This window comes from Amphiura filiformis, chromosome 12 (genome assembly GCF_039555335.1).
Source record: "Amphiura filiformis chromosome 12, Afil_fr2py, whole genome shotgun sequence".
In the NCBI taxonomy this organism is placed as follows: Eukaryota; Metazoa; Echinodermata; class Ophiuroidea; order Amphilepidida; family Amphiuridae; genus Amphiura; species Amphiura filiformis.
This window is the reverse complement of record NC_092639.1, coordinates 28742701-28986493: the sequence shown is the minus strand read 5'-3', so window position 1 is coordinate 28986493 and position 243793 is coordinate 28742701. Positions and strand designations below refer to the sequence as shown.

The 243793-nt window shown below is 36.8% G+C and overlaps 5 protein-coding genes across 5 annotated transcripts; 2 read left to right on the top strand and 3 right to left on the bottom strand.

The window, feature by feature from the left end:
* Window positions 1-1693: 1693 nt before the first annotated feature.
* On the top strand, window positions 1694-122472 carry LOC140166021 (uncharacterized). Its single transcript, XM_072189394.1, has 47 exons — window positions 1694-1999; window positions 18883-19030; window positions 25060-25242; window positions 45369-45564; window positions 46853-46945; window positions 56993-57364; window positions 58813-58938; window positions 60323-60427; window positions 60792-60899; window positions 61712-61765; window positions 62208-62261; window positions 62811-62909; window positions 66085-66129; window positions 66753-66851; window positions 67908-67961; window positions 68816-68914; window positions 69782-69880; window positions 71334-71441; window positions 72957-73010; window positions 74819-74917; window positions 76318-76368; window positions 77530-77682; window positions 78626-78679; window positions 80044-80097; window positions 81153-81296; window positions 82119-82172; window positions 82843-82896; window positions 83180-83287; window positions 86685-86792; window positions 87510-87617; window positions 88996-89157; window positions 90846-90899; window positions 91698-91751; window positions 93136-93243; window positions 93960-94067; window positions 94586-94690; window positions 96352-96459; window positions 99538-99675; window positions 101410-101520; window positions 107042-107110; window positions 108443-108496; window positions 109185-109220; window positions 116564-116636; window positions 117728-117834; window positions 119309-119439; window positions 120486-120627; window positions 121804-122472. Exons 1-47 carry the CDS (start codon window positions 1828-1830, stop codon window positions 121954-121956), a joined length of 4968 nt encoding a protein of 1655 aa, XP_072045495.1. The 5' UTR covers window positions 1694-1827; the 3' UTR covers window positions 121957-122472.
* Window positions 122473-133438: 10966 nt separating this feature from the next.
* LOC140166017 (uncharacterized) lies at window positions 133439-198936 on the top strand. Its single transcript, XM_072189385.1, has 20 exons — window positions 133439-133725; window positions 139370-139491; window positions 142190-142296; window positions 143839-144054; window positions 147086-147136; window positions 150346-150428; window positions 151149-151270; window positions 153482-153591; window positions 154821-155036; window positions 155995-156069; window positions 156903-156970; window positions 158044-158183; window positions 158815-158933; window positions 160799-161011; window positions 165358-165405; window positions 183028-183153; window positions 185877-186044; window positions 187494-187622; window positions 189001-189171; window positions 198478-198936. The coding sequence occupies exons 1-20, from the start codon at window positions 133582-133584 to the stop codon at window positions 198750-198752; spliced, it is 2703 nt and encodes a 900-aa protein (XP_072045486.1). The 5' UTR covers window positions 133439-133581; the 3' UTR covers window positions 198753-198936.
* Window positions 198937-203827: 4891 nt separating this feature from the next.
* LOC140166018 (uncharacterized) lies at window positions 203828-226576 on the bottom strand. Its single transcript, XM_072189386.1, has 9 exons — window positions 226458-226576; window positions 223394-224604; window positions 222111-222405; window positions 221185-221252; window positions 220137-220280; window positions 216895-216977; window positions 216040-216160; window positions 208198-208323; window positions 203828-205214 (listed from the first exon to the last, which is right to left on the bottom strand). The coding sequence occupies exons 2-9, from the start codon at window positions 224583-224585 to the stop codon at window positions 205081-205083; spliced, it is 2163 nt and encodes a 720-aa protein (XP_072045487.1). The 5' UTR covers window positions 224586-224604; window positions 226458-226576; the 3' UTR covers window positions 203828-205080.
* Window positions 226577-234594: 8018 nt separating this feature from the next.
* On the bottom strand, window positions 234595-238606 carry LOC140166746 (uncharacterized). Its single transcript, XM_072190241.1, has one exon. It carries the CDS (start codon window positions 238431-238433, stop codon window positions 235452-235454), a length of 2982 nt encoding a protein of 993 aa, XP_072046342.1. The 5' UTR covers window positions 238434-238606; the 3' UTR covers window positions 234595-235451.
* Window positions 238607-241118: 2512 nt separating this feature from the next.
* LOC140166745 (toll-like receptor 2 type-2) lies at window positions 241119-241490 on the bottom strand. Its single transcript, XM_072190240.1, has one exon. The coding sequence runs from the start codon at window positions 241488-241490 to the stop codon at window positions 241119-241121; it is 372 nt and encodes a 123-aa protein (XP_072046341.1).
* Window positions 241491-243793: the final 2303 nt, after the last annotated feature.

Below are 243793 nucleotides of genomic sequence, written 5' to 3'. Positions count from 1 at the left end.
CAGCCAATAAGAAAACCGCGATTCTTTAACTTATAATAATAATAAAATAATAGCTCACAATGTATAATGCTCAATAGTTTTTGTTAATTATAAATGTCAAACTTAACACCCGACACTCATGTCCTGGTGCATGAGTCATTTGTTGAGCAACAAGCCTTCGAGAAATGACCAACTCACAAAGGCTAATGGCAAATCCCGGGTGGCAAATTGACCATGTTGACAGTTTTTACATCATTACACAAAAAAATCAAAATAAATAAAAGACCTTGCGGCTTTCATTTTGATCATAGGTCCATGTAGTGAAACCACTAGGCCTAAGATGAAGAGCCATATAAGGGAGAGTCTCTTATTACTGTATGAAATTACATTCTTTAAAAAGTGCCCGGTGCAGGGGGGGGGGGGCACTCAACTTTAGAAGTGAGTCAGTGACGGGTATGTGCCTACCGGCGTCGCGAAGTAGGTGCCTATCGGGTACAAAATGTTATTTAAAAAAAAAAAAAAAAGGGGGGGTAATTGGGACAAAAAAAAAAAAAAAGGGGGTCATTGGGTATAATATTTTGAAAAAAGGGGGTCATTGGGTATAAGATTTCAAAAAAGGGGTCATCGGGTAGAATATTTTGAAAAAATGGAGCAAAATTCTTGTTCTTGTTCCAATACAAATTTGTTGAAGAGAATTTGAAAGTTTCGGCATTTTTTTGTAGCATTTTGATCACGGATCCAGGAATTTTTGATAAAGGGGGCGCCTTTTGGTTGACGACGAAAAAAATGTGTTAAAGGGGGGTTACCCCCTCGAAAACTCAACGGTTTTGGCCCACTGTTCATGGCCGAATTGGTTCCTTTTTTTTAAATTTCTTACAATTGTTGTATTTTAAAGTTACCGGCGCCATTTGCTAGTCAAAAAATAGAGGGGCGCGCGCCGGCTGCGCCCCCCCCCCCTAAATCCGCCCCTGTTGATGATGCTATTCTAGAAAGAAGGGGGTCAATGGATAGCCGCAACCAAAAAAAGGGGGTCATCGGGTATGGCTTTTAAAAAAGGGGGTCATATAGGCCTAGTCGAATTCAAATGAGGGGTCTATTAACATATGACAGGCACATACCGTCACTTCCAAACTTGAGTCCCCCGAGTGCCCCCCGGAAAAAAAAGTGCACAAGACTTTTTGCACACTTTAGTCGGGAGTGTGATTTTCAACTCAAAAATCCCGGACAAAAAGCCTCGGACTTATGGCTTTGCAATAACCAAATCTCCATTATTGATGAAAGTTCAAAAATATTTTCGTTCAAACTGTCCAACAATTGTAGGCCTTAAAAACCAGTTGAAGCATCAGTGCCGCCGACAAGGGGGATTACGGGGTCCGGGTCCTAAAAAGGGGCCCGTAAAAAATACTAACATCATACTTCTATGGGAGCTTATGGGCCCATAAAAGCAAAGAAAAGAGAACTCAGAGGCCCGTCAAAAAAGGGGGCCCTGACGCGTTCATTTTACCCCCGGGTCCGTAGCGGCAGTGAAAGCATTTGACAAACCCTTACGGTAGTATTAGCTAGTATTTAACAATTGCCCCACTCAATCACAACACCATTAATTTTTGAATCATTTGGCCTGCTATACGTACAATGTATACCAGTAAAATAATCTGGCAACCTTTGTTTATAAAGTTGCTGCATATAGAAATCGACAGATCAGTGTGCATGCAGCAGCCGACGTTGGAAGTTCTGAAACAAGTGTCAAAGAAATATAAATATTGACATAGAGGACAAATTAAGAGTGTGAAATGCCCTGAAATCGTCAATGCCATAAATTTATTTCGATGCCATGTGTGATATAGCCAAATGGTCGCTACGGACATGAATTGGACTTATGTGTTGATGTTAGTTGGCTTAGTTTTTCTGGGGGACTGGCCGGCAGTATTTGGTCCAGGAAGGCGAAGTAAGAGAACCAGTGTTGTTGGGGCTCAAGTCATTGATGAAGTGCCTGAGGAAACGATATTCTCTTATCCAGCTGGTAAGTCATTTTACATGTAGCCTAGCAACTTGACTAGTTTAGGATTGTCTGTCAAGAAAGACCTCGGCTATGGGGGCAGGGGCTACTGGGGGGGGCACTCGAATATGAAAGTGACATATCTGTGCCCACCAGCGTATGAAACTATAGGGTTTATCTATCAGTGTAGAAGTTTTCAGAAAAAGGGGGTCTTTCGGTGTTGGCAATGTCAAATATGGGTCAGTGATTTTGTATGGTAGCATCCAACGCACACCGACACCGCCTGGCTAATAATTATTTGGTGCAGAAGGGACACTAAAATGAATACACGGGATCGATACACGTGAATTGCTATGCACGATTTTGATATCAGACGAAAATCTTCTGATACCGGGTTAGAAAATGATGAATATCTCCCGTCATGATTTTTTTCTCAAGAAACCAGATTTGGTCTCATAAACTTGGAAATACGTGTTGAACAGATATGATAGTCGCTAGAATGCGCTTTGAAAATTGGCCGTGCGCTTTGAACTCAAAATTTGACCATTTTATATTGCGTTGGTCCTGTTATGGACTACAGCGTGCAGCGTGTAGTACAGCTGCACTCACTGTAGGCAGTATAAAAGTCGATGACCATTGACCTCAATGGGGTATACAAGCTTAATCACGCACAACCAAGATCGATTACCCCGCTATTGTGAGTAGCCTTAGTTATGTCCCTCGACTATAATTAGTAGTTTAAAAGAGCTTTAAAGGTTTGAACCAAATGGCTAATCGTGGCTGTGGATTTAACCTACCATGGCGATTCCTGCCATGAAGATATAGGGTCGAAGACACTGTGCAACGGTAATTATAAGTTTTAACATTACAATCAAAAATAGCTACTTTACACAATTTTACAGTAGGCCTACAAAATAGACAAAACTCATTTACTTTCTTCAAAATGCGCGCTAAGCGCACCGAAATTTCAATTTTGAGGACTAATTGTTCAAAAAAGGGGGTCAGTCAGTGTAGGCTACTGAAAAAACCCGGGTCATTGGGTGTAGGATTTGCCAACAATAAATAACGGGGTCATTTCATGGGCACATGGCATACCGGTATGTCAATATATGGGAGTGCCCCCCTCCCCGGTTTATTACTATTTAGATTCACAACATGGTCAGGGTTGGCATTTTAAGGGGTTTAGGGGTCCAGGACCCCTTATTTTGCGCTTGGACCTTTTCAAATTACAATGTTTTGTGTATATAGGAAGAGATATATCTGAGCCCCTAAATTTGCTATTTTGGGCCCCTTATATTTAAAGGCCAGCGCCACCCCTGAACATGGTGTCAGAAGTGGGATTGGGTGGGGTGGGGTAGGCGCGGCAAAGCCAAGCAGTGCTTGGATTCCGGAGAGTGATTCTCAGTGGCGGGGGGGGGGCTCAGCAAAGGCTGAAAGCCGAGTATACGACAACGATCGAGGCCAAAGGATTTTCCAGTCACAGACAAATCAGACAATATCTTCCTCATCCTCAATATAAGTTGTTATTTTAGCTGAGAGTCATTCTTGAATTTGAAAGGACTAGTTAGGGACGGTCTCTTGTGATTGGTTAAGGGTTGAACCCCCGGGGTAGAACATTAACTTTTAATAAATTTAAGTTCTGCAAGTGCAACTACAACTTGCAGTGTGCAAGCTTGTGCGCTTGATTTAATTTCATGAATGACATCTATGGACCATGACTAGCTGAGTTATACTGTAGATTTAAAAACAAGGAATACCTGCACCCAGTGTCACCCCCGGATGACACCTCACCCTCACCCATGCAAGCATCATGAACCAATTTCATGACACAGCTGAACTTACTGTGACTGTGTATTATTTTTAGAGAGCTGTATTACAGATACTAGTATTGGAATACACCTTAGATACATTGTAGTGAAGGAGCTGGCTGCAGCTGTCCTGGGCCAGGTGATCGGAACACCAGGAAGGGGAAATTGTCAATGGATAAAATCAAGTGCCAGTACCTGTATGGTAGTTGATCCCCAGGAGTTGATCAAATCATTGACCATCAATCTACAATTCTACATAGATGTATAATTGCATAGGCCTAGCACATACATCCAAACCTTTTGGGTTACTGGCAAATAGCCCACTCACCCAAGCCACGTTATGACCCTCCCATCATACATGTAGTAGTAGAATTGAGCAGGGGCAGGGCATATAAACTTTTGTTTAATTTTATACATCCTATGTGCTAATGATATTCAATGGTCAGTGTGAATCTGGTTTTCAAAAGTATGTGGTCTTAGAACTTTTAAGTTCAAAGAAATCATTTTGAAAAAAATTGCTTTGTATTGGAAGCCTAAATATTTAATACCGGTATTTAAAAAAACCACACCTTTCATTTTTTTCAATTTAATTTTTTAAGGGACCGACAACATTTGAGGCATTGGATTGAAACATGTTGAGTAAACTCTTCATTTAATTAGGGATGGCAAAGATTTATCCAAAAATAAGGGCCACTCTTGGGTGGTGGGCATATCTTTGAAGTCTTCACTCATTAAAACATAGGCCTATCCCGGGGCTTTCCATACCAACAGCAGTAAAAAACACGATTTCAAATCATAGGTCTAGGCCTATTGAATTAAATGTGACAAATCATATATTCTGAGGTCTATTGGATGGAACATAAACTATATTTTGGCAACTCCTGGGCAAAAACCTTGCATGACTTTTTCTTTGAGGTTAAATCCATATCCCCTGGGACTATTTTTCCATATTTTAGAATTATTTTGCAATTTTTAGCTCCAGCATGAGTCTAATGACCAATGCCACTGGCAGCATACCACTTAGTTTATTGTCAGATGCCATAGGAGCCTAGAGTTTGTATGTCAAGGTCAAAATGTGATACTTATGTGTTTGCTTGCTTCCAGTCCTGTTTCCAGTCCAAAAGTTGTAATGTTCTCGGTGCATCTTCTTGGTTTTAGGCCCATGTTTAATAGCATCTAAAACATTACGCATTTGTTTTGCTTTAAAGTCCTTTTAAAAGTTGTAATAGCGGGTAGGTGGCAAGATTTGGAAATTTTGCTGGCTTGGTGACCCAGGTACACCCATGTTTTTGGACCTCTGGTCTCTGGTAAACAATGGCCCTTTTTATTCAAAAAATATAAATGTCCACTTTCAGATTCTGGTAGGCAGATCCCGGGGCAGATCCCAACCAATATACCTAACTTTATTACCTAAGTACCTATCTACAATCTACATAGAGCCTACAAATTTACATTGGGCCTACAAATGAATTCACAATTACAAAATAAAATTATTTTTGTTTTAATAAATCTAGTATTTTAGGCCACTAACAACAGTCAATTTTGAGTTTCCCGTCACATAATTTCTGAAAACAAGTGAGGTAACTTTTTCATTATTCATTATTTTTCTGCCTTTCATTATGACCAACACGCATGTAGTTATTTACCGCTCACTTAGCCCAAATGAGATTCAAAAGAATATTAAAAAAGAGTCTGCAAGGTTGACAGCAAAATGTATGTTTTGATTTTGATTTTTCCCAAAAAAGTAAATGGATATTCATCATTTTTTGTGCAAATATAACCAGTTTTTATCTGTATTTTTTGGAATATCACAATAATGAATTCAAGTGAGGGTCAGAAAATGAAGTGAGGTCGGGTGACGGGAAACTCAAAATCGACTTTGATGGCGTTATGGTTGACAAATGTATGTTTGTATTATTTTGTAGCACTTCACCATGTTCACAGCTCAAGCTTCATTCTGTTCAGTTGACCATGTTCACCCCTCTCCTGGTTTTTCAATCAAAATATTCCTCACTTTCAATCTCTGTTTTCTCATCTGGTTTGTAGTATTGAATTTCTACTTATCCTCTGGGTCATGGGTCAAAATAAGGCAATACACAAAGACACACATCATTGCAGTTAATGTGTCACATGCAAATGTTGGAGAGGACCCTACAGGGGTATTCTTCAACTTTTTCAAATCATGGATGGAGTCTGTATTCCAGTACATCCATGGACCCATTTAAAAGATTCCCAAATGGTATCTTTGGTCAAAAGTTTATATCATGATCTTTTTCATAAATGTGTTGTTCTCCTCTATTGTAATCTAATTGAAAACATCAAGATATACATGTCCTCTATTCATCCCACTTTCAGTACAAGTCATTTATTGAAGTGGATAGAACAATGGGATCCAACATGATCAAGGGGAGGGGTGGCTACAGGGGTAAAGTTTACCTTGGGTTCATTGGTGGGAATTGGGCCCAGGATGAAGAAGGATAAGAAAATTGAATTTGTTACCCTTTGACCTGTGCGTTCTTGGCTGGATCAAGATTGTCTTGGTGCAAGAGGATCTGCACTTTATAACCCTGCTAACTCCCTTTGCTGCAAAGGTGGCATATTGGGGGTACTCATGGCAATGGTGGGTCAGTTATGTCAATCTGTTGACTTCACTACAAGTTAGACCAGTTCATGTACCTAAAATACAGGGAGACTTTATTTGACTTGGGGAGGTTTATTTTCTAAGCCAACTTTTAAATATGAGCTGATGTTGAAAAATTACAAAATGGAGGTTTGGTAAAATAGTTGTGCGTTATTATACCATACCACAATTATGATCATAAACTATCCATCATTAAATACCATAGGTCCTATCAGAATCCAAGTGCCTATATTATAATTTTATAGGCCTTATAAAGTTATATTGTAACTTGATATAGGCCTATACACAATTAATACAGAAAACAAATGTGCCCTGAAGTATTTTGTGTTCAGAATGTGGAAATATGTAGCAGGGGTCAAAGACCCATGAACACAGGCCTGTATCCAGGATTTATGTTGGGGCTGATTTTGATAAAGTGGACATTTTTTTTCAAAATATGGACCTTTTTGGACTGGGGGCGAATTCAAAATTTGGACCTTTTTTGACCAAACAGGCATGGTAAAAAACCCCTATTTTTTCACTCGTTACGCTCGCAAATGGGACTTTTTGGGTTTAAAAAAGGGCATTCGCCCTAGGACCCCCCCCCCCCCCGGTTATGGGTCTGCCCATGAAAATGGAGTGCTACAGAGGAGGAGAAAAGTAGAAGAAGCAATATGAAAAGAAAAGAAAATGATGAAAGCAGTGGAAAATTATCCAGAAGATGGATGTCGAGTTGGGCAAACCACAGATATTGGAAATGGTTATAATGAGGAAGACAGCAAGATGTACTAGTATTCAGTGGCATAACAATCTGGATTGGCTTGTGCCAAAAATGTTACTGTCCAGGCAGCCTTGTCTGTGGTAATATGAAAACCACAAAGGTATTAAGGGATCTAAAATGAGCGTTTATTGCGTTTCGATAGTATTTTTTGTGGGACATGAGAGCACCTCAGACCTATCGAATTACATTCTGAATACGGCACGTCTTTCTGATATCAAATAATTTTCATTTTTGAAAATCACAATATAATACAAATTTTATGACAAATTATAAAAATTTGATATTTTTCAAATTTTGATATATAACAGTCCTCGAAGTAAATAACATAAATCTAATGACATATTCTTAAAGTGTATGTAGCAGGGAGGAAAAGCCGACGGTCAATTGAAAATTTTGACCTTTCATATTGAAGATATGGATTTTTTCCCAAAAAGACCTAATTTTTTTTTGGTGTTTTGGGAAAAAAATCCATATCTTCAATACGAAAAGGTCAAAATTTTCAATTGATCGTCGGCTTTTCATCCCACCTACATACACTTTAATATAAATCATCAGATTTATAAATTTTACTTCAAGTACTGTTAAATATCAAAAATATCAATTTTAATGATTTGCCATAAAATGTGTATTAAATTGCTAATTTCAAAAATCAAAATTATTTGATATCAGAATGACATTCTTCGTATTCAGAATGCAATTCGATATGTCTGATGTGCTCTAATGTCCCACAATAAATACTGTCCAAACGCTCATACCCCAGCCCTTAAATGTACTCCCACTTTTACAAAACCAAAATCTAGATTTAAGCAGGATCTGTGATTTATAGGGGTACTACACCCCTGTGGTAAATTTGTGACTATTTTTGCATTTTCTCAAAAATAATAACACACTGGTAACAAAAGTTATGTATATTATTGGGGCAAGGGATCCAATTACTACACTGAAATTTCAGTAACTCAAGACAAGCGGTTCAGCATATATGATAGGAAATGAGGTACATCCTAGCGGTACCTTATTTCTTATCATAAATAACTAACCGCTTGTCTTGGGTCACTGAAATTCCAGTGTAGTAATTGATTCCTTGCCCTATAATACACATAACTTTTGTTACCAGTGTGTTATATTAGTTTTTGAGAAAAATGCATAAATAGACACACATTTATCGAGGGGTGTAGTACCCCCTTTGGGGGATAAAAATTCAGCAGAGAAGAAACTCAGTTTTAAATTATCAGTTTTATGAATGGAAGATGATATAAGTGGGCCCCATAGGACATGAAAGAGACAAATATATCACTATATCAGCCAAACACCTTTTCACTGAATGCCATGTCAGCAACACATGTTGTTTTAAGCATGTTTATAAGGGCATTGACTAGTTTGGGGTCAGGGATAGAGGTGTCATAATGTACTTAATAGTATGTTATGTAAACAAACCTTGAAATCAAAGGCTGTCAGAATCCCCCAGGGCCAGAATGTATCAAATGGCATGTGCCATGTGTTCTGTATAGATCTGTTTCAACCAGGGATACATGTACAGTATATCCCTGCATCCCTGTTTCAACCCATATGTGACATGATCAAGGGGCATGAGTCACATGTCGGCCCTGGTCGAAAATGAGTTTTACACATGTTTCTAAAAAGGACATTTAGGGCTTTCAGAAACTGAAAACCCCATGTTGATACAAATTTCTTTTGTGAAGTTACATCAATTTATCAATCGCTGAAAACAATATAAAACAAAAGAATTTTAACACTTTCTTTGCCAATATCTCAAAATCAATATTAGCGACATCCGACTCATTTCCCTTGATCGTGTCACATATGATGAACAGGGATACCCCTCAAGTACCCCTCAATGCGGGCCTCAATGAGCAATTTTTTGGGGCGCCCGCTATGGCGGGGCCCCTTATATTTGGCATGACTTTGTAAAAACCTTCTGCTTTCGGTCTTGCTAGATCTACTTCGCAACTGTTTTGCTTAAAAGTATGCCCAGCTTAGAAATAAAAACACAACTTGCTTGGTTTTGATTTTGATTTTATTACTGTTTACTAATAATGCAAGTAAAGTAGTTATATACAGCGGGAATTAACGCTTGAAATACAAAATTAATGAAAATGCCTTTATGTCTTTTAAAAACGCTTTTGAAGAGATGGCGCTATTACAATCACAGAGTATATAGGCCTATGATCCAGGTGAAGAGCGACATGATTTGATTTGATGCGGCATCAATAAACATGGTTTCTTATTAAAAAAAAAAACAAAAAAAAAAACAGGGATGGTCTCTTATCCCAAATCTAGTGCGGTAGTTGCAATTGACATTTGTTGTAAGTGTTATTTAAAACATTTACCTCTACAAAAATCCTTAAAATCCCATGCGTATAGGCCTGTCATCTTTGTTTGAAATACAAAATTATCCACAAAACAAGTTCAAATGCTCTTAAAATATCCACGGCGACTTTCTGTTAAATCAATAACCAGGCATGCAATATTGTCAGGTATTACAACCGACAGTTATATCATAATATGGAAAACAATCCTTAAGAAGCAAACCTATAATAAAATAATTCTGCTCCAACAACCCCCCACAACATGATTTCCTAACAATAGTAACCAAAATGGTAAGATCTTTATTCCTTTTTATTTGAAACCAAAAATATTTAATGTGGTTTGACACTTTATATCATTTTAACATTTGCTGAAGATACGGGGGTGGGGGGTTATTGGATTCTGGTGGATACCCATGCTCGATCCATTTTTGGCGCTAGTAATAGGACTCCCATTGGGGGTATCAGGCTTTGAGTTTTGAAGAGTGCGAGTGCTATCACACTCCTCCACACTCCTTAAATGAACATAAGGAGTGTGATTAAGGAGCACTCCTTAATCTTTAAGGGCTGGGGTATGAACGTTTGGACAGTATTTATTTTGGGACATCAGAGCACATCAGACATATCGAATTGCATTCTGAATACGAAGAATGTCATTCTGATATCAAATAATTTTGATTTTTTGAAATTCGCAATTTAATACACATTTTATGGCAAATCATTAAAATTGATATTTTTGATATTTAACAGTACTTGAAGTAAACTTTATAAATCTGATGATTTATACTTAAAAGTGTATGTAGGTGGGATGAAAAGCCGACGATCAATTGAAAATTTTGACCTTTCATTATTGAAGATATGGATTTTTTCCCCAAAACACCAAAAAAAAAAGGTCTTTTGGGAAAAAATCCATATCTTCAATATGAAAGGTCAAAATTTTCAATTGACTGTCGGCTTTTCCTCCTGCTACATACACTTTAAGAATATATCATTAGATTTATATAATTTACTTCGAGGACTGTTATATATCAAAAATTTGAAAAATATCAAATTTTTATAATTTGTCATAAAATTTGTATTATATTGTGATTTTCAAAAATGAAAATTATTTGATATCAGAAAGACGTGCTTCAGTATTCAGAATGCAATTCGATAGGTCTGAGGTGCTCTCATGTCCTACAAAAAATACTGTCGAAACGCAATAAACGCTCATTTTAGATCCCTTAAGCTTACATCACATTTAAGTGTTATCACACTCCTCATTCACAAAATAGCACTCCTCACAAGTTAAAGGAGTGCTACTTATCACACTCCTCAATGCCTGGGGTATCAAATCCAAAAAATGACTCACTCTACATTAGGGTGGTTCTTAATTTTCAAAAGTCTGAAATACCTTGCTCCCACCCCTTCAAATGGTGATCCTGGATGAAAAACTTATTCTCTGAAATTTTCAGAAATATTGAATATGATTTAGAGGTAGCTCAAGAGCCCTCAATGTGGCCGTGATTTGGCCGAATTTTAGTCGCCGGACATTTTTTAGCAAGTTTACAAGGGTCTATTTTCAAAATAAAGTGTTTCCCGATACTCAGTCTTTGTAATTGCATTAACAATAACTAGTTTAACATACAAATAGCAAAGGATGTCTTGTATTTACTTCCATTGTGATTATAAACCAGACCAAAAATGGCATTTCGTGCCACGCAATGCTAAAATATTGCCCGTCAGCCTTTTGGGGCAATTTTGAGGGCCACTAGTTTTAAAAAAGAGAATATCATGATGCTCAAAACTTTGTAATTGCATTAACATTAACTACTTAAACATATAAATAACAAAAAATATCTTGTATTGTCATTCATTATTGTTTTAAACTCAACCAAATATAGTACTTTGTGACATGAATACCCCAAAATACTATGTATCGGCCATTTCGGGCAATTTTACAAGGGTCTATTTTCAAAACGCAGTGTCTCTTGGTACTGAATCTTTGTAATTGCATTTAACAATAAGTAGTTTTACACATTATATAGCTCTAGCTGTCTTGTTATTACTTCTATTATTGTTTTAAGATAAACCAAATATGGTACTTTGTGCCATTTGACCCCGAAATAATGTGTGTCAGCTCAGTCGGCCATTTTGTGCAATTTTACAAGGGTCTATTTTCAAAACACAGTGTCTCCTGATACTTAAAATCTTTGTATTTGCATTTACAGTAACTAGTTGAACACATATTATAGATGTCTTGTATTTACTTCCATTATTGTTTCCAAATGTGGTACATGTACTTTGTGACATTATGCGTGTCAGTTGGCCATTTTACATGGGCCTATTTTCAAAACAGAGTGTCTCTTGGTATTAAATGTTTGAAATTGCATTGAGAGAAACAGTTCCACATATTTTTTTAAACAAAATATGCCTTGTAAAGTTGTATTAACTGCCATTGCTGTTTTATTCTAATTCTAAATTTATTAATTGTTGTGGTCGTTGCGATAGATAGGTTGTATGTTGACAGGTAAAGTTCTAGGCACTGGAGAGCTTTTTTATTGTCATTCCCCTCTTACCATGCTTAAAGGTTATTACCCCTCATCACCGCGAGTTACTTGAGCTCTCTATATCTATCATCTTCTTTGGAGGCTTTCCCCCTCATGATACCCACTTCATGAAACTGGGTCCCTTGAATCAAGCATCAAGATCATTTTACTCATTGGATGTTCCAAGGGCAAAAATTCAAACTGACACACTATGACATTGTATGAGGAGAAAGGCATTCAGGAGTTTTTCCTATTTTCTGTGGCTCTAAGCATGGTTCACTGCACCCCTAGCAGCCTGCGCTCCACATAATGATATCCAGCTAATTGCAGGCTTATGAAGACAACCATCATGTTTTTCACACATAGCACACAATCTGACAATGAAGTCCAGCTGCAGTTCCTGCTTCAAGTTGTATCTGAACATCGGCACCAGTTTGCTAGTCAACCTTGGCAGATTCTTAGTTTAATGAAAGCAACTAAGGGGAATCTTTTGTTATAAATATGTTGAACAAGTTGCTGCTAATGCAATTACAAAGATTTATTATCAAGAGACACTCTGTTTTGAAAATAGGCCCCATTATGTAAAGCTCAAAATGGCTATTACTGATAAACAGTTTTTGGGCCATGGCACAAAGAATCATATTTGGTTGATCTTAAAACAATAATGGAAGTAAATACAAGACATCTAGTACTATAATATGTGTTCAACTAGTTACTGTAAATGCAAATACAAAGATTTAGTATCAGGAGACACTGTGTTTTGAAAGTAGAGCCTTGTAAAATTGCTCGAAATGGCCGATTGACACGCAGTATTTCGGGGTCAAATGGCACAATGTACCATATTTGGTTGATTTTAAAACAATAATGGAAGTAAAAACAAGGTATCTAATGCTATATATGTGTTAAACTACTTAATGTTAATGCAATCACAAAGATTCAGTACCAAGAGACACTGTGTTTTGAAAATAGACCCTTATAAAATTGCCCCAAATGGCCGATACACAGTATTTTCGGGGTATTTATCTCACAAAGTACTATATTTGGTTAAGTTTAAAACAATAATGAATGACAATTTAAGATATTTTATGTTATTTATATGTTTAAGTAGTTAATTTTTATTGCAATTACAAAGTTTTGAGCATCATGATATTCTCTTTTTTTAAACTAGTGGCCCTCATAATTGCTCAAAAAGGCTGACGAGCAAAATTTTAGCAGTGCGTGGCATGAAATGCCATTTTTGGTCTGGTTTATAATCACAATGGAAGTAAATACAAGACATCTTTTGCTATTGGTATGTTAAACTAGTTATTGTTAATGCAATTACAAAGACTGAGTATCAAGAAACACATGATTTTGAAAATAGACCCTTGCAAACTTGCTAAAAAATGTCCGGCGACTAAATTTCGGCCAAATCGCGGCCACATGAGGGCTCTTGAGCTACCTCTAAATCATATTCAATATTTCTAAAAATTTCAGGGAATAAGTTTTTCATCCAGGATCACCATTTGAAGGGGTGGGAGCAAGGTATTTCAGACTTTTGAAAATTAAGAACCACCCTACTCTACATGCTCTAGGGATATCGTAATAGAAAGTCTTTTCTAGTCCTGCTAGGGATATCAAATTCACCTCGATCTTCTCTAGTCTCCAATGCGGTATAAAAATTTTCTGATTCCGTACCGTGCCCATGTACTGGTTTCTCATTTTTCGGAATTTTTTTATAAAAAAAATAGAACAAAGTGTGACATTTTTACTTTCAAAAGTCATTTCTGGTTCAGAGGGGACTTTCACTGAAACTCCCAGCAAAGTCCTTTTAGGGGTGTGTTTTTATAGAAATCTAGTCCTGCTATAGGGGTGTGTTTTTATACAATTCTGGTGCCGCTTCAGAAGGGGTTACCTCCAGGAACCCCGGATCTAGCATGCCTGCTAGTGCTAGCATGGGTTCCCAGAAAATTCTTAAGTTAAACGCTGCAACTGGGAAGCCTGGTTATGGGCTTGACTTCTGTGACCTTTACCATTCTAATATCATCATTAAAAAGGGACATCCAGTGATTTTAATTTGAAACATTTTTGTACAAATTGTGTTTTTATGGGAGTCCCAGTCTCAATAGTTCTCTTACGAACATGTACATATTTCAAATTAAATTTTGAGAAAATAATCATTTTGACATACAGTATCACATCACTCACGTGGATGAAATTGCATTTAGTGCTCGCCAAGACCCCCTGCTGGGCTCATGTTTATAATTTATACCCTTTCTTCAAGTTGTAACTATGTGAAAAAGACATTATTTTCCTCAACATCACTATTTTCCAACAACATACATTACTATAAATAAACCCAAAATAGTCCAAAACTTAACAGAAGACCAACATACCTTAACTTTGGAGTACTTAGAGATGCACCATTTGACTTTGGGGGGAGGCTGGAAATTAGGTTTGGAGCGAATTATTTTTGGCCCAGCTTTTCCTGTGCCAAAGCGGCAAGATTGTTTTGTTGCACTAGATATTGCCCAGGAGTTATTTTTTAAAATTTTCATGCATTATTCAATTTTTAATGTGTTGGCCCACGACACAACCCACACCCTGGATGTCATGAGCTGATGAAAAATGATCAGATCCAATAATTTACGTTTTTAATTGCTATTTTGTCCAAATGCACTGTGTTAATGGGATGTGCATCAAAAAGTGGACTCCTCAGGTGTTTGAATATAGGAAAAAATTGGCAAAATAAATGAATGAGTTGATTCAGTTAATGCAACTTCCTTTTCAATTAGGAATGCACCCCCATAAAGTCCAAATAGGGTGCGGGTGAATCTACAAATTTCAACCTTCCACTCAACTCAACAAAATTCTGATGTCCCTTTTATCATGTAGGCCTACTGTCTTGATGTTATTCACCAGGTTGCTTTCATTGTTCAAAACTATCATCATCATCATCTCATTACATTACATTGGTTCTGACAGGATGAGTTAGGGTTCATTATCAAATTGCTTCCATAAAACTTCTTAAATAATCAACATTAGGTATCACCTTCAAGATGACATTGGGATGACCCTGAGAAGGAATTAGGGGAACTTTTTTTTTAATTTTCTGATGTTCCAAATGAAATGAGCAAGAATACTTTCTTGAAAATGACTTTGAAATTGTTTCATTACTTTCACTTTCACTTTTTCAGAGTTAAATTTTGGCTTTCTTCTCACAAAGATTCTCATAAAAAAATTTACATGAATCAAAGTTAAATCTTGTAATTTTTAGGGTTGAGCCGATTATCAGATCATGTGCGTGCAATTGTGCATCATCAGTAAAATATTAGATTGATAAATTTTTTTTAATGAAAGTAAAAAACAAATTATAGACCTGTAACTACATATTATTCAAAGTTGGAAAGCGGAGAAGAAATGAAGTTATTTTGAACATATTTTTTTCAAAGCTGGATCAAGTTGTATATTTTAATTACTGTTGCTTCTATGACCAGCCAGGAACACAATGAATAATAGTGTGCATTGCATTCAGTAGAAGCAAAAGTTCACAAAATTTTAAAATGTACAACTTTACCCAGCTTTGACAAAAATACTTTCAAAATAATAATTTTTTTTGTAACAGTATTTTTCCGCTTTCCAAACTTGAATAACAAGTAGTTTTTTTCACTTTTTGAGGTTAAAATTGAGGCTTTTCAAGTCCTGTTGACCTCAAGTTACCGTACTGTTTCTTAGTGCCAAAATCGAATGCTATCTAATCATGCTAATGGGCTATTCCAGTTGAAATCCATACACCCCCTATGGAAGACATAACCTTAATTTCCCACATAGGGGGTGTGAATTGCATATGGGTTACCTGAATTCGTGACTCCATTTGAAATCTATACCCCCCTGTATGGGAGATTAAGGTCATGTCTTCCATAGGGGTAGTATGGATTTCAATTGAATAGCCCGATGTAACTGAACTCAGAACTTGAGAGGTTATCCTAATAATCTGAAGGATACTTATCTCTAGGATGTTTCACTGTCTATTATGAAAGTAAACAACAACATGATTTGATTGATAATAACTTTACCCTAACAACAACACGAAAAATCATATCAATTTACATCAAGTTTACCAAAACCTCAGTGAAAGCACATCCAAAAGATACCAGATACCTCTATCATCTCGGACTTTGAGATGAGATGGTCAATGGTGCAATCAATTTGGACAATCACTTATGGATCTTCCAAATTTTGTCTGACAGGGGACGTGCTGTGAATGGTATGCCGGGGCACAGTCAGCAGGGCTTTGAAATGAGCTGAAATAGACTGGGATGTCTGCCTAAGACAAGCAGGTGTGGGAAATAGATGCCTCACTTTTGTCTTATTATTTTCTTGGAGCAACTCATGAAACAGCAGACTCTGTATCTGCAAGGATGCTGTTTGTTTCAGTGTTTCATGCTGATTTCAGCTTTAATATATTACGAGTGACTGTGATTCAGAGGTGAATCTCCGCTTACTATGACATACATATTGTAACAAAGCCCTATTGGAAAACCACTTAATTTGGGATGTAATTCAATTTTGACTCGGTGCTATTTTTAATTTGAGCACTACACATAACTGCTGTAAATTTATCTAATTTTTTATTATTTCATGTTTTATCATGTTGGCCTATGTCTGTGTGGATGTGTGCATTTGTAAAGTCTTGCAAATGAGGACACACATGTAAAAATAGCAGTTTTTGGGGGTAGAGGACGTACTGGGGTGATTGCTCAATGCTCATTTTGAACATGTTTTACTGATGCCCCAAAGTTTTTGGTGAAAGTTGAGAGGGGAAAAAAATCAAGTTTTCAAGTCAACTTTTTTGCTTGTTAGCACACAAGATAATAATGGAAATTTGCATATATGTTTTGCACCAAAAATTTGAATTGGACACCAAAAAGAGGAACTTATTTCCTTAGAAGTCGAATTCCAAAAAGGAAGACCATGAAAGAAAGCACCGACCATGATTGGGGGGCATCGGGTCTGATTGGGAGGGCACAAGCCGGTTTTTGGCAATTTCCTATGGGATTTTCTAAATTTTGCAATCGATTGGGGGGTGCAGGTATTTGGCAAAGAGTTTTGCAGAAGAATCCTAAGTTTGACAATGCCAAAGTTATTATCTCCACTATGATGCTGCTGTGGTTTTATTCTAATACTGCGAAAAAGAAGGGACATTATTTAATACCAAGATCAAAGTGGCCGGTCCCTCCCTCCCCATGTTCTATGAAAGTCTTTAGAAGTGAGAAACTGAAAATGTGATCCAATGAATCACAAAACCACAATTTCTAGGCATCACAATAAATCAACGTATAAATAATTAATATCAAGATATTTATTTAGAATGAGGCATGTGGTTTAATTTCTTATTTCTTAGTATTTTGACCATGACCTTATTAGTTGGTGACAGGGTTTGAGGCTATTTTGTGTGAATATTCTACATCTACTATTAAATGTCTGTAGTGTAGCAGTCCTTATGTTAGTCTGTCTATGATCCCAATGTAATCACCAGCATGATGGCATGGAAGGCACTAAATGGCAATATGGTCCATGTGATGTGACATGTCAAAATGATCCTCAAACAGAACTTTGAAACATTTAGGCCTTCATGTAGGTACACCATAAAATAAAATTTGTGCAAATGGTTTAAAATTCAAAATCTCTGAATGCGCCTTTATACTGGATGTCAAAAGGGTGCACTTTTGTGCTAGATTATGTGACATTGGATTACTGTAAGTTACAGTTCCAGATGGTCATGAACAACTTGCAATACAGGGATATACATACATGTAGGGGAATTGCTACTGATATTTATGAATAAATTAAGTAGGGACCTCTTATTAGCCCATTTCCTCATATTCTATTATTAGCCAACTTTTATATTCTTAGTGGGCAATAAAATAAATTCTATTACCTCCACGACCCATTATTCAAAATCGCGCACTGTGATTTGTTGAAACGCGTCACGTGAAAGACCATTAATTAGCAATAAAGTGACCAGGGCAACGAACTTTATGTTCTTCTCGCATCACAGCGCACAGCAAAGCGCGATGCAGTATGTTTAGCGTTGTTACGCATTGTACGCAAAGCTTTATGTTTGGTTACGTGGTCTGCAATACTCGCTATCACTTACGCTTTGGCTACGCACAGGCGCTCCACCTTGAGGTAAAGAACTTGAAATATTTGGGCAAAAAATGTGATATTTTCACTTTAAATCGCACAATTTTGTGGTAATAGAATAGAAATAAAGGGTGCAGCATTATCCTTTACACACAAATAATGTGTCCTTGGCAGTAAAAGCGTCAAAATAATGGGTTCGGCTGCGCCTCACCCATTATTTACGTTTTACTGCCTCGACACATTATTTTCGATGTAAAGGATAATGCATTACCCTTTATTTCTTAAATATAATTATGCTACAGTGGAAGGTAAAAGTTCCAAAAAGCAATTGTTTTGATTTGCTTTTTACAAAGTGTGTCTAGATGCAAAATTGCTCCTTTAAAAGAAAGTTAGGCCAAAAAAAAAAGGTTTGTCTCATGAGTGGTTTGAAAACAAATGTGAAATGCAATTTTATTTTTTTATTCCCGATATTTTTATGGTATTTTGAGAAAAAAATATGATTTTCGCCGAATTTTTCCGGAAAAAATTAAAAAAACCATTTTTTTTGAAATAATAAAATTTTTTTTTGAAATAATAAAAATTTCCACATTTCTATTTTTTTTCAAATTGTGTGATTTTACAAATGTAATAGCACGCTTTGAGATAAACCTTGTTTTTTTTTTGCTTTTATTTTTACTAACATATTAAATAAAAACATGTCTGTTCTTTTCAATTTTACAGGTGCAGTTGACTTATTACAACCACTTTCAGATGAAAATTATAGTGGGAAGGTGAAAGAGGATATCAATGTTGCCAGAGCATGTGCATATTACAAATTTAATACAAGAGCCCAGTTATCTATACCAGCGTCGGATCTTCTTCCAAAAAAGTATGAAGTCAATGATTCTTTTATAGCTTTTTATCTCGCTTTTATCAAACATGCCACTGATCAATCGATATCTTGACTGCCTGATGTATATCATCAGTGATCATTGTTATCATGTTATCTAATCTGGTCTTAAACTATGAGGTTCTAATATGTAGAGACCTGTAAAATGATAACAAGATGTATTGAACATGTAATCCCAATCAAAATATTGTATGCCCATTATGTAAGATGATAACATGATGTATTGAACATGAAATCCCAATCAAAAATATTGTATGATAATAATACATGTAGGCCCAATATGTAGAGGCCTGTAAAATGATAACATAATGTATTGAACATGAAATCCCAATCAAAAAAATATTGCATGATAATAATACATATAGGCCAATATGTATAGGCCTGTAAAATGATAACATGATGTATTGAATATGAAATCCCAAATCAAAAATATTGTATGATATTAATATGAAAAGAGAAAATAACAAAGAAATAAAGGCAATTTGCCTCACCTCTTTGAGGTTAAAGATAAAAAAAAAAAATCAGTGATCATTGAAAAATAAATGTGTGTGCATTGCACCTAGAGTGCCCATCGTGATGTGCGATCATGTGCCTAACTGCATAATTCTGCAAGAACATCTTCACCATATCTTCACTCATGGTGTAGCAGATATTGATAAAGTGGTCAATGATTAAAGTTTGGTTCATAGTCCACTTCGCGTACGTGAATTTTTTCGCGTGAAAAATTCGCCAAGGTCTTACCGCGCGATAAAATTGATTCATACTCAAATGTACTTCTTGCGATAAAACATTTATCGCAAGGCTAATGTTGCTGTTTCGTTGTTGGTGTTGCCGATCGTTGTGTTTGATGATGATTTTAGTGATTGCCAGGTACATTATACATCGTGTATTGTTGTATTTTGGGGATTTTCAATATTCTTCAAAAGTGTTGCCCATACTGAAAAATTATTAAAGATGCGGGCAATGTCATGTCATGAATGCGGCAATATAAATAAAAATCAAGTTTGAATATTAAAGATATTTATGTATCTTATGTTTCATCTCATCATGTCATCAAGGTTTTGTAGGCCTCAAATTAATGATGTCCGTGTGTAAAAGCCTAAATCGTGATCATAATGTAGGCTGTTTGTGTCTATATGAGGGAGGGGTTGTTTGTTGGGGTGGGTGTGATTGCGTGTAGACCTAACCTTCGTTCGTGCATGTGTATGGGGCTGGTATTGGAAGGTCATGCGTAGCTTTTATTTAAAAAAACAAGTTTTGTTTTGATGCGGGAAACGGTTGTTTATGTTAAATTTTGTTTTCTCTTCTGGCCTCTGTGCACAAGAAGAAAATGGCTCCAGCAAATGAGGAGTAGGCTTTTTGCTCTAGCATCCCAAAACATAACCATAGCAATAGGCCCCTACAGTTGATGGTTTTTAGCGATTTTCTTCAGTAGAATACAGCTTTCTGTGAAGGTGTCAATGCCGTGACCTTTCTGGCAAAGCAGCCAATCAGCAACTTTTATCGCGCGCGAAATTTCGCTCGAGTTGAACAAAATCCAACTCAAGCGAATTTATCGCGCGAAGGGTTTTTTTACCGCGGAGATCGTAAAATTCCGCCTCAAGGTTTATCGCGGCAAAAAATTCGCGTACGCGAAGTGGACTATGAAGCGAGCATTATATAGTGAAATCTAGGACTTTGAAAATATGGCATAGCTATAGAATACCCATCTCACCTCCCAACACACAGGGTTAGGGTTAGGGTTAGAGTTAGGTTAGGGTTAGGGTTACACCCTGAGCGGGGTATTCTATAGTTATTCCGAAAATATAAAGAAAACTAAAACTAATCAAAAGCATGAAAATGAAATCAAATCTTTAAAATCTTATTAAAATTAAACATTGCTACACTGTACAAATACATAATAACCCGGGGTATAAACATTGTTATTCACCTGTTAAAGAAACTCAGTAAACAAATCGGACTTGAACTGTTGAACTGAGCAAAATCCAAAGGTAAATTCACCTGTCATTAGCATGAATGTACTTCATATTCCCATAATAAAGGATGAACATTATCAACGAAGTAAATTATGAATAGATGTCCTGTCATAAACCTATGGATATCTGCATCTAAATGCATACAATTGAAAGTTTGAATGGAAACAAAATTGTACTTCCCACAAAAAAGGAGGGATGGAGGAAAACCACTTTTATTTTTATTTTTTAACCACTTTTATTTTTATTTTTAAAATTATCAAATCACTGATATGGATGGAGGCAGAATGACAATTGAACAAACAGACTACGATGTAAACATATCTGAAGTGAAATCTCTGCCCATCATATCAGAATAGGAATTAAAAGAAGGGGGTACAATGTAGACTACATGTTAGGAATTTCAAAAAGGGCGTACAATGTAGACTACGTATGTAGGTCCAAACTCTTTGTATATAAAATCCACTGTTGGTATCCATGCATGTTCATATAATTTTGTATCGGGGAGTCACTTGACAAACAGGAACCACTTATCCCTCCCAACAAATAAACAAACAAACTTATCTATATAATAATACGCATCGTCTGTGTGTCTGTGTTTCTGTGTGTCTGTCTGTCTGTCCGCCTATTTTCTCGGAGACTAGGGGTCGCACGTTCCTCAAACTTGGTGGGTGGGTGCAGCTTGACTCCAGGCAGAACAAGTTTGTATTGGTTAGTGGGTCAAGGTCACCCGAGGTCATCCAGGGGTCAAATTAGTAAAAACTGTTTTTCTCAGAGACTGGGAGTCGCACGTTCCTCAAACTTGACGGGTGGGTGAGTCTTGACCCGGGACAGAACAAGTTTGTATTGGTTAGGGGGCAAGGTCACCAGAGGTCATCTAGGGGTCAAATTAGTAAAAACTGTCATATGGGCATGCAACTTGGTGGGTAGGTGCATCTTGACCTAAGACGGAACAAGTTTGTATTGGTTAGTGGGTCAAGGTCACCCAGGGGTCATCTGAGGTCAAATTAGTAACAACTGTTTTCCGCCTATTTTCTCGGACACTAGGGGTCGCACGTTCCTCAAACTTGGTGGATGAGTGCATCTGGACCTCAGACAGAGCAAGTTTGCTTCGGTTAGTGGACCAAGATCACCCGAGGTCATTCAGGGGTCATCTGAGGTCAAATTAGTCAAAACTGTCGTATGGGCATGAAACTTGGTGGATACAGTCAACTTTTAGAGTCAAATTTTTGGACGGTCATTTTGGGGTCATCCGGGGTCACCCAGGGGTCATCTGAGGTCAAAATAGTAAAAAATATCATATGGGCATGAAACTTGGTGGGTACAGTCAACTTTTAAAGTCAAATTTTTGGACGGTCATTTTGGGTCATCCAAGGTCAAATTACTAAAAACTGTTGTGACGTGGTGGGTACAGTCAACATTTAAAGCCAAATTGTGGAATGTCATTTCGAGGTCACAAGGGGTCATCTGAGGTCAAATTAGAAAAAACTGTCCTATGGGCATAAAACTTGGTGGGTACAGTCACCATCAGCCAGGTAATCGCGACAGCCGAGAACCGCCAAATACTGGTAACCGCCTAGTGTTTAATAATACTGAGATATCCTTGAAATTGAAATTAAAAGGTATTGAAATCAACCTGTCAAAGATCCAAACCAATGCAGTTGGGTAGCCAGGACTTTTTCACTCAGAGGAGTCAGACAACTTTAAAAAATGTGATGCAATCAGGCTAAAATGAATCTGATGTTGATCAAAATCAAAATTCAGTTTTCAATTTCATTACATGGGCCATTCTCAGAGCTTAAAGCAGTATGCAGACTTTTTATTAGACGTACAATATTGTATGTAACATATCTACGTTATTTAATCTATTGCCATTCTATTTCCAGTAATGTTTAAGTTCTAACGAATGTTTGATGACGTAAAATTGATAATATATTTCTACCAGATATTATACATAACATATTATCGACTTTACGTCATCAAACATTTGTTAGAACTTAAACATTACTGGAAATAGAATGGCAATGGAATAAGTAACGTAGATATGTTACATACAATATTGTACATCTAATACTCGGAGTCTGCATACTGCTTTATGTTGCTTAAAACACCATCATTATACGACTCACAGTTTCAGATATATGGTCATTAATATAGCTGCTCAAAACAATAAAATACAAAGAAAGTTGAATACTATTATTGGTTATATCTCAAAATCAATATTCCCGACTCAGCCGACTCATTTTGCTTGATCACATCACAAATGGCAAAAATTGGCTAAAAAGTACAAGGCCTATAAAATCTAAAACTATCAGGGTGACCAGCATCCCACAGGGGACAAAATTTCTCACAGGGGGCAGCTGTCTCCTGGCATGTCATTGCAATTGCTGTGCATGTAGAAATTTTGTGGCCACTTGCTCCACAGCCAAAAGATGATAATGATGGTACTGATAGGGAAAGGTGAAGGTAGAGATGGAAAATGAGTGAGAAAGAATCGAAGAAGAAGAGATGAGTCAGGAAGGGAGAAGGGGGTATCCAAATAGCAAGAAAGCAGAAGGGGACAATGATAACTTTATATTATAGCAATAAAGAGGAAGAATATTAGGCCTAAGTGGAAATTTAAAGAGAAGAGAGGTGTCAGGAATGCAAAGGACAATAGGAAATTTTGAATCAATTTTGGTTATTTTTTGTAACTTTCATGCCGAGCAAGTAGATCAGCTACTCAAACCATGTTTATATGCCCCAGGTATATGCCACTGAGTGTCGGGTATTTGTGTGTGTTTTTGCACGCAGCAACCATCCAGTTTTGACATATTATCCAATATACTCCCATTTGACAATTTAAAAGCACTGAGCAATCATCTAATAGTTTCACGAAGTCCAAGTTTATTTTCTGGAATTTTCTGTGTTGGCAAGGCCTTGGAAGCATGTAGGGTTGGTTCAAAAGGTTAAATCATTTTGCCACTGAAAGGGCACTAGCCTTGGCTCTAAGATGAAAACAATCTCTGCCAAAAGTTTCAGATAAATGTCATTTCTTTGAGTCTCTTAGTATATAGGCCACCTACAATCTTCAAGGAAAATTCTAGAAAATTCTATGAGTCAGAATAGATGTTTTATCATATTTTGCAGAGAAGCCAATCAATTATTTTATTCTCAGTTCCCAGGAAATTTTATGTAATCATTCTGCAATTCCAGAAGCGACCAGACTTGGGCCCGACTGGCTGGCCTGTATAACTTATTTTAGCAAATCACAATTTTATTGGGAAACATCTAGAAACTTAATTTTCCAGCTGGTTCAAGATATTGGGAGCACAGCACTTTAAAGTTAAGGAGTTCTGGTAAAACATGGGTCCCTACCATTGCCTACCACAGTGGGTCCCTACTGTTAAGAATTTAAAATGTGTCATTTGGGAACAAGATGATTTAGCCATGATTGTGTGTTATAGTTGAATTAAAAGATATTGATAAATGTTATGAATATCACAAAATAGTGCATCATGATCTGGTCAAAAAGTTGCCCAAATTTCAACCAAAACTTTGGCCATTGCTACACTGTAGGAACTTTCATGTAATAGTGGTGTTCAAGGTCACACACTAAGGTCAAAGGTCCTTTGAGGTCAACTTGTGAAAATTGGTTTCTTTATTTCTAATGTCGATTTATGCAATCTGACAGGTTTTTTGAATTAAAGAAATAAAGGGAATTGAATTGACCAGTGATGCCATGGAAATCAGGCTTTGCCATTTGAAAGTTGCAGGGGAGCTTTTAATCGCTCTCCTTGAGTGCTACAGGAGAGCACTAGGACTTAGAAGAGCATTTTTACTGTTCTGTATAAATGTGGTTATAATTGTTACACCAAAGGTAGGCAAGCAATAAAAAGCTCTCCTCAGCTTTATTTGAGGGAGTGACGGGGAGCAATATTGCTCTAGCTCTCCTCAAATGGCATGGTCTTTGATGGCCACTTGATTGTGTGTTTGAACTACGAAGTTCTTACTGACTGATTTCTAAATTTCTTGTTCTTTTCTTATTTATTTCAGATTTCCAAAGTTGTCTAGTTTTTTGTTTCGTGTAAAATATGATGAAGATCAACCTTCAGACATTCCATATACAACAAATTTATTTACTATATTGGATTCAAGGAACAATGTTCAACTAAAAATTGCTATAGGAAAAAATGAATTAAACATCAAAGTTTATATGAAAAGATTAACATCTTTCAGGTGAGTATCATTCCTTATTAACAATTTGTTATCTGATGTACAATATTTGCATGCAATATTGAATAACTGTTGCAGCAGTTTATACAGGGTATCCCTGAAAGAACTGTATCGTTGGAAACTTAAGGGATGGGGTATGAATGTTTGGACAGTATTTATTGTGGGACATTAGAGCACATCAGACATATCGAATTGCATTCTGAATACGAAGAATGTCCTTCTGATATCAAATAATTTTGATTTTTGAAATTCGCAATGTAATACACATTTTATGGCAAATGATTACAAATTGACATTTTTGATATATAACAGTCCTCGAAGTAAATTTTATAAATCTAATGATATCAAATTTTAATAATTTGTCATAGAATTTGTATTATATCGTGAATTTCAAAAAATGAAAATTATTTGATATCAGAAAGACATTCTTCGTATTCAGAATGCAATTCGATATGTCTGATGTGCTCTCATATCCCACAAAAAATACGCTCAAAACACTCATTCCAGATCCCTTAATTGTGTGGGTATTTTAATGCTACAGCTAAACATAATAACTGGCGTGGTTGAGGAAAAAAAGCAGATTTTAAGCATAGCTATATATTATTGTGTATTTCTGCCAAATTCCTTTGTATGAATCAAGAGTGATTCTCTGCACTGCATGTGACAAAATTGTAGCCCTGAATTATAAATGTAGTAGAGAAAGAAGGTGTATAAGTTGGAAATTTAATGATTCGTGACATTATGTTCTATAATGCATGCACCCTACGTACATTGCAATTAAAGTGTGAAATTACAGTTGACAAGACCTAAGAAAATTGGTAAGTGTACCATCTTCACCTGTTATGCAGATATGGCTAATCATTTTAAAATTTCAAATGAGGGTGGTCCCATTTAATAGGATGCCACTGAGCTCTGTGTCTGCAATGTGTGAAAAGTATCACCTATGCAATGTTAATGTTAAGTCTCATATATTATAGGAGTGATGTTAAGGGGGTACTACACCCCTGGCCAATTTTGTGCCTATTTTTGCATTTTTCTCATAAATTATAGCGCATTGGTGACAAGTAAGATATGTATATTATGGGGCAAGGACTACAACTACTGCACTGAAAATTCAGCAACTCAAGGCAAGTAGTTATTGATCTATTGATCAAATACTGGTTTTCCCTCATTTTTGACTGTAACTCCACAAATGTCTGTGCTGAAATAAAATTTCCAGTGCAGTAATTGTAGTCCTTGCCCCATATACATATCTTACTTGTCACTAATGCGCTATGATTTTGAGAAAAATGAAAAAATAGGCACAAAATTGGACAGGGGTGTAGTACCCCCTTAATAGTAATAGAAGTAGTGAAAGTAGTGGCGCCACCACCATCACATTGTCTTTTGTCATTGTTATTGTCACTGATCATCATCATCACTGATCGATCACCACCACCTGCATCATTATCATCATCATAACTCATATCATCACCACCACCAATACCACCACCACCACCACACTAAAACCAGCAACACCACCATCAATACCACCAACCAACCCACCACTGCCATCAACATCAACACCAAGACCCCATCCGGCCACAGCAGGAAAAAGTGGTCAATACGGGAAGCTCATTGCCGGGAAATTTTTGGTTTTTGACCAAAAAAATAAAGAAATACATAAGGGAAATATGTCATACTGGAGGGAAATTTGGTAAAACTGAAGGGAAATTCTGGATTGCTTGCAGGGAAAAAAACATTTTTTCAGCCCCCTGTACATAGTATGTACAATTCTAATGCAATAAAAATTCCTTTAAAAAAGGAATGGGCACCCAATGGGAGTTTTGATGTGATGGGTAGAAATGTAACTGTTTGGATAAAATAGTAACATTAGCATAGTAAACAAAGGAAGATTATGAAATGCAAGGCATATCTTAATTGTACTGGGAGAGGTGTAAAATGGTACTGCGCGGGATGCAAGAGGATTGGTTTCAAATAAAAGGAATAAAGCTCAGGTTACCATTCCGGTTACTATTGTCAGGCAATGGTATATCATGTGGGGAGGGGGAGTTGTTGGAACAGAATTAATCTATTCAGAATATGGCTTTGCAGATGAGCAAATTAATATGAAAATTTTTTTAAACTACCTTTTCCAACAAAACTTTATTTTATAGAGCTGATGAAAACTATGTGGAAATGAAAGGCTCTTTCTGTGGATACCACTTTGTGATTAAGGCATTTGCATTTAAAATGTATTCTACTGCCCGAGGCTATCGGACACAGGAATTGTCACTGCCTTAATATGACTGCACAAGTCATGCACAGAATATAATGTTGGTATGAATAAACAGGATAATGTGCACCCTGCACATATCACCCAGCATCCCTCACCTTGCAAATAATTCACTTTACGGTATAAACAAACTGAATGTACAAGAAGTATGTCATGTTATGGCATAAATGTATAAACAAACTGAATGTATTTTTATGTCATAATGTTATTCGTATGCTACTTTAAGTTGATTGACACAAAATCTGTAAAAATCACACAGGCGGGATCAGGGATGACTACATCACAGTTTGTAGCTGTAATAAAACAAAAACATAGATAATACAATAATAAAATGCTCAATTACTCTATAGGGCTGGGCTATTCCAGATGAGTTCCTTACACCCCTATTGAAAACATGACCTTAATCATTAATGATGCAAAGGTTGTAGATTTCAAATAGAGTCACCTATTCAGGTAGCCCCCATTTGAAATTCACACTCCCTATGTGGAAGATTAAGGTAATGTCTTGCATAGGGGGTGTATAGATTTCAACTGGAATAACCTATTCCTACATCTCTCCATTACATCCATGCAGGTGCCATTGACGCACTGAGTAACTATTTCATTGCCCAGCTTGAATTTGATTTCTAGAAAAGCATTTCATGGCGAGCCAATTTTTGGATCATTGTATATTTCAAGCTAATTGTTACTGACAAGTATTTTCCACTACACTGGAAGAAACTGAGACCTATGTGTATTTAATTTAAAACATCTGTAGCTGGCTGATCAACAATCATCATTAAAAAGTTTTGTATATAATTTAAACTGCTTTGAACTTGAATTGTAATTATTGTAAAATGAAATTATTTGAATACAATGGCTTTGGTAGGGAAATGTGTAAAAGACATTTTTCAGTAAAATTAGCAAGCCAATATGTTGATACACGCAAATAGCATTGTGGTCCTGAATTGTAAACAGCGAATAATGGAGAAATGCAGCATTAAACTTCATTACAGTTTATTTTGAGAAAGATAAAACTGATTTCTTCAAAGCATGCACGTAGCAGGAATAATGCCAACAGTTAACCCGAACCCTCCAAGTGGTTTTTGGCTATTGGAAAGGAAGGAAGGGATAAAAAAAAGAAGAAAAGGTGAACAAAGAAGTTGCTTGGTACCCCCCGGGTTTCAAGCCCAGGACTTCTCTTGTGCCAAACAATGCATCCAGCCAACGAAACCATGCGTATATATGACAGGGTCATCGTGTCATCCTTTGCGTAGGATTGCATGCATGCACAGTGGTTTTCGTTTGTTAAGGTCTGTTCATACTACGTTGCAATTGTGATGCGATGCGTTGCCGATATGTCGATTACTTTTTGCCGCAACTCGTCGCATTTCCAAGTTAAAATATATTTAACTTTATTGCGATATCGCAATGCAGTATTTTGCAGTACGATGCAGTGCGGTGTAGTATGAACAGACCTTTACATTTTGTTCAATTCAGCATGGTTAGGGTTTAAAATCATAAAGGGGTATCAGTAAGCTGTTACTAAACTAGCAGTAAGCTAAGCTTACACAACGCTCAATTCAAATGGGTGTGGGAACCTTCACTTGGGTGTTATCAGTGGCGTAACTAGGGTTGGTAGCGCCCGGGGCAAGAAACAAAATTGGCGCCCTACCCCCCCTCCACCACCACCCACCCGAGAATATCTTGGCACACAGGGCCAATGATACATAATGCCCCCCGGTAGTTACGCCACTGGGTGTTATACCACAAATTGGCACTTTTTTCGTGATTTCTTCGCAAATACATCAAAGACGATTTGGAGCGTCAAATACAGGAGGGTAATGAGAAAATTAAGATCTATTTATGACACCAAAATCTCATTGCAATAAATCGAGGGATGAGGCTGTCGATTGGGTCAAAGACCTTTAAAACATCTAAGAAAATTTTAACTTGAAACTTTAAAAAGTTTGAAGTTGTTTAATGCTATCAAAAAGTTGCAAATTAAAAATGGGTGCGTTATAGAAAGATGAGTTAAGTTACAAGTTAAAAAATATTTCATTTTGTTCATGAAATAATGTTTTAACATTTAAGGCCCCTAACAGTCAATTTTGAGTTTCTCGTCACATAATTTCTGAAAACAAGTGAGGTAACTTTTTCATTATTCATTATTCATTATTTCTCTGCCTTTCATTATATATAACCAACGCGCTTGAAGATGGTTGTTTAGCCCAAATGAGATTCAAAAGTATATTACAAAGAGTCTGCAAGGTTGACAGCAAAATGTATGTTTTGATTTTGATTTTCCACAAAAAATAAAGGGATATTCATAATTTTTGCAAATTTAATATAACCAGTTTTCATTGGTATTTTTTGGAAAATCACAATAATGAATTCAAGTGAGGGTCAGAAAATGAAGTGAGGGCGGGTGACGGGAAACTCAAAATCGACTTTCCTTGGCCTAAAAGTGACTTTGATTGTAGTTGTAGTCAGGAAAATGTTGAAACCATATTCCAAGGACAAACAAGAAATATGGAATAATGGTCCCTCAAATTATTTGTCATCAAATTATTGAAATTATTCACCTGCTGATCAGATATCATCCAAATTTCATAATGAGTTGAATGTAGGGTCATCTTCTGTTTTGATAGGCAGTGATATCTGCTGTGGATCCACAGGTACAATCTGGTCAGATAAAAACTAGAACATCACACAGGTACAACAATTAACTCTCTGGGGTGAAGGAAATACTGGAACCAAAGTTATGAACCTGAGAAAAAAGGTTGACTCTTCTTAAAGCATTTCAAAACTGCTCCACACTTTGTTTTGTATTGCAGTTGTGTTTAATGTGTGTAGCATTTGTGATCAGCTACAATATATACTGAGTAAATCAAACACAGCTTTTGATTTCTAGAATTTTTTCTTTGCAATGCTACAAATAAAATTGAACCCTTTCTAAGACTACATTATTCATTATTTAATAATTAACAATATAAGTTGAATTGAGACAGCCCAGGTATCCCACGTGATTGCGTAATCATCCAAAGTTTTCCAAACACACAGGCACTAAGGATTTGCTGTTTAAAGTACACACTTGTAGCATGTAAATTGCAAAAAATATATTAAGTGAAAGATTTGAAAATAATTTCAATAAATATATGGCATATAGAGCACCATATGAAGTGCAATAGGCTTGTGGCAGCATGTACTTGAGAGACTAATTGGTCATAATTATGTTTAATTACAGGTGTCCAAGTTTGATGACCTTACTTTGATGAAACTATTTGCCATAGAAGTAGTGATGTAAAAGGATTAATTACCATAGCAATAGATGAATACAATTTTTCAACACTTTGCCCTGCACTCATCACCTGTCATGTGCACCATCACCGCTCTTTTCAAAGACACTAATAGCGTGTTTATACTGAGCACCTCGCATTGCCGCAAATTCACCTTCACCCGCATTTCAATCCTCTCGCATTCACCGGGTCGTTTCTACTGGGCTGAAAATGCAGGGTAACGATTCTCTATGCATGTTAATACGAGGGAAGGCTGAAGTCTCGAAAAAAAATTCGTGATCTTAGGGTCAGATTCAGGTCACTCGCGGAGATAATTATTTCATTTTGTTCTTTAGGGATTTTTGCAGTTGCTGCATGGTGGCTTCTGGGCTGAATTGTTGCATTACAGCTTCCGTCATCTTTTTATGGGCATTGCGTCTAGTCTTCCCATCTAAAATCTTCCTCACGACCATGATGACCATGTCTTGCCACTGATAAAATTAGAAACACAACCATATCGTTCGACCAAATAATGGACGCTTTCAGACATGATTTAGGAGCTACCACGGTCAAGTAGAAATTATAGCAATTATAGCGAGATGAAATTATAGCAATTTAAAATATATTATCGGTGTCAGATCGTGAGAATGAACCACATGAACTCTGCACGAAATATTCGACCTGGTATGATCTTTCGCTTACGAGACTTCCGGTATCACTCGCAAATCGTCACCCGATCTGTTTACACTGCAAACATTACCTCAGATTCACCGCTATTAACCACCTCAAAAGGTGGTTGACGGATTCACTCGCATCACCGCGCATTCACCATCACCCGATCTGTTTCTGATAGGGCTGTTACCGCGTATTCCCTCGCATCACCCCGAATTCACTCGCATTCACCCGCAACAATTTGCTCAGTAGAAACAGATTGAGTGATGTCAGCATAATTTGAAATTTCTATAGAATTATGATCCAGGCCTTTATGCCTATTCTTTGATAATCACTGGTGCGATGCAGATTTACAGCATACGTCTAGTGCGGGGCAATACATTCACAAATAGTGTTCACCTATTGCTATGGTAATTAATCCTGTTACATCACTATTTCTACAGCAAATTTGTAGAAAATTTAAAATCAATTAAACTCTAGATGTGACAGTGGCCCAGCAGTGGCCACATAGATGTCATTTTGTGGATACTTTCTTTCTTGGATGAATTTCCCATATCAATTCTTGAATGTTTCAACCTTATTAAGGGTACAAGCAATTAAGTAGGCACTCTCCAAAAAGTTTTTCGATAAATTCATTAATTTCTCAAAAAGGAAAAATCTCAGTTTGACAAATAACGGTTAAAATGAAAGCCATTATTGGGGGCCTAATTATCGTATCATTATAATAGGTCTGGCACCAATGCAAGTATTTATTTCGGTGTCCCAAGTTCATAGTCAAATACTCTCACACTGTTTTTACAAATCACCTGGAATTGCATATTTAGGTTTCAGCGATTGCTGAAAAAAGAGTGGTATGTTTCTGAAAAGCGTTTCCTCTTGGAATGTAGATGCCTATTGTGGAGCTTAATGTCCGTGATTTTAATTTATAAGCTCTTTCATCGACAATTTGCAACGTCTTTTGCAATGCTTGCATCCCGATATTTTTAAAATTATCGGTTATTTTAACCAAACAACCAGCCACATTATTTCTCTAAACTGTACTGCAATCGCAGATAACATTAGATCGGCTGTGCTATTGGTAGAATTTAAGCGAGAAGCCAAAGTCATGTAAATATGGACTATCACAGAATATAGCGTTCTTGTTAGAAGTTGCATTTTTGCCAATGTTTTCTGTGTTCTTGCTATGAAGAACATTACAAACTTACCTCAAACGTCTTATGTAGTTTGCATATCTATTCCGGTTAGGCTATGTATATATATAAATCCTTGATCTTCGTTATTGGCAAATATTTCAGCATATTTCTCCTCTATGAAATGACAAAAATATTCCAAAACAGAACACCACCTCAAGTCACTTTAAACATGTTAAAATACATGCCATAGCGTGCGTTTCCAGCTCTGACAGAATACAAGCCACTATGCCTTTAGCGTATTGGAATCCCAATTCTTTCTCATATTGATTGATTTCAAACAATTTGATTCGAACCAATGCGCTTGATCGTAATGTACTGTTTTCAGAAGTTTGGAATCTTGCCTATAGAGTGCAAGCTTTGTGGTGTGTGGAATAAACTAATGTTTAAGTCGGGTATATCGATATGATTTTACGGAATAGAGTTGAGCAATTTTCCAACAGGTGAACTCAGTCTTGCGTACAATAAGCGTATCATTGTTATACATAAATGGATGGGAATGAGTAAGAAAGATTCTAATCAATAGAGTAACAGGACTACCCCGGGGGAGCACTTCAATGAGGTCTACGGCTGTGTAGGCCTACTCATTCAAAATACTATTCGGTAAATGAAAAAAATAAAAGCATCTGAATCAGGATAATGATAGATTGAATGTGTGTGTGTGTGTGGGGGGGGGGGTGTTCTGGGTGATAGTGATGCTGAAAGGGGGTCGTAATTAAAGGTTTATTCTGTGATCTCATCGAAAGTGTAAAAAGTGAAAAACAAATTTAAATTGTGTATAAATTGCCTAAAAGTGAAGGATAAGTCATTAGTCATTAGGTATCTGATTTAAAACCGGTGTTTTGGCAAGAATCGAGGAAAGCAGCAGTAATTGACAGCTATTGACAAGGTAGAAGCCCCATTCAAATGCACCGATGTAGCTAATTTCTCAATTAAGTAGAGAAATTGCAGATTCATGTAAAAAACTTATTTGTCTTTAATACACGGCTTTTAGCTTTACCACATGTTTGCACATCAACACTAACAAAGGTGCCAGAGAAAGATGTTTAATCTGAATTTCGCTGATTTTTAACTTCTCCAGATGAAATCACTGAATAGGCTTCTAACGCATGGTATAACGCATCAGTCACCTCCAGATCATAGACCCTAGAAAATGCCTCCACTGTCGAGAGCTCAGTGGAAGTGACCCTGGGACAAGACAATTTTCCATACCATTTAAAGTATACAGGTACTTGCCCACTGAAGCATGATTAATAGCTGCTAGTATTGCATAACATGATTTCTACATTGTAAAGCGTTTTCTATAGTGTGCACAGAAAAAAACAGACAAAAAGTAATCTCCTTCGACAAATAAATATTACTATAGTCTGGTCAGTACAAAAAGCGCAGAGTGATTTTATTTATTGTATTTTTAATTAAAAGAACCACTTTTTTGCAGTTACACAGCTGAAGTTGTTATAGTATTGAGATACAACAAGTTCATGTTATAAACAGGAATATGTTCCTTAGGTAAAAATGTCTATTGTCTCTACCCTTAAGACTTGAAATTTAATGAAATTACCTCAGTTACTTTTTTAATTAGAAAATGCAACTTCATTTTTCAGAAGTACATTATTTTAACCATTTTAGGTCTTTTTATATTGTATTTCTTCAATATGAAACATCAAAATTTTCAAATGATGGATGGCTTTTTACACTTTAAGTACATATCATTAGATTTGTACAGTTTACTTCGAGGACTGTTTTTTTGAGGACTGCTTTTTCGAGGACTGATATTTTTGACATTTAAAAATATCAAAAATATCAATTTTTAATAATTTGCAATAGAATAACGTTTTCAATCCCATCAATTGAAAACCAATTTAACCCCTGCAGAATAAATGCTGTGGTCCGGCCCGTTGGTAAGGCCTATTGTGTGAATTTGTGTACTGTTGCCAAGTCACGTGGTACACAGGCAATGTTTTGCATTCCGATCATTTCTTGTTTCGTCATTATTTTGTCAGATTCAACAAGATTAGGTTGGGTTTAAATATGTGCGGCGGTTTGGAATTTCAAGAACTTTGAGTGGAACATTGGGAGAAAAGGAGCCTATACCACCAGCTGGATCGAATTTTATGTCTATTTGCGCTATCACCGAGAGCATCTCGCCAGGTGCATAGCTGATAATTCATCAGTTATGAAAGTACAAGTGCGATCATAGGCTAATGATATAATTCCAGTTTGGTTCCCTTTACGATTCCAAAGTCTTTTTACATGAACGGAAAATCGTTGTTGAATTTACGCATCGAAACAACTAGCTGCAGCAATCAAGTAAAGTCGTCAATATTATCATAGTGATGGTACTGCGGCAAGTGGAAATTGTGACATTGTCTGGGATTCTCTTAAATATTTTATAAAATAATACAAATAGTTGGACAAAACTAACCCGAGTGATAGAGAGGCGAAGTTGCTGGTATTTTAAATGCAGAATGTGACAATTTTACGTGAACGGGTCACCCAGCGTCGGGCGTTATCCGCAGCGGTGTTGAGAGCAGTCAAGATGATGAGTTGATTCGGTGAGAAATTTGCTTTTATAATCATTCCGGGTTTTAGTAGCAGGCCTAGGCCTAAAGCCTAAAAGGTAGAACACGTTTGTAAAAAATGGGCATTGGAAGTATAAATAACATTGGGTCGAAAAGCGATTTATTTTATAATTTCACTTGACACGGGTTTAAGTTTTTCAAACTGTGATATTCACACAAGCAGAACGCAAAACCAGGTTGCCAAATAATTTCTGCTTGAATTGCTGGCCAAATAATCAAAAAGTCTCCAAAAATGTTTTAATTTGGTTTAACTTTATGGGAGCCAAATGTTAAAAAGTCGCAAAAAATTTCCTTAATCATTGGTTTTGAGGCTTGGAAATTGTCAAAAGTCGCAAAAAATAAATAAATAAATAAAATCGAAATTCGCCCAATTGGGCTACCAAATCGCTGGTTTGGCAATACTAAATGGCGGTCTCGATGATTGCGTAAATTGTTTACCGTCAATCAGTCCTGGGATTTTGCAAATAGCCAATTTCTGTATGCATATCAACAGATTATTGATCAACCCATTTACGAGAAATTACATAAGTTATTTATTAATGGAATGACGTCATTCGAACATGTATCACATAAACAAAGATATTTACATTGTTGAAATTGCGATATTAAGTTGTGTCCGAAACGAAATTTGAGTGCCAATAAGGAGCAGTTATGATTAAAATGCTTATTATTTAGTTTAATTATGGGTTTTCACATATAATTTGCATCGTTCACATAATGTATCAACTTAATTGAGAGAAAAACGTCGGACTTCTGCAGGATGAAATAGGCGCGTGGTATAGGTTGCAGAATTCGACATGCTTGATTTTATCGAATCCATGGACGGAAAGATCAATGCCTGGTTAAAAACACATGGATCAGAAACAGCAACCATGGGATATGGGTTTAAAACAAACTGTATTGTTGTTGCTGCAATAAATTCCAGGGCATTGCAGGGGTTATCAAATAATCCCAGGGTGTCAGTCCTAAAAAGGTAACGAGGCGGAGCCATGCGAGATGTGCTGTGACTCCTGCTTTGCATAATGCCCTGCTTTGTCCAATCGTGGGACAGGAGTCATTCACAGGCAGCGCTTTTGGGGCGCTATGTATTTTCGGTAGTTAGTGTCGGGAAAATTTACAAGCAGTTTGTATTCCCATCCGAAGTTGAAAATAATAATAAAATAAGATAAAATCTAGCCAAGATATGGCCAAGAGATCGTAAACAAGTGTTGGGCGATATGCAATATAGTAACATCGCTTGAGGTGCATTAGTGATGCGCGGTATATGATATCCTGATATTACAAGTGGGATATTCGTGAATCATTTAGTCTGATTAAAGAATGTTAGTGGCTCTTGGAAAAGCTTGAATTACTGGAAGTCAAATTTTGGTTGGATTTTCATGAAAATTCCTGGAAAATTGTTTAAAGCAATCGGTAAGGGTTAGGATATGTGAACAGATTTCCTTTCTGGCATAAAATACTAACATCGAAGGGCAGCATTATAATATAACAATTTTGGTGGTCGTTCTTCTGACATATGCAAAGGTTGTTGGATTTTGGTCATTCAAGGCAATCGGTGAAGGTCAAAGTTAAGAGTCCTTCGTATGTAAATTACAGAAAATATTAACAGTGAGTAGCAGCCCTATAATTTAACAATTCGAAGATCGTTTTATGGGTTTTCTGACATATGCATAGGTGTTGGTATTTAAGGAATTCATAGAAGATGTATCATCAGGAAAACAAAATTGTAGAGTCATCTGATGTAAAACAACTAAACGAGTTTGGTAGATCTTGGTACGATTCCTTTTACTTGCCCAAATTAACTCGGCATATAGTTTTTACTAGATTTGGTTTTACTCTACTTGGCAGCATCTTTGTGAAGCTCGCCTAGATAGTGGGAACAGAGCACACTGCCTTTCCACTTGGACCTTCTGGCATATTTAAGAAGTTGAAAAGTAAATAAAGAGGTAAATAAATAAACACAATAAATGGAAAAATAATCATGTTCAAGATCAATTCAATTTTTAACTCCTTAGTATATAGTAAGGTAGTTTTATTAATAATCAGGCTTGTATATATGATATATGCAAAAGCCTTTGCTTGCACAATTTGCTTCCCTTTTTCTGTTTTCTTCATTGCAGATTATATCAGGTAACAGGAGGGAAGACGTGTTGCTTCAACTTGCTTGTCGTGAGACTGGAGATTTGTTTATGACCACAATAATATTTGACGGTGATCTCTTCATCAAGCATTTACCTATAATCATGATAATGGGTTTACTTCAGTTAGACATGGAGCCACGTAGCAGCTACATTGCAGCAATCAATGACTTATATTTGCACATTTTGAATTAACACTGAATGCTGCACGTTGCTTTACCTACAAACCACGTAAAATGGAAGAATCATGTCAAGTGCTTTAAAAACATAAAATGGTGTACAATCTGGTAAGAATCACAAATCACGTACAATTGTACGTCGTCGTTGTCTTGTGGGTCATAAGTAATATGACTGACCTGGTATTGTGATTTTAAGAGTGTTGTTTCAACTCTGCCTGTCCAATCCAAGATGTTGCATGTTGAGCATTCACAAGGGACAGTCTATTTGGTTTTTGAATGTCATCTGACAAATAGACCTCTGTTCCCAAAGTCCTGCAGTTGCTGCAATCAATCTTCTGACATTCTGAACATTTGACAGGTATGTACACTTGTACAGCATCATCAATTATACTTTCAGTTGTTAGGTACTCAAAATTGTTTAATGAAAGTATGCATAACATTTGGAATGCACACTGAATATGTGCACATGATATAGTGGATTAAGGAGATGTAAATTTAGGGCTAAGTACAAGAACGCTTAAGAATTCAATTGTCAGATTGGTATAAGTTAATAAGCAAGGAATGTGCCAAGTTGCTGCTTCAGAAGCATGAATGTTTGTTTTTGTTTTGTTTTGTATTGTTTTAAACGATCATCTTGTTCAGAACCATGAATTGCCCTATTGTATTTTATTTAATAAATATTTATTGAAAGCCGGTCTAGCATGTGGGATTTGATCGATTAAGTTTGTTTGTACTAAGGAAGGAATCAACTCCAGGTTGGCATGGGATAGCCTAGGCAGGGGCCAAGTACTATGCCCTCAAATTTTTCTTGTTCAACAAAATTCAAAATCAAAAAAATGTGTTCAAGTTTTTTCGTGAGGTTGCGCAGCCGCCTAGTTATCACGTTGATTCAAGAAGTATGTTGACCAATTATATTATAGAATAGGCATGTTATCCTAGTTCACTGTACACTTTTATAGCATGGCACACTTCTCGTTTGATGATAACAAACATGGTGCGGGGCTTAGATGTACCAGAAATATAAACAAGTGGCACACAAAATTTGTAGAGCAGAGTTAACGTGTCATTACCCACAGATATAGTCATCCAGATATGCGTAATATTGACAAAACCACTATGGGTAGGAGATTACACTCACAGTCACCGTTTGGTCTCCTATATATCAGGCAAAAGAACATCCAGAGAGCTTCCCATATCCCCCAGGCTTAACTGATGAAAATTAAAAAATAAATAGAATATGTTTAAAAATAGGGGGGGGGGGATTGGGAAGTTTATTTCTCATTCAGTTCTTGCATGATCCATTAACTTCTTTGGCAGAGATTTTCTAATTTGAAACATATATCTATTTAAGTATGGATAAGAAATGCACACAAATTAAAGTATGTAGACATTTTAGTATGGATCAAGTATCCAATTTAACCTGTCAGGGATTTCCCTATATATATGAATGTACGATTCCTGGAAACCATCTTACAGGAATATATATTATATATTTTGCATGCACAAATATTGTTAAAGGTTTCAGCCCATATCATTTTATATTACTGGCTGTGCTCTTTGTTTGGATATTTATAATCTCCCTTTTGTAGTTCACTGGGGATGTGATTTCAGATAGGTCATCTGTGGTGCTATATTAAATATTCCTTATTTTATATTTATATTTTATATTAACAAGATATTATTCAGCTCCCTCTTTAGGGGTCACGAGGGTGGTGACTTAAGATAGGTTTCATCTAGGTCCTCTAAAATATTCTTGTTTATTTTAAGATATTTATAAGCCCTTACTGTGTAGGTCACTGGGGTGGTGACTTTTGATAGGTCATCAGGGTCCTTTGTAAATCTAAATATCGTTTTGCTAATAAGTCCAGGTTTTGGGTGCTGATTCCTTATATGCATGCTATATATTTGTGTTACATACTTATTGCAAATAAATCATATATGTCTGTTGAACGTCTGACAAAGACGCAAATCATTGCTTCCAATTTCATTATTTTGTCTGGGGTTAATAACGTTTTCAATCCCATCAATTGAAAACCAATTTAACCCCTGCAGAATAAATGCTGTGGTCCGCCCGCTGGTAAGGCCTATTGTGTGAATTTGTGTACTGTTGCCAAGTCACGTGGTACACAGGCAATGTTTTGCATTCGATCATTTCTTGTTTGGTCATTATTTTGTCAGATTCAACAAGATTAGGTTGGGTTTAAAAAATTTTCTTTCCCACCCACCACTCCCTTTGCAATTTTTCATATTGAGAGTATGGTAGTGGTGGTGCGGAAAAATTTATAAAGAAAATTTTAAGTTTCTATGTTAAAGTTAAAAAGCAATTCTAACGTAATTGATAGAGCAAAGATTGGGTCACGATATTCGTGATTTGATGATTGGTTTGGTGCAGTCGTCTAATTCCTTTTGTGAGCGGTAAATTGCTCAAATCATGAAACTCTTGATAGGTGCCTTCCTTTGCTATATCAATCAAGAACTTCCCTGCGGATAGTTGAACTTCATCGTGTAAAATGTACATCTCAAGTGAATCTCTCTCCTTGGGCTAATAAGCATATAGTTAAATGTTATCTCATATGTTATAGCTTTTCAAACAAAAATTTAAAAGAAAAGGACGAGATAGCTGTAGTTGATTAAAAATACACACATGTCTAACCATGTCATTTGAAGTGAGCAATGCTAAAGCATTAGCATCAATTTAAACAAATTTAAAATCCGCTGGCAGAGATTTTCTAATTTGAAACATATATCTATTTAAGTATGGATAAGAAATGCACACAAATTAAAGTATGTAGACATTTTAGTATGGATCAAGTATCCAATTTAACCTGTCAGGGATTTCTATATATATGAATGTACGATTCCTGGAAACCATCTTACAGGAATATATATTATATATTTTGCATGCACAAATATTGTTAAAGGTTTCAGCCCATATCATTTTATATTACTGGCTGTGCTCTTTGTTTGGATATTTATAATCTCCCCCTTTTGTAGTTCACTGGGGATGTGATTTCAGATAGGTCATCTGTGGTGCTATATTAAATATTCCTTATTTTATATTTATATTTTATATTAACAAGATATTATTCAGCTCCCTCTGTAGGGGTCACGAGGGTGGTGACTTAAGATAGGTTTCATCTAGGTCCTCTAAAATATTCTTGTTTATTTTAAGATATTTATAAGCCCTTACTGTGTAGGTCACTGGGGTGGTGACTTTTGATAGGTCATCAGGGTCCTTTGTAAATCTAAATATCGTTTTGCTAATAAGTCCAGGTTTTGGGTGCTGATTCCTTATATGCATGCTATATATTTGTGTTACATACTTATTGCAAATAAATCATATATGTCTGTTGAACGTCTGACAAAGACGCAAATCATTGCTTCCAATTTCATTATTTTGTCTGGGGTTAATTTGTATTATATCGCGAATTTCAAAAAATCTAAATTATTTGATATGAGAAGAACATTCCTCATATTCAGAATGCAATTTGATATGCCTGATGTGCTCCCATCCCTTAAAAATGTCATTTTTAGTCCCTTATTTGGCCAATAATTAAAAACTAAGTCCAATTCAAAATATGAAAATAAAAAACCCTTCCAGGAATAGAGTGCCTATTAAGATTCCTTGGTTAATTTCCTTTCCATTTACATTATCTGGCATGAATAATTTTTTTTGATTGGTTTTAATTAATTGACATGAGATTAGGAATTAATGTTTTCTGCTGTTTCAGTGTACATGTTCTCATCGTTGATGGTTTGGTGGACTGTCATGTAACATGGATGTAAGCGTGATCCTAAAAATGCCTTTCACATTGACCAAAACTAATTACAAGACCCCTTCTACATTGAGGCTGGCTTTCCCTTTTAAAGGAAATTTTATTGAGACTGTGCCTTTAATAAAGAGTATAGTACAGAATCTGTGAAGATGTGGTCATAGGATTATGCACCAAATTCTGTGTTCATAAATAATTGTTAAATTGTTGTTCCTTTGAAATTTGACAGTAACTGCCCATAATACTGAAGGATTTCAATTTGTATCAACATTAATGCTGCATGTATATGATGTTTGTCGCCAAATATATCAGTCAAATCCTGAATAGACATGTTTTCCTGAAAACAAATAATCTTAGTTATTACTTTCTCAATGTTACATAATCATTTCAATATTTAATGTGCAACTGATTATCTAAAATGTTGTTAGCCTATGTAAGCCATGAACTGCCTGATATTACAGGGCCTTTTGCAACAACCTGGGGGGATGTGCTGCAACATGGGTAGCATTTTCTGCTTTTAATGTCCCCTCTTTCTAGGCCAATTTTTGGTATGTGGATGGGTATTTTTTTTCTTCAAAATTTTATATTTTTTTTTCCAGAAATAGCCCAATTTCACCTCACTGTAGCCAATTTTTTTGAAATTTCCCCAAAATTGGGGGGGGGGAGTTGTAAAAACTAAAACAATTTGTGTTAAATTTGGCTGAAAATATTGACTTTTGGTATATCGATGGTCCAAATTTGTTGAAAAATTGGTATTGATTGGTCCAATTTATCGATATTGAGTGGCCAATACATTGATTTTTAAAAATCCTAAAATAGACGGTCCCTGTATTAGGCCCTTTACAATTAATTCTTAGTTTCCTGTTTCTCGTGCGCGTCCAAAGTAGAGAATTGCAAAATATTTTATTATTTTATTTTTATTTTGGATTTTCTCTTTTAAAATAACTTTTAATGACTTCCATTTGCTACTTTCTGACTTTGCTTATATCAACTATAATGATGAATAAACAAAAAACATAACTGTACCATTACTTATGTATAAAATCAAACATAGTTGTAAAATAATTAAATGCATGTTCCTAGTCAAAACAGGTTGATGTAGGATGCGACTACTTGTTTTAAAATAAAGAAAATAATAGATAATTAATAATTAATAATTAAAAGTCACCTCATCCCTTGTTTTTAACCATGAAACAGGAAACTAAGCATCAATTGTGAAGGTCTTTATGGCAATATAGACTCTCTCATCCCCATAAAAGTTTGTTGAATATCCTCAAGTGAAAGTGAAAGAAACTTTTATTAGCTCAACTAATAGACCAATAGGGCTAGTCTGAAAAACAGCAAATGTCAGGCAGTGGTCAGTGTTTTATGTCTTACGGCAAGGGTTAACAGCAGGACCCTACTTACATTTCCAGGATCTGTGGTAATATTTACTCCAGGTTTTGAGGGATATAAATAAACTACATACTAAATAGTAGGTTTCAGTCAAATCACAGACCCTATGGTCAAATGCAGGTAATAATTTCCATGGATTGTGCCTGTTTTCAGTCAAAAGTTAACCAACAACATTTGAACTGCAGGTGATGCTGAGAAAGTTGGAAGGAATGTTCATTGTACTTCTGTATGAAAAAGTTAATGGGAATGAACCATGATAAACAAATTAAGGTTTTACAACACAGAGGACACACCTGCAATAGCTGCCCTTTAAATAATCTTCCCGTATAGGAACTCGACAACGATCCATAATAGGAGAGGGTTACGGCTCCCACTACCCCCACCCCCCTTTGTTGCTTTGCGTGCTATAGCTATAGACTTCAACATGAAAAGCCCAAGTTTTGAGATTTTTGGCCACCACACATATGTGGGGCTTATGTTATCGCCCAGATGGTTGGTGGCTGTTAGTCCATCCGGGCAGAAGCAAAACCATTAATCCACTCTGCAGCTACAACGCAATAGCCGTGTTCAGACGTAGGGTATTTAACTCGAGTAAAGGGGTATTTACCTCGAGTAAAGTGCCCAGTCGGGGTAAGCTCGTGATAAAGGTCGAGTATGTGCCCGTCTGGACAGGAGTCGGGGCAGCTTATCCCGACCTTAACCCGACTAATTTACCTCTGAAAAAAGTCAGAGGTAAATCCTTAACCCGACCGGAGCAGTCGAGGTAGATGCATGTGTGGATTGCACTAGAGGTAACAGTCGAGGTAAACATGACCTTACTACAAATTAACCATCGGCGTTCAATCAGTTCTTGCTCTAAAACTACTAGATGAAGCAAGGCATAAAATGCGTTTTTTTCTTCGCTGATATGAGTGTAGGAGAGTAAACCCAGCAAACACAAAAATGTTCTTAAAACTTTTTAATAGCAAAAAGATCATGAATACGTTTTTAAAACGTTATATTTGGGCAAACAATTTTGACAAAATATTTTGTCAACTGTTAAATAAAATTCTTTTAGAATGTTTTGCCTCACGTTTTCAAAAGAGCTTCAATTTTACATCCATTTTCCGTTGCGATTTTTACTCAAATGAAATTGGGTTACAATCGGACTGCATATTTACTTTTAGAACCTGCACGCAACTTCCAGAAATTATCCCTGGGTACAAAATGGTCGTGGTAAATTCACGTCAGCGTTCGTGTTAAAAGATCGGGTAAGCTACGTATGGACAATCAGTCGAGTTAACGAAAATATTTGTGGTATCTTATCACGGGTTGTAAAAAATTTAACTCGAGTAATAATTCAGGTCTGAACGTGCCTAATAACCGATCAACTTCATTATTATGTTTTCAGGGTTATTAGGAGTTAAGAAAGCCTAATAATGATAATATTGGATGGCTTGTTTCGCATGATACCATAACATATCGGATTCGTCATACAAATATCGAACTCGCCGTTGGCTCGTCCGATATTTTTATGACTCATCCGATATGTTATGGTATCATGCTCAGCCATCCAATATTATATCAAACTTGGTATTGTGATAGGATATGGTAGCCTTTTTTATTCAAATCATGGGGATGTCAAAAAAGCAACTTGTACAATTCTGATGTTTTTGAATTTTTTAAAACAATTGTGAAACTTGTCGACACCCACATGGAGAGGGTTAAGATTTTACTAAGTGCTAAACATGCCAAATCTAGCAATATAATATTTGGCAGCTTTGGCAGATCTGGGACCTTCTTCCTCTGAAAGCTTCTGAACACTTGAAATGGATTTGGATTTCTGTTTTGTACTCTTTTCTTATAAGATTTTAACTGGTTTTATGCAGTTACAAAATATTTGAGCAATTTATATCAAATTATGAGGTAATCCCTCTGAAAGATAAATGATAAATGTACCCAAATGAAGAAATGTTATATTTCTATTTAGTGAAAACAAAAATTTTGACCCCACTGACCCACTTTTTTAAAAGTAGGCCTACCATTAAAATACCATTATAATTGTCGCTATCATCACTCTCATCATCATTGTCGTCATCATCACCATTGTCTATCATCATCACCATTGTCATATGCATTATCATACTTCATCTACCTTCTTCCTCCTCATATATAATTGTCACCATCATCATCATCATCACTATCATCATAAATATGGTGATGATCATCATTACTATCTTCATCATTGTCATCATTATCATCTTCATCATCTTCATCATATACAATTGTCATTATCATCATCATTGTAATCTTCATCTTCATCATCATCATCATTATCATCTTCATAATATGTAAATTTGTCATCATCATCATTGTTATCATCATCATCATCATTGTCATCATCATCATCATCATCATAATGTAAATAAATGTCCAGTACACTATGGTATTCAAGATCATACAGTATCAGGGATGGAAAAAATGCAATATTTCCCAGGAACATCATCAAAATTTCCCTCCAAGTTTGCAAAATTTCCCTCCAATATTGAAAATGTTCCCATTATTTCTAATGTATTTCTTTGTTTAGAAGACAAAAATTTCCCTCCAAATAGCAACATTTCCTGGCCAGGTTCCCCCATTTTTTCAGGCATGTACAGTATATTAACTAATGCTTTCTTTTTCTTCACAGTTTTTATTCCATAGATCCTTTTGGAGGAGATGGAAATTGGCATAAAATTGGTATTAGCTTTCAAAGAAATAAAATTGTAGCATATCTTGACTGCCAGTTGGTCAACGAATTAGAATTAAAAAGCAAAATTAAAATCAGAACAGATGGAACTATATTAATGGGAGGTAGTTTTCCTGATACAGACACTCCATTTCAAGTAAGTATAATAAAGTATCATAATCATATAAGGTGGGATTTGAGGCATTTATAGTGCATTGCATATATGCATAATTAATTAGCATTTATGCAAATTAGCTTGTTATAAATAATGCACATGAAAATTAGAGAGAGGTTAGAGTAACATGTTGGAAACATTGTCAAGGCAAAATTCTGCAAAATAAAAGTACCCTGAACATTTATAATGCATTGATCTTGAGCAAAATTATATAAATGAACCTTTTCAGTCATTTTAGCTCATCAACTTTAATGATTTTTGATAACAACAATAAGATACAAAGAAAATATAAATTGTAGTTGATGTTTAAAGGACATTCAGAGATTTTCCATAATTTTTATTGAGACTTAATGCACAGGGTGTGAACCATCATATCTCACAAGTATTATTGTAAGGAAAATCCAAATACACATTTGAAAAGGAGGAAACTTGTACAATTAATATGATACCAAACTTCACATGTAGTTTTCTTGGATCTTAATCAGGAAATGTAAAAAAATCATTGATATGATAGATTTATTAGGCCCTTCACAATTGATTTTGAGTTTACTGTTTCCTCCCACATCCAAATTGAGAATTGCAAAATATTTAATTATTTGATTTTTTTTCACATTTTCTCTGTTAAATAACATTTTAATTACATTAATTTGCTACTTTTTTACTCTGATCATATTACTTCTGATCAACAATCGACCACAATTCGCTGTCTTAGTGCATGTTGGTAATCTTGGTATTGGTTACTAGATCAAGCCTGGGCTCATACACCTGTTCCGAATTTTTATATGCCATAGGTTTGTATTGTGATCATTTTGATCAGTGGTTCGTTATAAAGAAAGCGTGAGCCAGTTGACCTAGCAACGGTCATATATTCTAACATGCACTACGACAGCGAATTGCAATATAATTAAATCCACCATGCCAAAATGCAATGTTTTTTCAAAATAAAGAAAATAATAAGTAATTGCTAATAAGTTACTATGTGCCTTTTTAAAATCTATGTTTAAAAACAGTAAATAAAGAATCAATTGTGAAGGGACTTATCTTAGATTTTAGAATTTAAGTTATGTAACAAGCATAGATGTGCTAAAACATATTCTGCAGTTGCCAAGTGATGAAAACCCAGGATGACACCGAAACCCGGGGTGCCGAAAGTGACCAAATCACACACATAGGTCACTGTGATTAGGCAATGTTTAGGTAATGTTATGTAGGCAATGTTTCTACATACACTTATACTTTGTGTTTTAATAATTTTGTATGATTTTTGCAGGGTAGTATAGAAAATGCAGTACTGACAGATTCAGATGCAAATGCTGACAATTGTTTAGAATATTTTCCATGTAGCAGACCTCACGGAATAACAGTAAGTACACAAAGTATTATAACAGTAGTTGTGTTCACATTGTCGGCGTACGCCTGGCGGAAATTGGTCGGCGCAAGTGGCTAGTAGTAGAGGTTGGCGCTACCACTTGGAGTAATAGCAGTGTGAACAATGGTCAGCGTAAGTCCGCCAGGCCTGCGTCCGATGATTTACTCCAGACAATAGCGAGAAAGGTGTAATTTGACAATGAATGTTGTGATATTTGAAAATGTGTTTTCACCAATCCTTTAGTGTTTACATTATATGAAAGCTGCATCTTGAGCTATCATTTGAAAAAAGACAGAGCTCGTTTGATAAAATAGTTTTGAAGAAACTTGAATGTTAAAATGGCTATGGGTCCAATTTTGCAATATTTGTTTTTTGCACTTGCTGCATGCGTCCGCTCCATCCCTGGATCAAATTTTCTTTTGAGCGATTGCTGCATGCCTCCATCCCTGGATCATTTTTTCTATTTTAATAAAAAATTCCTGAATATTTTTGTAACAAGTGATATATAAATCGTATAGGAAATAGTTCAAGGATTTTAAAAATGGCATTCAAATTTAGATCTGTTAGTTTGGGCAAGTTATTGGTCAAAATAGAGAGAATATATATTTTTTGATATTTTCCTTATAGGCCCTAACTCAAGAATCGTAAAACATGCCAAAATTCTCTATCCTGTAAAGATATATTTTATACATGTCTCATTTTTACCAAAATGGTTTGTTTTTGAGAAAAATTGAGTCACAGACAGGCTCATTATGCAGGGGGGGGGGTGCGGTTGCACCACCACCCCCCAAATGTGCAAAAGTATACAAAAAGTCCCAAAATATGACAATTTTGCGAGCATAGCAAGCAAAAAAATCAGGGTTTTACACTTTTTGGACCAAAAAGTCCAAATTTTGAGGAAAAGTCCACTTTTACAAAATTGCCCCCCTTGGAAAAAAGGTCCACTTTTTCAAAATCAGCACCCCCCCAAAAAAAAAATCCTGGGTAAGGTCCTGGTCACAAACGTATGCACATAAGACTTCAGAAACTCCCCTTTGCATGATACATTGTGTGCGCGCAATTAACCAGTATGGTGCAACTTGAAGTCAACAGAAATTGAATTTTTTTTCCTGCAACCATATTTACATTCAAGATCATATCTTCAAAATCATTATATCAAAATCAAAAATGAGCTCTTTTTTTTGTGTGCAAATGATAGCTAAAAAGATGTGGCATCTTAGAAATATAGAATATCACAACATTCGTTGGAACATGCTTTTTATGGGACACCCTTGATAAAAGCACATTGAACTGCATGTTACCTAGATCTAAAACACTACAGCTAGAGGGTCTTCGCTCTTTTATGCATGAGTATGTGAACGAAATGGTTTCACCATACACAAGACACCCAGCAATTTCTTTTAAAGTGAAATACACCACTAGAGTTCCAAATTCAAGGTTGTAAAGTCAATTTGGGTTCAATAGTTACAGTTAATAAAAAGGTCTATAGGGATTATGCCCTGTGTTTACATTTGTGAACTTGCAACAGGTTTTCCAGAATGACAGATCAAGAGAGCAAAAAAGTTCATGTAGTTTGCCAGCTGATAGAGGTGAGAAGGTTCAAATATGTGCACAGGAAAGAAAATTTTCAATGGGGGAAAGCCTCTAAACCTGAGAAGTGGTATGACTTGTTGTTGGCTGAGTGGAAGATATATGATGAAAACAGTAGATGAAAAACATAGAATGGAAGTTAATATCAGGATGTATTTTAATTGTTTGTTTGTTTTTGTAGCCACATGATTGTAAGATAATGTTTTCCTTAATTCACCCATTGCATGGTTCTACCGTGTGCAAGGAGAGCCTCAAACTGGCAACAGACATGAAAGGAAATGTATTAACTTCACATAATGTTAGGGAGGGCCTAGACTGATTCAATTCCCATTCATGTATGATGCCAGATCGAAGCTTGTCTCCTTGCATATGGGGAACAGTGCAATGGGGTAATAATATGGAGAAGAAAGTAAAGTGTATAGGTATGGTAGTATTTATGCCTGTGTTTTCACTTTCTTTGATAATTGCTACCTTTTTCCAATAAATATAATTGGCAGATGTACAACTAGGTTTTATATCAGTTTCATATTCAACATAGGCTATCCCAGCTTCAGCTGCAGGGACTTTACCCTCCTGAATTTATAGAGGGGCTATAATCTGCAGAACCTTACTAGATGCCGGACTAGTACTGCCCCTCCCCTAATCCATAAACATATGCATCCATGATGAAGGGGGATTTTCAGCCCCCCCCCCCCTACCTGTGTGCGATTGGCTCATGCTCCAAGGTTTTGAATATAGTCTGCCCATTTTTACACATTTTGGATTCAGCCCTGCCTGGCAGCCCTGAAAGGTTTCTAGGCACATCTCTGTGTAAATGAAGATGTTCTTTCAATATGGTCAGGTGATTTATCGTTTTGTACAGTGTGCAGCCTTTCACACATAATGATCAAGTGATAAAACAGACTTGTTTCAATGACCTTTCTGTTTTGTCATGTCATGTCACAAATTCAGAAGATACAAGAGATATGCCTACAATTTTCCAAGAAATCAAATGAATTATGTATGCCTACTTATACTGGGCAGAGAATATACAGATACTTTCATAGCACGCTGCTGGAAGTACAGCTATATTGTCATCTGATTAAGGGACGCTTTCAGCGAAGTTTGTTTTTTGCCATGTTTTTTTTTTTTTAATTTCATGCATTTATACACAGTTAAAGTCTTATTCATATTTCATTTGACAGCTTAACCATCGCGTATATGCGCGCGACGTCAAGCGTGTGCATTGGACCTTGTGCAAATAATACACGCTGGAAGGCTAGCAGTACGCTTAATTTGTAAAAGGGAATCTGAATAAGACTTTTAGGTGGGGGCAGTTTTTCTTTTTTATTTAGTGTTGGTGGGGAAAGTTTTTTTTTTTGCTCATGTAGCGGGTGAAGTTTTTTTTTTGTGAAAAACTTCCTACCCCCACCCTGAGAATCTAATGGTGCATCCCTAATGTGTAAATCCAGTGTCATAGCAAAGTTGTAAACTTTACAGGATTAATTAAAAATTATATCCTATGCTTCAACAGGTGCTGGCATGTTGATTTGACCACAGATACTTAAACATCTGTGATTTGACCTGATCGTAGGCCTATGACCTCATCAAAGTGATCTTTATTAATATGAGTCCGTACATAATGTAGGCCTACCTGAATATCACAAAATAACAAAATTGGTATCACTTGATTTATTATGTTCACCATAGACACTCAACATTCCCATATATGTTGAAGTTGTGTGACTACCTGATTGAAAGCCTCATTCCCCCCACTTAAATCCACAAAAAAAAATCAAAGATTTTGGGCATCTTATGAAAGCTCATATTTTTCATATAATGCCAGTAAAATCTTATGCCAGAAATGTTTCATTATGAACAAACACCTTTTACAAGTTCAACTCTATATAAAATCTATTAAAAATAATTTTCTTTCAATCAAAATTCTTTCTTTTCAAAGTAAATTCTGGTATATAGATTTATAACAGAGTTTAACTTGTAAAGAGTGATCTGCCAATTTTACAGTAACTGTTTGCAATGTATGTCTGTAAAAAAAAGAAGACTTGAATTGTAATGTGTGGAAATGTTAGGATCATCACATAAAACCATGGCTGTGAATATTTGAATGTCTAGGAAATGGTGTTAAACTACATTTGTTTGAATCTTGCGACTGTTGAAAGGTTCCAAATTGTGAATTTATACTTATTAAGAAAATTGAATTTGGACAAGTCTAGAATTTATTATAACACATTCAGAGTATTCATACCCCACAATTCATAACTGATTACGTAAATAAACTGCACCATATACATACATTTGATATGTTATGACTTATTTATTATCATCCCAACTTCAATTATTGATGTCTTCATAATTTGCATCTTTCCTTATGGTATGATCATTTAGTAACTGTAGCTTCAAGTGTATCATTTCACTGGTTTAGAATTCTTGTATTCTAGATCTTTCCCAAGTAGTGCATGAATCTTTTTGTATTTCACTGCTTTTGATCTTTGTTATTTTGTACATGGAAATTGGGAAAATGTTACTTTTTGTATTGATAAACTGTAGAATATCATCATTGCATGAAAACCATCATGTATGTTTTCATTTTGCATAAAGTGTGTACTAAAGCAGCTTTCATTACCTTTACATAAGTTTCCAGAATATTTTCATTGCATGAAAAATATCTATTATTATCCTTTTGATCAAGTATACATGTAGATGACAAGATCTTGAGCGATTACAGAATAGGGTGCAACTCTACTAGTCTTATTACAAGAATGCCCTACCCCAAACCTAAACCCTAACCCTAAACTCCGTAAACAAGGACTGGACTCAAGTCTAGCAAGTTGTACCCTATTGGGTAATTGTACCCAAGATCTAAATGACCTAAAGCAGCATTTTCCTTTCTCTACTTGCATGCAGGTTAGCAATTCATTGTCATCTTATCAGTTGATGTTTTGCTTTTTGAAGAATTATTATGGTACAGGTTGTCCCAAAACAAAGAGGCCCCTCATTGCGCCCTCTTTTTCTCCTATTTCAGAAAAGTTGATCAAGTATGTGTTGGTATGTAAAGAAGCCTTTACCCGTTAGCTTTAATAAACCGAAACAATTATTTCAATCGGCTCATAACTTTTGAAGATATGCCCTTTTAAAGAAATGTATCCGTTTTTCACTCTGTCCACGGAGGAGGTTTGGCTACTTCAAAGATTGAAAAGTGCATATAACATGCATGAATATAAAACATTCCTCGATGATAACTTTATAAAATAACAACTTTATTTTAGGGAATGGACTTTACCGTTGGGCTTATGAGTTATGGATTTTGTTAAGTGTCATTAATTTGGGCGAAATTGATGTGGGATGGGACTTCTTTTGCTATACTTGCAATTACTTATGTTTTTCTCTGTTATTTTATGCCTTTTTGTTTTATTATGTTTCTTACTTTCTTACTTTATTGTTTCTTGCTTTCTTTTTATTGACAACATAAGTCATTTCTCTTTTTGGAATAAAAGGTAGCCCTGAAAAGGGCTGTTTAGTTTGTCTTTGGTTCTTTTGAAGTGAGTTTAATGTGCTGCTCTGCCCTCTACCTGGTTGCCTCCACATTGCATCAATTGCGTTGCGTACCAACCTTGTGTGCCGGATACTTACGAATATAGCAGCAATACGTTTGCAAAGATCTTGGATTTTGCCACAAATGAAGAAATCAAGTGGTGTGAGGTCTGGTGATCTTGCAGGCCACTCCACAGCATGACCCATCCCAACCACTCTGTTTGATATCTGTGGACACGGGTACTTGTCTTTAAAAGGACATATCTTCAAAAGTTGTGAGCCGATTGAAATAATTGTTTTGGTTTATTAAAGCTAACAAATAAAGGTTTCTTTACATACCAAAATATGTTTGATCAACTTTTCAGAAATAGGCGAAAAAGAGGGCGCAATGAGGGGCCTCTTTTTTTTGGGACACCCTGTATTTAGACCAAATCGTTTCACTTTAAACATGTTCCTTGCTTTTTCATTCATCTTATAATTATTCATTTTTTCTTTTCAAGTTCATTATCTATTCTAATCATCCTTGCAAATTATGTATTTGTGCATCATTGATCACCATTGTCAGCATCATCATCATCATTTTCATCTAAGTTCCATATTTATGTATACAGTTTTTGATGGACAAATGCACATCACTGACACTCTTTAGCATCATTTTGTTTTCTGGCAAGAAAAGCAGTGCATGAAGATTCCCTGATGTTTGACATCTTATGTATGAATATGTACACCAGTTATCATTACAGTTATTCCAGTATCTGTCTTCTCTCTGGTATCAATCCAGTTATCCCGGTAGCTGTCTTCTCCCTGGTATCAATGACTCTTCATACATCTCAATTTTTGAATGTTATTATTTTGCATGACTATCTAGAGTACCACATCAATTTAAAGTCTGCACAAAAAGTAATGCAGCTGTTATAAATATGCCTATAGCTTCAGAACTTATAATTGTTTTCACAATATTTGAACATAGAAAGAAGAATGATTTATTTACACGCATTTTGATACCCCATTTTGTCAAATGTTGTTCAATATTAACAACACAGTAGTGCTTTTGAAGTAAAATACCCGAATTTAAAAGTTGCAGTTTTCAGCGATCAATGGTTATTACACAAACATTGTAACACATATAACCCTCCATAATCTTTGGGCTGACTTCAAATCAATACGAATAGCTTCAAAAAACTACTGTGTTAATATTGAACAAAATTGGACAAATAGGGTATCAAAATGCGTGTAAATAAATCATCTTTCTTTTTATGTTGACATATTATTGCGAAAACAATTGTTAGTCCTGAAGCTAGAAGCGTATTGATAACAGCTGTGTTACTTTTTGTGCAGACTTAAGTTATATGTGTGCATCATCAAAATCATTGTTGATGTCATTTTCATCTATGTTCCATACAGCCTTCTATCATTTGATGGTTAAATGCATATCACTTTCACACTCTTAGCATCATTTAGTTTTCAGTGTTGGCAAGACAGCAGTGCATGAAGATTGCCTGATTCCATTGACAATCCAGTTATTCCAGTATCCATCTTCTTTGTTGTCATCTGAAGTGTTATCCTCATACATCTCATACAATTTTTGCATGAATATTTAGAGTGCTACATCAAGTTAGCAAATTATGTAATTGCACATCATGATCAGCATTATTGACATCATCATCATCATCACCATTTTCATCTAGGTTCCATACAGGGTTTTTTAATGGATAGGCCTACATGTATATCACTTACATTTTTAGCATCATTTTGTTTTCTGGCAAGAAAAGCAGTGCATGAAGATTACCTGAAGTGACCGTTGTCATCTTATGTAATGTACACCATAATGTCATTCCAGTTGTTCCGGTATCCGTCTTCTCCCTGGTGTCAATCCAGTTATTCTGTTATCCATCTCCTCTGTTTTCATCTGAAGTATCATCCTCGTACATCTCTGTTTTGGGGTGTTACTAATTGTGCATCATCAAAACCATCGTCGATATCATTTTGCTCATCATTTTCATTTGGGTTCCGTACAGCTATGTGGTATCATCTCATCATTTATGAATATGTACATCTGTCTTCTCTGTTGTCATCATCTTACCACACCTCATACATCACAGTTTTTGACCGAGGTTTCATCTTGAAATACTGTCAGTCGCCACGGAGTTACTGATGAAAATCTATAAAATATGTTTTCTTTATTTCTTTCCCCACATTTATAGCCAATGCCTCCGACCACTCCAGGTTTTGATACAGTGACAAGTACAGCACATCTGTGGATTCCGTTAACACCATCAGCATCGCCGCAGGAACCAGTCAACACTTTCCTCACAACACCTGAGCCGACAGAACCCCCTCAAACCACATCATCAAAATATAAACATTATTATAACTTGTTCTCTGATAAAAGTTACTCCAGATCCAGGGTATATGATGCATGGTGGTGGAATTACCCATCTTCAGGTTCTGGTTCTGGTTCATTAGAAATTCCTGCTGCTACCCCACATACGCCAAATATACCTGGTGTTTCTATAGGTAATGCTGAGTACCCAGGCATTATACCAAGTGATCAACACCTTGGAGACACGGATGATGGTTCATCAGCAGAAGTATATCTTTCTTTGATATTTTTTCTAGCATGTTCTTTAGCTGATTCAGTTCTTTCCCTTTTTAGTATGCAGTTCGAGACTTAGGTCTAATAGTTATCTTATGTTTTGCTCATTTTCATTTGTGTCCTCTAGTAGAGTATTTGCTGATTACCTATTCAGTATCGAGTTACGTAATGTTACTATGTCAACGGGATCACGCGCTAGAGTAATGAACCACGATAGAAATGATCACCACATAAAGTATATGGCACTCGAAGGCATACCAAAGTAGCGTGATCCGTAACCAAGAGAATTACGTAACCACTTCGATGCTGAATTGTTGTAAATGTTGTTAATAATGTTTCCTTACTTTGATCCTTTACTCTTTGTTGAATGGCTGTTTGAAATACATGTAGTGTTATTGCAATCTCATTCAAAAAGTTTAGAGGGACAGGTGCTCATTTTGTATCTAATGTGACCTCAATTAGCCATTCATATGTCAGAAGCAATAATATTTTTAGATATTTATTGATGATAAATCATCATTAAATGATCCATTTAATGATGATAAATCATTATTAATTGGATCATTTGCAGAAAAGTACCAAATGTGGGGGGAAACATACTAACATATTTTGCAAAAAGGGGTTGTGAGGTTATACACTATGATGGGAATTCTCTCCTATGTGCAAAGATGTCAACCTTCCCTGATTCTCATAAAGGCTCTCCGAAGTTAATGAATTTAGTGTACATTCCTACAAACAAATTTGATAACCTCCCTGATTTAGGAAGGTTTTGTACCCATTAGGTTGAATGTAATTCCAAAAACCTCCACTTTCTGTGTAAAACCTGCCTGATTGTTGAATGTAAATGTTGTATGTGTCCTTTCATTTGCCCATCTTAACTTATATCTCAATTACATAAAATTACCCGTAATATTTAGCCTGACTGGATATGTAAGATGGGGTCACATCATTTGTGATGTTAATTTTGTTAAGTTAATTATAGCAAGGTTGTACATATTATAGCTTTTTAAACAAATTTTTAAAGATGGTAGTTACATTTTGTGATTCAGAGGTTATCTCAACCTATTTTCTTCAATATTGTTTTCTAAGGATGACTGACCTAAAATTATTGTAAAACATACTGAACTTTTCAATTGATTCTGATAATGTATTCCCAAGTTTCTTTTATGTGTAGGGGAGGGGGATGAAACACAAAGAAATTGTAAATGACTAAAAGACTAAAAGTTGCTCTAACAAAAAAATGCAAGGTTGGTCATGTATGCATTTTATGCAAGGTTTAAAATTGCATAAAAATATCAACCTGTTCAGAAAGAAGTGGGGAAATGAGATTACGGATCACTAAGTGCCTCTGTAAATGCCCGGCCCCCAATTCAACACACTGAAAATTGACAACCATGAGAATTACCAAATAGTGCGGAAAAGGGGTAATTTTTTTACCAGTAGTGAGGACCGCGAAATTGGGAAAATAGGGGTATTTAATTTGGACAGTCCGCAAAATTTGACCGTGAAATCAGCAAAATAGGGGGTATTTAATTTGCACTGTCCACGAAATTTGGATAATAGGGGTACTTGGGAAAATCCGGTAATTTTATGTCAATATATATTGTCACTGAAAAGGGGTGTTTGAAATTCTAGTCATTGAAAAGGGGTGTTGGAAATTCTAGTCATTAAAAACCACAAAAGAGGGGTTGTTTTTGGCCAAATTTTGTCCTCGATTTTGCATGAAAAAGGGGGGTAAATTTCATGAAAAATCATTGCAAAGGGGGTCTTTAAAAGATTTGGTAACTCTCATGGTTGCCAACTTTTGTGTTGAGTTGGGGGCCGGGTGTAAATGGTTAATATGTAGGTTGTAGGTGACGTACTATTATGAACAGAGTAGATGTGTACCTGAACATAGTTAGTGCTTGCCATGCAGTTGGGCAGGTAATCAATACACTTCCGTACCTACCTTGCACACTGGATTTACAATTCTGCAACTTTAATGCCATGTCAACCACACCAACCATGGACTAGAATAACTACCGGACTGATGTTAAAAGTAGACCTACATCCCTAGTTGTAGTATTTTTTTCTGTATAATGTCTAATGTTAGTGTGTCTATTTATAGTTGCTGACAGAAAGTTGTTAATGAATTGCAAAATACATAGAGGAAATTGTCAGTAGAAATAAATGTTTGTGCCTTTCTTGTTTTGTTAATTTAGCCGATGAAGACATTGCACCCGCATGACTTAGAAGAACTCCATTACAAGTATTGCTTATGTCTATATCCATTCATTTGCACATGATTTGTTCTTACTGTCCATTTACTTTTCATTAACCGACAGCCGCCACCTCCGCCAACAACAACAGCACCAACAACAACACCGCAAACAACATCTCCCATATGGATACCACTGGGAGCCACATCACCACCAGAACCATTCTTCACTACTACACCACAACCATTCCTCCCAACAACACAAGAACCATTCTTCACTACGACTGTTTTTCCAAGGATACCAACCACCACAGCAATGCCAACAACAACAGTGTTATATATACCGACAACAACGTTATTACCGACTCCAAGAAGACCAGTTACGGAAAAGAAAGTGTTCCCAACGTACCCACCTGTTGCAACAGACCCACCTGTACAAACACCTAAAGTTGCCATACATTTTACTTTACCACCTGGACCAGTACCACCTCTACCACCAGTAAGTATGTGCTTCAATAAATAAGCAGACTGGAACCAGGAGCATTTTTTTAAAAATATTGCTCCTGGTTCACTGGGATTTTACAAGAACCTGGAGCAATTTCTGAAAAAAGAGGGGTAATTTTCAAATAGTAAATCCTTTTCTGCATACCAGCACTACTGCATCAAGTGCAAAACTGGAACCAGGAGCAATTTTGTTAATAGAAAATTGCTCCTGGTTCATGTGAATTTTACAAGGACAGGAGCAATTGGTGGCTTTCAGAGGGCAAATTTTCTCCCAGCGCCTGCTTATTTCAAGGCTTGGCTTTAAGACACTATTCGCCATAGAAGTCATGATGTAACATGATTAATTACCCTAGCAATAGGTTAAAACAGATTTTGATTATATCGCACTGCACTAGTACACTCACGCGGTACCTCAGCATTGAAACGTGTCGAAGATCTAGAGCAGGGATAAAATCCTGGATCATAATTCTATAGAATATTCATATCATGCTGATCACTCACACTTGTAAGATTAGTATCTTTGAAAAAAGCAGCATTGTGTTCAATCTATGATAGCAGACATACAAAAGTGATGATTGCAACCTGCATGTAGTGCAGAGCGATATATTCAAAAATTGTTTTAACCTATATTTAATCCTGTTACATCATCACTTCTGCGGTGAATACTGTCACATCAAGCATGGTAGTGACGTAGGTGCGTAATTCACTGGTCACAATAGCGAATCACACATGCAGAGTGTAGTTACACACCTATAAGGGCGGTTTGTTAGTAAGTTTGCAGCAAACCTGCGCAAGAGTAACATCACTACCAAACTCAAGATGAAACAAATTGTACCTCTGATTTGCTAAATCAGATAATCTATAAAAAAAATATTCTTTTCATATTTGTAATTAGTGAATTAAAACCATCACCACGGATGGAAAGCATCCATGGAAGACTTTCAAAAATCAGTCCGTGTAAGCGATTTTCAAATGTTCTTGCTCAATTCCATTGGTCATGTTGGTTGAGATTGCAAATCACCATCTCTTAAACTGGTTCTTCGGCCTCTGAGAACTATTTTAAGCTGTATCACATATACTCAAAGGCACACAACGCTGGCGTGATTGTTAAAGGTTTATTCAGATTTCCTTTTACAAATTAAGCGTACTGCTAGCCGTCCAGCGCATATTATTTGCACAAGGTCCAATGCACACGCTTGACGTCGCGCACGTATACGTGATGGTTAAGCTGTCAAAGGAAATCTGAATAAAACTTTAGACACAGCACGATGGAAAAATTGGCCCTCATGAATATGCGAGAATTCACAGTATACAATGCACGGAGACTTAGACTGTTGATACATGGTCTAAAGATGATTAGATCATGTAATTCAGGATCCAATCAGGGGCATTGTAAGAAGTATAAAAAGGTTTAAGTAACCACAATGTTTAATTATTTCATAGAATTACCAGATGTTACTGGACCGTGGGTTTCCTGGTCTTCCACCTGGGTTTATTGAGAGAATGATGTACTATGATGACGAAGCAACTGTCTACTATTTATTGCAAGAATTTATTAAAGTGTACCCGGTAAGTAGAAGATACAAGAAATCATAATTTGTGGCAGGCATTCATAATTTCTGGGTATTGATGACAAAGTCACATAGCATTCAGCAGATTCATTGTAAAGACCTTAACAGTTGCAAAGAGTTTATAATCCAGTACCCCCCCCTCTTCCCTGACTCAACTTCAGTCAAGATAAGCTACGGTACAGATTCTGGAATATTTCAAAACTGATATTTTTATACACATAATGAAATATTTTCACTAAATGTAAAGTGTTTTTTTTTTTAGTGAAATGAATCCCTGATTTCATAAGATGCTAGATTCTTAAACAACTGCGATAATTCATGTAATTTTATTGGTTCCTGCCCATATTCTATCAGATAACAGAAAATGGATTGTGAGTACCTCATGTTGTTAAAATTCAGATTTTTATACCTTTGTCATTGTCATAGATGTGCTAACATAGCCTGCTATAATTGGTTTAGCGGAAAGCTGCTTATTAAAGACAAAATAAGGCATTTACATGAATCTGTAATATAATTTACATTATACTGACAGTACATAAATTAGCTACATGTATTTGAATGGGGCTTCAACTTTGTCTGTTTTCTTTGTTTTTAAATACCAAAATGACAATTTGAATGACTTATCCTTCACTTTTAAGCAATTTATAAATAATTTTGGGATCACTGAATGGGATTTTAAATACAAGGACACAGAACTATGTTTTAGTCTATACTTTGATACTGTCTTGCGTCTCTCAACATTGCATGTTTGTTGCATTCCACAGGTTGGCCAATTTTTTTTTTTTGCTGGGTGATGAGCCATGAAATGAATAGAAAATAACAAAAAATTGGGTTAACCCTAACAGTACCAGATACTACAAAATACTACTTGATATATGCACTGCGTGTGTGTGCACCCCAGGTGATGTGAGGACGCAATCACCCTAAGTGATATATAGGCAGGTTTTCGCTGGCCAGGCAAGTGGAAAACGTGTGGCTAATTATAAGTGTCGCCGGGCTAGTGCTTGGCATGTGAGGGTCTTGGGTTCGAATCCCACCCAGAGCAAACAACCTCTTTCTTTCTTTTCTTTCTTTATTCCTTCCTTCTTTCCCTTCCAGTCACCAAAAAGCCCTTAGGCCGTTAGGGTTAAAGAAAGCTACAATTGTAATGTTGTTTTGAGACACAGCCATGTATCTATTGTCTGATATAACACCGGAGATACTGTTCTTTTTATGTGAACAACTCGACTTATGCCTTGTGGCTTGTTTTTCCACTTACGGTATCTCCTGTGTTCTATCAGAAGGTAGGTACATGGCTGGGTCTCAAAACAACACTTTTATTCTCTAATTATTCACTTCGATTTACATCTTTGTGGTAATTTTTATTAAAATTTTGATTGCAGTCAATGGAAGGACCTACAGGTCCACCTGGTCTTCCAGGTCGACAAGGTCCACCTGGAATAGCTGGACCAAAGGGACAGAGAGGAAATCCTGGAGGCAGGGGTCTTGTAAGTAGATATGATGGAAAATATGTTTTTAAAATGTTATTGTAAAATATTTTGGGCAAAATATTTTGTCAACAGTAAAACAACATTCTGTTAGAATGTTTTGCATCACAAAACGTTTTATGAATGTTATTGAAATGTTTTTATACCCTTTATATAACCCAACATTTAAACCTTTTCTGTAAAATGTTGTGTGTTTGCTGGGATATGGAAATGATATTGCTCCTTGTCTCAATAACTGTTTTCATAAAATTCAAGGAAAATTGTTTTAGTAAAACAAAGCCAGCAAAACAAATTGTTCATCACATGTTAGCTTTTCAAGTCTAACTCCATGCTTTTTAATTCCTCTACAATTATAATAATCTAGGGTCCACGAGGTTATCAAGGATTTCAAGGCCCTATGGGTCCGCTTGGCAAAGATGGCATTCCAGGATCATCAGGACCCCCTGGACCACCTGGCCCTATGGGACCACCTGTGAGTATTGATGGTTTTTAACAGTCTTGTATTCTGTATTAATAAATACAAATTTATAAATGCTTGATAGCGAGAACTGGAGGCTGCCATTATGGCTGGGCACCAGTATTTCTGGAGAGTTGACCTCTAGCACAGTGGGTGGTCTTCCTGTACTTTTCAATGGTAAGACAGATGACTTCAGCAACTTGTCGCTCAAAATTTGGTATGTTTTGCACAAAAGGTAGACATTTTGCAAAATTTTTCACTATTTTGTGGCATTTTCAAATTTACTTGGAACACTTGGTACACGTTGTCGTAATTCCATGCAAAATTTTGAAATGATCATGGAAATTGCTTGTATTTTGTTTATGGATAAACCTGACATCTACAACAATAATTTATTCTTCTCCACAACAATTTATGTTGGAAAACTTTGATAAACTGCTGAAGACATTGGCATTTCCCAACATTGTACGGGGAAAAGGGGGTGTCAGTTTTCCGTTCTTGATGGTAGGATAAGGTTCGATACTATAACGTCAGCCTGTTACAATTTATTGCCTTGGTCATTTTTTGTAATTTCAAGAACAAAGTACAAAATATGGTTCAAGCATGCATTTAAACATTTATTCACCAATCTTTGCACAAGAACAAATAATGAGGAGACAAATTAAAGGGAATAATCAGAAATAATTAGGATGATTACGTAACTGATGACTTAGGCAATTATCTTAGCAGGGTGATAATATAGCCTCTCGCAGTTGAATAGTGTTATTAGTTTAATTTGATATTTATATATTTTAATGTTTGGGCATTTTCTGAATCTTGATTTACAGGGTATATCGGGGATACCTGGGGAAAGAGGAAGACCTGGAAGAAATGGACGGAGGGTAAGTGAACAAAAAACACCTATTTGATATACTTACTGTGCCAATTTAATATAATTATCTTCTCTATCACAGGTGAGCACATCAAAAAGGGATTATTATACATGTGAATGGCCAGGTATGCATTTGGATAATCCGGCTGCTTCCAAATTAACATAAATGATTGAACCAAAAAGTAAACATTGTAGCATATAGATGAGGCGATGTCTGACGCCTGATGTGACAGTAAATATCAAATGCAGAAATGAATCTGATCACGAGAACTAAACTTCTTCATTGAATGACTCCATTTACACAGAGCCTGAAGTCAATTATCTCAGTTGAATTTGAACTTGACTTCATTTCACTTTTGTTTTGAAATCAACTACCATTCGCTGCCAGGTGTAAATACTCAGTTAAATAATTTATGTTAATAACCTGTTCGGATGATTTTGATTTATTTCAGGGTCGAAAAGGCATTACTGGGCAACAAGGAAACATGGGTAGACCTGGGAGACATGTAAGTTTTATGAGTAAATAGCATGAGGAACAAGAACTTGAGCATACTAGCATAGGACAAGTGTAAGCAGCATGATGGCCTACTGAAGAAAACAAAATGGAGCTATAAAAGAGTTTTAAAAGTTAGTGTTGTCCCTATACAGTGAGGTATTGCCTTGTAGTAAATGCCCTGCTAGTGTTTTTATGACCAACCAGTGGGTTGCAGCACCATTTAGGGAGAAGGGGGGGGGGAGAATTTTGTCCATTTGGTATATCAATGATTCCTTTTTCAAGGAGAAATTTTTGTTTATGGATTGGTCAATTTTCAGAATTGTTTTCAGACAATAGCCCAATTTGCACAGTCTGGTCCAGCTTATTCAAAATTTGTCAAAATTTGCCAAAAATTTGGGGAAAAGTTGTAACAACTTGGGTTGAATTTAGCCTCGGCAGCATTTCCTTACGTAAACCAAACTTACTTCCCTGGGTGACCACCAGTAGGCCTAATGGCTTCAGAATCTTACCCATAGGTCTTTTGAAATCACTTATTATGTTGCATATTGTGTTATGATAGGGTAAACCAGGTACACCAGGCACACCCGGTACTCCAGGAAATATAGGAAACAGAGGGCTTGATGGAGAACCAGGCTTATTAGGATTACCAGGAGATATGGTAAGTTAGTTACTGTTTATATTAGTGTGAGGGAGGACATGTTTAGAGAATTATAATGATGTTGTTTTCAACCTCAGTCTAACTCCTGCCAAGGCTGAGTTGTTTTAGGCTGGAAGTAATAGTATATTAGTATCACACATTTTAATGATATGATAGCTGGGCAGCAGAAGCCAATATAATACATTGATCAGTTCTCATTCTATTAACATTTTGGTGACAAAATGATGACATGTAAATATAAAACTATATGTGATCGGACTAGTCATCATTTGACTGGTGCAGCACTTCAATGCGCATGTTGCAGTTATGTATATCTGCTCTTCATACACTCAACATTAAAATAATGTGAACCAAGCATTGATTGTGTATAATTGCACAGGCGTGCACTCTGGGTACTACACTCAGTGCTGTCGGACACATTCATTTTACTTGCGGGTTGATGCAGCTACATTTGCTTGCATTTTCTAACATTTTTAGTGACAATTTAAAAAAAATATCAAATTACAGATTTTTTTTCTTGTGTATGAAATAGGTCAACAAATGCATATCACTTGATGCTCAAGAAATTGTACATCCACTTGTGCTAAGATGTTGATGCGTCTAATGTGCGGGGCTTGTGCATTAGACGCATCAACATCTCAGTATGCATGCATTATTTTGTACAATTTCACTCCGAGCAAGTGATATGCATTTACTAATTAAATACAACACTGCCAGGGACCAATGAAATTGCATTGAAAACTTGAATAGCATAAACAATTAGTTGAATGAATGTGAAGATTCTCACAGGCAGATTTTAATCATTGTAAAACCCGCGAGTGGCAATAGTGATATGTCATAATATGTGGACCACATTGCCAGCCAGGAAGCGACTTCAGACAATAGTGGGAATTCCAATTGAATGAACACAGCTTTCAATAGTGTGACGATTTTTTGCGTACACTGCGCAATGTATGCCAGCGTGTGCGACTGTGCGTGAGTAACACGGAAGTGAATCCAACCATGCCAACGTACTTGTGATTGGTTAGCATTGTATCCAAGGTTGTGCGTTCACGTTGTAGTTTGAAATGTGTGATATACGATCGCGGTTGGATCAAATACAGCTGTTGGAAGCTGAGTTCATTCAGTTGGAATTCCTACTATAATTGTTACCATGCCAACCATAATCCTAACCATAACCCTAATCTCTAACTGTAACCTACCCAGCAAACACAAAAGCGTTTTAAAAACGTTTTAAATAAGTTAGATTTTGGCTTTTGGTTTAGGTAAAAGCGTTTTAATAACATTAAAATGTCGGGTTATATAAAGGTCATGATAACGTTTTAAAAGCGCTTTTGTATGAAAACACACTACAACAATATTTTTAAATGTTTTCAAAAATGTTATTGTAAACTATTTTTGCAAAAATTTTTGCCAAATATTGTGTCAATACTTTAAATAACATTATGTTAAAATATTTGAACCCAGCCAACACAGAAATGTTCTTAAAATGTTTTTTTCAAAACCTTTTAATAACATTTAAATGTCGGGTTATATAAAGGTCATGAAAATGTTTTTAAAAGCGTTATTGCAAATATTTTGGGCAAACATTTTTTCGCAAAATATTTTTTCAACCCCAAAATAACATTTTGTTTAGAATGTTTTGTATCAAGTTTTCAAGAATGTTTTTGGAATGTTATTAAAACGTTTTTATACCCTTTATATAACCCGACATTTAAACGCTTTTCTGTAAAACATTTTGTTTGCTGAAGGTTCTTAAAGGTTATGAAAACATTTTATACTCTTAATATACCCTTTATATAACCCGACATTTAAATGTTTTCTGACAACCTTTTATAACCTTTTGCGAATGATGTCGAAAACGTTTTGTGTTTGCTGGGTAAACCCTAACCCTAGTCATATGTCATAATATACGGACCACATTGCCGGCCAGGAAGTAAGTTCAGTAAAGTCGTTGCCACTCCAACCATAATCCTTACCTAACCTAGAGCCCGAAGTTTTCCGTTTTACGGAAAACAGAGAAACTTCACAGAATTTGAAGTAGAAAACAGAAAATGGCATTGTGCAACAACAGACAAAATTAAAGCTTATTCGGATCTAATTTCCAATGTACATTCAACAAAATACATAAACCGATTAAATATTTCACTGAAATTTACTTCAAATTGATCATTACTTGCCTTGTATTTGCAGTTTCATGACTTTTTTCTTCGGCTATGCCGGCGATTTCGCATGTGAATGGCCATATTGGATTAGTGTTTCTAGACTGAAATATACTGTTTACATTTTTCTTCAGTGTTTTTAATATGAAAAAAATTGAAAATCCCTAGAGTGGGTAAATTTTAATGGTTATCTTTAGAAAACGGAAAACAACACAGAATGTAACATTTACAAAACGGAGAACTTCGGGACTCTACCCTAACCCTAACCCTGATGTCTAATCCTAACCCTATAATATATAGTTGTAAACCTGTGAAGAGCATGTACTACCGTGATGTTGCAAAGTCGAAACTAACAACGAGTGTACAGTGCAAAGTTCATTCATAAATTTCCACTCAGCAATAGCAGATCACCTCAGTGGCCAATCAGAGACAAGTGTGTTTCATTGCTATGCCATAGATATGTCATGCCGGGAAAAGATTTTAGTGATATGTCATAATATGTGGACCACATTGCCGACCAGGAAGAAGTTCACAATAGTCGTCACCACCCCAACCATAATCCTAATTCCTAACCCTAACAAATTTGCAGTTGCTACTCCAACCATAATCCTAACCCTAACCCTGATCTCTAACCCTAACCCTAGTCATAATGTCATAATATATGGACCACATTTCCGGCCAGGAAGCAAGTTCAGTAAAGTCATCGCCACCCCAACCAAAATCCTTACCCTAACCCTGATGTCTAACACTATAATATTTAGTTGTAAACCTTTGACGAACGCGTACTACTGTCGCAAGTCAGAACTAATTAACAGCTTACAGCGCAAAGTTCATTCATAAATTTCCACTCGCCAACAGCATATTGTCTCAGCAGCCAATCAGATACAAGTGCGGTTTTCAACGCAATCCAGCAATCCAAGTCATTTGTGTGTTCTTTCATCATAAACTTGCTTTTTTTTTACCTTGCTGAGTTTGTTAATTTGTGTGTTGATGAACATTATTTGTTATTACAGGGTCCTCCTGGTAATCCTGGACAGATGGGAAGACTTGGATTTCCGGTGAGTTTTGCTCCTTGCGTACTTGTAGTCATGGTAGTAGGAAATAGAATTTGTAAGCATTTTAATCTTTGCATAATTATTATGTTGCATGATTCTTTAAGTTATGGCAAGTGATTATCTAAAACAAAAATAAATTTCTAGATTTATCAAGGTTATAAAAGCTATAGATGAACGCATGGTGGTCATTCAAATATATCAGTTCAATTTATAAATGATTATTTGATTTGGAGACTGGGTGTAGCTGTTGTAGCACTCACCTTTCACCATTGTAGCCCAGGTTCAACTCCTCACAATGCCATAAGTAAGCATGGTTTCTATTCTGTTTGTATTTTCATACACCTTGTTAGACATGATCATCATCATGCACCATCATTTTCAAGGTCAAGTCAAGGTAATCATGGATAATCTGGGCAATATAGTGTAGTGCAAATGATTAAAGTATGATTTACAGAAAGTGATAATGGACAGTATGATCTTTTCATACTTGTCATTAATAAACCTGCCAATGCCAGCCAATGCCAAAGTAATTGCAAAAGCATGCAAGACTTCTGGTTTGAGAACCACCTTGTAGAATAGACCTTGTACAAGTGATGCCAAAGTTTGACACATGTTTTTCAATTCAGGGTGAATTTGGCGAGCCTGGTAGTGATGGGTATCCAGGTAGACCAGGTGAAGATGGAATTCCTGGAGAAGACGGATTTCCAGGACCAAAAGGAGATGCGGTAAGCAAGCTCATATACAAGTAAACTTTTCAGGGTGAAAACAGGAAGTCCAATTTAGAAGGAAAATTGACCACTCTTTCATGTTAAACTGTTCAAAATAGCCCCCAAAAGTCTAATTTTAGAGGGTGAGGCCCACACCTTGGTCTGGGGTGGACATTTTATTAATGAACTTAGAAGAGCAGCAACGACACCACTTGTATTACATTCCAGATGTTAAATCCATGTTGCATGCAAAATTTGGGGAAAATAAAATGGCAGTTTTTATGTCTTTGGGGGGCACAATGAGCCATTCACAAAGGCCATACTACTGGCTTGTAAAGGTGTGTGGCAAACAAAGAACATCAACTCGGCAGCCAGAATGTCTGGAAACTACCGACTTGCGACTATTCGGTCATTTTGTGGTAGCAGGTCACAAATAATAACTTAGTAATATAAGGTCCACAACTTATAAGTTCCTCCCTAATACTTTTATACCCTGATACTATCAGACTTCATCAGGCAACTGACCTGCTGGGCTGGTCATGTGATACTTGAAGACAACTTGGGATCGTCTTGATGGCCTGGTCCCATGCGAGAGATAAGTTGTGTCCCAGTTCCCTTTCTTGTAATGGCTGCTCTACTCTCTCGATTTCCCAGATGGCATCCTTAATGCCTCTCTTGTGCCACTGCTCCTCCTAATTCAGAATCACTGTGTCCTTGATGTCAATATTACGACCTGTGTCTTTAAGGTGGAGGCTCACAGCAGAGTTCTGAGCCTCGTTTAAATTGGGCCTCCTATGTAGATTGATTCTGGCTTTCAAGGCTTGTTTTGTTAACATAGGCAGCAGAACAATCATCGTCCCCACACGCTAAGCTGTACACTAAGTTTTAGCATTTTCTTTGGATTGTCACATGACCAGCCCAGTGGGCTAGTAGCCTGATGAAGTCTGATGGTATCAGACGCAACATAACAATTTGTAAAAGTAACTTCCAGTAAAAGATTAAATTCAAAACTTTGTGATTTTAATGACTGGATAACTGAGAATATTGACTATTTTATTTTCTGTGTTATTACAGGGTCCATGGGGTGAGCCTGGAACGCCAGGGCTAGTTGGTGAACCTGGAGAACCGGTAGGTATATGCACATGAACAGCTAATAAACACATTTAAAAAAAAAGAACGTCCATGCTACTTAAGTTGAGCACAATAAACTTTGAATAGCGATTATTTTTAACTGATATTGAAAGATGAATGCTCAATGACTTGGGTAGATGCATCATGTGATGAGAAAAGATTCAATTTAAAAAAAAATGCAACTATCTAATTAGGGTGATGATTTAGTATTCCAAATTTATAATTGATTTTGAAACATGAATGCTCAATGACTTGGGTAGATGCATCATGTGATGAGAAAAGATTCAATTATTAAAAAAATGCAATTATCTAATTAGGGTGATGATTTAGTATTCCAAATTTATAACTGATTTTGAAACATGAATGCTCAATGATTTGGGTAGATGCACCATGTAATGGGAAAAGATTAAGGGGAAAGAGAAAAAGCAAGGTACACCAACTTGATGTGGGGAAACAAGTAAAATACAGACTCCTCATTATGCATGAGGGACAAAAATAGCAATTGTAGGTATTAGAAGTAGTCAAGGTTTGATAGCCAAAAATTACCAGTTCCAAGACCCACAGAAGTGCTGAACCGGCAAAAACAACAAGGGTCAATTGGAATACAAAAGTGCACTAGAAAAGATTAAGTTTAGCTAAAGAATAAACTATGCAATTATCATATTAGGGTGATGATTAAGTATTCCAAATTTATAACTGATTTTGAAACATGAATGCTCAATGACTGTGTGATGAGAAAGATTCGGTTTGCTTAAAACGAGATATGAAATTATTACGGTGTTGATTTAGTATTCCAATAATAAAAGCATGACTTTACATTAATCATTTCATGTTTGATTTTCTTTTCCTAGGGAATTAATGGTAGTGAGGGAGCTTTAGGACCAGTTGGAGAAATTGGTCCTATGGGTGAAAGAGGAGAACCAGGATTACCAGGCCCAAGGGGAGAAGCGGTCAGTGTGTTTTTTTCTTTCCACATTTCCAAAATTTCCTCGCTACAAATGGTATAGTTCATGCATGAGAATTTTCAGGCTTTTGCCTGAATTCAGGCAGTTTTGTTGTCAGGGATGTAAGTTTTCTGTATTTTTACAGAATTCAGGTTTTTAGTAGTCCAGATTTACGCTATTTCTTTTATTTTTAGCCCATTTTGTGGCTTTTTAGCCCGAATTTATGTGTTTTCCCCCCAATTTACCGTATTTTTTCTTCAGGGTTACTTACGTCCCTGTGTTTTCCAAATGTATGCAATTTTTTCAGCCTGTTTGGGCCTTTTAAGGCCAAATTCACACACTTTTTCAGCAGTTTTCAAAAATGTCATTCTCTGTCATTCTCATGCCTGATAGTTAAGTAAAGGTCATTCTATGAATGAACAAATACATTGGAGTTAAAGAACTTTGTCCTGACAGATGAGAATATTTTATCACATATGATAAATTCCCATGTCACATGTAATGAACTCCCATATCACATGTAATAAACTCCCCGGATGTCACAGGGCACTCCCATATCACATGTAAAAAATTCCCATGTCACATGTAATTAAGTCCCATGTCACATGTAATAATCTCCCCTGTGACATGTAATAAACTCCCACCTCATATGTAATAAACTCCTACGTCACATGTAATTAACTCCTACGTCACATGTCATAACTCCCACGTCACATGTAATAAACTTGTATTTCACATGTAATAAAGTCCCATGCCTCATGTTAATAGGCACATATGCTTATTAACAAAACTTAACGTTATGATGTTTAGCCTTCTTTAAAAAGGAAAAGATTGATTGACTGATTTGAAATTTCACCAACTTTTATATAATAGGGTGAAAATGGTACAACAGGTTTTCCTGGACTGTTTGGTGACAAAGGAGCCAATGGCTTACAAGGCGAGCTTGGTCTTAAAGGACCACCAGGAACTCCAGTAAGTCAAATTAAAAAAATCGAGCTTGTTTGTGTGTTATGTTTTTGTTATGTATTTGTGGGTTTAGATGTGTGTTATATAAGTAATTAAAGCTGTTGATAATGTGTGTAGCCATAAATTGCAGCCATTCCACATCTTCCATCTTTGTCATGGCATAACATAACATAGCGCCATATCTTGTCGGACATAAAGTGTTTTTAGTAGCGAGTGTTTGTGTTCGCTCTCTTACTGGTATGATAAGAGGAACATCTGTCTAATTGGCGAAAACCGAACTGCTGATGACCAAGTATGATCAAGTATTCTTACTAGTCTCAATTACAGTTCTCATCACTATCACACAACTTGAATGCGGCAAAGTGTGACTTTTTGAGAGACTATTATGTAAATAGCCATCCACAGAGTTTCGATCATTCAAGGCCATGCGTGCAAGCATAGAGAGTTGTATTCACAAAAATATGATCGTTTCCTATTCAAAGGTTTTGATATGATGTCGACAGCGGCGGCCAGCCTAATATTGATAAGAATATTGCATAATACGACTTGGGTGCCAAAATGTACTATTCCATGTAATTAACATATATGAATATTCAACACAACAAAATGGCTTTGGTATGGCAATTGAAAACCCAGGCACACAGTCAGCATTTGGATGAATTGAATGAACACAGTCTGACGTAGCGTGACTTTCGCAGCGTGTGTTGGGGTGCGTGCGTAACGCGGAAGTGAATCCAACCATGCCAATGCACTCATGATTGGTTAGTATTGTATCCAAGGTTGTGCGTTCGCGTTGTAGTTTGAAATATGCAAAATATGATTGCGGTTGGATCAAATACAGCTGTTGAAAGCTGTGTTCATTCAATTAAAATTCCTAGTATAGTAGTAGTAGAGGAAGTTCGTGTAGTTTGATTTGAGTATCATGATCAGATACTATCTTTGGTGCATCCCTGCGTGGATACCATGGCATTTAGTTCAATGGCTAAGATTTGAAAAATATGGTTCCGGCCATCCCACTTGTCTTAAAGGCTTAATGTACGATTTCCTTCAAATTTTATATTTGTCATTATACACTCAAAATGCTGAAATAATACTAGTAATAATGATCGGGAATGGTTTCTGTGCATTTTGAGCTAAATAACAAGGTAGCGTGAAAGAAACACTGCTTGTTATTTTGGCCGTTTAACACACAGTTCTATGGGCAGACATAAAGTCATAATTTCTTGAATTATGACTTTATGTCGAACTTTGCTCTGTTTACCTACAAACACAACAAATTTGGCTGATTCCATTTAGATGCAAGTTGTGACATCTGTAAACATTACAAATATGCCAAAAAATCAGGTTTGAAAAAAATTAACCAAATTCATATTATAAGATCGTACATTATGACTTTAAATAGAGAAATACTCAACTGTATGGCAAATCTGACAAAACTTTCCTTTTCCTTTGATTGCAGGGTAGAGCAGGAATACCAGGTCAACCAGGATATGAAGGTTATGATGGTGGACCAGGAGCAAGAGGATCTCCGGGATTAGAAGGAGAAGTTGGCCCAAAAGGATTGTCGGTAAAATCATCTGCATTTTTTTCTGGTATCTAAAGACCCATAGTAATCATGTGGGTAGTGTATATTCGACATCAGTGGCGTACCGTGGTCGCTCCTACCCCGGGGGCTGAAGAAAATTTAATTTTGCCACCCCTTCCTCAACAGCCCGAAAAGGTTGACCCAATTTTTTTTTTCGGTGGTTTGAAAAAGTGAATAGAGAAAAAAAAAGGGATTATAAGCGCTAGCGCCCTAAAAGCAACACAATTTTTATACTTTTCAAATTTTTTCCACCCTTTTTTCTTTAGTAATTCTTTTTGCCGCCCCTTCTCTTCCGCCGCCCCTTCGTTTGCCGCCTCTTCTTCTTCCGCTGCCCCTTCGTTTTGGCCGCCCCCTGCTTTTACCAGGGGGGGGGGCTAGTGCCCCCAAAGCCCCCCCAAAATACGTGCATGGACATGAGACACTAGGTATCAACTAAATTGATCAAAAGGGTTTTGACTCTTATTAAAGTTTTTCCATGTTATGCAAATGAGATAGTTTACACTCTCTATGTTTTACACAGATTTTGGGGTTTGCTTTTGTTATGCTAAAACCTTTTCCTATTTTAAGTGCTCTGACATTTCTGCACAGGTGAATGAGCATGAAAAAAGTCTGTTGCACGACTGTTTGTGTAAACTAAATATCAGTACTTATTGTACTCGGGGAATGTAATGGTAACAAATGTTTGTTGATTTTTTGCAGAAATTTCATGATTTTGACCCCCTGAAATTCACCTGCACCCCCCTGCTTGTGCCTCCAGATTTCTGGTGCCACTACTGGGCATACCTGATTGTACATCCTAGCCACAAATATGTACATACAGATGGTGCTGCCCTGGTCTTTCTGCCTGTATCAATCACTGACATTTACAGAGCGCCCAAAACCAAAAAGCTTTTGCACTAAGGCGTTCAAAACTAGGCACAAACAGTCAAAAATAACCAACCAATGATTATACAATGAAAATGAACAATGATAAAATGGTACATGCAAACTATACTACTACAGCAATTATTTATCATACCAGCACCAGAGAAATCCTAGGCAAATGTACAAATGCTACCAGTGATTCAAGCAAACTGGCCTAAATCGCAGACCAACTTGCCATCAAGCTGATCAGGTACGTAGTATCTGATCGATACATTGGCCTGTCCTTGTTGCTTTTCTGATAGAGCAAGCAGAAAATGGGCTATTTAGTTGAAATCCATATCCACCCTATGAAAGACATCACCTGAATCTGCTACACAGGGGTTGTAGATATCAAATGGTGTCACCCATTCCGATCACCCCATTTGGAATTTATACTCCTGGTAGATTAAAGTCATGTCTTCCATAGATATCAACTGAATAGCCCAATATCAATCAAAAATGGTATGAAACTTAAGGCAGATACACATGGGGTTGATGTCTGATACATGGACAATATTCTCCACCACAGCTAGTGCTTGGAATACATGCTACATAGATGTTGGAAGTGACCTTATTTCTTGTTACATGTTGCAGGGTATCTCAGGTCAACGAGGTGGACGTGGAGAACAAGGTGTCAAAGGTAAACCGGTACGTATACATGTACTTTTTTTTAAAGGTTTATTTCAAGCTCTAATGTTGACCTGCAGGTCAAATTACTAGAATTTACATTAAACAAACCTAAACAGACACAATGCAATTTGCAGGCAGCAGCTTAATCAGCGCCAATATTGCAACATTGAAACAAGCAATTATACATTAAGATTCAACCCCACCCCATCAATCAACTGTAGGCAAAGTAAAGTGCCTTCCCCAGGGACACAACACATTGACACAAGTGGGGTTTGAACTCACAACCTGTATGGATTGGATTATGAGTCGAGCGCCTTATCCACTATAGGCCACACATGCTTCTCTTATACATCATACGTAATTTGTACTTTGGTTATGTGTGATGATGTATAGATTTGATTTGTGTAAAGATAATAAGCTTTTGGTTCGGAAATTTTACAATACCAAATGGCCATTTTTACAGTTCAAATTAATGCCCCCTTAATTCAGTATTATTGTATACTTAATTAATGATTCAGTAATTAAAAAATTCAGACTAATTTTGCATTTTAAGGTCCGTATGCACAAAGGAGTTAGACAGGGTCTAAATTTAGACCTGGAAGTGGAATTTAGTCCGAGGAGAAAGGTCATTTTTTTTGTTATTTTGTATTATTTTTGAACTTTGCATTTAAATCTTTAGAATTTGCTAGCTACTCGAGGAAGGAAATAATTACAAAGGACCATTCCTGATGGAACTAAATTCCACTTAGACCAGGTCTAACTTTAGACCCGGTCTAACTCTTTTGTGCATATGGACCTAAGGGTTCAGTTGCCTCAAATGAAGTGTAGGCATGATGCAGTCATGTCTACAGTAGAATTCATCTCGACCTTTGCAGGATTTTAACCCCATTAAAAGCTATTAAACCAAGATAACACTCATTGAAGCAGCTCAACTGATTAAATCAGATCTTCTCTGGTTGTGCACAAGTGTCTGTTTTCAATGTGCGACATCGCAATAAAGCTGGTATTATAGCTTCAGTTGGTTAACCGATTATAAAGGAAACGAAAGGAAACAATGGTATGTGTAGCATTGTTCACGAATGAGACAAAGACCTAAAAATTTAGGACATGTTACAAAACTATATTTTCTAGAACCTATTTAGAATAGTTAAAATGTAGCTTGTACCGTTTTTTTGTGGCATCCTTCAGAAGTGAGCGGTCCGATACCAATATTTTCGGTCAAATCTCCATTCAATTAACACGGGGAGTTGGCTAGCTATGCCTTGCCCTCGCTCATATTTTACAAAAGTGCGACTATTTCTGAACATCTAACCTAGCTGTAATTTTAGGTCATGTTAGAGAAATATATTTGCTAGAAGTTTGGAGAATAGCTAAAATATTGGCTGGTTATTTTTCACACAGTGATGTTAACTAGACAAGTGCCCATTCTTCCAACGTACATCATTTTTACAGGTCACGCGTCAATGGTGAGAGCACTGTGTATTGTGTATAGGAAAACGGACTTTAACTGCAGTATGGTGCGATATAAGTAGTCAATCCATTGTCAAACTCAGTGCTTAGTACAAGCACATGTTTTTTCTTTTCTGTAACTGTCACTAGTGTTGGGATGTTTACTCAATTCCACAGGATGCCCGCCACTGTTGATGTTTTACAAGAATCATTTAGCAGATTTATGTCAAATCACAGATCATGGAAGTCTTCCCAGGATCCGTGGTCAAATTGATAGGCCTGGCAGTATATGCAAGAATTTATCTGTGTGATTTCTCCAGATGGAAAGTGTATATGATTTACAGCAGTGGTAACAACTGTAATGATTTTTTTTACAGAGTGATCCAGGTGAAGCAGGCTTCCCAGGGTTCCCTGGTCTAATGGGAGGGAAAGGAAATGCTGGCTTAAATGGACTAGATGGATTACCAGGAGAAAAGGTAACTTATCATATGAATCAAATTTTGTATTTATTAATTTATTTATTGCGGGAAAAAATTATAAGAACTCAGTTAAAAGCTGAAATAATTTGCTTACAGAAATACATTGAGAACAATCAAAATCAACAACAAAATCAAAGCAAACAAATAAGGAATTCAGACGATTGACAACCCAGGGGATAGTTGATGTCCTGTATCTGGTCTTCCTGTAAAAGGGAACGGAGCTTGTCAGCTGGAAGCGCTCTACCATGTCTCTCCATTTTGAAGCAGGGAGCATACTGATCAGAGTTTTGCACCTTTTGACCAAACCTGATCAGGAGTTATTGTTCTCTTTGTCAAGCAGAGATATGGCGCCTCAAAAGCTTCCGGGGTGATCTTTCAAAAATTTTGATTTTTTAGTCTAGCTTTTTTCTAACTCTGCTATTGATGTTGAGAGCAATAATGCATTCTTTTCTGATTGAAATTTTAAAGGTAAAATCCTTTAATTACTTCTATGTTACTATCAGCATTACTATCAGCGTTTTTCTATTGTTGTAAAAAAGGCCCGGTGGGTTCAGCCTTCACTGACAATGTGTACGCATGATGGTTCCAATTAGGGTACTTTTCAAGAAATGTCCATGGAATTTTCGAGGACAAAATTGTTCATGATTGTCCAAATTAGGGGTGTTTTGGAGCAAAATTGTCCTTGAAATGAAAAATAGGGTATATTTATAGGACTTTCGTCCGTGTTTTACCGCTACAGTTTTCGTTATTGTCCTCATTTCCCGTGAAATAGGGTACAAATTCAAAAGCGTCCTTAAATGGTAAAAATAGGGTATTTATTTGAAAAAATGTCCTTCGATTCCTCGTGATAAGGGGTGAAATGAAAATCGTCCTCAAAATGATAAAAATAGGGGAGGTATTTGGGGACAAATTTTCCTTGATTTCAGCGCAAAATAGGGGTAAAATTGCTGCAAATGTCCTCGATTCCCCGTGAAATAGGGGTCATTTTCAAATCCTGGAACGGTCATACGTCCTACCTTTAAATACAAACTGAACCCACCGGGAAAAAAGGTTGAGTACTCCCGGTTTACAAATTTATGCTAATACCGACTGATCCTTCACCGCTATTTCTCTGAAATTTATAATTGTGTTATATGTTTGATTGCCTCCCACAGTGCAACATTGCCATTTTTTGGCAATTTTGAGAAAATTGCATTTTAAGGAATTATTTCCTCTTAAGCCTTAATGTATATGACTATATTTCTGGTGTGTGGTTTTATTGAAATTGGCAATTGACATAAGTTTTCCAGGCATAAGTGTCCTGATAATTTCGGTACTAAAATCTCATTTTCGCCCAAAACGGAGATGCGACTGTGTTGCGCTGAGACCTTGACGTATACAATGATTGGTCATTGCAGGGTGACATGGGAACAGAAGGACCAAAGGGCAGAGATGGCGTTATTGTACTTGTAAGTACAAAATATCTTTATTATCCAATAATCCTTGTATGATAGCAGTGAAAGGGTGGAATTATTCAGGCCCTATGACCTCTGACATACTTGTCTGAAGTTATATTTCTGGTTTAAGGAACAAATCTTCAGTTGCATGTCTTTCACATATTCATCCAAGAATCTTATTTTTATCCTTGTAGCTTCTATTTTTTTCATGTTGTAGAACTTCTTTTTAAGGGATATTCAAAGATCCAGGTACTTTCTGAAGCTTAAAAATGGTTGATGAATTGGCAAAATAACCTTAAATTGTTTCTTACAAAGAAAACGGAAAGTTAACATCCGTCTTTGAGATTGCACAGGATTATTTACTTTCATGTATGCCCAGGCATAGAGAACTTAGGTTTTGCCTCACTTGTCATGAAACTAGCAAAAAGAATTATTAGAAAAGTTAGAAATTAACCTTAATTCTCAGTATTACTATAATCACATCCTTAGGGAGTGGAGATACAAACTTCATTTTGACTGTACCCCTAATTCCAGCAGGGTTGCCAAACCCACGATTTGGTAGCCTATAATTAGATGATGTTTGAAGATTTTCTCTGCAACTTTTGGTAGTTTCCTGTCTCATAGAAACAAATGGTTAAACAGGAAGCCTCGTCTGCCCAGTTCTCCACAGAAGAACTGACAATACACTTGTTACTTTGATGATAGACAGAACTGAATTTTCATTATAATTTTAACCTTGAATAATTCCCCAAGGAACTTGAATCAAAAGTGGGGCTTCACTTTAAGCAAAAAATTGAGTGACTTTACAACACTGGCTCCCGCGATGTTTGGTAGTTTCTTGTCCCATAGAAACAAATGGTTGAGAGAAAAATTGGGTAACTTTTCGATTATTTAACACACAATTTGGGCTAAAAAATGTTTACAGCCCTGAATTCCATATATGTAACTATAATTAGCCCTTACCCTTAAACAGACAATCATGTGATTTCTTAAACAGAACAAATTTCATCAAATTTGGCATGAAATATTTTGATAAAATTGGTGTATTGATTCTTGCTGATTATGTGGTGAAGTAATTATGTGCAAAATATTTGGATTAGACCCTTAAATAAATGAGGTGGGAAGGATATAGAAATGTTATTGTTTTATTTTTAACATATTTCTATTTTTCAGGGTCTTCAAGGCCAGCCAGGATATCCTGGTGCTAAAGGCGCTAAAGGATACCGAGGATATGGTGGAAATCAAGGACCAGTAGGTGGTAAAGGAGATATTGGATTACCTGGACCATATGGACCACCAGGATTTAATGGCACCAAAGGCATTCAGGTACGTACAGAGTGGGTCCATAGAGCTTATAAGGGAGAAGGAATCCTTTGCAAAAAGTATCTTTTTTCTTTGCACTAAATGGTTTTAAGTGTCCTGAAGTGTATCCTATTATAACATCAGGGAGTATATCTCCTATTTACCCTATTGCTATTTAGGCACTATTAGGGATCTCCAGAGTTGAGTATAAATGTGGGTCTGCCCATCGCTTGCACCGAAGTTGGGATTTCCACTATACGTATTGTCATTATGCTTAATGTTTCTATTTCAGAATGGCGTGAGGGGTGCGGGGTCACAAATAAGAGCGAAGGCGGCAATGAAAATAATTTATTAGCGTTTGAGGAACGAATTAGAAAATAAATATGTATTTTGTTGGGAATTAAAGCGAAGGATTAGGCCTAAAAAATTGTTTTATTGGTGTAACCTAACATTTTAGGGTAGGTAGGGATTTTTTTACTTTTACTTTTAATGCTGTAAATTGCATTTGATAAAGGTCTTGTAACTTTTTTTCTTCTTTTTTTTAAAATTAAATTTTCTTTTTTTCCAAAAAAAAGTCAAGGTCGGGCCTACTTTTAGGGTCGGTCGAGTTACGCCAATCAAACTATTTCATGAAAATTATCAGTAGGTGTTTTTTCATAAAAACAATATTGGCAAAAAGGTAGAAAACAGCTGTGATAAAATTTGAAGCTCCATTCAATTGTGTGTTGCCACAAGTGTCTGGTCTTATCACTTGGAAGGGCATCTTAGCACACCTATAATACTCCTTACGAAATAAAAACTCTGATTTTCTATGATTTATTTAATTTATGATTTAGCGAATTGCCAATATTGTCTTTGATTGTACATTTAGTAATTCAGAAACATTTTTTGTCATTGCATATCAGAATGTGGACGTCTGCATACAAATTTATTAAAAGTACTTTGGTAATTTATTTTCTCTTCACAGGGAGAATCAGGTCCACCTGGTCCACCAGGACGTCCAGGACTAGAAGGGCTTTTGGTAAGTAGAAATGGTCAGATTTAAAGTAATTGTAAAATAATTGATCAAAAATTGGTATGTAAAAAGTAATAGTAGTAAGTGAAAAATTGGACCATCTAAGATTCAAATATGATAAATTCACATACTTTGTTTCACCTTATATATGTTTGGTAGTGGTGTAGGTGCGTATTTCACTGGCTGCTGTATCACATCGCATACACTAATCTACACCTGCAGAGCATGTACACGCCCCTACTTGTAAAATATGTGAATCAGGGACATCTGTGTTAGCCATTCACCTGGGACTATCCAACCGCAACTATACTATGTTGCTATGCATATGTGTGGATATGTCCCCACTTTGCTGGAAAAAAATCATGTTTGTGTATCCCCAGTTAGATTGTATGGAATCAGATTATGTGTATATGCATGATTCTGTACTATGCAATAGGGGATCTCACCCCCAGCGCCCTCTGGGGGGTATATAGCCCCATTAGCATATTAAGAAAATCAGGGATGTCCCTGTTTGCAGGCGTATCACCAGTTGAATGGAATGGAAATGTATCCCCGTTTCACACGTTTTACAAATGCAGGCAAACATGGAAAGTTTGACAGCCTAATTGCCATGCAACTGCTCAAAAGCATTGACACCACTACCCAAGTTGAGGTGAAATAGAGTAAAGGAGGTGATGGGGCTACACATCCTGCACAAGAACAAATAAACACAATGGGGAAACGATTGCTCGCTACAAGAGGAAACTGAATATAATTAATAAGAAAGAAAGAACAGTTTACCAACCCAAAATGTTACAATTAAATCAGACAAAACCCCATTTAAATTAAAAAACCCATGTAAATTGAACAATCAGTTCCAAAGTTATGAGCAATTAAAGTTTCCAAAACAACAGGAAACAAAAGGAAATATTTCCATTGTTTGGCTGCATCTCCAAATCAATATTTCTGAGTTCTGACTGATTTTGCTTGATTGCATCACATATGTGACATGATCAAGAGGAATGAGTCGGATGTTGCTAATATTGTTTTTGAGATATTGGCAAAAACAGTGTTCAAATTCTTTTGTTTTATATTGTTTTCAGCCATTGATAAATTGCTCATAACTTGGTAACCAGATGTCTGATTTAGATGTAGCATTCATAAACCTGCCAGAAAATGATGTAAAAAACTTCTAATTGAAAATTGGCAACATGTGACTCATTCCCCTTGATCATGTCACATATAGTGTTATTAATTTAAATGAAAAATAAAAGTACCATGCAAATGTACGATGGAAAGAGCCATCGGTACCTATTGGGGCACCAATAGCGCTATAGGACCAAATTAGACATTGTGCCTCACCTAACATATTTTGTAATATTCCATCATAGGGTCCCCAAGGTGACATAGGCCAACAAGGAGAGAGAGGTCCAGCTGGTGAAGTGGTAAGTATAAAGGTTGAAGCTAACCTGTAATGTACAGGGTGATTCAAAATGTAGTAAACTCATGTTTTTGGCACTTTTGTACGAAATCTAGGAATCCGATGTAAATGAAAATATCGTTGAAAAGAGCAGGTTCTGAATTTAAAAAAATTGTCACTTTAAAAACGGGACCTTCGTCTAATCAAATGCTTGTAACTTTACTTCTTGAGGTCACATTGGATTCAATGAGGTGTTACAATGTGCAGGATTAGATAGTGCATCTATTAAAAAAATTAATTTACCCAAATATGATTTAGTTTTAAAATTAGGATTTTTTTACAAGTGTAAGGATACTTTTTTGGTGCAGGATATTAGTATTAATTAATAAATCAGTCATTAAAATCAGCCAAATAATACAATTTTTGGAACTATTAACCCTAACTCCCTAGGTGCTTTTTTGTGAAGGGGAAGGAACGAAGAAGATGAAGAGAAAAGTTGTTTCCTTCTGTTCGATTTTGAACCACAAGACCCAGGGTTGTCAGTGACCCTGCCACTGACTCCATGCTTGTAGTTTGATCAGCTCGTAAGCAGCGGGCCTTATAACATCGTGATTAATATCAATATATTTTGTTTTAAGAATTGTCTTGTGACATCTCACCAGAGACATCACAAATATTTAATTCAAGGCCTATACTTTGTCCTCTTTTCTGTAACACACACAGGATATACCAGACAGCTCAACTATATCACTCTTAACATGGATCTACTTTTAGTCATATTGGTAAAAGCCTAACAATTCCCGCCGATTACGAGCTGGTTAAACTATATTATGTGTTCTTGGATCATTGTACATTCCGATCATGTGGGATGCTTTGCTTGTTTGTCACTTTGTGCGTTGTTTGGTAGTGTTAGGGTTAAAAGGCTTCAATTGAATGGGAATTTGAGGTTCTATTAACCCTAACACCCTAGATGCTTTTTGGTGAAGGAGAAGAATAGGAGAAAGAAAGGAATAAAGGATGAAGAGAAAAGTGAGTGCGTTTTTAATGATATTGCACTTGTTGCAACATTGTGTTTTATAGGGGCCTGATGGTCCAGACGGTAAAGACGGCATAGAGGGAGATCTCGGACCCCCTGGCAGACCAGGCAAACCAGGTTATGATGGTGAAGCAGGATTGCCTGGAGAACCTGGACCACCTGGAGAAAGAGGATTTCAAGCATCTACGGTAAGTGCAGATGTCTTGCAATATTTAATTTTTATTGAGATAGACACCCAGCAAACATAAAAATGTTTTTGTGAAAAAGGTGTTTTGGTTTTAACCAAAATGTATTAAAAACATTTAAATGTCAGGTCATACGAACAAATGTTTTATATAAAATACACTGCAATAACATTTTATAGAATGTTGTCAAAATGTTATTGCAAAATTTTTTGTTTTTGGCAAACATTTTGGCAAAATATTTTGTCAACACATTAACATTATATTAAAACTTTTGCATAAAGTTTTCAAACATGTTGTCTAAATGTTAATAAAAAGTTTTCACTGGCATAGATTTCTTTTTGACATGGGGGGGGGATGGGGTTGGAAAATATTTCTTGAAGTATAGTGAATCAAGCACCTTTTGGCGACAGAATAAGTTAAGGGTACAAATGTGCATGAAGCGTATGAAAAAATATCCCCCCATCCCCCGGGATCTACGCCTATGAATGTTTTATACCCTTTATATAACCTGACTTTAAATGGCATCTGTAAAACATCTTGTGTTTGCTGGACAGTGTGTATGTGTGCTTTGGTAAAGACTGGTGGCTTGATGTCCCGCCATGGCTGCAGGTGTTTAATGTTGGTGTGTGTTTCCACTTTCTGGAAGTCAGTGATTTTTTTGTGTGTAAAAAGTCCACATATTATCCAATTCTGCACCTCGGCAAAATATCCTAGCTACACGCCTGATGCCAATTGCCAATGTTATCCTCAGTGTATCTGATCATATCATAAATAAACTTTGAGATTTGTGACGCGTACTATATGTGGTTTATTTTGTGCATCTAGGGACTGCCTGGTCAACCTGGACTAATTGGACGGACAGGAAAGGGTGGAGATCAGGTAAGTTAATTAGCAGGTAGCTTTTTCTATCATAAGGCAAAAATAATGTAAAATGTTTTTCCTGTTTGTAATTCATACCACATAACACATATGTATTCCAAAAACAAGCCTGCCAAACCCCATTATTTTATTAAATTTAACCATCAGTCTGATTTTTGAGCTTTAAGAGCAATACAACTTTTTTTTTTGAATGGGGGAGGGAGAGGGGGCAAAGTTTGATGCATCACAATGCTGACATCAGTTATGCTGACCAGAAACTCAGTTTTAATTTTTTTTCTTCAAAATCCATATCCACATGGTTCTTATTGTAAAGGCTCTAAGAAATTCAAACAATGCACTTTGAACTCAATTGGTTTTGCAGTTCTTCAGATTTATCAAACTGTAAAAAAAAGAAGATATTTTTGCCTTAACCCTAATGCACTGGGGGATTTTGGTCAGAGGTGTGCCATATACACTGTGGGCCTAGGCAGGTTGCTGGTTGCCAGTTATGATATGGATGGGTGACCAGCGGGCTCATGTCACCTCGCACTGTTAATATACCTCTGGGAAATGTACAACTTACGTTGGATCTTTGGATTGATTGATCAGTTGATTGATTGATCAATTGATTGATTAATTGCTTGATTTTCTTGATTGATTGATATATGATTTGTTTGATTGATTTATTCAGGGTGCTAAAGGACAGCCAGGAGAAGGAGGACCCAGAGGCAGAGTTGGTTTAGATGTAAGACATTTATGTTATTTCATGTTGACATCCAGTATGATTTTAGAAATTAAGATTAATTGAGTGTCTTCATTTTATCACCAACAAGTGAATATCCTTTGTGTTGAAATTGCAACTTACTTGATTGATTGATTGATTGATCTGCAATTGAGAGGTCATGACCTCTTTGTGAAAATTATAAATCTATATAGAAATTGCAAATTCATTTTATCAATTAATGAAAAGCTGCATGAAATAATGATATTTACAGGAAATATAATGCAAGTATTTTCATAAATTTCAGGGATTACCAGGTCTTCGTGGAAGACGCGGTCCAGCAGGTGAAACGGGTACTAAGGGCGAACTTGGGAGACCTGGTCCATTTGGTTTGGTTGGCAACGCAGGATTTCGCGTGAGTATTATATCACAAGAAACTATTCCATGAATTTTCCTTATCCGTAGTTTGTATTTGAAAAAAAATGCATTTTAGACCATTGGAAGTCATTTACATATGACATCCGTCCCTGGGGTATTCAATACAAATGCCGCAGACGTGGGCAGCATTTTCAACCTTCTGGTATATCAATGTCCCCTTTTTCTAATGTTGGTATATGGATGGGTCCTTTTTTCAAAATGTTTACCATTTTTTTTCCAGAAAATAGCCCAATTTTGCCTCACTGTAGCCAACATTTTTTAAATTACCCCAAAATTTGGAGGAAAATTTGTAAAAATTACAACAATTTGTGTTAAATTTGGCAGAAAATTTTGAATTTTGGTATATTGATGCGTCCAAATTTCTTGAAAAATTGGTATATTGATGGGTCCCCATTGAAATTCTCAGTGGCAGACCCCTACCCAAATCAAACTTGAGTAACCCTCTTGCCCGGGCATCCGTCACATATTTGTCCAAGGTCCAATCAATTTCTATTTCAGCATACAATATAAAAACACAGTAGGCTTGTCCGGCAGAAAGTACAGCATGTATAGATCAGGTAGTTTTCCAACCCCACCCTTGTGTTTTTAGGAGTGAATTTGCTGTTTGATTCACACAGGCATTTTGAGAGCGATAGTTCTGACATTTTCTTGCTAATATAAGCAACTCTCCTATACCTCCAACACACAGTGCACATGGCAGATCACTTGTCAATCGTGAGAGCTCTTTGTATTAGGTATAGTAAATGATAACTGCACATGGTAAAATTTGTCATTTGGAAATGGTTATCATGTTTGACATAGAAGAACATAAAAGCTTATGACTTAATGTTGTCAAACCTGATTTTTTTGGGGGCACATTTTGTAATGTTTACACTCTTCCCAACCTCTAATTTGAATCAGCCAAATTTGTTATGTTAGGAAAACAGAGCTCCACAGTTAAACTGTCCTGATGATAAGTGTTTTTTCCCCTTCATTTTACCTCATTATTTCAGCTGCAAATGGATAGAAACTTTTTCTGACAGTTATAACTAATATTATTTACTCATTTTTGGTAAAGAACAACAAGGATGTAAATCTTCAGGAAATTTCCTGATTTCAGGAAATTTTACGTAGATCTTCCCTGCACACCGTCATCATCCCGTGCCGTGATAGTACGATGAATCCTCACGTTTTTCAACAACTACGCATGGTGATTTTATTCGAGATAGGCCGTGCAACTCAGGCTAAGCATACAATTTGAGATTTTGAGCGCCTGCCACACTGTTTCTATTCTATGTTTTACGATTTTCGCATGATCAATATATGGCTGGCCGTAACCGCCACAACGTGGAGCTGCTACGCGTAGCTTACTTTTCGCTTCACGGAGCTAAATTGACCAATCATGTTAGATCTTTTCATTACGCGGAGCCAGTGGATGCATCCTCGTTCCAGAGAGAGAAAACTCTTGCCAAAATTAATGTTTACTATGGGGATTTTAAATGAATCGATTGTAAATAAACCACGACCAGTTGTACAGGATCAATACCATTGTTTGATTAGTGTATAGTCAATGTTACCTTGCATGCATGTGTCATGTGTGTGGCGTGTTTGTTTGTTTGTTTGTCTACTGTGTCAGGCCAGGATCACTGACACCCACGGTACTGATACTCTCATACTATCACGGTGATCATATTGTTGAATGTTGTTGACTTAAAAATAATCATGATGCAGTCATGTCTACAGTAGAACTCACCACGACATTTGAAGGACTTAAACCCTATTAAAAGCTATTAAACCAAGATAACACTCAATGAAAACGGCTCAACTATGTTACATCAGATCTTCTCTGGTTAAATACACACTGCACTTGTGTCTGTTTTACCTGTGCAATGAGCAATGAGCTGGTATTATAGTTTCAGTTGGGTGAACGATTATAAAGCTGAACTAAAGGTAACAATACTGTGGGCTTTTGTTTACGAAATGAGACAATAGTCTGCTTATTGTTAACCAGCGTTCTTGAAAATGAGAAGCTTAATGACTTAACACGGTTTAGAAATAATTTCTTCATATTTTTGGTACAAAAGTACCAATATTTCCAAACACCTAAATTAGCTAAAAATTTAGGACATGTTACAAAACTATATTTTCTAGAATTTCAGAGAATACTTTAAATATTGGCGGTTATGTTTTACACAGTAGTGACGTCAACTAGGCAATGGCCTATACTTCTAACATACACTATTTGTAGAGGTCACGCGTCAATGGTGAGCGCACTGAGTATTGTATATAGGAAAACGGACAGTAACTACAGTATGTATGGCCTACTACTAGATCGCAGAACTGTGTGCATAGTTTACCACCACTCTGCCTAGCTATATAGTTATGTACAATACTGTATGAGTTTCTTATGAGTGCATGTCCATCTTAATAATAAGTCAGTTCGTACTTTTCATAAACTACTTTTTGAATCATAACTTTCGTGACCGAGGATATCTTGCAACTACGTGACGCTTCGTCTGGCAAATTCTTAATGAATAAATTCGCTTCACGTAATGAGTAAGTCGTACTTAATTAGTCAGTTTTACCTCCGAGTAATGAAAAACTCTAACATGATCATGATTGGTCAATTTGGCTCCACGGAGCAAAAAGTCAGCTACGCGTAGCAGCTCCACGTTGTGGCGGTTGCGGCCTACCATATCAGTATCCCATATGATATTTCTATTGCAAGAAAATTTTATTTGTTGTCAGGTTTTATCTTAAATACACTAACTGGAAATTAAATACACTAATTAGTGAGGACCGGTATTTTGCTGTGGATATGTTTAACTGCAATTTGTGGGTAAAAAATTTGAAATCCTGAGTAAAAATTTTGATCATATTCAACTCTTTGAGAAAAAATTTATATAAAAGAATGCATGTAAAATCCAGCTGCAATACAATGTACATTATTGACACACTATCACTCTCTTTATCTCACGGCAATAATAGAATATCGATTTCAATCGAATTGAATACGATGCTCAGTTTTGAGTTTGTAGTTGACTACTAAGCGATCGATTGCTAGCCAATCAGATAGAACTCCTTTTCTTGCGTTCGGTGAAATACTAGTCGCCCGTCGCTCACCAACGGAGTATTAAATTTATATTTATCGAATAGGAAGTCGACACTGTGCCCTGTACAAAGTATAGGGAAATACACATTTTCAGGAAATGTTAAAGCAGTTGCAGGAAATTATATCAATGCTTGTTTTCATCCCTGAAATAACAAAATTAAAGTTTTCACAGAAATCGTATAATATGGCTTTCTATGGTGATCACAAAGTTGGCTTGTAATCTTTTCATTTCCATTTGTATTTGTCATTATGTATATACCAGCAATGTTGATCTCTTTCGCAGGGTAGTATTGGTGAGCGAGGTATTGTTGGACCTGTGGGAGACAAAGGAGAAAAAGGAGAAATTGGAGAGCTAGGTAATGAAGGACGATTAGGAGAACAAGGTGCAAGGGTAAGTACAAAGAAATTTGTTAAATGTCCAAAGACTGGAGGGGACACACTCTCCATTTGGGAAGCCAAAAATGGCTACTAGTTCTTGGAGGCGATATGATAATCAAAATGCCAAACATGCAGTCTGAGGTCCGTATACATAAAAAAGTTAGTCCAGGTCTAATGTTAGATCTGGTTCAACTAGGGAGGTTAGACTTTATAATAGAGGACGTTTTCAAGCCTGAAGCAAGCATCCTCTGAAAATAAACGTAGGTTACATTAACAATTTAATACATAAATCTATTTTAACATACATGTACATAATGAGCTGGCTGGAAAAAAACACCTTTCAATAGATGCAAAAAGAAAGAAAATTTATAGCATGTTTTTATATGTGACAAGATTTGCCCAATGGCACACATGGGCTCCTTTACCATAAGGTAAATTTCTCATACAAATAGGGAGCCCTCTCCTCTGAAAATCCAAACAAGAATGAAGGGTCCGTGCCCTTATTTGCTGTTGGGATGTTTTCTGGAGGGCACTTTGTGCATAGAGTTTATCGCTATGTTAAATTATGTGACACAATCTGATCTGAACTGTACTCCCTATGTGGAAGACTTGTCTTTAAATTAATCTTCAAATTGGATGGCCCATTGTCTCCTTTGCCTGCCTAGTTGGATCAGATGATATTAATGATGAAATTAATGCGATATAACACTTGTTTTTTTTTATAATGTAGGGAGATCGAGGTGATACAGGGGACAGAGGACTACCAGGTGAGCCAGGACAAAGAGGACCTCGAGGTGATCTTGGCTACTCTGGAATTGATGGACCACCAGGAGTAGAGGTGATACATAGAATGTTAAGATATTATTTCTACTAACAGAGAAATATGAAGTCTGTGCAGTAATGCTATAAAAAATAGTTGACTTGCTCTTTAGGGGCCAACACCTGGGTTGGTTGGTCGATTTTTTTATTTTTTTATTTTTTTTGTTGCAATTTCCGCAAGAACTTGAGCTCAACATCTTCAGGTGCGATTATCGAAAATACTATGGAAAATGTGATTCAAGTCAATACAGGTAACATGACTGAACACAACTTTTACCCCACATTTCCCTGTTAGGCGACAAAAAAAAGAAACCCTGTTCTACGGGGCGGATGGACCTTTCAAGTAGGGTCGGTCGGTCTTTTTTTTTTTTTTTTTTTTTTTTTTAAATGACCCAAAAAAGCACTAAAATCTGTAAATATTTAGCGATTTGGGAAAATACAAAAAACAATTTGCTACTGAAATTTTCGAAATTTGGGTCGGCATTCATTTGTACAGGAAAAAAAAATTCCCCAATTTGTTCAAAATCTGGGTCGGTCAGGCCCGTAGAACAGGGTTTTCTTTTTTTGTCGCCTTAAAGTTACAGTGTAACTTTGTCTGTCACAGGATGCCATGTTTAAATGCCTGCGCTGTGAATAACCCCTAGACACCTTATACACATGCATAGCTGACAGGGTCTATATGTTTACGCTGCCGTAAACAATAAATATTGATCAATTTTTATAGAAGCTTGTCAATCTAAACTGAGCTCATAAAGAAACTGTGAATCACAAGGTCATATCTTAAAATACTGTCAATCAAAATGAACCAAAATTACACACAGGATTACCTTAATACTCTACTCAAAACACATGTCAGTAACCAAGCAGTTGTCCAATTGACACAACAACAAAATGCATTGTCATGGGACAGCTTCCTGGACTTCCTTCACTTTCACAGCCCAGCATTTGGCACCCAGGACAAAAAATCTGTGAGAATGCACACAAGATCCTTGCACAGATGATACAATGGTGCTGCTTTCTGCTTTTCATACACTTTTTTCATGAAACAGGGCTGGGCTGTGAATGTGGTCCAGGAAGCTGTCCCATGTCATGTGCATTTTGCTGTTGTGTTAGTTGGATAACTGCTTGGTTACTGACAATGATGTGTTAAGAGGAGGCCTAGAGTATTGAAGTAAATCTGTGTGTAATTTTGGTTCAATTTGATGGACAGGATTTCAAGATATGACCTTGTGATAAATTATAAGTTTCTTTTTGAGCTCAGTTTATATTGTACAGAAGATCTTCACATGTCCCTTTACTTTCAAATCAAAATTGAAGAGATATTATCTTAGTTCACAGTCTCAGAATGCCTCTTTAAAACAACGCAGTTTGTGTTATTTTGTTCTGATTTGATGAAGGGTAGGAAAGGTGAAAGAGGTATAGATGGCCAAATAGGACCACAAGGGATCCCGGGTCTTCCTGGACCACCTGGACTAAGTGGACCAAAAGGTGACCCTGGTATTGGAGGAGATATGGGACCAGAGGGCCCAGAGGGAGAAGCAGGAGAACTTGGTGAAAAGGTCAGTGTTAAATGTATTTAAAGCAAGTAGTTAGCACTTAGGCCAAGTTCCTTTAATTTGGGTCTGGTCAGCAAAGGAGCTTTCTAAGGTAATGATATAAATTCCGCACATAAATGTTGTAACACTTGAAGAGGCATTTCATGATACACAGCCTCATTACCCCATCCCCCAACTTATTCCAAAATAGTTGAGATTTTTATACAATCAGAAACCTAAAACTACACCATATTACATAACCTTTCTTGCAGATTCAATCGCTTGACAAAACACATCTTGCATCTCACATTTTCTGGCTGTTGACAGCCCTAAATTACAACACAGTAGCCTATGCTTACGCCGTAATACATGCAATTATGTATAACTTGCAAATTTAATGTCCGAATCAACTGAAATTTTGAAAATAAGCTTTTTTCAGTGATATTGAATTATACCCTAAAGAGAAGATCCTATAGAATCATGCAATACCCCTATAAATATGTGGCAATTTCTTGATGATTTTAATACTCAATAAGAGACTCACTGGGTTCTGCTGATGGAAAATTGTGTATTTTGATACTATGCTTATTCAATACATCTTGATTTGAGCAAGAGAAGGCAATTTACATAAAGAAATTGAGTTTTGAAAATGATGACTAAACTATTCGCACCCCAGAAGCGTTTTCCCTTCCTTTTTGTTATGATTGTTGAAGAGACTTTGGTTTTATGAGTGGTGAGTTCCTAATAGCTATATGTGACCTGCTACAGCGAAATGAGTATAAAGTTGCAAATTGGTAGTTTCGAGACATCATGACTGACTGAGTTGATGTTCTTTGTTCGCCGTGTACCTGTACAAGCCTGTAGTATGTCCGTCACGAATGGCCATTGTGCTCCCATTCAAGGACGTACAGCCATACTTCTGACTTGAACAGGTGCATGTGAAACAAAGAACACCAACCCAACGCAGAAGCCAGGGCATTTCGAAACTACCAACTTGCGACTTTTAACCCTTCGAACCCGATGAGCCGCCATAGCGGCTCACGGTAACCTGTACCGTAGTCCCGACGAGCCGCTGTAGAGGCTTCTAACATGGTATGTCAAAAACCTGAAGAGTCGCTGAAGCGGCTCACGTAACATCAATTGCGATATGTTTTGTTTACATCGGAATCCTTTGGCTATCTGGGAGACCGGGGTTCAGGGGTCGGAGACCTTTTCTTTTGGCGTGACGGGCAAAATGCTGAGGCGATTTTCGAGTGCATTAGGAAGCTCAGGGTTGGATGTACGGGACTATGTGGTAGGTCAGGGTTCAAAGGGTTTAAAGGTCATTTCTTTGTAGCAGGTCATTATGTGATGCAGCAATGGTATAAAAATGATAGCATCCTAGCCTCATATATTCACACAGGTACATTTGCATTGGGCTTTTTCCTTTGAATTCCATTGAAGACATGACCTTAATTTTCCACACAGAGGGTGTGAATTTCAAATGGGACTACCTGAATGGGTGACTCCATTTGAAATCTTCACTAACTTTGTGGGAGATTAAGGTCATATCTTCCACAGGTGGTGTATGGATTTCAACGTGAATAGCACATTTAAACTCCAGAGGTCAGCGAGCTATAAAATAATGTAATCTGTATTTGTATGCAAACACTCTAGTTTATTGTTTCACTAGCTCTCATATTTATTTATTTATGTCTTTCTAACTTTTCCAGGGTGCCCTCGGTCCTCTGGGTACTAAAGGAAGAACAGGCTATGAAGGCAATGTGGTAAGTATAGAGGTTGTGTGTGAAATTATTGATTGGCTCCAAATAAAGGATTTGAACCGGTGTCCTTCACTGTAATCATGGCACAGTGCAGTCCATTCAATCAAATGTCGTCATCAACCTATTTGATCATAGTGCATTTGTTATGTGTGTGAGACAAACTGTTGCGGTAGATTGCAATCATGTTTTTGTTGAATGCATTTGAGTAGTCTGCCATATTTATGGTATGATACGTCAAATGAACAACCTCTATCATTTTGTGTGTCCGTTTTGTGTAACCATATTCAGACAAAATCACTGACTATGATGAACATTTAAGGTGATACAACAAAGTGTGTTAAAGAACACTTGAAATCGTATGACTCGAATATAGTCCCACCCCATTTTTAGATGAAAATTTTTTCAAAATTGTGGGGGGGTCATTGACTCATACTGGAATTTAATATTTTTTTAAGATATTTATTTTTCTTGGTTTTGAAGTGTCCCTGGACCTAGAGCTAAAATGCTAGGATCATTCATAGTTGTCTTAAAAATTAAAATCATGAATAGAGTATGACATGAACACAAATTATCACTTAGCATATTAAAACACAAAACACAAACAATTTTTTTTACAATTATCAGCAATTTATTGAAAAATTGGGGGTGGGACTTTATTCGAAGGTGGGACTATACTCGCGTCAGTACGGTACATTTTAATGCATTTAGTTTTAGTTTTGATAGTGATATACTTCCATGCTTTATATCAAACTTTCTGTTAAGTAAAACTCATGTTTTTATTTTATCATCATTAATCTGCAGGGAGATAGAGGATTTGAAGGTGATATGGGAGAAAGAGGGCTACCTGGAATGAAAGTAAGTCTAATCGTCTCAGCCATTTATAAAGATTAAAAATATGCTAACAATTCAACCACAATTTGACTTTAACAAAAGTAGTTTTGAAACATTCAACGGAAACTAAATGAAGGAAAATTTGCAAATATTCGCAAATATTTTCGGTGACAATCTGTTACCATCCGCAGGCAGTTGTGACTGGCTGATTGTCTTCTTCACACCTGGGTGGTTTAGGTGTTTCTAGAAGAAGACATTTGTAAATCTTTGGAAGATCTCGGCCCCCGGTCTCTGTTTAACTTGACTTGTGGTTCTTTCTTTATTGCTATGGACAATTTGACTTTTTGAGCAATAAAGTAGAGCGCTTTTTCTCGCATTGGAGAAAGCACTCTTGGTCATGGGTCAAGTCAATTGCTTGCCTAAGTGTAGATTCAGCTTTCTATTAATGTGTTTGACATAAGACAAGCCATTTGGGCCAAAAGCCAGTGATGAATCACTGCATGCTCACTGGTTGCTGCGGTCCCATGAAATATTGTTACCAAAGACAGCAAGATGGACTTCAAATCAATCCCAACTGCATGCACATTATTGATTTATGAATCTGAAATCTTTTTTGCAGTCGCATGAAGTGTCACATAATGTGGACCAGTGTAACATAAAAATCTCGTAACTGATAAACATGTATTGTGTCAATTTTACAATTGAATTCAGATCCACACAACAATATGCAAAGTAAACTGACAAATATCAATTTTACAATTGATTTCAGGCCTGTACAAATTAAACTGACAAAACAAGTATTATGTGTTCATTTTTCTCAAGTTCTCATGATTGTAGAAAAAAGTTGGCTACTCCAGTTGATATCCATACGCCCTATGGATGACATGACCTTATTCTTCCATGCAAGGAGTGTGAATTTCAAATGGGGTTACCTGAATGAGTGACCCCATTTGAAATCTACACTCCCTGTGTGTTAGATTAAGAACATGTCTTCCATAAGGGGTGTATGGATTTCATCTGAAATAGCCCAATAACCCAACCCAACCACTGTGCATAATGGAATTTGCCTGAAGTTGGAAACTGGAACCAGTTAGGCAAAAAAAAAAAAAAGAAGGTTTGTCTCAAAGCTTCGCGCGCGCATTTGTAAAATCACACGATTTGACAAAAATGAAATGCGGAAATTTTTTATTTCAAAAAAAAATTTTAAAGTTTTTTCCAGAAAAAATCTGCGAAAATCAGACTTTTTTTCTCAAAATACCATAAAAAAGTCGGGAATAAAAAAAAAAAAAAAAATTATCGCATTTCGCATTTGTTTTCAAACCACTTGTGAGCTTTGAGACAAACCTTTTTTTTTGTTTGGCCTTACATAACATTTATATCAATTGATTTCAATCTTACATTTTATTAGGGCTACAAGGGAACAAAAGGATTAACAGGAGAAACTGGAAGAGCAGGAGAAGATGGAAAGTCTGGTAGACTAGGTTACCCAGGAGTTCTTGGTCCAAAAGGCAGAGTGGTTAGTAGTCAAACATTCCGCACAATTATCAGCAAGGTCCCTTTGCACTTGCCAACGTACATACTCTGTTTATTGTACGCTGTCACATGATTCTGTGTAGTTTTTCTTTTCAACTTACGAGTTACCAATATTTCATGATCTACGAGAGACCATTGCCCTTAGACTTTGCCTAATGCTGGTTTCATACTTTCTGCCTCTTGCCGCTGAGCGGCGTGACACTTCATCATGCCGCTAGTACTTGTCTGCAAGCGGAGCGGCACACCGCTGAGCGGCAGGAGCATGACTCTGAAAGCCCAAAATCATATTTTTTTCTCATACGTGAGAGCAGCACTGCTCCGAGTTGACTTGATGAATTCAACTCCCAGCAAAGCGGTGGAGTGATCGATATATCTGCTTGCCACTGGTCACTGCTAGCGTTTCTGTGTGTGTGCGACTTCGCAGTGAAGCAAAATCATCTTCAAAGCGGCAAGTGGCAGGAAAGTATGAAACCAGCATTAGTGCCCCTCTATTTCAAAGCATTCTTCAGTAGGTAGTGACCTGCCGTATGCTCACTGCAGGCTACCCTTGAAAATGAGTGCCTTTGAGAATTTTCAGCTTTTTACCAGTAAAAGTAGCCAAACACCTATTTTTTTATTTGCTGTATTAAGAACCATTCATTGAGCCCATAACATTATTTTGTTGTGGTAGTCATGTTGTACTATTTTTCTTGGAGGTAGGGACTGAGAGGTAGACGCGGTGCTAAAGGAGAAAAAGGAGACCCAGGTCCAGAAGGACCACAAGGAGAACAGGGACCACAAGGACCTAAAGGAAAAGAAGGACGATATGTAAGTTTTCCCAGTTTCAATATTATATTCTTTTCATTCCTTTTTTCCATCTGTCCATAAATCCACCCACCTGTTTCATTTGTTTGTTTCTTGTGTATGTGTTTATTTGTGTGTTTGTGCATTCATTCATTCGTTCATTCATTCACATCATTTATTCATTCATTTCTTTATTCGTTTGTTCATGCATGTATTGATATAGAATGCATTTGGGCACAGCACATATATTTGTTGTGCATTGCGTAATGCGTTACTGGCGCATGTTTAAGTGAATTTCCACGAGCATGAGTTGGGACTCTGTTGACACACAAAGTATCGAAAACCAAATAATTTTTGCCTATTATGAGCAGAACAAATTTTAAGGTGGTACTCTTCCACCAAATAAGTATGTTGAAACATATGAAGATGAATATTATTATACTTACAAACTTGTGCAAGTTTTGTTAGAATGCAAAACTTTCAGCAAGTAATCTGAAATAACTATTAAAATATTTTGTTTCATTTTTTTGTTTTATTTTCAGGGTGATGAAGGTTACCCAGGTGGCATAGGAGATCCTGGATTCAGCGAACCAGGATATAATGGTACAGATGGCGCTAAAGGATTCCGTGGAGAGAAAGGAGAAAAGGTTGGGGTTTTATGAATGGTATATGTGACACAAATCTAATCCAACTAAGCCAAAGAAGGCAAAGGGCTATTCCAGTTGAAATCCATACACCCCCTATGAAAGACACAACCTTAATCTTCTGCACAGGGAGTGTGAATTTCAAATGCCATTACCTGAATTGGTGATTCCATTTGAAATCTACACCCCTCTGTGAGAAATTAAGGTCATGTCTTCCATAGGGACCTGGCGACATCGCTATATGAGCGTACACAAAGTGCTCAACTTTTTGCCTTTTACATGCAAACTTTCTTTTGTGTACGATCATGCTATTTGTACTATTTTTGAGTTTGCTAACACACCATTACTTATTATCCACGGTATGGTGTCTCATATATTTTATCTAAGACCTAGTCCACACAAGTTTTTTTTGGTGATTTTATCATAATTTCCCAATTAGGACACATAAGTTTTTGATCATCAACACACCATGGTAATTTTGTCATTATTCATAATGTTGATAAATTGGTTCATTAAGTAAACATGATACAACAAGAAAATGTAGAAAATGGCTCAATGATAGAAATTTTCATCTGTCGTAAGTGATGACATGATTGTAGTATGCCATCAATATTGAGCAGACACATCGTAATATAATAATATTTTAACACAATCATTATTGATGGAGAAAAACACACTTGCGTATGCGGTGTCTTATATACGGTCATCTCAAAACGAGATTCTACACGCAAAGTGTGCGATGCTTGTGTATACGCACACGCATACGCCTGTCAAACGCATTACCGCGTACGCTTGCACAAGCCTTCTGGCGTGTTGCTAGAAAAGCGCGAGAAACAAAAATGCACTTTTTACGCATGCGCTTGCAGAGAGAACCTTGTTTTGGTAGCAAGATGGCAGATACTAAGATTTAAGCTGTTTTTATAAATGTTTAATATTTGAAAATTTTGTCGAAATATGATATCATCTGCTTGCATTTATGAACTCGAACCCCTAAAAGTGGACTTTTGGGGAACCCAAACCCCCTGGGTTTAATAGGTAACATTCACAGATATAATGGCCTTTAGTATTTCTATGTTTTCATACATAACATACCTTTGATGAAGACATAGCATGTGTTCAAAAACTTGTGCTCTAGTTGTATTTTGTTTATGTTTAACTTTTAAAGATTTTATTGAAGTATTGTACCATCCAGAAGATTCCAGTTTGATTAAATCCAATAATAAGGCCAAACAAAAAAAGATTGTTTACTTGTCCTCCACAATTTTTTCAGAATTGGGTAGGTCGGTCGGGATAAAAAAATTTAAAGGTCATAGCCAAAACATGACTGTATGCCTTTAATTAGCTTAATAAATAGCCAAAATAGTTGTGAATTGGGATATTTCTCTACTGTATACCACTTCATTCATGTTTAAAACAGTTTAGAAGTGTGTAGAAACTGTAAAAAAACTTTTCAGGATATTAAAAATGTTGAAAGAAAAAAAACACTTTTTCTGGAATCTCCTAAGTTAGAATCCGTATTCATTTGTACAGTAAAACAAACAAAAACCTGTTTTCCAGTTTTTTCAGATTAGGGTTGGTCGGTGGAGGACAGCAAACAATCTTTATTTTTTTGGCCTTATCATGATTATAGTGTAATATTAATATTGCATTCTTGTTGGTCACAGGGTAATCGTGGTTTAATAGGTTTTCAAGGATTAATTGGACCATATGGATATGATGGATATCCAGGGAGACCAGGCTTTGTTGGAGATCAGGGGGAACGTGGTGCAAAGGTAAGCTTGCCTAAGACACTGTTTGCTGTAGGAAATTTATTGGAATTCAAATTTAAAGGAGCATTTTGTGATCCACAGCCTCGCCCCCTTACCCTTTTCCTAGGAAAAGGTTGAGATTTTTATACCATCGGAAACCTCTGGGAAAATAATGTTTTTGTGTCAAATAATGGGCTGCATGCACCAGTACAGGTAGGGAAAAAATTGTAAATCGAACACTTGTGGGGGAAATAAAAAAACATTTTTTATGCAAATTGCACATTATTATATTTTTTATTTATATTTTATACCAGTGGAAACCTCAGGGAAAATAATGTTTTTGTGTAAAATAATGTTCTTCTGGTATTAAATGTGATTTTATGTTTGCTTTAAATTTGGTGCATGTACAAATTTTACTGATTTTATTGCTTTAAGGATACTCAACCATATGTGATGTGATCAAGCAAAATCAGTCAGAACTCGGAAATATTAAATTTTCTGTTTCTTATAGGACAGTAAAAAGCATTTACAAATCTGGATTTGGCAGAAAACCCCTTTGAAATTGAACATCCAGTTCCAAGGATATGGAAATATTTCCTTTGTATGACTATATCTCAAAATCAATATTTCCGAGTTTCGACTGATTTTGCTTGATCGCATCACATATTTCTATTTGATGGTATGAGATCATAAGTAGTCTTAAAATATAATTTGTTGCATTGGGATATTCCAGTTGCAATCCATACACCCCCTATGAAAGGCATGACCTTTATCTCCCACACACAGGTGTAGGTTTCAAATGGAGTCACCCATTCAGTTAAGCCCCATTTAAAATTCACACTCCTTGTATGTAGTAGATAAAGGGTGAGAAACAGACCATTACCAGAAATAATGGGCGTGTTGTTCATGACTGGTGAGATGTTAGTTGGTTTGAGGTTGAGACCCTGATAGGGGTCGAAACCTCAAACCAACTAACATTACCAGAAATAATGGGCAACTAACATTGAGCCAGTCATGAACAACACGCCCATTATTTCTGGTAATGGTCTGTTTTGAACCGTTTATCTTACATATACGGCGAGCAAAATAAAATTGTTTGCATCAAAATATGTATATATAATTTTTTAAAAATAAGTTTAATGCCAAACTTTAGTTTCTTGAATTAAAAACACTAGCACCTCAAACACCAGCATTATCAAATCAATAATAGTTATTGATCTCAATTTACATCTGTATTTGAAGTGGTTTTGGTAGGTTATTAAGGGGTACTACACCCCTGTGGTAAATTTGTGACTATTTTTGCATTTTTTCTCAAAAAATAATAACACATTGGTAACAAAAGTTATGTATATTATTGGGGCAAGGAACCAAATTACTACACCGAAATTTCAGTGACTCAAGACAAGCGGTTCAGTATATATGGTCGGAAATAAGGTACATCTTAGCGGTACCTTATTTCTTATCATAAATAACGAGCCGCTTGGCTTGGGTCAATGAAATTTGTGTGTAATAATTGGATTCCTTGCCCCTATAACATATGTAACTTTTGTTACGACTGTGTTATTAGTTTTTGAGAAAAATGCAAAAACAGACACAAATTTATCGAGGGGTGTAGTACCCCCTTAATCCGCTGGAGTGTATTCACCCCGTGACCATTGTTATTCAAATGATTAATAAATAATGCAAAGAGTTACGATCTGTTTCAACACCATGAAATTTATATCTTAGAAAAATGTGAGTAACCAGATATTTGAACCACCTAGTAACGTAGTGTCCAATGGTGCTCCCCATTATGGGTAGGTCACAGTAAGGCTTTGCACCCCCAGCCTCTTGACTTGTAATGAGTACCGCAGGTTAGCAGGGAACCTCTATTATTATCGGGAATTGCCTGTTACACATGATCGCACACAAGGTCGTAGGCAATTGGTCGGACCTCATCTGCCCAGAACATATTGACCCAGGTCAGCATACCGCCATATCCTTCCCGACATGCTTAGTAGCCAAGTTAAGTAGAAGAGTGGATCCACACACTATGTACACAAATATACATTTGGCCACATTTTATTATACGATTAATACAAATTTATTAAACATGGTAACAAATATTCTCTAGCAAATCGGTTATAGATGGAACTGGTAGGCATATTATAAATTCGGGATATTAAATATCTTCCTGACCAGCCATATCTGCGCATGGTCAAAGGCAGTATCAGACCGGCGCAAACTGGCTTAGTCTCCACATCAGCCAGTTTGGTTCCACCCCTCCACAGGGAGCGTAACCTGTGTAGGAGACGCGGTCGGACCTGGTCGGACCTCATCTCTCCCCATCGATTGTGTCCTATAATCCCCGACATTGCCCTTATGAAGTCACGTCGCCCTGAGGTTAGTTGCAAAGCTCCCCTCGTCGGGTAGTATCCCGGGGGTTCTTGCCTAGTAGCTAATTAGCATGGACCGTTTTTGGGTTGGGCAAGGATAAAGACAGATTCCCTTTTAGAAACTAATGGCAAGTTTATATACATGTACTGAGTATACATTCAACGAAACGGTTACTTTTCATTTATGAGTATTACCTCGTTATGCTAATTAAATTTTAATCTGCATAAATTTAACTATGTTTATTAATTGAGCACCAGTGGTGTTACATAAAATATTACTGTTAATGTTATACAGACTGCAGTAGCCCGCTATAATTTTCTCTTGCCATGTAACATTTGCATTTAAATCGAGCTGTAAATGCATTTGTTTCGTAAGTCTACCTGAGACTAGTAACTAACTCAGATTCTACATGTATGTTGTGATCCTTTCCATAGTGTTTCTAGAATGTCCATGGTATTCCTTTTGTTTAGCTCGCAGCCCGAGACCGTTATCTTGAGCTATTGTGTTGATAATGGTCTCTGGGCAGCTAGCCACCTCCATTACTCTAGGTAATGGTTGGGGCAGTGAACCTTAAACAAAAGAAATACAATGGATAATCTGTGAATAGAAAAGGGCTAGACGTATATGGCAGATTAAGGTCATGTCTTCCATATAGGCAGTGTATGGATTTTAATTGTAATAGCCCATTACAATATTATGCTTATTTTGTTTGTTTAATCTATGTAGGGTGAAAAGGGTCAGCCAGGACCTCCAGGTGAAGCAGATGACACACCAGGTGGGGTCTTACCACCTGGTCCTCCTGGTCCACCCGGACCTCCAGGACCTAAAGGAGAACAAGGACCACCAGCACCAGACACTCTCAAGGTAAGATGATAGTCATCAGTATTAAGGTGTAAGTGTTGAAGCAGAAGGTCAGTATTGGATAGTGTTTTGCTGCATGGGGCCTCCTGATGATCCCATAGGACCACCAGGACCTAAAGGAGAATGAGGACCACCAGCACCAGACACTGCCAAAGTAAGATCATAGTCATCAGTAAGATGTAAGAGTTGAACCAGAAGGTCAGTTTTGGATAGTGTTTTAATACCTGTCCCTTTTGGTCTCACAGGACCACAAGGACAATAAGGAAAACAAGGACCACTATCAAATAAAACTGATATGGTAATAATCATAATATAATCAGGTGAAATCTGAAGAGTGAGCATGGACTTAGTTCGTTTCAATCTGAAACATCCAAAGTAACATCATAGCCATCATTAGATACAAGGTTTGAAGCAAAACCACAGTATTGGATAGTGTTTTGCTGCATGGGCCTCCTGATGATCCCATAGGGCCACCAGGACCTAAAGGAGAATGAGGACCACCAGTACCATACTGTAAATTCATAGGTGTAAGTGTTGAAGCAGAAGGTCAGTTTTGGATTGTGTTTTGCTGCATGGAACCTCCTGATGATCCCATAGGGCCACCAGGACCTGAAGGAGAACAAGGGCCACCAGCACCAGACACTGCCAAGGTAAGATCATAGTCGTCATTTAGTGTGAGGGTTGAAACAGAAGCTCAGTTTTGGATAGCGTTTTGCTGCTGGACCCTCCTGATGGTTTCACTGAACTTCAATGACCTGAGGACCACCAGGACCTAAAGGAGAATGAGAACCATCAGCAACAAACACTGCCAAGGTAAGATCATAGTTATCAGTAACGTGTAAGGGTTGAAGCAGTTTTGGATAGTGACTTGCTGCTGGACCCTCCTGATGATCTCATTGAAGCACTAGGACCTGAAGGAGAACAATGACCACCAGCACCGACAGCAGCCAAGGTTCAAATTATATTCATCAGGGCTGAACAGAAGGTCATTATTGGATAGTGAAGGGAAAACAAGGACCACCAAATCATATTCATCAATAATGTGTAAGGGTTAAAGCATGTCATTATTGGATAGTGTTTGGCTGCGTATGGGTTCTGCTATTAAGAATCATAGGACCACAAGGACCTAAAGGAGAACGAGGACCGCAAGAATCGGAAAATGTCAAGGTAAGATCATAATGATTAGTAGGGTGTCAGGGTTGAACCAGAAGGTCAGTACTGGATAGTGTTTTGCTGCCTGTTGCTCCCAGTTTATTGTCAAATCAGTGCAGAGTGAGTGGGTTAGATATGAAAATTGTAAGTTTTAGGAAAATTATAGATGGATTTTCATACAATTTATTGATTTTTATATTGCTTGTAAACAAAATGTATAAGTAATCTTAATGAAAAGTAATCGTTTATTATTTGTTTAAAAACTTGCTGTATTCTCAAATAAAACTAAATAATTCTGGTAAAATTGCCTTCCAAAACGAAATATGCACGACCTGTCCCATCACCGCAAGAAGATTGCTGTGACTATTTGCTACTTGACTGTTTTTTGTTTCAGGGTGAAAAAGGAGATATAGGTCCTCAAGGAGATGCTCCACAGGGAGAAAAGGGAGAAAAAACTTGCTGTATTCTCAAATAAAAATAACTAATTCCGGTAAAATTGCCTTCTAAAACAAAATATGCACGACCTGTCCCATTACCGCAACAAGATTGTTGTGACTATTTGCTACTTGACTGTTTTTGTTTCAGGGTGAAAAAGGAGATATAGGTCCTCAAGGAGATGCTCCACAGGGAGAAAAGGGAGAAAAAGGAGCAAAGGGAAAACCAAATAAAAGCAAAAAAGGTCCAAAAGGTGAAAAGGTAAGCAATCTATTACTTGCAATAAATTCTAAAGATGTATGATCAGTTTTTTGCAACTTAAGGGTACATGCGGTATTGTTGGTCGAAGCAGCCAAAAAAAATTTTTTATTGTCTAAATCAATATATTATTGAAAAATAACACTTTGGTGTTTTCAAAAGTTCATTCTACAAATCATATACTTTGAAAACTTGCTTAATTTATTGTTGTTAATGAGTTATGTACATTTTACAAAAGTGTTGTTGTTTCAGCCCTCATTACAACATAACTCAAGAACCACAGGACCTATAAAAGCATTTCTGTGATATTTGAATTCTTCTACACTCAGAAGGAAATGAGCGATGCAATTTTGCGAAGCTGACTACCATTCGCAAGATGTTGTGAACTACCAAATCGCAACACTTTAAAATAGTGTATTACCTTAACGGGTTAGGCCATTTTAAATAGACTTTCGAAAAGTTTTTTGATACATTCATTGATTTCTCAAAAAGTAAAAATCGCAGTTTAACAAATAACGGTTCAAATGAAAGCCATTATTGGGGGCTAATTGTTGTATCACTATGAAAGGCCTGACACCAATATAAACACTTGTTTCGGTGACCCAAGTTCATGGTCATTTCTGCTCACGCACTTTTTTTACAGATGGCCTGGAATTTCATATTTCGGTTTCAGCGGTTGCCCAAAAAAGGTGGTATGTTTTTGAAAAGCGTTTCCGCTTGGAATGTAGATAGTTATTGTTGCTATTACTCTTCGCGATTTTAATTTATGCCCTCTTTAGCCGACAATTTTCAATGCATTTTACACAATAGATACGTCGCTTGCATAAATACCGCTATTTTTAACAGTATCGTTTTTGTTAACCAACATACCATCCAAATTAGTTCTCAAGACTTTGATGAAACCATAGATACCAAATCGGACTGCATGTGATGAACAGATTTTAAACTAGAATCAAAAGAACCAGCGTAGGCCCTCTCAAAATGTACTTTTTTTTAAATATCGCGTTGTGATAAAAATGTGCCTTTTCCTTGTTTTTTATAACAAGGAAAAGGTTTACTTACCTCAAACCTCTCAAGTAGCGTTGTCTCAATGTCCGTTACTGGTTGGTATTATTCAGATTAAGCGATTTTCATGATTTAGGCCTACTTAGCCTACATTTGACCAACTATTTGCCCACACCGTGTACGAATATATTCCAAATATGGCGCTGCATTCAGTATCACACTAACGACAAGGTTATACTAAGATGTGTAAGACAAGGTTATACTAAGATGTGTAAGACTTTCTGACACTATATTCACGGTTTTTCTAATGGCTGTTCAAACTTATGACAAATTTGGCTGGTTTTCGTTGTTCAATACCATTTCACCCTGATGTGACAGTGACGTCACATCCGGGGTCACGTCAGTAAAAAGCTGGTTTCATACTACCCTGCCGCTTGCAATGAGCGGCGTGGCGCACACGCATTGCAGACAATCGGACACAATCAAGGCTTGTCATTGGTTGAAGCGCTCTGCCGCTGCCGCAGCTGCAAGCGGCAGGAAAGTATGCTGGGGGCATTATACGAATTTTATTAGGCGCAGCATCACTCGCTGGAGTTCGATGGCGCTGGTGTACATACGCACGCGCAGGCCCTCGAAATCGGCGGTAACGCGGACGTGCCGTTCCCAGAAAAATTGGAGGTCACAGAAAAAAAAAATTGGAAAAAAAAAAAAAATCTTTTTTTTTTTTTTCTAAGTTTTTTTGAAATGTTTTCCTACACACCCACAAATTTCACTGAACATGCAAATCATATATCTAGTCTAAATTATACTCCCAAGTTCAGTGCACGCACAAACCCTAAAAATCAATGCCAATTGGAATATACAAATTTGTGTAAGGCCAGGAAAAACATGTTATTAAAATTTATGCTATAATTAGTTGACCATGTCGGAAATGAATCCCACAAGATAATTCTGAAGATCGGGGAAGTCCAACACTCAACTCTTGTTCATTGTTGTAATGTAGAGCATAAAATGTAGCATATTTTACACATTACTCTTTACAATGCATTCTTCATGCACATTAGTACCCCCCACACACACATGGGGGCCCCCTCCCACATACCTGAACTTGAGGTGGGTGTCAAAAATTTTATGAATCATCGTTTTTATATTGTGCATTAAATATATCAATTTCAGCCATGTAGGCCATGTTATTAGGCAAAGAAAAAACTTTGAAGAATGCCTCTCATGTACAAAAGTATAGGAAACTGAACATTTAAAACCACTTTTTTAGGATGAAGGAAGCATTTTTTTCAAAAACGTCTGAAACAGGTCAAGAATTACTTTTAACGTAGATATATGCATTTTTTATGTCACGAATGGCCTCTTTTGGGGTGCTAAATCTGCTAAAATCACCTGGGCTCGACCCCGGCGGGGGGGGGGGGGGCTCTCATGGTGATTTCTTACTTTAAAAAGTCTAAAATCCATGAGTTTCTTAAGCTTTTGAGCCCCTGGACCGTTAAGGGCGAGCGGCAAGGCGCTCGCGAATTTCAAAGAAAATTTAAAGCAACATAGTTTAAGTTCCCAGACAGGAAATATTTTTCCTATGCCCTGCGCACGCGCTTAAAGACACCGCATAGATGCGAGAGCGAAACAGCTGTTCACAACGCGTTGACATCACTGCCACATCGGGGTGAAAAATGGTATAGGTAATAGATGACTATGAAACCTCAAACTCGCCCCTCGATAAAGGTTGGCAATTGAAGCAGGCCTCAGTTTAGCGAACTTTGTCTAGTTTAATGCGATCGAGTGCAAACGCCTTTCGGACTGTGAAGGTTTCTGGATATCGAATATGGGTTTAGATTAGGCCTATATCATGTCCTCTAGGCCATATAATTTATTTTTGGAAAGGAAAGTCTAATCTCGGAGCCTATTCAATTGAGAAGGGACTGGATTTTGTCATAATAATATAAAAAATAATACTTGTCGTCCATAACAAGAAAGAATGCCTCGCGATTTTTTTTTTTTTCCTGCCATAGTATTTTAATTGATTAAACTGAACATGAAGCTATATCTTTACTAGCTTCATGCACTAATTTGCAGACTCGCCCGGCTTTCTACATGTAGTGAGTACCACATTAGATTGTGTTTACAAGAAATAATAAGCGCTGCCTCCTCTAAATTTCTTATGCCAGCAGCTTTGATGATTAAATATTATCTACAACTTCGCACCTGTGTTCAAGGCCTTTCTTTTATCTATTGACCTCAAAATAAAGGATTAGAATGATCAGAATACCGTCCCTGACCCCTTTCCACACATTAATAATGAGTCGGTAAGGGAACGTGCTACCGTTATACTTCAACAAGTACGTATGGCCACTACACAGTTCAATGGCCTTATTGTGATCTGGCGGGCGTTTTAAAAGCACGGTCCCTGACTGCGTGGGCATATTTCCGGGCAAGGAACAATAGAGACCAATTGCCTGGCAATGGCGTCACATGTAATCCCAGTCTATAGTGTGATTAGAACATTATAGGCTGGTGGTCACTATATAATGCGATCAGTACGAAAAGTCCAATGCGATTATTAATGTATTTTCTAAAATTAAAAGAACCACTTTTTAGCGGGAATTTGTGTAAGTTACACAGCTGAAGTTGTGAAAGGGTTGAAAGACTACAATATTACGGCATAAACAAGAATTTCTTTGTTTGGTCGTTATTCCTATAGGCTCATCCCTTAAACATACGTAACATAAGTACTAGTAGTAAATGGTCAAGGCTTGATGCTCATGGTTGATCAGATCCATGTATATTGTATATTCTTAAACACTTGAGAATGTTCTTGCAATCTTATTGGTTCTTACCTGTGTGATATGACACGACATCACACACCTTAGCGCGTGCGTGTCGACGCGATACTTGTATGTGCTATTTGAGCCAATCGGAATGTGCATAGCAACAATAGGACTGATCGATTCTAAGCCCTAGGTAATTCCTTGTAAAATGTAGGATTTAATTTGATTAAAATTTGGCATACTTATGATTAATACATTTATTTTCTTTGAAATGTTTAAGAATGAGAATAAAGGTATTGTTTTTAGCTGCTGTCGTGCATGTATCGTCTCATATAACACGCGACATCATTATTTTTTGGCGTAAAACAACTCGGCTACACCTCGTTGTTTTACTTAAAATAATGATGTTGCCAGTGTTATACATGTATGAGACGATAGATGCACTCCAGCGGCTAAAAACAATACCTTTATTCTCTAATTGCATACTTTCTGGAAAGTACCTCGATGATAAAAACGTTTAAATATTGTACTGTGATCTGGGTATTTTAAGCATGGTCATGTCATGTAGCAGCACCATGACTCCGTTTACACAGAGCCTGAAGTCGACTTAAGTCGACTGAATTTGAACTCTACTTCAATTGTGGATAAACAGGGTCGCTGCGTTTTGAACTCGACTTCAGAAGTATACCTAGAGCAACTTTTGTTGAATTCAAACTCAATTATAAACTCGACTTTTGTAGTGTAAACAAACATGCAATTAGAAGTCGAGCTCTTAAGGGTGGGGTATGAGCGTTTGGACAGTATTTATTGTGGGACATTAGAGCACATCAGACATATCAAATTGCATTCTGAATACGAAGAATGTCCTTCTGATATCAAATAATTTTGATTTTTGAAATTCGCAATGTAATACACATTTTATGGCAAATGATTAAAATTGATATTTTGATATTTAACAGTGCTTTCGAAAGTAAACTTTATAAATCTGATGATTTATACTTAAAGTGTATGTAGGTGGGATGAAAAGCCGACGATCAATTGAAAATTTTGACCTTTCGATTGAAGATATGGATTTTTTTCCCCAAAACACCAAAAAAATCCATATATTCAATATGAAAGGTCAAAATTTTCAATTGATTGTCGGCTTTTCCTCCTAGCTACATACACTAAGAATATGTCATTAGATTTATAAAATTTACTTCGAGGACTGTTATATATCAAAATGTGAAAAATATCAAATTTTAATAATTTGTCATAAAATTTGTATTATATCGTGAATTTCAAAAAATGAAAATTATTTGATATCAGAAAGACATTCTTCGATTCAGAATGCAATTCGATATGTCTGATGTGCTCTCATGTCCCACAAAAAATACTGTTGAAACGCTCTAAACACTCATTCCAGATCTCTTAATGGTTATTGGAAGCATGAGCAAGTGATGACGTAAAAGTTTTGAACATGGTTTGAAGTGGTCTAATGTGTAAACACTCTATCAACAAATACTTTATGCTAATCCTTGGTTGCAATATGAATTTGATGTCACAATCGATGTCAACTTCTCTGTGTAAACCAGGTCCATGACAGCAATTAAATAATGGCTCCCAGCCTTAAAATGTTTTATGTGAAAAAATAATACAATACCATTTTGAAAGTGTTTACTTTTTTTCAGTGGGGAAAAAAGTAGGTTACAGTTAGACATATCATAAAGCCACTTGACTGATTTGTATTATTTCTTTGTTGTTAGGGCGAGGCACCTCCAGGAGAACCAGGCACTCCAGGCCCACAGGGTGAACCTGGAAATGATGGACCAGAAGTAAGTGTGTAATATCTAACTACTGTAAAAGGGCGTTAATTTTCACACTTTTCACATTCAACGCAGCTGCCATGAAAATAAAATGCAGGAATTTATTCTTTTCTGTATAGGTACTGTATTGTCTCTGATAAACGCTCCCCCTCTAATAAACGCCCCCTTCTCACACTTTTCATAAATTACATGTCTGGTCATACATTAATCTGCATATAATGTCAATCTCCTTAAGAAAAATACAACACGTTTATTAGAGACAATACGGTATATGTAGGAACTGCATACTTTCAACTCCCTGATAATTAACGATGGAATAGTAGCAACATCATGAAATGGATGATTTGTACACAATTTCTTGGTGGGTTTGGATCAAGTTCAACAGAAGGCAATTTTCTGCAGTTAAATTTTTATGGTGTGGATCAAACTCTTCCATTTTCCTAAGTTCATATTAAGACTCTACTATGTTCTGAAATTACAACTAGATGGTGAAGTAAAAACAGGCTGCTTACTGATCCCTGTGGAACAGCACAACCAAGTGTATGGTTCCTAGACAAAGTGTCACCATGCAACACATTGTTTGCGATCGAAAAGGAAGTTCACAAACCACTGGAGTACTTCGCCCCTAATGCCATATCGATCCTTCAGCTACTTCAGTAAAATATTATGGTCACAGTATCAGAGGGAGCTGAGAGGTCAAGCAGCACAAGTATAACATCGCAGTGAAATCCAGTGCACATATAATGTCATCTTGAACAAGGAAAACAATGCAGTCTCATTAATTCAAGTCATGTTCTACATCATGAAAGACATTTCATTAAGGGGGTATTACACCCCTCGATAATTTTGTGTCTATTTTTGCATTTTTCTCAAAACTAATAACACAGTGGTAACAAAGTTATGTATATTATAGGGGCAAGGAATCCAATTACTACACTGGAATTTCAGTGACCCAAGACAAGCGGTTTGTTATTTATGATCAGAAATATGGTACGCTTAGGATGTACATCGCTTCCTATCATATATACTGAACCGCTTGTCTTGAGTCACTGAAATTTCAGTGCAGTAATTGGATTCTTGCCCCAATAATATACATAACTTTTTGTTACCAGTGTGTAATTATTTTTTGAGAAAAATGCAAAAATAGTCACAAATTTACCACATGGGTGTAGTACCCCCTTAAAGAACATTTATGAATTGGTAGAAATTGGTAGAACATTTTTGAGTTGGTAGAAATCTCATTTTGTATTTATTTACCATATCATCCAATTTATTGGATTTACATTCCTTTTAAGTGATATATAAAATTGCTAATATGGATGTGTTGTTTTTGTTATCTAGGGCCCTAAAGGAGAAAAGGGAGATCAAGGTCCTAAAGGACCACCAGGACCACCAGTAAGTCATATTTATTTCACTAATTGGTATGAAAGACTGTTGGAGTTTACATTCATAAAACATCTGTTGCATTATGCACCAAAAAGTTCACACCACAAATGCATTACCATATACGTCACCGAGTAAAATGGTAGCCATTCAAATGCAATTTTATCGGCTCTAAAGTATCTTGTTACCATATCATCTGATTCATTTATGGCGACGGATGTGATAGAAAACTCCCCTGACCCAGGATCGGTAAAAGAGAAGTTCCCATAAATTCTAGGGAGGTGGAAGGCAAAAGGTCTACAGACTTGGAGGGTCTGTGTATTGGGTTGATTAATACTCTGCGTGCTAGCCATAGCCTTCAACATAAAAAGTCCAAGTTTGAGATATTTTCTCAAAATATCAAGAGCTATCTAAAGAACCCCTGAACCAATACTAGGCTTGTTTGTACTCATTTTAATGCATTTTCCATGTTGATTCCAGATATGGTAATGAAAATTTACAATTCTGAAATTTTTGAAATTTTGATTTTTTTTTTTATAACTTGTCGTCTGCAGTCGATACCCGCGTGGAGAGAGTTAATAATGGTATAGTCTACTCTTACCAATCGTTATCCACAGACCTGAAATAGGTCTAGACGTGTTACTGTTGATTGGTCAATTAGTTGAATTTCTAATGATTTTATTTCTTTGATTGATTACAGGGTCCTCCAGGTTTTCCTGCTGGTTATGTTCCCCCTGTGAGTATAATACATGCATAACTATTTATGATTTGTGTAAACATGCATTGCCTGGGATTTAATTTGATATTTATCATGTACTGCACTTGTTACCAAATATGATGCGATCAAGCTAAATGAGTGACCAAAAATGGACCCGTTTGCCGTTTATCACATTATAGGCCTATGTGACCAGCTCCAACAAAACACGGAACAAGTTGCCACATATTCAATTTTGTGTAAGGCAGGAAACTAATTGGCCCATTACTCTGAATAGCAATTTGGGAAAACTATCAGGTTATCATTTACAAAATTATCCATATCTTGAAAAGTATTGATGCTATTTATATAATTTTGGTATCATTTTGAAGCTTACTCTAGTGCTTACATTTTTTAATGAAATGTCCAAAATGCGACTTTTTCCTGGTTTTTTCAGAGCGGGTCACATATTATAAAGTAGATATTGTTACTGAAATGTTTAATTAAACTAATTTAACAATATTATTGGTTTTCATTAATCTTAATGCTTCAACTGAATAGTGCTTTATTGTGATATTGACTGGAGTAATGCCGATATTGACAATTTATTAGCATTAATGTCACCGAAAGTGGACCTGTTTGCCAAATATCACACTAGATTATATTCAAGACCCTCTTAAAAAATGTTTGATTAAACTTAACTGGCCTCAAAAAGAAACTTATAATTTTTCACAAGGTCATATCTTAAAATTCTGTCCATCAAAGTGATCCAAAATTACACACAGGATTACTTCAATACTCTACTCTAAACACATGTCAGTAACCAAGTAATTGCCCAACTGACACAACAACAAAATGCACTGACATGGAACAACTTCCTGGAACACATGTCACAGCCCATTTGATGTGTGCATGTAAAGCAATTATAACAGCAATGTGGACTTTCCTGTCTCAGGATTGCCTCCAAAGAAATAATTACACCCCGACATAGGCAAATATGGACACATACGCCTGTGTGCCCCAACTCTCTCACAAATACCTTCATTTGTTTTGACTTCTTCAGGTGTCTCAAACTCTATGTTGCCGAAATTTCCAGGCTGTGACATGTGATACAGCAAGCGGTTCCATGCCAATGCATTTTTCAGTTGTGTCAGTAGGATAACCGTTTGGATATTAATATGATATTAGTGTAGAGTAATTTTGCTTCATTTTGATGGACAGATTTTCAAGATATGACCATGTGAAAGTTTCTCTTTGAGCCCAGTTTAGTTAAGATTTTCACTTTATGATTACCCTGACACTTGTATATATATCCCAGTGACCTTGCCAAATTCAGGTGAATATGTATAGTAATGAAGTCAAGTTTCAAAATTAATTTCATTTATAATCTTAATTAATAATCTTAATGCTTCAGTATCTAATCAATTATTGAAAATATAGACACACATGCCATGCATGAACTTTCTATGCTTAATATTGCACCCACTTAACTGGAATGGGACTTGATGATTAAAACAAAATAACATGCAAAAACTGACACAAATAGTGTCATTGCTTGCCTTGACTTAATAAGTATTCTGATTAATGCTTTGCTGCTTTTGTATATTGTTTGCCATTTTTTTAAATTCTGTTCTAATTTATGTCATAGTGTTTTATTCTATTTGCATTGTGTATTTTTCCTTTATTTTTGTGTGATTTATTTGTATTATGTTGTTGTTTTTAATTTGGCCAATAAAACAAAACATTGTGTTGCCCTTTAAGCTCCAAAGTCAGGAATATTAAAATCAGAATATTAAAGTTACTGTTGTATAACACCAAAGTCTTGTGTATGTACTGTATATAGTCCAGTGTTCAACCAATTCAGCATCGAAGTGGTTACGTAATTCTCTTGGTTACCGGATCACGCTACTTTGGTATGCCTTCGAGTGCCATATACTTTATGTGGTGATCATTTCGATCGTGGTTCATTACTCTAGCGCGTGATCCCGTTGACATAGTAACATTACGTAACTTCGATACTGAATTGAGCCAGTGGTTACTCACTTGTACTTTTTTCCTGCACTTCCCCTTATTTTCTTTCAGTCTTTGAAGTACCAGAGAAGATTTTACCAAGTCATGTTATAGAAAAATGATTTAATTTGTGTACATCGTGGAACATTCAACTACGCTTGTTACTCTGCGACTAATCATGCTAATACATGAGCATACAACGCTACTCTATGTGTCCATATTAACGAGGTTATCTGCATACAACAGCTTACTACACACAGCCACGCAAAGAGTATGTTCCTCGATGTACACAAATTAAATAATTTTTCTATAATAACAGATATTGTAGAAAAGACTGGTGCACTCAGTTATGTTTTATTTTTTATTTTTTATTGTAATAGTTGAAACGGAGAAATATTGGTGCACTCGTAGTACAACTTCAGTTTTTGATATCATATAAATCATCTTTCTTTAATATCAATTAAGGGACGAGAAGGAATGCCAGGCACGATTGGACACCAACTTTCAAGGACGATTAGATTTATGAGTTCTGCAATGGTGAGGTTTAGAGCCTTCAGCAACCAGATTAGAAACTTGGATGTTTTGTGATTTACCATGGGTTGTTTTCATTTTCAAACATGTTGTTTTCATTTGTTTGTCGTACATGGACATGTTAGTGTAATTTGTTTGTTATGTGGTTAAGCATAAATGTGTACATCCATATCAAAACGATGCACTTGTTGGATGCTACATGTGTCTCATTTCACATAATAGCTGGGAATACAGAACATACTCAATTCAAGTGGAGGTCACTTCAAATCATCCCCAAGTCACATGGTTAAGGAATGTTCTCTGTATTCCTAACTATTATGTGAAGTGAGACACATGTAGCAGCCGACAAGTGCATCCTTTTGATATGGATGTACACAAATGTGTCTCATTATTATTCATGGCAATGGTATACACCGTAGAAGTGACGTCATAATCAGATTAACTACCATAGCAGTAGATGAATACAATTTTTGAATAGATCGCCCTGCACTACAAGCAGATTGCACTAATCACCTGTGTATGTCAGCAAACATAGATTGAATACAATACCGCTCTTTCTCAAGATACTAATCTTACAGGTGCAAGTGATCAGCCTTTCTTTCACATCTATGGTTCAATGCATCGGTACCGTGTGAACGTTGTAGTGAAGGGCGATATAGTCAAAATTGTATTCATCTATTGCTATGGTAGTTAATCTGATTAACTATATCACTTATATGGCGAATACATATGATACATACCTACAAACTCAAGACCATAAGCAAAATTCTCAAAACTGGATTTTAGCAGAAGAACACTAACTGATATTTTACTCAAGCATAGAACTTGAAAACTAGTCACATCATGTATCAAGTTGACAAATTGTTCAAAGTGAGAATTAAAAATATAGGTGGCAGCCCTTCCAAAGGTTATAGTCAATTTTACATTTTCCAGTTTGCACTAAGAATGTTCCTAGGCAAAGTTGGCTATGTTTTGTATTCAAAATGGACTAAAACTTTCTGGCATGAGAATTTTCAGCCTTTTGCCTGAATTCACACAATTTTGTTGTCCAATTTTCAGCCTGTTTTTGGCCTTTTAACACACGTTTTTCAGGCAGTTTTCAAAAAAGCCATTCTTAACGCCATGCCTGAACTTTGCAGGATCTAGTTCAATTCAACCAGTGCCAACATGTTCTGATTTTATGGAAATGAGTTATGCTAAACAAAATAAATGTTATGTCTCAAAGTGCCCGCACACATTCCTTTTTCCTTAAAGGTCCGTAACCCGATCGACAGCATCATCCCCCCGATTTTTTTCATTGTTGATGAGGTTTTGGTATCACATAATAGATAATATTTTTCTCATTTCTATCCTGAAATTTGACGCTCCAAGTCGATGTATTTCCGGAGAAATCATGAAACACAGCGGTTTTTACAGGCTACCAGTTGTTCGCATTTTACACGACCACGGGAGTTTTGGGTAGTCATAGAATGAAATCGGAATAGATTCGGAAGACTTCACCCCAGTACCAATTAGTCATAAAAATACATCAAATAGGCCCCTAATGTCAAACTATAGATGGCGCTATAATGATATAAAACAAAAAACAAAAATAAAGAAATACATAAGAGGCGAAATAAATAAGGAAACATGACCTATATTGTCAAGCAATAAAACAAAGAAAAATCATAAATATGTGAAAATGTGCATCATATAGCTAAAAATAAAGAAATAATTAAGCGAAGTAAATACAGCATGGGCTATCTTGTCAAGAATGAGCGCAGTGATATGTAATGTTTTTTAAGATTAATCAGTATGAATAGAGGGTATAAAAGTGTACAGAGGCGAGCTGGTTTTTCAGTGCCAAGGCGAACACTTCCTGTTTCCACCGGACATGCGCTCGCCGTTGTTTGGGATGCCTGACCAGAATGCAATTCACGCGTACCAGTGCATTGGCTTGCTAATATGCTAATTATTCACATTTATGCTGAAATTGTTCCGTTTTCTCACATAGATTGATAAAGGGGACAATATTGGACATTGTATGTAAGTTTGAAGAGAATCCATATCCTAAACCGATAGGGTTACCCCCCTTTAACACATAAGTTTCAGCTGAAACAGCATTCATTTTGTATTTATTTTTTCCCTTAAGTTTTTTGCCGTAAAATCATGAAATTCTGAGAAATATTTTGAAGAAGATTTACTTGATTCGATTATAGATATAAACCAATTGATATTTGTATTTGAATTGTGTAAATGGGGCACCATTTTATGCTGTGTACTTTTGAACACTCACAAATGACATCTTAATTCAAATAAGTTTTCAAAAAATCTTTAAAGCAAAAAAACAATACATTTCACATTTGTTTTTGAAACTGCCAAACGCTTTGAGACATAAATTTTTTTTTGTTTAGCCCTACAACTTTCATTGTGGAGGCATACTGTATTGAGTTTTGCATACAGCCAAATAAGAAACTTTGCCCTTTCCAAAAATTTAAAAAAAGGGTTAGTGTATCACTTGGGTACAAGAGTAATTATTATTATAATTATAGGCATCCGTGTATAAGTATAACACCATAATATGTATCCCAACCAAATTGTTCTGCAGATGATATATAATTTTATAAATCACCAGGAAAACAAAATAAATTACAAAAATATTACAAACTGTATTTATTTTTGAAGCGAACCCCACACCTATAATTTGCGAGTCGAGGTGGTCACTGTTCTTGATATACGTCCGCGTCTGTCAGAGTTGCCATGGTAGCCGCGCGCCAGTGCAATGGAAAATGGACTATTGCACTGGTGTGGAGTGAAATAGTCTTATTCTATAAATAGCAAAAATATTCAATAGTTATTGACCAATCAACATGATCAAATGATAAGAATCTTTGTATGAGTTAAGCACTTTTCTCAAGTGGGCATTGACTGTATGCATGAAGTCATAACAAGATGCTAGTTGTCCATGGGATATCTGTTTGATTTAATTGATGTCATTGTTTGGTTTAGGGTTAGACATTGAGAATACTCATCATCATTCCCATTGGTGGGTGTGTTTGTCTTGTATGTCTGTAGGCTTATACCAGTGAATGGTGGGTGACATGCATGTATGTATATTTTAATTGACCACCGTTACAGTATAATTGCCTTTACAAAAGATTTCTCAATTTTCAAATTAGCTTAGTGTATATGTATTGTACCAGTGATCATATTTCTATTACATAGAACAGAATGTTTCCAGTGTGACATTGTGACATTGTTCAGCAACTCAGCTTTTTTGAGTATTTTTATAGAAATATACATAATATGTGACACGATCTGGTCCATGGAGGCCAAAGGCGGCAAATTTGAAACAATAAAATACATAAGAAAATAGACATCCCAAAACTTAATAACTTTAGAACCAAGTATGCTAGACCTTTGGTGTGAACAGTATATGACAGCCTAATATTTGTATAAGGTGAAGAAGGTGAATTATGAATAAAATACTGGAATAACTTACAATTTTCATCCAATCTCATTGGACTTCCATCTGGCAACTGCAAAGATGCTCTTTTATTGATCGTAATCGGAGACTGGTCACGTGTCAGCCAGCAAGGAATATTGATTATTGATGAACGATCCCATGCATGTGAAAGCTGAAATATCAGGCCCCCTTGTTTGTTGAGGGATGGCTTCTCCAATCATTCCCAAATAGCTTCTCGAACTCCCCATTTGTATAATGTCATAATTATAGTCTCCTTTAGCCTCCATGGACCAGATTTTGTCACATATGTTAATTTTTCGTTATTTGTTAGTTTTTGACTATAGTCAGTGACTATCTTGATATAATGTACTAATTAAAAAGTGTTGGTAAATAACTAAAGAGGCAAACCAAACTAACAGCATCAACACTGCTAGCTTTAGCGAAATATGCAATTGCATAAATTTATACTAACTGCATGTAAATGATCAGAGCAAAACTTTACCTTTATGGGCATCCTCAGGCCCGTACGCGGGGGGTGCGCCGCACCCCCCCCCCCCCCAAATTGGGAAAAGTATACAAAAAGTCCCAAAATTTCAAAATTTGCGAGCGTAGCGATAAAAAAAAATCTGTTTTTACGCTTTTTTGGACAAAAAAAGGTTCAAATTTTGGGGAAAAGTCCACTTTTCACAAAATTGCCCCTCCCCCCTTGAAAAAAGGTCCACTTTTTCAAAATCAGCACCCCCCCCAAATGAAATCCTGCGTATGGGCCTGGGCATCGTATCTGAGACAGTGAAGGAGGGATCTGGCTATGAATACTGCTTACTACTAATACTAATAGTTGCATGGTTGCTACATGGCCTGTTATGGAAAAGATAGCTTGTTATTCCATAAAAGAGTTGTACATGAGATACATTACACAAAGTGCATGTTTATATGCAGCATAACAAAGTTAAAATGTCAATAAATGTAAGATTTACTAAATAAAAATGATAAATCATTTATTTTAATCATATCATTTTTTTTATGCAAAAATTTATATTTTCATGAACAACATTGACCTACACTTTGCAATGTCTTGGAGCATCAATGGGCTATTCCTTTTAAAATCCACATTACCCCTGTGGAAGATTTTGAAACACTTTTCACAGGGGGAGTATGTTTTTCAAATATAATTGGTCAGGGTTAATCATTTTGATACCCATACTCCCCCTGTATTATGGCTTTACACCTACCTTCCACATATGGAAGTTACCCAATTGTCTATTCTATTCAAAATTCATACTCCCTCTGTGGAAGACTTTAGCTAAATCTTCCACAGGGGTAGTGTGGATTTGAAATTGAAAAGCCCAAATATCATAATTTTTGCTTCTTTACTATTAACTTTATTTTCATGCTACAGCCTAATGGAACAGAAGAGGACCCTGCAGTGAGCTGCAAAGATCTTAAATTAGACTTTCCTGAAAAAGAAAGTGGTGAGTAAAGCTGAATTTATACACAATCGATGAGTGATTGCGATGTACTGCTTTTGGAAAGCGATTGGCAATCGCAGAATTTTGCGATGCATCGCCTGTCGCTTTTGCATTTATACTTTTCACGGCAATATTGATTGCAGACGACAATTATAATATTATAAGTGCCATTTTTAGAACATCCATTGCTGTCGATAATTATTACCTTGAATTAATTCATCATCGAAAGTTAATAATTGAGAAAGATAAATTAATTAGCAAAATAATAGATCTAGTTGGTTGGAAATGTTGGTTGATGCAGTCACGTGTCATGCGAAATCGCTCGAAAGTTGAGATTTCCTCAATTTGAAAAAGCGATGTTGTCTTTGACTCAGCGATTTGTATCGTTTGATCAGCTTGATGCTCTGAAAACGGAAGTAAACACTGAGCATGCGTGAGAATCGCTTTTCTGTAAAAGCGATCGAGTATAAATTCAGCTTAATTCTTCAAATTGTTCAGTATCCAAGAGTTAATATTTGGTATTTTTTTGTTTTATTACAATTCGTAAATATTCATGAGCAAACTTCATTGGTCAATCGCAAACGACACAACTTATTTCACTGTGTAATAGTTTTCCCTATCTACATAACAATCTCATTTCCCTAGCCTTAGTTTGATGTAATAAAACAAATACTACATGATTTATATCTGGGAATCTATGTTTATCATTATTTGATTACCCCAAGACAGAGAATTTTCAAACTTGGACTAAAATGTGCGATCTTTGTCTGGGCGGGAGGGAAATTTCATCTCGATCCACTCTGAGCAATTGCAGACAAACAAGTGACGATTCAAATGAGCTCGGCAGCCAACGTCACATTGCACAAACAAAGCAGAGAACGGCCATTGGATACAACAATACCATAACAAAGGGCTCAATGATTCTCGGCTGGGGTAAATTGGTTCTATTTAGACAAGCTAAATAAAACCGTATTTTTTTCCTGATCAAAAAAAATGACTATGTTGGGCAGGTAAAAACTTTTCGGGGCTGATGAATTTTATTACTTGCCTGATTGATTGATTGTTTAATTGATTGATTGCTTGCTTGATTACAGGTTTTTATTGGCTTGATCCAAATGAGGGAGCAGTTGGTGATGCATTCCGGGCATATTGCAATTATGAAGAGGGTTACAAAACCTGCCTAGAACCAATAGTTCAAGAAGTAAGCCACTCACTTGTTGTTTTCATAAGTGTATTATAGTGCATTATTTCAGATTCTGTCAACATCTTGTGCTCCTGGAGCACAGTTTGTTTCTCCATCTCATAGTGGTGTTATTATTCATGGTATTTATTCTGTTGTTTTCATAAGTGTATTATAGTGCATTCAGATTCTGTCAACATCTTGTGCTCCTGGAGCACAATTTGTTTCTCCATCTCATAGTGGTGTTATTATTCATGGTATTTATTCTGTTACTCCCCATTTTAATTTTTTGTTGTGCTTATTCCAGACAACCAAAAATTGTGGTGGACAACCAAACAATGAGATTTGGTTGTCCGGCGGACAACCACCTACCACACCACCTTATTTTCTTGTTTTGAACACTGTATGACAGTATCTGATGCAGATGACGATATTCTAATTTAAAGGAATTTGTAATTGTTATGCAAATGGGCCATTCCATTTAAAATCCACACTACCTCTGTGGAAGATTTTGGAAATATCTTCCACAGGGGGAGTATGTTTTTCAAAATGTTATTGGTCAGAGTTAATCATTTTAAAACCCATATACCCCCTGTATTATGGCTTTACCTATATCTTCCACAACAGGAGTGAGTATTTCAAATGGAAGTTACCCAGTTGTCTATTCTATTTGAAACTCATACTCCCTCTGTGGAAGACTTTAGCTAAATCTTTCACAGGGGCAGTGTGGAATTTAAATGGAATAGCCCAATTTACCAAAACATGTTTCTGAACACAAAGTCTGTCAATTTCCATCTTCGTAATCTTTACCGCATCCGTAAATTCATTGACCAGGATACCTGTCACCATGCTGTTCGCTCTTTCATACTGTCCCGACTTCATTATGGCAATGCAATCCTCTATGGTATCACTCAAGGTGAAAGAAATAGACTGCAGAAGCTGCAAAATCGTGCTGTGCGTTTGATTTTCTCTGTCCCTCGTTCAATTGGTACCTCCAACCTTCTCATTCAATTGCATTGGCTTCCAATCCAGGACCGAATTCTTTTTAAACTTCTGCTTTATGTTTTCAAGTGCTCTCAGAACCGTGCCCCTAATTATCTTTGTGAGCTTCTTTCAGCCTATGCTCCCGGAAGAGAATTGAGATCTTCTTCCGATAAGAATCTGCTTAGTCAGCCCAAGGTACATAGAGGATCTGGTTTAAATACCTTCTCTGTCTCTGGCCCAAGGGAATGGAACAAACTCCCTAAAGCCATCAGGGAGTCTCCATCAATTCCAGTTTTCAGGAAGAAACTGAAAACTCATCTTTTCAGTTAGCTTCTTTCTTGTTCCGCTGTGTTTCTTTTTTCCATCCTTTCTCTCCTTGTTCAGCGCTTTGATCAATTTTAAAGGCGCTTTATAAATACCTTTATGTATGTTTGTATGTATGTATGTAACTAACATGAAACCAGATCATTTTTTTTAACTTTAAAAAAATTACTGTTATTTTGTTTTTCAGTCTCCTGCGACAAAGTGGGCATTTAAAAAAGATTGGTTTAGTACATGGAAAAGTGCATTTGAATTTACATATCCTGTAACTGATGTACAATTACGTTTCATACAATTAGAAAGCTCCAGCGCTGAACAAGAGTGAGTAAAATAAAGGCAATAGCAGTGATTCGCTAAGGCCAAAAACAATTACCGTTTTGGTCCGAGTATAGTCCCACCTGTTTTTTAGGTGACAATTTTTCACAATTGGTGGGTAGGATTATACTCGAATTTCATTTTTTTTTTTTTAAGTTATTTATTTTTTCGGTTTTGGAGTGTCCCTGGACCTAGACCTAAATGCTAGGATCATTCATGGTTGACCTAAAAAAAAATTGCATGATGTTTTGTGTTTTTAATATGAAAATTGATAATTTGTATTCGTGTCATACTCTATTAATGATTTCAAAATGCATTCAAATTCAATGGGCAAGCAAACAATTAATTGTTTTTGGTCTAATCAGAAAATCTAACAAAATCATCATTTTTATTATAGAGAATACAGAATGGGCATGCTAATAACATACCCTGCAATTGATAAGACTGAGAACTACCTTATCATGGCAAAACATATTTTTGGTCAATGTTTGGGGAGTCTGTAGTAACAGACACTTGCCCTGGCTGAAATTTGATACACTTTTGATACATCACTTTTGATACGTATAAAACAGCTTTCCAATTCTAATCCTTTCATTTGATACATAATTATATCAAAAGTGTATCAATAATGTCACTTTCAAATTAGCATTCCAATTCTAATCCTTTTATGTATCCAATTTGTATTAAAACTATCAAATTAGCATTGCAATAATTCTTATCCTTTCATTTCATACACATTTCATACATATCAAAAGTGTATCAAATGGTAAGATAATGTATCAAAAATGTATGAAATAAGTTATGTATATCAAATGTATCAAAAGGAACATATCAAAACAGTATCAAATGAGATGTATCAAAACAGCGTTCCAATTCTAATCCTTTCATTTGATACAAATTTGATAAATCAGATTATTATATCACTTTGACAGCGAATAGGATCTCTCATATGATACCAAACTCTCATCAATGATGAGGCAATGAGGCAAGTCATGGGATGAGACTGTTGATGTACTCTTGATCAATAAAGCAGTTGTCTTTTTTTTCCACAGATTTATATTTAAATGTATAAAACTTGTAGCCTATGAAGATCTCAAAGGGTCAACAAGAAAGGCCACAGAGTTCAAAGGTCATGATGATAGTGAGATAGTAGCAGGTGACTCTGCATACCAAGTACTTGATGATAGATGCAAGGTAGGTCAATTGGGAACAGCTCATTTGTCTGAAGTGTCCTTAGTACAAAAAAATACATGACTAGCACACATGTATGTTTTGCGCGAGCAAGAGTTGGGACTATATTGATGCGCACAATAACAAAAGCGGAATAATTTCCACCTTATACACCTATCCGACTTCGCCATTACTGCGGTGTCCCCGATGTAAAACTGCGGTGTCCCGAGGTCGGGGGTTCCATCCATTATTTATTGTGTGCTATACAGAATTGTACCGGGAATTGTACACAACAGTGATATTCAATACACAATCATGAGTATTGAATTACGAATTAAATCTCCCGCTCTGGTACATCTGTGTTGCCGTCAATAGAGGGCCAAATACAGTAAACGCTTCTCGGATTGGTGTATATAAGCCAAACAAACTTTAGGGTTATGGTTGGAGATAGGATTAAGTTAGGGTTATGGTAATAATAATAATAATAATACACAGGCTTTTATTAAGCGCCATTTCAGGTGATCACAGCGTATGAAATAATATACATAAAAAACAACAACAATAAGATAAATGAAGCAAAAAGCAACATGATACAATGCAAGAACTATTATTGTGGAAAAAGGTGGGATTTGAGACCCTTTTTGAAGACTGGAAGTGAGCCGGTGGATCTTATGGTTTGAGGCAGGTTGTTCCACATGGATGGTGCTGTAAAAAAGAACGTCTTGTCAGCGGCTGATTTGAGAGTTCTGCTGTTTTGGTAATTCAAGACGAGTAAGTGTTAGGATTAGATCAGGTTGTGTTAAGGGTGTGTAATATCGCACTAGGTGACAATATCGTGAGTAAATCATCGGACGTATGCCTGGCAGAATTACGCTGACCATCGTTCACACTGCCACTACTCCTAGCAGCGCCTACCACTACTCCTAACAACTTGCACCGACCAAGTTCCGCTGGGTGTACATCTGACAATGTGAACACAGCTAGTGACTTTATGGCATACATGATGTTTATAAAACATCAAGATGACTGACCTCAGTCAAAATTGATGGAGTGACACACATTCACAACATAGGCGCTGGGAGTAAATTTGGTTTTACCTCAAATGAACAAATGTTCAGCTCGAAATTAAAAGGGAACATATCTGAAAATTGATTTGTTAAGATTTTAATTTATTTTTTGTTTTATTTTCTATTGTTACAGAGTGCTCCAAAAACAACACAAAAAACTACATTTTTAATATCATCTAGTGTTTCAGCACAACTGCCATTGAAGGATTTTAAACCTGTAGCCTATACCAGTAAGAAGATGCGGGTGGGTTTCAAGATCGGACAAGTGTGTTTTACACGGACATAGCAGTATTAGTACTCAGTTGTTGTTGGTTAAACTTTTCTGTGAAAAGTAATTTGTTTAGCACTCGCTAAAAGAAGTTCCAGGTCTGTTTCTGATCTGTATATGTGTAACTGTAAAAGAGTCTGCAGAGAACAAAATGTTCTGAAGGTCAAAAAGAACCTTTCTTGGTTCATATCTCGTCTTGGTTTCATCTAATTTCAAGAACTCTTTATGAGGATTCTAGTTCTACGTATGAGATCAATAACCAAGAACCCTTCTGGAACCTACCTTCATTAAGAATGTAAAAACATCAGTGATTTATATACATATGACAGGACATATGTCCAAGACAGGGCCTTAGCAACCAGGTGGCATGGTGGCCCCAGCTTTGTAGTAACTGGTTATATAATTATTTCTTGATAACATCATATAAGTTTGGACACAAAACCTCCAATGCTTGATGGCGGCCCTGATCCAAAGGGTTATCTTATTACGAGGGGGTATCCAAAAGTTTTTGACATCACCCAGAAGTGAAAGCTATACCGATGAAATTTTGTCAGTGTAATCACTGGTCCTTATGTACATTAATGGTCCAAAAATGGTCTCATAAGTACGTTTACTTTCTTAACAGGTGGCGCTAGATGGGCAGTAGGCGCATAACCTGTAAGATGGTGCAAATTGAGGCACGCAGCGTGATTAAGTTCCTGCATTTGAAGGGTTAGGCCTACAATGCTCAGAAAATCTATGATGAAATGAAAGCAATCTACGGTGATGATTGCCCATCAGATGGCACTATTGTCCCTCACAGATGAGCCAAGAAGTGGACGTCCATCACTTACGGATGATGCGGCCACAGTGAAAAAACTCAAGAAAGTGGAGGATCTTATCATGAAAAGGTTATGCGCCTACTTCCCATCTAGTGCCACCTGTTAAGAAAATAAACATACTTATGAGACCATTTTTGGACCATAATGTACATAAGGACCAGTAATTACACTAACAAAATTTCATCGGTATAGCTCTTTCACTTCTGGGTGATGTCAAAAACGTTTGGATACCCCCTCGTATAATTCCCAAAGTTTGTTCTGAAGGTTCGTAATATACAGAGAGTATAATCAGAAGATTAATATTTATCATTTTATGATATTAAATGAAATTTATTATATTAAATTAATTTTTGAAATGGATGTGTACGGTATTCAAATTATGAGCCTTCAGAATTATTAACTTTCAGAATTACAAGATGAAAATACACTATGAACCACAATGGCCTCATCCCAATGGCATAGTTCAATAACCTCAATTAAAATATCACAGTGCAAAATTTGACCTCAAGTTGCAGAGTATGAGTTTTTGTACCCAAATTTTCCAAGGTCATTCAATGAATGTGTAAATGTATTGGGGTTATAGAACTGTGCCCTGATAGATGAACATGTTGTGGATCCTAGTGATAAATACATTCATGCAGAGTTTCAGACTAAATCAAGTATTTTGTTATTATGAAAATTCTTACAAAATGTCTGCTATTCGAATAGAAGGGCTGTTTTTGGACATTTTGAGTTGGGGGGGAGTTGTTTCATTTTTGGAATTGGGTCTCTTTCAATTTTCAAATAACAGACCTTCTGAATGGTTTTGTTTAAATATTCAAACAAAAGGACCTTCGGAATGGAGGACTGCTGTTCTGATTTAGCAGGCCCTATGGAGGGAGGAAAAACGGATCCCTTTGGATAGTTTACACCTGAAGTTATCACTGAGTAGAAGAATATGAAAAAATCAATGATATAGTTAGTCCCTATCCTGTAAAATCCATTTGGGGCCAGTCCCAACCAAAGATAACTCCTGCAAAATCTCAAATCTCCTGCACACTCACCCCATGGGGGGCCACTTACGTTTCACAGTGTACACATGCGTGACTAGAAAAACATGAATTAAGGGTTAATTTCTGAGAATCCCGTTCAGGGGGTAAAAAAACCTTCTAGTTGGTGTGTTTAGGGGTCATTTTAATGATCCTGTTATTTCACAAAGCGTGTTTCCTTGGCATGTTTTGCATCAGGAACATCACCCAAACATAAATATTAGAAACTTATGAACAATAATAAATTATATACTATGAGGGTGTATTTGATCAAAAACCTGTTAAGGTGGTACCTTTCAAATAAAATCTTAGGGGTATCTTTCGGGTACATTCCTTTTCAGGGGGTAAAATCTGTTGCAAACCCGCAGCAAATTTCTGTTTAGGAGTGTAATTTCCTCAAAAGGGCAAATCCTGTTTAGGGTATGTTTTGAAAATCTCTGGTCACGCATGTGCACACTATGAAACTTGAGTGGTCCCCCCGTGACACTCACTCCAGCCTTGAGTCCCTCTAGATCCCACAACTTTTGTCTCCACTCCTGCAAGTTACTCCCATGTGACCTTATGCTCCCACCAACTCCTATAAGAAAAAGAGTGTATATGTCCAATTTTCTTTACTTTTCCTCAGTTGTTCAGCTCAAAAAGGGGACATATCTGATAGTAAAAGCTAACATTTTATGCAAAAGAAAATGGAAATGTTACAATATGGCTTTAATATGCAAGAATTTTTTGTACAAAAACATTATGTTGCCAGAGATTCCAGTGGTATAAAAAACTTTTTTTTTTTTTTTGGAGAAAAGTGGGGGGGGGTGCAGCAGGGCCAACTGCCAGTGTTTTTGGTCTATGTGCATAGGTGCTTCTGTAACACATGCCCAAAGAATTTAGGATTCTAGTGGAAATCCATCCAGCCCCCTATAGAATACATGACCTTAATCTCCCATTCAGGGGGTGTAAATTGCAAGTGAAGTAGCTTGAAGTCACCCATTCAGGTAACCCCATTTGAAATTCACACCCATATGGGTTGTATGGATTTTAACTGGTATAGCCCAATTTGGTTTGGTGTGCATTAGTATATGGAAATCAGGAAATATATTGTAGACCTGCATCAATTGCATTACCAAATTCTATGGTTGAGTTTGATGATAGTGAATCATGGAATATAACCAGGAAATACAATTTTTACATCAAAAACAAACTTGCCAGATGCAGTGTTTTATTTATTTTTTTATCTTTGTAAGTTGGGATTTATGAGTAAAATATGCCATAGATCAGAAATAAGTTCTGATAAGAAAATGATATTTTTGAAATTAAGTATTATCAGATTATTGCTTTGGTTGATAACTCTTCTGCTATAAACAACTGTTTTGTATAAATATTTTTTTCTAAGGCATTTTTTTAATGAAAACATAATTTTTCTGGATTTTTCAAATTGAAGATATTAAATATGCACTATATAGAATTAATGGATCTCAAAATTATAAATGTACATTCTACAGGAAACTTACTTTTTTAATGTTGTGTATTTTTATATTTTATGGCGAATCTATTTAATGGGAATCTATTTAATGGGCTATTACACTTGAAATCCACACACCCCTCTGGAAGTCATGACCTTAATCTCCCACATAGTGGGTATAGATTTCAATTTGAGTCACCCATTCAAGTAACCTCATTTGAAATTCACATCCTTGTGTGGAAGATTAAGGTCATGTCTTTCATAGGGTATAGCAAGCCATTGGGGCCATTACGTATTGCAGCAACTCGTTGCTTTGCTACCAGCCAACAGGAACATAGCTTTTGGCAACACGTTGCTTTCCAAAGCAACACAACGCATTGTTTAAATTCCTCAATAGGAGGCCCAAAGCAACGTGTTGCTTTCATTTTAGAGCATGTTGCGAACAGCACCAATCACTGCGAATCTTATAGGAGACTCATACAGCTGCATGTAGATCGACATACAGTTATATCAGAAGCAGAAGTCACATCTCTTAAAGCGTTGAGATGATTGACCAACCTAAACAACGCGTTGAGCAATGAAAACAATGCGTTGCTTTAGAAGAAACATGTTGCCAAAAGCTCTCTTCCTATTGGCTGATTTAACAACACATTGCTTTATAATGAAAGCAACGCATTGCCGCAATACATAATGGGCCCAATGGCTTGCTATGATAGGGAGTGTATAATGGATTTCAACTGGAATATATGCCAATGCTTAGTTCCAGAGCCTAAAGGTGAATGTAAAGATACTGAACTTCATCGTTTATTACTATTTGACCATTTTGTGAAATCCTCAATCCGCCCCAGGCTTTTGGTTTGGGTTTTTATGTTTGTATGTTTTTTGATTAGTTTTTGTAGTAGTACATAATATTACCTGTTTTTCCACATTTTCAATACTGACTCTTAACTAACAGATGGTTGGCAGTTGTCATTGCTCTACTGTGTACAGTTGTCTTAGGGCATTTAAATAAAGGCACTTAATTTAATGCCCACGTGACCAAATGGGCGCTGACATTACAGCATCTAGACAGGATGTCTGGAAAAGTGACCTTTGGCACAGTGGTGGTCTTCCGTGTATTTCAATTGAAAAGCGGGATGCATGTCCAAATTTCCTAGCAAATTTGTCATTTTTTTGCAACTTTGTAGTATTATTGTAAGAGTTTCCGTCGATAACTTTTTTTTTTTCCGTCGACCAAAACTTTCAAAATTTAGTTCTTGAAAACAAAACAGAATCCCTGTATGTATAATTAAGTTGCCTATTAAATTTTCATCAATTTTGATGATATTTGTCTGAAAAATTCCTATCTCTTAGCATTGTACCACATCTACTGATCACTTGGTGGTCTTGGTATGGCGGCACCCATGGGTCACGTGGGCATTAAATTTAGTGCCTTTTATTTAATACCCTATGGTATTAAAACTGCTCTATGCTGGCAGTATGTGCACTTTCTGTTTTATTGGACCTGTGCTTTTAAACCTCCCACTTCATTTATACTAATATGAGCAATTGAATTAACATTAAAATATCATTTTAGACGCGTGCATGCATGATTTCATATGTCTGCTGTTCCAGTAGCCTCCCTGCGGGCGTTGTCGTGGATGAGTGGCGGGAACGCGGGCGTTTGTTACACTGTGTTCATTTAATTGCTCATTGAGTATAAACCAAAATTCATAGCATTAGAAGAAAAATATCCAGAAAGGTTCTGGATCTGGCCCCAATTTTTAACCTAAAGGAGTATTTCGTGATCCTAGCATCCTCTTTTTATGACATTTTTCAGAAGATATCCACGAAAAAAGCTTATTCCCCAGTTGATTCCGATTTTGCGTTTGCGAGTTATACATGATTATGAGTATTACACTGCTTCATAGACAGTGTGTTGTAATTTTGTTCTGGTATACCAGAACATTTTCAAATTTCATGATATTTTTGCTAAACAATTTAATCTGCAAGAACTATTTTATACATAAACATTATGTAGCCAGAGGTTTCCAGTGATATAAAAATCTCAACTTTTTTTGAGAAAAGTGAGAATGATGCTGTGGATCACGAAATGCCCATTTAAATGACTGCAAAGAACTATAATGAAGCAGAGATGCCAACCCTCCCTATTTAATAGGGAGGCTCCCTATTTTTGGAAACATTTTTGTCCATTTTGACACCCATATTTGGCAACCTCCCTATTTCTGACAAGTTATGTGCCATTGAAGTTGTATGTAATTTTGGAAACCTGCCTATTTTTTGTTTGAATCCTCCCTATTTTCTGGATGTTAATGTTGGCATCTCTGAAGAAGGTTCTGTAAAGATCAGAAAGAACATTTCATAGTTCTATGAAGCACTTTGTTCCAACGACTTTCAAAGGACCTGTCACTCTAAGGTCCATTTCTCAAAGCTTGGCTAGTGGTCAGGCTTCCTAAGCCTGCAGGCTAGCCCTACCAATGTTGATCCATTTGATTGAATTTTCTTTCTAGATGATATACGATGTGAAATTGAAAGCATTGGTATATAGGACTAATTGGGCTTAAGCCTGACCACTAGCCATGCTTCGAGAAACATGCCCTTACGGGCTACAAAGTTGACAGAGGAGGGTCAAGAGCCCTTCTGGATTTTTGTTACTTACCTAAAAAGAATAAAAGTAAAATGTGTAAAAAACCTGTAAGTGCATACTAATTTTTATGGCTGTAGAAAGGTTCTTCAATTCTAGATAGTATGTAGTGTCAATAGTTCTGGATGGTGTGTTTTGAATGTGAAAGTTGGTAAATCTAATAGTTTTGACATAGTGTAAAGTCACTATGGAACACAATAGCCTCACTCCAATGGCACAGTTCAATATCCTCAATTAAACAATTAGGGTGCAAAATTTGACCTCATTTTGCAGAGTATGAGTTTTTGTACTCAAATTTTCAAAGGTCATTCAATGAATGTGCAAATGTATTGGGGTTATAGAACTGAGCCCTTATAGATGAGCATGTTGTGAATCCTAGTGAGTATATCCATCTGTTAGTACACCCCTCACTCCTAAGTGTAAGTAAATGTTAACATGTACAGGTTTTATTTTATAATGACTGTATTGTTCTTGTTAAGATCGTGGACATCAATCCTGGGGAATTCCTCCCCCTCCATTTTTGGCCAAATTGGCCACTGTTTGGCAATTCAGGCCAACTGCCCCCCCACACACACACACTTTGCAAGAGGGATTGACATCGCTGTCACGTGAGTTAAAGCCATATTATAACATTTGCTGAGGAGAACGCCTCAGTTTTTTTTTTTAATTCTGGTTTTACACGATTGTAATGTACTTTAGTCAATAAAGATACTCTGCAAAAAGCAGACTTTAGGTGCTGTAGTTTTGTCAAAATCCGAGATTTTGAATAAAACGATGGAACCAGCGTTTTATTATTACAATGGAAATATTAGTGGAACACGTATGCACAGTACGTACATGGCGTGCGGGATACACATACACACTCACCCCGACGATCATACCGTATTACAACCACGGGAGTAACATGCATGGGCGCCCCGTGAGCGCTAGTAGCAAATTCCAATTTTCTATGCTTAAGGGTAGACGAGGTGTTGTTGGTCGAAGCAACCAAAAAAAAATCGATTTTCATTATCTAGATCAATATATTATTGACAAATAACACCTTGATGTTTTGCAAAAGTTCATTCTACAAATACTATACTTTGTAAACTTGCTTAATTTATATTTGTTATTGAGTTATGTACGTTTTACAACAGTGTTGTTGTTTAAGCCCTCTTTACAACATAACGCAAGAACCACAGGACCTACAAAAGTATATCTGTGATATTTGAATTCTTCTACTCGCTCGCTATGAAATGAGCAATGCAGTTTTTGCCAAAGCTCACTACCATTCACAAGATGCTGTGAACTACCAAATCGCAACAGTTTGAAATAAGTAATAACCTTAAGCTCACTTGTTCGGCTCAAAATTAAAAGGGGACATATCTGACAGTAAAAGCTAACATTTTATGGAAAATAAGTACTGATCTATTTTTACAGAAATGTTATAATATGGCTTTAAGAGATTTTTAATTAAAAAGTGCATTGACTCTTGGATAAGATGCCTTTCCTAGTTCTGACAAGTTTTGTAAAAGACATTATTTTCTGTAAGTAATGCAACTGGTTGTTAATATTGTAGCTGATGTATTGAAAGGGGTCACTTCTAGTCTATTAAATTTTCCAATTGAATTTTCAATCTAAAAGATTCATTTTTCAATCTTTTTAATCAAAAGGAGTGTTTCTCAATCTTTTAGCTATTGAAGTTAAAGCCTTAATGTACGATCTTATAATATGAAATTGGTTAATTTTTTTCAAACCTGATTTTTTGTAATGTTTACACATGTCCCAACTTGCACCTAAATGGAATCGGCCAAATTTGTTGTCTTTGTAGGTCAACAGAGCAAAGTTCAACATATTATCATAATTTAAACATGATAATATGTCCTCCCATAGAACTGCGTGTTAAATGGCCAAAATAACCAGTGGGGTTTCTTTCACTTTACCTTGTTATTTCAACCTAAAATGGACAACAACCCTTCTCGTCAGTTATCACTAATATTATTTCAACATTTTAAATAAAGAATAACAAAATCTAAATTTGATGGAAATCGTACATTAAGGCTTTAAGGGCAAATCTTTTCCTATTGAATATTCAGTCAAAAGGATAGATGTTCATTGTTTTTCAGTTTTTTGCCAGCTGACGAACAAATCCTCAGTCCAAAAAGATTGAAATATTCAATCTAAAAAAGTTAGAAATCTTATTCTAACCACATAACCATGATAATGTATGCCATTTGGTAGTTTAGCAGTGCATTCGGATTAACACTTGATTGGATGATGAAATCCAGGGGGGGCTTTGTCAAAAATCATGTAAAATCAGCCGTTTTTGGTTATTTTAGCCAATAAGCCCCCGCATAACTTAAGAGCCCCTCTGAGCCCCCGCAGGAATAGATCCTGGACACGCCGGTGAAATCAATCTACAAAAAGAGGAAGAGTCAAAAAGAGGAAGAACTGATTCCTATATCTGTTGAAAGATTTAAATGTTTCAATTTAAGAGAGGTCTTTGTGTTTTTCATGTTTTAGACCTTAAAAACCGTGTGTAAATATTATTGTAACTACAACTCGCCTTATACTTAGAAATGGTGCTTTTTAAGATCAATTTTCCTCTGAACTTGAATCAACAATTTTGTTGTCATAATAGGTGTCATTTAATACAAATTGAAGGTTTTTACATGATTGTATTTAATTTTTGTGGTAACCAATGTATATTCTTTCAAATTTTTTATGATACACCACGAGGTGTAATTTTTTTTTATGACAGCATTCTTGCTGCTGATATAAATAAACATGAAACAAAAACATGTAATTTCAGTGGTTATGTGTTTTCTTTGAGTGATTTGAGTATGAACTTAGATATTGGCGCCAATTTGTTTTGATGGACCATCGATGCTTGGCATCAGTGATTAATTGGCTACTAGGCGGTTACCCGTATTTCACGGTTCTCGGCTGTCATGGTTATTGACTTTTGCAGATCCTTTGGCTGGGATCACTCTCCACACGGCTGAGCTCAATTGCAGCTTTTTGCAATTTTACCTGACCTTTGCTCTCCCCGACAGACACCCACCCAAGACAGACAGACGATGTGTATTATTATAGACTAGGCGATTACCTGTATTTGGCGGTTCTCGGCTGTCGCGATTACCTGGCTGATGGTGACTGTACTCACCAAGTTTTATGCCCATAGGACAGTTTTTACTAATTTGACCTCAGATGACCCCTTGTGACCTGGATATGACCTTCCAAAATTTGACTCTAAATGTTGACTGTACCCACCACGTTTCATGCCCATACAACATTTTTTACTAATTTGACCTCAGATGACCTTCCAAAAATTTGACTCTAAAAGTTTTTTATCTTCATGTATTTTTATTATCAAAACAAAGAAATCACAGAGAAATTACAAGAAATCACATGGAAAAAGCAAGAAAAGCAGCATACAAAAATAGATTACAGTGGTACAACTAAAACATACAGTCATAGACTGTAGAAGGTCTATGATACAGTGTACAAGTGAAAAGTTAGAGAGTTACAATTCAAATCTCCATTTTTTAAAATGCACAGATAATTTACCTTTCCTCTTAGCAATATAATAATTATTCAGTATCTTTAAGAACATTCAGAAAAGTTTTAAATGAAACAAAAGTAGGTTTTTTGTCTTGAAATTTACACAGATATGATATTTCAAACATAAGCAAATGTAAGTAATATATTTATCTAAGGGCACTCCAAATAATTTATCAAATGTTGACAAATCAAAATCAATGTCATGTTTAACTTTGATAACTTGAACAAGCGCCTCCCAAATAGGTTTAACAATATCACAATTGCAAAAAAATGTGGGAGGAAGTTTCCGGAGCTTTATCACAAAAAGCACAGTTGGGAAAAATTTTTCTTTTGATTTTAAATAAAAAATCATTAAAAGCAATGGCATCATGAAAAAATTTGAAATAAAATGAACGTAATTTGGAACTAATGGAACATTTGAAATTCCTAAGATGAATTTCTTCCCAATCCTCAGAATCCACAGTGAAGCCCGCAAAGGTTTTCCCAGGAGGAAATTTGTTTATCTGGAAGGCTCTTGTCCAACATCAACAAATAAGCATATTTAGGAACTTTTGGAGCATCAATTAACTTCTTCACAAATAATTCAAAAACATCATCATTTTGAATATTAGGATACTCCAACCACTCACATGGAATATTCTTAATAAGAAAATTATAAAATATCTTATCTTTATAAGATATACCAAATTTCTCAATCAACTGATCAAATGTAAGAACAATAGGTTGAGGCCCATCAATATTTAAAAGGTCAATGATATTGCAAATGCCTTTGTCAAACCATTCATCTCTAAAAGTTGACTGTACCCACCAAGTTTCATGCCCAAATCTTTCAGATGACCCCTGGATGACCTCGGGTGATCTTGGCCCACTAACCGAAACAAACTTGTTCTGTCTGAGGTCCAGATGCACCCACCCACCAACTTTGAGGAACGTGCGACCCCTAGTCTCCGAGAAAATAGGCGGAAAACAGTTTTTACTAATTTGACCTCAGATGACCCCTGGGTGACCTTGACCCACTAACCAATAACTTGTACCGTCTTAGGTCAAGATGCACCTACCCCGTGACCAAGTTGCATGCCCATATGACAGTTTTTACTAATTTGACCCCTAGATGACCTCTGGTGACCTTGACCCACTAACCAATACAAACTTGTTCTGTCCCGGGATCCCAAAAATTTGGCATGTTCAAGGGGGGCAAAGATTTTTGGCGGGCCAAGAGGGGGGGGGCAAGTGATTTTTAAGCGGGCCGAGAGGGGCAAGTGATTTTTGGCAGCTGTTCGAAATTTAACCCGGGGAAATAATTATTTGTCAGTAAATGAGTATCATTATTTTGGGACTGATTATTTGGACTACCACCCGGCATGCAGGTATGCCTGCATTAAATACATCAGAATTATTACCATTGCAAGATGGCTTAAAGCTAGCATTTCAAGTATCTCTTATAAGCTAATACTAAATGGTGCCCTCTGGAATCTCTTGAGGCATTGTCTTTTTTAAAGACATTTCTTGTTTACACTTGCGCTGGGACCTGCTGGGATCACTGAATGCGGGGAGTGGGTCTTTAACATACACTAATATAAGGGTGGTCCCCCACCAAAAAGAGCTAAAAGGGGTTTCTTATTTTCTAAAAAATGGAGCAACTGCAAAATTCCCGGCAAAATTCTATTTCTTGTTAGCTCTTGTTCCAAGTTCCCCAAATTTGCAATATAAATTTGCTGAAATATTAATTCAAAAGATGGTGTTTGTGTGGGGGGGGGGGTGCCTATTGACCGTCACTTCTGAATGAAGTTGAGTGTCCCGGGCCCCCGGGGTATATGGCATAGGCCTACCCTACACAATTTAATTGGTTTACACTTTCCCCGGGTCATGGAAATCTGATGTTGCTGTATTTACTTACTGGTATAAAAATGAAATCTGATACCACAAGTTTACTGTACTGCAGTATCAGCTTGTGTGTATTTTACACAGACTATTCACAACACTGGGTGAGTCAACAACAACTGGTTGCGATTAGATCAGATTTGGTAACTCGTCAGAGCCTATTTTGATGTGTCAGGGTCGTGTTTGTGGAAGGACTGATGAACATGATGAAGTAGATTGCCTACACAATAAAATAGCATACTGATTTCCAGTTGCAACGGATATAGTCGCAAGATGGAGTTGGTAAAGTTTGTCAGCGTGTTTGTCCTCTGTCTTGTTATTTTCCCGTACGAGAGTACAGGACGGCCGAACAAGGAGGTATATGGGAATTGTCGAGTTGCAGATTTTCAAGTACAAGTTGACTTTCAAGTAAATCGGGTAAGTACAGTACTCAACCCTCAATGCAATCCCAGCAAACACAAAACGGCTGTGGATCACAGCCTCATCCCCCACTTTTCCCAAAAAAGTTGAGATTTTTACACCACTGGATACCTCTGGCTACATAATGTTTATGTACCAAATATTTCTTGCAGATTATAAATTCGTTTAGCAAAAATATCGCGAAATTTGAATTTCGTTCTGGTGCACCAGAACGAAATTACAACACATTGTCTATGGAGCAGTGTAATACACATAAGGCCAAATAAAAAAATTAACATGTTTCACGTCCCCTCCCGCTTCCTTTTTTGAGGTTTCCTGGAATATATATTTGGTATTACTACTGAACAATATTATGTATAGGCTTAAAGCCATATTATAACATTTGCTGAGGAGAGCGCCCTCAATTTTTTTTTTTTTTTTTTAAATTCTGGTTTTTACACAATTCTAATGTACTCTGGTAAACAAAGATACTCTGCAAAAATCAAGACTTTAGGTGCTGTAGGTTTGTCAAAATCCGAGATTTTGAATACGCAGGAACCGTCGTTTTATTATTATGATGGAAATATCATTCAAACATGTATGCCATGTCCATAACGCATTAATAACACAGTACGTAACACGGCGTGCGGGACACACACATCAGAGCTTCAGAGGGTTGTACCGTATTACAACCGCTGAAGTAACATGCATTAGCGCTAGTACTAGTAGTAATTCCAATTTTCTATGCTTTACCTCACTTGTTCGGCTCAAAATTAAAGGGGGGCATTATCTGACAGTAAAAGCTAACATTTTATGGAAAATAAATACTAATCTATTTTTACAGAAATGTTATAATATGGCTTTAAGTCAAGGGCTGATTCATACTTCATATATTCTAAGTTGAGTATTTTTTTCAACTGGGGGTACACTGTTCAAATGGCCATAAGAGGACGTGCCGCAATCATGGGAAGCATTATTGACCATTTGGTATATTAATGATTAATGACCCTAATTTCCCTAAAATTTGGGGGGAAAGTTGAAAAAAGTAAGACACAATTTGTGTTAAATTTGACTTAAAAATTTAAATGTTGGTATATCGATGGGTCCAAATTTCTTTAAAAATTGGTATGGGTCCACTTTCAAATTCTCAGTGGCACACCCCTACTCAAACCAAACAGAGTACCCCACCCTGGTAAAAAACAAGTATTCCTTATTGGACCTGTTTTGTCTAATACATTTTGTTGATGAAAAATCAGTTATATTTGATGTCAAATATCTGGTGGAAATATAGACTATGCCATAGTCGAATTTTGATAAAAAATATGTTATTATTTATTTTATCATGATGAACGCAATCTGTTGAACTCAAAATTATCCTGATGTTTATTAAACATGTTAAAATTAAAGTGTACAAATACTAATATGGACGGTCATAAAGAGTTTATATAATTAGATGATTTGTGACAATAAAAATGCAAAGTATCTTGCATAATTATAATGGCTCACTTCAAAACTAAACAATTCTGATTTTTGAATCTACCAGTTTATTGATCACGAAAGCGGGTTACCCCAGGACTTTGCTCAATCATACTTCTTTATCAATCCAATTTAACCACAAGTACTAAGCATGGTAGTACATGACCCGCTAAATGTACGTCCATGCACCACTGTTTAACTTTCGCGCCACCACAAACGTGCCGCAAATTCCAGAGATTGTTGTGTACGATGTAGTTAATGGTAATGGCACGCTTCCCGGAGGATTTAAACAATAGCGTAGATCTGGCGACCAATCACAAGCCAGATCCATTTAAAGATGCATTACATCATGGTTAATTTTAGTTAGGCCAGAAATTGGCCTAACTCTCCATAGAGTCCTGTGTTAAGAATCTTAACCGCAACCCAAAGTAAGTAGTCCACTTGGGAAGCTAACAGTCTAGTGGAAATATAGATTTTACTTCAACAAATATTTGTTAGAAGTAGATTAACAATGAATACTTGTTGCATCAAATATTTGACATCTAATAAAGAGTATGAATTAGGCCTCACACAACTTTTCTTGGAAATTATAATTGTAGTGTACACATTAGCTTTTGTCACTGACAAACATAATGGTATTGTGACTAGTCATTTGTCAAATATTTGTTATATGCTTCCACAAATGTTTGACAAATCTTTAATGTTGCTTTCATCTAAGCAGAGCTGCATAAAAATACATAAGTTTCTGCAGGCCTACACCTACAGTGAAAAGGCTTCCATGCAATCATTGTACAGACTATTGAAAAAGTTTTTCACATTCATGATTTCACATATTTGATCCCCATGAGGATTTTTGTCCAATGATTGTCAGTGGAATATTTGGGGAGGGGGGAGGCATAGGACACTTTGTCCCCTTTCCCCCAACATACCCAACCGTATACTTTTTTGTGCAATGGCATTAAAACAGGCATGATATTTTTCAGCTGAATTCAGCTTTTTGGACAATTCAAATTTATGCATTTTTATTTATTTTCAGCCCAATTTTTGTGGTTTTTTTTTCCAATTTCACACTGTTTTTCAGCTTTTGTTGTTCTACTTCAGCTTTTTTCAATCAAACCACTCTCATGCTTATTAAAAAACAGTTGCTTGCTTGGTCCATGCAAAGGTGATCTTTTTGCAGCCTTTTTGACTTCAGCTCCACTGGCTGTCATGAGTAGAGTTTCGGGATATAGCAATTGATTGATTGACCAATCAATCAATCAATTGATGAATCATCAATCAAATAATCGATTAGTAAATCAATCAGTAGCATAGCCAAGATTTTTCCAAGGGGAGAACAAGGTTGTACAAAGGGGGCCAAGTGACCGGTTACGGTTCGCTATCTCTAAGGACCGCTATCTCTAAGGTTCGCTATCTCTAAGGTTATGGATAGCGAACCTTAAACAAAATTAGTGATAGCGAACCTTAGGTATAGCGGACCTTTATTGCAATTAGTGATAGCTAACCTTAGAGATAGCGTAACCTTCAATAAATTAGTGATAGCGGACCTTATTCAAAATTAGTGATAGCGAACTTATTTTAAATTAGTGATAGCGTAACCTTATTTAAAATTAGTGATATCGAACCTTAGAACTAGCGAACCTTATTCTAAATTAGTGATATCGAACCTTAGAAGTAGCGGACCTTTTTTTAGGTATAGCGCACCCTTTTCTCTATTAGAGATAGCGGGATTCTGATCTCCATAGACTTTACACGTTAGTGATAGCGAACCTTAGAGATAGCGAACCTTAGAGATAGCGGACCTTAGAGATAGCGGGATGTCACCAAGTGACCTTCAGGGGGCAACATTTGAAGTGGTCAAAAAAGGCCTAAAAATCTACTTTATAAAGTATCACAGAGGGCAAGATTTTTCGGGGGGATGCTCAACTACAACTAGTCACGACTTAATTTACATTCTGTAACATCACAACAAAGCTAATGTAGGAAAAGTGTCCAATTTTATACTATTTGTGCAATTTTCTAACTGGGCATTTTAAAGCATGTTGCAGACATACAGATATTGTTTATTGCATTCATCATGTTCATAATGTGTGGGTTCATTTTAATTTTTCAAGTTCAAAGTTGACTACAATCACAACTCTTTAAAATCACAAATCTGATGTTCATATTTCAGATGGCCTTGGATGCAAATTAACTTATAGCCCAGATATTCCCCAGACAACCCCTGAACTTGAACACTGTTTTTGGTATGGACCACAATGGCCTCATCCCAATGCCATGGTTCAATAACCTAACTTTAACAACCAGAGTGCAAAATGTGACCTCAAGTTGCAGAGTATGAGGTTTTGTACCCAAATTTTCAAAGGTCGTTCAATAAATGTACAAATGTATTGGGGGTTAAAGAAATCTGCCCTGATAGATGAGCATGTTGTGGATCCTAGTGACTGTTTTTGGTATGTTTCCTTGTGAAGTTGTTGACCTCCTGCGTGATGATATCAGCAGTAGACAGCAGGGCAATCATGCAAGTAATGAACCAATGACAAACACATATGAATAGGAATAACATCAATTTTAAGAGCATAGTTCACAAAGTGTTGTTCTTGCATGCTGTGCTAATTACTGACCTGGGCTTTTGGGTATGAGGTGTAATTACTAGAAACACTTACAAGTGGTGAGCTCACACTTTAGGCCTATGGTTTATGCACAGTTGAAAACAGCATCTTTGGGAAATTGGGCTTATAAACTACAGGTTTCTGCACTATAGGAGCTCAAACACTCTTTCTCTCTCAGTACACAGTTAACCCCAATAGGTTTGTACATGCATAAAATGACCTTTGAGTGTGTTGGGGACAAAAACTCATAATCCACAACTTGAGGTCAACTTTTTAATGGAAGTCATGGAGGTTATTTAACTTAGTCACTGGGTATGAGATCATTTGGGCTCATAGCACTAGGATCCACAACATACTCATCTATCAGGGCACATTTCTTTAACCCCAATACATTTGTACATTCATAGAATGACCTTTGAAAATTTGGGTACAAAACCTCACACTCTGCAACTTGAGGTCAAACTGCACTCTGGTGGTTAAATTGAGGTTATTGAACTATGGCATTGGGATGAGGCCATTGTGGTCCAAGTGTGTTCCTATTTATAATACATTATGTTGATTAGAAGCACAGATCTGTGTTAGAAGAGACCTTGCCCGATAAGTTGGTCTAGTTTAATTTAAATGGAATATCAGTGTTACATAGATGATTTTAGGGACAGATCTTTATTTATGACAGTGGGGCAAATTCACACATAAAATTTCCTGGCAAAGATTGCGCCCCCCTCTACCACTGCCATAACAAGTATCTTCATTTTGATATTTTGTGTTATGCTTTTTACCAAAAAAATTGTGTTCTCCTTTTTCCTGAAAAAATGTTTCCCCCCTAAATTCCCCATTCCTCTGTTGGCATAAATATTAAGGGGGGAGGGTCACTCCCATTGTGGCCTGTACACCATCCGTGATAATCAACTTTTGAAAAGCACCCTAAACAAGGATTTAACCCTTGGCTAAAACAATACCCTAAACAGGGATTTTATTCCTTACATCAAATTTCATACCCTAAATTTAATTTCTGCGTATTAGCAATTGCAATTTTGCTACCCTTTTTCCAATTTTTCAAGTTTTTGACACCCTAAACGGGAGACGCACATTATCGTGCCTACCCACGAAAAACTACCCTTTTTATGTGTTTTTATTATCGCGGATGGTGTACACCTCGGGGGTGTACAGGCCACAATGGGAGTGACCCCCCGCGGTAACCAGTCCCTAGTAAGGTTTTACTCGAGTATTCAGACTCCACATCACAGCGCGATGCTTTTAAAACATTACAGCATCGCGTGATTAAATTAAAATGTACCGGTACATTTCAATTTCATCGTGTTATGCTGCAATGTTTTAAAAGCATGTTGGGTCATTTGGCGACTTGAGGTCTTGATTTGTGCTGTATTCTATAAAAGTGTGCCAAATGAGCAGAAATGCTGCAAAATATGTGCGATTTCCCATATTTCTGAGAAAAAAATTAAATTATCAGAAAGTTGAAGTCTCCATTTCTGAAGCTCCAAGAAGGTGATTTATTTCATAGAAAGTGAGCCAAACACTAGCTATTTTGACCAAAATAAATATTATGTTTTCAGTATGTAGGAACTTGGTACCATATTGCTCAGACCACAGCATCCAGTCGATATCAAAGAAGATCTCATTACAGTCTTCTGAAGTTTGGTGGTGGCCTTAATATGAGAACAACCAGAATACTGGGGTGAGTAGTCCTGTAAAAGTGGTCATTTTTGTGCCACATTTATTTTCATACTTTTCATGTTCCAAGCTTCTACCGTGAAAATATAACAATGCACAAAATATATTCTTTTTGTGTAAATGTCAGTGTACCAAAAGGCCAAAAATGTGACCCATGTTTTGTGGCACATCCCAGTATAATCATTTGTACTCTGAGCCCGGGACTCTGAGTCCCGGCCCCCCAACTCAACAATTGACAACCATGAGAGTTACCAAATTGCGCGGAAAAGGGGTTATTTTTTACCAGTAGCAAGGACCTTGAAATTGGCAAAATAGGGGGTATTTAATTTGCACTGTCCGTGAAATTTGACAGTGAAATTAGCAAAATAGGGTTTTTTAATTTGCACTGTCCACGAAATTTGGATAAAAGCAAGGACCTTGAAATTGGCAAAATAGGGGGTATTTAATTTGCACTGTCCTTGAAATTTGACAGTGAAATTAGCAAAATAGGGGTTTTTAATTTGCACTGTCCACGAAATTTGGATAAAAGCAAGGACCTTGAAATTAGCAAAATAGGGGGTATTTAATTTGCACTGTCCATGAAATTTGACAGTGAAATTAGCAAAATAGGGGTTTTTAATTTGCACTGTCCACGAAATTTGGATAAAAGAGGTAATTGAGAAAATCCAGAAATTTTATGTCAATATTTAGTGTCATTGATAAGGGGTGTTTGAAATTCTAATCACTGAAAGCGGGTGTTTGAAATTCTAGTCATTGAAAACCACAAAAAGGGGTTGTTTTTGGCCAACTTTTGTCCTCAATTTTGCATGAAAAAGGGGTCAAATTTGATGAAAAATCATTGCAAAAGGGGGCTTTTGAAAGATTTGGTAACTCTCATGGTTGTCAACTTTTGTGTTGAGTTGGGGGCCGGGCTCTGAGTACCCCTACCTTGAGGTCATATCTAGTCATTTTGTACACTTTTTCCTTTCCAACCTGGGACAAATTTGGCTCACAGTCTTTTGACTCCTCGGAATGACCAAACAGATATATGTGACATAGCCTGCTCAAAAGTGAATTTTGGAGGGGAGGGGAACAACATCTTGATAGCTATTTGCTATGGTGAGGTCCTGACAAGCATTATCTAAGCAGCCACTCAGAAGCATACAGCCAAAGCTATTAGCCGGTGGTGCAAATAAAAAGGTCCACTTTTAAGTGTAAAAACCCTTTTTTTGAAGGAAAAATTTACAAAAGATCCACTTTTTTCAGTAAAAACTATGAAATTTGCCCTTTTTTGAAGAAAGAAATCACTATAAATGCCCTTTTGAGTCCACCACACCCCCACAAATAAATCCTGGCTATAGCCTGCACACAACAGAGTGATTTTGCTGTGATATCACAACCAAGTTGAACAATTTGAACTCTAGAAATGCCCTGAAATCCATCATACATTGAGATTTTTTCTCATGGAGGGTGTAAAAATTTGCCAGAATACACAGGCAGTTGCTAGTGTGGATTATAACATAGGCCTTCAAACACAGAAGGCCTATGATTATAAGTAGGCGTACATCAGGCTTTATAACCAGCCACACCTATCCCCAAATAAGGACACGCCTCAGATTATTAGTGAAGATACAGCCAGATTGGATCTGGATACTGACAGTGTAACTGCTTGCCCTCTACCGCATACCGACCGACCCAAAATTGGCCAAAATCAGGGTCGGCCCTATTAAAAAATCATTTTTTTAATAGTTTTTAGTGTATAATTTTAATGGTTTTTTATTACCTTTTCTGTGTCTAAATTTCATTTCATTTTCAAAGCTAAATTTGGCCAGCAACATTTTTCTAAAGAAGAAAATCATTACTGTAAACTCCTGTAAGTATGCAGTTCTGATTGAATCAAAGGTCTGAAGGTGAAGTATTGATGTATCTTTCCTCATGACCAATGTTCATTGCAGTGATGTCATGGGGAACCGAACCGAATCTGATTGGGGGGTACAAGCCATTTTTCCGCAATTTTCCTATGGGATTTTTTAAAATTTCGGATCAATTGGGGGGCATGTGCCCTCCGTGCCCCTATGATGCTACGCCACTAGTTCAATATGCCTACAGGCCTAATACAGTAGTGAGTAAGTCAACCGACTGACCCACCCACCCCAAAAATTCCACTGGAGGGCAAGCAAACATTTTTTTTTTTCTTGGCCCAAGATCTGAACTCTCTCTACACGGGTGTCAACTACAGGCGACAAGTTCTAAATTTTCTTTAAAAATAAAAAATGTTTCAGAAAGGGAGGCCACAGGTCTCGATTCAGCTGACTGCTCAAAGATTTTTGTCTCATTTGGCTCACTGTAACTCGTAGCTCCATAATGTTTCCTAGGACTAAATGTATTGCTACTGATTGACCAGTGACGCAACTAGGGGGCAGGGGGGGGGCAACATGCCCCTGGCGCTACCACTAGGGCCGCCAAATCAGGCTCATTAAAAAAAATGTCATTCCCACACCCCTGCATATAAGATATTCTCGGGTGGGGGGTAGGGCGCCAATTTTGTTTCTTGCCTCCGGCGCTACCAACCCTAGTTACGCCACTGTGATTGATTGACAAAGAAGGGGAGCATGGCTCCCTTGTCCCCTTTGTGTATGCCACTATTTTTAGGGGGCACTCTGTCCCCTGCAAGAATAATGAGACACTGAAATATTCTAAATACAAGTTTATTATTATTACAGAAATCTGGGCTGCAGTATATATGAGTTTAATGCAGTAAGTCGTGCAGAGGATAGGAGTGTACCTGCTAAAATGAACCTGTTATTACCCAATGGACCCCGTGTTACAGGTAAATGTGATAGATTCACTTGATATACCCAGGTCTGCACAGGATATTTTTTTGGATCGCTATGCTCGCAAATTGGGTTACAGCTAGATGAATATGGGGTATTTTTTCAAAAAATTTGGAAGAAATTTTTACACCAAATTTACGCCCCAAACTGAGACCCATATCTGCACCACAGTATCTCCCTGGGCCTGATTACCATCACTATGTGTGTTTCTACAACAATGTCATCCTGTATAGCTTACTGTAAAAACCCACCATTTCCTCTTGTCACTGGTAATCCTTCATGTCGCTAGTCGTCACTGGGAATCCTTCATGTCACTAGGCAACAGAATGCATGCCAGCAGAAACACACCCAGTGTCAAAAAACAGCCTAATAAACGGAGTGATTAAAACAAAAACTGCATAGCTCCCACAATTGTATTATATATATATAGCTGTGCATCAGGGTAATGGAAGTTGATTTTGAGTTTTCTGTCACATATTTTTTGTCGAGTGATGAAATGCAGTGACATAGCTAGAGGCAAGGGAGGGCACGTGCCCTGTGCCCTGTCTTAGGGCACCATATTGACCATGCAATTCACTGCCCCCTCCAAAAAGATGCAACTTAGAACCATTTTGTCCTGTATACAGCACCTTAAGGGGGTGCTACACCCCTGCACAATTTTGTGCCTATTTTTGCATTTTTCTCAAAAATTATAGCGCATTGGTGACAAGTAAGATATGTATATTTTATAGGGGCACGGACTACAACTACTGCACTGGAAATTTTATTTCAGCACAGACAACATTTGTGGAGTTACAGTCAAAAATGAGGGAAAACCAATATTTGATCAATAAATCAATAACTACTTGCCTTGAGTTGCTAAATTTTCAGTGCAGTCGTTGTAATCCTTGCCCCTATAATATACATATCTTACTTGTCACCAATGTGCTATAATTTTTTAGAAAAATGCAAAAATAGGCACAAAATTGACCAGGGGTGTAGTACCCCCTTAAGCAATGATAAGATGAAGAACCTGAAAGATTTAAACAGGCCTAGAGACTTTCTAATTAATTCATTTAGGTACTCATCACAAAGTTTATAAAAGTGAAAAGTAGTGTTAACTTTTTTAGTACTGAAAATCATTTTCTTGGCTAAAGAACCGTTTTTTCTTTCTACTTAGAACCCTCTGAGGGCTCTTTCTTAAATGGATCCTTAGAGGTTCTTCAAGCTTAAGGTTCTTGGTCTTTCTTAATGGATCCTTAAAGGTTCTTCAAGCTTAAGGTTCTTGCTCTTTCTTAATGTATCCTTAAAGGTTCTTCAAGCTTAAGGTTCTAAAAAAGAACCTTTTTTTGGCTAAAGAACTTTTTTTGGTGCTACAAAGAACCCCATGGAAAACCAATGGGGTCTTTATATGGGGTTTTATACTCTTTCTATACCATGCCATTTAAACATTGGTTTTTGGCAAAATGTTTTGTTGTGTTTGCTGGGGTGTAGAACTTATCATGACCGAAATAGTGAATATTTTAGTGAATGTCTGTGTGATTTCTTTTTCATAACAGAGCCATATTGGGTGTTGCATACCGACTATGATAACATAGCAGTAATATACAGTTGTCATACCATAGTACCAGAGACTGGGGAATGCCAAGCAGGTAGAGAGAAGGCATGGGTGATTGGAAGGACTACACAGTTAACAGATGAGCAGCTTCAATATGTTCAACAGCTTCTTGAAGGAGTGTGTGTAGATCCTGCCAGATTACACTTTGTACCATCAGGTAAAATGTAGGGTATACCCAGTGGCGGTGCCACAGGGACGCATGGGGGGGGAATTCCCCCCAGTCAGAACTGTTGCCCCCCAGTAAAAACCCAAAATTACGAAAATTTCCACTTTTTGTAGCAATTTTGCACAAAATTTGTTGATTTTGCCCCCCTGAAATTCACTTGCCCCCTCAATGCTGCCCCTCTCCCCAATACCTATCAGGGTAGGGGATTCTATATTCGCTGTTGTAGTGCACATTAGAATATGACAGTTGCTAGGTCAACTGGATCACGCTTTCTTTGTTACGAACCACTGATCGAAATGATCACAACACAAAGCCTATGGCATATCAAAATTCAGAACAGGTGTTTGAGCCCAGGCTTGGAGCAGTAGCCAATGGTTACTAACGTGCACTATGACAGCGAATAGTACTAGTACTTAGTAGTGACCAGGCCGCAGACAAATTTTATTTTTTAGCTTGCCCGATCGGGCAGGCAATATCCAAAAATTGGTTGCCCGAAAATGCCCGAAATTAACCCATATTCCCGGCAACAATTGTCGACAAAGTCACATACCGTACTCATCATGCAGTGCAGTGCATAGTACCGTAAGTGTGCCGAATTTGGCAGTTTCATTCTTACGGAAATCCAATACTTTTCTCAGTTAAGTTGAATTAGTTGATAAATAAATGAGTATTCATGAAATGCATAAAAAATGAACATTTCATTCAATTATTTCACTGTTTGTTTCTTACATGTGGAAAATAATGTGTATTTTATGTGAAATTTTGTCAGTAAAGTCACGGCGATTTACGTATTTCGCCAACCACTAGTACATCTCAATCTCAATGCAAATACATGGCCAGCTGACATCATTGACGTCATGATATTTGCACGAAACAGGTTCTATAATTGGCCAAACTTCCAATACGTCACGTAACGGCATGACGTTCATTAGCATATATACATGTATATGTCTGCAAGTCTGGTGTGGGATACGAGTGCCTAGCGAAATTTGAGTTCCATTTCAAGAAGTTTTCTACTTTGTTTTGATGTTTTTTTACTTCTGTGAACACGCCAAGTTGGACAGAAATACTCCATTTTAAATCATCAAGCTTTAATTGGTTTAAATTTAGACTTGCCCGATCGGGCACAGCTCTTCAGAGTTTTAATTGCCCGACAAAAAATGTGATTGCCCCGGGCTATCGAACAGGCGATTTGTCGCAGCCTGGTAGTGACATATATATGTACCTACCAGTGCTCTTAAGTATGGGCCTCTTGATAGAAAAATAATATCTAGAAAGAGGGGTCATTTTGTACATATCTGATGGGGCCATTGGGTAGAAGACTCAAAATTGGGTCACTATAATACTACTCCTGAGTTGACGGACTATAGGTAGAAAAAAAGAGTTATTGGGTAAAAAATCTTGAATAAATGGGGTCATTGGGTAGGAAGCTAAGTATAATTATGATCATTGGGTTCCCTGCCACATTTTGGATTCTTACATGAATCACAATATTGAATCATTTTGAAAAGAGATATGGGTCCAGCGATATTGCAAATTGCAATGTCATTGGATTTTTTTGTTGGGTGTGGGCTGAGCAACCATCCCTCAACCGTGGAGGTGGCATCCGGGCAAAACACACTCATGGCTGGGACCGGGGGCTGGGACAGAATCATAAAGGACATTCCTCGCCAATTGTCATCAATACCGTAAGTGTCCAATAGTCAAGGTCATTTGTAATCACAACCTAGCTGAAGACTGAAGGTTTCAGTCGCAACGTCAGTTCGTCCGTCAAAAATTGGTATGTCTGGTTGATCTAAAGGTCATCTTCACATGATTATTTCATGAGGAATGTCAGTTACTCATTGCCAATCAAATCCTTCAAGAAGATCTGTGATTTTTCTGTTGACATCAGCAACAAAATGGCAATGTATAGCTGGTACCTCTAAAATACTAAATACTAAATTCTGTTAACTTGCGTTCGTATATACGCTACTGGTAAAGTGTGGATTCATTACCGATTAACAATGTTTGGCTCATGTACAAAGCTGTAGGAAGAGTTATTGAAAGAACTATTGAAGTTTGACATATCAATGTCCTAGTGACCAACTATGGTCAACAAGTTTGACAATTCTTCTAGTACAGTCTTCACTTAAAGCTTCTTTCATCATTGGCTTAGCTACACTGCAAAAATTGTGTCTTACCTGAGGACACTATTTTAAGACACGACTTTGAAGCCACTTTTTAGCCATGTCCTTATGCAAGTCATGTCTTGCATGTAGACATGGCTTGTGGAAAGACAGGACTTTGAGCTATGTCCTTATCCAAGACATGACTAGCTATAAGACATCAACAAAGTATGTAGCTATAGCCTTAAGTCATGTCTTAATTATAGATGTCTTACTTCATGTCCTAATTAAAGACACATTATTGAATAAGTGACTTCTAACAAGTCACTAATGCTTCGAGTCGTGTCTTATCGCAATTTCCTATGTCTCTAAACTAGACATGACTCATATGCATAAAGTCATGACTAACCACAAGATATGTGGTTATGATATGTGACTTGCACAAAGACTCTAAATTAAGACATGTCTTCTGAAGACATGTCTCCATGCTAGACACAATTTTTGCAGTGTAGCCACATGTCTGCCCGTCATTTTGGACAGGCAGTTTGCTCCTGGGACAGACAAGAATGCCTTTGACAGAAAAAAATGCTTGTTCAAGTTCTGTAAACTCAAAACAAGATCAGACTAATAAATTAAAGCTATAGCAATAGCAATTTGAACTGATTGAACCCCCAGAAGGTGCAAGGTCTGGTTTATGTTTTCAAGGTTAGATTTTGGACAGGCAGTTTTGGTGAAAATGATGGGCACTTGTCAAATCCTAGCTAAGACCATGTCTCTCATTATCCTTTCCTTTTCCAGAAGTTCATTGACCCTGAATGGAAACCATTTACCCCTTCAGAAACAAGTGATTGACAATACACACACAAACCCATGCAGTGGTAAATAAACTTTGAGATTGCTTTCTTTTATCACAGATTGTGACGTTTCTCTTGGCATATCATCACCATTATCAGTAGCAGACCCAGGCAAGTAAAAGGCCGGGGGCACTTCAACTTTGGAGGTGACGCGTATGTAGGGCTGTTAAGACCCCCATTTTCAGCATCGCTGTCACCCAAAGACCCCATATTTTTTTACAAACACATGCTCTGTCACCCGAAGACCCCCTATTTTTCCATTTGATCTGTCACCCAAATACCCTTACAAGTTCAATTTGAACAGCAACTTTCATTCATCACTGATTTTGTTACTTATTTTGATAAAACAAAGAAATTTGAAGCCATTTAGAACTAAAACTTTGATTTTCGAGGTTTCTGTGGCGCTGTTTCAGTTCTCACCCAAAGATTCCAAAAAAAAAAAAGGTCATGTTCTCACCCAATGACCCCATATTTTTTTTATTTTGCTCTCACCGAATGCCAAAAATCATGCTCTCACCCAATGACCCCATATTTTTTACACTTTGCTCTCACCGAATGCCCCTTAGTGCGAAAGTGCCAGCCCTACACCTATATCCATTTCAAATTGAAGTGCCCCCCCCCTGGGGTAAAAGGATTTGTCTTTAGCTACTAAACACAGCCAAATTCAAAAGTCTCCACTAGTTTCATCCCCATTTAATCAGAGTCTGATGAGTTTATGGCAAAATAATTTATATAATAATTTTCTATACACTTTCCTTCGAAGGTTGGTACCAAATTTGATATCAAAAGTTTAATCATTGTGAGCATAGGAGCTATTGCTTAGAAATTTGTTCAGTTTTAATTACGAATTGACCACGCAAAAGCCGATGCATGGTATCAGCTTATTATGTGGCCTGAAGCAACCTGTACAGGAATCATCATTGTACACTTGCCTGCGCACAATTGAAAGAGCGGGGTATTTGATTTGCATTTTGACATGCATGACTAAACCTTTAACCTGCCGGCCTATTCAGGCGACGTAATTCTTGGCACTCACGCTAGCTCCGCTACGTGATACAATTCCCTATGTCATTTTAAAAATTGCATGAATTTCCAAACAACGGTTCCTATGCTCACGATGATTAAACTTTTGATATCAAATTTGGTATCAACCTTCAAGGAAAGTGTATAGAAAATTATTATATGAATTATTTTGCCATAAACTCATCAGACTCTGATTAAATGGGGATGGAACTAGTGGAGACTTTTTATTTTGGCTGTGTTTATATACGTTTCATAAAGGTTCTGTCACAAAATGACAGCAATATTGTTGCTGCAGATGGTATCATTTCAGGGGCGTAGCCAGCTTCCTTGTTCTGAGGGGAGGTAAAATTAAAAAATTTGGGAGTAAAGTCGAAAAAACTTACCCGGTTGCATCATTTTGACCCGGTATTATCAGTGGGATATTATGTATTCTGTTTCTTTTTGAGAAATTGTGCGTGTAAAGTCTTTGAGCCTCCAAAAAGGGCTTTATTGAGACAATTTGTGCAGGTATCGTGCACAAATTTGGTATTTTGCATTATTTTGGCCCATGATCATAGTGAATATTGTTGGGATACGGGCTCCATGCCCCATATCTTTTCCTTTGTGTTCCTTCTTTTCTGTTTAATTTTTTGTCAGTGGGGCACTTTTCTCTTTAATTTGTTGTCAGGGGGCACTCTGCCCTCCTGCTACACTACTGTATCGTCAGAGGCTGAAAATATGTTTTTCCCCGCAAGCAATACAGAATTTCCCTCCATTTTTACCAAATTTCTAGAGTTGGGCGACTATCACTTTTTTCCTAGTCGACTAGTCGGCAGCAAATAGTCGCGACTACGACTATAGTCGCGACTATCTGTGGTTAAAATTGGACTGAAAAATCGGGTGAAAGATTGGTGGCAATTTAGTATTTATAATGCATGATTACAGGACCCGTGATTGCCGGTATCGCATCACAGTTTGCTACACAAACCAGCACTGTTGCGATACAAATTGCTACACTGTATCGCACGTTTGCGATGCAAATATTTGACTGTAAAATGCTGTAATATAGGCTTAACTTTTCTGTTCAATTAAATTCACTTGCCACTTTCCAGCAACAGCACAAGAAACTTCATATAATTTCTCAAACCTTCAATATTCCAATAGCGATCTTCGTTCGTTTCCATGTTTTGCTGTGCATGAAAATATGTAAACATGCCGGTACGGCAGTTCATATTTTCCATGTTATGCTCATGAACGTGTTGCATCGTGCATGTACGATTAACTTTCACCTCCGACCTACGTCACCTGACCTCATCTAGACTACTGCATTTGTCGCTACAGGGGTGGCATTGCAACATTACGACTGTTTGTCAGCTAATTTATTTTCCTGTTGCTTTCTAAATATTCTGTTACCACAATAAGCATAGCTTTTTGAAATTACGTGAAAAGTACTTCTAATCTAATAATATTTTCCTAAATTTTCCCTTTTGGAAAACACTTCTCAGAAGTTCTCGCTGTTTCTTTCCAAAGTTGAAATAATCTCATACCTTCAGTAGTTGGTACAAACACCCAACCTGGGTCTGTACATGCACGCTATGACGCTGCTACACCTGTTATCGCTGCATAAATTATAATCATAATGAGATGTTCGACAGTTCTAAGTAATTTGAGTTTTTTAACGGCTTTTATCTTGTGGGAAAGTAGTTCGACAACAAGTCAATAACACCAATTTAATGATGATTTATGGACATTAGGATTACTTGTTGGTTAGTGTTACTATTGGTAAGACAATGACTAACATTTTTTCACATTTTTCGCAGTTTATAATTATGTTAGTATTTGGTTGGTTTGGGTGCGAATAACTGGCACTTTTAAAGTAATTTTTTATCACAAAAATATACTTGCATTAGTCGACTTTTGGTTTTCAATAGTCGTAGTCGCGACTATCAGTAATAGTCGCGACTAACGACTATTGGCGACTTAGTCGCCCAACTCTACAAATTTCCCTCCAGTATGACATATTTCCCTTATGTATTTCTTTATTGTTTTGGTCAAAAACTTAAGATTTCCCAGCAATGAGCTTCCTGTATTGCCCACTTTTTCCTGCCATGTGTATCGTTTCATTTCATATGGAAATTTCTCCTCTTGCATTAGACTGAGCACCTCCATATTCATTGAGTAAGTTCATGTGAGCTTTGGTTAAATTTGCCTCAAAATGCAGAAACTTGAGAAACTATTTTAGGGATGTAGAATTAATTTTAATAAATTGTCGCTGGAATAAATATAAACAAAATTGTTGTGTTTTCCCTAAATTGCAGGTCTCAACAGTAAACTGAAGGAGAACACACATTCTTGTGTTGTTGATGGATTCACAGCTCAGGAAAATTTGAACATTAATAAGGTACTGTATAATTATATTAATTTTAAAGCCATTCTTATGCTAAAAAAAGACACAAGTTTCTGTAGGTCAGCCATGCACATTTCCTTTTTGTAGCAATTACACTGCATTTGGGCTATGTTATTAAAAATCCAGTAAAATTGGTTTTCCATGCAAAAAAACCCCAAAACATTAAAAAAAAAATTAACCAAGTAAGCAAATTCAACCTTCATTGCTGCACAAACTTAAATAAACCCAATTTTGTAATTAATTTGACTATCAATAAGTGCAATTTGAGGCATATTTAAAAAAAAAAGATATTTAAGATGTGGAATGCTTAGTCTTGCGCCAAGTCTTAGAATTTTGTGACTACTGTAAGGAAACATGGTTTTGGCCCATTTCCCAAATTGCAAAAATATTAAAATTTGATTTTCATTGCCAGTTAAAACTAACTAAAAGATTAGGATTGAGCTGTGTTTCATTTGGCAAAACATGATAATATTTTTTAAATAAAAAATAAAAGCATTGTATTTTGATGGAATCAGAAAATAATTTTTAATATTTCATGGAATTCCTTTTTTTTTTTAAATTACAAAATATTTACATATTTTGGTGGATTTTAGAGTTGTTTGAAAAATGACCTACCGACCCTACTTGAAAGGTCCGTCAACCTGCAAAACTGGGTGTTTTGTTGTTGTTTTTGCCTTAGTTCCCTATTAATTCATGCTGTGTTTTATTTTTCAGTATTTAGGTACATGGTATTCTGTTGCACATGTCCAACCACGGGAATACCCTTATCAGCGTAAGTCAGTCTATAGTCTAACTGATGAGGGCGCTATTGCAATGGCGACACAGAGAATATCCAGGTAAGGCTATAAATTGTTTAGTTAATTATTAAGCATTCTGTAGACCACTCACCCGGAGGGGACACTTACTCGGTACAAATGACCATACACAGTGGCGTAGCCAGGATTTTGAAACCGAGGGGGCACAACTTGTAAATGTACCGACGGAAATATTTTTTACCGACGGAAGTTGTGATTTGTTGACCCAAAAATTTTTTGCATGGTTTGAAAAAGTGAAAAAAAAAAAGGATAATAGGCGGTACTAACATAAAAACGCATAATTTTTATGTGTACTGTAATTTTTCATCATTTTCTTTACAATTCTCCCCTTTTTCCTGTCACCCTGGGTGAAAAATAGTCTATTGTTAACCCAATTTTTTTTCAACAATGCCTTCCGTCTACCGACGGCCTTACATGAACCGACGGCCATGACGAGTGGGGGGGCACCGGCCCCCCTGGCCCCCCACTGGCTACGCCACTGACCATACAGGGATGTGCCGCAAACATAAGTTGCATACTTAGCCATTTGGTAATTAGTGCAATGATTTCTTTTTGGCAAACCAAGTTTGATAAGGATGGATCATTTTACCAAATATTCTAAATTACAGAAAAAAGCCCAATGTTATGTTACTGTAGCTAGCCAAAACAGGCTATGCCGGACTATTTAGCGTTAGCTTTGGATATTTAATTATTTTGTTTATTTTCACCCAACTTTTCCGGATGAAAAATACGATAAATAATCAAATGTCCAAAGCGAACATCAAATAGGACATCTTCACTTAATGGTTTTGAAATTTGCCAAAAATTTGTAAGGCTTGAGTTACCCCATTTGGCACCCTTTATTTTCCTCAAAGTGCAGAAAATAAACTTTTAGGGTGTTTTTAGGGTAGTAAAGACTCATTTTCAGAGAGCCAAAATATACTCATACTTCTCAGTTGCTAAATGTGTCCAGTTCCACACTCTCGTCCATGTTTATAATGTTCTTGCTTCATCTACACCTGAATACCTGTCCCCATTCTTCACACCCCGTCATTCTTAACTCCTGGTACTCATTGCGCTCTACTGCTGCCACTTGCCTTTCCATTCCGAGATCCCACAAGTTGGCTGGTGACAGAGCATTTTCCATCATTGCCGCTGTTTTATGGAATGGCTTGCCTTCCCACATTCGTAACTCTCCCAATGTCCAAACATTCAAAAAGAACCTGAAAACTCACCTATTCACCTAATGTTTCCTCCCTCTTGCATTTTTATGCCTCCACCGCGAGGCATACTGTTTTTGCAATGTCCGTCCTTCCGTCCATCCGTCCTTCCGTCCGGACGCTATATCTCGGGCATGGATGGGCGGATTGACTTCAGATTTTCAGGATAGGTGGGTCATGGTCAAAAACTCTGGCTACTTTTTTTTGGGTGGGGTTCAAGGTCATATACTGAGGTCAAAGGTCATTTGAGGTCAGGGGGCCCATTTTCCTTATTTACCTCTTTTCTCGGAGACTAGGGTCGACGTTCCTCAAACTTGGTGGTGGGTGCATCTTGACCCCAGGCAGAACAAGTTTGTATTGGTTAGTGGGTCAAGGTCATCCAGGGGTCATCTGAGGTCAAATGAGCAAAAACTGTCGTATGGCCATGATACTTGGTATGTACAGTCAACATTTAGAGCCAAATTTTTGGAAGGTCATTTTGGGGTCATCTGGGGTCACCCAGGGGTCATCTGAGGTCAAATTAGTAAAAACTGTCATATGGGAATGAAACTTGGTGGGTTCAGTCAACATTTAGAGCAAAATTTTTGAAGGTCATTTTGGGGTCACCCAGGGGTCATCTGAGGTCAAATTAGTAAAAACTGTCATATGGGCATGGAATTTGGGGGGTACAGTCAACATTTAGAGCCAAATTTTTGAAAGGTCATTTTGGGGTCATCCGAGGTCATCCAGGGGTCATCTGAGGTCAAATTAGTACAAACAGTCACATGGGCAGGAAACTTGGGCATAATCAACATATAGAGCCAGATTTTTGGAAGGTGATTTTGGGGTCACCAGGGGTCATCGCTCCCTCTGGTGGAGGCATCATGGTCGACGCTGTGCGTCGAAAACCGCGACATCCGAGAACCGCGGTCCATCTAGTTCCTTTCCATAGCGCTTTGTTTCTTCATTTAAAAGGCACTCTCTAAGTCTGTGTATTATTATTATTATTATTATTATTATAAAATTAACTTTTTTATCTTTTCATTGCATGCAGAGATGGAGAGTGTAGTACTAGGCATTTTGAAGCAGTTGCATATTGGCCTAGAGGATCAACAAACTCTGCTAAACTTGTACTTAATGTAACAGGCATGGCCATGCCACCAGGTAGGCAATTTGGTTGAAAAGATTCATCAGGAGGATCTGTAAGAAAAGCCAAGAGGTTCCAAAGATAATCCATGTGTACGTTTCAGCAACACATGTTGCCCTTTTCAGCACTTGATGTGACATGACTGCTACTGTGAACTATGAGTTTTCCCTGTTGACCTATTTGATGCAAGATACAGTAGCTCATCAAAAGCGTGAGAGAGTCAACAGGGACATTTTTAGCAGTTGATCGGAAAATTTCTGAAAAAGATGTCGCATGCTGTAAACAAATTTTTTTATAACCAATCGCACATGACGGAGTGTTCTATGACTGCATGGAGTGGTATATCAATCATACCGTGATGCTCTTATTTGATGCGGTGGTCGAATACATTTTCAAATCTTCAAAAATGAATTGGCTAAATATGTTTTGATGGTCACGTACGTATGAGCTGTGTTTTTTTAAACGTCCTCCTGAATCACAGATTACTACAGACCCAACTACAGACTATCCATTAATGGTCAAAGTCCCTGTGCTTTGTATGCTGTGAATTCTCACATTTTCTTGAGGGCCGATCATTCAATCATGCGTGTCTAACAATCACACCAGCATTGCGGCATGTGAAAAACTCCCAACATTTGTTTGCTTATTATCTTTCATTTTAAAAAGATTTAGGGTTCTAGCATGTTTCATTGAGTACCTAGACTCATTTTTAAAAATCTGACACCCATAAATCCAAGATGACCACCAATAAAAAAGCAAATTCGGTGATTTTTGTATTTTTTGCTCTTATTCAACTCAAGTGTCCTTGACACCAAGTATGAAGTGTCTACGTTCATGAAAGTTCATCTGTGTTGACCGTTGTGTTTGGATCAAAAGTTTAAATCAAAATCAAAATTATGAAGTGTCTAGCTTGTTTAATTTGAAAAAAGTGTTTTCGGTGGAACCTTCCCTTAAATTCAACAAGAAAGTCTACACTTAACTGATTTTGCTTTGCTTTTATGTGCAGTGGCGTGCGCAGCACATTGAAAGTGGGGAGGGGTTGTAGGTTGTTCAGTTCCCCCGAATGGAGTCTGAATAGGAGTGTAAACGAGCGGAATGACTGATTTCCCTTGAATTTCCCCTGATTTCCCCCGAATGACCAACAAAAGTGGGAGGGGATGTGCCCCCCTGCCCCCCTTTGCGCATGCCATTGTTTATGTGTGATATGTTTATATAATCTTCTTGCTCATGTTACTGTCCATTACAGAAGACTATTGGGTCCTATATGTCGACTACGATGCATATGCTATAGTGTACAGTTGTAGCGAACGTAACAGAGATGGTACCTGCAGTGACAATGCTAAACATGTGTGGGTTATGAGCAGAGTGATGGTTCCACTGTCTGATGAAGAGTTGGTACATGTAGAGAAGGTCTTACAAGATGTCTGTGTGCAACCAAGGCTATTGGAAGTTGTTCCTAATGGTGAGTTACAGTTCTGATAAAAAGTCTTTGACTTTCTTGTCTTGCGCTTATGCACGACAAAATTGGCACCCAAGGTTTTTTCATGTCACGCCAATACCCACAACACGCAGGCCCAGCCTGATGTAATTGTGAGCCTTGAAAATGCCTCACTGCTACAGGTGCTACTTCTATCATTATTCTCATATCTATTAATTGAAACAAACCCTTAAAAGAGAATGCTACCCTGGAGGCACTAACATGCAAAGGTGGTACGGGTATGTGCCACATGCAGTCAATGGTCCCTTTTTCAAGCTCTCCGGCAGTTCCGAAGATACACATATGGAGATCAGGCTCCAGTTCTTTAACCTCACCTGGAGTGTAGCTCTTTATTTCAAATTTGGAAGAAGATGGAATTTCTTAGCTCCACAGCTTGTAATTTGTCTCAGTTTTAGTTCACAAGACCTAAAAATATGTTGACATTTCTATTCAGAAGCCCTTATTTTCCTCGAAAATCAGTTCTCAGTTCCCCTACCAGTTGAGTGATCCCACTGCTGTAAACTCACAATATTTAATATTTCCATTTTAAAACTGCCTCCCACAAACAAGGGAAGAGGCCCACACATCGTGCACTGGAACATTCTTAATATATCAATTGGGGAAAGAAGAACCACACATCGCACAGTAGCACAATTTAACATGAAATTACAATGGAAACATAACATGCATAGGCAGTTAAGCCTGTGCTGAGACTTGAACCACAGACTTTGGAGCACAGGTCTTCCGCCCGACAAGCCGGCAGTTCAAATCCCCGCACAGCTCCAGGCAGGTATGTCTGGAGTTTTTTCTCTGGTTTATCAGCCTATGCATGTTATGTTTCCATTGTAATCTCATGTGTAATTGTGCTAGTGTGCGATGCATGGTTCTTCTTTCCCCTGTATGCTTCCCACACAAGTGGACCTACATTGTTTTGTTTATACAGGTTGTGACAGTGTGTTGGATCTGATTACAGGATACGGTCATGGTAAAGAGGAAGAAGTTGAGGAAATCATTGAAAGTAAGTCAGAAATTAATAAAAAAATAATAATAGTTGAAGCTCTTAGAAAGTTATTTTTAGTTCAAACAAAGGTTTGTTATCTTTCTCAGAGCAGTGTTTTAATAGGCACAGTGTTTGAGAGCAAAAATAATATTTAAACACTTTGAAATTTATTTTTAGTACAAAGGTTGGTTTTCTTACAAGGTTTGATATTAGGCCTAAAAAAATGTTTGATTGGTGTAACCCGACTGACCCTAAAAATAGGCCTTAGTTTTTTGCCAAAAAAATAAAAAAATAAAATTAATAAAATTAAAAAAAAAAAGAAACAAAAAAGTTCAGAGGCCATTATCATACACAATTTACCGCTTAAAATGTGTGTAAATTTTTTTTTTAATGGCTGACCAACCTTCGCTTTTTTTATGTTACGCCAATCAAAACAATTTTTAGGCCTTATGCACATCATGAACTATTCCTGATGCACATCTTCCACCTAATTTTGGTAATTTTGTTAATATTTTGTAAAACCTTCAATACTTCTGTTTAGGCCAAAAAAATAGATTTGTCTCATGTCCCATGGGAGTTTGAAATCTAATGCGAGATACATTTTTTAATTGATTATTTTATCAGTAAATCGGGTATTCAGGGGATTACATCCTTGAAAACTCACCGGTTTTGGCCCATTATGTTTTGCCAAAGGCAATTTGTCTCCTTGAAAATAAAATAAAAATTGTGAAATAAAATTTTATTTTTGAACGTTTTCACCATCAGAAATCCAATGCATGCAGGGGGCATTGAGACAAACCTATTTTTTTGTTTTGGCCTTATGCTATATTTTTTTTATCATTTTATCACAGCTGAAGAAATAGAAATCTCGTGTGCAGTGGATGATTTCCAGGTACAAGATAACTTTGTGGTAGAACAGGTGAGTGCTGGGAGCCGGAGCAGTGCATCTCTTTATCCCCTTATAATTGAATTTTCTCTTTTGCTCAGGTGACTGAACCCTCAGCAGTTGTCTTAGGGCGTTTAAATAAAGGCACTTAATTTAATGCCCATGTGACCAGATGGGTGCTGACATTAGGGACGCACCATTTGATACTCAGGGGGGGTAGGAAGTTAGGGTCGGGGAAGAATTTTTTGCGCCAAGGCGGCGGAGTTTTTTTTTTCACGCCAAAGGCTGCAAGTTTTTTTTTTAATTTCATGCATTATACACAGTTAGGTGGGGAAAGTATTTTTTTTTTTTTTTTTTTAGTGTTGGTGGGGAAAGTGTTTTTTTTTGCTCATGTAGTGGGTGAAGTTTTTTTTTTGAAAACTTCCTACCCCCACCCTGAGAATCTAATGGTGCGTCCCTTACAGCGTCTGGACAGAATGTCTGGAAAAGTGACCTTTGGCACAGCGGGTGGTCTTCCTGTGTATTTCAATTGGAAACGCTTGATGGATGTCCAAATTTTCTGCAAATTTGTCATTTTTTTCCGTCGCCCAAAACTTTCAAAATTTAGTTCTTAAAAACATACTAAAAAAACAGAATCCCCCAATGTATAATTAAGTTGCCTTTTAAATTTTGAAGATATTTGTCTGAAAAATTCCTATCTCTTAGCAGTCTACTGATCACTTGGTGGTCTTGATGTGGCGGCGCCCATGGGTCACATGGGCATTAAATAGACCGTATCGAATAAACTCAAGCGGAACGGTATAACAATTGAAATGGCAGCCATGTAAGTTGTTGGTTCTAAGTTTTAAGTGACAGAGGGACAGGTGTCTAGTTCGATTCCAAAACCATTCATACCTATCACATGTTTTATTGTCTTATCGTGCGAATTGCCCTGTGGTACCATTTGGTGGACAGAATTTTATTTAAATGAGGACAAGTGACGTAGTATTCGATAGGGTCTATGTGCATTTTATTTAATACCCTCAACTTTTTGCTATACGTACCTGAAAAGATTTAATGCTTAAAATAAATGATTCTTTGTTTGTTATATGCCATACTTCCTATAGTTTGTTGGTGAGTGGTACAATATTAAGTTTAAGAACCCAGCCATATATGAACATCAAACCAGCTTCAGGACCATTGAATTCAGTGCAAGCAAAGACAAGTCGGCAGCTCACATGGACGTCACCATTAAAGATATGAAAATGTAAGTTGTTGTGACAAATAGGCCTACAATCTCAGATACTTTGTTTGAATACTTTCAAGGCCTAAGAGTGCTGGTCTGTATAGAATAAAAAGAAAGAAATAGAATCAAAGAAAAAGAGCAAGTAAAAGAAAGGCCACACCCAACAATTTTGCTCTAGGTTCTTGAGTTGAGAAATAAGGCTGGCCGTGTCTGGGTGTTTGACACTACATCTGCTGAGTGACCATCTTGTAGTGCTCAGTGATGTATATCAAAGCTTTATTTTAACATTTCCATAAAGAATAAATTAGCATTTCTTTTCCATAAAATGTCAGCTTTTATTGTCAGATGTGTCCACTTTTAATTTTGAGCTGAACAACAACGGGAAAGCAAAGAAAATTGGAATTTACTACCAGTGCCAATGCGTGTTACTCTGTCGGTTGTGCTACGGCGCGATCCTGCGGTGTTTTTTTTCAAAATCTCGGATTGTGTCTCAACTACATCACCTACAGTCTTTGTTGGGTATGTTAGTTTAATAAAGTACATTATAATTGTGCAAAAAAACAGAATTTTGAAAAATATTGAGGGCATCCTCCTCAGCAAATGTTACAATATGGCTTTAATATATTTTCTTTTGATTTGTTATTTATTTTAGTGGTGATATGTGCGGAATAGCTAAAAACCAGGCTGGACGTGTCTGGGTGTCTGACACTACTCCTGCTAAGTTGACTATTTCATTCCAAGTTAATGGACAACAGCCTTCAGATGTAGGAGGTGAGCAAGGGCCATTATACCGTAAAATTCAATTATAAGCATATGCGCCTATTAACAAGTTGCTCTGACAAGAACAAATTGTTATGGTAGTTTGTTAAACTTTTTCATTTTTTTCTTTTAATTTATTTGTAAATGAAAAGAAAGAAAAAGTTAAGCAAACTACCTCAAACATTCCTTGTTGTCCGAGCAACTCGTTAATAGGCACATATATGCTTATTATCAATTTTTACGGTATCGTTGTGATCACAGCACACTGTATGGCTGAATAGAATCCCCATGAATAACTTTTCAATCATAAAAAATCAAAAAGCGCCCTCTGTTGAGAGAATGAAACAATGCAAAAGCTTGATTGCCATATCACGAAACTTGTTCAGCAAGTCATCATCACGACACTTGTAAACAAACCGTGCTTGAGTTTGATTGACAGATGATGTCAGATGCGATTTAGTCTTTTTATCTCTGTCTTTCATTATATGAAAAGCTTATTTCCAAACCGTGTTAAGTCCACCCACCTTCAAAATTGAGATTTTGATGAAAATGGGTAGTGAGTAACTAGGGCTATCCAGCAATGTTTGTGTTTTTTTACAAAATTAGTCAAGTTCTGAAATATTGACACACAAAGTATCGATTTTTTTCCAAAACGTGTTAAGTCCAATCCAGTTTGTTAGCAAACTGTGTTAAGTCCACGAACACTGCCCTTGTGGGCAGCTTGTAGGCAGGTAGCATGGCATAGGGCTTCCAATAGTTAATCGCCCAAGTTCTGCATGATTGATAACACTGCCTTGCTTTGCCTCTTCATTCTTGTTTGGTCCTGAGACTAGTATACCTGAATTTGGTCTGCATAAAAAGTTGTTGTTGTTGTTGTTGTTGTTGTTGTTGTTGTTGTTGTTGTTGTTGTTGTTGTTGTTGTTGTTGTTGTTGTTGTTGTTGTTGTTGTTGTTGTTGTTGTTGTTGTTGTTGTTGTTGTTGTTGTTGTTGTTGTTGTTGTTTATTTTTTATTAGTAGGCCTAGTTTGTATGGGATTTTTTAAATATTTGATAGATACCTCCAGAAGAACATGAACAGGGTGGGAATGGGGAGATGGAGAGGTTGTGATGGTAGAATTAATGTTAGAGGATGGTGGTAGAGTTAGTTTTGATATTATAACTTTGTATGATTATCAAAATTCAAGGTATTATTTAAAAGTTAAAAGTATAAAAAAACTTAGGCTTAAAGACTTAAAAACTTACGACTGTCAATATGAGATTAGGTGGCAGCATGGGGGAGGGGGAAATTTCGATGTGGTAAAACAAGTGGATATTTCAGATCATCACTTATTGTCAGTGAAAATGACATTTATTCAATTCTGAGAAATGCAATACAACTAAGTTTTGAATTTTGAACTATTTTAAATGTCAAATTTTTGTAAAAACGGGCGGGAGGAGGGGGTTCGAGATGCACAGTGTTTTTGTGGCAAAATTGTGTTTTATAGTAGGGAGAATAACATTTTGTATGTTTTTAATAAATTTGTTATCTTTTAAGACTAGTTTGAGAAAAATATGGTTAGTTCTGTGTTACAGATACTATGTTTTGTGTCAAAATGTGTTAAGTCCATGCCAGAAATGGTGTTTTGTGTCAAAACGTGTTAAGTCCATGCTATTTTTAAAACAAGTTAATTCATTAAAAAAAATAAAAAGTCTCTAGATTTTAACTTTACATATTTTTATGGTCCTATATAAATCACCTTCACTTCAATGTAATTTTATAGAAATCAAACTTTTTTTCACAGCCATAAAGAAAATTCCTGTTTTTCTTCAAAGTGAACCTTGTGGACTTAACACGGTTTGGAAATAAGCTCTTCATATATTGTCCCTTATTATTTGCAGGTTGGAACTTCTGGATTGTAGCCACAGATTATGCTAATTATGCTGTTGCATATGCATGTCATGAGATTGGAGAATTCAACACCTGTGACCTCAAAGCAGAGGAAATATGGGTACTTTCAAGAAGGCCATCATTACCTGAACGCTATCAATACCATATAGATAATGCAGTACAATATGTGTGTATGGAGCCTGAGGATCTTGTCAACAATGATCGTAAGTCTGCCTACTCCTTCTCAGGGGGGGTGACACTAAATTCACGGCTTTTGTTTAGCCACGCAAACCTATGGCAAATTTTGTTGGCTTGCTCTCAACAAAGTGAGGCAAGGTATCGATCGGTTATGAATAATTCACATCAACTCTTACTCAGCCCATGTGATTAAGGTCACCACATAAAGGTGTCGTAAGTTTAGCGAATCGAACCTGTTGAAGATAGTAAAAAGCACCCCCAAGTAAGGTTAGACCGGGCGGAAGTGGGTCAACTACTATGATCCCATCAGGCCACAGTGATTTGTTTCTGCAAGAAAGTCTTTTAATTTGATAAGGGAATGTCTTGTTGATATAGTAGTGTCGAAATTGAGACTAACTATTGATAATACAAAGGAAATATACGACAAGCATAAGATATGAAATACAGTGAGTATTTGAAGTCAAAAAATCATTTGACACTTCATGTGACCTTCCAAAATGGCACCCGCGGCAAGAGTTTTTGCCATGTGCTTCCTCCCTGTGGAAAAGTATCCCGAAAAATATCAATCTGCACTAATACACTTATTGGTGTAGCCTGCCAGTATGAATTATTGTTGAAAAGTAGAATAGCACAGTAATTTTGACATTTAATTGTATACCGCCACTAATAATCCAAAAATCCGATCTTTATTCATAGCTATTCATCACGTCTATTGGCTCATTTTCTTCCATTGAACTATTATAGGCACTTCAACATCGATGATAACCAGCGACACACCACAAGACCCCAGAAAAAAAAATCATAGGCTCACGCCAAGCCATCTGTACACCTGTCTTCAATATAATAGATTGAATACAATACCGTTCTTTTTCAAAGAGACTAATCTTACAGGTGCAAGTGATTAGCATTTCTTTGACATCTATGGTTCGATGCATCGGTAGGTCCTACTGCATGAACGTGAGTGCGGGCGATATAGTCAAAATTGTATTCATCTATTGTTATACGGTACTTAATCCGATTTGAGTACGTCACTTCGTCAGCGTGCCTATAAACATATTCTGTTAGGGAGTAGCCTACATTAAACAATTACAATTTCAAACTTTGTGATTGGCAATAGGCCCCTACCGGTAGGCCTACATTAAAACGTATGCATGGGTGACACCCAGGAGCGATTCTAGTATTTATTTCCTAGCTACATCATATTTTGATTGTTTCCGTTTGCCATAATTTAACACAGAATAAAAGCAAAACTCACTGAAAATAACATTTGCTGAAAAATCAACTAAGTTTAGGGAGTGTTCAGAAATACTTTGGTGGGGGACAATATATTTTTTCATGTTACAAATTTGTTAACCCCCACCTCCTCTTCGTGAACCCAAAACTTTGTTGACCCCCGGTCTCACAAGTTAATGGACCTAAAACTGTTATGACCCCCACCCTCATATTTTAATATTTAAAAGTACAAAACTATTTTGCCCCCCCCCCTCCTGACCATTGTACATCAAACGATAGAGGAAATAATATTATTAAATAATACTAAAACTTGTATTCATGTCAGTGTTGTGAGTAATTTAGTAAAATAGGGTAATTTTTTTAAATTAAAACTTCAAATAATATTGTTTTTGTTTGTTTTAGATGACAATTACAGTTTCATGCAAAAGAGTTATGCAAATACTTTAAAATGTACGTTTGGCACATAGGCCTACGCGTCATGGCCTACTCTGCCTGGCAAAGCTAGTCTGGTCGGAATGTGCATAATAATTATGTTTCGATTCGTAGCCGATACAATCGGAAACTACTCTGTCCCTTGATCAAACGTCTATTATATTAACGCCCTCTGGCCAGGTCAGACCATCATTTTAATAACAATATGCTATTAACATATGAATTGGACACATGCAAATTACGAAGTGTCAAAGCGCTTCAGACTCCGAAAGTATATGTATTACAATATTGTATACGTTATTTAATCTATTGCCATTCTATTTCAGTAATGTTTAAGTTCTAACGAATGTTTGATGACGAAAAATCGGTAATATGTTACATACAATATCTAGGAGAAATATATTATCGATTTTACGTCATCAAACATTCGTTAGAACTTAAACAGTACTGGAAATAGAATGGCAATAGATTAAATAACGTACATATTGTACATACAATATTGTACGTACAATAAAAAGTCTGTATACTGCTTTACATCCTGATTTGATAATCCTTGTCCTTCTTTCTATCTCTCTCCCTTTGTTATTATGATAATGACTTAATTTGCATATTATGTGCTGAAATTCAACGTAATAATCAGATTAACTACCATAGCAATTATGGATGAATACTCCGCACTACAATGTTCACACAGTACCTATGCATTGAACCACAGATATAAACCGTTTGTATGGGAGTACCCTTCTCCCAGGGATACTTTATCTCTTGAATGGATAGACTCGTTAACTTCAGATATTCTAGGATAGATATGCCACTGTTAGAGACTGTTTGGGTGTTCCAATTTGTTTTTTATTTTTTTAACAAAATTAAAAAAATTCAAATATATTTGTTCATTTATTTTTTCTTTCAACTGTTTTTTTTTACCATAATGCATGTCAAGGTGAGGCATTGTGGGTGATGCTTTGTGTCGAGATCCCGGTTATTTGTAGTTTTGGATTTTTTGTTTCAGTTAATGGGCAATCTACATGGAATAATTGAATCCACATATCAATATGGAACATCTGAAACCCAGACTAATGTTGTCCTGTAAATAGTGTGTCTTAATGTCTAGTTTATAATTTGTTTCATCTCAAGTTTGGTAGTGACGTATGTGCATATTTTCTGTGCCGCAGTATCAAATCGTGCTCGTAAAGTTAAACGCCCTAAGTGTGCATGCACGCGTACATGAGCATTTTGTTGGCACGCTTGCAGCGCAACCGCGAAGAAGCATTGACGTCACTACCAAACTTGAGGTGAACCAAATTATAGAGAACAGTGCACCATGATGGATTTCACAGTGGCAGTTTCAAATCTGTGCATTTACACTTTTGCATCGCCAGCATACAGATAAATCACCTTTCTACATAATATGCCCTGCGGGATTAGGTTAGCATGTGCGATTCAAATCTAAACCTCTAAACTTGAGACGCGACAGATTATAGTAGGATATGGGACTATCTATACAGTGTAGACGCAGGATCAATGTGAGAGTTTCAACATAATGAAAAAAGCTGTAGGCCTAGTGTGTAAATTTATGCACGTTATGCAATTTGTAAAAAAATGGCATTGTATTAAAAAATGCACAAAAAAGTACTGGGAGATCGTAGCTGTTTTCATATGCATCACCATGCAGCACACATCATGCAGGCCACGGAAGTAAACATTGATGCATATCAACCCCATGAGAACTACAGCTGCCTATTGGTCAAAAAGAAATTTTCATTATGAATTGGACCAATCAGCAACATTGTTAGAATAATTTCACCACACAAAAAAATTGGGTGAATTATTTGCAAAGCTCCATTCTGATTAGTAATTAAAGTGAAGATATTACGTAAATGACCAATCAGAGACAATGTTAGAGGGTTATAGAGGTTATCCACGTTCATGTGTGACTTCGAACAAAAGGTGCTGATTCCCGTAGTATTCCTCATTCAAAACAATTCAATGCACGACCTCGGAGTTACATGTATGATTATGGCGGGCTATTTTGAAACATTTTTGTTGCACATGCAGGTACTTCTTTTGAACATCTTAAACAAAGATGTTCAGTCGCTGATAGGATAAGCAGCTTATAGAACACAGATAGCCTCTATTCTATATCTCCTCTCACATGTAGATTTCTGTCACACAAAGTGGACCGTTTTGCCGTGCATGTTGGATGACACCATACAAATTGGGTTGGATCAGGGTCGTAGCCAGGATAATAGTGCACCTGTTTCAGCCATTAACCACACCTTAATTTTCTTCCTATATGAGTAACTTAACCCTAACTGAACCAAACTTCAAGAAACCTCAATTCACAAAACATACGCAATCGCCGGTATCCCACATGATGTTATTGCGTTATCATGCAAACAGTCATAAGGGCACAGGAAGTTTGGCCCGCCAAACCCCCGTGGCAATTAAGCTATCCCTGTGTGTGTACTTAGCACCCAAGGGTTCAGTGGTTCATACCGCATCCGTGAAATTCTTCATCTTTCTTTCTTCCTTCTTTCCTTCCTTCCTTCCTTCCTTCCTTCCATCCATCTTTCCTTCCCCTTAGCCAAAAAGCACCTGGGAGGTTAGGGTTAATCACACTTTGTAACATAGGCCTATGAATCTTACCTCAACATTTTGTAATTTCAATTTTGACTTACACACTTTTTCCTTTTATTTATATTTTCAGAACCATGCCATCAGAAACCTGTGAAAAATACATTAAATCTAAAAAAAGGTAAGGATGTAAAATGCTTCCTATTTCTTTGATTATTAAATATGTTGTTATTTTATGATTGCCTCTAAATTTAGATGAGAATTGAATATTGAAATGCTGCAAGAGCATTATACTCTGAAAAAAGGTTCTTCATTTGTCCTCTCTAGAGAACACTAAAATTATAAGGAGCCATAAAATGATCTTTAGAACCTTTTTGGTTCTCTAAATATGCTTTAGAACCTGTAATGGTTCTCTAAAGATCCATCAGGCGTATGAGAGCAAGACCTGGTGTCAGGAACGATACACACCAGCTGATCACCTGGTTAGGTTTTTGGCGAAAAGTATGTGCTTTTAGTTGTTAATTTGCATAATTTATGCGGGACACTGAACTATGGTTGGAAATGTGTTCAAATCAACCTTGTGGAGCTGTATCTGGGGATCCGTAAGCACCATAAGTGCTATTATGATGAAAATGGGCAGGGGGTAACATGACCAGAGGGTCTCGACCTGATTAGATTTTTAGCGCAAATTATGGTAATTAAGTACTTAATTTAAATAATTTATGCGTAATAAGGAAAATACCTTGTGAACAGATTATCTGGAGATCTGTATGGGGTACAGTGATGTAACTTGGTGGTGAGTAGCGGGGCCATGATTAGGTTTTCAGCATCATTCAAATTGTCAAGTCATTTTGGGGTCACCAGGGGTCATCTGAGGTCAAATTGTCATATGGGCATGAAACTTGGTGGGTACAGTCAACATTTAGGGCCAAATTTTTGGAAGGTCATTTCAGGGTCACCAGCGGTCATTTGAGGTCAAATTAGTAAAAACTTGTATGGGCATGAAACTTGGTGAGTAGGCCTACAGTCAACATTTAGAGGCAAAATTTTGGAAGGTCATTTCGGGGTCACCAAGGATATCTGAGGTCAAATTAGTAAAAACTGTCAGATGGCATGAAACTTTGTGGGTACAGTTAACATTTATAGCCAAAGTTTTGTAAGGTCATTTTGGGGTCACCAGGGGTCATGAGGACAAATTAGTAAAAACTTTCAGATGGGCATGAAACTTGGTGGATACAGTCCCCATTAAGAGCAATTTTTGGGAAGGTCATTTTGGGGTCACCAGGGGTCATGAGGACAAATTAGTAAAAACTTTCAGATGGGCATGAAACTTGGTGGATACAGTCCCCATTAAGAGCAATTTTTGGGAAGGTCATTTTGGGGTCACTTGGGGTCATCTTAGGTCAACTTGTCATATGGGCAAAAAAACTTGGTTGGCACCAGTCAACATTTAGAGCCCAATTTTTGGAAGGTCATTTAGGAGGCACCAGGGGTCATCTGAGGTCAACATTTTGGGAAGGTCATTTTGGGGTCACTAGGGGCCATCTCAGGTCAACTTGTCAGATGGGTATGAAACTTGGTGAGTACAGTCACCATTTATAGAGCCTTTTTTACTTTTGTTACCAAAAGCAATCGTGAAAGCATGGCGGTAACAACAGCAGGCAAGACTCATGGTTCAAGAACTGCCTTGTCTTTGCTGGATTGCTTAATACATCTACCTTTTTATGGTTCATTATCACTAGGATTGTTTAAAAAAAATGAATTTTGATGAATTGAATGGTGTTCTAGCAAATTGATAAGGCTGCAATAGCTGCCCTATAGACATTTGATAAATGCTGCAGTCTATATTGTACAAATCTAAAAAATATGATACCTGGCAGCTTTTACAGGTGCATGGGACCCTCAAAATAATGAAATGATGTAGACCCTGGTAATAATGAAATTGACTAAGTTTCTCGCATTATGACCCTTCTTTTTATGTCTTATAATGTGATATATATATATCTGGAATGTAAAAAATACTGCAAAACAAGAAAATGTTTTACAGAAACCATAAATAATCTTAGAAATTAAATATACTGTAAAATGTGTCAAAGTTGTAAAAGAGACGTAGATCATTGGCGACTACCACATATGCAAATTTTATTCAAAACTACATATTATATATAATTATTATATTATTATAATGTTACTGTAAAACATAAATGTGACCAGCTCCTACAAAACTCGGAACAAGTCGCCAGGCATGTTTTTGAGTTATATGCCTTTAAAATGACATTCCCATAAAAAAAAAATCAAATTTTGGAATTCTTAATTTCATGGTATTTGACCTTGGGACTGAGTGGACTTTCAAATCCTTGAGAGTACTTATTAAAAAGAGGTTTATTTAATCAATAATCCCTATTCAATCCTATGTAAGGCAGGAAACTAATTATCACATTACTCAGACTAGCAATTTGGCAAAAATATCAAGGTATTATTACAAAATTATCCATATCTTAAAAAGTATTGATGCTATGTATATAATTTTGGTCTCATTTTGAAGCTTATTGTCATTTGCTTACATTTTAATTCAAATCATGAAATGTCAAAAATGCCACTTGTTCCTGATTTTGTCGGAACGGGTCACAAATGTTGTACAGAAATCAAATATAAATCTTAGTCAATAATAATGCTATAAAACATGCAAATGACAATGTTGTACAGAAACCATGCATAAATCTGAAAACATTCAAATACTGTAAAACTGTAGAAATGTTGTACAGAACCTATGTATGTATCTAAAACATTAAATATACTGTAAATGATGCAAATGTTGTACAGAAACCATACATAAATCTTAGAACATTAAAACTACTGTAAAACATGCAAATTTTGTACAGAAACTGCATGTGTAATATATATTTAGAACAATAAAATACTGTAAAATATTTAAATGTACTGAAACAAGAAACATGTAAACATGGTCATATTGTTGCAATGTACAGTTTGCTTACAAAAACCTAGCAAAATTTGATATACTGTTTTTAGATCTTTTATCATAGACTGCCTTGTTTCTTCATCATAGATTTTTTCTGGTTGTTTATTTGTGAATACTATTTCTATCAGAGTCAATTGTACTGACTTCCACCTGACCTCAATTTGCAGTTTCATATCACAATAATACTGCCCTTTCAATTGACCTTTTCGGTAAATCCCATAAGCCTTTGCGAGTAGACCTCAGATGTTGTCATTTAACATAATGCCGATGCACACATCATTGTGTGAACATCGCTACTGCGCATTTCAAAGCCGTGAAGTGCACAGTAAAGATGTGCGCATCATCAGGGTGACATCAAATGACGACATCTCAGGTCTACTTGCAAAGGCTTGTGGGAATTCAAAAAGTATCTGCAAATATATGTGACCTGTTTACGACTAAATGAGCATAAAGTCGCAAGTTGGTAGTTTCTAGATGCCCTGGCTACTGCGTTGGTGTTCTTTGTTTCACACGCACCTGTTCAAGCCAGTAGTATGTCTGTATGTTATTTGTGAATGGTGGCACAATGGACCAATCACGAAGGTAATACTACTGGCTTGTACAGGTGCGTGGCAAACAAAGAATATCAACTCAGTCAGCCAGGATGTCTCAAAACTACTAACTTGTGACTCTATGCTCATTTTGTGGTAGCAGGTTACATATATGTGACATGATCTAGGGGAATGAGTCACATGTCCACCCTGGTTGAAAATGAGTTTTGCAATGTTTCTAAAGAAGACAAGAGGAAACCAGGAGGGTGAAAGTGCATAGGAACAATGCCGGAAACTATGTCACGCTATTGTTCGACCTAGGCTACATATTTTTTTAACGCATGCGTGTTCGTCAATACAGCTTTAGTCTGCTCCATCTTCGCAACACAGTACGTGGAGTGTTTGGAATCACACTGACGGCGGAGGAGAATACTAGCTGGTCAGACAGTTTAATGTTATCAAGCATATAATACCTGAACAATCACCGTCATTTGATCGATTTACTACAGAATATAATTCAAAATATAATTTTAATATTGTAAATCTGTTAACTTATATATTTGTATACTAAAGTATAAGGACGCTTGAATAAAATCATGTCGAAGACAAAATAGCCGCTAATCCGCCTATTGTCTAGACCTAGGATACATATTCCGAATGAGGGCAGCAGTCTAGGATGCTTATCCCTTCGTATCGATCCCTGAGGAAACCTCAGTAGGTGCTTCAAGGTTTGTGGTTCAGTGCCACATTCGCAGGTCACATCTTTGGTGTTTAGATATCCCCACTTCTTGAGAGTCTCTGTACTATCTCTCAGTCTGTTAAGACATTTCCATTCAGCAGTCGGCACCAGGTGGAGGAAGTTCTTCTTTGGCACTTACAGACATTTTGTTGATGGATGATTGGCTATAGCCTCTCTTCTCATAAGGCAATTCTGGTACCTTCTACATTATACTGTACATAACAGGATTATATTTTTGTAACTGAATGTGATATTTGAACATCAACTTGATGTCAAGTGATGACTGGTTACAGCGACATCACCGGTTCACATACCACATATCAACTGCTCAGTGCCAGAAGTGGGTAAGTGTAATAGCTGCCATGTGTAGATGAGTGCAATATAATGTGTGTAATTTACCATATGTTCACAGGGCAGCTATTGCACTTACCTACTTCTGAAACTGAGCTGTCAATATGAAAAACTGCATTACTTAATAAGGCAGAATATGGATTGATTTATTTTCACCCGATCTGACCTCAGCTTTGTCTGCAAGTAGTGATTCTTTTTATTTGTCTTTTTCAATTTTGTCGACCAGCAATTTCCCTCATTGGGATATTCTCTTCTTGACCTCCATGTTTACAGCATGAGCATTTCTCTTTGTTAAATAAAACCCCTGCAAAGGTGTACAGAAATGGATTCAGGGTAGAATTGACTGGCAACACAAATGTTGCTATCCAGGCATAAGCTGTAGGACTGACTTCTATTGCACCAGCCTGGACAAGAATAGATATAGTCCCAATGGGTACCCAGCAACAAAAATCAGAGAGGACAAGAAGAGACATTTTCATAGCCATGCGTATTTCTTCTTGTGATTGTCGAGAATGTCCGCAATCTCTGCTAGTTTTTCTAGCAGTGCTGAAAATGTTGATGTAACAGAAGCCCACTATTAAGAAACAGACAAAGTTGAGGCCAGTAAACATGGCAGTGGATAGATACATGGATGTTTTGCTATAATCAAGACTATATTTTATTTTGAGGTCATCGTCAGGACTTGTCCAACTACCTTTATATTCGGTCTCAATTGCAACAAAACTTTCATTATAAACCTTTAAGTTTGATATTGGCAGGCCAACACAAACCTCTGAATTTCTGTAAACATCAGAATCTATGCCTGATAATACAAATGAGGCAATGCTAAAACTTGCTGCAACCAGCCAGAGCATGCCTACTAGTGTACGTGATAATGTTGTACCCAAGCGCCGACCACCAAATGGGTACTTAATGCCCAGAAACCTGTCTATGCTTATCAGTGTTATGAAGAAAGCTGAAGCCTCACTGGATAACACAGATAAGGCCCCAGCAAATCTGCACAGCACACTTCTTCGCCAGGTTTCGGAATGAGATGGGAAAAAATCTGCATAATATGCATCTACTGAAAGCAAAATGATAAGGTATATGCACATAGTGAGATCAGATATTGAGAGGTTTGTGATGAGAAGAAACTGGACCTTGTTACTTTCCTGCCTTTGCCTAAATCTGGTGTACAGGGAATAAACATTTCCAATTATGCCAAAAATACTCATAAACCACATAACAACTTGAAGGAAGTCAAATGGCAACATACTCTTGCATGTTAGGAATGGAGAAGGTGGCTCATCACTTTCACACAGGACAGATGATGCATAACAACATATTGCAGCTCTGGTGACTAAGATGACGGTTTCATTATTCAACTCTGAAAATACTTCACTGCGTATCCACAGCAGTGGGTTGGCTCTGATGTTTACTGTTTGTAAAGAGGTACATTTTGATAGTATTGGAATTTGATTCAAATAATTATGAGATAGGTTTAAAATCTGCAAATGAATGAGACTGTCAAAAATGTTTTTAGGAAGATAATGGAGCTGGTTATGGTCAAGTCTCAGCTGTAGGAGACTGGGTTGGTTTTTAAATGTGCTCGGATGGAGAAAGATTAGTTTATTATTGTGTAACCAGAGGAGTTGTAAGCGCCATATTGATGCATACAAGGATATCTCCAGATTATTCTGTCCTTCAAATGTAGAATTTATTACACGCAAAGCATTGTGGGATAGGTCTAACTCAAACAGACTTGTCAGATCTTCGAACACACCAGGATGTATCTCTTGCAGTGTATTTTTACCCAGGAATAACATCCCCAGGCTTGTCAGATTTTCAAACACACCAGGCTGTATCTCTTGCAGTGAATTGTTACCCAAGAATAACACCTCCAGACTTGTCAGTCCTTCAAACACACCAGGCTGTATTTCATGTAATGCATTGCTATCCAGGTCTAACATCTCCAGACTTATCAGTCCTTCAAACACACCAGGCTGTATCTCATGCAATGCATTGCTATCCAGGTGTAACCACTCCAGACTTATCAGTCCTTTAAACCCACCAGGCTGTATCTCTTGTAATGCATTGTAAGACAGGAATAACCATTCCAGACTTGTCAGTCCTTCAAACACAGCAGACTGTATCTCATGTAATACATTGCTCTCCAGGTATAACCTCTCCAGACTTGCCAATCCTTCAAACACACCAGGCTGTATCTCATGTAATGCATTGCTCTCCAGGTTTAACGCCATCAGACTTGTCAGTCCTTCAAACACACCAGGCTGTATCTCATGTAATGCGTTGCTCTCCAGGTTTAAAGCCATCAGACTTGTCAGTCCTTCAAACACACCAGGCTGTATCTCTTGCAATGTATTGTTATACAGGTATAACCCCTCCAGACTTGTCAGTCCGTCAAACACACCAGGCTGTATCTCATGTAATGCATTATTATCCAGGTATAACCTCTGCAGACTGGCCAATCCTTCAAACACACCAGGCTGTATCTCATGTAATGCATTGCTTTCCAGGTATAACCTCTGCAGACTTGTCAGTCCTTCAAACACACCAGGCGGCTGTATCTCATGCAATGCATTGCTTTCCAGGTATAACCTCTGCAGACTGGCCAATCCTTCAAACACACCAGGCTGTATCTCATGTAATGCATTGCTTTCCAGGTCTAACCATGTCAGATTTGCCAATCTTTCAAACACACCAGGCTGTATCTCATGCAATGCATTGCTTTCCAGGTATAACCTCTGCAGACTTGTCAGTCCTTCAAACACACCAGGCTGTATCTCATGCAATGCATTGCTTTCCAGGTATAACCTCTGCAGACTTGTCAGTCCGTCAAACACACCAGGCTGTATCTCATGTAATGCATTGCTTTCCAGGTATAACCTCTGCAGACTTGGCAATCCTTCAAACACACCAGGCCGTATCTCATGCAATGCATTGCTTTCCAGGACTAACCACGTCAGATTTGCCAATCCTTCAAACACACCAGGCTGTATCTCATGTAATGCATTATTATCCAGGTATAACCTCTGCAGACTTGGCAGTCCTTCAAACACACCAGGCTGTATCTCACGTAACCCAATACCTGCCAGATTTAGTATTTCTAAGGAGCTGCCAAACCTGTCAAATGCCATGGGTTGTATGCTATGCAAAGTACTACCATGCCAGTCAAGTACATTCGCCTCATCAAATGGATACAGAACTTCAGTCATAAATACATATCCATCAGTGCAATTACTGATTATAGTATTGTTACCCAAGATACAGGTACAGTTAGATGGGCAATCAATTTGACATGTTAATCTTGGCAATGACCTTGAATTTGAATATTGCTCATCACATGTTATTATCTCATCACTGTCTTGTCCTCTTACAGTCAAAAGCTCACAGCACACAAATAAAAGCATGTATAACACCAGTGGTATCCCTTTTAAGTGTATGAGTTTACAAGGGATACTCCAGTGACAGATGTGCTTAGCCATGGTGGTCGTGCAGGATGGTATTGTCAGCTCTGTTGCATATCACAAAATGACCAGTTTGTCTTGTCTGCTTGTTGTAGATAGAGGTTTAATGTTCAGTTCATCTATTACATGATTGGCTGTACTACAATACCGTTAGTGGGTCATTCCTTTTGAATTCCATACACCCCCTTTGCAAGACATGCCATTAATCTTCCACACAGGGAGTGTGAATTTCAAATGGGGATACCTGAATGGGTGATTGCATTTGAAATTCTGAATCATACCCTCTGTGTTTGAGATTAAGGTTATGCCTTTCATAAGGGGTGTATGGATTTCATCTGGAATAGCCTAGTTGTATAGTGATCACCAGTGTAGGTGACCAGCCAGGGGCTTTGTCATTGGTAGAACTTGTGGAGGCGGAGACTGTTTATTATTATCTGCCTGGGCCTATCATTACATCAGTTCAAAAAGACAATTTTGTATTATACTAATCAACGCTACCCTGTTAATCTGCCCTATGAGTCTGTGACTATATACATGTATGTAATAGTGTCATTTATTATATTTGGCACAAATGGGCTCTTCCAATTCAAATACATGTATTCCATATGGAAGACATGACCTTATCTGCTATTTAGAGTTAATTTGTCAAGACCAAGTGAAAAACTTACGTTTTTCTGCTGACAGTTTCGCCAGAAACCTTCTGGCTTTCTCAGAGCATTGATGATGTTAGTGATCCATCTGCTTGGAGCGGGAACCTTGACCGGATGTTTTGATTTTCCCGGAAGTGGCATTCCTGTCTCCAGTAGTGGTCTTGAGCAGAGGATCAAAGATGCGAATCAGAAAGAATGTGCCCTCATCTCTGTTCATGGTCTTGTCCCCTCTCTTGCGAATTGAGATCGCTTCCTTACCCATCTTGCTCTGCGATTTTCTTCTCTGTCGATGATTGATGAACTGAGAATTTCCAAAGTGGTCCACTTTCTTGGCTTATGCAAAATGTGGACTTAGCCCCCTTAAATTTAATTTTGTGGGTTAATTTTAACGGTTTAACACACATAAAACTGATCCCTTTGTTAGTTTTTCGTATAATTTGGACTTTCTTGGGTTTATTTTTATATATTTCCCCTTAAAAGTGAACCTTTTTGTCAACTTGGGTGGCATCTCACCTCCCCTCCCAAGTCTGGGGATGGGACTGCCAATCAAAACATCCTCCTTTTCCAGGATATCAGTTGCTAGATGTAGATTAGAGGTGTGACTCCAATTGACAGCTAGCCTTATTTATACTCCTTTAAATTTTACTCCTTAACTCCTTCAAATGCAGATTTTGGTATCAGCCTGAATTATGTTTTTGTTTGAATGGTGTGAACAAAAATCATGGTTGTTAAAAGTGGACTTTCTTCCCAAAATTTGGACCTTTTTTGAACAAAAAAGGGTGAAAAACCTTTTTGTATACACCCCCGCACCCCCCTGCGTACAGGCCTGGTTGGTACACCGCACACTCTGTGATGCAGAGAATAATGCTTCTAGAATATAAACCACTATGAGAGCTATTGAACTCAACATGGATTAGCCGTATAACCCCCCAGAAAGAAGAAGAAGAGAAAACTTTTTTTCTCAGGTGTGGTTTTGAACCCCTGACCCCTCAGGTGCCACACCCTTGCACAGGCCTACTTTGCCACGGGGGTATACCCCGGTAGCTTGCCCGGCCAAGCTTTCCGTTGCCATATGACTGTTCGCATGATGATGTAATAGGGTTATGTAAACTTATAGGAAAATTAAGGTGTTATTAGCCCTAACGCCCCAGTTGCTTTTTGGTGAGGGGGAAGGAAAGAAGAAGAAGAGAAAACTTGTGTGCAGTTTTGAACCCTGACCCCTCAGGTGCCATGCCCGTGCCCTGGCCTACCTTGCCACAGGGGTGTAGCTTGCCCAGCCAAGCTTTCCATCGCCATATGACTGTTCACATGATGACGCAATCGCATTACGTGGGATACCTGCTTGTGCCTACGCTTTCTGAATTGAGGTTTTTTGATGTTTGTGTACGCCAGGTTAATAATATTTGAGTGATGGTATTGATGTAGCCAGGACTTTTTCAGATGGGGGGAACAGGGTGAGGGGGGAGGGGAGCAAGGCAACTTTCAAGGAGGGCAAAATTAGATGAAAGTCAAAAATGGACTAAAAAGTAAAAAAAGGCATCAAAATCCTAAATATCAGGGAGGGGGGGGGGCAGCTTTCACCCTTGGCTATGCCACCACTATGTGATGGGCCTGGATTCAGAGCACAGATGTACCTTTAAATCAGATTCACTGAAGGTAACCATAACAGCTGTAAATCAAGAAATTTGAAGCCTTATGTCATCATTGGATATACTTCAACTCCTGATCTCCATGTCCTGATAATCTAGAGCATGTTATGATTATATACAGCTATAAATCAGGATTTTGACATGTTCTGTTACCTAATATTCCCCAGTCAGTGTAACTGAGCAAGTGGGTGTTGTGCATATGCCCGGTTATATGATTATATTACAGCTATAAATCAAGGATTTTGAAGTCTTTTGTTGTTATAGTATTTTCACTCGGTGTAATATTGCAAGAATACGTGTTATGATTGCCTACAAGTAACTGTGATTTTATCAACTTGATCTCTTTGCATCAACATCCTGGCGTCAAGTATCTTTTATTTTATGAGGCGCAGTCTAGTAACTTTCAGAAAATCTGGTCATTTTATATTCTTGGCAATTAAAGCAACTTTCAGCTTTTTTTACCTTAGGGTGGAAAGAAAGAAGGAAGGGAATGAAGAAGATGAATTGAAAAGTTGTTTTCACCATGTTCACTGGTCTGGTTTTGAACCATGCACCGACCCCTTGGGTGCAGAGCAGTGTTCGAATTAAGGAAAAATAAATGGTTGTCCCACGGACAATCAGGTTACAATTTCTGGTTGTCCGTCAAAGTTTTTGGTTGTCCGTATGTACAAAGGTCCATTTTGGCTACAGATTTATGGTTGTCCGGCGGACAACCAAATCAGTGATTTTGGTTGTCCGGTGACTTTTTAGTTGTCCCGGGCAACCGGACAACCAAAATTTCGAACCCTGGTGCAGAGGACAAGGCCGGGGATAGCAAGCCATGAGTATGCAGCTCGGGCAGTGATTTTGTGTGTATATTAGGGTTAAAGCTAGAATAATTATGTAATTTCTGTTAAATTATGATTTTTTATTCTTTCACAAAAATGATAAAACAGTACTAACTGTCAGAATGGTTTTTTTTATCAATTCGTGTGCAAAATATTGCAATTTTACCCTTCATGTAGGCCCAAAAACACAATGTTTTTCATAATTAAAAGGCAATTGTATTGTTTTGACAATTATTGCTTTATTTTTTCTTCTGCTATGATTTTTAGGGGGATGTCCCCCCTTCCAAAAATTTAGGGTGGATTTGTTCCTGCACCACCTCCCCCCCCCGCTTCGCTTCGCTTCCACCACCATGGACATAGAAATGTAAATCTATTTTTAAAATAGCTTTAAAATATAGGTGTATTAGTGGATAGCTGTTGGTATTGTCCAGGTCTAGAATTGAATGTTTTTGCTGAACCATGCATGGTATCAGCCTATATTAGTGTATCTTACTTACTTACTCACTGACCAACCATTTGGTCTAAAATGGACATATTTCGATTTGTCACAAAGGTATGACACCCAAGTGGTGTCAAATTAAAGAGAAAAAAGTAAAGAATATAATAAAAATATTTCCCCATCCGGGGCGGCACTCAACATGAGACCTGGGTCAATATTCATATGGGTCCTTTTTCTGGGGGGGTTTCACTCTGTACACCATCCGCTACAATAAAAATGTGTAAAAAGGGTAGTTTTTCGTGGGTAGGGGTGGGTAGGCACGATACGCACGTATCGTGTTTAGGGTGTCAAAAAAATAAAAAAAATTGGAAAAAAGGGTAGCAAAATTGCAATTGCTAATATGCGGAAATGAAATTTAGGGTATAATTTGATGCAAGGAATAAAATCCCTGTTTAGGGTGTGAAAACAGGTGTGTGTTACCTGTTTAGGGTATCATTTTAGCTTTAGCCAAGTTTAAATCCTTGTTTAGGGTGCTTTTCAAAAGTTGATTATCATGTGTAATTTAGACAGTTATCACAGTGGTGTCAAATGAAAGAAAAGGAAGTAAAGAAGGTATTAAAATTATTTTTCCCACTGTGGGTGACACTCATCATAAGACCCGAGTCAATATTCAGCCCCCCCCCCACCCCGATTGGTGTCAAATAAAAGAGAAAAAAGTAAAGAACAGAATCAAAATAATTTCCGGGGGGAGACACTCATCACAAGATTCAGGTCAATATTCCTATTTTGGGTACTTTTCATATCTAGATATCCCAAGACTCTATCACCCCCGGGTGAAAGTGGTATACCACAATATAATGCCAAAGCCTCATGGTTCAGCTATGGTGCAGTAACCACTCTAGTTCGTTAGAAAAATTAATAAATGATCACATCAAACAACCATGTTTTAAATGGGTTATATTTTGGGTTTTGGTGTGGTAAACACATTTTAATAACATTGGGTTATATAAAGGTCATGAAAATGTTTTAAAAACATTTTTGTATGAAAATGCATTATAACAACATTTTAAAAATGTTGTCAAAATGTTATTGTAAAATATGTTGTACAAACATTTTTGCGAAATATTTCATCAATGCTTAGATAACATTATGTTAGAATATTTTGCATTAAGTTTTTGAAAAATGTTTTTTAAATGTTAATAAAAATGTTTGTTTACCCCTTAAATACATTTAAATATAACCCAACATTTAAACGTTTTCTGGCAACCTTTTCTAACCTTTTACCAATAATGTTGAAAACATTTTGTGTTTGCTGGGTAGTAGGCCTAAGTTGGAAAAATTTAAGAAATTCATTAAAAAATTTTTTAAGTTACACCTTTAAAAGGCACAACAAGTGATACCTGCAGAATTAAGCACACAACATTGGCAATATATGGTTTAAACTGATGAAGTCATAAATCTATAGAATTCTCATTGGTTTTAAATTTCGTACCCAAAATGAAAATTTACAAAAAGCGGAAAAAAAAGTACCAGGTTTACAAAAAAAAGGTTCATTTGATAATACAGTTTAAAGGCATGATTTCTAAATGTAAAAGGGGTTGCAGGACTAATTGTGCATATTTTCATGTGGGCATAGGCTACATGTACATGTGCCCATTTGTGGATCAAATGAACTGTGCTATTTTGATCCAAAATCAGAACATTTTTGTTAGAAGTGATAAAGCAATTAATGTATAGGAAATTTCTAAGAATTTCCAAAATATTATTCAAATTCTGATGGGTCTGTTCTTAAGTTATTGGTTGAAGTGTAGATAGTTTTATTTTTTGATATTTTCCCTTTAACGTGAGAACCATAAAAGCTACCAAATTGCTAATATCGTTTTTGTCTCGCCCGATAAGGCAGTAGACTATATAATCACTTTTCCCTATGTCCGGCTATATGTTTGATGTTCGGCTGTGTGTATATGACAAATTTGGTTGATGAAATGCTCTCAGGTGAACAACCTATTGACTGATTAAGAGGGAAAGTGCGGGAGGGCAGCATGGGCAGTGGGGGGTGGAGGGGTAAGGCAGTAGACTATAATGTAATCATGGGGGAGTGGTTAAATTTTGAAATATATCTCTTTGTGCTTAAACCTGGTGCAAATAATCCGTGATATGAGGGATTTTGAACGGTGATAGCAAGCATGTCAAGCTGCTCGGTGATGGGGGAAGTGAGGGAAGGTAGCATGGGCAGTACGGGGCTGTAGGGTACACACTAAAAACTACGGGGTTATATTTTCCGTGGTCATTTTGAATTGACCACGTTTGGGGTTGTTTTGACCCTTCAAGGGGGTTGTACTGTTTTAATTTGACCACATTTACGAGGTCATTTTAGCCACGATTTAACGTGGTCAAAAACTTAGTGGTCATTTTGCCGATACCGTCGCAAGCATTGATATCAGTTTCAATCTTCCGCTTTGAAAATCTCAATTCATAAATGAGTTTAAACATGAGCTGCAATTAATGTTTGTTGATTAATAAATAAAACTAACTTTTTGATTGAAGTTACCCAATTTGTCAACTTTATAATGACTTGCATTTCGGAACTATTTGCACACACGGTGTGCATCGGCTTCCCACGTGGTCACATCATCAGCGCCATATTTGTTCTGATTGTGCAGCTCAGCGGACTGTCGTGTGTGCTTGTCTGCATGATGGAATATGAAAAGTTAGTTGAAAAGTGAGACTGCAAGGATGCATAGACCCTTGTCTATGCACGCAGATTCATTCAATTTCATGCTGTCGTGGCTGGTGTCTTGGCTGCAGTTGTTATAAGCTTATATCATGTAAGCTTATAATACGTGAACTGTCATAGGCGATGACTGACTGTGTGTGAGTGTGATACACAGATGCATTTTGCAGTTTGCTGTTTATGTAATGCTTTCTCTGTGCAGAAACACACTTATGTCCTGGTGGGACCAGCATGACCATAGGCCTACTAAAAAAATCCAAACAACCCCTAAATGTGGTTATTGAGTAACCCTATAAAACAACCCTTTCAAATGGGTCATTTCATTTGACCCGAAATGAGGTCATTAAGTAACCCAATAAGGCAACCCTTTTGAAGGGTCATTTCATTTGACCCGAAATGTGGTAATATTTTGACCCCAATGGGGTTACTATTTGACCCAAATACGTAGTCATTGCAATGACCCGACCAATGGGGTCAAAATGACCCGTTAGTGGTATGGTGTTTAGTTGATAACTATGCGGGTCAAAAATGACCCCGTTTGGGTCATATTTTGACCCCGTAGTTTTAAGTGTGTAGGGCAGGAGAATATGTAATCATGGGGGAGTGGTCATAACCCTTGATATGAGAGGATCATGAAAAAATCTGATGTCAAAGGTAAAATGGGATCAAATGTTAAACTTTGGTCGACTGGGCTTAATGAAAGCGTCCTTGATGAAGGGAACATGAAAAAGTCAACCTCATGTCACCCAAGGTCAAATGTTAAAATGTGCGCATGTGCACAATTAGGCTGAAACTTGGTGCTGAGTATCCTTGATATAAGGGGAATATTAAAAAGTAAACCTCAGGTAAACCAAGGTCAAAGGTCAAATGTTAAAATGAGCCCAATTGGGCTGAAACTTGGTTAAAGGTATCCTTGAAATGAGGAAAACATAATAAAGTTAACCTCAGGCCACCCACTGTCAAAGGTAAAATGTTTAAAGCAGCCCGATTGGGCTTAAACTTGGAGCAAATCATCCTTGATATGAGGGGAATGTAAAAAGTCAACCTCAGGTCACCTAAGGTCAATGGTAAAATGTTAAAATGGGCCAGATTGGGATTAAACTTGGTACAAAGAATTCTTGGTATGAGGGGAATGTAAAAAAGTCAACCCCAAGTCACCTGAGGTCAAATGATAATATGGACCTGATTGGGCTGAATTAACTTGGTGCAAAGTATCCTTGATATGAGGGGAACATGAATAAGTCAACCTCAGGTCACCCGAGGTCAAATGTCAATTGGTGAAAAGAATCCTTGATATGAGGCGAACATGAAAAAGTCAGCCTCAGGTCACCCGAGGTCAAATGTTAAAATTGGCCCAATTGGGCTTTAACTTGGTGAAAAGAATCCTTGATATGAGGAGAACGTGAAAAAGTCAACCTCAGGTCACCCAAGGTGAAATGTTAAAATGGGCCCAATTGAGCTTAAACGTGGTGAAAAGAATCCTTGATATCAGGGAAATATGAAAAGTCAACCTCAGGTCACCCAAGGTCAAATGTTAAAATGGGCCCGATTGGGCTTAAACTTGGTGAAATGAATCCTTGATATGAAGGGAATGTGAAAAAGTCAACCTCAGGTCACCCAAGGTGAAACGTTAAAATGGGCCCAATTGAGCTTAAACGTGGTGAAAAGAATCCTTGATATCAGGGAAATATGAAAAAGTCAACCTCAGGTCACCCAAGGTCAAATGTTAAAATGGGCCTGATTGGGCTTAAACTTGGTGAAATGAATCCTTGATATGAAGGGAATGTGAAAAAGTCAACCTCAGGTCACCCAAGGTGAAATGTTAAAATGGGCCCAATTGAGCTTAAACGTGGTGAAAAGAATCCTTGATATCAGGGAAATATGAAAAAGTCAACCTCAGGTCACCCAAGGTCAAATGTTAAAATGGGCCCGATTGGGCTTAAACTTGGTGAAAAGAATCCTTGATATCAGGGAAATATGAAAAAGTCAACCTCAGGTCACCCAAGGTCAAATGTTAAAATGGGCCCGATTGGGCTTAAACTTGGTGAAATGAATCCTTGATATGAAGGGAATGTGAAAAAGTCAACCTCAGGTCACCCAAGGTGAAATGTTAAAATGGGCCCAATTGAGCTTAAACGTGGTGAAAAGAATCCTTGATATCAGGGAAATATGAAAAAGTCAACCTCAGGTCACCCAAGATCAAATGTTAAAATGGGCCTGATTGGGCTTAAACTTGGTGAAATGAATCCTTGATATGAAGGGAATGTGAAAAAGTCAACCTCAGGTCACCCAAGGTGAAACGTTAAAATGGGCCCAATTGAGCTTAAACGTGGTGAAAAGAATCCTTGATATCAGGGAAATATGAAAAAGTCAACCTCAGGTCACCCAAGGTCAAATGTTAAAATGGGCCTGATTGGGCTTAAACTTGGTGAAATGAATCCTTGATATGAAGGGAATGTGAAAAAGTCAACCTCAGGTCACCCAAGGTGAAATGTTAAAATGGGCCCAATTGGGCTTAAACTTGGTGAAAAGAATCCTTGATATCAGGGAAATATGAAAAAGTCAACCTCAGGTCACCCAAGGTCAAATGTTAAATGGGCCCGATTGGGCTTAAACTTGGTGAAAAGAATCCTTGATATCAGGGAAATATGAAAAAGTCAACCTCAGGTCACCCAAGGTCAAATGTTAAAATGGGCCCGATTGGGCTTAAACTTGGTGAAATGAATCCTTGATATGAAGGGAATGTGAAAAAGTCAACCTCAGGTCACCCAAGGTGAAATGTTAAAATGGGCCCAATTGAGCTTAAACGTGGTGAAAAGAATCCTTGATATCAGGGAAATATGAAAAAGTCAACCTCAGGTCACCCAAGATCAAATGTTAAAATGGGCCTGATTGGGCTTAAACTTGGTGAAATGAATCCTTGATATGAAGGGAAACATGAAAAAGTCAACCTCAGGTCACCCAAGGTCAAATGTTAAAATGGGCCCGATTGGGCTTAAACTTGGTGAAATGAATCCTTGATATGAGGGGAATGTGAAAAAGTCAACCTCAGGTCACCCAAGGTCAAATGTTAAAATGGGCCCGATTGGGCTTAAACTTGGTGAAATGAATCCTTGATATCAGGGGAACATGAAAAAGTCAACCTCAGGTCATCAAAGGCAATTGTTAAAATGAGCCCAATTGGGCTTAAACTTGGTGAAAAGAATCTTTGATATGAGGGGACTGTGAAAAAGTTAACCTCGGGTCATCCGAGGACAAAGGTCAAATGATATGAAATGATCAAATGTGTTCAATTCAGCTTAGACTTGGTAAAATGGTATTTTGGTGGATTTATTTTTTCATGTATCAATGTCCATCACAAAAAGGTGGTCGCAAAAGCAGGCAAGACTTATTAATAGAGAAATGCACTATTAAAATGTTTTTTGATTTTCCATTAGATAAAAATGCTCCACAAATCCCAGCTGAACTGAACACAAGAACATGTGCCCCATCTACTGCTGAATATGGATGCTGCTTATTGGAAGACAAACTTGCGACAGGACCCAACTATGAAGGATGTCCACGTAAGTCAAAGATCACGTCTTGCACCCAGTACCATTATCCTAGCAGTGATGTACCAATGTCATGGTGGTACCACGTCATCAGTCCCTTGCTTAGACTGATACGAGCGCCTTAGCTGCTAATGAGCGACATTATACGCTTTGTGTTCCCTTCAAGGGCGCCAACCAACGTTTTGACTCATTTTCGGCCAATCAGATTATCGTTCTGTTGCTATGGTTGTCAAACGATTGATTCAGCCAATCAGAACCCCACTTCCGTGTTTACACTCTGCACGCTCTCAAAATGTTTACAACTCCCTTTCTTCTCAGCCAAAAAATGAATGGGCTATTCAAGCTGAAATCCAAACACCCCCATGGAAGATTTCTAATAGTGGCACCTTTGCATGAAGAATCTTCAGTGGCGTAGATAGGGGTTGTGGTACTCGGGGCCAAGGATACATAATGGCACCCTCCCATTCTTGAATTAATTACATTGTATGCGAGCGAAAATTTGCACATCTATATAAATAAAAGGAAGTCGCTAAATCTTGTCCAGAAGCAGGCTCCGAGATGCTTTTACTTTCAGCTCTGATTTATTCGTACATTGATCGGGTACATATTGCCATTAAACCATCTGACGTTCATTTTTGTAAAACTATCAATCACTATGGAAATAACAAAAAAATGGTCGGTTGCTAGGCCGTTGAGGTCAATAACCTTATGGGTCAGGTCATGACAGCAAGCGCGTCAAATGCAAGCGATGTCCAACACGCAGCTGGTAAGTGGCGAGTCACGCACCTGCGCTGCGTACATGGTTTCACGCGCGCATTGCGGGCGCATGGTATGGACGCACCTAATGTTGGCTTACCGCAGCGTAGGGCCTCACGATGTGCACGCCCAGACAAACAAGTATGTGTGTACGTGACTGACTGCTTCTCTGAGTCAGTGGTGGATCCAGGAATTTGGGAAGGGCACTCGGAAGTTTTTTGCCGCCACCTTTTTGAATGGCCACGAAGCACCATTGTGTCGCGCGCCGTGCAGCCGGCTGTGTCCCCTCAGAATTGAAAACTTGGTCAAAGCAAAGGCCTTGAAGCAATTTCGGGGGGATCATTGGGTGTTAAGCTGATGAAATGGGGGGTAATTGGGTGACAGATTTGCAAAAAAGTCCACTTTTCAGAGGGAATGTTAAAATGTAGCCAACAGAGTCGTGCAACTGTTCAGTAGGCCCCGAAAAGATTAAATGATATGGGGGTGGGTGAGCCCACTTTAGTGGAACTTGAAAGTCCACATTTTGGAAATTCTGCGTGCCCGCAAATAAATCCTGGCTCTAATGTAGGCCTAGCTATTAACAACACGGGCTCGCTTAAAATGTTTTGCTGCAACTTTTAGCAAACATGTTGCTTACATGTTTTATACCATTATAACCCGAAATTGAAACGTTTTTTCCCTAGCAACCTCTTCTAACATTAATGTTTTATGTTTGTTGGGATAAAGTAAAAATCAACCATTTTGTCACGAGCTGTTTCAAAAGAAATCTGAGGGATTGAGTGAGTAACAACATTATCACATGTCTGGATATTCATGTCTGGATATTCAAGTTTAGCTTCTTTAATATGACAGGAGCTAACATATGATTATCAAGCTAACATGATCATTACTATACTGGATGAATAATCTACACCAAGATACCATGATTATCATCACCGTTGACCATGTTTACTAACCACTCCCGTTTACTAACCGCTCCCGTTTACTCAACTAGCGGGGACCCGCGCGAAGCGCAGGTCTCCCGCTAGTACCTATAAATTTTATTTTCACTAAATACCATTTGCACAAATACCACTAAATACCACCAAATGGTTATATTGAAGTTCAGTGCATTTTGGTCTTAAGTTGATCTTTCAAATGTGTATTTCCGATGATTTGTGTGCGAAGCGCACAAAATTGTTGACTTTCATTGCTTGGAGGGGGAGCGGAATCGATGCTTACTTGGTCTATTGGGTGTCCACTAATGGTGACACCCAAAATACATACCTGCAACAAACTTGAGGTGAACCAAAGCATAGATGGCAAATGATTTTCAGCGCTTGTAAGGCTAATTAGTTTCCCGTCACATCCCGACCAGATCTGGATTTTAATAAATTTCCACACGTTTCAACTAGAATTTCACATAAAACCAGCCAAAATGTCCAAATGGATTGAACATAAGGCTAATGAAATGAGATGATTAGTTTCCCGTCACATATTTTTCAGTGAAATATAAGGTCATGATTTCCTTATTCATTATTTTGGAAAATTTCATTATTGTCAAAACTTTCATTTATATGGCTATTAGTCCTATTACCTATATTATTGATGAAAGACCATCTCAAAACAGGTATTAATGCTTAGATCATCATTACAGACATTTTGCAACAGATTGAGAAAAGATTTGAATTTGTTTTTATTAAAATGAAAAGAAATTTGCAATTTTTGTAATCACCAGAAACATGATGAGGTAATTATTAAATTTCCATTATTTACTATATCCTCTACCCTACAACTAAGAAAAACTGCTGATTATGATCAGGAGGGGATGTCAGACATTTTGGGAGTTTCAATTTGAATTACTTCCATCTCAATTTTCAGATAGGCCTAATTGACTTTTTTATGAAAATAATGAAAGTTATGGTAAACTTGCACTTCAGATTACCTTCACATTAAATAAGTCAATTCATACCCAAACTTTTGTGCCCATACCATTACAGGAGTTCCACCTCCTGTTGCTGGTCAGCCATTACCAGGAGAACCACAAGAGATAAGAGAACCAGGAGAATGTGATGATAAAATACGATGTAAAATGTCATGTCAATATGGGTTTGCTATAGATGCCTATGGATGTGAGATATGCAAATGTGCTCAGAAACCACCAGAAGGTAAGTCTTCAGTTTGGCAGCATGAGAGTGAGGTTGAGGTTTGAGATAAGGCCAAAAAAAGGGTGTTTGCTTGTCCTTGTCCGACCGACTGTCTCAGCAGTCCCGACCATAATTTTTTTTTTAATTTTTAAAAAACGGGTTTTTTTTACAGTTACCCCAAAATAGTAATGACATTTTCATCAAAAAACTGAATATATAAAAGAAATGTTGTAAAATACCATTTCCTTCATGTTTCCCCCTGTCTAGTCGGAACTGGCTAAGGGTTCCGATATTTCGTATTATCATTCTCAGCGTCTACAGAAGTAAAATATTTTTGAACTTAAAAATGCAGTATTTTAAGTCTGCTAGACATGTACATGGAAATAAAATTAGGTTTACTTTGAATATGTCTTTATTGGAAATTCTGTGGTCAGTGAGATACAAACAACTACTTCACAATATACTTCTGGTACTTGTACATGGAAAAAAAAAAGATATAGGCCTAAGGAAAAAAAAACACCTTTCCCGACCGACCGACCAAACTTAAAAGTGATGTATGGACAAGCAAACAATTTGTTTTGGCCTAAGAAGAGTATAGTTGCCTATAAAGTATGGGTAGATAGTCAAGAAATAACATATTTTACAAGATCTAGTTATGCACTGTTCATTGAGGTATATTTTATCACTTTCAATCCATATTGCACTAGATAGCAAATCAGTACAGAAAATTGAAATGGGAGAAATGCATTGTGGGATGATATCTTCTCTGAGCATACGGTACATGCACGTCGCAATGGGCGCTCCACTTTTTTGCATTTTGCACAATTTCTGCACTTTTTTGCACTGTTTTGCATTTGATGCAGCTTCGCGTAACTTTAGGTGCCCCACCTGATACAGTATGGGTTTGCAAGACAAGACATTAATGGATGCAGGCTGTGGCGAGCAAGATATATTTGACATCACCATTGGTTCATAATGCAAAACATTGTCATATAAATCTAAGCGTGTAATATGTTACCTAACAATATTGTCTCATTCTAAATCTGTCGCAGTTGAAGAATGAACTCCCATGAAAGAACCGTTTTTGAGTTGTTACCATGTTGACTCAAAGTTGTTACCATGTTGACTCAAAGTTGCTGGGTTGGCCTACATACTCTCTATGTGAAATATCTCATGCCCTCAACTACAACAAGAAAGGAAAATTTGCGGCTGAATCCCGGGGCTGAATTTTAGCTTTCAGTGGCGTACCATGGCCGCTTCTCCCCTGGGGAGACTCGGGCCCAAAAAGACTGGGCATTTGTACTATGCATGCTCACTCCCAAACTTTTTGTATGGTATTAATCTGTGCATTTGTACTATGCATGCTATCTGCCAGTATATGGTATACAAGTTTTAAAGTTGAAAAAATTGAGAAATTTCACAATGAAGCCTATGACTATGTATGACTGTATATGTTCTTTGTATTCACAGAGAGTCCTGCGAATATCCCAGCTGAACTTATTAGTAGTTCTAGAAATTGTGACCCATCTACAGCAAAATTTGGATGCTGCTTATTGGAGGACAAACCTGCAGCGGGACCTAATTATGAAGGATGTCCACGTAAGTTGATGCCAAGTTGTTAATTTTAGTTTTGAAGTGTGTTAGACTTTGAAGATGTAGACTTTGTCTTGGGAATTGGTAGTGGTACAAGCATAATAGTATAAGAAAGTTGCAATATTGGATTGTCATATATGGTGATAAAACTAGTGTACCTCCAATAAAAATTGGTGTCTATAGAGCATGAGAGTTTCACAAAGGTTAAGCAGTTGCCATGTTAACCAGTACAACACTGTACAGGAAGGTAGCAAACAAGCATACATTCAGTGGCGTAGCGTGGATCATCAATTGGGGGGGGGCACAGACCAAGATTGAGGGGCACCAGGTCTGATTGGTGAGGAGGGCACGTGCACATGCTGTTTTTTTTGCAAATTTCCTAGAGGATTTTCTAAAATTTGATTGATAGGGGGGAATGCTATGCCACTGCATACACTGATAATCACAATTGAGCTTTTCAGGACATTTTATGAATAAACACTGATCATGCGTAACCATGGTAAACAAAAACAAGACAACCAATCACACACTGGCGACAAAGTGTTAAGCATGTGGCATAGTATCATTGTTAACATCAATCAAGTATCGAAATGCCCATATGTGATGCAGTGTATTGAATGTGGTGGCATACAGTGTGGTTGAATACACATTCAAATTGACAGAAATTGATTGGTTGATATCTTTCTGAGTTTGTGAAGATTGTCGATCGGTTGCTGAAACAGTCTAATAACTGGACATGGTGAAACAATCCATATTTTCCATCAATGAGCAACATGAAAAACATGGAGGGTTTTTTTCAGATTTTTAAACACATCTAATATCTTAGAAAATATAAAAATCTTATTATTTTCAAAAATTTGGCTAAATAACAACTGCTTTAAGAAGTTTTACATTGTTTTATCTTGTAACAAAATAGCGAGGCTCATTAATTTATTAAAATGATCTATCTTGTTTTGCCATGTTATCATTAATGCATTAGGGTTTATCTGGCGCCCTCTAGAGGGTCTTGGCTAATGAGGTAAAATGATCTAACTTCGAAATAGCTCATTTTACCACATTACATTGAAAGTGACAAAAAAGTGTCAAGATAGGTTCTGCTATCTTCAAAACGAAGCCTGGTGGTGATTTGAAGATGTCGCCAATGGAAAGAGCACCCTTTCATTACCCAAGATATGGATTTATTTCAAAATGTCCAAATTTCAAGTTAGATCGTTTTACCAAATCAATGTCTTTCATATTTTATTCAAAGTATTATAAAGGAAGAATAATGAAAATAATATGTTCAACAAGATATTTGAAGAATTGCTTATGTTTAAGACTACTTTAAATATGATTGACAATGGAGTAAACTGAATTTATTTTATATGTTCGAATACTTAAACAGATGTGGCACCCCCTGTTGCTGGTCAGCCATTACCAGGAGGACCACAAGAGATAAGAGAACCAAGACAATGTGATGATAAAATACGATGTAAAATGTCATGTCAATATGGGTTTGCTACAGATGCCTACGGATGTGAGATATGCAAATGTGCTCAAAAACCATCAGAACAAAGTAAGATTTCATAGGCCTGAGTGGAAATGGACTATTCCAGTTGAAATCCATACACCCTCAATGGAAGACATGACTATATAAACTGAGCTCAAAAAGAAACTTATAATTTTTCACAAGGTCATATCTTAAAATCCTGTCTGTCAAAATGAACCAAAATTACACATATGTTTTCTTCAATACTCTACTCTAAACACATGTCAGTAACCAATCAGTTATCCAACTGACATAACAGCAAAATGCACTGACATGGAACAGCTTCCTGGACCACATTCACAGCCCAATAATTGACACCCAGCAAAAGAAATCTGGGGATGAATACAAAATCTTTGCACATGTGATAATTCCCAAAGAGTAAGTGGAATAGTGTGGAACAAGACCTGTTTCTTGAAGAAAGTGTGTGAAAAGAAAAAAAGAAGCACCGTTTCATCATCTGTGCCAGGATCTTGTATGCATAGGCCTACTCACAGATTTTTTGTGCTGGGTGCCAAATATTGGGCTGTGAAAAGTGGTCCAGGAAGCTGTTCCGTGTCAGTGCTTTTTGACGTGTCAGTTGGACAACTGCTTGGTTACTGACATGTGTTTTTAGTAGAGTATTGAAGTAATCCTGGGTGTAATTTTAGTTCATTTTGATTGACAGGAGTTTAAGATATGACCTTGTGATTTACAAGTTTTGAAAAATTATAAGTTTCTTTTTGAGATCAGTTTATATAGTTAATCATTATTAAGCGAATAATAACAATCTGGATGTATACAATATTTGTATTAGTGGAAAATACAAAGATGAATGGGCTATTCCAGTTGAAATCCATACACCCCTGTGGAAGACGCGAAGGCCTGTTCGGTGATTTATCCGGAGGATCATAAAAATCATCAAAAATCAGATTTTGGTGCCTTTGTTAGCGTCATAGATGTGCTACATGCAGCCCGCTAGTGGTTAAGTCAAAAGGCGAGTATTAAAGACAAAATAAGACATTTCACATGAATCCGTAATTTCTCTACTATAAGTAGAGAAATTAACTAGGCCTACATGTATTTGAACAAGGCTTCAACTTTGTCAATACTGCTGTGTTGTTTGTTTGTTTTTGCCAACTTTTCATTTCAAAAACACCCAATGACAATTTTAATGACTCATCCTTCACTTTTAGACAATTTATAAACAATTTTTTTTTTTTTACACTTTCGCTGTCACTAAATAGGCCTTTAATCTCCCACACAGGAAGTGTGAATTTCAAGTAGAGTTACAGGAATGGGTGACTCCATTTGAAATCTACACCCCCTGTGTGTGAGATTAAGGTCATGTCTTCCGGGGGGGGGGGGTGTAGATTTCAATTGGAATAACCCATTGAAAGGAAAAAATGAAAAAGTAATAAAATGAAATAAATTTATAAAATGAAGGCAAACCTAAAAGTAACTAACAAAAGTAGAGAAAGGTTGGGTGCCTGAATGGAAAATATTGTAATTTTAAAAAGTAATAAAAAATGTTGATATTAATTGCAACTGGATGACGAAACGAAACGAAAAACTAATAAAATGAAAATGAATCTGAAAGCAACAGAAGAAGAGCAATATTGGAAGAATGAAAGGCAAATATTGTAAGTTTTAGTCTGTTTTCCTACAGAAAATAAGCAGACTCAGGGCTCTGAATTGGCATATTGATTTTTTTCCGGAACTTTTTTTGTAGGCTACCAGCATAGCTGGAAGGACCACTTAATTAGCAATACATGTTGAATGGATGCATTTGTGTGTGTGATGTATGTTTTATATCCGCATTCATACTGTGTAGGTACGCCTTTTGTACACATGAAGCGACACGCGCAGTAACAAACCAAATAATAAGCCAAATAAACTATAGCTATAACTAAAAACCAAGTCTCTCTCCAATGTCAGCTAATGTGGAATACATTTTAAAACATGAAAAACACACACAAACATGCAAAATGGAAATAATTTGAGACTCAGCATAAAGCACAAATGGAGTATAGGCCCCTACATGCTCTGCATGCTAGCCATAGGCTAAAAAGTCCCAAGTTTTAATCATTTTCTCAAAATATCAAGAGCTATCTTAAGAACCACTGAACCAATACTAAGCTTGTTTGTACTCATTTCAATGCATTGCTCATAATGATTTCAAATATGGTCATGAAAATGTACAATTCCGAAATTTTTTTAAAAATTTGTCGTCTGCAGTCGACACTCACTTGGAGGAAGTTAATATCCATAAAAACTTAATGATCATGCTCAGACCAGAGAATACAGATTATAATAATCGAATTGGCCCCACATCACACAATGGTAGGTCATGTGATCAGCAACTCGGTATCTAGCAATATATGTAGATTTCCGTGATCTGGTGGTCTAGAAAGCAACAATCAACTCAGCTAGTCTAGTTGTTTACATATTTCGTATAAGGTTGGAGAATTATAAGCCTGCTAGTACCAACGTACAAATTAACTTCATGTGTGTGTTTTACACTTAGTAACGCTAGGAAGCTAGGTTATATTTGTACGGATGTGACAGAGCCCTTAACGTGACTGAGTGATTCCCCCGCTGGTTCACTGGTTGTGCTAAAGCAACCTCAATATTACACAACTGTTGCAACAGACTTGATTTCACCATGGAGGCAGTTCAAAACACCAACACTTGTTTTGAGGCAGAAGATATCATCAATGTAACTGATCCAACTTTAGCCATGGAAAGGATTTTCTCTCCGGATGATGCGGCTATCAACATGTTCATATTGCCTGTCATTTGTGCTTTTGGTATATTTGGTAATGTCACCTTTTTGGCGTCAGTCTTGACAGTTCCAAAAATGAAGAGTAGCTTGACCGCTTTTATGAGCAACTTAGCCATTGTAGATATTTTTGTTCTAGTAACTGTATTGTTGTGGGGACATTTGGATTTTTGGACCTCGGATGTTCGCGATGACTATCTGCATAGTTCAAACATAGATTGTTATGTTTTTATGATGTCTGCGTATATTTCCTACTCTGTCTCATTGGGGTTTGTCACACTGATTGCTGTGGAAAGATACCTGGCAATTTGTGCACCAATTAAACATCACTTGATGAAAGGAACCAAGCGTACATTCCAGATGGTAATTGCAGTATGGTTGATTGGTTCAGCACTTACTGTAGTACATACATCTGGATTTGAACTTCATCCAACCTGTTTCATTTGGCCCCGTGAAGAAGCATTCTCGCACCTACCTGTTCATGTTGCAATATGCAAGAAATATATCGTATTTCCACCAGTACTTTCAACATGTTCAGTTATAGTTTGTTTCCTGATCAACTGCATTATTTCAGTCAAAATCATATCAGCTTTAATGAGCCGTGAACTTGGAAATAATCAAGAACAAATGCAGTCAGCTCGCAATCAAGTCACTCGTACTTTGGTGCTGAACAATGTGGTCTTTTTTCTTTGTCAACTGCCAGTCCGATTTTATTATTTGGATGAAATACTTGATGAAGTCACTAATATTGATTTTTTAAATGAAGACCAAAGCAAAGCACTTCACGATATTGGGCACATTTTTCTTATTCTGAACTCATGTATCAACCCTATCTTGTATGTCTGTTGCTGTCAAAATTTCAGTAATGCAATGCGCGATGCTCTGCAAAAACTTTGCTGTTGTGGCTTATCTTCTAGCAATAACCATGGCAACCAGACTGACATTAGTAACATAAGTGGACAAATATGAAATATGTTACCGCAACAAATATAATTAACCGGTAGAGCATGTATACTAAATTTATCTTCGGTAATTTACTAAAACGTTAACAAACTTTAAAGTGAATAGTATAAATTCAAAATTCACCAGTGATTTGAATGTTACACCATTTTTATTTGTACTATTTGACCATAGATATAAGCAAATCAAATGAGACTGAGATTGACCATATTTACTGTACACTATAATCTAAAGATAAAGCCGTTACAGATATACCTTATTAGTCTTATTCATAATATTTTAACATAGAAGGAAAGGTGGTTTATGTACATGCTTTTTGAATATTTGATACCCCATTTTGTTCAATATTAGCAACAATCTCTTGATGTAAGATTCACAAAATACTCCTTTGAGCTATATTAACTCTTATCAATTAAAAGGGCATTTCATGATCCACAGCCTCATCTCCCCACTTTTCTCAAAAAAAATTAATTTCGCTCTGGTGCACCAAACGAAATTACAACGCATTGTCTATGGAGCAGTGTAATACACATAATCATGCATAACTCGCGAACGCAAAATCGGAATCAACTGCAATTTTGGGAATAGGTTTTTTTCGTGGATATCTAATGAAAAATTACACAAATAGAGGATGCTAGGATCACGAAATACTCCTTTAAGTGAATTTTCACAAAATAATCAAAATTGTGCTTGAAGGAAAATTACTTTCAAGAAATAGACTTATAAATTAAATGATTTATAATGAATAGCCTATATAATAATAATGTATATAATAACATAGTATATATAGATGGGATATTTAAATGTCAACATTTGTTCTGAATTGTCATCTGCTATTTCAACAGTGCTTTGAAGTGTAATGTATAGTGCACGGAGGCACCAAAAGCAGTTAGAATCATTGAAATTTGCAAAATGGTAAAAATTATGTTTGTAAGAGAATAAGTTGTAAACTTTTAAAGTAAAGTGATATGTTTAGTGGTGTTCTATGTATTGCTGTGCCCCAATTAAAGCAATATCTAAAAATTGCCTCCCTCCGGAATTCGGTAGAGTTAAACTTTCTTTTTCTTTCATAATTGTATTAAAATCCTGATCCCTGAATCCAATATGGAGTCATAGAGGTTAAATCATAGAAGTAAAAGTCATAGAGGTCAAAAGTGAGTTAAATTGCAGAATATGTTCAAAATTACAAAACTTAATGGTGAGAAAATTACTCGGTTTATGCCCAAAATCTACTAGAGGTTGTAAATATGCATGAATAGATATTATTATTTAATGTACTTAAAACAAATAAAATGACTTTTAAAAAACATAAAATTGCCTGATTTATTAAATCAAATTTTATTAGCCTTGCATGGAAAATAACTAAACACTATCAAGATTTATTTCACAATTGTAAGAATTACACAATGTTTACAAAATTCAAAATGGCAAAATTATTAATGATAGGCCTACATGTTTAGATAGTCATTCTCATTAATTTTGGGCTCTACTTCAGGAAGACTGTATAGTATTGGAATTGGGCTGTTCCATTTTAAAACAACACCCATTGTGAAAGATTTTGGAATGTCAATCAAATTCATTAGTTTGAATTATCCAGATCCAACCATCATTTGTGGAAATGGTGTGGAAACTTTTGGAATTCTAAACAAATCTGGATTTTGATCAATTTCCACACTTCCCTTAACTAGAATTTCACATAAAACCAGCAAAAATTTCCAAATGGATTGAACATAATGTGCAACTGGAATTGACACAGGGGGTGGTGATTTTAATGGAAGAGCCAATAGAAAGACTCACTTGTTAATAATTTCCAATATATAACATGTTTCCTTTGTGATGTCCAATATAGCTGCAAGAAAAACAAAATGTACTGTAAATTGGCTGACACCTCTGCACCAATGTCAAAAGCGGATATTACAATCAATGATTTTTTCTTACCATTGTTTGGATTGCAGATTTCCATGCCAACGTCAATATGTTACGGTTTAAAACAAAAACAAAAAAGAATCCGGTAATATTCTACATGCACGTTTTAATCAACTTTTATCAGGCAGGTTAAGGGCTGGGGTATGAACGTTTGGACAGTATTTATTTTGAGACATTAGAGCACATCAGACATATCGAATTGCATTCTGAATATGAAGAATGTCATTCTGATATCAAATAATTTTGATTTTTGAAATTCGCAATTTAATACACATTTTATGGCAAATCATTAAAATTGATATTTTTGATATTTAACAGTACTTGAAGTAAACTTTATAAATCTGATGATTTATACTTAAAGTGTATGTAGGTGGGATGAAAAGCCGACGATCAATTGAAAATTTTGACCTTTTCAGTATTGAAGATATGGATTTTTTCCCAAAACACCAAAAAGAATTAGGTCTTTTGGGGAAAAAAAATCCATATCTTCAATATGAAAGGTCAAAATTTTCAATTGACCGTCGGCTTTTCCTCCTGCTACATACACTTTAAGAATATATCATTAGATTTATATAATTACTTCGAGGACTGTTATATATCAAAAATTTGAAAAATATCAAATTTGTAAAATTTGTATTATATTGTGATTTTTTAAAAATGAAAATTATTTGATATCAGAAAGACATGCTTCGTATTCAGAATGCAATTCGATAGGTCTTAGGTGCTCTCATGTCCCACAAAAAATACTGTCGAAACGCAATAAACGCTCATTTTGGATCCCTTAATAGCACTTGCGATGGTTTCAACTGCATAGGCAACAACAATAGAGCTGCCTACCCAGATGAAAAGAATTTTACTTGCTATTTATTTACCTCCCTGACTTTTATTAACAACATCAAAATAATTTAACTCTAATATATTGGATGTAACAGTTGACAGTCTCTCATGTCTTCTAGTACTGCTGACAAGGGTAAATTGTAATAGGATGCATTATCCCCCTCACCCTCCGGGCCGGGAGTCTTAGGGGGCCTGTAAAAAATAATAAAAACATAATAGTCTATAAAAGCAAAGAAAAGAGACCTACAAGGGGTGTTAAAAGCAAAGAACAGATACCTTTAATAATGTAATAAAGGTATCTCTTCTTTGCTTATTACTAGCCAACTACAGTAAGAATTCCAATTGAATGAACACAGCTTTCAACAGCTGTACTCAATCCAACTGCGACAGTATATCATGTATTTCAAACTACAACGCGAACGCACAACCTTGGATACAATACTAACCAATCACAAGAGCGTTGGCATGGTTGGATTCACTTCTGTGTCACTCACACACAGTCGCACACGCTGGCGTGCATCATGCAGTGTACGCTAAAAATCATCACAATATGTCAGGCTGTGTTCATTCAATTGGAATTTCCACTCTTAAGGTATCTTTTCTTTGCTTTTTATGGACCCATTTAGTAATCTTTTCTTTGGTATTTATACAGATCCACTAAGGCTCTTTTCTTTTCTTTTTAATGGCCCATTTATTAAGGAATCTTTTCTTTTCTTTTTTATGGCTGACTATGGTCTCTATTCTTTGCCTTTTAATACGGGCCCATTAAGCTATCTTTTCTTTGCCTTTTCCAGGCCCATTAAAGATCATCCTTGATTAGGGCCTATATGAAAACTGAGAGAAAACTGGGAGAGTGCATAATCGTGGGACAGGTTGATAGGCCAAAAGGTCATTAGTCCGAAAACTCAATAAATTAGTTATAAACTCTAATCCTTACCCTAGCTGTAAACATCATCCCATCATCCCAAGCCCTAATCCAAACCCTAAACATAACTATGACTCTAATCTTAACCCTGACCCTAACCCTATTCAGAATACTAACCATAATGCTAATGTTAGCCCTAGCCCTATAATCCTAACCTAAAATGTCATAAATCCTAACTTTAACCCTTTTCGGACTAATGACCCTTTGGACCATTGGGCTGTCCACATATTTGTTAGAACACACATTTAAATGGGAGATACATTGTGCCACTTGGACCACAAATATGCACACACCCCAACCCTCTTATGAACAAAATATACCTTGATTATGGCTAAATTAATGGGATTACAGAGGTGTAAGTCTTCTGGAAATTCCCGGAATTCCGGAAATGTGGCCAAAAAAAAAATTCCGGAAATGTAAAAAAAAAAATTTAAAAATGTAATTTTTAATTTTTTTTTACATTTCTAGGATTGGATGATGATAATTCGTCATAAAAGAGCAACTTTTTTTTTTTTTTTTTAAGGGGTGATACCCTGCAGCCTATTCCCCGGACAAGCACTCTTGCACGAGGTGCTCACCTTTGGCTCGCATGTTTTTCAGGGAGTGGATCGTTACCTCACTTACACCTCTGGGATTAGTTTGGGTGTTCCAGGTGGATTTAGGGGTGTTCAGAGTGGGCATATTCCCTTTTTGGGGTGAATACTGGAAGTGTTCTGGGCTAGTCAAGGTGTTCCAGATGGTCCAGTCAGGATTGTTCCAGGTAGGATGGGATGAAAGTGGTCTGGGATTAATCAGGGGTGTTTCAGATGGATTTGGGTGTGTTTGTGACTGGGTGGTTCTATTTGGGGGTGTTCTGGTGGATTGGGGTGTTCCAGGTGGGGTGAGGTGAGTGGTCTGGGTTTAGTTGGGATGATCCAGATGGATTTGGGGTGTCCTTGTGGGGTAGGTTCCATTTGGGGGTGTTCTGGGTTAGGTGTTTCAGGTTCAGTGGGGGTGGACTGGCATTGGTCCTAGTGTAGTCGGGAGTGTTCTGGATGGAGTAAGTGGTCTGGGATTAGTGGGGGTGTTCCAGGTGGTTGTTGCAGGTAGGGTGCAAGTTGTGTGAGATTTAGTCAGGGTGTTCCAGATTGATTTGGGGTATTCCTGGTGGAGTGGGTTACATTTGGGGGTATGATGGATGTGTTCCAGGTGAACTGGAAATGGTCTGGGTTTAGTTGGGGTGATCCAGGTGGTTGTTCCAGGTAGGGTGAGGTGCAAGTGGTCTGAGATTAGTTGGGGCATGTTCCTGATGATTTGGGTTGTTCCTGGTGTAGGTTCTGGGTGGATGGACTGTTTGGAGTAGGGTGGGTGAACTGTCTGGTTTTATGGGGTGTTCTGGATGGAGTTAAAGTGTTGTGGTTGGAGCTTAGGTGGGAAGGTGTGAAATGGAAGTGGACCAATATTAATGGGGGGTTTTGTAGGTATTGGTCATTTTGGCCCTGGGTACTCCTACCAGGGAGGACTTAGCAGGAACTTATCCTAAACATTTTGATTGTCCAATGTGTCCACTAAACCTTCTGTTACCCAAGGTCAGCGCCAAAAAATTATGTAAGGCACTTCAAGTGGTATATAGGGATGGTCAGTGAAATTTGTTTGTGGGGCAGTGCAAAGTGGAAACGGGGGTGGTCAGAAAATTTCAAAAAACATTTGTCATTTTTTTACCCAACGTAATGGAATTTTCTGTGATTTTTTGTTCTGACTGGGGGAAACCAGGGAGTCCAAGTTTGAGGGGAAATATGCCCCCACCCCTTAGTGCCACCATGGTGGTGGTAATTATCATCTTGTATTTGTAAATATGTAAAAATCACAATGAAATCAACTGTAAGATTTTTGAAATAAAATCTGAAAACATGTACTCATCAGTATCCTACTGTGTTTTTCCTCTCAGACACGGAAGCCTTGGAAGATACACAAACCTTGGAAGACACGCAAGTCTTGGAAGCAAATTTCGAAGTTCCGGAAATACAAACACGCCAACAACTGACTGAATGTCAAGAACAAAGAAAATTCATGCTGGGCTATCTAAAAGAGAATGCCCAAACTACTGACTATTATTTACCTGAATGTGATGAACAGGGACTGTTTCAAGTAAGACAGTGTTATGCAGATACGATCATATGCTGGTGTGTGGAGCCAACCACAGGAAGTGTTGTCATTTGCTAGGATTAATGTTACTGTGTTGTTAAGTGGCGGCACTGCAGGGAAGGGGAGGGCCTCCCAATATTTTTCTTGCCCCCCCCCCACTTTTGGAGGCAAACCCCCAAAATTACGTAAATTTCCACTTTATGCAACAATTTTGCGCAAAATTTGTCGATTTTGCCCCCCCCTCCAGAAATTCACTTTGCCCCCTCCCAATGCCATACAAAAAAAATTCCTGGTGCCGCCACTGATGTTGTTATACAGGGTGGGGTGTTAAGAAGCAGTCAATACTGGTTTGTAATGACTTCTGAGCATATTAATGACTTTGAGATCACCACAAGCCTATAATTTTAACCATAACCCAAATAAAGCAGTCAATATTTGTTTTTTATAATTATATACCTCATATATAGATTCCTGTCATCGTTCCATCGACAATCTCTTGCATATTTGCAGATCTGGCCATTATTGTAATGTTTCTTCTTTTTTACTCCTGTTTACTTTCCGTGTTTTTGTAACAGTACCAATGCAATGTTGTCTGCGAGTTAAAAAAATTGCGACCCAACCCCACCTAGCTATGCCCTGTATTTGAGAGAATTTCATCAAAATGAACGATACCTGGTCAAGAAAACCAACTGTTGACCAGTATGCGTCCCAATCAAACCTAACGCAATCGCAACATCCACATACATCCATTTAACATGAGTATTGGATGTTGATAATCAGTCCGTGTAAGAGATGCCCACTTTTAACCAATCAGATGACAGGAATCTATATGAGGTGTATAATTCTAAATATTTATTATCATATACGCTGGCGAAGTTACGTAATTAATCGGATTAACTACCATAGCAATAGGTCAAAACAATTTTGAACATATCATGCTGCACTACAAGCAGGTTGAACTAATCACCTGTGTATGTCTGCAATCATAGATTGAATACAATACTGGTCTTTTCAAAGATACTAATCTTACAGGTGCAAGTGATCAGCATGATATGGTTCAATGCAGAGGTACCGCATGAACGTATCAGTGCAGCGCGGTATATTCAAAAATTGTTTTCACCTATTGCTATGGTAGTTAATCCGATTATTACGTAACTTCGCCAGCGTATAGTCAACAAATCACTTGATGATTGAAGCCTGCAACTGCATGCACTGTTCCAGTTGAAATCTATACACCCTATGGAAGACATGATCTTAATCTCCTGCACAGGGAGTGTGAATTTCAAATCGGGTCACCTGAATGGGTGGCTCCATTTGAAATCTAGACCCCTTGTGTGAGAGATTAAGGTCATGTCTTCCATAGGGGTGTATGGATTTCAACAGTAATACCCCAGTGCAACTATATTAGGGCAATGAGTGGAACCTTCATAATTTTGGGTGGTATTTTTTTAGTATGTACTGCTAGGTATTTAAAAGGGCATTAACAGATGTTTTGTGTGCAAAATATTTCTTGCAGATTGCTTCGCTTGGCAAAAAAATCATCAAATTTGTATTCGTATTCTGTTAACAGAATGAACTGACATTTTTGGAATAATATTTTTTTGTGGCTATCTCCTGAAACATGCCATAAAAAGAGAATGCTAAGATCATGAAAATACTCTTTTTAAAAGGAAGAGTCTTTGGAAAATGATTCTTTGTAGCCAAAATTGACATTATCTACAATCCTCGAAAAAAGTACTTGGAACACTACACGTTGTCGTAATTCCGTGCAGAATTTGAAATGATGATGGAAATGATGTATATTTTGTTTATGGACAAACATGACACCTACAACAATGATTTACTATTCCCCTCTCCCCAGCAATCAATGTTGGAACACTTTGGAAAACTGCTGAAGATATTGGCATTTCCCAACATTGTACAGAGGAGATCTCAGTTTTCCGTTTTTGACACAAAGCGTTACAAGACTTTTTTCGAGGATTTCAGGTTGATCAGATTGAGATGATGATTCAAGTTTATAAATATAAATTAATAGGAGGGAAAAGCTTTTAGTTTTCATATCTAAAACATCAGAAAACATAGCCTGCGAGTGGTTCAACCGAAAGCCGTGTATTTAAGACAAAATAAGACATTTTACACGAATCTAAAAATTAGCTACATGTATTTGAATGGGGCTTCAACTTCGTCAGTACTGCTGTTTTCTTTGTTTTTTGCCAAATTACGGTCATTTCAAAAATACCAAATGACAATTTGAATCACTTATCCTTCACTTTTAAGCAATTTATAAACAATTTTAATTTTTTTACACTTGCGCTGAGATCATTGAATGGGTCTTTAATATTTATTATACAAAGTTAAACACATGGTATTGGCTTCTTCTTTCAATGCAGTATTTATTATGTTTTTAGACTCATATTAAGATAAGTTAACTTACAAAAGAGTATTATGTTACAGTTCAAAAAATATATTGAATGTGTCAATACTATGCAATGCTTTAAAAATGCACATTTTCTAATAATAAAATAGGGGACCAAAATGGTCTACTTTGTCATGTGTACAAAGCAGAATTTGTAGTTATAGGTATCCAAATCTGCTTAATTAGTGAAAAAAATAGTATTTTAATGATATTATAAAGCAATATTGTAAGCTTGCTCAAATACCCTGCAAAAAGCAAGGCGTAAGGTGCTGTATTTTTCGGAACAATTTCTTAATAAAATGCACATTGCTAAAAAATAACGAGTTTGTTTTCTCTAGAGTTACATGTATTTCGGGGGGGGGGGGTGAGCAATTTTACCATATTTTGTTGTTTTATTGGAGAAAATATTATCACATTTTCAAGCAAAAACAATTTTTTTAAAGATTTTTTCTTGTACATTTGTTTACATGTAATATGAAATAACTAAATATCCTATGAAAATCAATGTATAATTTTCCTAAAACTACTAATTTTCACATCTGACCTAGCTACTCTAGTCTACACTGATTTGACATTAAATAGTAATGATCTATCCCATTTAAAATCCACACTACCCCTGTGGAAGATTTTGGAAATATCTTCCACAGGGGGAGTATGAATTTCAAATGGAATGAACACATTAGGAAGCTCCATTTGAAACTCACCCTCCCTCTGTGGAAGATTCAGGTTCAATCTTTCTCAGAGGGTGTATGAAATTCAAATGGAGCTGTCTAATGTTTTTGCTTTTCCCGAATTCAGGCAGTTTTGTTGTCCAAATTTACGCATTTGTATTTTTTTCAGCCTGTTTTGAGCCTTTTAAGGCCCAATTCAGATGCCTTTTCAGGCAGTTTTCCAAAAAGCTATTCTCATGTCTGTTCATACTCCCTCTGTGGAAGGTATTTCCAAAATCTTCCACAGGGGGAGTGTAAATTTTAAATGGAAGAGTCCAATTTAAGACCTATATCACCATACATACTGATACAAAATAATACTGACAAAAAATTAGGATTTTCCAGCCACCTACAGGAAACAAAATTTTTTAATATCTAACACTATGGACCACAATGGCCTCATCCCAATGGCATAGTTCAATAAACTCAATTAAACAATCATAGTGCAAAATTTAACCTCAAGTTGAAGAGTAGTTTCTGTACCCAACTTTTCAAAGGTCATTCAATGAATGTACAGATGTATTGGGATTAAAGAACTGTGCCCCTGATAGATGAGCATGTTGTGGATCCTGGTGTAATGCCAATTTTTGCCGCCGATACACATTCATGAATAAGCCTTTTCGGTAAATCCCACAAGCCTGTGCAGGAAGACCTGTGATATTGTCACGCCGATGCGCATCACATTATTACTGCGTACTACACAGCTTTGAAATGCACAATAACAATGTTTGCTAAACGATGTGCACATCAACGCGATGTCAAATGACAACATTTCGGATCTACCCGCAAAGACTTAAGGGAGTTACCGAAAAAAGGGCAATTAGACCCTTCACCTATGTTTCAGATGGACATTTCATTTTTGTAGAGACCATACATACCAGTGATACACAATACATAAAAAAATAATTTGTATAGCTCCCTCTCGAAAACTAGTGCATTGCATGTGTATTTGCTCAATTAGTATTTTGTGCAAATTTTATTACAAACTTGAATGGGGTTCTTTTTTAGATGCAAAGTCTATGGAGCTTAAGATTAGAACAGGCTGGGAAGGGCGCTATTACCACGTTTTGGGCCATTTTAGGCTCTTAAAGGCATAAAAAGAGAACCGCATAAACAGAATTCACATGAAATGTTACTTGAGCAAGTATGAATACAATTAAATACTTATGAAGAGGAGCTATAGCCAAAACAAAAAATGTCTTATACCTTGGTGGTTATTAAACAAAGGTGCCTTGAAATAAATAACTCATTTTACATCATTAGGGACCGTTCACAAACACTTTGGGGGGGGGCTGATGCAAAAAAATGTCATCGCAAAATATTTTTGGGCCCCCCTTTCAGAGCTAAAAAATTTCACGGGCCCCTTTTGACATGAAAATTATGGGTCAACCCCATAGAAAATCATATTAACTCAATTTTCCCAGGAAAATTTGAGGTCATTTTTTTAAGCCCCCCCCTTAGGAGGGTCAAAACTTTCAAGGGCCCCCTTTTTGCATCAGGCTCCCCTTTTTGCATCAGGCTCCCCTAACAAGTGCTTGTGTGCAGTCCCTTAGTTCAGGTCAAATGAAAAGGGAAGATATCCAACTTCTCAATTTATCATGTTTTGAAAAGAAAAGATCTCAATTTGTCACATTTTATCTTACAATATTGCATCAAACTTTAATTTCTTTGTTCTTTATAACTCATCTTGCATATACTGTACTATTTCTTTGGTTTATTTGGCTTTTCCATTTAAAATGCACACTACCCCTGTGGAAGATTTTGGAAATATCTTTGACAGGAGGAGTATGAATTTTAAATGGAATAAACATATTAGATGGCTCCCATTTCATACACCCTCTGAGAAAGATTCAACCTGAATCTTCCACCGAGGGAGAGCAAGTTTCAAATGGAGCTGCTAAGTGTTCATTTTAATTAAAATTCATACTCCCTCTGTGGAAGATATTTCTAAAATCTTCCACAGGGGTAGTGTGGGTTTTAAATAGAATAGCACATTGCTATTTTTCTGCACTGCTTCCTCTCCTCCTCCCACACCATCTCTTGCATAAATTTTCTTACAAGTGTAGATTTGTTCACATATTTGCCAGTATCACCTTTATAAAGATGAGTTGAATTTTTTGTCAATAAAGTGTAAGACTAAGTCGCCTCAAAGGTGAGAGTAAATTACTTTTTTTACATAACCTTAATAAAGGGGTCTTTTTTTTTTGAATAAATAAAGTTTTGTACAAAATTAACAAATCAAAAAGTGTCACACTCACATTGTGATTGTTAGACACAGCACGATTGAACAATCGGCACTCTATCTTGAATATGCGAGAATTCACAGCATGCAATGCATGGGGACTGTTGATACATGGTCTGTGGGTGCATATTTTGCTAGATAAGGTATCAAATCGTGCACAAACATAATCTAGCAGATTGGGCTCTTCCAGATGAAATTCATACACCCCCATGACCTTAATAGTCTAATTCATATCAACTTATCTCACAATGATTGCAAGTTCAAAACGAGAACGGGTCCCATCTGTAAACTGTGTTGCCCAAGAAGAAAATCCTTTTTTATGGAGATGTGTTGTGTTTTATGGAATGGCATAGCTGGTGTGAATTGTTTATCAACAAGGGAATGCAAAGCAGTCTAGTCTTCCATGGGGGGGGTGTATGAATTTCAAAATTTCAATCCAGTAGAACTCAATGTAAATTTTTTCCGGGAAAGCAAAGTGAAAATTGTGGAGGGGGACTAAAGTTGTAACATTTTCCTAAAATTGAGCGATTATGACCCAAACTAGTGGAATTTTTGTTGTTGGTGTGATCGGAGCAAGTGGCACCACCACCGAATCAATGTTGAAATGTTGAAATGTCAACTAGTGCTCAACGGTTCTTTAGCAGTCTGCGTATACGGAAGTGGGGTTCTGATTGGCTAATTGAATCATGTCACCATCACCATCACATTGGGACCTCATTTGCTGGTCAAGCTGCGTAGAATCGTGTGATCTAGTTCTTTTTACGCAGTAATCAGACAAAGCAGACGGAATATGCTGAATAGTATAGACCACTTGACATCATTGTTTATCAACCAAGGCGAGGGACTGGTCTATTGATATGCTTGAATGAACCGCTACACTGTTCAATGGCTTTCTTGTATTATATGAAATAGCACACACAAAATAGTCCAAACGTAGGCCGATCAATGGGTGCACAATGCATACTTTTCACCCTCCCCTTGTCTGGTCGCCATTGTTGCATTACCAGTTTTTGCAGTTCTCTGAGAGACGGTTTTGTTTCATAATGTGCTGTGTGGCCCGAGAGCATGTATTTTCTGTTTGCGTACTCCTCGGATTGTAAACGAAGGATAGTGGACATGAGATGACATATGCTTGAATGCTGGTCTGTATGCTGTAGGACTAGGAGTACTCTCTGAAATGAATAAAAAAAAACTAATAAGATGAACAAGTAGTCTATTGATATGCAATCTCAACTGTATTAATAAATTATAATTATTAAATTTTGGATTTATATAGCACCTTTTTTCCAGATCTTGAAGGATTCAAAGCGCTGTAATCTCGCTACCATGGTGAATCATCACAATCAGATTGCATCAACTAGGTTATGGCCGAACCTGGCGCAAACCTAACCGCACTTAGATTGTAACATCCACCAATTATCTGTGCAGCTCCCCAAATTCCATTGGGTGAAGGAAGTTTTTGATAACCAAACAACTAAAATCACCAATTTTTTTAAAGCAGGAGGAAACCGGAGATCCAGGAGAAAATCTGCGATAGTGAGGATGGAATTGGGATAAACCAAGTGCACATAAAGTCCTTGGGGACGGCCGGGGCTTGAACCTGGGACCTCGCGGTGCAAGGTGAGGGAGCAATTGCTGCGCCAACTCCCATATTGGTATCAAACCAATATTATCTTCTTAGATTTTTCACAAAGTGATAAGTAATGACAGTGTTAAGGGAAGAAACCAAAAGTATGATGACATCCTATAAATGAAAGTGCTTTCGTTAGGAGGCTGACCCCCTTCTCCCTCCCTCCCTCACACTGACATCGCCTGGCTAATAATTATTTGGTGCAGCAGAGACACTAAAATGAATACACGGGATCGATACACGTGAATTGCTATGCACGATTTTGATATCAGATGAAAATCTTCGGATACCGGGTTAGAAAATGATGAATATCTCCCGTAAATGATTTCGTATAAAGAAACCAGATGTGGTTCCTTGCACATGAATATATATTTTGAACAGATATGATAGTTGTTAGCTTGCGCTTTGAGACAGTAGCTTGCGTCTTGAGTCAAAAACTGACAATAATTCCGCAATAATTCTGATTTATATGTGCCGAATTATATAGCGCAGTGTATAGGCCAATCGTGAAGGTTGTCTAAAAGAATATGACCTATGGCATATCATGCTTGACTGACACACAGCGAGGTGAGTCACCGAGCTAATCGGGGCTATTGTCAGTAGCCTTAGTCAGATGTCCTTCGGCCTATTATATTTAACAGGTCGATATGTGTAATGGCCACGGGTGGCGGTGGATTCAATCTACCATGGCGATTTCTGCCATGAAGATATCGGGACGATGACACTGTGTCCCTCCAGTTTGAAATGTTGTAAATTCCAACTTAAAATATCAATTTTGACCAACATTATAACTAGTTTTTTACAAATGTAATCAGACTTTTTTTACCCCATCAAGGATGTCATCAAACTTCTGGTTTGTTACCTAACTACCAGGGAGGTTTTCTATGTATTTTAAGCCAAATTAACATACAAAATATACAATAATATCTCATTGTCTTATGAACGCAATAGGTAGACCCGATTATCCAAAACCTGATTAGGCCTAAAAACAAATTGTTTTATTGGCTTAACTTGACCAACCCTAAAAAGAATGCCATACCCTGACTTTTTTTGCAAAAAAAAATTTAATTTAATTTAAAGAAAAAAAGTTCCAAGGCTTTAATCAAATGCAATTTACAGCTTTAAAAGTAAAAAAAAAAAATTCAATTCAATTTAAAAAAGAAAAGAAAGAAAGTTCCAAGGCCTTTATCAAATGCAATTTACAGCTTTAAAAGTAAAAACAAATATATATTAATGTTACGCCAATCAAACATTTTTTTTAGGCTAGGACTTATGTATGTTGGACAATTTAAAAAATATTACCCAAGACAAAATAAGGCACATGATCACTCAAAGTTTGATAGACATTTCCATCCTGAATATCTCAATCTATTTGTAATCCCAAAGTATTTTTTTGAGGTATGACCAATTTTTAAAAGTTCTGTCAAAAATTATAGCCTTGCAATTTTCTACAATAAAATCGCATTCAATCACATTTTATATTACAGAGAATTGATCAAATCAATTATTTTAATTTAATATAATGTAAGGTGAAGAATGAAATAATAACAAAAATGCGATGAGAGTTGGGAAGGCGGTGTCTATTTTGTAATATTTTGGGCACCAGGCATAAATTACTCAATGGAGCACAAGCCTAATGAAGTATAGCAAGACACTAATGCAAAAAAAAACTTTGCAGTGGTATATGTACTACTCCCCAATACAGTTTATTTAGATTAAAAAGATATTATCACCTTCTGCCAAATGAAACACAACTCAATCCTAATTATTCATTCTAACTGGCAATAAAAGTTAAAAATTTCACCATTTGGTAAAAATTATGAATTGTATGAAGTCTTATTTCAATTTATGCATTCTAATTTTGGGAAAATACATGTTTCATTCTTATGCTACAAATGCATGTTTTTGGCTCTTTTTTCAAGAAATTGATAAAATTGTGAACTTTTTTTAAAATCTCTAATTAGTACTAAATGAATGATTAGGATAGAGCTGTGTTTCATTTGGCAGAACTTGATAATATTTTTTAATCTCAAAAAATTAGTGCTGTATTTTTTTGGAATGGGGAGTAAGCCAAGTGTTCTACTAAAACATGCACATTTCTCTGATGACAGGTGTAACTTTCTTCATGGGTGTCATTTTCTTCAGAAGTTGGGGGTCATGAATGTGTCAGTGACCAGAACCAATTTTTTATGACCCCCATCGTGGGTCAAATATTTTTATGACCCCTCCCTTCCACACACAGACCCAAACAATTTATATCTCAAAGGTCAAGAAATGTATTTTATATTTGTTCCCCTTTTTCGGAAAGAATGCACCCTTAATGCACAAACATTTTGATTGTAACTGCAAAGAATGCACGCATACACATTTTGACACTTTAATAGTCACAAGCCCTTGGTAAATTTGTATAACCCCCTATATTTGATGTAAAATAACTATGACCCCTAGTATAATCATGACCCCCTCTCTGAAGAAAATGACAGGCCTAAGACCAGCCCTACAACCAAATAAACACATTTCCTTACCTATGATTTTCCCCAATGTTGTTTTCTCATGTCTGTGAGCCATGGAGAAACTTGGAGCTGATCTCATGACCAGATGATCAGCTTTCTCACGGTTGTACTGGCATGGAGCAGGTTCAATTTCAGATCCTTCAGGTACACATGAAATGAAAAGGGGAAACATGATAACTGACATATGTGCAAAGAGTTTGTAGTTAGTGTTTCTTGCATATTCATGAGCCAAATATTCTATCATATGCTTTATATCAAATCATATTCAGTGATTATGGTATATCTATGGATGAATTTTCATTGGAGACCAATATGTCCAATTGAGCGCATTTGGGCAAAAGGGCCCTTAAAAGCACCCAATTTGGTGTTTTTTGTGGAAAATTGTTTTACTGATGGGTTGCAAAATCAGATGGTAAGTGACCATAAGTGCCTTGTCGAAGCCCGCAACACAATTTCACACAGAGCATGAGTCCCAGCATGAGTCGGGGGCCCATATCGCTGCAACCGTGCCCTCTCTTACTGTAAATACTACCAAACATTCACAATTTCATGTTCCCAAGACCTTGATATTAAAGCTGTTGGGAACATATTGTTGTGATTTTTGCAGAATGCCTAATAGCTAATCCTCTGTTTGTTAAACTCACGTTATGCATGAATCTCCTGAACGAGAGAACAGAGATCAGATGGCATTGTTAACTAGAGGGCAGCATATTACTTACTTAAGGGTACACGACGAATGGGCCCGCCCCCTAGTGCAAGGAAAAAAGAGGAAAAAGGAGAGAGAAAGAGGAAAAAAGAGAGGGAGAGGAGGGGCAGAGAGATGGGGAATCCATACGATATGCAATACCATACGATTATTATCAATAAGCCTGGCAAAAATTGTATATTTGGCCCCCCCCGCCCCCACCCCCCCCCCCCCAAGTGCAGGGAAATTTGGTGGATTTGGGCCCCCGCCCCATACAGGCTTGCCCCCCCCTGAAATTGTTGGTTGAAGCCTGGGGCCACTGCCATTACAAGATGGACACCATGCTCATGTATGGACTTTCAAAATGGACCCTAAACAAGTAATTAACCTTCGATCTCAGAATACCCTAAACAAGTATTTTGTCATGTTTTCCACACTCTAAACAAGTATTTTCAAATCAAGTCTGAAATCATACCATTTTCAAGTAAGCCTTCATTAATGTTTTAATTAAAGATTTTCTTAGCAATTATATAGGCCCTACGTCCTTTAACAACACATTTACTCACATCATCAAAATAATTGAGTAAATGAAACTGTGAAAAGTTGTCAACTATCACTATCATACATTCTATTTCACTGTAATGGTTAAGATATCTAACTGTACACCAGGGACAGACTTACGAGGGGTATCAAAAGTTTTAGAAATGCCAGAAGTGAAAGAGCTATATCAATGAAATTTTGTCAGTGCAATCACTGGTCCTTATGTACATTATGGTCCAAAATGGTCTCATAAGTATGTTTACTTTTTTTTACAGGTGGCACTAGATGCCAATAACCCGCTGCCCCAGTTACTGCGCATAAACTGCAAGATTGAGAAAATTGAGGCAAGCAGCATTATTAAGATCCTGCTTTTGAAGGGTTGCAGTGGCTAGAAAATTGATGATGAAATGAAAGTTATCTTCGGTGGTGATTGTGATATGTCACTGTCACTTTTTGGAAAAGGAATTTTTATTTCATCACAGATTTTCTGGGCATTGTAACCCTTAAAATGGAACTTAATCATGCTGCATGCCTCAATTTTCTCCATTTTGCTGGTTATGCGGTTACATAGGCAGGTAGTGACATCTAGCTCCTGTAAAAAAAAAGTAAACATACTTATGAGACCATTTTTGCACCATAGTGTACATAAGGACCAGTGATCACTGACAAAATTTCATTGATATAGCTCTTTCACTTCAAGCATTTCTAAAACTTTTGATACCCCCTCAGAGGTTTCAGTTTTTCATCACTTCTTCGGGCCAGTGAAACGGCACATCTACTGGCCCTGCAATAAATTTACTGGCCCAACTTTTTCAATATGTTCTACTGCAAAAAGTGCAAATAAAGAAGCATGTTCTCATGCCCGTAACCCAAGGGCAGGTGGTGAACACCCCCCCTCGCCAAATGACCCATTTACGAGCGTAGTGAGCGAAAAAATAGAGGTTTTCAGTCCTTGTCGATCAAAAAAGGACCACATTTTGAACAAAAGTCCACTTTTTAAAAATCCTTGTTATGGGCCTGTAGTGCACATTCCAATGCGACTACCAATTAAGCCTACCAAACTTGACACATGTTACTTATGTTGTGTGTTTTAACATTATTTTATTCTGTGCCACCATATGGACCCTAAAAATCTTTTTCCAGGATCTATGGTGCCACTTTAATTCAAGCAAACCTGAACATTTTTAATTGTTTTGTATAGAGCATATAGAGACTACATGTAGTCACTAACACAAGTTCAGTCAGTAGTCCTTCCTTAATCTATAGTTCCAAAAGTTCACAAAAGAAAAGGTTCAAGTAGGCCCTATATGGTATTTGCGATATCGCTATCATCATCAGATAGAGCATGAAAGAGCTTGGACAAGTACGCAGGCCTACATCGCCATAAAAAGCGGCCGTATTATATTTCCAACTTGCTTGCAACGCAAGGATAAGAATAAATAGACAAAAAAATCATTAAGTAAAAATATAAATTACACACAGGTACATGTGAAGTGGAGCAGAAACTGTGTCCAATTGTGTCCATCACTGATTATATCTTGCCTCAGTCATATGAGTTATATCAGGATCAAAATCTAGTAGCCCCGGGCCAGCATTGTTGGAAGTTTACTGGCCCGAGGCAAAATCAACTGGCCCCGGGCCACCGGGCCACTGCTTAAATCCGTCCCTGCTGTACACATCAATAAATGCTTTATATACCCTTTACGCGCATCCAAGCTGTTGTAAAACTGTACCCTTTTTTCCCGATTTTGGCAATTTTGACACCCTTTGCACTGTACGCGCGTACATCGCCCGTCCGTGAAAAACTACCATTTTTACGCGTTTTTGTACACGAGCATGGTGTCCACCTTGTAATGGCAGTGGCCCCTTTGGGGGTCAAAGCAGCCGAAAAATCAATTTTCATTATCTAAATCAATATATTATTGAAAAATAACACTTTGATGTTTTGCAAAAGTTCATTCTACAAATCATATACTTTGAAAACTAAAAGGCTTAACTAATTATGCATTTGTAGTATTTATTGTAATACAAATCAATGTTGAAATCACTGACACATTTTTGGTTGCACCATTCTATTTGGGACAGGCTGTTTGTACAGGATGTACCCAGAGAGGTACTCAAACTTGGTTTTGGTTGTGTCTCTGTATTTTTGGATGTTTGGATGATACCTGTTTTAATATCGGAGGGTTTATCCGATAGACTCTGATGGTAGGTGGAAGATGGGGGTCAGCAAATTTTGTTCATATTTTGTCAATCAAACATGTGTCCATGAGTATTTACAGTGGAGGTATTAAAAAATTTTGAGGACCCCCCACTGGGAGATACTGGACCCCCCTCAAATTAACCCCCATGATTGTCTTCTCAGACACAAAAACTTTTAAATGTGCACTAACTTTTGATTAGAGCCACGTAATAACGCGCATCTGCAGACATTTTATTTATACTTCACAGTAATAATACACATTTTGTCTCGACATAACAATTAAAAATTATTTGTACAACATTTGGGTTGTTCCATTTTCAGAGAGGGGTGTAATGGCCTTTTCAGCAATTAGGTAAATGTGAAAAATCCTAATTTTGAAGCAAAGTTTGCAAGATGATTGTGAGAGTTCCTCAATATTTTTGTCAAAGTTATTTACTTGTTGGATAAAGTAGATATATGTTGATCAATTGAGCAAATAAAAATCGTGGAGACTTTTTCCGTTTTAAAATGAGCACATCTTACTTTATGCTCTTTTTCAGAAAAGTACAAAATACTAATTTTGAAGCAAAGTTTGCAAGATGATTGTGAGAGTTCCTCAATATTTTTGTCAAAGTTATTTACTTGTTGGATAAAGTAGATATAGGTTGAACAATTGAGCAAATAAAAATCGTGGAGACTTTTTCCGTTTTAAAATGAGCACATCTTACTTTATGCTCTTTTTCAGAAAAGTGCAAAATTGCGATATTTTCATGCTAAACTCAGGTACGGTGATTTTTCTAAGTTTAAAAATGAAATTTGATGAAAACGGAGCCTATCAGAAGTAAACAACATCAACAAAACTATTACATAATAAATTGGGGCCTAAATTGTGTTGGATAAATGCTTATAGAACAGGACTATTCTATAAAGGGGTTCAGTACCCGGGTCAGTACTAAAATTCTGTCTGTGCTGATTTAAAATAACCTTTTGCATCATGCTTTATGCACCCTCAAATGAATATTACCTTTTTCTTCCAAGGAACGCAGGTAGGGCCTACAATAATTATTTTCTATCACTATGTAGTTAACAACAAAGACAATAATATATTGGAACACTACATTGATCAAGTAGGGGTGTTATTGTGTTAAACATAAAAACGCTTATGTATCTATGATTCTCGATTTTTGAAATAAAAAAAATGCTGACACATTATATGGATTTTGGGGTTTGTATTGAGGATCCTTTGATGGTCAATATACTAGTAAACTGCTCTCTTTCATCTGAGTGACCTCTGTCTATTAAAGGGCGAGACCACCAAATAACCTCTCCATCATAGTGAAAAGCATGTAAAAATCAACATTTTTAAGCGGCAATTCTACCACGCATGACAATAGTTTTCTTTATTTTTAGCTGTATTAAATAAAGCCTAAATTTTCACTTAAACTCCAATTTTGTCTATCTTTACAGGTAAGGTTCAGTTTTTATTAACAAATGTTAGAAAGTGATGCTGCTATTCCAACATCAAAATTAGTACTAAAACGGGCTCTGTTAGCAGTTATTCGGAGAGGGCCTATACTTTTCTTGTGAAATCGAATTTGCTTAATGTTACTGGGGAAATTCGCTTAAATATTAGTATAAATGGCCATTGCCATGACAACTGCCTTCTCTTTGAAATCTCCAATACATGTAGCTTAAAATTAAAGAATCCATGTATATCAATAGTATACTTATAAAGTGTAATACAAACTTTTTAATGCAACAAATTCCTCAAAATGAAGAAAATGGGTCAATTTGGGGTCAAACTGCCCAAAATTCAAAGATCATAGATTACTGGGGAAATTCGCTTAAATATTAGTATAAATGGCCATTGCCATGGCAATTGCCTTCCTTTGAAATCTCCTAATACATGTAACTTAAAATTAAAGAATCCATATATCAATAATATACTCATTAAGTGTAATACAAACTTTTTTAATGCTACAAATTGCTCAAAATTTGGGGTCAAACTGCCCAAAATTCAAAGGTCATCGGTCACAGAAAAATGTTGTTGCTGTCATCTGGGATGAGGGAGGCAACAAAAGTTGGTATATTGGGTTTTACCTTGATGATAATGGGGATGAAACGCTGGGGACAAAACCTTCGAGTGGATCACCTGATGCGCGTTGGTACTGATACCGGAGATGAAAGTTAGCAGCGACCACATGACACTGATGATGATATCTAGGACACTATCATGCAGCAGTTTGAGATTGTGCCTGTGACACTTATCAGTTTCCGTAGCAACATAACAAGTAGCCATTTATATTATGGTTTTTTTGTAAAATTTACCTCATATTGTGGAGATGTCCTTAAAATTTTAATCCCAAATAGTTAGTATTGGGGATAACAAATTTTCTTTCCCTCATCTTATTTTAACATATACCACTGTCACCGTAGAAGGTCAAGGGTCAATACACATGGCTTAGTTGGAGCTCTCCCATACTGACAGTGTACAAAAAGAGATCAGAAAAGAGAATTTATTATCCTGATACTGGCTATTCGGTAAAATGTTTAGGTCATGTTCACATGATGAGGGAATTTGTCAAATGTTACTGGGGAAATTTGCTTTAAAATTAGTATATATGGCCGTTGCCATGGAAACTGCCTTCTCTTTGAATTATCCCAGCTCACAATTAAAGAAGCCTCATATATAATCAGTAATATAAAGTGTAATACAAACTTTTGTAATGCAAGAAATTGCTAAAAATGTAAATACAATAAAATCCATTAAACTATCAAAATTGTATAAAAGTCTGCAGTGCAAAAATCTACATTTTTTACTTGATGTAACGTATGTTGTGTGTCTATTTCGTTTTTTCCAATTTATAGTGTTATGTAAATTTTTACCGGTTGTCTAGCTTTTTCTGTAATTTAAATATGAGGTCTATGGGCCTGGTTCAAAATTTGGTAAAAAAGGTGCATTGGGTCAGAAATGGTCGTAACTCAACACATGAAGATTTGAGACTACTTCTAACTGCATAAATAGATTGATTGACCAAAAAAACATAGACTAGACACCAGAACCTGGTAAAAAGACCCAAAAATGACAAAGTTATGGCTAAAAATTTGATTTTCAGGGGAAAATGTGGCCATTTTGGATTTTTGCTGTGCACATTCTTTTTTGAAACCCAGGCTTAACATTTTGTAATTTCATGTTGAGATAGGCCTAGGTTAAATAGAACATACAAAAAACCTTATCCCGAAGCAAAACAAAACAAGTCCCATTTATAGCCCACTCCTAGCATTAAGTTCCACCCCCAGGTTATTAGGATTTAGTACTTTGGGGTATGGGGCCCTACTAGGCCTAGTTCCTATAGCTTAAGTAGGCCTACTGATGCATGTGAAATGATTAAGAATCAGAATAGGAGCTTGTGATTTTCATAATAATCATAATACCACTAACATGTATGAATACGAGCTTGTGACATGAGAGTGGCTCATATTCAAGGAGCATTATCTACTGGCGATTTTACCAATATGCTGTAAAAGAGAAACACCTACCCCTGTACTTGATTTGCATTCTTAATTGTGGTTCTTAACTCCTCAATGGAATAACTGACTATTGGCTCAAGAAAAGGGACTGCTACAGTGAAAAAATCTTATATTTGATTTGGCGTTATATAGAGCATCATTATACCAATGTCACATATTGGGAAAATCCATGTTTGTGTTCTATGAAAAGTAAAAAAGTCTCCATGATTTTTATTGCATTATATAAATGACCTATGTACAGAGGTTCTCTCCTGTAATGAACAATTTGAGAAAGATTGAGGAACTCCTACAATGACGTCACAAAGTAGAGGGAGATTTCACTTTTTTTCAAAAGTTGTAAAATGTGAAATATGGGCCCCCACCCCTGTTCATAAATGGAACATCCCAATATGAACATTTGTTGTTTTATATTTTTGATAAAGACAAAGGATGAAAGAAGATGTGTAGAAAATTTACTTTCATAGATGCTTGTCTTAGGTGCCAAAAATTTGTTCAAAAATGGCATAAAACGGCATTTTACAAGTCAGGGAAATACGTGTTAGGGGGCATATTTTAGGGGCCCATATTTCCCAGGAGGGGCATAGCAGATTTTTTATACTGATTATTCTGAACACTTATCCAAACTTATTAAATTGCCAAAATATGGTTGAAATTTGCTGACCCCCATCTTCCACCTTTTTCCCATAGCATCAGTATTTCTCAGAAAATCTCTCTTAAGGGTCCATTTAGAAGTTTGTGCTTCGTAATACGTAAATACGAGTCCCCTCCCCCTGGGTTAGTGTAGGGCTAGGAGATTAGCATTTTGAGTTAAGGTTAGGATTACGGTTGTGATGTGATGTGGGCTACTACATGCATAAAGTTCTTCCAAAGGTTAATAAAATCTGTCTGTCAAAATTATACTATATGTCAACCTTACCACGTTTGTTGATGCTAAAGTCGGATCGTATACCAATGGAGAATGACGGGTAGGATTTCACTGATGCTTGAGGGCGCCCTAGAATTGGGCTGCGTGAACTGTAATTGTTAGGAGATGGCCACTGTGTAGGAAAATACAAAATACATACACAATGTAATGACATGAATCTTTACATTTTAGAATTCAGTTACAGAAATTTCATTTATTAAAATTTATCTAATCAAAATCAAAAGTATTATTATTAAGCAAAGTAATTTTTTAACTTTTACAGCTGGGAATAAAATTAAAAAAAAAATACTCTTGACCTGAGGCGCCAAAACTCATCCCCCTCCCATTGAAATTGCACCTTAAAGTTTTAGAGGAATTGTTTCTTGAATTTGCTCCCTCTGAAATAGAACTACCCTGTTTGCTATGCAAAATGTGATGCCTGAATAGCTCGAGCCAAGCTTTTTGGGAAATCATAGACGTATAAGAATCCCAGCACAAAGCCTGTATTTGCTCCCCTCTGATTCACTGAATCATAAAATCTAAAAATCAGATTTTTGCATTTTTTAAAAGCATACCTGTGCTAACATACTCTGTAAGTGGTAAGACCAAAGGTGACCTAATAAGAATGAAATTTGACATTTCACTCAATGTTGGAGGAGTATGTCCATTCAGACTTTTTACTTCAAAACAATGGAACATCATAATTTGTCAGCACTATTGTATTGTTTTGTTCCTTTGTTTAAAGTTTTCAAAATATTACCTAAAATTTTAAGCCACTTTAATCCCATTTTTATGCCACTTTAATCTCTCCCTGAATTGTGTGAAAGATTAATCAAGATTTTATTATTACATCATCACAGTACTTACCCTTTTCTCCCATCGTACTTTACGAGTGAAATTATCAGGACTGTTAAACCAAGACTTGGCCCAAGCTGTTCTCCCACCACCATCTAGTAATAATAACAACACCGTATCGTCAAGAAAAGATGCAATGAATGATAACATTTTGCAAATGTTATGGTGACATTTTTTTTATGTTAATAGCCGCAAAATTTGGTTCTCCTCTAGAGCAGTAACATGGGATTTTCTGAGAGGGGGATTTTACGAATATAGGCAAAATATGCCTAAGTCTACAAATCATGGTAGCCAGCATCCTAGGGGGGGTAACGGAGACAAGATGGGGGCACATAACACAAATGATCATCATGTCAAGAAATTGACATTTTAGTTCATGAAATCTATGAAACTTTCATATCTAACCTGCAAAATTCTGGCTTTTGATACATGTGGGACACAAACACATTTTTGCCTCCTACTACAATGCTGGCCATAAGTGTTGGGACGGTTTGATAGGGTAATGTAAATAAGCCCCCCACTCCCCCGATCAATGTTGAATTCGACTTTTTTGGTCACACGAGCCTTGTGGCACCCAACATTGATTGGTGGGGAAGGAGGAGGGTTGGGGTGTTAGGAAAGTGTTTAGGCTTGACACCAAAGAAACCTCCACTTTATCACGTTAATAATAACGGAAATAAGGTCATACTATAGTGTACGTTTTCCATAAGTGTCCCAACACATTTTGGCCATGGTTGTATTTGAAAAGTTGAAAAAAAATCATCTAATTTCAGTTTTTTGCTTATAACTCAAAAAGTAAATATGATATTGACACCAAATTTGGAGCAGTTAGAGATCTTATCATGTGGCTTTACCAAAAAATTTTGGATGGCTACATTTGAAATTTAGGGACTGGTCACTTAAAATGTCTTAAAACGATATTTTGGCCCTGTCTAAGTTCACTATTCGTCACTTTAACTGTCAAAAACTTGGGTTTTAAAATGGAAAATTATTGTTTCCACCAATTAAAATGTTACATTACAGCTATAGAAGAAAATAAAAGTTATCACAACATCTCGTGATCAAAAAAACAAATAAAGGAATCGAACCCATGCACACTTGTTTTCCCAATTTACCGCAGTCTACCACAAATGAAGCAACAAAATACAGAAAAAAAAGAAGGGCGGACATTGGCAAAAATTAATAGAGCAGCGAATATGATATGATGAAGGATATTGTAAAATAATTACAAAAAAGAAAAGAAAAAGATATATAAATAAATTCAGGGGCTCGAACCCGTGTCCACTGTGCCTGTGGCAGATGCCGTATCCATTGCACCACAGAGCTGTATTACTTTAACAGGCTTAAACTGTAATATAATGCTATTCAAGATGCATGTATATAAATATCGCTCTACGGACGATAAACAGTCAAACAAATCACACTTTTACGGCATTTGTTTCATTAACTGAATATTTATCATATAGCAGGGGTTGTCTGACATTTGTGCTGAATATATATTTCAGTGTTGTGCCGGGGTCACATGATTTTGGGACAAAAACGAAGGCGATATACACGTTTGTAAAAAGAAAAGAAAGTAATATTATATTAAAATTCTTTACTCTTTAAAGAGCGTGTATACCGTCCGATTTTGTCCCGTAGTCATTTATCCCGGACAAAAACTGAACTAAATGTGGAGCACAATGTCAGCCAACACCTGCTATATGATAAATATTCAGTTAATGAAACAAATGCCGTAAAAATGTATTTTTTGGACTGTATATCGTGTGTAGAGCGATATTTATATACATGCATGTTGAATAGCATTATATTATAGTTTAAGCCTGTTGAAGTTACACAGCTCTGTGGCGCAATGGATACCGCATCTGCCACAGGCGCAGTGGACACGGGTTCGAGCCCCTGAATTTATATAGATTTCTTTTTCTTTTCTTTTTGTTATTATTTTACAATATCCTTCATCATATTATATTCGCTGCTCTATTAATTTTTGCCAATGTCCTATTCCTTCTTTTTTTTTCTGTATGTCTACCTATATTTTACTTTCTATACTTACTATAAGTTTCTTTGAAAGCGCTTTAATAAATTTCAGTCATAAAATGTAATTTAAGCCTACTCCTGCCGACTATGATTATATTTACACGATATACTGCGTTGCAAATACCACATACGCTTTTGATGCAAACGATGAAAATGATTAAAGTTTTGGTTTTTTTCTTCTAAAAATTAGCTTTTTTTAATTTTAAGTATTTTTTCCCAAAATCACTCTTTTAAAAGACTTCAATCAATTCCTGTCAACAAATATCATGTATTTCTGGTGATTAAATCACTACTCTTTCAAAATAAAACGTCATTTTACGCAAAATACGTAGTTGGCATAGGCTAATAATGTTCAGAACGCACTGTAAAATACATGATATTGCGTATAAAACGTGACCGTATCCCTAAATCACATGAGGAAAATGCAATAATTTTTATATAAGTGAAAAGATAAATAGTTTCTCCGTTTTCATGTAAAATTTGATGAAAATCCAAGCTATGGTTGAGGAGATATGGGCCAAAACACACATTTTAAAATTAGATTTTTGTACCTTAGAGACAATGCTGGCCATAAGTGTTGGGACGGTTTGATAGGGTAATGTAAATAAGCCCCCACTCCCCGATCAATGTTGAATTCGACTTTTTTGGTCACACGAGCCTTGTGGCACCCAACATTGATTGGTGGGGAAGGGGAGGGTTGGGTGTTAGGAAAGTGTTTAGGCTTGACACCAAAGAAACCTCCACTTTATCACGTTAATAATAACGGAAATAAGGTCATACTATAGTGTACGTTTTCCATAAGTGTCCCAACACATTTTGGCCATGGTTGTAGCTTCTTCATTGATACACCCAATATGCTACAATTGTAACCTAGCTATACCATACCATGAAACTAGCTTAAAAAGTTATTCTACAAAAAAAGTTATTCTACAAATAAACATTGATGTATGTGTACGGTACTTATTGAACAAACCAAAAGTTTAATGATGTCCTATACATGTAAATGAAAGTGCTTTTGTTATGAGGCGGACCCCTCCCTCCCTGCAATGTAAGTGTGAAATGCTGAAACCTGGTGTTGAAAATTTCAACTCGAAAGATTAATTTTGACCAATATTTGAACTAGATTTTTACAAATAAATGTAAATGGACTTTTTGACGCCCCAACAAAAGTACTTTCGTTTATAAGACGTTGTTGAACTTTTGGGTCGTCCCCTTACCTCTTTCGTAGAATTTGCATCCCATGCTATATTCAGGAGCATTGGTTTCATATAAAGGCTTGTTTCTAGGAGAATAATGACATGGTCCGGGGCCATCAAGGTCAAAGGGCAATGGCGGTCGGCTATTGATGCATTGATCGAGTGCTGGAAAAAAAGACACATTTGAAATTAGACATGGTAGCATTGTAATGTAATTACATGAATCATTCATCGTCGTAAAATTGAGATATGCCCAAATGAAGTCACCTTCATTTGTATCCTGAAAAAAAAAATTTGCTCAGCACACCCTCAATTTTTGTAAACAATGGTGATGTAGCTTAATGAAATAAAATACCCTGTGAAAAACAAGGCTTTACAGGACTTTATGTGCTGTATTTGTGACAAAACAAACTAATCCAATTTTTTTTTTTTTTTCTTACAATATTGCTTTTTGTCATTAGGCAGGAAAATCCCCTAGCCTTTGAACATGTTTAGAGCAAAACCTCCTATATAACCTCTTGGAACTCCCATTGTGGCCCGTACACCATCCGCGATAATCAACTTTTGAAAAGCACCCTAAACAAGGATTTAACCCTTGGCTAAAACGATACCCTAAACAGGTAACACGTGCCGGGATTTTGTTCCTGGCATCAAATTTCATACCCTAGATTTCATTTCCACGTATTAGCAATTGCAATTTTGCTACCCTTTTTTCCAATTTTGCATGTTTTGACACCCTAAACACGATACGCGCATATCGTGCCTACCCACGAAAAACTACCCTTTTTACGCGTTTTCATTATCGCGGATGGTGTACAGGCCACAATTGGAGTGACCCCCCGGGCCCCCAGTAAAACCCAAATAACGAAAATGTCCACTTTTTGCTGCAATTATGAGCAAAATTTGTTGATTATGCCCCCGAAATTCACTCCCCCAAAAAAAAATTCATGTTGCCTCCACTGTTTTTCTGGCTTATCAAAAAAGGCGTATGAACTTAATACAGCTAGCCTTTTAATTTATCAGGAAAATGAAAAATGCTATGCTGCAGTACAAACAGCATGGTACTTACTGACTACTTTAGACGTCTGTTTTTCTTCAAAGTACACACTGGCTTGTCTGTTTAGGATAGCACGTTTTCTGTAAGAATGAAAATGAATTTACAGTAAGTATATTGGATATAAAAGTCTGATACTTATTTAGGATTGTTTACTATCCAGTAAATTTAATTACAGGTTGATAGCAAGAAGAGTCATAAGTCCAAAAACCCAATAACTTATTTATAAACCCTAATCCTTACCATAACCTTACACTTCACCTTAACCTAGAACCTAATCCTAAACCATAACCCTGAACATAACCCTGACTCCAATCCTAACTGTGACCCTAACTCTATAAAACATTAACCCTAATGCTAACCATAACCTTATCCCTAACCCTAATACCCTAAAATTCCCTCAACACTAACCCGTTTCATTCAGACTATATATAATGAGCTTTTTTCCCTGGGGCTTTTTTGTTGCCATAATCAAAAAGAGATGTGTGCTTAGGACACTTCAAAATTACAATGCAGTGGTATAGCATCACAGAGAAAAGCAGGGGCATAGGGAAGAAAACCCCCCCCCCCTGAAAGTTGCAGTTATCAAATGGGGATGGCAAAGAGTAAAGTGTCCTTAGCATGACTAAAAATGAGACAAAAAATTGACAAATGGGGAGGAAAATTTGGCTTTTCCCCCTCACACTATAAAAATCATCAGCTGGCTATAAACTACTGGGGGAAAATGCCCATCCAGTCAATAGGGATCTATGGTCATCTTTGTCCACTCAATTTTATATCAGTACAAGGAAGAACAGTGGCTTATAAACCGAGTCTCTAAACTCATTTTGGGTTTAAAACTTACTCTACAAAAGGCTCCCAAGATGATAATGCTTTATAGAGAATATTCCTGCAGAATAAAAAACATATATAGATGACTGATCTGTAACATCATTTCTCACCTTGCAGACACCATCACTGTTGACATTCTCATGAGTGAGGGCGGTAGTTTATGCGAGTTTCTTGTAGCAAGCCTTCGGTCATCTACCGTTCGACCGCCTTTGTTTGATCCCGGTGGGGATGGAATCTGAGGAATGTGAACAGATTTTGTCGTAGAGTGCATAGACAACCTTGAGGGCGCTGTCTGAGGTGGTGGTCTGGTGTTGCCTCGACTCTGATGCGCAACATGTCCATGAGATCGTTTGGTTAGAGACACCTGACTGCTGTTGGAGAGAGCACCATTTGGACTTGGTAAATCTGGAAGGAAGGAAGGAACAAATAATAATCATAAATTAACTCTCTCCATGCAGGTGTCGACTGCAGACGATAAGTTTTAAAAAAATTCAAAATTCAAAAATTTCAGAATTATAAATTTTCATGACCATATTTGGAATCAGCATGAAAAATGCATTAAAATGAGTACAAACAAGCCCAGTATTGGTTCAGTGATTCTGAGATAGCTCTTTTGAGAAAATATCTCAAAACTTGACTTTTTATGTTGAAACCTATGGATAGCACACAGAGCATTAAATAAAATTTGTATGTTATACCAAAAGGGCATTATCACAAAAATTTGGCTTATTGTATGGGTTAGGGTTATGCCTACGGTTTTGCTCATTGTGGAATAACACTCTTTTTGTTCACAATTTGGGATAAATGCCCCTTTGGAATAATAGCACCCCCGCTTCATAATGATGTGTAGGAACCTATACAGGCCTAATTATTTGCCCAAATACTTTTATCATAGGTCTTTAAAGCAAGGAGTCTTTGGTGTTACAAATACACAGGGGTGGTGTGACTGCCCCCCCCCCCCACATTTGCAAAAGTATAAGTATAAAAAGTACCCCCCCCCCAAAAAAAATCCAAATTTGTGATTGAGCGACCAAAATAAACCTGGTTTAATGGGGGTTTTTTTGGTCAAAAGAGGTCCAAATTTTGGGAAGAAGGTCCACTTTTCACAAAATTGCCTACCCCTCCTGGAAAGATGTCCACTTTGTCAAAATTCACACCATAAAAAAAAAAAAAAGCGTGTGTACAGGCTTGTAGGACATCTTGCCCCCTCCTGGGAAGATAATCACTGTGACTGTTAGATTTTATACATTTTGTTATCAAACCTTTCTCCCTTGAAAGTTGCTTTCTCGAAAATCCTGACCATGCTAGTGTCACTGTTTAGAGGAACACCAGAAACCTTATTTTGGGCATTCAAATTTGAACTGCAAGTAGGAGATTATGACTATATATTTACCTGCATATGTGACATGATGCGATGTGCCTTGCTGCTGCTCTACATCACTGATAGCTGCCTCATTTTCACTTATAGCTGCCTCTTGTTCATCCTTCCCTGTGTAATTTTGATACAGATCTGACACCGGCATAGCATCTAAATCTTCTGACATGATTTCAGACATCGGTCCCGTGGGCTCGGTGTTATGATTATCAGTTGATTCTGTCATATTTTCTATGCCTTCGTCATCATTTTCTACCAGTTCATTAGTAGGAGCAATGTTTGCATCCCCACCAGCTCCAATGATGCTTGCATCTTGTGCATCTCCGGCATCTGCATCCTTTGCATCACTTTCACCTGTTTCGTGTGTGTTTGGAGCATCTTTTAAATCATCAGTTCTTACATTTTTGGATGAATCAGGAGGATTCAGAGTTGTATCAGATTGTTCATTACCAGGAGCTGTTTTATCATCTTCATCATTGTACACTTGTTGGTTAACCTCTTGAAGTTTTTGAATGATTTCATCTTCTGTTAACTTTACATTGCTATCTACAACATTATCTACAGTATCAGCAGTAGTATTGCTATCTACAGCAGCAGCACTAACTACATCACCAACAGGAACAGCATTTACCTGTTTATCATCAGCAGCAGGACTGGATTCAATTGGTTGAGAATTTGATTCTATATGCTCAGTTTCAGTACTAGTGATAATGTCAGGATTATCTACTGCTTGTTCTATCTGCTCATTTTTGTCTTGGACATCATTTTCACTTACACCAACATCTTCAGATTGTGCCTGTTCAATTTTGACAGCAGGTGGTGTCAGGTTTACAGCAGACTCTGTACCTGCCTGCTGATCTTCAACCTCCTGCGAAGGTTCATCAGGAACAGTCTGATCATCTGTCTTTACCTTCTGAACATCGTCTTCTCCTTTGTTGCCATTTCTTATCATAGTTTCTTCAGTTTTAACATCAGCTTTATTTGATGATTTCACATCAGATACTTCGTCTGTCTTAGCTTCCTCAGACATTTCTCCTGATGATTCAAATATTTTGGATGCAATTTCATTGTAGTTTTCTGCAGCTGATCTTTCATTCAAGTTGTTCTCAGTATCTTTGGTTTGATCATCTTCAGGGTTTTGTTCAGGGATTTGTTCAGTTACAGCATCTTGAAGCTCTGTTTGGTTAAGATTAGTTTGTTCCTCTGCCATTTTACTACCATTCAGTGTCCTGTAAAAATGTTAAGAATAAAGAATCGACTATAGCACATTATAATAAATGCTCTTACATTCACATTGAAAATAACAAGCCTTAGACTAGTACTGGTCTCAGCACACACTGCATTTGTGTATGTACATAGTCATATATTCACAGCCCATCTGAAATGGGCTGTGTTAGGCCAAATAAAAAAACAAGTTTGTTTCCCGTAGCGCGCACATTTCGTTTTTTACGGCGTATTTTGCACATTAGATTTTTTTTTCATTCTTTCAATGAAAAAAAAATGAAAAAAATTGGAAAAGACAAACAAAATAATGTAAACCATTGGGTAAACATTAAATGTTACACATTTAGGCCAAATAAAAAAACAAGTTTGTTTCCTGTAGCACGCGCATTTAGTTTTTGATGGCTTATTTTGTGCATTAGATTTTTTGTCATTCTTTCAATGACAAAAAAATGAAAAAAATTGGAAAAGACAAACAAAATAATGTACACCATTGGGTAAACATTAAATGTTACACATTTAGGCCAAATAAAAAAAACAAGTTTGTTTCCTGTAGCACGCACATTTCGTTTTTGATGGCTTATTTTGCGCATTAGATTTTTTTTCATTCTTTCAAAGAAAAAACAAGAAAAAACTGGTAAACATTAAAATGTTACACATTTACAGTCATTTATACAACAAACGAGTTGAAAAACAAAATGGATAGTGTTGTTTGTATATGCAAACCCAAGCCCATGTGTGTGAATTGTCCATCATTTGTGTCAGTACTGCATTGAACTGAATCCGCCCAATACTTCTCTGCCGGCTAAAAACATGCACCGGCGCTGTGCTCGCGGGCTTTGTGGGTAATTTTGTTGCGGTAGTGGGTGTAAAATAGTAGCAACATACATGTAGCAAGAAATATGGCCAAGGTTTTGATGTTTTCCTGAACGACGCTGTTGTTATGAAAAGTTTTAGTTTATTTTGGCTGATTTTTTTTCAATTTTTTAAACATTTTTTGCACAAAATAGATCAGCTGTTGATTGCGACCCAATCCCAGGATTGGCAGCGCAAAATATTGAAGTTGTTGACATTTCTCTTGAATACAAAGTAGACCTATTAAAAGTCACTTAGTTTACCCTGAAGTCACACACAAATAAAAACACACACAAAGTCTCAAATTAAGATATTTGTATTTTTATTTGCGAGGCAATGAAGAATTGTTTTTATATAATAAGTTAAACTTCCAAGACTTGGCGCCTTAAATTCTAAGAGAAGAAAAGAACAGTACTATTTTATGTTTTCCTTACAAATTAGAAAATATCTATTGTGATGTTTTTAAATACTTTTTTAATCTGCTGGTTGAAAGGGGATCATAAATATTCTTGAATATGAAGAAACAGGGCCTATGATTTGTATGTGGGGGTGTGTGTGTGGGGGGGAGGCGCGGTCGGATAAATTAAACCCACTGTAAATTACCATTGCAGGATATTCATTTCAAGACATGAATAAAAAAAAATAAAAAAACATATTTCGCATTTGACTTTTTAGAACTGTTACAGGAAACAAACATGTTATTTTTTTTGGCCTTACAAGTAGAAGACATTACTACTTTAGTATGTAGGCCCTGCGTACGTTTGAGGTGAATTATAGCCTCAGAACAAAATATTCACTTCCTGACATCATGATCGGTATGTAAGCTTATGAAATTGTAAATCATTAACAACAAAACATGTAAGTTGTCACCTGCATGCCTGTAAGCTTATATGAAACATATCATTTTTATCCATTATTTTTGATCAACTCACGAACTACGGTACATGTGTAAATTGCACTTTCTGCAACAACTTTGAATTATCTGTAATTGTAAACACATTCTTACCATTATTACAAGTGGAATAATTAGTAAACAGCAAATTCTAAAGTTTGTTAAAGTTCCCCGCACTGCCGCAAACAACAAACAACACCGGTGATACCAATCAATTATCTTTTCGCGTGGCAGGTGCACTTCCGGTATCCAATGTTGCTTAGCAGCAGTAAACGATAAAAGTGAGGGCGCTATTTCAAAATGTATGATCAAAATGTGTTTGCCTCCAGGGGCCTCGCCTCGCTCTGCCTCTCAAGTAGCTCCCTCACAACAACTAGCCGCTTGTCTCCCAGTATCTTCCTCCCAGTTCTCCTCCCCGATTCTCCTCCCTCCTGACTGCTTCTCAGAGTCAGTCTCAAACTTCAATTTTCAGTTATGATTTTTTTTTAAACTCTTTCATAATTCATTCAGACTCAGGGCGTGCTTTCAATTCCAAGAGCATTGTGCACAGCATGAATTGAGTAGGCCAACACACACACACAAAAAGTAAATAATGGTGATTGAACTTGGCGTTTAGTTTGCGGTTTAGTTCTTTTTGTAGAAAATCTCTCGCTCAACTACTTCATGGAATGCATAATATAATTTGGGTTGGAGTTAAAATCATTTTGGAGAGATATATGGTAATTTGGTTTTGATTTGACAGCACATCATGTTTAGTATAACACTAATTATTTGAGTTTATTTATTTATTTGTTTATATTTGTTGTTTGCAGATTGATTGGTCATTTATTTTTATTTGTTTATTTATTTATTTATTTATTTAAGTTTAATTATTTATTTATGGTTATTGATAGAAATGGAACTGGAGAGGACTTTGTGGTAGATGGTCAAAAGATCGAGGAGGTTAAACAATTTGAATACCTGGGTTCAATGATAGACAACAAAGGTGATAGCACATCCGAGATCAAAAGAAGATAGTATGGCAAGGACAACAACTCAGAGTATGTCAAAGATCTGGAAGAGTCGTGGTTTATCAATCAACCTCAAGGTACGGTTACTCCGTGCAACAGTCTTCTCAATTGCTACATACGGGTGCGAATCCTGGGCAATGACAAAGAATGACAGGAAGAAGATAGATGCATTTAAGATGTGGTGCTATAGGAGGCTGTTGGGAGTATCTTGGAAAGACAAGAAGATATCGAAAAGGGGTATAATCCTTCTTGTCTTCCATGAGCAACCGCGTCATATCATCGGGTATAATCTTCCTTCCAGGAGCAACCACTGTGCATGATTGACGGGCTATTCCATTGCTCGTAATAGGGTAGTGTATTTTAGCGAGGCAATGCTGGATGGTGCACGCGCGGGTGCACGATGTACAAGGTAGACTTGCGCCAACACTTGGCACGTGGTTGTTGGTGTAGGGGTGTGTAGGTGTGTGTGTGGGGGGGGGGGCGTGTTGTCTGAGATGTTAGGGATTTTTTAATAATAGTTTTTAATATTGGAAGAACGTTTTAAACTTTAATTTAAGGCATCATATACGATTTTATACTATTTTAGATTTTCAATTAATAATAAAATAATAAAATAGCATTTAAATATTATATTAATATGCCTATTTAAACTACACAGTAACACAGGAAAGGGTTATGATATAGCATTCGAGATCTGACTTTAAAATTGTGGTTGGTGGCCATGGGAGTTAAAATATGTTATTTAGGTGTTCACTTTTAATTGTCTAATCCCCCCCCCCCGTCGCCCTAAACTAGACGTGTATAATGTAACCGCAACGGGTATTTTTTTTAGTACCTGTAGGCAAGCTCACCCCTACAGTCGCAATAGTTCTAGCCCAGATAGCTTTTAATTCACGCCTACTAATAACGTACTTTCATCAAGTGATGGCGCTATAAGGTTTACCACGGAAGCTGTTTGGTTTACCCATGGTTTACCGTGGAAGAGGATTATACCCCATATGCAAATATCTGGGTCCTGAATAAGATCGGCACAGACTTAAACATCAGAAAGTCCATCATTGAGAGGAAATTGCGCTACTTTGGCCACATTGTAAGAAAGGATGGTGGAGTTGAGAAGCAGATTCTTCAGGGAGCTGTGGAAGGCCATCGTGGAAGGGGACTTAAATTAATAAATAAACTTAAATAAATAAATACACTTAAATAAATTAATAAACTTACATAAATAAATAGATAAATAAATGAACTTAAATAATAAAATAAATCAATCAAATTATATAAAGGTGTTACACGCGAATCGATACTCAATAATACTTAATAATGTGATTTGAAATGTGCACAATTAATTTTTTCTCTATCGATTTGCGTGTAATACCGTTATATTGACAAACTAAAAAATATTGTCACGTGTTCCTATGTAATAGCATGGTAATATTCGTATTGCGCGGACTTGGATGTCGACCTTTTCCCATGATACATCACGATTTTCCCATGATACATCACGATTACATCGCAAACCGCTGGCGGCGCCCTTATTGCGAATAGCGAGAATTATTTATTTATTTATTTGAGTTTATTTATTTCCCAATTTATTTATTTAAGTTTATTTATATAATTTGATTGATTTATTTTATTATTTAAGTTCATTTATTTATCTATTTATTTATGTAAGTTTATTAATTTATTTAAGTGTATTTATTTATTTAAGTTTATTTATTAATTTAAGTTTATTTATTTAAGTTATTCATTTTTTTTATGTAAGTCTATTTATTTAAGTTTATTTATATAATTTGATTTATTTATTTTATTATTTAAGTTAATTTAATTATTTATCTATTTATTTATGTAAGTTTATTTATTAATTTATTTAAGTTTATTTATTTATTTATGTAAGTCTATTTATTTAAGTTTATTTATACAAGTTGATTGTTTTATTTTATTATTTAAGTTTACTTATTTATGAAAGTTTATTTATTTATTTAAGTTTATTTATTTAAGTTTATTTATTTAAGTTTATTTATTTATTTATTTATTTATTTATTTATTTATTTATTTATTTATGCAAATTTATTTAGATTATACACCAATTCGGCTGTTATCTAAATTTTCGCGATCTCCAGCCTCACTCCCTATACTGTTCTAAAAAAATATTGAGATTTTTTATACCATCAGAAACCTCTGACTAGCCAACATAACGTTTGTGTTTATTGGCAAAAAATATCGTCAAATTTGATTTTATGTCATAAATTTAATAATCATGTATTAAACACGCAAATGCAAAATCGGAATCTACTGACATTTTGGGAATAAGCTTATTACCCGGCTTCTTACGTGGATATCTACTGAAATATACAACAAAAGAGGATATTAGAATCATTAAATACTTTTTTTAAATACCATTATACTGAAACATAACATAAAACGAGGATGTAAGCGTTACACTACTTTATGACAGATGAGAGTAGACGTAAGCAATACAATGTTTCATCAATATACAGATCGACAGTATATTTTAGCAATGCATTAATCTAAACACAGATCATTCAATTCAATTCAATTTTATTCATCAATCATCATTAAAAAATTATAAGACAATAACATGATATACGTTAGAAACAAAGCAATATTACAATGAAATCATTATAGAAAATAGGTACATTTGATACCAAATCATTACAAAGGTAATATTTCAACTATATATAAATGCAATAATAATAAAGTGATATAAATAAATAAAGGGTTCACTACAAATACCCCCCCCCCCCTCAAATTACAAAACATTTCTTTGCATAACTTGACATACATTCGTTGATTTGAAAAAATTATCCAACCCTCCCAAAGTTCTTTCTTTAAAAAATCTTTTTGTTTTGGCCAAAAATAATCACATTTTCCAAAAATGATGCTTTCAGAAAAAGTGGCACTTTTCCACATCCAATGCATTTAATGTGCGAAAACATTCTCAGTGTCAATGTTTTGATTAATTTAATGGTGTTTTTGTTTTCTTTAATTTCTATGTAAATCTATGCAATCATCTTGCAGTATAAAACAACGATTCATTGACATGTACGGGGTATTTCTAGAAGGTTTTATTGAGCCGGTGTTTCAAAAATGGTATCAATTTAGGAATTACAAAACATTTCATAGTTTGACATTCGTTTTGTTGATTTAAAAAATTTAAAAACCTGTGATTAGAGGCAACTTTTGCTACCCTTCTAAAGTTATCCTTTCTCAAAATGCTTTTGTGTTGGTCAAAAATAATCACATTTTTCAAAAATGATGCTTTAAAATAATGTTGTACTTTTCAACATCCCATACATGTAAATGTAAAAGACTTTCTCGATATCAATATTACGAATGATTTAATTGTTTTGTTTTCCTTCACCTTTTTGTCTCTGATCTCTTAGTCACCCATATGCAACCATCATGTAGTGCAAAATAATGATTCGTTGAAGCTAATTTTGACACAAATGAGGATGTTGAAAAGTGCAACTTTTTCTGACAGCATCATTTTTGGAAAATGTTATCATTTTTGGCCAAAACAAAAAAGATTTTTAGAGGAAAGAACATTGAGAGGATACAAAAACCATTCCTTTATTCACAGGTTTTTAAATTTTTCAAATCAATGAAATGTATGTCAAGTAATATTAGGGGGGGGGGGTTATTTTTTGTGAACCCTTTACCATTCCTATAGGATAGAATATATAATGCATTTAAAAGCAAATAATGAATATTGCAGACCAAATGCTAAGCAACGTACTATTATACTTCACCAGTACACAGATACATGGTACATGTCAACAACGCACTAATTCATAGACAGATCTACGTATACACCCAACTATAGAGTAGATGCAAGCAATGTGCTATTTCACCAATACACGTATCTATGGTAGATGTAAACAATGCATCAACAAACAATTCTACAGTAGAAGTAAGCAATGCACTGATTCATCAATACATATAATCTACAGTAGATGTAAGCAATGCACTACTTCAGTACTACACAGATCTAGTAGATTTAAGCCATGTACTACTTCATCGCTGCACATATCTACAGTAGATGCAAGCAACGTACTACTTCATCAATACACATATCTACGGTAGATATGAGCTATGTACTACTTCATCAATACACTTCTATAGTAGATGTAAGCAATATACTATTTCACCAATACACAGATCTACAGTAGACGTAAGCAATTGAAGTGCAATTCACTACATTAATCAATACAGTAGATGTAAGCAATGTACTACTTCATCACTAAACAGATCTACAGTAGACATAAGCAATGCACTAAATCAATACACATATCTATAGTAGATGTAAGCAATTTACTACTTCATCGCTAAACAAGATATACAGTACACGTAAGCAATGTACTGCGTCATCAATACACAGATCCACAGTAGATGTAAGCAATGCACTACTTCATCAATACACAGATCTACGGTAGATGTAAGCAATGCACCACTTCATCAATACACAGATCTACGGCAGATGCAAGCAATGCACTACTTCATCAATACACAGATCTACGGTAAATGTAAGCAATGCACCACTTCATCAATACACAGATCTACGGTAGATGCAAGCAATGCACTACTTCATCAATACACAGATCTACGGTAGATGTAAGCAATGCACCACTTCATCAATACACAGATCTACGGTAGATGCAAGCAATGCACTACTTCATCAATACACAGATCTACGGTAGATGTAAGCAATGCACCACTTCATCAATACACAGATCTACGGTAGATGCAAGCAATGCACTACTTCATCAATACACATATCTACAGTAGATGTAAGCAATGCACTACTTCACCAATACACAGATCTACAGTAGACTTAAGCAATTGAAGTGCAATTCACTACATTAATCAATACAGTAGATGTAAGCAATGTACTACTTCATCATAGTAGACATAAGCAATGCACTAAATCAATACACATATCTATAGTAGATGTAAGCAATTTACTACTTCATCGCTAAACAGATATACAGTACACGTAAGCAATGTACTGCGTCATCAATACACAGATCTACGGTAGATGTAAGCAATGCACTACTTCTAGAGTAGACGTAACCAATATACTTCTTCACCAATACACAGATCTACAGTTAGATGTAAGCAATGTACTACTTTATCAATACACACATCTACAGCAGACGCAAGCAATGTACTACACATCGCTACAAAGATCTACAGTTGATGTACACAATGTACTACTTCATCAATACACAGATCTATGGTAAACATAAGTAATGCACTACGTCATCAATACACCTATCTAGGGTAGATGTAAGCAATACACTACTTCATCAACACACTACGGTAGATGTAAGCAATGAAATACTTCATCAATACAATATACAATACAATACAACTGAAATTTATATAGCGCCTAAAACCAAACAATAATTGTACTAAGGCGCTGATCAACACTTAAACCAAATAAAATTACAGTCCATAGGCAACATTAAACAAATGGCATTTCAAGAGTCTTTTGAAAATGAGAAGAGAGTTCGCATTTCTGATATGTTTCGGTAGCCGGTTCCTATGACGAGGTGCGTAGCATGTAAAAGCACGGTCTGCAAATGTTCGGTGGTGAGTTCTGGATTCGAATAATAGTGGTGCAGAGGAGGAACGTAACGGCCTGCGGTCAGTCTGTATCTGGAGCATGCTTGAAAGATATTCAGGAGCCTGTTGGTGGAGAGATTTGTATGTTAGAACCATGATCTTAAAGTCAATTCTTTGCTTAACAGGCAACCAATGCAAGTTGATGAGATCGTCAGAGATGGGGTCGTATTTTCGCTTTCTGGTGATCAACCTAGCTGCAGTGCGTTGAATGTTCTGGAGTCTTTTGAGCAGATACCTGCTAACAAACTGTTGCAGTAATCGAGTCTAGATGTGACTAAGGTGTGAACAGCTAATTTGGCGGAGTCCGTGGTTAACATTTTCCTCGCCCTACCAATATTGACAAGTTGGAAATTGGCGGACTTAGTAATACTTGAAACTTGAGCAGCCATTGTCAAACCCGGGTCAAACATAACTCCAAGGTTCTTCACTGGGTCAGATTTGACAGCTATATCAAGACCAGCGATGTTAACATTCGGAAGATGGACCGTGGCCAGTTGGGATCTGTAACCAAGCATAATGACCTCGGTTTTATCAGCGTTCAACTTGAGATAATTCTCAGACATCCGTATATTTATGTCATTCACACACTGCTCAAGTTTGGACACAGCAAGATTCACACCACTTGAAGATGTGGGGCAAACAGACACATAAAATTGGGTGTCATCAGCGTAGATGTGAAGCTTCATCCCGTGTCTACGAATAATGTCACCAAGAGGAAGGATGTAAATCGAAAACAACAAGGGCCCAAGCACAGACCCCTGTGGCACTCCATACTGCATATGTTATGGATCAGAGAACTTCCCGTTTATATGCACACATTGATTCCGATCCGAAAGATATGATGAAAACCAGTCCAAGATGGTAGCCTTTATTCCAAGATGATGTTGTAATCTGGCAAGTAACACAGCGTGATCAATACACAGATCTACAGTTGATGTACGCAATGTACTACTTCATCAATACACAAATCTACGGTAGACATAATTAATGCACTACTTCATCAATACACCTATCTACGGTAGATGTAAGGAATGTACTACTTCATCAATACACAGATCTACAGTAGATGTAAGCAATGCACCACTTCATCAATACACAGATCTACGGTAGATGAATGAATGAAATACTTCATCAATACGCAGATCTATGGAAGGGTCTGACTCACGTTTCTGTTTGCTACTAGCCTTGTTCAAGGCCTTCTAAGATTTCCTCCCATCCCTCATGACCATTTTCGGGCTCGCCAAGTCAGTGAGGGCCACAGATTACGGCTACTAATGACCGTGCGTACGTTGAAAAATCAAGCTTTACGAACCGGCTCGCAGACTCAGGTTCAATCCGAGTTCGATCGTTCGACTTACGCATGATTATAAGCAGCCGCAGTCTGTGGCCCTCATATCATGGACTTGGCGAGCCCAAAAGGCCTAACAAGGCTAGTTTGCTACTGGCCCTCTGGGCCAGTGAGATTGTAAAGCTACTTGCCCAGTAATAAATTTACTGGTCCAGCTTTTTCAATATTATCTTTTGCAAAATCAAACAACTGACAAGCAAGTAATTCCATCTCGCATTTCGGAAGATATCAACGGGACGACGTGCGTTTTAGCCAGTATGATTGGGCCCACATGATAATATATTTTTAATATTTGCATCTGGTCGCTCGATATAGTCAACAGTCAACACAAATGTACTATTCCATAGGAGCAGCCATGCAATGTCCAGTGTGGTGTGTTCTTAAATCTCGGGTAGATGTAAGCAATGTACTACTTCATCAATACACAGATCTACGGTTGATGTAAGCAATGTCCCCTATAGAGTCCAGATTTGACTTTGACCTTTTTAGAAATAACTCAAGAACGGTACATTATAATTACGTCTCTTGCATAAAACATGTAGGCCTACGTAACCTTTTGAAACAGATTCATCAGGATCGTTCATAGTTCATTTGATTGATAAAGGTTCTTTTTCAGATCCAAAATAAAATGATACTCACGCAGAAATATTGCAATTCCTAACAGGAATCTTGTTCATTCTAGTACTGGCGTTTCTAGATGTTTTTAGAACACGCAACACTCTTGTTTGGTTTAGATGACGTCACTAAACTTACGACCAGGTCATAAATACCCGGCAACAAGAAAATTTGGTGATGTCATCTGAACCAGTATTGCCGGTTCTAAAAACATCTATAGGAACAATTTGGGATACATTACAACATGATGGGTCTTTTTTAGAGTGTTGGCCACACTGTGACCTTTGATTCCTCGTGTGAACCAAGGGGGCATAGAAAAAATGGAACCATGAAAACATTGGTCCCACTAGGAAAATAAAATCCCAAACCCATAGCGCCATGTACAGGACAAAAAACGTATTCTGCATTGCATCTCCAACTTTCCGTAAGACAAGAGACAAACCTTCCGGGGTTTTGTTGTTGTTGTTGTTGTTGTTGTTTTTGTTTTTTGCCTTATTTATCTTCGTCGTCAAATCTACGATCGACTCGTACAGGTTTACGTAGTTTCATCTTCAACTGATTCCAGAACAACTCCTGTCCAATCAGATCCGCAGGCCACTTCAACACTTCCTTGTAACATAATAACTGACGAAGCAACAATGTCTTTTTACGATCAGGAATTTCCCCAATCTGCACAAGAATGAGTACATCAGCATTGTCAGTTACCATTCGCATTCGTGCAAAATGTAGCTGATAATGACACCATCCGTCATCCATGAAATTCTCGGATAAAACTGCGATAGTTTTGCGACTTTGCTGAATGCCATGACATATGGCATTGAGAATATAATGCCCTGCTGGAATGTCACCTCTTTCTTTAAGACAAAGCCGAAACCGTTCTGGTCCATCTTCAATGTTTGCAATGAGTTGATCATTTATCCATGCTTCATTATCTTTGTGGTAGACAACATAAGCATGATATCGACGTCGCATGATTGGTGCTTCATATGGAGCATCAACATCCTCCTCATCATCGCTATTGATATCAGCATCGTCATCGTTATCAATATATCGCTGATATCTTCTCCGATAACACAAAGTCCAGCATTTGTAATGTAGGCGCCAACGATATTTGTAAATAACGAAAACTATTACACCGATAACAAGTAAACCTGATACACTTGGGGCAATGTATTGTTCAAGATGCAGACTGCAGTCTAAGCTAAATTCGGTAATACCACGATTCTCTCTGATTGCAGGATACTTACACATGTATGTAGGCTGTGGATCAATATAAGTTCTTGTATCGTGCATTATCCAATGTTGCAGGGGTTGTATATCACAGTTGCAAGAAAACGAGTTGTCTCCAAATTCAACGTACAGCAAGTTGTATGGGGTTTTCATCAGAAAAGCAGGTAGTGTAGTTATTGCATTGCCAGATACAATGAGTGTTTGTAGACTGTAGACCCCTTTCAAAGAATTCAAATTGGCAAGTTTGTTTCCAGCCAAATTAAGGTAGATGATATTTATCATATGATCAAATTGATTCTCTGGCAAGCTTTCTATTGCATTATGACTGAGATCCAAGGATTTGAGGTTTACTAGTGACGAAAAGTTATTTCCATTAATATCACCAATATTATTGCTACTCATATTTAAATTTTGTAGATTACGAATCTCGAGAAGAAATTGACCAATTAATGAGAACAAGCAGTTTGTTAATGTCAGGTTTTCTAGGAGAGGAAAGTTCACAATTTCTCCTTCAAAATCAAATATCACTCCATCTGAGTCACTTAGGAGAAGTGACTTAAGATGTGAGCAGTTACCCCATACAAAAGAATAATCAACATTGAATCGAAGTTTACTAAAGGTAATTTTCTCAAGTGCAGGATATGAACTACACAATGAAATACGGTCCTCTATCCCTATTTCAGTGATTGTATCAGCTGCTGAAACGCTGATGGACTTGAAGGGAACAATGGTGGTAATAATGTTCAACGTAATCCAAAAAAAGATTGATTTTAAATCATTCAAATACACATGAGTCAGATTGCCAAATGATCCAAGGTCTATACTATAAATGGGATTACCTGAGATATCTAGGGATTTCAATTTGAAACCTGCATGGTGCATATCAAAGCCAATCCTCGGTATGTTATTATAGCTCAGATCCAAGTATTCTAGGGAGTCTACAAGCACTACCAGTGCTTCATAAGGAAATTTAGTGAGACCGACATAACTAAGGTCCAATGACTTCAGATGTGATAAGCCTCGGAAGGAATATTTGAATAGTATAATAGGATTAGAATGAGAGTCCATAAATATCTGCAAATGTTGTAGGTATGGAAACATTTGAAATGCATCATGATTAATTATCATTTGATAATAACCATAAGGAATACGAGTACTTATTATTCTCAAATCTGACACAGAAGATTTTAATGACTCAGCCATCACTGCTTGAAACTCAGCATCAGCAGCTACAAATAGCTGCAGAGTAGAAAGTGAAGCTGGTAACTTCGTGATTAGTTCTGACCATTTGGTTTCATTCCAGTATTCAGTATAATGGTATGGAGTATTATAATAATCAAATGATGCACTATACACTCTGAGACTAGTCACATTCCGAATAGAACAAGTTAAATAGCTACAGTAATTGAGAAGCATAATTAGTGATGATAACATTTGGAGACCTTCTATTGCCTTACATGGTGTAGAGGTTAAATGGTTGAAAGACAAATCTAAGTGTTTCAGGTGTATTAAATTCACAAACAATCTCTTTGGCACACTTGATATGTTATTAATGGATAGATCTAAATACTCTAGACTGATAAGTTCTACAAACAATGTGTCTGGTATTCTTAATTGATTCACGGATAGATCCAAATATTCCAGACTGATGAGGTCTTTAAACAAAGTTGCAGGTAGTGGTCTGATCCACCCATTATGGTTTACACCTAGTTCTTGCAATTCATACAATCCACTGAATGCTGATGATGGTAGACTGTTCAAACCGCTGTGGTTAATATCTAACTTCTTCAATGATGTAGTTGAGTGAAATGGACTTCCATGCAATTTAAGATGGATTTGATGGCTTAGATCTAGAGTTTCCAGTTTATCCAATCCAGTAAATGTATCATTGCTGATGTTGGATATATTGTTGTGGCTCAAATCTAAACTCTGAAGTGAAGCGAGATGGATGAAGTTCTTCCCATTGACAATTCGAAGTTGATTATGACTCAAATCCAAACTCTGAAGTGAGGTGAGAAGGATGAAACTGTCCCCATTGACAGTTTGAAGTTGATTATAACTCAAGTTTAAACTCTCAACATTGCGATCTTCTAGTAGTGGAATATTTGTTAGTTGCCTATAGCTACAGTCTAACTCAGTGTTGTTGTATACCTTACATGGCAAGCCCTTTGGGTAGATGAAGTTACTGGATGATGTCACAGTGAAAGCGAGAACCACAAGCATCCAGATCAGATGGGACCTCATGATGAAATCGTTTACTGTCAGTATATATACAAAGTCAAACAGTACTAGTAGGATAAAATTTTATGTAACTTTCTTCCCTATTTGGCTGGCTGCTGCTGGGGTTGCTGTAGCAAGTCATAACTAATCTCTCTACATAGCTTCTTTCAAATGAAACGACCAGTAGATATGTGATGTTGGAGACCTCACCAAGAAATTAGTAAATGCATGGCAAAAAGAAAGTGAAAGCGACCAGTTTTATAGCTACCCGATGGAGGCGTACCTAACAAACAAATGGAAGCACCAGAACTTCAAAGTAATGAATATAGGTTATTACCTTGACAATCATTGTGTCGCTTTGTGTTTCTGTTTCGTAACTTAAAAATAGATCGGTAAAAAACTGAGATATTGTTGAGCAAGAAATTCATTTCTCTGTACTACAGTAAACTGTCTGTCAAGTATACTGTTACAGTGAGCCTAATTGATCATAACTAGACTAGGGAAGTGAGATTCCCTGACCAGATACTAAGTAGTTCGATGCGTGGAGAATTTCGCAAGAAATTCAGTCTCTGTACTACAGGTAACTGTCGGTCAAGTATCCTATTACTGAGGACCTATGTGATCTTAAAGCCATCGTGTATGATTTCGGTCAAATTTTAATTTTAAATCACTTCACTCTCTATAATCTTTAACTAATTTTTCTTCAAGCAGAATTTTGATTATTTAGTGAAAGTTGACTTAATAGATAAAATTTCGTGCATTTATCATTCGCTATTATCTTTACTTGAAAGTGCAGTATTTACATGCATATGATTTAATTATAATAAACTGATTTTATAATTTATATTCACTGGCACCAATGTGACTTGTATGCAAACTCATGAGCTTAAGGAAACCAGAGTAGTGATGTTCCTTGATTAATTTACTACAATTGATGCAAATTATAATGAAACTAACATAACGGTGTAATAAAAAAAATATCTGTTTCGTTTAAACCATACTACCTTGTCACAATATGTATTAGATATAGGGTGAGAAACAGATAATTACCAGAAATAATGGGCGTGTTGTTCAGGACTGCTGAGATTTGCTTTGTGGTTGAGACCCGAAGTGTCGAAACCTCCAAACCAAATATCATGAATAACATCTCACCAGTCATGAACAACATGTCCATTATTTCTTCCCAATAACATGATTAAGCAGCAATACACAGATCTACGGTAGATGGAAGCAATTCACTACTTCATCAATACACAGATCGACAGATGTAAGCAAATGCACTACTTCATCAAAACACAGATCTACGGTAGATGTAAGTAATGCACCACTTCATCAATGCACAGGTCTACGATATATGTCAGCAATTCATTACATCAATACACAGATCTATAGTAGATGTAGTAGATGTTGGCAATGCACAACTTCATCAATATACATTTCTACGGTAGATGAGAGCAATGTACTACTTCATCAATACACAGGTCTACGGTAGATCTACACAACACACTACTTCATCAGTAGAGGCCTATGTACGTCAGTTGAGTTCAGTTCAGTTTTATCTGATCCAATCATCATAAAAATATAAACGTCATACACATAAGCAATAAGAAAAAAGGAACGAAACAAAAATAAAAAAGTAACATGTCTTCTTAAAAGAAGAAAGAACAAACGAAAGAAAGAAAGGTTAAAACTCGCAAATTAGGTTAAGTACCATTGAGACCTATTGACCTATGACCTATTTTGATTCATTACGTAGGTAACAAAACATCCTAGACTCTGCAATCCTATCTTTATTTGAATTTTATATCAAAACGAACATTTTGACACATCATTTTGTATTGTCAAATTTGAGCATTTTTATATTTTGACCCCTGTCAAGCCAAATGACCTTTGACCTTTTAGAAATAACTCATAAACGGTTCATCATAGATATGTCAAACTAAACATTTTCTGAATCCTTATGACCACAAAAATACATTCGTAAATGGCTAAGAGAAAAAAGAAATTCAAGATGTTCGCGTAGGCATGCTTGTGCAAAAACTTACTATAGTCCATTCTCAATAATTATTGAAAATACATATTTTGCATTTACATTACATCATTATATTTACAAATAATTAATTTTCATAATAGCAATAAGATATTAAAGCCACCTTCAGCAATTTTCTGAACAAAATATTTGTACAACTGCACCACCAATGATCAACAATAACTAACATTATTATATAGGCCAATTTGATTACAATATAATATTCATGTCTATAGCTAAACATGTAAATAACATCTAAAAGTGAAAATAGTTATCCTCTGTGTTTGCGGCGTACCATGTCGCATTTTCCGATTTTGTCTTTATCAAATTGCTATCACGTTTGCCATTTTTCAGCTTCATCAAATAGAACATCTATGCTGATATGTTTGATGAACTTCAGGTTGTTCTTTAAGGTGAAAGAACTCAAATACGTCTCTGGTCATCCGCGCGTAAAATACACGCGGATATGCTTCTCTCCCTCTCTCTCCCTCCCCTTTAAAAGAAATTATCCAGCAAAATCATCCAAAAGTCCAAAAATAATTGAACAATCATTCAGGACAGAAAAACGAATACCGCATTGCATTTCCGACCTCCCGTGTGACCAGAGACAAATTTCTTCTGGTTTTATTTGTTTGTATTTGTTTTGTTTTTTGTTTTTGCCTTATTGATCTTCGTCAAATCTACGATCGACTCGTACAGTAACGTAGTTTCATCTTCAACTGATTCCAGAACAACTCTTGTCCAACCAGATCTTCAGGCCACTTCAACACTTCCTTGTAACATAATAACTGACGGAGCCACAATGTCTTTTTACGATCAGGAATTTCCCCAATCTGTACAAGAATGAGTACATCAGCATTGTCAGTTACTATTCGCATTCGTGCAAAATGTAGCTGATAATGACACCATCCGCCATCCATGAAATTCGCTGATAAAACGGCGATAGTTTTGCGACTTTGCTGAATGCCATGACATAATGGCATTGAGAATATAATGCCCTGCTGGAATGTCACCTCTTTCTTTAAGACAAAGCCGAAACCGTTCTGGTCCATCTTCAATGTTTGCAATGAATTGATCATTTATCCATGCTTCATTATCTTTGTGGTAGACAACGTAAGCATGATATCGACGTCGCATGATTGGTGCTTCATATGGAGCATCAACATCCTCATCATCATCGCTATTGATATCAGCATCATCATCATTATCTATATATCGCTGATATCTTCTCCGATAACACAAAGTCCAGCATTTGTAATGTAGGCGCCAACGATATTTGTAAATAACGAAAACTATTACACCGATAACAAGTAAACCTGATACACTTGGGGCAATGCATTGTTCAAGATGCAGACTGCAGTCTAAATTTGGTAATACCACGATTCTCTCTGATTGCAGGATACTTACACATGTATGTAGGCTGTGGATCAATATAAGTTCTTGTATCGTGCATTATCCAATGTTGCAGGGGTTGTATATCACAGTTGCAAGAAAACGAGTTGTCTCCAAATTCAACGTACAGCAAGTTGTATGGGGTTTTCATCAGAAAAGCAGGTAGTGTAGTTATTGCATTGCCAGATACAATGAGTGTTTGTAGACTGTAGACCCCTTTCAAAGAATTCAAATTGGCAAGTTTGTTTCCAGCCAAATTAAGGTAGATGATATTTATCATATGATCAAATTGATTCTCTGGCAAGCTTTCTATTGCATTATGACTGAGATCCAAGGATTTGAGGTTTACCAGTGACGAAAAGTTATTTCCATTAATATCACCAATATTATTGCTACTCATATTTAAATTTTGTAGATTACGAATCTCGTGAAGAAATTGACCAATTAATGAGAACAAGCAGTTTGTTAATGTCAGGTTTTCTAGGTGAGGAAAGTTCACAATTGCTCCTTCAAAATCAAATATCATTCCGTCTGAGTCAGATAGGACAAGTGACTTGAGATATGAGCAGTTACCCCATACAAATGAATAATCAACATTGAATCGAAGTTTACTGAAGGTAATTTTCTCAAGTGCAGGATATGAACTACACAATGAAATACGGTCCTCTATCCCTATTTCAGTGATTGTATCAGCTGCTGAAACGCTGATGGACTTGAAGGGAACAATGGTGGTAATAATGTTCAACGAAAGCCAAAGAAAGGTTGATTTTAAATCATTCAAATATACATGAGTCAGATTCCCAAATGATCCAAGGTTTATATCATAAATGGGATTACCTGAGATATCCAGGGATTTCAATCTGAAACCTGCATGGTACCTATCATCAAAGCCAATATTCGGTATGTTATTGTAGCTGAAATCCAAGTGTTCTAGGGAGTCTGCAAGCACTACCAGGGCTTCATAAGGAAATTCAGTGAGACCGACATAACTAAGGTCCAATGACTTGAGATGTGATAAACCTCGGAAGGAATATTTGAATAGTATAATAGGATTAGAATTAGAGTCCATCATTATATGCAAATGTTGTAGGTATGGAAACATTTGAAATGCATCATGATTAATTATCATGTGATAATAACCTGGTATTGGAATACTAGTACTTCTTATTCTTAAATCCGACAAAGATGATTTCAATGACTCGGCCATCACTGCTTGAAACTCAGCATCACCTGCTACAAATAGCTGCAGAAGATTCAGTGAAGCCGGTAACTTTGTGATTAGTCCTGACCATTTGGTTTCATTCCAATATTCAGTGTGATGATCTGGAGTATAGTCAAATGATGCACTATACGCTTTGAGACTAGTCACATTCCGAATAGAACAAGTTAAATAGTTAATGTCATTGAAATCCATAATTAGATATGATAACATTTGGAGACCTTCTATTGCTTTACATGGTGTAACGGTTAAATGGTTAAAAGACAAATCTAAGATTTTCAGGTGAATTAAATTCACAAACAACGTCTCTGGTACACTTGATATGTTATAAAAGGATAGATCTAAATACTCCAGACTGCTAAGTTCTACAAACAATGTCTCTGGTATTCTTAATTGGTTCACGGATAGACCCAAATATTCCAGACTGAAAAGGTCTTTAAACAAAGTTGCAGGTAGTGGTCTGATCCACCCATTATTACTTACATCTAAGAAAGTCAGATTAGTCAAACCATGGGAAATAGAACCAGGCAAGGACGAAATCTTATTGTAAGATATGGTAAGTTCTTGCAACTCATGTAATCCACTGAATGCAGATGATGGTAGACTGGTCAAACCACTGTGAGTAATATCTAACTTCTTCAATGATGCGGTTGAGTGAAATGGACTTCCATGCAATTGAAGATGGATTTGATGGCTTAAATCTAGAGTTTCCAGTTTATCCAATCCAGTAAATGTATCATTGCT

What these genes read in the sequence shown, in the direction of transcription:
- LOC140166021 (XM_072189394.1), top strand. Translation starts at nt 1,828, where the DNA reads ATGGTCGCTACGGACATGAATTGGACTTATGTGTTGATGTTAGTTGGC. An exon ending in TGGGAAGACTTGGATTTCCG is followed by an intron (nt 66,130 to 66,752) that starts GTGAGTTTTGCT and finishes TTTTCAATTCAG; the next exon opens with GGTGAATTTGGCGAGCCTGG. An exon ending in CTGCTGGTTATGTTCCCCCT is followed by an intron (nt 109,221 to 116,563) that starts GTGAGTATAATA and finishes TTCATGCTACAG; the next exon opens with CCTAATGGAACAGAAGAGGA.
- LOC140166017 (XM_072189385.1), top strand. Translation starts at nt 133,582, where the DNA reads ATGGAGTTGGTAAAGTTTGTCAGCGTGTTTGTCCTCTGTCTTGTTATT. An exon ending in ATTACACTTTGTACCATCAG is followed by an intron (nt 144,055 to 147,085) that starts GTAAAATGTAGG and finishes CTTTTATCACAG; the next exon opens with ATTGTGACGTTTCTCTTGGC. An exon ending in AGGCATGGCCATGCCACCAG is followed by an intron (nt 153,592 to 154,820) that starts GTAGGCAATTTG and finishes TGTCCATTACAG; the next exon opens with AAGACTATTGGGTCCTATAT.
- LOC140166018 (XM_072189386.1), bottom strand. Translation starts at nt 224,585, where the DNA reads ATGGCAGAGGAACAAACTAATCTTAACCAAACAGAGCTTCAAGATGCT. An exon ending in ACAGACGTCTAAAGTAGTCA is followed by an intron (nt 220,281 to 221,184) that starts GTAAGTACCATG and finishes CTTTTTTTCCAG; the next exon opens with CACTCGATCAATGCATCAAT. An exon ending in ATGCAAATTCTACGAAAGAG is followed by an intron (nt 216,978 to 220,136) that starts GTAAGGGGACGA and finishes TATTATTACTAG; the next exon opens with ATGGTGGTGGGAGAACAGCT.
- LOC140166746 (XM_072190241.1), bottom strand. Translation starts at nt 238,433, where the DNA reads ATGAGGTCCCATCTGATCTGGATGCTTGTGGTTCTCGCTTTCACTGTG.
- LOC140166745 (XM_072190240.1), bottom strand. Translation starts at nt 241,490, where the DNA reads ATGGACCAGAACGGTTTCGGCTTTGTCTTAAAGAAAGAGGTGACATTC.